Genomic DNA, 243,793 nt, shown 5'->3' with positions numbered 1-243,793 from the left:
TTTCTAGAGAGGACACGCGAGCATCCTAAAAACTAGCGGCTTTTGGAAAGCTGGTTGGAGCTGCCACCCTTTAGGAAAAAAAAAGAGATGGAAGACGGCAAACTCGGCGCCCTCTCTCCTGATTTGCCTTCCGGTGAGAGCGAGCGGCTGTGGCTGCTGGGACGGCCCTCTCCTGGACCGGGCGACGGGGGACTCACCCTCTCACGCACAAGAGGGCAGCCAGGGTATGCATGCCAGTCAGAGCGGGGAGCCCCAGCACATGGGTATCCTGCCTCAGCCGAACCCCGACCCAGTCAAGACCGATCCCGAGAGGCTTCTTGAAGGAAGAGGAGACTGGCGAGGCTGCACGGGACACCCCAGGGAGATGGAGAGTGCAAAACTATAGCAGGTGCATAGCATCTTACCCCCCAACATACACACACACACACACACACACACACACACACACACACCCGCCAGCTGTCAGGCAGGGGCTGCTACTTGGACCGGACGCGGTCTCTGGGAGTATCACCCAGCCAGGGAGCGGGGTTCGCATTGGACACCATCCACCCCAGCCACACCACTCCGGCCGCTGCGTCTGTGCTCAGTGCGTCCCTGTGGCGCCTGCTGCGCCCTCTTCGGGCCTTCCCCAACCTCCAGCCTACCTTCCGCCTACCTTCTGAAAACTACAGCCGCCCCCTCATCCCTTTCTCCAAAACGTGCGAAGGCGAGCAGGGAGGGCGGCAGGAGGGGGTGGGGACTAGGGACAGTCCCGGCCTTCCCCGCCCCAACTCGGCAGCCGTCACGTGGTGCCCGGAGCGGGAGGGAGACAGGGAGGAGAGGAGAGGCGAGACTTTTTGGGTGCTGAGGATCGCCAGTAGTTCCTTCAGTCTCCGCCACCAACTCCGGCTGCGCGGCGCTCGGCCCCAGAGCGCCAACCGGAGGAGCCGCCACCCGCAGCCGGGAGTCCCGCGCGGGCGATGCGGGCGCTGCGGGCGGCACCTGCGGCTCCTCACGGCGGCCTCGGCGGCTTCTGCGAGGGCCCCAGCAGCATCGGCAGCCACAGCCGTCGCGGCCCCGGCAGCTTCTGCCGTGGTCGCCGCCTCTAATGAGCCTGCCCGCTCCCGGTCCCGCGGCTCCGGGAAGATGTGGGTCCTCGGCATCACAGCAACTTTTTGCGGATTGTTCTTGCTTCCAGGTAAGAAGACCTCTCTCGCAGCGCGGCGGGGCGCACGCAGCTCCCATACACAGTGGTCCTTTTGGCTCCCTGCACGTCCGTCTCGCCGGGGCTGCCCAGTGGGAATTCGGCGCCTGTCCAGCGGTGCCCAGCAGCAGCGGATTGGGAAAGTCTCCAAGTCCCGCGCAGCGGGAGGAGAGCGGGCAGCGGCGCATTTATGGGTCTCCCGGCTGCAGCTGCTCCGGATGCACCACGGAGAAGTCGAGCTGCGGAGGAGCGAGGGTCTGAGTCTTGCTGACTAGGGAGAGGTAGCGACACTCCGTGCACCCCTGCAAGTTGTCAGGCGTCTCTGGCAACCCGTGGGAGTGGCGCCGCCGACAGGTGAGCGGCGCTCTGGGCAACCTGCGGCCGGCCCAGGACGCACTTGGACTGGGTTTGCTACGCTCGGAGTGAGATGGGTATAGCGCTGGGAGCGGGTTCACCCTGCCCGGCTTTAGGGTTTGGGGAGGTACAGGCAGCGCGGTATGGTCAGAAGCTGCTAAGTCACAGGAAGCCTACCGCGTTGAAGCGATGAGGGGCACAAATGTCTAGCCAGCTCTCCCTGTCCTGCTCGCCCCTACGCTCCCGACAGACCCCGGTGCTCTGAAAGCCAGGGCTAGGAGAGCGAGAGAGGGTGGGCTGCAGCGTCGCCGGCCTGGGTGACTCCGCGCACATCACAACACACAGACACGCACGCAGTACACGCCCCCTCCCACCCACTGCAGCCAACCCCGCCTCGGCTGGTGTGGGCCAGGAGAGCTGCCGCGGACCCTAGCCGGGAACCCGGGGTGTAGCAGCTGTTCACACGCCGCACCACCACCACCCTGGGTTCCTGCGTAGCCGCTCAGTAGCCGTGAGCACTTCGAGAATTAAATAAATAAACTCACAAAGGCGTCTGCGTATGCAATCATGAATGGTGCCAAAATAGTAATTAAGTAATTTGTAACCAATTAGCAGTTAGGCAAATGCCTTGGCACCGACTGGAGCTGACGCATGTCTGTGGAACTACTTTGCTCTCCAGCTGGGAAGCCGCCCCCCGCCCCCTCCCAACTTTTTGGGGAAAAGGACCGTGGGGATGAGGTTAGTTGGGCTGTTTTTGTGCGAGTTGGGACCCAGGGTTTGCGGGCTGGTGTTCCATTGTATTCTACCGGACCCCAATTGACCGCTGCCAGCTTCAGCCGCAACCAATCCCACCTAGGAGCAGACTCAGAAGTGCAGAGCCCCCACCTCCTGGTCTTATGCACCCCGTTTGCACACCCTTTTGGTTTCCCAAAAGCTGGAGGGAGCTCCGTGTGCTGAGTCTGAATCGACTTGGTCTGTCTCACAGGCTTTGCGCTGCAAATTCAGTGCTACCAGTGTGAAGAATTCCAGCTGAACAACGACTGTTCTTCCCCAGAATTCATCGTGAATTGCACGGTGAACGTCCAAGACATGTGTCAGAAAGAAGTGATGGAACAAAGTGCCGGTAAGAGCCCTCTGCTCGTCCCTCCGATTGGTAGCCTGCAGCCTGGGCCTAGGTGAGGGTCAAAGAGGGGCGCTTACAGGGCAGGCAGAGTTGATTTTGACAGAATGCAGAGGTACTTTTATAGTGCTGGGAAAATGGAGAGGTCCAAGTTGCTTTAATCTCATTAGCGTTAATTACCAGGGCTTCTTCCCAAGGGACTCAGGAGAGGGAGTACGTTTAAATCAGCAAGGCTTCTCTTTATTTACTCCTCTCACTTTCCCTCCGCCGAAAGCTGATCAGAGGGTAGAGAACACACCAACAGCCAGCCCCAGCTTGGGCCTCTAGGCACCAGCCAGTGAACAGCTTCAGCCTGAAATATGGAGCAAGTTAAAGATCCCAGGGGTCAGAGCTTGAAAAATGTGTTTTGTCACACAGCCGCCCATATTTCTTCGAAGAACACTTTCGGATCTTTATTTAATTTTAGAACGAATGCATCAAACTCTGGGCAGAAATTGCCAAGGTCTTATAAAGAAAGGCTGTTCACAGTCCCGCCAGCCCAGTTGCCTGCTGGCTGAGCCGTGGTTGTTGAAGTGATACAAAGGAAGGAGTTTGGCTGGGAGCAGACCTCAGTGGCTCTGGATGACAAATCTTTATGGTGGGACAACTCCCACTCAAAGACCCCACCTCCCTCCCCCACAAAGCGTTAACTGGAACTTTTGGAGAATGTATGGGACTGTTGCTTCAAGTCCAAGGTCAGATTCTGAAATCGAGCCTTTGCCATTTTAAGACTGTTGTAAAGAAGGGGAAATAGTATTTCACGGTGGGCAATATGGAATGAACCCATCTTGTTCCTGATTAGTTGAGTGAACTGCGCATAGAGCCCTTCTGAAGTAGTTAGAACTTATTCTGATTCCTTTAACCACTGGCAATGCAGACACTAGTCTTAAAGCCAGCACCTTGGGAAAGTAGCTCCCTCTCAGGGGCAGGTCTACAAATATCTTGATGCTCACCCTGGGGTGGTGTAAGGGGAGTGTGCTAGGAGGCTGTTTGTGCTGAGCTGTGGTTTGGGTGAGGTTTCAGATCTGTACAGGACATGACCAGCCTAGGTGGGAGTCTTCCACCACCACAATCTCTCTTGTGAGAAAAAGAGTGACATATCTGCTCCTAAGAGTAGCTTGTCCAAGCAAAGCACCAAGCACCCCTTTGAGATGTGTGATTAGAGCTATTATAAATGCAAAATAGGACAAAACTTAGTGATGATGATGGTTTAGATCGATATACAAGATTTTTTGAATGAGGGTGTATTTGTTTTCATTTGAAAGACAAAGTTACACACACAGAGAGACAGGGAGCAGACAGAGATCTCCCAGCCTCTGGTTCCCTCCCCCAAATATGTTGCAATGGCCGAAGCTGGGCAGATAGGAAATCAGGAGCCAAAAGCTTCTTCCGGATCTCCCACATGGGTGTAGGTATGAGGGCAAAGGGTCATCTGTTGATTTCTGAGGCACATTGGCAGTGGCTGGTGCTCTTATGAACTGCCAGTGTCCTAGGCAGCAGGTGGCTTGACCTGCTCCATCGTAGTGCTGCCCCAATATACGAAATTTTGAGAAGTGATTGTTACTTGTGTTTTATCTCTGAGTTCTTGAGGGAAAAGAAAAGGTCTGAATTCTTTGGGGGAAAAAAAAAAGGAGGCAGAGAAAGAATTTAGTCAAAATCCCTGAAAACATTTTATTGTGATCTCAAGTCTTTATAGCTTTTTTCCCACGGAATGTTTTAGAGCCAGCACAATAGATTTGTGTCATGAATACATTAAAACCGTCTTCAGCATCTTCAAGGTCATGGCTTGTCTGGGTACCGTGGTTCATCCCCTATGAGAAATAGGTATATATTTAGTTGAGAAAAAAAATGTGAACAAAATTCCAGTCATAGGAGGTCCTTTCTCTAAGGGACGTTTTTTCCTCCCTGAAAGGGCAGCTAAGACAAACGTCACTCTCTCTCTACTTGTATCCAAGGTGCTGTTTTTCACATGGCTTCATTCTGTGCTCTAGAACACCCAGTGAAATGCAGAGCCGATAGTCTAGCCCCAGTCCTGCCCACTAGAAGTTTTAGCAGAGATGGTCCAGCAGTACCTAGCATGGGGTTGCTCATTTTCTATTAGTGTGGCTCAGCTAGATAAGCACCTAATCACCAAACCAGGTCCCTCGGAATACAGGTCCAGACAAGAAGAGGGAGAGACACTGAAGTAGTGGGACAGCCTCGGTTGTGAAGTTTGAGAAACAAGCACAGTAGATGAAGTCCAAGGTAAGGACATTGGGTCTGGGTATGTGAGATTGTAAATTTAGCAGAACAAATCAAATACATTTGTGTGAGTGTCCCAAAGGGGTTGATGCTCTTGGGGCACTTCCATTTTTATCTCCAGATGATGTTAGTGATCCCTCAGTTGGACTTTTGACAGGGAGTGCACAGAACAAACCAGCAACTCTGGCTATGAAATAACCGTAATGACTTCCCTCTCTGTGCACCTGACTCTCTCCTGGGAGCTTTATAGGTCATGTCTCATGATATCTGGTAGTCCCCTGGCAAGGTCCTTATTTCTCTATGCTGTAGCTGGTAAATGTGTCATTCTGTTTCATTGACAACTTCTCTATCAGGAGGAAGAAAAGCAATGCCTGATAAATGACATCATTAGAAACTTAAGACAGAATCTGTCCCTCTATCTACCTATCATCTATCTATCTCTATTCATTTACACTGGTTTGATCAAATAGCACATTGGTCTGGGAATCTTAGCATCTTGGAGCTGAAAGGTGCTCCCAAGTTGTAGTTAAGGGTGCCTGTGAGAATCTTCGTGGGAGATTTGTTCAGCTACAAATGCCCAAGTTCCCACCTGGAAGAAGCCCAATTCATAAGATTAAGGAATTTCTTTTTTGCCTGTATCTTTCATAGGTTCTCCAAGTAATTCTGGGGTACCTGGTGTTGAGAATTGTTGATCTGAACAACCGTTTTGCTATTGTTGTTGTTGTTACAGGGGAGCAAACAAGATCCAGAAAAAATTAAATGCTTTTTCCAAGTCCACCAGCCAGTTGTTCTTTTAATATATATATTATTGGAAATCCAGATATACAGAGAGGAGGACAGACAAAGAGGAGTAAGTCTGATGATTCACTCCCCAAGCGGCTACAACAGCCAGAGCCAATCCGATCTGAAGTCAAGAGCCCGGAGCCTGTACTGGGTCTCCCATGTGAGTGCAGGGTCCCAAGGTTTTTGGGCCACAAGCCTTGCCAGGCCACAAGCAGGAACCAGGGCTGCCGGGATTAGAGCCAGTGTCTGTATGGGATCCTGGCAAGTGCAAAGCGAGGACTTTAGTCACTAGGCTACTGCACTGGGCACCAGTCCTGTTGTTCTTAAGAGGTGCTGGTACTGCCAGGTGCCCCCAGATCAGCACTTCTGCTAGAACATGGTCCATAGTGCCTTATGTGAGAGGGTTTCTGAAGGTTCATAGACAGTAAGTATTGTGGGGGAAAAAAAACATTCATGGCGCTCAACCTTTTTTTTGTGTGCCAAGATAAGCTTATCTTATAATTCTGCTTTTTCATGAACTTTTTGAAGCCTCCCTCACATAATCAAGTTATAGACTCAGACTGCTAGATTTGTCTGAAAAGGTAATCCAGGAAAAATTCTTCAGAATGTAAGACAGTTTTTCATTTTCCCCCAAAGTTCATCTGAGTAAGTTAACAGGCCGTGATGAGGTAGTCAAACCATTGGAGACCAACAACTCTGGTTTAAAGTTTGAGTGTTGTGTGAACGGGCAGCTGTCACAGGTATGTAGAAAAGATAGGCTTTTAAGTGGACTATGGAATTGTAATGAATTAAGCCAACCTGACTTTAATAACACTGATGAAAACCATTCTTTTAAAAAAAGGAAGGAAGGAAGGAAGGAAGGAAGGAAGGAAGGAAGGAAGACCCACCAGTGATTCGATATACCCAGGCCTTCATTTAGTCCTTTCTGAACTGAGTTTACAAACTCGGCTGTTATGAATTTTGAGGCAGGAACATTTAATTTTCAATTGGGAAGTTCATTCAAAGTTAACCTTTGCTTTCCCCCCAGGGTGCCATTCCCTGCTTAGATTGTTTTCAGTGCCTTTTTTTCTTGTTGGTCATGTCTGGAATGATAACGCACGGGCAGGCTGGAGGGGATGGGAAGTTTGGTTCAGTTTCTCTCCTGGTCCTCACTAATTGATATTTAAATGTTTGCATAACTAATGACTTGCTCCCTCCAGCTCCATCCTTAATGAGTTCATGTCTGTTTACCAGCACCCTTGATAATGATGTTTCTTTCACTCTTGCGTATTGCACTCTGAAAAATACTTTTAGATATTGATTCTCATTTCAGAATAGAAGGCTCCTCCAGTATGAATTTTTAAACCAGGGTATAAAGAATGTGAATTTGCATTTGTTTGACAGTGCAATCTTGTAATTAGAGTTTTTCCTCTTGACTAGATACAGTGAAAGGGGCATAATTTAATTTTTATAGACTAGCCAATTTCTGCCCTTAGTAAAATATAGCTCTGTCAGTGGGCAAAATGTTACAGGTTCTCCTAAACCTTATTTAAAAGTTAAATGAAGTATATTGAGAGAAAGTTCATGGTCTGAATCAGTAACCTAATCGATCTCCTCACCCATCCTTCGCAACATGCATTAATCTATTTGTCTGTTTTGCAATACAAGAGTTACTGATTTACATGCCACCTTGCATCTATATTATGGCTCTGTAAGTAATGGCTATTTTCCTTTTGAATCAGGTAGTTACTCATCAAGTTGGACAAGGATGGCTCCAGATCTTGGAAAGGTTCATTTGATACCTTCTTTTCTCATGAACCAAGTAAGAGGAAGAAAGCAAGAGAGGACTGCTAGGTGTCCACAAAATAATTGCTCATCCTCCCTTGGAGGAGGAAATGAGAAACTGCTCACAACTGATGTTTTCTCAAGTCTATGCTCTCCTTAGTTTCACGGACATTTAAGTATGATAAGCTCCAGTTTGTCCTTGAGTGCAAGTAACGGAAAAGAAAGCCTGTTTGGTGAATCAGTCTTTTATCACAATCCCTTTGTACCTAGTTGTTTGATTTAAAAAGTATGCATGCAAGCACAGATAAACACTTTTACACACATCTGTCTGAATGTATTTCAGAAATTTTCTGAGAAATTCATATTGTGAATAGATTCCATATTTTCCCCCAAATACCCACCACAGCCTGGGCTGAGTCAGGTTGAGGAATTTATTCTGGGTGTCCTCTGTGGGCAGCAGGGCCCTATCTACTTGAAGCCTCACTTCCTGCTTCCCTGGGTGTCCAGTAACAGGAAGCTGCAGTTAAGCGCCCCTACACTTCAATTTCAATTTCAATTTCCTGTTTTTCACAAGTTGTTTTCAAATACTTTCCTAAGTAAGTGTGAGTGCAGATACTTTCACATTTTTCTCTTTATATATTTGTGTATACCCACATGTGTTAATTCTTACATGAAACATGAAAATACTGTATTCCCTTGCCACTGTTCATACTGTGCATTAGTTAATCCATGCTCTGTTGCAGGCACAGGCATGTTTTGTGCAGGGTAACTCTTCTAGGGTCCCAGTGATACCTGCGATTTTCCTTGGTCTTACTCCTGTCTGATATCTTTCCTCCTACCAGACCTCTCCTGTAACCTGTCTTTTAAGTAACTCCACATGCCAACCTTTATTTTTAAGTTTATTTATTTGTATTTATTTGAAGGGCAGAGTTGAAGGAGAAAGAGAAACTGGCAGAGAAATAATCTTTTTTTGCTAGTGTACTCTCCAATGTCCACAGAGCCTAGAGCCAGGAAATTCATCCAGGTTGCCCACATACGTGGCTGGGACCTGGGTTCTTGAACCATCATCAGCTGCTTCCTAGCAGGCTCCTTCAGAGGGAACTGGTTGGGGACAGAGGTGAGACTTGACCCCAGGCACTCTCACATGAAGTGTAGGCATCTCAAGCAGCCGCTCAATCCATTGCACTGTATACCCAGTCCGAGCTTACTTGCCCATACTCAACTGCTTTTAGAATCAGTCACATAGATGGGTCATGGGATCTACTCTACAAATAAAGAGAAAAACAAAAAACCAAAAGTTATGATAGTGTACCTTTAACAAAGAAGACCTCATCAGGTTAAAAAAAAAAAAACCTTTAAAAATGATTCAGATGCAAGGAGAGGTATCCTCAGCTTTCAACACTTACCCTGCTCTAAAGGTTTCCGTATCCATCTCCATTCAAGGTATGCATTGCACAGGAGGAGATTCTGTGCAGGAAATGTCAGCCTCTGCTTCCTCCTCTCCCTTTGGGACAGTCACAGAGCACCTTGTTTTTAGGGATGAGACGTTTTGCTGATTGGTTTGCCCAAGGAGCTCTTGGCAAGCATCCACCTCTTTCCTGTGGCAGCCAAGGTTGGCTTCCAGAAGTAGGATTGGAGAACACATTAGATGTCTTCAGTCCCATGGAACCTCCAGTTAGCAGAGCATTTGTTTATGTTAGCTTTCAGGCTGAACAAGCAGCCAGCACTGAGCTCCCATCTCTTCAGATGAGATGCTGGAAGATTGATCCAGCTCTCCCATAACACTAATTCCTCCCACCACGATTTCATGAAAGCCTCTGTCATTGACGGCTTTCCTAATGAATTTAAACAGAGAGGCTTCAAAGCTGGGATTTTTTTCCCCCTGGTGAGAGTAAAATGAAGGATGAAAACAAAACACACCATTGCCTTTGAACCTGGAAAAAAAAAGTTCCTGTATAGAACTCCTGGAACAAAAAAATTTGAAACTTCAGTCTCTCTTCATATCCCCTTTCCTCTTCTTTCCCTCCCTCCTGTCTTTCCTTCCATAGTTCTGGAATGATCGACTGACTTTGATGTCAATGCCCAGTGTCTCTTAGCACATGGTGCAGAGGGACTCCTAACCCCAGCCTTCACTTTCTTCTTGTTCAATGGAATCTACAGCTTCGTTAGTCAGGCACACCCACATCCCAGGGCTTCCATGTGTGGTACCTTTGAAGAAGTGATTTAATGTTCCAGGGGTTTATCTTCTTCTGCGAAATGTGGAAAGAGGCTGTGTATTCTCCCCAGAGGTACAGCAACAGAATGTGAAATACAGCCATCTTAAAGGAACCAGTCTGAAATTGGAAGGCTGCAGACTGGAGCTATTCCATCCACTCACTCTCCTTCTGCTTCTGCAGGCTGGTCCACAGAGCTGAGTACAACAAGTTTCTATGCACACTCTTTGCTCATTCCTCAAATAGAGAGAATTGCAATTCATCCTTCAATTCCTCATAACAGGGTCCTTGTAATTAATCTAGAATGGTAGTCAGACAATATCCTCACCTGCTAGAGGGTAAATGTGAAATACAGAGGTCAGCCATGTGCTCAAGATTAAACAACCAGTGGGAATAAACTCAAGGACTTTTTTTCCCCTACTCACTACAGTAACATTCACAATTCATTTTTGCAATATTAATGGAAATTTTATTGAGATAGAATTCATCTGTAGTTTTTTAGTATATTTGTGGGGTTGTGTAACTATCAACCATTATCTAATTGCAGAATATTTGATCATCTAGAAAGATGCCTCCTACCTTAGCAGCCACTCCCTCTTCTCCCTGTACCTAGTGCCTGAGATCCACTCATCTTTCTCCTACTTCCATACATACATGCATTTGCCTGTTCTGGATGCCTCACATGAATGGGATCATGCTTTGCAAATTACCCGTCTTTTGTAAATGACGAAGTTCTTGTGCTTCATCCTTGCCATTTGTCATGAATCTCTCCTCTTACTGGTTCAGGAATATGAAGATAAAGTTCCAGTTTGATAGACCCTGACTTGTAGAGTATGGGTGGGATGAGATGGTGTGGACTGCTGTGAGTTGTGAAGATGCTACTTGGGATACCTGCATCCCATAGCACAATGCCTCAATTCAAGGCCAGGCTCTACTCTGCATTCCAGCTTCCTTCTGTTGTGCATCCTTGGGGCAGCAGGTGATGGCTGGGTCCCTAACACACATGTGGCAGACCTGGAGACCTATTTTCTGGCTCACAGCTTCAACCTGCCCAACCCAAGCTGTTGGAGCATTTGGGAAATGAATCAGTAAATAAGATCTTTTTCTCTCATCTTCTCCTTCTTTCTTTGTCAATTAATTACTTACAAAATAACTTCATTGACTAATTAGCCCATTTGTTAAGTTGGACTGAAAACCTGTGCCAAGAGTATATCATTCCAGTCAAAATGAATCCATGTTCATTAAACATTGGCATTGTGCTGAGCCCCAGACTGTCCATTCATTGAACAGTTCATCTGGATCTTGAAGGAGTTTATGCTGAAGAGTCCTCAGTCACATGGACTCTTCCTGTAGACTCAAGCCCTTGGCAGTGATCCCAACTGCCCATGTGCAGTCTGTCCCCACTCATAGGCCACAACCCTTGAGAATTAAATACTTTGGGGCTGGCACAGTGACTCAGCAAACTAATCCTCTATCTTCAAGCCTGGGCATCCCAAGTGGGCGCTGGTTCACGTCCCGGCTGCATCATAAGCTCTTTGCTATGGCCTGGGAAAGCTGCAGAGAATGGCCCAAGTCTTTGTGTTCCTGTGCCCATGTATATCAGGAAGAAGCCCCAGCTCCTGGCTTCAGATCAGCTCAGCTGATTTGTGGTCATTTGGGGAGTGAACTATGGATGGAAGATCTTTCTCTAAGTCTCTCCTTCTCTCTGTAAATCTGCCTTTCCAATAAAAATAATCTTAAAAAGGATCAAACACTTCCATGGCAAGAGGAGACATTCCTTTCTCAGGTCCACCACTACTTTCACTTAACCAATGAGTACCTTATGGAGCAAGAAAAAAAAATCCTTCTTTGCTGAGGGTCTGAGCATCCTCATCCTTTATTTCTCTTTCTTTTCTTGGGTAGACATAAAGGTGGAACAGATTGAGAAATATTTTGGAGAAAAACTTAGGTTAAGAAGACAGCATACTGCCATGATTTGGTCACCCACGCCAAATATCTTGTAGGTACCTTGTCATTTTCATTGTGGCAGAAGCAACAACATTAAAGTCATCTTCAAGGGTGATTGCTGTTAGAAGACTAGGTACTTTTCCAATTAAAAATTAAAAAAAAGAGAGAAAGAAGAAGACCAAGTGCTTTTTCCCACTGGCACCCTGTGAGAAGCCATACTGATAACTTAGGGATGTCAATAAAATCAGAATTGAATCAGTCTTCTAATTCACACAAGAATTATGACACTTGTCAGTAATTCTTTCCCAATATAACAGCATTTGGGTGGTAGCTACATTGTGATTCAGAGACAGTTTTCATAGGCCAGAGCTGTAGGGCATGTTCTCTTATTAATAAATTGCTTCCAATCTTCTGATTGCCTTCAACGCTACAAAGCCAAGCAGGAGATGGACTGAATTAAGTGCATTAGATAAGGTGAAACCATCGAGAGCTTGTAATAAATGACTTTAAAAAAAAAAGAACGTGTTTAAATAGAATAAAGCATCATTGGCTCAAGCCATTGACTTCAAGGAGTTTATGACTTTGGAAACCACGGGTGGGATCCAGATGCAAATGTGATAAAGCATTGTATTATTTTAAGAAAGTTATGATGCTTGGTCCAGTGCCTTTCATTTCTCACTGGACATGGACAATAGCTTTTTATGTTTTTCTATTTCTTGGATTTGTTGTTCACGAGCACAGTGGAATGACTAGAGTCAATGCCAGAGGCGGGTGGCACCAAGCGCACAGCTCAGTGCCCTCTGTGGTCCATGCATGCTGCACATGGAAGGAATGCAAATGTGCAGAGTGGCTGATAATGCCCTCCGTGGAGACTTGCTCAGAAAGCATCAGCAGAAGCAGGATTATTGGGAAACACTGGGCAATGGGTCTTATGTGCTGTTTTATGGCTTTTGCAGAATCTTAGAAAACACTTTATATCTTTGTTTTTTTTTTTTAAGAGGATCTGATTGGAAGTAGCAAGGGAGTGGGTAGGTAGAGTAATTTTCCACCCACTGAAGATGTTCAGAGATTGCAAAAGGATTTGGGCTTCAAAGTGAGCAGAGGGATTCTTTGGAGTTTCACAACCTTCATCAGGAAAGGCAGACATGAGGTGGAGCTGCATCTGAAGGCAGATGAGTTTACTGACTCTAGGCAGAACTGCCCAAAAAGACTGATGAGTTAGCTAACTTTCTCTGAAAGACGCAACTAGCTAACTCTCTGTTTGGTTGTCCCTGGCCTTTGGAAGAAAAAGAAGGAGAAGAAAAGTAAGGCCAAAGCAGGCGTTTATACACCTGAATGTGTTATGATGGAGAAATTAAACAGATGCACTTTAAAACCCAGGTCTGTGTGTAAAAGCCATCAGCGCCCTGCTCGCCTGTGCTCTGTATGGAAGCAGTTCTAGCAATCGGTGTCGGGGATGACAGGAGCCGAGAAGAAGGATGCTCTCACAATTTTATCTTTAAAAAAAAAAGTTTATTTATTTTTATTTGAAAGGCAACTATTTACAGAGAGAAAGAAGGAGAGACAGAGAAGTCTTTTCTCGATTGGTTTACTCACCAAATGGCCACATATGCCAGAGCTGAGCTGATTTAAAGACAGGATTCAAGGGCTTCTTCCTGGCTTCCCACGTAGATGCAGGAGCCCAAGAACTTGGGCTATTCTCTGCTGTTTTCCCAGGTTTTCAGCAAAAAAAGCTGGATCAGAAGTGGGGCAGGTAGGACATGAAGTGGTGCCCATAGAGGATGTGGGTGCTTGCAGGCAGAAGATTAGCATGCTATACCACTATGTTGGTCCCAATCTTATCCTGCTTTAATGTTCTCCAGCCAGTGGTTTGGTTGGTATTTCACAATGTAATTTCCTAATCTCAGGGAACAACTACTCCATTCACTTGAGATCACTTAGAGTTTTCATTTCTGTACACAAATTCCTGAAAGGACTGTTGTCTGTGGCCTTGCTTGCTTGCTCTTTGCATCTCTCTTTTGCTTTCTATTTCTCTTTTGCCTTCTTCCTCTCTCTTCCTCTTTTTCTCTGTTCTCTCTCAAACACACACATACTTGCTCACAGGTAAAGAAGTAAATAACACATTCATCTAATACATATTTGCTGAATGAGTATATTGAGAAAATTGAGTTTCAACCTAAAACAGATTTATCAGCATTTTAAAATATTATGCCAAATAGGAAGGAGATTAGGTCTTTCACATAAGAAGAAAAATAGAATGGAGAGAAATTAAATATGCCTTTTGCTTTTTAATTAAGCTACTGGTAGCCGACTAATGCCTGTTAGTAACACTAGCCATTTAAAGAATTATTCTGAACTATAATCCACCCTCACGTTTTCTAGTTGGTCAGTTTGCTTTCCAAGGTGATCTGGTGGTTGCTTTGGATAGGAGTACTTTCATTAAACATGAATACACCCCTTTATAACATCTAACACCCAGTTAACTTGGCTTTTAAGCCAACTAGGGGGACCAAGCCACAATCATCAGTCAATAATATGAGCTGGAACTCTGTTGCTCTCAGGACATGAGCCCTGACCAACACCTCCCTTGGAATGAAAGAAAATCGCTCCCCATTGTCACACTCTCTACTTCAAAATCTCTGGCCCCAGTCTTCTCCCAGATAGGGAATGTTAGCTAGAAAGGCATCAGAAATGTCTTGTCTTACAGTGCACAGACAATCCAGCCTTTCAGCTGTGGATATTATACACTCCTAAACTACTTAGTATTGGACAAACGAAACCACAGAGAGAAGAAAAAAAATAGATACATAAACACAAATCACAAAACATGGTTTTTATTGCTGCTCATTTTGCCCTTATATTGTTTCCCTGAGCTCTAAGAATTCAGCTAAGTACCTGTCTGTTTGCCCCTTTCATTATTGAGTGTCATGAATATCATTACCACGGTGTCAACAAAATCTGGCTGCCATCCTCATGGTGACATCAAAAACTGCGGTCTCTTGCAAGCATCCAGAAGCATTTTGATCCATCCCTTTCATCAGTCCATAGGGCACAGCTTCCTGAGAGAAGTAATCAGCTGTTGATGCTGTCGGATTCTTCTGTTCTTGCTTCCACCATAAATCTCACTTCATGTATCAGTTCAGGTTACTTTTTCAGGGCAAGTGAGAGGGCCTCTGTCCATCAAGACATTAATTTATTATCCTACCAAAGAAGGTGTCTTGTGCCCAGAGCTCAGTGATGTCCTCTGAGACTCCAGCTCTCTCCATCTGCCTGCTTAGTTTTCTAAGGCTGCTGTCCTCAGCTTGTTCTTTCTTGGTCACAAGATGATCATTATTTTCTAGCTGGCGTCAAGGGAAGGCATGAACTTCAGGAGCTTTCCCAAAGTCCCTGCCCTGCAAACAGTACTTCTGGTATTACATTGCATTATTACCACTGGTTGCTCTAAGGGTACGGGGTTCACTCACCCTTTGGCCTAACTCGATTACCCAAATGCAGAGTCAGAGAGCCTTAATTTTTGAATCACTGTTACAACAGGGAGAAAAAAGAAATGCATCAATGAATGTATTTCACATAGTTTGTGGTAAACTGAATTTGAAAGTCAGCTTATTTTTTTTAAAGATTTATTTTTTAATTTTTATTGCAAAGTCAGATATACAGAGAGGAGGAAAAACAGAGAGAAAGATCTTTTGTCCGATGATTCACTCCCCAAGTGATCACAATGGTTGGTGCTGCGCCAGTCCAAAGCCAGGAGCCAGCAACTTCCTCCAGGTCTCCCATGTGGGTGTAGGGTCCCAAGGCTTTGGGCCATCCACAACTGCTTTCCCAGGCCATAAGCACAAAGCTGGATGGGAAGTGGGGATGCCAGGATTAGAACTGACGCCCATATGGGATCTCAACACAGTCAAGGCCAGGACTTTAGCCACTAGGCCTCCATGCTGGGCCCAAAAGTGAGCTTATTTTGATACCAAAATTATATATTGAAATCTATGCAGCTTTTTCATTTTATGTATTTCCCCTTCATATGTATTTTGAATTACTTATATGAAAGTAGACATATTTTAATTCCATTTTCTGTGAACTTTTTGAAGTACCCTCACACAGACGAAAGTTTAGCATATGATTTATATATGTTATTCCAGAATTCTGGTTCATAGGTTGCTGAGATACAATGCTGTAACTGAATTCTCCGCACAGTGAAGGGCTGAGTTTGTGACGCAAACATAAAGATGCTTTGGGTTCAATGCTTAGCTGCCCTTGGTCCATCCCATCTAGAATTGTCAATGCCAATAAGGACTCTATTTTTCTTCATGTGGGTGGAATTTGTATGCAAGTAACCAATCATGAGTCTCCGGGCCACTCTATGTTCATCTTACCATTTGAGGACAATCGTTAGAAGGATACCACTGCTTAAACTGTAAGATCACACTTTCAAAAATCCTGGAAGGACACTGTTAATATTGAGATAGTAAGTCATGAACATCTGTCCACGTCAATCCCTCCCCAGCATACCAGAACATGGGACACCAGCTGAGCAAAAGCTGTTGACTGCACAGAGCCCTTCCTGACTCAGAAAGTTATAAATGAGCTGAGAAACCCACATCTAATGTGAGACTAAAGTAAAGCCAACAACTGGCAATCCATTATGGGTTGGTTGTTCGCTTACTATAATTAAATTGACATCAGTGGCTAACAGCCTTGAAAATTAAACTCAACTCCACAACAACAGCCGGAAAAAAAAACTTTGAAAGAGTAATCAACATCTCCTGAATAATGAATGTAGTATATCACTGTTATAAGGAAAAAGGATCTGTTCTTGGCTTCTCCTGTTTCATGTCTCTTTTGCTGTTATTATTGTATTGGTTGTTATAACAAACATATTTAGTTTTACTACAGGTCATTGTAGCCCCTTAGTGTTTTCCTAAATGTTAGGTTAGTTATATCAGCAATGCCATGATGGGCCAGCATGGCTGCTAATTTCAGAGCTTACAGAACTTCCTTTTATTTGTGACCTTTCTAAAATAATTGTTGAAAATCTTGTCTAGTTTATCTGGCCACCTGCACCTAAGGGAGGGAGCTGATTTAGCATTTAAAACATTCACATCCGTCTTAAAAAATAATAAATAATTAAGATGGAGCTACACACCCTGCAGTAAGAAGGCAGCTGACCCCCAGGAAGACAGACCCAGCCTAGCTAGTCCTTGAGCTTCAGACCGTGGAGAAGGCTTCATGGGATATAATTTGCTTGACAACAGCAACAAACGCCTGGATGGTTCGAACCATCAGACAAGATGGCCACTGCAAGGTACTGAACTCAAACCACCAGAGTAGAGTGGAGAATCCAGCAGTAAGGAGATGAGTTGAAGCTTATCTTTGGTTTCATCTTGGGCTGAGAAACTTAGATTTAAAATCAAGTGTCTGGGGTGTGAGATGGTCCACCCTGCTCCTTTCCTCCACCCCTTACAGTATGGCTGCATGCTCTGAATTTAAATTTCAGACAAAGGACAGTGAGATGGGCATTTGGCACACTAGCTAAGATGCCAACAGACTGTGTTGGAGAGCCTGGTTCGAGTCCCAGCTTCTCTGTTTCTGACCCAGTTTCCTGATAATGTGCTTGCTGGAAAGCAACAGATAGATGATGGCTCAAGTGGTTTGGGTCCCCATCAGCCATGTTGGAGAAAAACATTGAATGCTGGATTGCTGGTTTTGATATGGCCCAGCCTTGGTTGTTGTGGGCATTTGGTAAGTGAATCAGCAAGTGTGTGCATGTGTGTCTATTTTTCCAATAAGTGAAAATTACAAATAACATTTATAAATTTTTTTTAAAATGGCAAAAAAAAAAAAAGATGGAGCTACGATTGGGATATAACAGATTAAGCAGCTACCATCTGAGCACTGGTTCAACTCTTGGTTATTCTGCTTCCAGAATAATGCTTGATAATGCTCCTGGAAAGTTAGCCAAAGATTTAAGTTCAAGTGCTTCATCCCATGACACCCATGTGGGAGACTAAAGTGGAGTTCCTGGCTCCTTTCTTTGGCCTGGCCCAGTCATTTGAGGCAGTGAACCACCAAATGGAAGATATCTCTCTTTCTCTGTTTTCTCTCCTTACCGCCTCCCCGACTCTCTCTGCAACTCTGCCTTTCAAATAAATAGGTAAATCTGTAACAATAAATTTTTTAAAAATTCACATCCATAGTGAAAGAAAAGTTGTTAAGAGTCAAAACACATGCTGTGTAGAAAAGAACTGCCTTCTAGCTCTTCTCTCCTCCTGCCTGATGAATGGTACCCATCAGGGCAGTAAGGAGGCCCAAGCACAGATAAGACTCTTCTTTCTGAGTTCTTTCTATTAGAATTCAGAGAATGTCAAAATCCCTCTCCTGGTGTTCTTTCAGAGGGAAAAAAAAAAAAAAAAAACCTACTTGGGAACAGATCGAAGCTCTTTTTTCATGTGGCTTCTTTCAAATCTCAGTGAAAATGCATATAGTTCATTCCAATTACCAGTTCTGAAGCATTTTTCTTTGAGGAGCTGTTCCTAGTCCTGCTTAGAATATTTATTGTGATGTAATCATAACTATGGTGCAGTAAGTGTTGGTTATTTTTCAAGTACAGAAAGATTAGTCTCACTCCCAGACAGGCATTCACACAAGTAGCTGTTTGGCATGGAAGTTCCACTTTAAAGTTAAATTGCATATGGGCTGAAATGTAATGGACCGTTTAAAGATGCTGTTTAGAAATCTCCATCTCTATCTGCAAAGAGAGCAAAGGCAGACTAAAGTGTTGAAAAGCCTAAATGTACCATGGTCCATAAAGAAGAAAGAACACAGGTTTTACGCTTCTATTTTAATTGACCAACTGGGGCCAAGGTAACAGTGATGAAACTTGGAAAACAACTTATGTAAAAGTATACTTAACACAGCAAGGATATAAGAGAATTGTAGCCCCAAACTATTTGAAACACCACAGTTGGAAGCATTTTCGTTGGGAGGTTGTATGTCATCTTTGGGGCCTGGTATAATTAAGGCATGTGTTAAAGGGCCATTGTTTCCGGTCCTCAAATCCAGAGATTATTTGCAGCAGAAGGCAACTTCAGAAAAAAATGTCCCATAAACCATAAGCGATTCACTGCTGTAGAATTAAGTCTTGGGACATTCCAGTAAGAGGGACCAGTGGCACCTACTAAGGTCTGCTGGATTAATAGCTAAAATAGTAAATAGATGGCTAATAGTTAGCATAGCACTCTTTCCTTCCCATGTTTTGAGCAAAGTGGGAAAGAAAAATGAGGAAAATAACAAATGAGGGCAACTGTTATACCATTATACAGTAAAAGATGAGGCTGGAAGGAACAAGTTTGGGGTACACATCAGGACTTTGGAATTAGTCTCGCCAACATTGGTGGTTTTTCACATCACAAAGTTCAGCAGGAGGAGTAGCTTCCTGCTCTGAGAAGCCGAGAATACCTGTAGGTTGTGAGCTGCCTATTCCCAAGATGAAGGGGAGGAGCAGTGTGTGAGGAGTCCACCCATTCCAAATGTGTCATTCAGAGAGAGAGAGAGAGAAGTCAGGAGTTAAATCCACTGAGCTCCCTTCATACAAAAGGAAACAGAGAGAGTGGGGGGTGGAAGTGCTCCTCAATGTAATAATCTCTCAAGCCCATCACCCTGAAAAATAATTTCAGAGACCTGGCACTAAGACCCAAAAAGTTGATTCTGCATCCCTTATGGGCACTGGTTCAAGTCCCTGCTGCTTCATTTCCCATCCAGCTCCCTACTTATGATTATCCAAGTGTTTAACACCCTGGACCCGTGTGGGGAACATGAAAGAAGCTCCTGGCTCCTAGATTTGGATCAACTCAGCTTTGAGTATTGTGGCCATTTTGGAAGTGAACTAATGTATGAAAGACTCTCTCTGTGTATCTCTCTAACTCTACCCTTCTAATGATCAGTAAAATAAATCTTTAAAAAGGTAATTTCAAGAGTCCCATGCCCCACAATCTAATCTCTTTGAGGTAGAACTTACATAGTTAAAAAGCATGAATACTTGAGGCCGCATCTGACAGCTAAGCACAGATGTATACATTTACTCTAGGTACTGTCACATGGACATTGGCCAAGTATGTTTCATTGAATATTTGTTAGAATAGTTGTAGGTGCAACACAGTAGGGCATAGACCTGTCATTCTCCCATACTTTTTTAAAACCTTCTATCTGGAAATAGTTTAAGACTTAAGGAAAGCTACAAATATATTTAGATCTCCCCCAGGCTTTCCTTCTTTGGTTGCAGGGTCCAGCCCAGGATCCTATATTGCATATCATTGGAACATCAGCTGTCTCTCTGCTAACTTCTGACAGATCTGCCCTTGTGTTCTGTCTTTTGTGACCTTGACACTTTTGAAGGGAACTGCTCAGATTTTCTTGTTCTCATGTTTGCTAACATGTTTTGCACACGAGCCCTCAGCTGGAGTTTGTTGTTTCATAATCATGATTAGACTGAATTTACACATTCTTGACAAGCATTCTTATAAGTGATATGCCCTTCTCAGCACCTTGTATCAAAGACTGCACACTGTAATAAGGCTTGCTAACTTTATCACTTAATTTACATGGTGCCTGCTGAGCCCCTCCTCTGTGCAGTTACTGTTTTTCCTTTTGTAGTGAGTAAATAAATTAGCAGAGGGGCTTTGAAACTATGTAAATATCCTTTAATCATCTGCAGCTTTGCCCAATAATTTTAACATCAATTATTACTGTACTATTATAATCTAAATTCCTATATTCCCCATTCCTTCTGCTCTTAGCAACTGGACATTCTATAAAGAAGAGCCATTCCTTCCTCTCCAAGTATTATTCAATCATTTATTTGTATCACTATGAACTCATGCATATTTACTTTTTTCTGTGGGTTATAATCCCAAACATTTTTTTTGCTCAAACTCCTCTTGCTTTGTTTACTGGGAGTTAGTGCCTCTGTCATTTCAACAAGCCCACCCTCTATAGAGCATCCATTTTGTGGCACCACCAAATACTCCTGTTTGAGGGATGAGAATCCCTAAAATATGTTATGGAGATTGAGAGCCCCCAAGTTAGACTCAGTCCCCACTCTTGTCTTCCCCCTCATTAAGACTGCAGCTGGAAGCTGGAGGTAGAGGTCAGCAAGAAAGCAAAAAGGATGTGCTTTAGAGGCACAAGGTGAGTATACACTCAGACATGAAGCACAGACAGCCTCTAGAGAGAGAACTGTTCTATTCCAGGTTGCTGTGGTCCTTTTATGGGGTGGTGCTGCTGCTCAGGACAAGGCCAGATTAAAGATCCAGAAGAGACAGAATTTGCTGTTGGGCTGCAGTATATACAGTGATGTCAGGAAGCTGTCTGGAGCATGATGGAAAGTGAGGCTTAGCTGCATGATGGAGAGTCCCTTGAGTCATCCAGAATCTACATGGAAGGTGACGGGATGTGAGCAGTACACATAGTTTGAGAATTGCAGGTCCTTAGCTTTCTGTCAACTCCTGACTTCTTCCTGGCCCACATCATTCCCAGCTCATTGTTAAATTTTCCTTCACTCAACCAGATCTTTCACTTCTCCCATGAAAAATAAAGATCACTCAAGTCATAGAATCAGATGCTGCTAGCCACATGTCTATGCAGTCATAGGTGCCCTCACACATTGTCATCTTCATTGTCACCATGCAACTTTGTACAGTTTCCCCCCATTGTCCAAAAGATAAACTGACTTGCAGAAGTGAAGTGTATTATTCAAGGCAGTAGCCCAGGGAGAATTCCAGTCTAGGTCTTTTGTAGTTACAAATTTTGTATCTTTTCCACTGTGCATAGAATTATTTCAGAAGTAAAATGAGCCATGGATTTGATCTACCTCAGTTTCATGCACTCCATTTTGCAGGTGGGAAAACTGAGGCAAATAAGGAGACTACCAGGATATCTGGAAAAGTTAACAGTAGGTCTTGCTCTTCTGGTACTCTGTATTTCTGCACCTTCTAACAAACACTGCCAGTAGCTCCTCTTGGGTTATTTTCTGGATAAAGCAGTTAACAATTACAATTCATTATTGAAATTTTCATTGTTTATTAAGTATCATTTCCCATTAGTATTGTCAGAAACCATGAGTGAGCTTTTTGCATCTGTGTGGTTGTTTTGACACACCCAAAAATGATGCATCAAAGAACAAACTGAACAATAGCCCTTCCTATAGCCACATGTTGTCTCAGTAAGTGGCAAGGCCATTTCAATTCCCAGATTATTTCTTTAGCAATTCAAATGCATTCACTTCAAATGAATGCATTTGAAAATAGTGTTTTCTAAAAGAAACATACTCTTTTGTTTTTTGCTCATTGTCAAATATGATGCTTTTTAGAAGACTTAGAAAACTGTAACACTCCCAAAAGTACATCTAAAAAATTGTTGTCAAACCCAGATAGAAGAGAGCTACCACGCTGGCATTTACTCTGTCTTTAAAGGCTTCCCTGCCTCTTAAAAGTAGAACAGAGAGAATCATGAGACCCAAACCACAACCTAGGTCCAACATGTTTAAAATGAAAATGTTACAGAGAACATCTTGAGTTTTGGAGCCAACTTACCAAAATAAGTGCTTCTGTTTTGCTTTGAAGACACTAAAAAGGAGCCTGGCATGATGGCACAGTGGCTAAATCTTCACCATGCATACTCCAGGATTCCATGTGGGTTCCTCATGTCCTGTCTGCTCCAATTCCCATCCAGCTCACTGCTTGCACCCTGGGAATTCAGTAGAGGATTGCCCAAAGTCAGGCCCCTATACCTGCATGAGAGACCTGGATGAAGCTCCTGGCTTAAGACTTCGGATCATCTCAGCTCTGGCTATTGTGGCCACTTTGGGAGTGAGCCAGAGAATGGAGGATCTTTCTCCTTGTGTTTCCTTCTCTCAGTAAGTCTACCTTTTCAATAAAAATAAAATAAAATAAAAAACAGACCAAAGAACCTGAGACAAGAAGTGAAAGATCAGACAGGTGCCTGGGTATAGAACCTAGGGAGTGATTGTCCTGCAGGCTTTTTACTTTAGAGAGAACAGAAACTGTGGGACAGCCAGATGCTAGCTCCAAGTCTGCCTTTCTCCATCCTAAAACAGGTCTAGGTAGTGTATTCAATTTGTCCTTTCTTTTCCTATTGTATTCTCCAGCAGGGCCCATGTCATGGCCAGCTTTTGCTGGCCACTAGTGTAGATTCTAAATCCTCTGCAGGGTTTGGGTCTGTCCTAAAGAACCAATTTTCTGCAGAAATGATTCAATTAAAACACATAAAAATGTGGACATAAGATTCTACACATCTTATAAAACTAACAAGGAGAAGCCTTGACACACAAGGAACATATCAAGACCCTTGAAATGTTTTTAAAAGCAAATATTCCAAACTTTCAGTTATTTCTCTCCTATAACTGCACAGGAAAGATTGGATAGAAATTGTCAGGTTCATAATGCAAAGGTGATAAGATAACAGGACAGAACAGAAGGCAGAAAACCCCTGAGCCAAATTGTAGTGTCCTCTCCTGCAAATGCATATGCTGCCACCCCAACAGGGTGGGTACCTGGAAGGTAATGATCGCTATGATGTCATGAGAGTGATGCCCGGGCCCTGTGGGACTGGTGTCTTTCAGAGAAGAGAGAGACGCCAGAGCTATGGAGTGCTCGCTCCATACACACAGAGGAAGGACTACCTGTGCACACAGAGAGGACATGACTACCTGTAAGACAAGGATAATAGGAGCCATCTGGTGCATTGTGAACATGCATGCCTCCCACAGGGCAGGTATATGGAGAACCTGTGCTTTGAGGGGGCGATAGGACAAGTCCATCATGACAGTTCGGTATACAGGCAAAGGAAATGATGAAGAGTCTGGGAAGCAACAAAGAAATAAGGGACTCATCTCTCAGTCCCTGAGTCTACAGATTTGTGAAATATAGAAGGTATACTTGATTATCTGCAGAAGAATGGGGACCAGGTTATAATGTATAATGAACTTACCATTAACCAGAGCTCTCTTGCACATGCTGTCTTCCTCCCCAAAACAATTTGGAAATTCAGACCCACTTGTGTCAGAATCATCCACAGGTGGTCCTGAGCATCTACAGTTACAGAATGCCCATGTCATTCCTCTGCACACTCATGTCTGAGAGTCAGAGCTCAAGCAGTCATCACCTGTTTGACTTCTCATGCCACTAGCCTACCTGGAAAAGCAGGTGCACCTCTGGCCAGCTCTTTAGTGAAGGAGATAATAAAGATCTTTGATGAAGGAAGATTTGGTCAAAGGGTTAGCATCACCCCAGGGATTGACTACACCAAAGAGTCTGCCACTAGCCAGGTCAGCCTTCAGGCTTCCATGCCAGACTGCCAGCCTTGGAAGTGCATTCCAACTCTCAGTAATGCAGAATTCCAAAGCAAAAACCACTGCTGGGCCAGGCTTACTTCCAGCAGGGTTGTTGGAGGTACTTATTGTTCTGCCATCTCCAGCTCTGGTGACCCAGCTGTGTCAGGAACAGACAAAAAGAGCCAGACTCAAACAAAGAGTAACACTTTCTTCTTACCCTCCCCTCACCCCCACACAATCAATAATTCAACTTACAAAGCAAGCCTGATGTCTGATCAAGCACTTGCTGCAAGGCAAAAGATAGGAGCCATTCTGCATCTACAGCCACTTTTCAAACCTTACTTTGTTGGTCTCTCCTTCTGCCCCAGCCTCTCACTTGCCTTTGGTCTCCCTCCATCTGAATCTAAAACCAACGTGTCTGATCAGCTATAGCTTAGATACTGCCCAGGGATGGTGCCAGCTATTGAGTGTCGGAGAAGTGACAGCAATTCTGAGCATCAGAACCAGACAACCAGTGATTGTTGAAGTCACTATCTTTTCTGAGTAAAATGTCATCCAAGTGTGGATGTGTGTTTGTGCCAAGTTCAACAAGTAGCACCTTGTATGAATTAAGGGCATGAAACAGGAAATGCCCATGGACGGATAACAAAACAACAATCACAGTAGCTAACAACTGCCTCCTGCCCGCCCCCTAGTGACTTTTCTGAGTGCCTCACATATATCACTTCATTGAATTTAGGGGGCACAGAATAGGATGTATATAGTGCTACAGAAGTGCTATTGTAGCTTCTATTTGGATGCCTTTCAATACATTTATAAAGATGTGATTACTGCGTGTAACATGCAGAGTAGCCAGTCCTTTCCCCCTTAGGTCCATATTCGATTTTTTCAGCAAGGCTCCTGGGTGAGCACGGCTTCCTCCATTTTCTGGTCTAGTGTCACGGGACAGGGTTCCAGGCAAAGGTGCATTTGCCACCATGGAAAGGCTTCTCCTGGAAATATGTTTTCCCTCCTTCATCTACCTGTCCACCATCAATACTATAAATGAGGCAGGTTAACCTAAGTGACTTCTTCAGACAGACACGTGCATGGCATTTTTAATACAAGAATGCTTGACTGCTGGTCTCAAACCAAGAACTCCCTAGAAACTGTTTTTCTCACTGAATACTTACAGTGGATTAACATTTTAACTGCTGGGTGTCTTGATTAATTTTGTATTAGCAGGTGGTGTGTTCATGCAACAAACGTTTAATCTTTGGCTGAAAGCCCTGGAAAATAACGTAGTAATTATATGACTATGCCCCCGCGAGGTGAAACAGCCAGCACTGACCCAAGTTGGGTTGGCCCAGGCACAAATGAGCTGCAGTCCTGTTTTAATCAGCCCAGCTGACTAGGTCTGGGTCTAAATACACTCTGTTCCCAAGTTCAGAGCCTCCGTCATCTCTGCCTGTGCCAGTCAAGGTACAGAGGTTCTCTATGGCTTGATGAAACCTCTGTTTTCTGGCCCAGACATCCTAGGAATAAAATCCCACTCAAAACTAGTCAGAAGATCACCCGTGCCTATGGGATCTCAGGGCTTCCTGCAAATCAGCTGCCTTCCTTCTTTTGCTCTTATTTCCTCTCTTCCTCATTCATTCAATAAATATTCATTGAGTCATTTCCAGCCAGGCACTGTTCTCATTGCTGGAATTTACATTCTGTTAATAAAAAGGTACTGGGATTATATGCAATGTATTGTAAGTAAAAAAAAAAAAAACACACACACACACAATGGAGCCGATGTTGCTGTGTAGTGGACAAAGCCACCATCTGCAATAGCAGCATGGGTGCCTGTTCAAGATCCAGGTGCTGCACTTAGAATGCAGCTGCCTGCTAATGCACCTGTGAAAGCAGTAGAGGATGGTCCAAGGTCTTGGGCTCCTGCTCTCCAATGGGTGACACAAAAGAAGCTCCTTGCTCCTGGCTTTGCATCAGCACAGTTCCAGCCACTGTGGCCATTTAGGAAATGAACCAGTGGGTGAATAAGCTCTTTCTCTCTTTGCCTCTCCCTCCACTCCTTTAAAAACGTTGCCTTTCAAGTAAATAAATCTTGGAAAGCAAAAAGCCATGCAAGCAATGGTGGGAGAGAAAGGGTAGGAAGCATCTCCCAATAATTTGGCTGTCTCTAGAAAGCATCCCATTCCTGCTCTTGCTCATGTCTTTTCCTGCCCTATTCCTGCTGTGGATAACTCCTGCGAGACTAGAATAAACATTTAGAGTCACTGAACCTTTTGCCAGCTTTAGCCTGGCCATCGTTTCCTCCATATGCTGCTGTTAAGAGTGGGCCAAGCTATGACAAGCTTGGCCCAACCCACCTGATGTTCCAGGGCAGCCTTGTCCACAAGCCTGGGCTGCATTCTGGATATCAAAGTGGACCTGTCTGTGGCTCCAGTGCCAGGTGCTGCTGGGTGCTCTAAGTCTCCGGAGAGCTTGGCGAAGCCACTCACTTCTTATTTCTACTCATTTGTAATCATACATGCATCCCATAGAGAGCATGCAGATATCACAGCTGAATACAAGTAACCACCACTCGTCTGTGAAGCAGCAGCGTTCTTCCATGCCTAACTCTCAGACCTTTTGCTCAGATGTCCCTTGAGAGCTGCAAACTCACACATTCCCTGAGAGCAGGCATAATACAAGGCTTTGTGCAGGTGTGTATACATCCACTTCAGTAGTACTACTCAACTATCCTTCTAAAACTTGGATCTATTCATCAAGCAACTTCTAGATAAATGTAGGACACTGTGCTTCCCTTTTAACTGCCATTTAACATCCTGTGGTATAAATTACCTTTTGCCCATGGAAAAATGTGAACACGTGGTTTGATTTCAAGGGTAAATGCTGAAGAATACATGTGCTGGATTTGGGACATTGCAAATTATTTTAGATCCTTTCAATTGCTCTTAAGCCAATTTTCACTCCCACCAGCAGGCCCTGAGAAGGCACCTGCTGGTTTTATTCTCAGCTTCTACTCTTCCTGTGGACCAGGCCAGAAGTTGGGGCTGGATTAAAGGGAGCACAAGAAAGATCCAGATCCCCCTGCCTTGGAAGGTGGAGACAGAGGGGTGTACACAGTTTGGGACTCTCGTTTTTATGGTGTGCTTATTTTTGGGAGTCTCTGGTGGACACACTCTAAAAGTACCTTGTGCTCCTGCGGTAGAGAGAAGTGTTCAGTAATACAGATCGCTGTCTATTTTAGAAAGACACTTTATTTATTTATTTATAATTAGTTTTATTGCAAAGGCAGATTTACAGAGAGAAGGAAAGACAGAGAGAGAAAGATCTTCCATTCACTGGTTCACTCCCCAAGTGGCCACAACGGCTGGAACTGAGCCTATCCAAAGCCAGGAGCTGGTGCCTCTTCTTGGTCTCCCACATGCATGCAGGGTCCCAAGGCTCTGGGCCATCCTGTGCTGCTTTCCCAGGCCATAAGCAGGGAGCTGGATGGGAAGTGAAGCAGCAAGAATATGAACAAGAACTCATAATGGAACCCATTGCATATAAGGCGAAGAATTTAGCCACTAGGCTACCACTTTGGGCCCTAGAAAGGCACTTTAAAGGGGTACTTTGCTCTCATGATTCTTCTCTCAAAAGATAGAGAAGAGAATCTGCATTTTTCCTCACCTCCATCCTGTGGTCACCACATACCTTCTACAAAGACCATTAGAATTGTCTCTTTTTAGTGTATTCTCCAAGAAATAGTTTATGTAGAATGTGTGTTAAAGGGGGTATGTGTGTGCATAATGTAAATGTGTATATGATTTTGCTACTTCTTACCAAATGATACATATTATAACAGCAAAGGCAAAGTAGATGATGGCTAAGTACTCTGTCTGTGCGTGTGTGTGTTTTCAAACGCTCTTTATTGTTTTCCTGCACTACAATTTTGTAGTATAGAAATTCATCCACAACTGCCACTTCCTAACTCTCCATTTTCCTCTCCTGCCATTTTCCCCATGTTATCACGAAAGTATAGTACCTTAGTACAAGTTACAAGTTACAGGTTTAATTTCTTGATATTTAAGTGTATCACAGGCCTGTAAGTCCAGGCAAAGGTACAAAACCTAGTATCATAATGTAGAGGTTTATTTATAAGTTTCTTTGAAAGTCTTGCTTTTATTTGGCAGTAGACAAGCATAGTACCTCTACTTCTTGGTATGCTAGTCTCCCTTGTATAGTTCACATATGTATGTATTTATATGTTTGTTTGTTTACATTTATATATTTTGTACTTTGGGTAGAGCAGTTAAGACATGAACCAGTGCCCACATGGGATCCCAGCATTGCAAAGGGAAGGTTAGCTAATTGAACCATCATGCTGGGCCTATGTATTCATATTTTTAAAGACTTATTCATTTATTCTATTTGAAAGAAAGAGTGACAGAGTGTTTGGAGGAGGGGTGGGGCAGGGAAGAGAATCTTCTTTCCACTGATTCACTGCCAGGGGGCCATGGCAGCTAGGAAAGGACCAAGCTGGAGCTAGGAGTCAGAAACTTCACTGGGGTCTCCCCTATAGTGTGCTAGAGACCTGAGCAATTTAGCTACTATCTGTTGCCTTTCCAGGTCTATTAACAGGAAGCTGAATCAAAAGTAGAGCAGCTGGGACTCAAACAGGTGCTTAACCCACTGCACCACAATGACAGCCCCAAGAGAATAGACTCTAAAGCCAGTCTTTCTGAGTTCAAATTTGAGCACTACCTTATATTACCTTTATGACCTCTTAAGCAAATCATTTATCTCTCTCAGTTTCCCATCTACAAAATTGGAATAACTACCACAGTTAATATAAAGATTAAGTGGTCTGATACTTTTAAATCTCTTAAAACTACCTGAAATATGGTAAAAAAAAAAAAAAGAATAAATTCATTTGTAAACAGTTAAAAAAGAGATGAAAAATCAGGAGGGAGGAAAAGACTCAATCTTGCTGCATTTTTCTGTTGTTGTTTTAAGGTGTGTTTCTTTATTTGAAAGGCAGTTATAGAAAAAGAAGATTGGACAGGGTGAGAAAACTTCCTTCTACTGGTTCACTTCACAAATGCTCCTTATGGGCTGAGCTGAGCTGAGCTAAAACCAGGAGCCAGGAGCCTAGAACATCATCTGGATCTCCCATGTGGGTACAGGTCTCAAGGACGTGGGCCATCCTCCACTGTTTTCCCGGGCACATTAGCAGGGAGCTGGATCAGAAGTGGAACAGCCAGCATACAAAGGAGATGCTGCCACCATAAATGGCCACTTTATCCACCATGCCACAGCACTGGGATCCTCATTTTATTTTTTAACAGAATATCTTGGAGTTCATTCCTTATTCTGTTGTCATTGTGTGGAAATCCAAGTTGCAGATAAGACACTGTGTACTTACCACTCCCCTGGTGATAGAGGGATTGGCTTTTCTTCTGCTACTAAATACCAATCTTTGATGAATCACCTTAGGTACAGTCATTTTGCACTTGTGTGAGTTTGTCTTTAGAGTAAGTTTATCAAAGTGGAATTTCTGAGTCATAGGGGGACATGCAGTCACAATGCTAATGAACGCCAGATTGACTTTGTGGCATTATTACCCAATTGTCCTCTTCACCAGTGGTGTGGTGCAAGGAGCTGTTCACAAGACCTATGGCCATGATGCTCATAAACTTTTGTTTTAAAAGATGTATTTATTTATTCTGAGGAAGACAAAGACAGTGAGAGAGATTTCCCGTCCATAGGCTCACTCCCTCAAAAGTCTACAACCACTGAGGCTGAGCCAAGCCAAAGCTGGAATTTGGAGCTCCATCGACATCTCCCACGTTAGGGCATGCACCAAAGCACTTGGATCATCCTCCTCTGTTTTCCCAAGTGCATTAGCAGGGAGCTAGATGGGAAATGAAGCAGCTGGGACTTGAACCAACACCTTAATGTGGGATGCCTGCATTGCAGGCCATGCAATGCCTTGAACTCTGGCCCTGCCAATAAACTTTCTGATCTTTGCCCAAGTGATAAATACAAATGGCACCTCAGTGTCGTCATTTGCATTTCTCTTTACAAATGCCAGGGTGTCTTTCAGGTGTTTTAAAGCTCTTTCTCTTTCCTTTCCAATGAACTATCTGTTCACTTGCACCTTTTTACAGATACATTATTACTTATTTATTCCTCACTGATTTATTATTGATTCCCTACTTATTTCTAAGCCCGTATTACATATGAAGGAAGCCTGTTCTTTGTGATGTGAGTCACAGTTATATTTTATCCACTATCTCACTTCTCTTTTTACTTTACTTGTAAGGATTTTATTAGACTGAATTTGGGGGGGGGGGGTAACTTTGTGTAGTCAAAAGCATCGATCTTTTCTGTAATGACTTCAGACTGTTGTGTCAGAAAATAGCCTTTGCTGTTTCTCCATGATCAAAGAAATCTCCTAGGGTTCCAAAATGTCTCTTAGTACTTGTAGTGTTTTCCCCCACCAATATTTAAATCAAAGACCCACTTGGAATGCATTCTACTGAGCATATGAGTAATGGAATTGGTCAGTAGTTCTCAGCTGCAGCACGCCCACCCCACACAGCTGTGAAATTGTGTCCCTCTGGTTGAAGTCCTGTTCTATAGATCCCACCCCTTGCCCTGCCAGGTTCTCTCCTGTGTTTCTACATAGGTCACTGGATTTGTTTTGTTTTGTTTTGTTTTGTTAATGGCTAAACCAAGGGGAATTTTCCTCAAAGCTGTTTGGCAGCCTGTGTGATATGATTTTACCTTCCTTTCCTTTCCTTTCCTTTCCTTTCCTTTCCTTTCCTTTCCTTTCCTTTCCTTTCCTTTCCTTTCCTTTCCTTTCCTTTCCTTTCCTTTCCTTTCCTTTCCTTTCCTTTCCTTTCCTTCTTCCTTCCTGTCTCTTTCTTCTTTCTCTCTTTCTTTATCTTCCTTACTTATTTCTTTTCTAAAAACTATTTCTTCATTTATTTGAAAAGTGGAGAAGGCAGAGGGGAGGTAGAGAAAGATCTTCCATCTACTGGTTCAGATATGGGCCATGCTAAACCGGAAGCCAGGGACTCCATCCTGGCCTCTCATTACAATGATAGTGATTTATGTACTTGGGCCTAACCATGTCCATTAGCAGAATGCTGGCTGGAGTCTCAGCTATCCCCATTCTGATGCAGAATGCCAGCATTGAAAAGAGCAGCTTAGGGCTCAGCATGATAGTGTTGTGGTTATAGTCCTTGCCTTGCAGAAGCCTGGATCCCATATGGCCACCGGTTCTAATCCTGGTGGCCCTACTCCTATCCAGCTCCCTGCTTGTGACCTGGGAAAGCAATCGAGGATGGCCCAAAGACTTGGGACCCTGCACCTGCATGGAAGACCCAGAAAAGCTGCTGGCTACTGGCTTTGGACTGGCTCTGCTCCAGCAGTTGTGGTCACTTGGGGAGAGAATCATCAGATGGAAAATCTTCCGCTCTGTATATCCACCTTTCCAATAAAAATACATAAATCTAAAAAAAAAAAAAAAGGCAGCTTAGCAGTTTAGCTCATTGCACTACACCACGGATCCCTCTCTGTGATATTCAGTCCCACATTCTCCCAGGTAAACAATCGGTAGTCCCCAAGACCATCCATGTCCCTTATATCCATCTCTCCTGGCCTGTAGAACATTCTGGAATGGACTAGAATATGCATCTTTTTTTCTTTGAGGCCCTGGAAGGGATGATGTCTTTCCACTTCCAGGTTTCAGGTTCTCAGTTATCGTACCCCAGTCTCCTCACTTCACCCTTCACATATATTCCAGGGGCACCTTGTGAATGTCAGCCAAAAGCATGAGTAAACAACTCTGACATTTCCCAAATGCCTTTTAAGTCTTGAATTGCCCCATGTCTCCTGGTTCAACACCTCCTGCTTGCTGCCTTTCCCTCCCCCAACATTCTAGAGGTTGAGCACCCATGTGTGTCTTGAATGTCTCGATTCCAGTCCCATTCACACCTAGCAGTTAGTTTGCCACCACTGGCTTTGGTGCCTGAGGATTGCATATCTCCTCCATCTAATTTGGAATCTCTCTAATTCCACCCAGTCTCACCCAGTGCATTCTGGCCTCCGGACTTGTACTTGTACTGTGTGGACTCAGGGCTCTGGAGAAGGGACCGATCTGGCGCTCTCATTCCTTTGGGGCCTTACCAGTCCCTGAACACACCTGTCTGGTAGCAGACCCCTTTGGATTTCTCTATGTCTTCCCTCTCAGCACCCACAAGGGATGCCCCCATCTCCACAGTGGTCGCAGTCCTTCACTTTAGAATGCCTTCTGTGTTGTCAGTGCATGAGATGACAACCTGAGATTCCCTGAGACTTGCATGGGGCCACAGCTCTCCTCTTCTTTACCCGATCATTTCTGTTTGTTCCTCTTTTTAAGATTTATTTATTTTTATTGGAAAGGCAGAGAGAGAAGGAAAAACAGAAAGAAAGATCTCGCATCTGCTGGTTCATTCCCCAAGTAGCCACAACAGCTGGAGTTGAGTCGATCAAAAGCCAGTAGCCAGGAGCTTCTTCCTGGTCTCTCACACGAGTTCAGGGCCCTAAAGCTTTGCGCCATCATCTACTCCTTTCTCAGGCCACTGGCAGGGAGCTGGATGGGAAGTAGACCAGCCAGGACAGGGACTGGTACCCATATGGATCCTGACACATACAAGACAAGGATTTAACTAGGCTAACGCACAGGCTCACCCACTTATTTCTGGCAACTGATCCTTAACCTGCAAAGGTAGTCTTAAAAATAAGTTCCCAGGGACAGGTACTGGGATACAGTCAGGTTAAGCTGTTGCTGGGATGCTGACGACCCATATGGGAGTATATGAGATCAGGTCCCACATCTGCTCCCAAGCCAGCTTCCTGCTAATATGCCTGGGAAGGCAGAAGATGATGGCTCAGGCACTTGGGTCTCTAGCATCCCTGGGAAAACCTGGATGGAGTTCCTGGGTCATGGCTTTGACCTGACATGGCTTATTCTCTCTCTTCACCTAAAACCAAACCAAACCAAACCAAACCAAACCAAACCAAACCAAACCAAACCAAACCAAACCAACCAAACCAAGCACCTCCCAGTCACGTAGTTAAGTAAAAATCACAAATTCTAGTACATCATATAAGATGTGACACCATGAGCAAATGTACACACACATTTTATTTTCCCTGTAGTGAATGTGTAATTAGATAGATTCAGGTCTGGAAGGAGGCATGTCAGATGCACAGCAGCCATGAGCCTCAGAGGTAATGCTGAGGGGGCCTCAGATTGGCAGGGTTTGTCAAGGGGGCATCTTCACCTTGTCTGTCTGTAGTTTTACACAGCAAAGGAATATATCCAACAAGTATTCTCAAATTTTAAGAAAATTCACTTAAAGGAGAAAACTTATTGGTTGCTGAAGTAGCCAGTGAGTGTGTTTTTAATATTTAAGAGTAAAAGCCAGTGAGTCACACTTCCTACAGAGGCAACGGGCAGCAAGTGCAGAGAATATCTGAAACATTCTCCTTAGAAATGGAACAGCGTCTGTCCTGGACCTGCATCCCTGCACTCAGACTGTGTCTTATCGGAGCAGCTCCCCTCTAGGATTTCCTAACAGGTTGTGAAGTAATTGGTCTTTACAAGCTCCTTGTTGTAAAGAAAGAGTGGCATAAAATTGCATGTTTGAAGGTAAACCTGAAGTTTTCCTTCACCACACTCATTTGGAAGTTTCAGGCCACTTAATTTCAATCAATGCAGCAAGAGCCGAAAGCAAAGGCACACCTCCCCACACACCTGCCTGGGAATTAGGGGACAAAAGTCCCAGAAGTGGGGCCATATGTTATAGCCCAAAGCTGTGTGGGGCAGCCAAAAGACTTAGTTCACTTCCAAGGCCAACTTCAGTATTAAAATATACCCACAAGGAAAGTAAGTCGTCGACTAGCCACACACACACACACACACACACACACACACACACACACACACACACACAATAACTTCTGACTAAAGCTATTCCCCTTCCTCCCCTAATATAACCTCATCATGGTTTTGGTGAACTGTCATCGGCAGAATGAGACTTTCAAATCCCAGAGGCTCCTCTTTTCGCTGACGTGACCCCGGGGCAAAGTTGCTGGCCTTCTGGCTGCTTCTTTGAAGAATGATGATCCCGAGGACTTCCCCTGTAGGGATGCTACAGCTGGTAAACCCACAAACACTGGACTAGTCGCATCTGAACAGTGCCTGGAATACAGGGAGGCCCTTGAATAAGTGAGTTCTAGGGTTTAATAAACACATGGTTGAGACCCATGGCTCCACAGTGAGTTGAATGGGAATACCAGAGACAGGATCTCCAAGCTCACTTGTAGTCTTCGCTGGCATAGGATAAGTTAAACCCAAAACAAACAAAAGCAACAACAAACCAACACGAGCAATTGAGTATCTTGTACACAGTTTGAAGTTTAACTTAAAAGGAGAAAAAACGAGACTTCAATTTTCAAGCTCTTTATTCACTAGTATTGACATCTAAAATCGCTTTTTGAGCAGTTTTTATCAAATGTAGTCGCCTGTCAGTGGTTTGTCGAATCCAGGAAACTTAGCACAAAGCACCTGCTGGGTCCCACCAGGGTAGTGGGAAACCTGGGACAGAGCTTTCCTTAGGAATCTGCCCGCCCCACCCTCCTCCAGCTCCAGGGGACACCGTCCCTCGGTGGTTAACCCAGCTCCTTTGGGTCTCTGTTTCAGGGATCATGTACCGCAAGTCATGCGCATCATCAGCGGCCTGCCTCATCGCCTCGGCCGGGTACCAGTCCTTCTGCTCGCCAGGGAAACTGAACTCAGTGTGCATAAGCTGCTGCAACACGCCTCTTTGCAACGGGCCCAGGCCCAAGAAGAGGGGCAGCTCTGCGTCGGCGCTCAGGCCGGGGCTTCCCACCACCGCCGCCCTGCTCCTCCAGTTAGTGCTCTTCCTGGCTCACTGCTGAAGCGCACGGAGCTGCGCCCCCTGCATGGCGCACCTCGCTTCCCCACGCCTCCCTACGTTTTTCTCTGGGTTTGCTTTTAAGCTGGGCAGGGCGGGGACTGTGCGTTTTCCTTTTGTTCCCGTACAAACCGTGAGAGGTCTGTGTGGCAACAGTTTTTGTAAGCTCTGAATAAATCCAGTCTTGAATTCTCAGTGTGTACTTGAAGGAAAGGGGCAGAGTGGAAATTCTGCCTCCCCCACCTCTCTCTCTGTGACCAGAGTCAAGGCCAGGCTGCTAGATGCAGCCCTTGGACGTCACCAAGGTTTGCACCTGCCTTTGTCTATGCCCTCAGCCTCCGTTCTGTCTCTGCCAGGGGCCCAGTTTATTTGGGAATTGCTTTAGTGGGAAGGGAGGGCCGGTTTCCACCTGAGGCTTTCGTTCCTTGACGTTCACGATTCTCGCTCCTGTAAACCATTTTCTGCCGCCAACCTATCTGGTTTCGCCTCCGAGTTGGGTAGTGGTGACTCCACACTTGCTGGCTCAGGGGTCGGCGTCGATTCGGGCTTGGCCTGGCTTTGGAAGGTGCTCAGGAAAATCTTGTTAGTTCTCCTGGCCGAAGAGCCGCGCCGGGAGGACAGGAAGATGAGAGGGCTGCGGGCGGAGCGCACGCTGTCAGCGGTGGCACGGCTGTGGGCACGCAGGTGCTTCTCCTGGTTGGCGTGTGGCACAGACAGGTGGCAGCGCAGCACCTGCCCGAATACCTTGCGGAACTGCTGCGAGGACACGTTGTACAGCAGCGGATTGACCACGGAGCTCAGATAGAAGAAGGTGTCGGAGAAGGGCAGAAGGATCATATATGCCTGGAAGTAAGACGTTGTCCAGTCCAGCTTGGGTTTGGCTGCAGCCATGATTCTCCGAATCTGGTTTGGCATCCAACACACGGCCAGTGTCACAACGATCAGCCCTGAGCAGGCAAGAAGGGAAAACAGAACAAAACAAAAACCCAGCATGAGAACAAAAATAAAATAAAAACCATAAACTATTTAGCCCTTCTGCTCTGTGCTTACAGGCTAGGAAATGGTACCAATTTTTCAATGCTGTGCTTGACAGCGCCTTTTGCCACTAGTGAAAGAGAATTTAAGCCTTGGGCGAAGGGAGTTAGCTGTGTTACAGACCATTAAGTGTGTTCATACCTGTTGATGCCTGTTAATTTTTAAAATGTTTTGGTTGTTGTTTGCATATCCAGAAAAATATGTTGTCCATAAATCCGGTGTTGTCTTTTGGGTTTACAGAAATTGATGTGTATGTACAGGATAGCCATATTAGATGAAACTGTATTTGTATGTTAAGCAATGCACAAAGAGGATCCAGTGATATTTTTCAGTCAAATGAAGTCGTGTCTCTTTAGTATTGACGAAGTGTTTTTGACAAGACTGATTTTTTTTTTTTTTTTGCCTTGAGCTTCAGGAGGAGTAGAATCAGGAAAAACCTGTCTGCAAGAATGTTTGGGACATTTGGGTGACATGTGTGCATGCCTATAATTCAGAGGTTTATAGCTGAGTCTTTATAAACTCCTTCTTATAATTTCCTGTGGGAAGAAGCAACCTTTATCCCCAAACAAGTGAAAATAGAAACCTGACCTCAAGTATTGCCAGGACTATGCTCACATCCTTTGCAGCACTGAGCTGCACCTGTGCAGCCCAGCAAGGATAGACCTAGAGGTCCATCACCCTCTGGATCAGATGCTGGCTGCCTGGGCACTAGCCTGCATGCCTGTGCATCTGCATTCTGTATTAGGCCATCACCATCAGTGCTATTTGTGCAATTCTGATGATGACAAACCACGCCACCTTAAACCATACACAAGTTGGATCACAGAGGACATCAAAGTTTATCTTGAGTGGGACTCTGCCTTCCAAAAGTCAGCGAATCAGCAGGGTCTTTGCTCTAAGTTAGCTAGACTCCCCAAGGCCCTAGAATGCAGATCTCTGTGTGAAGAGCTATATATAAAGCTGTATTTGGGATTTCTAGACTGCTCCCTTCTTTTCCTAAACTTGAACCATAATAGAACAATAGGGAAAATTCACTTAAATTTTCCAACCTGATTTTCTAGGAAGCCAAGAGGAAGCAAGGTTAGCCATAATCGCTTCCTGGTTAGGATGGATGATAAATATTCTATTCAGTGCTCTAGGAAAAACAGCCACGTTCATGCATCCAGCACTGGCTGTCCTGCGCACATTTATTTAAGTATCCCTTGCTTAGTGGTGGGTGGCATGAACTCCTGTGTGTGTCCTCTGGCCCTGAAATAAATCAACTCTCTCCCCCCAAAATCCTCCAAAATCCTCGTCTGTCAGCAAGGAGAACCTGGGAAGCTTTGCTCCTTTGTTAATTTGAGAGTCTCTTCTATTAATCCTCTGACCCCAGCTTTGAAATTCAAACTAATTTTTTCTTCTTTTTTCTCCCTGCATTTGTTGCTTTGTGAACACTCAGTAAACCTACACTAAAATATTGATCTGATGAAAATACAAGATACACCCCCTTAAGTCCACTGTGTTCTGAATCACCTGTTTATAGCTGCCGGAAAGGAACAATGAAAAAGGAATCAACACCATGGTGATTTAAAACACAAATACTACATGTCTAACAAATCGGGGGCTTTTTTCACTGTTTTGAGAGGCACTAGTGCTTCCAGCCACCTGTGCTATTACAAATTCATTTTTTAATTCTCACTGCTTGTTTTCATCTCCTGCAGCTCTGATGGAGAGCATTCGTCTCATTGATTGTTAAGAAGTTGAAAGCCTTCTATACCTAGAGAAACTACATGACTGCACTTCTTTTTTCCTTTTTCATCTTCTGTATCTCTGAATTTCATAGAAGAAGTACAGGCATTTTTATCTGACAACTTGTTTCCCATAATATGGAAATCAAGTATATTTTCCTTTGTGCACAATGGCACATGGTAGGAACCTGTAATTTAAGTTGTGAAACTCTAGAAAGGTCGTGAGAAGTACCGTGCATGTGCATTGCATGGAACATGCCCCTGCTTTTAAAGACAACATTGAGATAAGAAAGTGAATTGAGGGGCAAAGGAAGAGAAGCTGCCAAGTACCTTTTCTTTTGTCCCGCATTAGCTCCTCATTCTTTTGAACTCTGCATGACCCTTATTCTTCAGTGAGCTTACCCCTTGCACCATCTTATTTCCAATTGCCCTTGACTGATCATTCCATTGAAAGAAGCCAAGTTCAGTTAACAAGATCCAATATCCAAGTAGGAAGCAGGGAACAGGGGCAAATAGTGAGCATGGCTTGATTTTTCTTCTGAAACCAAAATGACCTGAAATTGCAAAGTGGGAACTGGTAGCTCAGCATGAACAAGTGGCAGAAAACAGAGAGCCAAAGGAGAGTCCCAATGATTAAAGAAAAGAGAAAGTTCAGCTGCCTGGGTGAAGAAGTAAGCAGATAGGATAACAAGTGGAAACTTAAAACACAACAGAGATGAGGACATGAATTAGAAATGGACCAGGATTAAAGAATCATGCGTCTGACAAGCTTTGAAATGTAACCAAGAATAATGCTGAATATTTATCGAGTGTTCTCTCTGCTGGTGTCTGTGGTAAGCACTGGCAGGAAATTTCCCATGCATTCCTCATTTCTGACAAGAGCCTGGTGAGCTTCGACCTGTGGAGGACAAAGCAGTCCTCGTCATTTGACAAACGAGGAAGCCGAAACCGAGAGAAGGGTGGCTGCCTAGAGGCCATAGCCAACAAATACACTTACCAGATGTCCAAATCCAGGATATCACTTTCAAAAAACACTATTGTTTCTCCTATTTGCAGTTTGAAACCTACAGAAACACAACTGAGAATGCAAACACTCATCCTAACTCCACCATGTGAAATAAACCTCTCCTCAGGGAATATGTAATGGAAGTCCTGTACGTCATTCAATACCTTTGAGCCATCACATCCCAAAAGGAAAAAGGCCGGTGAAATCCAGTTTAAAAATTATTTTATCTAATATACATGTAATCTAATTTAACATGTAATTTGAACATGTGGTGAATATAAAAGTTAATGAAGAAAAACAAAAGTGAATGAAGAGCTGCATGGACTTTGTTTTTTCATACTTTGTCCAAGTCTTTCTGTGGCTTCTGCCTTTATGATACATCTTAATTGTCAGAGAAATGTGGCTGTGAAACTGGCCAGCACAAGTTAAGCCTTCATGGTCCTTCCCTAAAGTATCAAGGTTTCCTTTTTCCTGCCTCATGCTCCTGTCATTGTCCTTTTCTGTGCCACAAAGCCAGAGTGATGGCAAACCAAGGAAGTCCCCCACCCACCATAGCCTATGTTTATACGATGCAGGCAGTGCTGAATCCTGATCAAGCTTGCGAATATTCATTCCTAACTAAGAAAGCAGAACACCTTCATCCACTCTTCAAACAAAAGCTTTCACAGAACGAAACCCCAGGTGATAAAGAGCCTACCAATTCTGAAAGCATAAAGGTGTATATTTTGTATTTCCTGTCCTATACTTTTTCTGGTTCTTCTGGAATAGCAGATACACAACAGGGCTATTGCCATCTACTTCCCTTACCTCAACTGGAGGTTGGAAAATGACTATGGATTTTCCTCTTGTGCTTTGAAAGATAATTACATTCTGAGGAAACAGAGCACTAGCCGTGCAAGTACAACCAATGACAAACATGCAACAGGTGCCTGTGAACATTTTTAACAGAGGTAAACTTTGAGAAAGAAAACCAAATGAGCCCTCGTGTCAGGTTTGCCTTTTAGAATGACAGATAATTGCTCATTTTCACACTTGGTAAAAAGTCATTACTATTGATGCTACAGTGTTGAGCATAAACCCCACGTCCAGAACTTAATAATTCTGGCTATTGACAATTGTCTCAACTGTAGTCTCAGGCACTCTGTAGCTAGGACAAGGCTTTAAAGTCTTATTCAAACCATAATAGAGTATATTAAAGATTTAACTAAATTTATGTTTGGCTGCAATCAATTTGCACTTGTAGATTTCATCTGGGAAAAAAAAAAGTCTGTAACTCTTTGGTCTGTGAGGTGCAATGTGCAGCCCACAGTTAAATACCTTCAGTATGAACTTGAATGATCAGTGAACCCACTCATGTAAAGCAGGTGAGCTCTTTTAACCGAATTATTGATAGATCTGAATTGTACTCCGGACAGCTTTGCACTCTGGGTTACAAAATGCCTTCTTATCTTATCTGTTTCTCTGCACAAAGCGGTTTCATTTTTCCTTCTTGATCATTACACTAAAATGACGAGAGCCATAAAATGACACAGATTCCTCCTTAACAAAGTAATGTTGTTTAAAAAATAGAAGCAGCACAGGTGTCCAATAGCAACCAGCGCCAAGGCCTGGTGTTTCGGCAGCATTTGTGTGAACATGCTTGCTTTAATTTGCAGAAGGGCATTCAACAATGTAGCCTGAGTTGTAGCACCCCAGCTTTTTTTTAACATTGTGTCCTATCCCCTCACCTCTAACCTTTCAAATACAGGTAACTATTTGCGTGTTCCCCAGAATTCATCTCACAGTCATCCCGGGAGAGAACAGAAAAAGACCTTGGAAACAAAATGGAGAAATGTCACGATTTCCCTGGGTCAGAATGGCAGGACTGCTACAACCTGGATGATCAATCAAAGCAGTTACTTTTTTTTTTTTAACTGTGCGTATTTTTCTAGCTTTAGGCTCAAGTACAGACCATTCACTACATTAACTGAAATGAGAAGCAGGTATACACAACAGTTTCTCTATGCATAATCCTGCCTCATTTTGAGAGCCTGGCCCATCAACAACAAGCATTGCTTAACCAGAGGAAGGTTAAGTCACAGGTTAAGGGAAGTGGTTATCAGCAAACAGGTCATTACTTTGGGTTATGTCTTGGTTGTCTAGATTTTAAGATCTTTTTTCTGTTCATTCATCAGTCTGTCTTCCATCTAGCCATCTACCTCTGTATGCATTATCTACCATTGGTCACATATCTATCTGTTGTTTATGTATCTACCATCTGTCTGTGTATCTGTTTATTTCTCTCTGTCTATCTGTGTGTCATGTATCCATTTATCTATCAATAATCATCATCATTTATCTACCTCTAATTCCTCAGTAGATCTCTGTGGCTATCTATCCATCTATCAGTCCTCCATAACATCCATCATCCATGCATTACTTATCTTCATTATTTATCATTACTTATCTGTGTGCATGGCTGTCTGTGTCTCCCCATCAGCCATCCATCATGCCCCTGTCACCTATTTATACCTATCTACCCATTCTTTATTGTCTATATGTCTAATCTAAGCCTCTCTCTCTGTTCAACCATCCATCAGCCTAGTACTTAGCTAGTACTAAGAAGAAACCAGAAAAGATCTGGAAACTTGATCTCTGTCCCAGCTGAGGAATTTTGTATGATTTAAGTAATTTTCAAAGATGTACTCATCCACCCCATGTTGAATGAATTGTTGAAGCCTCAGAGTACAGAAGACAAATGCTGAGGATGCTTCAGTATTTCTATGGCCATGATGGCTGTGCTGTCCTCCTCCTGCCTGTACCTGCATCTATTTTCCAATTTCTTTCTAACCCCAATCCTAGGAAGCAAAAGTTAGACACTATCTCTGTACCTTGGCTGAATGGGATCCATTATAAACTAAATAGTGATGAAAAGCAGCTGAGGAGGACGATGTGGTGACAGCCTGATTTGCTGAGGGCCACGAAGACAGTCTGAGCAGAGCATTAAGGCAGCAATAAGGAGTACTGGCAGGACTTCTCACAGGTAGGAATGGTCAAACAGAAAACTGAAGGAGAGTAAGAGGTAGCCATGAAAAGGGCAGCTCAGGCAAACATACAGCATGAGTATAAGATACTCTGAGAGCTGCAGGGCTCAGCATGGCTGCAACAAAGGAATGGGTGGAGACAATAGAAAGCCAGCATGGTTGGAGAACATTCCACCAGCTTTTGTGGACAATAAATTAACTTGCATAGGGGAGGATGAACAACATCTGCTGTCAACTGACATTTAAATAGCAATTGCCAGTGGAAAGTAAGCATATGGTTAGTTGAATGAAGAGCCAGGAAAAGACAAATATATCCAATAAAAGGTTTTAGTGCTTTCTCAATTGATATGCTAGTGTTTGCAATCTGTTTCTGGAAGGCAGTTAAGATGTTGACCTCATGCACTGACCTTGGCTGGTCTAGGGGACCCAAATCAGCATCAACCTTAGTGGAGTCTATAACTTTTATAACAGTGGGTCTCAAAGAGGGTCCCTGGAATAGCAGCTTCACTGCCACTTGGGGAAGTGTTAGAAATGCACATTCACACACTCTAAGCTAGAGAGCCTAAGACTCCAGTGATGCTCTATTGGGTTAGAGAAGTGTCCATTGAAGTGGAACCCTGGTCAGTAGGCACTGATCCAGGTCCTATTGTCCCCTATTGGCCTCTAAAACATCGTGCTTTAGTGCTGACAGTCACTAAGTCTGTCTTCTGCTTGTTCCTCATCTTAAAACCCATCTTGCCAAGCCCCTTTTCATCTCTGGTTCCATTTCCCGTCTTCCTTCTGCTCTCCTTTTTCTCTGTCATTCCTTCTTTAGCTTGTGTTCCTCTCCTTTCCCTTTTTATCTCCATTTCTTTTCTTTCTGTATGTTTCCCCAAGATGGGGAAAAATAATGACACCTCTCTTGTCATTTTCTCTCTGCCTTTCCCCACTTTCTCCCTCTCCATTTTCCCACTAAACAAGTCACGTATGGCCTTTCCTATGCTGCCAACACAACTCTCTTGAATGGTCTTGAGAAAGTAACTGAGTCAGCCACAGGCCATATTCTTCACTGACAGGTGTCCAACAGAGAGGGCAGATATCACTCCTTGCCAGGTTTACCAGACACTGCAAGCAACATAAATGGGACGATGAAGGCCATGGACTGAACATACCCCCTCCTCACCCTGTGAACCAACCTCCAGGTCCCATGTCCTTGGACAACATCAGGATTTCCTTGGAAATCTCGCAGTTACTTGCCCAGTGAGTTGTCCACTCAGTGGCCTTTGTTTAAGCCAACCAACTTTCCTGCCTTCTTTTCTATTGATAACTTTTATTTAGGAGATGACAGTCCTATATGATTTTTGTTTCCAGAAAAGGGCACATGCCACCTCTTCAAAATGACATGGATGCCACAGTTGACTGCTTCTGTTCTTGGAGACAATAGTTTGATATCTCATCCTCATCCCACCCATTGTCAGGAGCCCAAGAATGAACTGTCTTCCTCTTGTGACTCCGCCTACAATGTGGGGTCAGGGCCCTAGGTCACATGTCTCAGAAAGCCTGTCTTGGGGCCGGCATTGTGACATAACAAGCTAATCTTCCAGCCGCGATGCTGGTATCCCCTATGACCATTTTATATCCTGGCTGCTCCACATTCCCTCCAGCTCTTTGCTTATGACCTGGCAAAGTAGGGGAGGGTGATCCAAGTCTTGGTGGGCCCCTGTATTCACATGGGATACCTGGAAGAAGCTCCTAGCTCCTAGCTTTAGATTGGCTCAGCTCAGCTGTAGTCATTACAACCAATCAAGGCGTGAATCAACAAATGGAAGGCCTCTTTCTGTCTTTCGGTCTCGTTATAAATCTGCCTTTCAAATATATACATTTATATACTGTATATAAGTTTATATATACAATATATACAAGAAATGCCCTATCTGACATGGTCTACAACGTGCCACATACCACACCCATCTCATTCTGCTCCATAAGCCTCAGTACAAAATGAAAAACTGTAAATTGCTACCATAACAGATATGTATTTCTGAAATAAACCCTCCTGTCGGAGTTGTAAGACAACCACTTACACTCAAGTAAACAGCATTTAGGGCCATCATTGTGGTTTAGTGCCTCAGTTCTTTGATGATGCATGGTAAATGATCAACTGGAATTCGTGAAATAAATATTTTTCTATGTGGAACTCAGCTGTGCGCGTCTGTGTGGCTTTTTGTGCAGCCTGTTCTAAATCAGCCGAGAGTAAGAACCTCAGGGGTGATGCAACTCTACATGGCTGTGGCAGTTTCTCAGCATGACAAGTGAAACCAAAGGCATCTTCTCTAGCCGTACAAGGGCACAGGCCAGCCAGGCCTGCCAGGGAAGCTGTAGACTGCAGCTGTTAGTGAAGTGCCTGAGTGGAGTATCCCCTGTGACATAATGTATTCATGCCACCCAGGGACAAGCCACTCTCATGCTAACCCCGATTAACAGTGGAAATGCTGCATTTTCTAATAGAACTGAATTCCCTGTAAATAACAAAGAATTGAAAAACACAGACAGCTGACCCCGAAAAGACATCAGGAATTTGTCTACAGATGAGGCAGCAGAATCTCCTGAGCAGTGGGAATTCACATCACCCACAGTTCACGCATAGGGCCTTTCAGTCGGCTGGAGCTCGCCCTCCCCAGAGCTTCCTTTAGAACCAGACGGAATCAATCAGCCCTGGCTGAAGCTGTGCAGAGGCAGCATGGGCAGCTACAGATTGGAGAGCCAGGCACACACCCCTGGAGACTGTTCTGGTTGTTCTTTCCCCAGATGCCTCTGTGGGCCCCTAAGTCCTGTGATTGAGGCCCTGCATGAGGAGAGACAGAGGTTCCTCCCTGGAGTCATCCCGTCAGCTGACCCTCTCTCAAGGACTCTGGGTTGGGAGCTGCCACCAACCTGTGCACCTGATATAGAAATTTGAGTGGTCAGCAGCCACCATTGCCTGTGACTGCTAAAAACGAACAGTAGAGATTAAAGGCAAGAGCATGGTTTCTGCCCCCCTATGGTCTGTAGATGGTGTGATTAGTGCACACAGCTGTAGTAAAATCACACAGGTATGGAACTCAAGCAAAAGAAATCTATTTCTAACAGTTCTGGAGACTGGCAAGTTCAAGATCAAGGTGATAGCCAATTTGGTGCCAGTGAAGGCTTTCTTCCTGGCTAGCAGAAAAAGAAAAGGAAAATAGAAAGAAACATCTCTTTCTACTAAATCTATTAATCTTATCAACTTAGGAACCCATTCTGATGGCTTTGTCTAAACTTACATTCTCAAAGTTCTCTCTCCATGCACAGTTATGTTTTGGGTTAGGAAACTAACGTAACAATATAAAGGGAATACAATTCAGTCCATCTCCCACTGGCTTCTAGGCCTACCTCTTCTACCACCTCCACTCCTACCATGAGCCCATTTCCTCCAATGCTACCAACACGATCATTATCATCATCTTCATTCCTACCACCAACACCACTGCTGCCACCACTTCTACTTCCACCTGTACTTCATCCCCATTATTATGCCTTTATTACCACTTCCACTGTCATCTTCTGCAACATCTCCTCCACCATCATCACCACTAACAATAACACCAGCACAACTGCCACCAGGAACTCCTGGGGCTAGGAGAATACTACATCTTCCAGTCTCAAACTCACAGTAAGGTTCATAAGATTCGACGACATTCTCAGGGCTATGGTGCCAGTCATATTGGCCCTTGTTTTTGTTTTGTTTTGTTGCTCCCATCCTTTATACTTGGAAGGGACAAGGACTAAGACTTGAAGTGAACCTCAGTACTTACTAGCTATGTGACCATGGACTCTGATTTTTTGTGAAATAGAAAAAACAATATTATCTGCTTCGTTGTTGGAAGAAATGCTAACAGAGAAATGTACATCAAGCACTGAGCATGGTAGTGCTTGATAAAAAGCAGCGCATATGTCTTATCACATAATTCTATCAGCTGCCCCAGGCAATATACGCAGTTAAAATTAATACAGTGCAAACATATTGCATTCTTTGTTGCACCAATTTAAGCCTTACAGTAAATCCCCAATTGGCTACTACTAAATTCTGCTGCTAATGTACAGATAAGAAAGTTGAGGTATAGGTAGGTAAAATGATTTAGACCCTGACACCTGCCAAGTCCTAAAGTTTAGCTCTGGCCTCGAGTCTTGAGTTCAGTACATGCAGCATTGCTCCAACTTGGAGTAAGCCCCTGTGGAGATTGAGAATCAAATGCTTACTCAGTCCCCAGGGCAAATTAAGACCATGCCAATAGAGCAGCCACAAGTTCATCAATGCATTTCTTCTTGTTGTGGATGTCATGATAAAGAAAAGCATCTCAGGTTCCCAGAAATAAAATTCTTTTCTGATGCATCTCTGTGACAAAGAAAGAACTTATTGTAATGAAGATGAGCACACACACAAAAAAACTTTTCTGTTATTCAGTGAGATGCTCAATGGAATTCAGAGCAGAACGTGGCTTTGGATAGAAGTCTGCCAGGCTAGACTCCAACAGAATGTCTGTTTTGTGGCCTGGTGCAATGCTCAATTGTCTAATCCTCCTCTGTTTAAACACCAGGATCACATATGTGTGCTGGGCCGTGTCCTGGCTGCTCCACTTCCCATCCAGCTCCCTGTTTGTGGTCTGGAAAAGCAGTAGAGATGACCCAAAACCTTAGGACTCTGCAACCATGTGGAAGTCCCAGAGGAGGTTCCTGGTTCCTAGCTCAGCTCTGGCCATTACAGCCAGTTGGGAACTGAATCAAAGGATAGAATATAGAATCTCTCTCTCTCTCTCTGAACTATGGTTATGCAACAAGGTGGAGGAATCCACCATGGGGGGAGGGGTATGGGAGGGGTGGGAGGAATCCCCAGTGCCTATAAAACTGTACTACATAATACAATGTAAGCAACAATAAAAAAAAAAGAAGAATCTCTCTCTCTCTCTCTCTTTGTAAATCAACCTTGCCAATAATAATAAACCAGAATGTTTTCTTTGGACTGAACCTATTTTATAAGAAGCCAGACCCTCTACCTAACCCCCATCCCAAACTGTGCTGGTGACAGATCTTTTGCTACGAACATTCATTTACATTCCAAGTAAGAGTGTTCTGTCCAGCACAGGCCATTTTTGCCCCTCCCCATAAATAGTGGAAAATTCATTTCAAAGGAAATTTGAACAAGAGTTCTGCTTCCTGTAATCTGTTCATCTCATGTCAGTTAGCACTGCAATTCCTGGAACAGTCTGCCACCAAACGCCAGGACTAGAGGCAAACAAAATGGAATCAGCTGATGGGAAGATATCAAAAGAGATGCACACAGGAGTTGGGCTCAGACTGTGTTTGATTGGAGCTGCAGATCTCAGCTGAAATCAGTGAAGCCTCTCAGAAGGTTGAGGCGATGGTATCAGGTTTCTAAGATAAGGTTTTGTACTGGGTCCAATCAGAGGATGATGCCTTCCTGCTAATGATTTGAAAATGCAATGACTGTTGCATGACATGATAAAGATAAGTCCCTCCTGGGTGATCTTTCTTGTAATAAGGGCAAAAAGAACTTTGAGGAAATCAGCTCATAGATTTAGGAACATTAAGTACGATTTTTCCCACCTAAGTACAACAGTGTCTGAAATGCTCAGTATTAGACACAGCAGCACAGCACAATACAGGGAAGCAATAATCACAGCCTGAGTATTTGATATCTAAAGCTATTCCTCACCTGTCTTCTCAGGCATCATCCCTTCTACCAAAGTACCCAGTGGCAGAGTCCCCCTCAGCACTGTCCTTAGCTCTCTATCCCCTCATCAGTTCTGCCTCCAAAACTCTGGTTTGAAATATTCATAACATCTTTAGATATATATAATTCTCCAACTGTAACCGGCCTCAAGTACACATCCAGAACCAGCCTTCAGCAGCCAACTGCCCATTCACACCTATATGATGAGAGATGTCTACCTGAATCAATGACTAGCTGCTCCCTCTACTGGTCCCAATCATAACAACCTCTTCCTCCTTCCTTGCAGTGTTTCTAGATGGAAACAGGCAAGTCATCCTCTGCTTCCTCCCCATCACTTCCACAGCCAATCAGGCCTTACATCAATCAGTTACACTTCAAAATTAGGACCACCATTATTTCTGGGCTGAGTTTGGCAGAAGCCCCCAATTCTCCTTCTCTAGCTAGTGTCCTCACTAGCCCAGTAACCTTGTTAAGTCATGCATTTTTGACTCCTGCTGCGTTAAACATCTCAGTGGCTTCTTACTGGCCTTGGTATAAGATCATACATTGTTACCAGCTTACAAGATCTGGCCCAGATATTCCTTCAGTCTTTCCTTGTACCACTCCCCACTGGCCATGTCTTCCGCAGCTACCCAACCCAGGCTTGGTTTCCAAAGCCAGCCAACTGTCTCCTTCCTTCAAACTGTCACGCTGCCAGTCTATTCTCCTCAGCGTGTTTATTCCGATTCCAATTCAATTCTCTACAAAGATCACTTCCTCCAGTAAGCTAAGACCTTCCTGTTATAAACTCCCTGAGCCTCCACACTGCCTGGCTGCCCTCTATATACTTGAAGTATTTTGCTGGAATGTGGTCTTCCATGCCAGTCTTTCATGGTGTTAGGACCTGGATATGTACTCATCTGTGTCTGCAGTACATGACAGTAGTTAGTACATGGTAGATACATGTCACATTAGGTGGGGTGGGCATCTCAGTATGATTTTTCTAACTATACAGTGAGGCAGGTAGGGTAGAAGCTCTTATTTCTATTTTTACTGTTGAAACAGCTGAGATGCACTATGCTGACCCAATTTGGTTCAAATTACAAAGAAAATAAACAGAAGACAGCCCTCAAAATTCAAGGTGTTACCAAGTTCATAGTTTTATATCTGAAATCCATAGATCTAATCCCACACCCTCCCTCCCTTAATATGCACCCTAAAGAGAAAAAAAAAAAGGGAGGCAACCTGAGGCCTTTCTCAGGACAGATGGAAAAATTCCATCCATCTTTCATCTTTAAATATATATGTAACTGTGAACAACACATCAAATCACAGAAATTTGGGACTGCAGATCTCAAAGATGATAGCTGAGTTTCCTTACCTGTTATGTGACTGTTTGATTTTCTGAGGTCCTTTATAACTGTAAAATCCTTATTGTTTATCTTACCTATATTACACAATCCCCATCTGAAAATCATGGAACAATCAAGTAACCTGTCATAGGGATATTGTATAAATTCAAGGTATACAATGCATCACTGTTAAATGTCCAATCACAGGCTCAAGGGATTATAATCATCCTTTAAGTCAAGTTCTCAGTGATGCCTAATTGCCTTTCCTCTTGCTACTCTGAGCATGGTCCATGGCATCTCCTGAGAGTTTATTAGTGTTGCAGAATTGCTGACTGTATCCCAGCCATGCTGAGCACATTTTAACAAGATGCTCAGGTGATACGACACCTATATCACAGTCCAGGCATTTTAGGATCATATCCAGTCCCTTCAAGACCAACCTGGCACTTGTCTTCTAAGCTTTTTCAGTAAGTATCTCCTGAGCAAGTCCAGCAATCCAGCTTTTCCAGAATGTTCTATGCCTCTGCCAAGAAGCGATGATTCCAGGAAACTCCTTCCAATTCAAGTATCCTCTCCTCTGGGAAGGGTTTCCTGATTTTTTAAGAGGTAAGGAACTTCCCAAGATCTTATTATTGCTTCCATGACAACACAACCACACTACTTTAATGGTGAATTTCCATGCCTGGGCACCCATAAGCACTGGCATTGCTTTCTCTGTTTCTCTATGGCAGGGGCAGGGGGAGGTGAGGGACAGTCAAAGGTTGTGTCCCAGGCATTGATTCGTGCCTAGGACAGTATAATTTTGCATTTATTTAAACTATGAGACACATTGACTCTCACGGCTCCATCCTAAATCCTAGTCTAAAATTAAGTCTACTTATTTATATAGTGACTATATTACTCAAAGCACTTGTACCTAGAACAATGATTTTGGACTTCAAGTTGAAAAATTAGATATCACCTTTCCCAATCCCACCCCAGACAGATTGTTTCAGATTGTTCTGTAACCTTGGTAAAGGCATGGAAAGAAGGCAAAAGCATGGCTTAACCTGACTCCCTGAGAATTCTGCTGATTTTAAATAGGTAAAGAACAGGATGCCCCCCATGTGATGCACACATCAATGGGTGGGTTTTTTAGGCTTGATGTAAAAACAACAACAACAAAAACAACAAAAAGCCTTTGAGCCTTCACAATTGAATCTGGGAGAGGGCAGAGAGGCCAGGTAATGCAGTCAATCAACCGGCCCACTCCAGGAAAGGCAGCGTGAACTGCAGAGGGTGTCAGAAGCCTCTGAGCATCAGAGGGTCCAGCAACTTCAGAGCTCTGCTGGGAATATGTGTATGCCAGGGCAGGGCTGCTCTTGAGGCTGGCCCTGGGAGGAGTGGCCCAGGTGTATGTATGTCCTGGGTGGTGGAGTGGGTCTCACAGGGATGATCCAGGCTCTTAGATGTATCTGAGGTGGGAAAAGGAGAGAGAAAACACCAGAGAAGGAGGAGTGGATGTTGCAGACCAGCTTGTTACAGGTTGGTACAGTGCATGGTCAGAAGGCCAGTCAGGATGTGCTATGGTTGGATATGGTTTGTTTTCCAAAGGTCCGTGTTAGGATGGGATCTTTAAGATGTGTGGCTGGTGGAAGGCCCTAAGTCACTGATGCTATCACCAACAGAAGAAGACTCGTTTCCCAGATGGACTGGTTATAAAAGCCCAAACCTGCCCCCAGGAGTCTCTCCTTGACTTTCTATTTGGCAGTGTAATTGCTTACTTCTATACATGCTCCCACCATTGCCATTGTCCATAAGGAGACGTACCAAGCTGAAGCTTGCCATTTGGCCCTACAGCCTCCTGAAATGTGAGCTGCTAAATGACATTCTTGCCTTTATAAAGATAACCTCTCTCAAATATTTTGTTATAGTAACACAAAATTCACGAACAAAGGATGTGTCTGCCTGTGTCAGGCACAATAAGGCATCTTGCACAACAAGGCATCTTCCTCCACTGGATTACACAGTGGCTACCATAAGATCTTACAGATTTCCACAATCCTACCATGCTACAAAGGAGGATAAGACAATTCAGAATAGGCAAAAAGCTTAACTACGGTTATTAAGTTTGGCAGCTGCTAGAAAAAAAAAAAATAGCATACAAGCCAGATGGCCAGGGCTTCCCCATTCTCAAAGTTCTTCTTTCAATTCTGATGAGTATGACTCATACTGAAGAAAATACATGATTTCCCCAAAAAGGGAGAGCCTTCCCTGATATTTCTTTGTCAATTCAGCCAAAAGCAAAGAAATGATACAAGAAAGGAGAATGATTTCAAATATTATTGGAACTTAGATTCTTCCAGTCCCAAAATAAGGTCTTTCCATGGACTTTCAATTCCACAAGCCTAAGACGTTTTTTCCCTTTGTCTAACATAATTTACCTACATTTTTGTCTTCTGATCAATTGCTTAGATGTCCTTAATTTTGTGCTATGCATAAGCGAATCTCCATTTCCTTAGGATGGCATCTTGCGATCCCTCAGATGTACCCTGAGCCCTCTCCCTATGTAAGTAAACATTCCCTTTTCTCCATTTTAAGTAAAAGAGAGAGACACGGGAGTGGCTATACTCTGCCACTCATTCCACTGGGCCTTTATTTACTTCAGATCTGGTTTCTCTCTCTTCTCTTTTTTGATCAAAGAAAACCGATCCTTTGCTTTCATGGGAAATCTATACTTACTTGTTTCCTGTTGCAAAAAGCAGTACCCTTTCTCTCCCTTCATGCAAGATATTTTTGGCTGTAGACTTTTAAGCAGGAAGCGATGTCAGAGACATACTAGTAGAGACTTAGGTTTGTGAGACAGCAGAGAGGCCCACTAAGCCCCAGGTTGCCAGAGGCTGAATCCTCTGATAACCAGGTCACGGCCTTCACTCCCTCCTCCAAATATTTCAACAGATATCAGTGTCTTGCATTAACCTTGCGTGAAAGCAAAAGTATGTCTGGGCTTATTTAAATGTTGACTATTTGGGCCCGGCAGCGTGGCCTAGTGGCTAAAGTTCTCTCCTTGAACGCCGGGATCCCATATGGGCGCCGGTTTTAATCCTGGCAGCTCCACTTCCCATCCAGCTCCCTGCTTGTGGCCTGAGAGGGCAATCGAGGATGGCCCAAAGCTTGGGACGCTGCACCCATGTGGGATACCTGGAAGAGGTTCCTGGTTCCCGGCTTCGGATGGGCGCAGTACCGGCCATTGCGCTCACTTGGGGACAGATCTTCCTCTCTGTCTCTCCTCCTCTCTGTATATCTGACTTTGTAATAAAAATAAATAAATCTTTAAAAAGTGTTGAGTACTTATCAAAAGACTTTGAAGAAAACCTTGGTTTCTAGTCTTGGCCCTGTCCTAACCAGCTGTATGACCTTGAAATGTCCTTTTATCATTACAGGCTTGTTTCTTCATTAATAAAATCAGTGGATTGGCCTAAGAGGATCATACCTCATTGGAAGCTCAGTGAACCCAAGGTAAATGCCACCAGAGAGACAGCTGAAGGAAAAACGGTGCCTGCGAATAAACATTCACCCAGAGCTGGGCTCTGAAGGTGACCATCTTCAGACAGATGCAGCAAAAGAAGCAAGCGAGAACCCTGCAAAGCCATCTACAAAAGACACAGACCTTGCTCTCCTTGTTAGGCAAGTGTAATTCCTTAAAGTCTTTTTTTTTTTCTTTTCTTTTCTTTTTTTAATTTTTTTTTTTGAGAGAATATCTACAGAAAAAAGATCTTCTGTCTGCTGGTTCACTCCCCAAGTGGCCACAGTGGCTGGAACGGAGCCAATCTGAAGCCAGGAGCCTCCTTTTACTCTTCCATGTGGGTTCAGGATCCCAAGGACTTGGGCCATCCTCTACTGATTTCCCAAGCCACCAATCGGTAGCTGGGAGGGAAGTGAAGAGGCTGGGACATGAACCAGCACCATATGGGATCCTGACAGTTGCAGAAGAGGATTTAGTCACTAAGCTACCATGCTGGGTCCACGCGATGTTTTTTAATTTGCCTTTTTGAATCTCCTTAAACTTGGACACACTTTGTGTTGATCATTCTAGTTACCTAGTTTATCTAGATGTCCCAGTTAATAACACTTGTCCTAGCTAGAGCCAGGGCAATCCTGGATCACTTTGCCTCTTTTGCACTTACCCATGCAACACCCCAGCTACTTGCATGTGCACCTGAGAATGGCAGCCTGGCAAGTGTTGGGGTATATGGGCCATGTTCACAGGCTTGCAAACAAAGGAGTTCCCAAGAAAGGCAGGCAGTATTGATAGCAGAATAGCTTCACACTGAATGAATCAACCAGAAAGCTAAATAAAATGGTACTTATCACAAGTCATAGTGTGCCGTGGGCACTCCCCAAATGACCCCCACAGCCATGGGCAACACTGGCTTTAGATGCTGGGTGGTGGAAGCTGTGTTAATTTATGTCACCTTCATAATGCTCTTGACACTTCTATTTTGCTGTAAACCTGCTTTGTGAAATACATGTAGGTAATGAGCTAATGGAGAATTCACCTGAACCTGATGACCAGCTCTCCATGCAGCCTGCTCTAAACAGAAGGTAGACACTTACAAATCATCCCCAATGCCAGCAAATGTGACCAGCGGCAGACCACCTTAACAGAAAGTGATGGTTGAGTAGTTCTTTACAGAGTGTTCAGACAGATCAAACCCATGAAGGCTATAGCTGGGGATGAGTTCTGAAGGACACGGTGGGGATGGAGAGAGGGAAAGAAAGAGGTGGGAGGATTCTGGGCAAATCTGGCCCTAAGAGACTTCCTTATGCCCAGACCTTCCTGAGCATTGCCCATTGGAAGGCTGGGTGTATAAGCCAAAAGGTGCTAGGTGGGAACTGTGGGGAAGTGTTTATATGCAGTCTTCAGAGTTCCCCTTAGGGAGGGCTGAGATGAGCGCAGAGGGAGGGGTGGGCACATGGAAGCATGATCAGCTCAGTGTTCCCTGACATCTTTACTTGTATGTGCCACAGACCCTGAACATGGGAGACTCCCCCGGAGAGCCACAGTCCATGGGACTGCCTCCTTCCAGGAGCAAACTGTTCCTGAAACAGATACCTCCTGCTTCAGAAGTGAATGGCATTCCCATTGTGGACTTGGGTGCAAACTGAAAATCTCTCAGGAGTTTGTTGCATAGATTCCTAGGCCCTACCCTGCCTTCCTCAGGAAGAATCTGAATTCTGAACAAATATATTCTACCACTCGGCTTGTACGGTCAGGGCCTGATGGCCAAGCCAAGAGGCTTGGGAAAACAAAGGACTTGTAAAAGTAGGACCAACAAGGACAAGGCCTGTGCACATTGAAAGTAAAGGGTTGCTGGGGAGCAGGCTGCATCTGAAACCTTGGGACAGGCTGGGAGGCATGCAGTGCTGAAGTACAGCCCTGTGTGTTATGGGCTTGCACTTGTGTATATATGTATGCATCCTTTTGTGCACATGGGGAGGGTGAGGCAGAGAGAGAAGTCTTTGCATGAAATGGCTGAAAAGAGGGAAAGGGAAGGGCAAGCATTGCAGTGCAGTAGTTAAACATCTGCTTGGGATACCTGCATCCACAAACAGAGTGCCTGGTTTTAGTCCCAGTTGCTCCACACTTCTAATCCAGCTTTCTGCTAATGTACCTGGAAGGCAGAAAATGATGGCTCATGTATTTGGATCCCTGCAAGATAGAATTCCTGGCTCCAGATTTGGCCTGACCTAATCCCAGCAATTATAGGTATTTAGAAAATGAAGAAGCAGCTGGGATTTTTGTCACTCTATCTGCCTGTCAATAAATATAAACAAACTTACTTTTAAAAGAAATTAGTACAGTAGGAGGTTCTGGAACCAAATGCCCAATCCACTTAGGTGATCTGATCACTGATCTGCATTGGGCAAATGGTTACCTTCCCTTCCAGGAATGAGACATGTGCCTTACAGGGGACACTGACCTCGGAAATGATAACCTCATGCATAGGCCTCATGTCAGAATGCCACTCTCCTATCCATGGGAATGAGGCACACCTGGGCAGGACTGGTCAGAACCTGGGCTCTTTCTGCTACGTCTGCAGATACTCCGGGATCTTACAGGTAACCTCCACAGTGCCTAACCTACCACCAACGGCTGTGCAAAGCCAGGGTGCTTCAGTCTCACATCCTGGTCTCAGGACTGTCCATGCTTTGGGCCTCCCTTCTGCTTTCTATATTCAAAGGTGCCATGGGAGCTGTCCATAGCCGTGGGTCAGATGGCTGACATGACATCAACTTATTTGGAAGATGAAGATAAGCAAGACACTAAAGACAAAGTAGGTTGGGGTAAGGTAAGCGAGGATGAACAAACCCAGGTAGTCACTCCACAAACCCTCCTAATTGGCCACTTTATGTGGGAAGGGGGCTCGGTGGGACCCTGTCACACAGATGGAAGCCCCCAGGCCAATTCTCCAGAATTCCCCCCATTCTCCAGTAGCGGCACACCAGGAGTGGCTATGTTCCTAATGTTTCTTTCCTCTTGGTTTCCATTCAGTCATAATAGAAGATGTGTTCTCCATCTATTGTCACATTTATGATGGAGAGAGACCTAATTTCCTGCAATAATCATAAGTGACAATTCAAGGCTAAATGTATTTTAATGTTTTGTAATACCGCTGAGGCAACATCACAAAATTATAATATAGCCCCTGAAATCACCAGTCTGAGTGGAAGGAGGGAATGAACAACTTGGAAACAAAATGTGAATCTAGCAAATTGATCTAAGGGCTGAAATGATGAGATTGTGCAAGTGTCAGCAATGTGAATAGAGCAATGTGGAGATGACTTTGGTTGGGCTATCACATGGCCTGGTCAGGGGGACAGGGTCTGGACTCTGGGGTTGTGAGGAACTGCCAGGATTCTCTAACTTGAGAAAGGGGGAGACATGTTCAGGAGCAACCAACCTCCAAGCCAAGAAAGAACACAGCAATAAGAGGAGAGGATGATTGGGTGGGCACTGAGCTGGAGAAGAGCCTATTTCTGACTTCCTTACATGGTCACTCCATCCACTTTGGTCAAGGCTCACTCCATCTCATTTTAATAAAAAGACTGATTTATTTGTAGGAAGACAGGGAATGACAGAGGAAGAAACAGATCTTCCATTCACTGGTTCACTCCACAGATAGCAGCATCACTCAAGACTGGGCAAAGCCGAGGTCCATCCTGATCTGTGGCAGAAGCGCAAGTAATTGGGCCATCTTCCAGTTCTTTCCAGGTTGATTAGCAGTGAGCAGGACTTGGGCAGCAGTTGGGACTGCAACTGGAGCTGTAATTTGGGAGCTGTAATATGTCACAGGTGGCAGCTTTTTCTGATGTGCCACCACACCAATACCATCATTGCTATATGGTTGTATCTTTTACTTTTAGCATGACTCCCATATACCAGATGAGGACACTGCTGCTCAGGAGGCTTAAGAGACATATACAACGTTTAATTGATCCACTACAAATGGAATACAGAGACATCAATGGGAAAAGACTAATACTCCAAAAAAAAAAATAGACTAAGGACATGAAAAGCCAATCCTAATAATCATATAAAAATATATAGAAGGAATATAAATCAAGACAATCTCATCTTCCATTTTCTAAAATGTCAAACATTTTTGAAGTCTGGTAGCAAGCAATAGTAGAAACACTAAACCATGAACTTGAAGAAAAAAACTGTTTTAAGGGAATATCTTCTGAGCCTCCATTTGTAGGACTAAAATATGTAAATATTTTAGAACAACGAAGTTCATCACCAAAATCAAGTAATACAACTCAAATGTCCATGAGCAAAGAATACTTAATAATTATGATACATTCTCACAAAGCTGTTAAATGAATCAGTTAATTCTGTGTTTGCTGAAATTGGCCTGAGGCTACATGGTACAGTTTAGTAGGAAAAAGAATTTGAGAAGATATTTAAATCACTTGACTCTACTAATTGGAAAGCTTAAAGGTTGTGGAGGAGCATTGTGTGTGTGTGTGTGTGTGTGTGTGTGTGTGTGTGTGTGTGTGTGTGTGTGTTTGCATCAAGCAAGCTTCTGGAAGGAAGGCTGTGCTACTGTTTGCATGTGTGTTGCTCCCAAGAGTTCAAGTAACAGAATCTTGCTCAACAACATGATAGTAAGGTGGTAGAATCTTTAGTGAGGTGTAATGCAAGGTGATTCCTCACTGGGGCAATGCCTTTGGCATGAATTAGTATTCTGGGAACTTCAAGGAGCTGTCAGCAGACTGAGTTCTCAAAGGGCAGGATTGCCTACTTTCTGGTTGCTTGTTTGCTAGCACAACAGGTGATCTCTCCCTCTTGTATATGCTCCAGGCATATGCCAACTGTCATACTGTAATATAATCAGGGAGAGCTCCCTTCTCCCCCTAGAGGTAAGTAGATTTTGGAACTATGCTCCTGAACCTCCAAAACTGTGAACTCTTTTCTTAAAAATGTACCAGCCTTGTGTATTTTGTTATAGAAATGAAAATTAGACTCAGGAATGGAATTGGGAGAGGTGAAGGAGTTTCTGTTTGTTTTCCTTAGAAGATTTATTATTTGTTTTGAAAAGGTAGAGACAGAGAAGAGATCTTTCATCTGCTGGCTCCCTCACCAAATAGCTGTTACAGCCAGGGCTAGTCCAGGCCAAAGCTAGGAGCCAGGAATTTCTTCCAAGTCTCCTACATAGGTGCAGACATCTGAGTACTTGGGCTGTCTTTTGTTGCTTTCCCAGACAACTCAGCAGGCAGGTAGATTGGAAGAGGAACATCCAGAGCTCAAACTGGTTGTCCAAATTAGATGTCAGCATCACAGATGACATTTTAATACATTATGCCACAATGCCAGCCCCTTGAATTCTACTTTGATTGTTTAAAAATCGTTTGTTGAACAAAACAAATGATTCTCTAGGCATGTAGTAGGAAAATTCTAGAGGTGTGCAGGGTGATGGAATATGGCTGAAAAGCATCGAAGCAGGCTCAGTCTTTGCCATCCAGGAACTGATCTGCAGACAAATAATAGCAGGAGAGATGACAGAGCCTGTGAGGGAAGACACATGGCCCACTGGGAAGCTTTGTATCCTGCAAAGGGTGAGGCAAGTGAGGAGCTGAAGAAAGTTTCTTTGAGCCCTTGTGTGTGGGAACATAGAAAAGGGTGTGCAGGAAGAGAAAACACAAACAAGGTACCAAGAGAACATAGAACAATGTTTAACTGGGCAAGGCAAAAAGAACTGATGCTGGCTGCAATTACCAGAGTACAGTCAGCCTCGGCTATACATGGTCTCAGTGTAGAGTAGGGCTGTTTTACAATGGACTGGGTATGGATAAAGGAATCCGAAGTTCAGTTCAGCCTATCACCATTTTCTAAGGACTATGCACAGAGTTAAGGTCAACCTTCAAATCCATCTGTGTAGGAACTTGCTTTTAGTATAGCAGAAAAGACACACCCCCAATTTACACCTGGTTCCAGTACCTAACACTAGCTTTCTACTAACAAGTACCCTGAGAGGCAACAATGATGGGTTAAATAATTGGATTCATGCCCCCCATCTAAGAGACTTGGATTAATTTTCCATATCCTAGTGTTGGCTCTGGCCTCAGCAAACCCTGGCCCTTGTGAGCTTATGAAGAATGAGCCTGAAGAAGGGACCACTTCCTCTGTGTGTGTGTATCTATTCCTCCCTTTCCTTCTCAAATAAATAAATGTTAATAAACTACCCAGCTAAGAAAAGGAGAATGCAGCTTCTCCAACTTTCCCTTCTTAAACTCCTTGAAACTCCTTTCTGCTCTTCTTTGTTGGACTCTGGGTGTTCAAACTAGATGTTTCCCCTGTTTTCTCCAATACTGAATGCCTACTGCTGAAGAACACAATGGCTTTATCCTGCTTGGTGACAGTGCACCATTATTTGCAAGAACAATTTGACTCTGGTAACTCAGATATGGGCCCAATCATAACTCTGCCTCATACTGGGTAAAGAACAACTTCTCCCTAGCTTCCTCATCTACAAAACTAGGATAACCACTAATCTCACAGCATTATTGCAATGGTGATTAATAATGAACAAGAATGGTCTCAGCTCAGAAGCTTAAAATACTGAACTCTCAATACATAGCAACTCTTGTATAAGGTGAGAGTGGTATGGACTAACCAAATCTTTGACAATTCAGTGGAAGGATAATAGGTAAGAACTTTCTACAATCCTGTCAATTTCACCATGATTACTTCATCTGTGTTGAAGGATCACCTGATTAACACCTTTGGGTAAAATCACGCCAGCAGCTGGAAGTGAAGCAAATCTAGTGCAAGACACTTAAGGAGACATTTGTTTCCAGGTTTAAGCAGACGTAGGCTCAGCCACTGAGAATGAGCCTTCCTTAGATTTTGCATCTCTTTTGCCTTGCTTGCCTTACTCCAATCTTGGCCCAGATGAACACAGTGGCTTACATGTGAACCTCTAGGACACAAAATTTCAATTAAACAGAGACTGCTACAGACAAAAGGCAGCCTCTGATCTCCCTTGGCTGGAGAGATGTAAGGGCAGCAGGAGAGTGAGCTAAGTATAGCTACATTTGGTGACTTGCCAGCCATGAGGCAGGAACTGGCATTTAAGAGGTTCTGCTCTCACCTCTTAATTGGCCCTACTTCTTTCTCTGCCATTCTCAACCCAGCTGGCAGGAACACATGCCGGATCTGCTCTCCAAAACAGCATGGCCTCTGTGGGGAGGTGTCCTGCTGCTGGGTCCACCTCAGCAGGGTGGAACCGAGTTTTCAGACAGGAAGGTAATGTGCAGTGATGCCTTCATGAAAGGCATTCAAGATGAAAATGACACCCCAGTGGGAGTGGCCCTCCAAGGGAAGTGGAAGAAAGGAGGGAGTCACCTGCCTGTGGGGGAGGAGAGCTTCTGGAAGAGCTTCGTGCAGTTCCATTCTGTTCCAAATGTGTGCAAGGCAGGTCTCTGAGCTTTGTACTCATGGCTGAGTTACCACAGATGCTGATGATGGACTTTGGAAAGTAGATATTTCCCAATTTCTTCAGGCATGTCTGAAGATACAATTGAAATGCCATGTCTGAAGACTTACAAATGTTTCTTCTAACCTTGACCTTTAACTTCTATTTATTTTCATTTTATTTGAATGTGGAAAGAGACAAACAACTTCCATTCACCTATTCACTCTTCAAACATCTACAACTGCTAGGGTGGGGCAGTGTCCCTGCCAGGAGCCAGGAACTCCATCCCCATTTCCAATGTGAGCAGTGGAGTCCCAACTACTTGAGTCATACTCTTTTGCCTCCCCAGTATGTGCGTTAATAGAAACCTGGACCAGAAATGGAGAAGAATTAAATCTAGTCACTCCTATTTGGGCTGCAGGCATCTTAACTGCTGTACAAAATCCTGACTCATTTCTTGATTTTTAAAATATTAATGTAGCCAAGATGTCCAGGGTAGGTGTGATGGGACCAAATGTGCAGAACAAGAAATGGAAGAGATGTATAGGTCCAGGGAGGGGTCCTTGGCTGAAAAACAGGATTTAATTCTGGGAAGGAAATAACGATGGAAAAAGGCAAAGAGACAGAAAGAAAAACACACATCCATCTCCCATCCCCTACACGCACACAGAAAGAGAAAGAGAGGACAGGGAGAGAGAAAGAGAAGCAGAGAGAGACATGTTGATTCTTGGACAAAATAAAAAATAGGTGGCCTGAGCCTAATGGACCTCAAAGAGCTTCAAACCATGATTTAAGAGAGCCACCAAGGAAACCACCATTCTGACTGAATGCAGCGACAAAAGAATTGGCAAGAGGAGCTTCCAGACAAAGGGGAAGTCTACCTAGCTAAAGCACTTATTCAGGTTTCAGAATTGTGATTCTGCAGTATACCTATGCTTAAATTGCTGCCCAAGTCATTCTATATTGACCTGAATTTCTTACAGCAAAAATCACTCATTCATACCTATTCATTCATTTATTCATTTAATCAATCATGCTCTCACAACTTTGGTGTCTATTACGACGTAGACAATGTCAAACACTGAGGATACAAATATGAAGAACAAGATATTTGCCCTTTAAAATATCATGGTCAGAGGGAAAGCACAGAGAACTAATCAACTTCAGTAGACCTTAATGAGGAGGAGGACAATGCTTCAATATCTGGATGGGGAGGAGAAGAAGCTAACATTATCTGGGGCCTATGATACACCCTGCATTAGGCTACATGGTGATGATGCAGCAATGAACGCCGCAAAGTCAAAATTCAGCAAAGGAGAGGAATTTAGAAACAAAAACTATCTGTTTCATGCTTGAAAGCCTGTTGCTCTAAATCACCTCGAATGAGAAAGATAATTCACATTCTCTACACTCAACCTGGGAGGGGTTCTGGAAATCCTAAAGAAGGAATTGACACTGATATACAAATAACGCTTAATTATTTCCTAAGCAAAATGTAGGTGTATGGTATTCTGGGCAGAAACAGCAATATACCAAAACCAAACCAACCAAACAAAAATAACAATTTTTAAAAATTTAAAAACAGGAAAAGAGTTTTTGAAAAGCTGAAAGAAAAAGACTTATGAGCACATCTGTTATCCTGGTGCACCTGCCTGGGCATAACTGATGCACACAGCCACGGCAAAAAGACAAGAAAAAGAAACAAAGAGCTAATGACTGAAGAAGAAATACAATTCACGTTATCCAAAGAATACACAACTGTATATGGAAACCCAAATACATACCTTGGAAAACTCTTAAAATTAATAATTGAATTCAGTGCTAAGTAACCAATCAAATTTAAAGTGGTACAATTTATTGTAGCACTTAAAAAATTAGATATCTAGGAGTAATCTAGAATTATTAATAATACCTCTACATTGAAAATTGAAGAACTAATAAAAATTTTTAAAGCTATAATAAAAGATATATACCCAGTTCATGGGTAGGAAACTCAGTATTACAAAGATTAAAATTCTCCCAGAGATTTCAGATATTCCAAGTAAATATTTTGTAGATGGTTCCAATTTGATTCTTAAATTTAAAATGCAGATGGCCCAGAATAGCCAAAGTTATCTTCAGATGAGGAAAAATCATACTGGCCTTCTACCAGATATCATGACCTATTGTAAAATTATACTAATTAATACTAATTGCATGACAATAGACTGAACAATGTACACAGGATCCAGAAATAATCATACAAGCTTATCTGACACACAACAAAACTACACTTCATTTCAGAAATTACATAATGGACTTTTTAAAAATTTTATTTATTTGAAAATGTTACAGAGGGAGAGACAGAAAGAAAGAGAATCTTCCATTTACTGGTTTACTCCCCAAGCAGCCACACAACCAGGGTATTGTGAGGCCAAAGCTAGGAGCCAGCTGGGAGCCAGGAACCAGGAGCATCCTCTGGGTCTCCCATGTAGATGTCCGGGACCCAAGCACTTGGGTCATCTAGTGCTAATTTCTCCAGGGAATTAGACCAAAAGTAGAGCAGCTGAAACTCAAACTGGAGTCCATATGGGATAGCAGCATTGCAGGTGGAGGCTTAACTTGCTAACCCCACAACACAGACCTTAGAAATGGACTTTTTAATAAATGTTGCACCATCAGTTGGATTCCCTAGGGACAGAGATAAATGTGGATCTCTTGTATGAAAGATAGTATACAACAGCATAAACAGCACCTCCCCAGCTTGGACTAAGCAAAGGTTTCTTGGTAGAAACTAATTAAACCAGGGCCTGATTAAAAACCGTAGGGTCAGAACAATTAAAATTCACTTCTCATGCCTCAGGAGAGAAAAACAGCCAAGATGTGGAAGAGAAGGTTGAGAAGTTCAAAGAAACTGAGACTGGAATGGAAAGAGATGCATGGGGTCCCCTTGGTCCCTGAGCTGAGCATGATTTCAGAAAGGAAAGAAAGCTGAGGAAGATAAAAAGCATGAAGGTACTTGTGTCTTGCTTAAAAAAAAAAATATATATATATATATAATGTATTATATAATTTATATATAATTATATATAAATATGTGAATGTCTATAAATATAATATATGTATATGTGTGTGTATATATATAGTCTAAGCTCTTGGGGTTGGACTTGGTGATTTGTCCGTTCAGCTCTATGTTCTTTCTCTGTTGACTTCCGGTGCATGCTAACTCCCTAGCCCTCGGAAGCCTTGTGTTAGCCACAGCGATGTGTGAATCATCATTTGGAGCAGGTGCCTGGCAGTTAGTAAGTCCCAATGTGGGTTTAGTATAACTGAGAAATAATCTTCTGCCAAGCTGTCCTACATCACACCTTGGGGAGTTGTTTATACAGAACTTACTGTTATTTTTTTAAGAATTATTTTATTTTTATTGCAAAGTCAGATATACAGAGAGGGAAGACAGAGAGGAAGATCTTCCATTCAATGGTTCACTCCCCAAGAGGCCGCAACAGCTGGAGCTGAGCCAGTCTGAAGCCAGGAGCCAGGAGCTTCTTCATGGTCTCCCATGTGGGTGCAGGGTCCCTAAGCTTTGGGCTGTCTTTGGGCTGTCTTGTTGCTTTTCCAGGCCACAAGCAGGGAGCTGGATGAGAAGTGGGGCTGCTGGGATTAGAACCGGTGTCCATATGGGATCCCGGCATGTTCAAGGCAAGGATTTTAACCACTATGCTATCGTGCCAGGCCCACAAAACTTACTGTTATCTTAATGGATATAGCATGCTCCCGCTTGCTGACTCTGCTCAGGAAGTTTGGGTGATTGGCCAGCCATGGAATGGAAGCCCAGGCTATTTGGGAGCAATTAGCACTGAACCAAAAAGCATAGCGAACCAGCAGGAACATAGGAACGTGGAGAGTATTAGGCAGATCTGTCAGCTGGTCCTGACCAAAAAGGGTTAGGTATTCCCATCCACTCCTCAGACCACACAAGCAGTTGAATTGTCAGTCACTCTCAGAATTTTGCAGAAGTCAGGCAAAGATTTCCACTTGTGGAGTCCAGATGAATAAGCAGACGAGTGTTGCCAGGTGGAGTCAGGGGATGGGGAGGCACTATGGAACAAGAAATGGGAGCTGAGACTGCACCCAAGCTGCAGGTCAGTCTAGCTGGAGTACTGCCCAAGATGACATTGAAAAGGTGCTAGAACGGGCATCAAGTACTCAGAGGACGTGTGATCCCTCTTGGCTTTATTGCAGGGGTGGGCAGGAAAGATGACTGAGTGACAGCTGTAGAGTGGAAGGTAGGGAGGCATGCTGACAGGGAGTGATGACTGAGCTCCAGCTGCCATGGAGCTGCTGTGAATCTAACCAAGGATCAGCAGGGGCAGTTAAGTTCCCATTGAGAAGGCCAGCCTTGCATGCAGCGGATGCTTCTCAGCTGGACAGAAGCTGCAGGGGGCTGGCTGCAACCCTGCTCATGAATCCCTCCAGACAAGAGATTAAGGACACTGGTTTAACTGTGATATCAGGGAACCCATCTGGGTTCCAAACCCACTTGGCTTCTCTTTGTTCCAAATTGTGTGTGATGCTGGTAAAGACACTTCACCTCTCAGAGCATCAACTCCCCTATCCATACCAATTGGCTTAATACCATTTTTCTTAATGTTACCTGAGCCAGCACTCACTAAACACATGGCACAAAGCATATACACCCATGGTATTCTGACAGAGAATGCAAGAATGGCAGGAGGCATGGCTGACCATGAGGAGAAAAAACACACCTGTGCCCTTCTGGGGAACAGAACATAGCATGTCTGGACTTGCTCTCTGAGTCCCACAGCTGACATTACTTCAATCCATTATCTGCTATCATGAACTCTCTGGCAGCTGATTTCAAATAAAACATCCCAGACACCTCGGTACAGTGGCACACCCTGGAAAACATACTCTCTCCACAGCAACCGCCCCCCCTCACCCCTATTGATTTATTTATCCATCTATTTATTTACTTCTTTTGCAGGCTTCCTTGGCCCTGTGATGCTCGCTGGATCTGCTGAAACACTGCTGAGAGATCAATCATGAAAACCCAGCTCGGCACCGAGGCCCTGGGTAATGAGCTGCCGCATGCTAAGAAAATGCCATCTCAAGTGCTCATTGATTCCTCCACCCTGCTTCCGCCCTTGCCCTGCTTCACAAACTGAGCGAGCTAATGGCTGTTTAAAGGTGAGCCGACCCCACATGTTCACGCAGCCCCAGCAGGGACCCTCGGCACTGCCGAAATGACTACAAAATGAATGGCAATGAGGAGTCTGGGGTCGCTCTGCCAGTACGCCCACCCTCGTGCTTGCTGGGGCGCTCTGACAACCGGTAGGGTTCTCTTGTCTGTGCATTCTACTTAGCGGAGGCCCACGTGCGGGCTCGCCAGTCTGCCTCAGGGCCGCTCAGCAGGCTGGCGTTTGAACTTGTCAACAGCCATTTGACAGATGACAGGAATTTCTACAGCGAGTGAAAGAGGAAACAGTGGGTCTGAGACCTACAGGGGAGAGATATCCACAGCAAGGAGCCAGCAAAATTGGATCTGGAAATGTTCGGGAAGCCAGGGGGCGACTGGGTTCAGACGACAAGGAATGGAAAAGACATGGGAAGGGACTAAACAGCTGCTGGGATTCAGTGGCCAGAATCTATCTGCTCAGCAATCTGGAATCTTCGGTAGGCCTGACTCTGCTGTCACTCTTAGAAACTGATTCAGGAAAGAGGTGTCTTGTTAGTGTGACTGTGTCAGTGTAATTAGAACAAATTCTGAAAGTCAAACTGAATACACCTACTTTGTCTTTCTCAACAAACGAGTTCTATTTTTTCATTTAAAATAATGGGCATTCTTTTCTTTTCCCCATGTTTTTTGTTTAACTTGCCCCTTAAATCTCTGTTCTTCCAACAGAGGGGAAAAAAAATGAGAGATTTAATTGCATGAAACTCCATATCATATTCCCCTCTCCGGAGGTTTCATTATAGGACCAAAACAGGAGAATCACTCTGCCACCTCTTGCCTTCTCTTCCAGCTATTTCTGGGTTTTAATAATTATTCATTAATTGTGCACTCTGATAAGATCCTCACTGTTTTGAAACATTCTCCCTCTGGCCTCCATACTATTAAATACCCTGATTGCCTACCAAGAGCATAAAATTAAAAATCAAAGCACTACCTCTGAAAGGTTTAAGATGTGCCATCTTTAAGCAGTTTCTGCAGCTCACAGCCATTTCATTGCAGCCAAGGGAAAGTGCGGTGCTGTGATGAGATTGTTCTTCTTTGCAGTCTAAGTCAACAACACCAGCACTGGCAGAGTTTTTCTCTCAGCTATAAGTTATCTCCTCTGGATGGACAGCTTGTTCCCTCAGATAAAAACAACACCTGGTACTGATGCCAGACCTCAGGGATAGCTTTGGTTTGCAGGAGAGAATCTTCCTCAAGATTCTGTAAATCATAGACAAGCATCACTTTATAAAGTGAAGTCCACTCAGCCTGGCCCTGGAGACCACCAGAAGTAGAATCCCAGGCATTTTCCTGCAAAGCCAAGATCCACTAATCTACTCTCTTGTGTTTCTGGATTGCACATTCCTTAAGGGAAGAACAGGGCACTAACTTTACAGCCAACTGAAGACATTTTACTCATGGATTCATTCAACATAAACTCAATGAAGGAATAAATGGATACAGAAACTTAGGACAGGAGAATGACAAGACAGAATTTCTTAAACTAGCAACTGCAGATCTTGCAACTTCTATTGCCCATTGGAATACAAAGATACTTCAAAAGGTTCATGGGGAAAATGGAATTAAAAGATAAGATTAGGGCCTGCACTGTGGCGTAAGGGGTAAAGTTGCCACCTGCAATGCTAGCAGGTCATATGGGTGCCAGCTTGAGATCTGGCTGCTAAACTTCCTCTCCAGCTCTCTGCTAATGTAGCTGAAAAAGTAGTTGAGGATTACCCAAGTGCTTGAATTCCTGCACTCAGGTAAGAGATCCAGAAGAATCTCCAAACTCCTAGCCCCTATCATTTAGGGAATGAACCAGAAAATGGAAGATCTCTTTTTTTCTGTCTTCTCTTTGTGTAACTCTGACTTTCAAACGAAATAACACATCTTTAAAAGATAAGATTGTTTCATTGCATACAGATAGAGACTTCATAATGGTATGCTAAGTTGGAATGTGCTACCTTGAGAATAATCGAGTACCTGTTGCTAAGGAAATACAAGCAGAATTCTCATGAATACTGCAGTCTGAATGTGTCACTGTGTCTTCCTTGTGGATGGTCTGGGTTTTATGCTTATCCTGATAGCAAATGAAAAGCATCAAAAAATCCATGAAAGTGGGAATTCAAATGGAATAGAAATGTGGAAACAGAATTCGGTTGGATACACAAGGCATCTTGAAAAAGCTCATGAAAAGATGCAAATAATGAGAAAATCATGTATTTCTAGAACTTTTCAAAATATTTACTTATCTATTTGAATGACAGTGCCATTAGAGAGGAGGAGAGGACACACAAAACACACACACACACACACAAAGAGGGAAGAGAATTATAAATAGTTGCAGTGGCCAGTGCCTGGCCAGGTCAAAGCCAGAGCAGGAGCTTCATCCATTTCTCCATGAGGGTGGCAGGGTACTTGGGACAGCTCCCGTTGCTCTCCCAAGTGCACAAACAAGGATCTGGGTTGAACGTAGAGGAACCAGGACATGAATAAGTGCCCATACGGGATGCTGACATCAGAGACAGTGACGGAATTCACTGTACGACAATGCCAGCCCCAGATTCCTAAGATTTTGTTTTCTTTAATTTCATTTTTCATGAACATTTTGAAGTACACTGAAATACTGGAAAACTGAAAATTATCTGTACTTAGCTGCTTCACAATCCAATCCAAAACTTAGTGACTTAATAAGAAAATCATTTTGATAGATCTTGGAATTCTATGGCTGGATGGGGCTTCCACTTCACGTACAAGCAGAGAAGGCGGTCTCCTCAGGGACTGAAGTGGGCTGGAATTTCCAGATGGCTCCCTCTCATGCCTTGCACCTCAGCGCAGATGGCTGGGAGGCTGTGCTCAGCTGGGGCACTGGGATAGGGACACATTGACTCTTTGTCACCCTGTAGTCCCTAGGCCTCTGTTTATGTTCATGGCCTTTTCTGCAGTGTGACCAGATGTTTTACATGGCTTCTTAGCTCTCACAAAAGCATACAAGTAGAAGCTCTAACATATTCTTAAGGCAAGGACAAAACACTAACTTTACGGTCCAAGACCAATTCAAGGTCACCTTTGCTGCACTTCGTCAGTTGAATCACATCACCAACTTGGCATAGTTTTGTGAGGGAGAGGCTATCATTATATGAAACCTCAGAGTCAATAATGTGGTTTGAATGTATGTGTAATTCCTATTGGTGACAGGGTGGAAAATACTGCTAACACTACTGAGGAATGATGCCTAGGTCCATAACTGAAGGAGATGCTGAATTTCAACTACAAGCAGATGGAAATAAATATGTGATTTTTAAAAAGCCTATCCAAGCTGTCCCATGATCCCTTATGGTTCAGAGAATACCATATTAAGGCCTCCTGAGTAAAAAGCTAAAGGCATACCTACTGAGGCACTAGAAACCTGGAGGGGCAGAGCCCAGGGTGATCTTGGAGATCATCCCAGCGATCTAGTGTGAGGTCACAAACTCAAGTGCCTTCTGAGCAGACACCTGGGGAATGATGGGTAGCAATGAAACAGAGAGACTTTCAACTTGAGGCTAAAGAGGAAAGAAAGAGCCTGCTCCATACAGGGTACACAGGGTCCCTCTGCTGCCTTCCATCACCAATGTGAGACCTTGGTTCTCATCTGTTCCCTACATTTAGTGGGAAGAAAGGTGCAGAGGCTAAAAACCCAGTGGACAGAGGGCACTGCTCCAAGGTCAGAGCAAGGTGCTAGAGAGCCCAAGTCTTGAATATTCTTGACTGAAGTGAGCCCCAGGATCTCAACTCTACCACCTACCATCTCAACTCTTTCCATCTTGACATTCTTAAGATTGTCCCTGCACACTGTCTCCACGAACCGCCACCCTTGGAGGATAGAGAAGTACTTTGAAGTACCAACACTATCCAGTAGAAGTGTTCTTGCCACTTTGTCCACAATGCTCTCTAGGTCAGCCTTAAGCAAAAGGAACATCACATTAGTTTCTCCCCTGAGGATCCATTCTCAAAGTCTAGACCAAGTCTCTGCTCAACAAACTTTCAATGCCCTCTGTTACAGAAAATCCTGCAGTCCAGATGGAAACCCTAACATCTCTTACTCTCACCCTCCCCAGCCTGGCAATTCCCACCTTTGGCTGTAATTTCCTAGTGTTTTGTCTCCATGGAATTATGAAGTGGGTTTCACCTTTCCCATCCTCATTGACTGCTTCTAACTTCCTCACCCAGTCTGTGCAGTGCCACATAAACCCAGTGCCCCTGACTCCTTCCCATCATTCTGGACTCATATCTCCTCAAACACAGGTGACTTTGAAGAGAACACTCGAAGATGCAGTATCTAAAAAAGAGGAATGTACCAGAAAACTTCAAAAATGCTCATGGAAAGTGAGAAGATAAGTTAGGGATGGGCATGGGTACAGAAGCTATAAGGCTGGTTGGGGCATCTACCGCCTGTATCTCAGTGTATGGATTCAAGTCTTAGCTCCACTTGTAATCCAGCTCCTGTTATATACTCTGGGAGATAGCAGGTGATAGCTCAAGCACTTGTTTCCCTGCCACCTTTAAAGGAAACCTGGATAGAGTCCCTGGTTTCTGGCTTCAATCAACTTATTTGGGCATTTGATAAATAAAACAGTGAATAGATCTCTCCATCTGTGTCTCTGCCTTTCAAATAAAATAAAATATGAATAAAAATCACAAAAGCAGACTTTATTTTGGCACAAAATATTTGAAAACCAAGCATGTGAAAGAGATTCAGAAACTTTATCAGAATGCATATTATAACAAAAGCTACATGTGGATTTTATCATTTTTTTAATAGAGGAGAGCAAGTTTTAGAAGAGGCCATAGATGAGACTCTTCCTCTGGATTGTTCCTTCTCAGATTCTTACTCATGGCATGCAAACTTCTAGCTCCTTGAAGGAGGGACATTGCATTTCCAGACAGGAAAAACCAGGGCTCAGCCAGCGTGCCACAGCCTCAGCTGGTAAGCGCATTAAGTGAAAGTGACAGCCAAGCCCATGAATATGTTTGCAAGAAGACAAATCAGCATCTCAATTTAATTCTAACAGAATTCAATTTCACTTGGGAGAATGATCTCCCTTTGGCCTCTACTCCCCTGCTCTGATGTCTCTCTTATTTAAGTGTATGCAGCTGAGGCCTCACACTGCTCAGCTGGCTCAATGTCCCTGGAGGATTCTTAATAAGGGAGCAAGTCACTGTCAGAGTCATGAAATTCTACTGCCAAATAATGTTCTTTCTTCACCCAAGAATGTTTGAAGATGCTTTTTAAAACCTCCAGCAAAGGGAGAAGATTGGCCTATTGGTTTCCTACCAGGTATGTGTCTTCCTTAGATTCCCTACAACATCTTCCCTAGCCCAGCGATAAGAAAGTGAGCAAAACTGAGGTCTTTAGGCCTTTCTAGAGATCCTTTGAAGATGTCCAATGAGCCTTTCACTTGGGCTGTGGCAAAAACAGCAGGTTGCTGATATGGGCCAGGCCATGGAACATAGTCCTTCCCATACCTCTAGCTTTCGTTATGGCATTCATTCTTACCTGAACATTCTCCTGCCTTGCCTTAGCTCATCTCTGAAGCCCATCTCTACTCCATTTACCTGTTCCTGTGCCTTCTTCTCTCCACAGCCACATCTATGTAAGCCAGTCCATTGATGCCCATCACTACTACAATATTCCCAAACTGACAGCCCAGTGGCAAAGGATGTGCAGTACACAGTTGGGATGCCAGGATCATGATCCAGTTCCACACTTTGCAATTATCCGGTCTTAGGAAAGTCTCTTTCCTAAGTATTTATTTATTGTGCCTCGATTTCCCTGACAACAAAGTAGGCAAATAATATCTACATCATATATATGTTAATAAGAAAAAAGAAAGCGCTGTGTAAAGTGCTTGATTTGTTGGCTGGTACTTGGAAAGCATCCATCAAATGTTAATCACTGCTCTTAAATCCTTTCATTTCTTCACCTCCACACTCAACTTTCTATTCTCAGCCTCAGCCACATTTAGCTGATATCCCACTTGCCAAACACAACACACTTGTTTATGCCTTTTCTACTCTTAGTTCTCTCTGCCTAAAATTCTTGCCCACTGCTTTTCAACCAGCAAACTCCTTCTCATCTGCATAGTACAATTCAGATGTCTTCCTCTGGAAGGCTTTCTTTAAGCAGTCCAGATAGAACGACTTGACCCTTCCTCTCCGCATTACTACATCTTTATACATACCCCGGATATAGGAAAGTCTCTTCTGTTTTATGGTCAGTTGGTTAAAAGCCTATCTCTGCCATCAGACCATACACGTCTATGAGAGATGAGCTGTATTCACCTTTGTGTCTACAGCACCAAGCTTGGAGCAGTATGCTGTGTTTAATTGGATCCTTTTGTGTAAGGGCTGTGTTCTCTCCCCAGGACTCTTGGCTCAGCTTCTTGTGATGCCAAAGTTGGTGTCTTTTATATCTTCATAGCTAAGAACTCAAAAGGGTGCTCATGAATGCCCTCAACAGCCACAGCTTCTGATAGACCATTCTTAGAGTTACCACGGTGCAAATGAAAAGCTCAGCCTTTCTTTTTAATCATTCCTGGCAAGCGCTGATAAAACATCTAACATCTGACCAGACATGGGCTACCTGCCATGGGGAGAGAGAAGAGGAAGTAACAAATGAGGGATCCAGTGGCCTCTCCAAGTGGTGTATGAAACTGAGAACCAGAAGACAATGCCTTGAACTTCCCTTCACAAGTGAGATGTGCCTTTTCACACATCCCTGAGCCTCACAGCACAAGGAAAATCATATGTGTTATAGAGCCAACACATTAGGAAGAGGATGCATATGAGCCCAGAGCCTAGCTCTTTTAGAGAAAAGGTGGCTAGTCTTGGGCTGGAATTTGAAGAATTATACAAACCTGCACAGCAAGCACACACACACACACACACACACACACACACACACACACGTACACAAGGACACACACCTCCATATACACACATTATTTTCTCTTCTGTTCCTATCTCATGCTTAATACCTTTCCATCATCATAATGAATTGCTTAGACATCAGACATAAATATCAATATATTTTCTAACAGTCTATTTGGAATTTGGGATGAAGAAATATTTGTTGAGAAAAAAGTCAGCTTTTGATGGACAGCTCTTGACTTCACTGGATCTTAATAACCCATTTCATACACAAATGCCCACAAATGTATGTCCTTTGATAAAGCTTATGCTTAGCTAAAAGAATAGGAGACTTAGACATTCAGGCAAGCTTGGAAGGCCCTTGTACAGGGAAACTCAACTGTGAAGCAAAAGCCAATGTGGCTGGACAGTACTCATGAGAAGATCCCATGTCTAAGACGTCCCCTTCCCATGCCTTGTCCATGGATAGACTCATGATATCATAGGAAAATCTCACATGTCAGTCCCTTGGGAAAGCTGGCTTTGGAGAATGCTCAGCTTAGAAAGAAGAGTTAGAGCTAATTTCAACTTTAACTCACCCCTTTGACTGGGTCTGCTGGCTAAGTCCCAACTTCACAAACATATGTGAATGGCTCTGCAATTCTCAACCCACCAGCAATCCAGAAATGAGTAATTCATCAGTGCCCTCACTATTCCACCAAATCTTAAGTTTAATTCCACTCCATGGCACAATACTTGGACTTTACTCCCTGTCAATACTTAGTTCATTCTTATGTGATGGGATATCAGGACTACCTAAAATAGCCTCCTTGTTTCCTAGACATGAACATTAAGACCATGTCCATGGTGGTTAGCCCACAATCATGTAGCTTTGTTTATAACGCTGAAACTTGAATGCAATTAATCCAGAAGCAGAGTATTCACCCCATAAGAGAAAAATCATCTCTCCAGCTCCAGACACCACCACTAACTATCGTCAGTTTCTGCCAAACTTTCTGTGATGAGAGGGGGAGAACAGGATAGGGACACAGCCCAACTCATCTCCTCCCTAATGGGCATATAAAAAAACCTACACCTCATCTAGTTCTAATTGTGGTCAAGAAGCATTTTGTTTCTCTACTTTTAAAACCTTCATTTTTTTAAGGGTACATGGGGAAGAAGACCATAACCACTTTTGGAGGCCTGTCAAAAATAGAGGCTGGCATATCCACCCCAGTTACAAGCCTTTTTCTTCAATCCAAATATCGCTTAGACCCTTAATAGTGCTTGGTCACAATGGAGGACTCATTGTCCTCCATGTAAACCATTATGAAAATGGCCCGGCGATGGTCCTAATACCTTCATCCCTTCTTATTTTCCGACATGACTTTTCCTTTTTCTATCTTGTCATTTTGCAGCTACTCTTTCTCTGCTCTCCCATGCCTGGGTACTCATTGTGTTTCTGACCTGTACTAGCTCCATTCTCAACACTGGCAGATGCTTCTGGCCTTCTAGCACAAGTGCAAATCACTTATGTAAGATCACTGAGCCCTAGACTGTCTCATTTGAACTGAGTGTGGAGTGACTCCACTGAAATTCATGTTCAAGTTCAAGCCCAACGACCAGAAAAGGAAAACTTGATTCAACTACGGTATTTGGAAGTGCAATCCTTGGGAGGTAATAAAGGCAAAATGAGGTTATGATGGTGGTGCCCTGGAGTTGGCACCAGACCCAGGTTCTGTCACACCCTGTGATGCCCTGTTCCTCTTGTGACAAAAAGAGAAGGAGAAGCACAGCACTCCACAAGGGGTGTGATATCAACACATCGTATGTATTAGAAAATGAAACGTAAGGGCACGTATTTAATGATTTAGAAAAACCTCATCTTTTAATATCTTCTTACTCTAAGTTGTCACTAGAGGTTACACCTTATTTGAATCTGTAGTTATTTTTGGTGTTTATATGTTATGATCACTATTCAGTATTTAGAATCCTTCAAATACGCATAGATTCAATGTTGAATAAAAGTTGCTTGTTGTTTTCAGCATCCATTAAAAAACAAAAGCCAATCTTTTGCACTAGCCTGTGTCTGGTTACTAACTAAAGATATAGTCAAACATCTGCAATGAGAGGATATTCTCAGCCCCACAGGGCTGCCGCCACCTTTGCCTCCTGCCTTTGAGCTGGAGGCCAGGGTGCAGGCTTTGGGAAGCCTGCTCTGAACATTTTGCTGCCCTGACTGCTTAACAGTTGACTGGGCTTAGCTGGGCTTTGCTACTTCAGCACCCTCAACACAGAATGACAAAGTCCAAGGGGTCAAAACTGCTCACTTTGCATGGCAAGACTGAGGATGCCTATGCGATCTGCACTGAGCAGGCTGATTCTCACCCCTGGAATTTGCATTCAAAGACATTTCTGTCTAATGGATCAGTAGGATTGGGAGAAATGTCCATGATCATTGTCATATAAGTTTTATTGACTTGGGTTTCCCTTCCAGATACACTTCAGGTGACTGACAAATGTCCTGTGAATGCACATTCAGAGCAGGAACTTGACCGCAAGCACTTAACTGTTTGCAGAAGTTGTGAAGGTCCGTATACTCAGCCAGGTAAAACCCCCAGAATGGCATTGCATCAGCCAGCACTTTCAAGTGCTTCTGAATCTATTGCTTTTCCTCTGCCTGGCAGCTACTCAGAGCCCATTGAGCACATGTTTGGCTTTCTTCTGAGGGTGTCCTCTGTGTGAAGTAGATTCCTGAGAGAGACTGCTGAGGGGCCTACTCTGTGCACTATGGCCCTCTCCACTTTAATACATCATCCCACCACACCTGATGAAGAGAGAGAGCTAGTAAAATACAGAAGCACAGAGAAGCTCAGATGAAAGACAGAGCCCACAGAAGGGCAGCTGAAGGAGCTGGAGCTGCTCTTGCTGGATCTGAGTGAGAAGCTGCTGTTCTGGAGAGGAATGTAAGAGCAGGAGTCTGAATCCAGGAGAATAATCCTCTTCCATGCAACATGATACTAACTCAATACCACATTCCAATATTCAGAATCTACAGGCTCTGGTTACAGATTGTATCTTTACATTTTCTCTGCATCAAGAGAAAAAGCAATCCTCTATCCCCTGATACATTCCCTCAAATGGCCACAGCAATTAGGGCTGTGCCATGCAAAGACCAGGGACCAGAAAATCCACCCTAGTCTCCCCAGTGTGTGGCATGGGCACAAGAACTAGGACCATCATCTGCTGCCTTCCCAGGTACATCAGCAGGAAGTTGTATCAGAAGCAGGACAGCTACTACTCAAAGCAACAGCTGTTTGATATGAAATGCCAACAGAGGCAGGCACAGGTTCACCTACTGTAGCACAAGACCAGCCCTTCTCCTTCATTTCTGATCTGTGCTCTTTAAGACACTGAGAGAAACCAAAGGCCTCAGGACTCATCCTGGGAACTGGTTCAAGGGAAAGTGCATGCCACTAACAGCAAGATTGAAATCAATTAAACCATCTAAAGGTGACAGTAGCAATATAAAGCCCTAGCATTATAGTAAAGATAGCTTTGCACACCTAGCATGCGCCAGCCCAAAGGCAAACCTGTGGTTCTCAGCCTGGCATGTGCAAGGGAGTCCACGGAGGAGGGAACTTTTCAAACATACTTATACCCCAAGTTCCTTGTCCAGAGCCCCTGACTCAATTGTCTATCTTTGGTTTTCTCATAAAGACTTTTAAAAATTTTATTTAGTTGGCTTTTTTTTTTCAATGTAAAAGGCAAAATGACAGGAAAGAGAGATCTCCTGTGTGGTAGTTCACTCTCCAGAATGAAGTCAGAAGCAAGGAATTCCATCTGAATCTCCCACACTTGGCCATCTTCCACTGCTTTCTGAGGTTCACTAATAGGGAGCTGGATCACAAATGGAGCATCCAGGACTTGAATTGACACTTATATGGGATGCCACGGTTGCAGGCAGTGGCTTAATTAATCACAATGCTTGCTGTATGTTTTCAAAGTTTCTCAAATGGTATAAGGCTCCTAGCCAAGGCTGAGAAGCTAGAGAAACGAAGGTAGAGACCACAAAAGAGGTGAAGAAAAACAAAGATTTGGGAGGAGAGGAAAGGAGAGATATTAAGATTGAGATTAAAGTGGAAGGAAGGGGAATAGAAAAAGAGTGATGCCCAAACAGGACAGAAAGAGAAGGGATCTGGGGAAAGGGGACCATGTTGATGGAGATTGACACAGACGCTGGGGGAGTGAGGCAGAGGGCTATGAGAATGCAAAACAAAACAAACTCAGAAGAGATCCAGATGGCAGGGGAAAAAGAACAAACAACATTTGTGGAGGGTTTACTTCGTTCCAGCACATTGTACCAGGGGTGCTTTACAAAAGACAGAGGAGGACAGAGGGAAGGAAAAGAGAAAAAGGGGAGGGTAAGTTGGGGAAAGCTACTACACAAGACAACAGAGAAAACAGAAATGGAATTTTCATAGCAGGCAGAATCCATCAAACATAGTCAACCAGCTCCCCAAAGCCCAGTCAACAGTACTTTGTAACCAAGTTAAAAGGCAATAAACCCAGGTTTTTCATTAAGCTCAATGTGGTATTTTTCCTTCTGCACACAATTAGTTTTTAGCATCCTGAAGATGTTCTTCTTTGTATAGTTTTAGGGGAGCACAAGCTGAGCTCCCAGACCTGGGAGGATTTACCCTTCTTTTGGTGGTAGAAAGAGCTGCCTGCTTTGAAAAACCCTGAGAGCAGTGATGTTCCCTAAACACACTCTTTGTCAGCTCCCCCCTTTTTTTTTTCTTTTCTGAAAATAATGAAAAACAAACAAAAAAGATGAGCTTGCCAAGAAAGCCCAAGAGCATAGTTATAATTAATCTTTCCTTAGCATCTACATTAGAAATCTGCTTAGTGGTTTGTATGTCTGCAGTAGTGCTGCGGCTATTTCACTTGCTTTCAGGGTCCAGGACCTCAGCAGCAAACAAACAAAAAACCAAGAAACTGGCTTTTCTCTGATTTCAGAGAAAACAGAGACAGACAGACACAGGCTGTCAGTGAGATCTTCTAACCACAGGTTCATTCTCCAAATACAAGTAACAGCCAGGACTGGACCACCAGTCATAACTAGGAACTCAGTTCAGATCTCCTTCGTGGACAACAGGAACCCAAGTAATTGAGCCATGGTGTGCTGCCTCGTTGGATAATTATAAGCAACTATATGGAATCACAAGTGGAGCTGAGTGCACTCATGTTAGGAAAGCATGCATATGTCACACATGACATCCTAAGCAGCACATTGAACAACCACCCAGGAACCAGCTTTGATTACAACAAAACATTTCACACCGAGATGACTGGACCATCATGAGGAGTATATGCGTCTGGATTCTAAATGGGTTTCCCACACTTCTCCCACACAAAGAATCGCTGCAACGAAGTGGAATGAGCCACTCCTTTACATAGGGATAAAGCTCCGAGTCCATACTTGGTGGGCAGTGCTCTTGATCTGTTCCTTTGCTAGGACAAGAGGAGCCAAGACAGGGATCTGCCGTTACAACTTCAGAACAACAAGGTGGATCCATCTCTCACTTGAAAGAAACAATTACAGCTAGTTATCTGCATAAAATTTGTGCTATAGTTATGACTACCTACCTAGCCAGTCCTGATGCCACTTGGATCAAAAAGAACAAGTCAGTTCACCTTTGAATATTGCAAGCTGCCACCTTACACAGACTTCACCATGGACACACACTTTCCCACATTTTCCCACATAAAATTGTTTAATCCTCAAATCAGCTTAATGAGCATCAATGCTATTACTAGGTTCATTTTTTTATACCATCTGAGTAAATGTTGGTGAAATTGAACTTTTTTTTAAAAAAATATTTCTATTATTTACCACGATAACGTTTTGTAGGCATTAGGATTTTTCTCTCCGCCTTCCCTGCCTCCCTCTCCATATCCTTCCCATTGTCATCCCCCGAATGATTACAGCTGTTCTGACCCTTGGTAACAGAATCCACATTTCTATTTTGCCTAGAGAACTGTTTCTGTTCCTCTCTCCACCCCTAACCCTCTCTCTCTCTTTCCTTCTCTGCAATAAAGTTGAAAGTTGATGTTATCATATAGATTATTTAGAACCATTCTCTGATTCCAGAACCAGAAGTCTTTTGGGTTGGTTTGATGGGAGGCAAGGGAGAAATTTAAATTATCTGAATAACTGTTTCAATTCACTACTACTAAATATTTAAGGAACAGTTAGCATGTGCCAATTTCTATGCCCAGAAGGTTAGAAAAGAAATAGTCAATGAGATAAACTCAAACCAGTTCTGTATTGCTCTAGAATCTCTTAACATTTCTGTTGTAAAAATTTTTAGTGTCTGTTTAGAAGGCAGGGCACAAAACGCATACAACTCACACATACACACAGCAGCAGCAGCAATACAAGACTTTCCCTCAGCCATAAACACCTCGGAGGTGATCAAGCCCAAGATTTCAGTTTTATGGATTGTGCCAAACAGTCCAAACAGAGGACTGAAATGGATTGCCAGTGTCACCTCCAGGGTATGGCAGGGTCTGGGCCATGTGGGGACAGAGTATGACGTGTCACCTAGGGCAAGGCAATAAATGGCAGAAGGTCACCCTCTGGTTGCTAACTGTAATTTTCCACTCCTGTGAGCCTTAACTGAGAGCTTACTTATAAAGGTGTGTGACTGTGGGGTGTGGGAAGACTCAGAGCCCACAATTAGCAGGAGATGCACCCTGAAGAACTTCAGGATGGTGCTGGTGAACTGTTCCTCCACCTAGGTCCCCAAGAGAACCAAGACAGAGACTCAGATTAAATGTCAGGAAGGGAGAAGGGGAGAGAAGGTCTTCTAGGCAATGCTGGAATGACTAGAAAAGCATGGGTTGATCCGAAGACAGAATTGAGCCACCTGAAAAATAAGAAGGAGAAAGGGTCCATCCTTCAATGCCACAGATTCCAGGACCTGAGTTCTCCAGAGTAGCTCTAAAGTGGGCCCCATCTGATGTCTGAGATGCTAATGCTTCAATCAGGACCTGTCTCTGACACCAGACTGGCTATCTAACCGCCAAATTGCATCCCTAATGAAATGATCGAAAATAATGTATGACTTTGTATTTGAAAATAGAGCTCCTTGGCTCCCCTGGGAAGGTTCTTCCCTTTCATATCCAGTTGATAGTAACCCTATCCTTGCATTTACTCAGATCCAGAACTTAGAAGCTATCCTGTGGGTTTAAAGAACTTGACTGGGTTTTGTCCTGAAGTCCCATGTTAAGTGGAGTCATCTTGGAGCTGTCAAACCATGCCTGATGGTTTATTCTACTGAGCTGACTTGAGGCAATCTCCACATAGCTTTTGCTAATGAGGTAGCTCAGGATGAGGCTGGTCCCACCAGAAAGACCAACCATTGCTTTGTAGAGGGTCAGTCCATATTCTGAGTCATGTGGTACACACCTGACCTCCAGGGAGATAAGAAGAAAGCTAGTGATTGAGACACATGGGCAGTGATCCAATCAATGGCATACATGTGATGAAACCTCAAGAAATGCTGCATTCTAAAACTCAGGTGAGCTTCTCGGTTGGCCATATTCTGAGCAATATCAAACATAGCGTTAGGAAGCAATGTAGCCAGAGGCATAGAAGTTTTGCATTTGTGACTCCAGCAGTCTTCACCCCATGCAACTCTAACAATTTTTATACACTTGCTTTCATGAAATTACAATCATGAGTTCAGTACTTTAAATACATTCTTTATTTTCTAGCAAACTGGTCCTAGGAAGCTTTCTTTTCTTTTTTTTTTTTTTGCAGCAGGTGTCTGAAGTGAGAACAATTTTATGGAGGATTATACCCTTAATCTGCAAAATCTGGCTCCAGACTAGGTGCCAGGATAGCTCCATTTCTCTCTTAAGTGCTGCATCCAATTTGCCAGAAAATCCTGATGGTCCCAATTTCACAGTATCTCTAGAATAGGATTACTTCCTACCACCTCCCCTATTTCTACCCTGATCAGAGACGCAAGCCTTTCACTTGGATCATGGAAATCATCTTTCTAACCACCCTCCTTGCTTTCACTTTTACCTTTTTTTCTCTGCCATTCCCTTACACACCTTCCAAACGAAAGTAGAAATTGTCAGCCTAAACTGCAATAGAACATCATGTCTCTACTATGGCCTTCTGCTACACTAGTTTGAATGTTGAATGTCCCCCAAAGACTCATGGATTGGACCCAAGGTCAGTGTTCACTGGAGTAGTTTTAGGAGGTGGGGCCTCTTTCAAGGCCAGAAGGTCATGGGACAAGGGAGTTTTTGTGAAGGTCCAAATTTGGGCCCAATCTCTCTCTGCATTTACTGGATCACTATGAGATCCTGTTTGTACACTGGCTCTGACACAGTCATCTGCCACATTCATCAGACACCAAGCCAACAGGACCATCTGACCTGGGATATCAACCTCTTTAAGTTTGAGCCAAATAAACCATTTGTGTTTATGAAGTAGGTGGCCTTGAATATTTTATTGTGATAATAAAATGCTGAGTAATACACCCTCCAAGTTCGGACTTTCCCCCTACTCCCATCACCTCCACAAACTTAATAGTATTTTGTAATCTTACTTCCTACTCTCCCTTCTGTCTGACTGCTCATTCATGCTACTGTTACAGGATATACCAAGTCTGCTCCCCAAATAGGGCATTCATAACTCCTGCGCCTTCTACCTGAGAGATTCTTTCCCTTCCTGTCCTCAGGTTCACTCCCTCACTAACCTCAGGACTGTGCGCAAATGTCATTATCTCAGTAAATCCTGTAGCTCACTCTCCAGTTCACTCCTATGCTTTGTTTTCTCTTCAGCATCAATCAGCACTTGGCATGCTGTGACGCTTGTATAGTATCTATTTACTTTACTTTGTTAGCCCCTCCCATACCAAATAGACAGTAAAAACTCCACAATACTGGGGACTGTTTGGTCCAGTTTTCCTCTGATGTATGGAACACCACTTGGCACTTAATGAACCCTCAACAAATATTTATGGTGCAAATGCATGATCTGCTGTTTACCAAGTAAATTTATGACAGGCTTTCATTTATTGTTGGGAACACAAAAAAGGTCATAATCATTTAAGAAGACAGTCTGACTATAAACCAGTCGCACATTGGCTAAACATGTGCCATACGATCCAGCAATTCTATTCCTAGCTACTCACCCAAGTGAACTGAAAACCTAGCTTTGCACAAAAGGTAGGACAGAAATATTTTGCATTTTTATTTATAATTTTCTCAACCTGGAAACAACTGATAGTTTTCTCCTGCAATCTGTTTGTCTACTGTGAATGTGCTGATCTGTGGACACAAATATTAAGGCCTGGATAATAAATCTGTTTCTCATTCTCACATATAAATGATCCAATTTGTATTTACACATCAGTCTTGCTAGGTGGTATTTGTAAGATCACTTGGTGAAGCAAGAACTCATTGATTGGTGATATCATTTTTCATTGCTAGTTCATCCCTGAGAGACAGACCACACTCATTTACTGACAGTAATTACAGGGGCAGTGTTTGAACTTGGGTGCCATCATCAAAGAAAGCTCTCCTCTCTGTTCGACCTTTGGCAAATCTTTAACTCAGAGATTGTGCCAGCAATCACAACACAACACACTTAAGTTGTTTTGAATTAAAAAAAAAATGGTAGACTTTAATTGGCCATAGTTCTTGCATGATCCTATTCATTCAAAAAAAAGAAAAGAAAGAAAATATAAAGAGAACAGATGTTATGTACTTCATAGATACAATTCTCTTTTTCTAAGATATTTTTTATTTGAAAGGCAGACTTACAGGAAGAAGGAAAGTCAGAGAGAGAGAGGTCTCCCACCCACTGGTTCACTCCCAAAATGGCTGAAATGGCCAGAGCTGAGCCAATCCAATGCTAGCAGCCCGTGGATTCTTCTGGAATCCCACATGGATGCAGTGGTCCAAGGATTTTCTCCACCTTCCTTTGCTTCCCCAGGGCATTAACAGGGAGTTTCCTCATAAGTGGAGCACCCTGTATAGCTATCCATTTGGAATGCCAACACTACAGGCAGTGGCTTAGCCTACTATGCCATGGTGCCAGTCCTGTGCTTCATAGATACAAATCTAAGACAACAATCATATTTCTCTTGCTCCTTTCTTTTTTCTTTTCCCCTTAATATCTTATAATAAATAATTTCAATTTACTTTTTACTCACAGGCTTAATGCACTACCAGCTATAATGTTCATCAAGCACAAAGTAGAAAGATCACTTTTCCACAGGTGTATAGAAAAGGCCATAAATAATAGTCAAATCATAAGATGTCAGTTTCATTCTTAAACGTTGGCTTTTTCATATTTTATATCAGGAGAAACATGATATTTGTCCTTTCAGAACTGGCTTATTTCACATCATCCTGCCTATATGAGGACAGAAACTGGGTGCTTTTCTAAAGCCACACAGGTACTGGGAAGCAGTTTCAGATGAGAGCTAATCATCTGTGGGCCTTGCCAGCAGCATCTTCAGTCTCTCCTGCTTTCTCCTCTGTTGTCTAAACCTTCCTTCTTCATTATGACTTCTCAGATGGTTCTTCTTGATTTGGTAAACAAATTGCTAACTAAAATGTGAGCAATGAAATGCAAAGGATGGCCATGACCTTTCAGCATGTGCTTTTAACCTCCATTTGCCCTTCAAATTTGTTTTGTGGCAAAGTTGGTCCAATGCCAAAGAGTGAATGATAAACTTGGGGGTTTAGATTACAAACACCATATAGGTAAAATGAGAACAGCTTTGATTTAATGGAATATTAAGGTATATCAGCCCCTGGCTCCCCCATACTAAATTATGATGCTTTGCTAACCATCCTACTTCCTGTAACAAACAAACAAATAAAACAAACAAACAAAATGCCCAAACTCATCACTGAGATCAAATTGCTCTGTGTCCTGCAGCAGTATAGAGTAAAGGAAGATGTTCTTTTCAGCTAAATGCAGTTTTAATCTTTATAGGTGTCATACCTACAGCCACGAGATATCTTTTATTTGTGAAATACTGATAGCTTGAGCAAAACAACAATGAAGCTGAATAGATTTTCAGCATGCTTTTCATGTCAGAAGGGCAAAAAGAAAGACACACAGACCAACTGGGTCATAGAATACAGGCCACTTCTTTGTCCACACGGCTCAGACACTGCCTGACGCACCGAAGTCTGCAGGAGTTCTTGGCTGGAGATAAGTCATCAGAGCTGGAACTCGAAGAGAAGCACAGTGCCTATTCGTTCAAATGAAATTATCTTAGAGGATATGAAAATTTTATCAGATAAGCAAAATTAATTGATGCCACATTGCTACTGAAAGAAGAGGCACATGGAAAAAAAAAAAAGATGCAATGCAATGTGACAATTAACATCTCATTATCCCATCCTGGCTGATTCACGGGGGACTTGAGAGCCAGGAGAGGGGAGGCTGAGTCTCTTGGCTCGGCAGAGGATGTGCAGGAAAGATGGTTGCCAGGTAACTGCTTAGTAACCAAGGAGGCAGGGGGCAGCCAGGGGACACTTGCCAGAAAAGCTGCCTCCAGTTTTTTGTTGCAGACTTAAGTCCCTTGATTCCTTAGCTGGACCTATTAACACAACTGTCACCTGGAAGGTGAAAAGCTCTCGGTCAGTCAATTTGTCTTGGGTTTACCCAGCCCCAAATGACTAATCTGATAGATTTTAAAAATCAATCACCTTGACCTATCAGTGGCAGAAGCCTCATGCAGAGTCGAAGTGAGAGCTATTAGAAGGTAAAACTAGAGTGGGACATGCTTGGTTTTCCCAGCTTTCTGTCTGAGGTTGATTTCTGAGAAAATACCTTCCACCTATGTGTTCTTCTTAAACATGACTTTGTCATAACTGAAAATCGATCTTCCTTTCTTCAGTGTGGAACTGCTGCTACCACTCATGAGCACACAGCAATGGTGATTTTTAGAAGCAGGCCATGGTACATGAGGCAGCTTCTGCCTTGCTCACTCCAACAATTCAGTTTGGAACCATGAGTATCAGTATAAGAAATTTTGGCTTTATTTTTTTTTTTAAGTTTGACCATTCTGAAGTCACCATGCTATGAGAAACCAAGTGAAAAGTAGCCTTGATCCTCTTCTCCCAGGTATCCCAGAAATCCAGGCCCCAGAAAGAAACTTCCAGTCATTGCAGCCAACAAGTCAGCCTGATACCTATACATATCCCAGCTCAGGTGCCACTCATTATGGAGCAGTGATGAGATGTTCTCTCTTTGCCCTATCCCAATCCACAGAAACCAAGAATGTAGCATATTGATTGTTGGTTTAAGTGGGTGATTGTTGGGGATGATTCCCATTGCAGTCATGGTAACTAAAATAGGAGTCTACGCAACTCTGCCCTCCCAGTGGCTAGCAGGAGGGAGAATATGTGAGAGGAAAACTACCTCCTTCCTGAAAGGGTAGAGAGGGGTTTGGGCCACTCCCCAAGGCTTTAATCTATACATCTCTAGCCACTGCCTGCCTTTTTGAAATCCACAACCTACCCCATCACCATTGCCATCACCATCACCATCACCTCATCCACTGTTCCACCTTACTGTCCCAGAAGCTATTTCTTTAGGTTCAACCATGATACCATAATAAGACCTCAAAATCCCACAATTTATATGCTATATTCAAAGCACTGGATAGGGGGCCGTCATTCAGTTTAATAATTAAGATGCCCACTTTCCACACTGGAGTATTTGAGTTTAATACCCAGCTCCTGATTCCATCTAGCTTCCTGTTAATGCAGATCCTGGGTAGTGATGATGGTCCAAAGAAATTGGGCACTTACTGCCCAGGGGAAAGACCTGGATTGAGTTTTAGGTTCCTTGATTTTCATGTAGCCCTCATCCTTTGAGTATCAGGAGTGTGAACAATCAGACAGCAGTCCCTGGACCCCTTTGTGTGTGCCTCACAAATAAATGCATTTAAAATTTTTCTATTACTTTTTTAATTGAAATGTAGATTTACAGAGAGAGAAGGATATATAGAGAGAAATCTTCCATCCTCTGATTCACTCTTTAAGTGGTCACAGTGGCCAGCTAAGCCAATCTGAAGCCAGAAGCAAAGAGCTTCTTCTGAGTCTCCCACACAAGTGAAAGTCCCAAGGCTTTGGGCCATTCTCTGCTGGTGGAGCATTAGCCTGTTGAGCCATGATGTCAGTCCAAAAATAAATGCATTTTAAAATATGTTTTTAGTGCAGTGGTTAAGATACTTCAGTGTGACAAGCATGAAATTCACCAACCTTAAGAAATCTGGCTTTCACTTATTCTGCACAACAACCTTCCCTTCCTTCCTCACTACCAGAAACTTTCCCTTCCTTCCCATTACTAGAAAGTGCACAGCATTGGAAAAATAAGTCATTTTAACATTTATTAAAGATAAACAAGAAAGGTGCCAGGAGTGTCCTTTGGATCTCTCATATGGATTCAGAGACCTAAGAACTTGGGTCATCCTCAGCTGCCTTCCCAGATCACAAGTAGGGAGCTGGATCAGAAGCAGAGCAACTGGGAGATGAACCAGAGCCCATATGGAATGCCAGCACTGTAGGCAGATTTTACTTGCTATGCCACTGTACCAGTTTAGATGCTCTCATTTTTAAAAATTATGTTATTATAATTCAAAGGCAAATAATTCCAAAAGCTTAAGACTGTTTGTAAAAGACCTTAACCCTAAGACTTTTCTTACCTCAGAGAGGCCAGTGCTTTATAAGAGTGTCCTGCTTCCTGGCCCGTTATGATCAGGTTAGCCAACAACTGCAGAAATACAAAAAAAAAAAAAACCCACAGATTCCCTAATGTGCTATGGAGCCTTGGTTTCTACACTTCTGCTTGTTTGGAAACACATCTCCCTGCCCCCTCCCCAACACTGCACAGCTTCATGAAACAGCAGCTCTGCTTCCAGCAGAGTGTTCATAACATGATCACAGTGGGTCAGAACCTCCTTGGACCATCTTAATAGCTCCTGAACCAAAACTTTTCCATATTGTTTTCACTGGAGCATTTAAAATCAATTTAACTAGAGGAGCAGAGTTTCAATATTATAAGGCTGCCAAACACAAAACCGGAGGCAATTGACTAACTTCCTCTAATACTATCTGAGAGATGCCCCAAGTAGAAAAACCACAGTCTCCACTGCAACCAGTTTATTGGTTACTTGGGAAATACGTTCTGCCCATTAGAACTTTGCCTCCTTCCTGTCCCCCTTAGCCCAAGGTACCTTTGTCCGTCCTTCAAGATTAATCCTTTATCAAAAGGAATTCATTGAATCAAGGGAGTGATATGGCTGGCCCCACAAGGTTCTAATTGCTAAATTCCTTAAGATAAAAAATCTTGTTGGCCAGTGTTTTCCAGAGGAGTTTGTTTGGAAGAATCACAGGCAGTGAAATTGCAGGGCTAGAGAAGTAGGTAATCGCCCCCTCACTCACTGGATGTAACCCTGTAGACTTAGTGAAACGCACCTGGACAACATAAAAATCATTTAAATAGCAGGACATCACTGACCAACCAAAGGAAGAGCACAAGCCCCGTTGACCAACCAAGAACTTGGACATAAGCTGAACACACACACACACCTCTCTGTCCCAACTTCAATCTGTAAGACTCTTTACTCATAACCTATGGGAAGCCAGAGAATTTAGCCATTGCTTCCTGACTCCTTGCCCTGTCTGCTGCACTGCATACCTTCTTTCTTCCACCACCCAGATGTCACATCTGGCAAGTTGGCATTGATTTGGGAGATTCTAAGGGAACATTGGTTTGGGGAATGCTAAAGCAATTTCTCCAAGTTAGTTTGGGAGTGCTTTGCAATGTGAGTCATCCAATTCCAGGTAGAGGAAGAATCAGATCAAGGAATGCACCTAGTGAACACATCATCCAGCACATACTGTATTTGTCTGCAGAGTCCCAGCATTTTGGGCATCAGGCAACAAAGGTTGGAATAAGCTTCCCTAGGAAACTGTAATTATGAGCTTAAAGGCCATCATTGCGTGCCGGCCTGACTCTTTTGTCCATCCTGGAAGGCAGTCGTGGGAGTCTCCAAGTCACACGATGCCACATGGGATTTTCAGCATCCCCCCGGAAGCACAGCTGTGTGAATCCACAAGCGGCAGACAGCAGACAGCAGGGCAGAGCTTCCTGTGGAAGAAAAGCCCTAACCATCTGGCCAGCTGGACTTTCCAAGCCCAGAAACCCCTGTGCACCTGTCAGCAGCCCATTTCACAGTGGACTTGCTGAACGGCCTGAGGCTGTGCTATGGTGGTGGTGGCTTGTCCCCTTTGGTGCCACCAACATACTGCCCTGTTTTGTCAGTATGGCAGGAGAATGGTTTTGTATTTTTGTGGTTCCCTTTCTGCACTAAGAGTTGGAAGAGACAGTGTAGATGTTTTACTGCCTTTCTTTGAGGAACACCAAATGTTCCAACATTAGTGTTATTAACATATGCATTAGCTGGAGACAACTTGGTTTAGCAGCGGCTGCACCGAGCTTCCCACCATCAGCAGCGGCAGTCGTGAATCAGAAAACATGAAGGGCGGTTAATGAAGTTCCACTGTGGATTTCATTGCTCTGAAAGGGGCATGGAAGGAAAAAAAAAGTGCCTGTCGAGTTGATGTTTCCCTTGTTGCCCAGCTTGCTTACCCCAAAATAAAATCAACCAAATCCCAACCCAGAGCTCCTGTCTGGGAAGGGTGGAGAGGTCCTGGCATGCTGGCATCCTGAATAAAGGAGTTCCTCACCTCTAAAGCGGTAGGACCCAGTTGTTTCTGCTTGCCCAGCTTGGCTCTGTGGCTTCCCTCTCCTGCGGGTCCCACATGATTCTGACATCTGGCAGACCCCTGCCACTGAGCTGGGATCTCCACACCATGCTCACATCCACGGAGACAAGGGGAGGTACCTAGAGCGTGCAAGGAGAGCTGGCAGGATCAGGGTGCCCCACAGCCAAGAGCCAAGGGCGCAGACAAGGAGGCTGTGGGCAACTTTTAGGAAATAGCATTCCATTCATGCAATCATAGGAAGAACTAGAGGCAAATAAATGGTGCATGTGGTCAGTCTGCAGGTTCAGGGACTGGTAAGGTCCCTTACCAGTGAGCCTTCGTTGGGATAAGCGTGGGAGGACTTTGTGATTTCTCCTCTAAGGACCTCCAGAAAAGCCCCGAAATAGATGTGGGAAAGTGGGAAGAAGTGGAGATAGATTGTTATCCTGATGCTCTGAGTGGAGAGAACGCTGAGGTTTATAGTTTATTTTTAATAGGATCTCCAGGTTTGCTACAAAACGCAGAAACATCAAAGCAGGACAAACATATGGATGAATCTTTCTATCTCAGGGTGTGTGTGTGTGTGTGTGTGTGTGTGTGTGTGCGTGTGTGTGTGTGTGGCTGTGGTGTGGTCCTCTAGGTTCACTCCCGGGTCCTCAGTGGGTGAAGGGACAGGGCAACCTGAGCCTAGCCAAAAACCACCCTCCTGCCAAATGCAGACTCGTGGCAGAGGTTCTCACATCAGGGGAGATTCCTTGGCCCACTGTCCCAGGGAACAGGAGATGGCAGATTCTGCAGATGAAAGCAGTCACAGTGAAAGGATTGTAGCCATGGAGAGGGAGGCAATCATGGTAATGGGTCCTAGACAAGATGCCTCTGCAATTCTCACATACATGGGAGCTTGCCTGCTTTTCCAAGCTGGCTCTTCTTCCTCAGAAGTCTCTCTTCAATCCTACCCCCACCTCCTTACAGCTCCTTTTGAAAGGTAGCTACATTCTTCAGCAGCTGTGATGGCTGTACTGACTGTTCCTCTCCCTGCAGGTACCAGTGTCTCATTTGGGCACTAGTTCACATCCCAACTGCTCCACTTCCCATTTAGCTCTGCTGTTTGTAGCCTGGGAGGGCAGTGGAGTGTGACCCAGGGCTGTGGGACCCTGCACTCAAGGGTATGGGAGGTCCTGCCTCCTGGGCTCGTGGCATCAGATGAGCTCAGTTCTGGCTGTTGTGGTCATTGGGAGTGTGGGCCTGTGGATGGAGGATCTTTCTGTCTCTGTTTTTATGAGTCTGCTTTTCCACTAAAAATTGGTAAATCTTTAGAGGGTGTGGGAGAAAGAAAGAAATGTAATCACATTCTCCTCTGAAAGAACCAGAGACAAGGATGGCTCTTTTGGTGCACAGCCTAGCCGAGCCCCATTGGGCAGTGAATGGAGCAGTGTCTTCCTAACCATCCTTCCTCTCTCCTAGGGGATTAATGCCCAGGCCTTTGCAGGGAGACAGTAAAATTAGGTGGTGCCTTTGCCTCCTCTTTCTCCGAAGCAACCAGTGGCTCCCACTGGAGTAGCCTTTGGCAGAGCTCCTCCTGTTTGTCAAATAATTAGCCAGATGCTCTCTGACAGTGCTTGCCTTAGAGAGTCAAGCTCATAGCTTTCAGGGGATGCCTTCCCTCCAACATTTGTTTTTCCTTTTTTTTTTTTTAAGGTTCTTTTATTTATCTGAAAAGCACAGTTAGAGAAAGAGAGAGAGAAAGGAAGAGATCTTCCATCTGCTGGTTAATTCCCCAAGTGGCTGCAATGGTTGGACCTGGGACAGCAGCCAGGAGCTTCCTCCAGTTCTCTCACATGGGTAACAGGAGCCCAAGCACTTGAGCCATCTTTGAGAGCTCTTCCAGGAGCATTAGCATGAAACTGGGTTGGAAGTAGAGCGACTGGGACTTTAACGGGTGACCATATAGGACACTGGTGCTTCAGGGGGCGGCTTAATGTGCTGTGTCACAGTGCCAGAATTCCTTCCAACATTTCACTCCTTGGACAGATTACAGCCTTCTGCCTCTGCAGCCTCCATAGTGATCACTTGTCCCTTTACTCCTACACCAGAGGTTATGTGCCTCACTATATCCCATCATGTTCAAACACAGACTTTCCTTCAGCGGCTGCTAAAATTCCAATGTTCAAGAGCATCTCTACTTGTAGTAATTTAAAAATATTCCATAGGGCAGGTATTATGGCATAACAGGTTAAGCTGCCACTTAGGATACCTACATCCAATCTTGGAGTACCCGGGTCTGAGTCTTACCTCTGCTTCCACTTCAGACCCCATTTCTACTGATACTCCTGAAGACAGAAGATGACAATCCCAGGACTCAGACCCATTGTCTTTCATTTGGCAATTGTGGGTATTTGGGAAGTAAAGCCAGCTGATGGAAGATCTGTCTCTTTAATAAACAAATGAAAATGAATAAATATTTAGCAAACAAAATGGTCCATAAATTCTTTGAAACTTCCTTATTGGCATTGTTTGTGTCATTTCCCACTCCAAGAAAGCTCATGGGTAGCCATTGGAACGCCCAGAAGTGTCCAAGACTATGATAGAAAGGGTCACATGATTTCCACCTGCTTCTCTTAGAGCTGGTACTGCCTACCTTGAGGTTGCTATGTGTGAGGAATCCCAGGCTACATGAAAAAGTTATTGTAGGGTTGTAGCTACAGCCTCAGCTGAAGGGTCCTGCTCACTTACTGCTGGATGCCTGGGTGAAGACAGCTGCACATAATTCCAGTCCCCAGAAACCATATCACCTCCAGTCATCAGATCTTTCCCCACTGACGCCTCTTCCAGCAGGATACAGAAGTGGCTCACCCTATCATGTCTTGTTCCAACTCTTAACCTACATCATAAAAGGAGCCCATTTCTTCATTAGTCAAGAAGTTTTTGGAGTGATTTCTTATACAGCAATAGCCAAATGTTCCCCTTATTTCCTCTATCCTCAGTCCTTCTCTTAGAAGGATTCAGCATTTCTGATGATGTTAACTTCAACTGGCAGAGGTTCTTACAGTAGACTCTTGAGTTTGATTAAACTTTCGTGACCTTGAAGGGGGTTGGCAATGCTTCTCTCTGAGATCTATGTGTGTGTGGGTCTGTATGTTGGTAGGAAGAAGTGTCTTCTAGCAGGAATGTCCAACAGCTTTAAACACCACGTTCCACACTTCACATGGTTACCCACTACATAAGCACACAGCTTGTCAGGCATACACTTCCCAAAATGATAGGTACTACTTGTGAAGAATTTTTATTTTCTATTCAATGTCTTCTTTTCAATGCTTTCTGTGAATTGTCTATTTGATTTCCTTACTTACTAATGGATAGCCACTCACTATTGGAAATCCACTGCTTTGGGGTAGGGAGAGCAGAGAGAGGTGTGGGAAGGATGGTGGGGCTAGTTCAAGTACCTGATACAGTTATGAAGAGTCATGAAGGTACTGTTCAGAAGCCATGCCACTTCCCTAGCCAGCAGGGGAGTGGCCTCAGAAGTCCACTTGCCCTTCACCACTGCTGAGAACACCCTCAGCTCTGTGAGGTTCTAAGAGCATAGGCTGGCTCAGCTCTGCCACTTGATGTACTGCATTCAACTCCAGCTCCTGCCTAAGCTGAAGGAAGCACAGCCTTTTCCTGCCAGTGCTCTTCTCCAAGCAGTCCTTAGCAACTGGAGAGGTGGCAGAGAGCCACACCAGCCTCCTCCATTTCACTTGTCACCTGGAGTTTTGACTCATAAGCCAGCTCCGGCCACCTATAGATGGTGAGGAGGGGGTCCTGAGGACAGGTGGCTGGCCACATCCCCAGTACATCTGTCACTTTATGGCCTCCTCAGATGTCTGCCAGGTGCTTCTAAGCAACAGCAGGGAAGGTGAATCAGCAGTCTGCCACCCAAACACTGGGCCATCTGCCTCCACTAGTTTGTATCCTTCTGATTTTTCTTTAGCACCTGCAGCAAACAAAGCCACAGACACAGAAAAACTCAGCAAAATCAGAGTTCATGACACACACATTTTTACTCGGGTAATTTGTTACAAAACTGATCTCTCCCACTGGAAGACAGGTAGGTGTTAAGAGCACTATACTTTATTAGCCACTTGATAAGCCCTTCTTGACGGTACTTACTTTGGCCCTGAAGATGGTGACTGGAAACATCACTTCCATTTCTTTAAGGACTTTTGTATGCATACCCACCAATTCATTTGAGACAGTCTATCTTGCCCATGAACCTAAGGCCTTACTCCTTGTTAACTCATGGCATTTCCCCAGGAATATTTCAAGCCAAGTGCTGCAGATAGGGCTGGGTGTGGCACGGTGGTGGAGGGAGGGTAGAAGACTGGTCAAACATCTGATTATAGGGCCTGGCGTGGTAGCCTAGCTGCTAAAGTCCTCGCCTTGAACGTGCCAAGATCCCATATGGGTGCAGGTTCTAACCCTGGCAGCCCCGCTTCCCATCCAGCTCCCTGCTTGTGGTCTAGGAAAGCAAACGAGAACGGCCCAAAGCCGTGGCGCCCTGAACCTGCTTGGGAGACTTGGAAGAGCTCCTGGCTCCTGGTTTCAGATCGGCACAGTACTAGCCGTTGTATTCACTTGGGGAGAGAACCATCAGATGAAAGATCTTTCTCTCTGTCTCTCCGTCTCTCCTTCTCTGTATATCTGACTTTGCAATAAAAATAAATAAATCTTTAAAAAAAATCTGATTCTTGATCTTTGATATGGGGAGCAATAGACAGATATACGGAAAGAGCCAGATGAGGTTACCAGTCAAAGGCAGTACTTTTAATTTCATCTGTTCAAAAAGGAATCTAGAAGGTCTTTCAAGGCCATTGCATGACTTCTCGGAGCCTGGAATGTATGAGATCATTTGGTACATCTAACCAAGACTGATTTGCCTCCTCCAGACAACCCTGAGAAGACTCCCAAGCTGGTATGACATCCAGAGATACTTGACTGAGCTTCACAGCTGAGGAGATCATCAGAGACATTACAGAACCACAAAGCAGCACAGGTGATCAGAGCAACGAGGTCTCACAACCCCCAGTGGTGTCACCAACGTCCATACTCTAACTCTTCTTGTTAACACAACTTCTTGTTGAATTCTCAATTTCCTAAAGTTCTCAACTGCAGCAGCAGTGTTTTTTTTTAATTTAAAATGAATAAAGCCAATATTTCATTCACAGATGGAAGCTGTAAACATTTTACAATCAATTGTCCCAAAATCACATAATCCTTAGGTCTCTTTACAGAGAACTCAGTCATTTCAACCCTCTCTTGGAATTTTGCATGTGAACATTTAAGAATGACTAAGAAACACAATGCAGTTCAAGCTAAAGAAGCCTTTATTTTGGAATAATTCATAGGGAAAAATATTGTCATTTTTGAATATATTTCAAAAAATATTTGCTCAGTAACAAAATAAATACACATTTTTAAGTCTAGCAGAAAACCTGCTACTTATGAAATCTTCCTGAAAGCAAAAGCTAACAGTAAAATATGTGTAGCAAAGACTGACTGATGGGAGAAATGAGTGAATTACACAAGTTCAAGCATCAGTAGTCTTCTCTCTGGAATTAATAGAACAACTAGACAGAAAAACAGCAAGTATATGAAAGAATTCCATGGCACCATCAACCAACAGTATCTAATCAAAATCTGTAGAGTACTCCACCCAACAAAGCTGAAATATCCTTTCTTTTCATAGTCTCACAGCACAAAAAGCAAAGATAACCTGGGCCAGAAATCTAACCTCAAAAAAAAAAAAAGTAATAATATTGAAATAATGCAGAGGGCTATTTCTGACCACAATGAAGTCAAACTAGAAATCAATAACGGAAGGATAATTTTAAATTCTCCAAACACTTGGAAACAAAACACACTTCCAAACAATCCATGGTTCAAAGAGGAAATCTCAAGAAGAAAATTTAAATGTATTGATTGAGCTGAATTATGATGAAAATACAATATATCAAACCTTGTGCTAAGAGGAAAGATTTGAAGCATCAAAAGCATATTTTTAGAAAAGAGAAAGCTTCCAAATCAATAATCTAAGCATCTACCTAAAGAGCCCTAGTAGAAAAAGAAATCAAAAGCAAGCAGGAGAAAGGAAATAAACTTAAGACAGAAATAAAATTTGGAATAGAAAAGCAACAGAGAAAATGAATGAAACAAAGAGCTGCTTCCTTGAAAAAAAAAATGATGAATTTGAAGTCTCTAGCAAGTCTAACAAAGACAGCAAGAAGGAAGATACAAATTAATATTATCAAAAATTAAATAGAGATGTTACTTCAGATGCTGTAGATATCAAAAGGATAACAAGAAAGTGTTATAAACAATTCTAGACAGTACATTTAATAGTTTGGCTCCTCAAACAGGAAAAATTACCACTCTTAGTAGATTGCTTGAATAGCCTTCTAATCATTAAGGAAATTGAATTTGCAATTTTTAAAACTTTCTACAAAGGAACTATTGAGCCAGATGGTTTCTCTTCAGAATTCTATTCTTATGGTGTGGGTAGTTAGCTAATCTAACTTCAGAAGTTGGAAATGACATCCCCTCCTATGTAAACCTATTCACCTTTCTGTCAATCAAACAACCCCTTTCCCAGGAAGTACTTTCCCTCACCTGGGACCTGGGGGCAATATCACATGACTACACCCCTTTTCAAGCTCCTAAGATGCCTGAGTTGGGGCCCACACCACAACATAGAAGGTTGGGTCTCTGCCTATTGTGCCAACATTCCCCAGGACACTGCTTTGAATTCTGGCTGTTCTGTTTTCCATCCAGGTTCACACCTGTGGCTTGGGAAAGCAGAGGAAAATGATCCAAATCCTTTGTTCCCTGTATTTATATGGGAGACCAGGAAGCAGCTCCAGACTTTTGGCTTCAGATTGACCCGGCTCCAGCCATTGTGAACCACTGTTGCTCCTCTCTCTGTATATCTACCTTTCAAGGGAAAAGAAATAAATCTTTAAAATATAATAAATAAATAAATAGCCTGTCAAGAAAGAGGTGCTTTCTCTCTCTTCCTACAAATGTGGAGAAGGTAGATATCTTTTTGTCTAATCTTTCCCTTCCTGGCCCAGTCTATTTCTAAACATGGCCCATCTGTGTCTGAAAATGGTGGAAGTGGAATTTTTTCTTTTTTAGATTTTACTTTTATTGGAAAGTCAGATATACAGTGAAGAGGAAAGACAGAGAGAAAAATCATCCATCTGCTGATTCACTCTTCCTGTGGCCACAACAGCTGGAGCTGAGCTGGTGTGAAGCCAGGAGCCAGGAGCCAGGAGCCAGGAATTTCTTCTGGATCTCCCACTGGGTACAGGGTCCAAGGCTTTGGGCCGTCCTCCACTGCATTCACAGGCCATAAGCAGGGAGCTGGATGGGAGACAGGGCCACCAGGATTAGAACCAGCAGCCATATGGGATCCCAGTGTGTGCATGGCTAGTATTTCAGGTACTAGGTTACCACTCCGGACTTGAAAGTGGTGTCTTTTAAGCACAATTCAGATAAGCAGAATAAGAGCTAACAATCACCAAGTGTTGGAGACAAAACAAAGGGCTTGCTCAAGACAAAGCCATCAGAAAGTTATGGCTACTGTATTTTTGCTTCTATTCTCATAAACTGTGCTCTCCTTGCCTCTTGCTGCTTTCTAATGAAATTGGATATTCAGGGTCGTGTCTATCAGCTGCTGTTCTCATGATAAAACTAGAAACTCACACTTTCACCTTGCTAAATGCAACTCTTTAGGGAAGAAACAATCATCTTGTATGCTTTTAAAGTTCTCCCTTTTTAATTTTATAAGGCGTAAACCTATCTGCCTGCTAGTCTACCTAACTTCTTACAATGTGATTGCATAATTTTGTGCAGAAAAAGTATTTGACACATTCCTAGCAAAAACTTTAAAAAAAAATAATACTAGAGAGGAGTTTCTTTAACTTGTCTTGGAAAACTCTGCAAAATAACAACAGTTAGCACTGTAATGAATGTGAAAGGAGGGAAGCTATCCCTTTAAAATAGAGAACAAGAGAACAATATTGTTCTCACCACTCATTGTAGTGCTAGAGGTTTTAGTCAGAACAATGTGCAAGGAAGTAAAAGGCAGATGATATAATTGTTTATGCAGAAAATCCACAGAAACCTATAAAACTCATCTGAAATGAAGAAATGAGTTCAGATCACAAGACATAAGAAACACACAAAACAATGTCACTTCAACACACTAACAATGAACGTGTGGAATCCAAAATTCAAAAGACAATACAGCTTACAATCACTCAAAGAAATTAAGTATCAGATGTAAGCTTAATAAAGATATACAAGATTATGCAACAAGATGGTTAAAACTTACATAATGAAAGCACAATGCTAATGGAAGAAATACAAAACATCTACAAGGACACTTCAAAAAGCTTGTAGACAATGCAATTTTTTCATACAAAGGTGATTTTTAAATCCATGCCTTTTCTTTCTTAAATGTATTTTCCACATATTAGAAATGTTTTGCATCAAAGTGAGCACAAACTTTAAATGTCATTTAAATTCTTCCATGAATTTTGGAGTTGCCTTCATAAGCAAATGGCAAAATATCATTTTCAGAAATGGCAATGTTGGGTATTCATCTCAGAGAAATGAAGCACTCTGACTGCATGAGCACCTATATATAAATATTTATGGCAGCACTATGCATAGTAGCCAGAAACTGCAAACAACCAGATGTCTATAAATGGTTGACCAGGCAAACACACAATGACATGTTATGTAACTGAAATCATCTATTCAGCAGTAGAAGGAGCATCCTACTGATCCACATTGTTACCTGGGTGAGCCTCCAACAGATTGTACTGAGAACAAGTCAATCCCTAAAAGTCACATGTTGTATGATTTTAGCATTCTTGAAAAAATGTTATGACGGAATTAGAGAGCTGATGAACTATTGCAAGGAGTTAAGACAAGGTAGGACCCAAGACGTGATGGATGGAATAAATGTGAGTGTGGTTATACCAAAGCAGTATAAAGAATATTTGGGGAACTCAAAATGTTTTGTATCTTCAACATGTCATCAACATCCAGGTCACAATATTTTATTGGAATTTTTCAACATATTGTTATTGAAAACTGTGTTAAAAGTAAAGGGGTGTCCCTTGGTTACCTCTTAAAACTGCATTTGAACCTACATTTAAAATAAAAGGACATTAAAAATAGGAAGGAAACACAGATGAATGTCAAAGTAATTATAAGATAGAAATCTTAAATGGAAAACTCTATGTAAAATTGAAAATCCTGATAGAGCTAAGGTTATAAATGTCAAAAGCTGCTGTAAATCATTCAATGGGATACTCTATTCCCATAGAAAAAATAAGGAAGCTCTTAATCTTGAAATTTAAAGTGAACTCCAAAATAGAGGGGAAAAGTTATAGAAGAGTACTAATATTATGCTGGCATTTGTGTAAAAAAAGTGAAAAGGAATATAAATATCTGTTAATAAAAATGCAACATTAAGCAGAAAATGTGCTTGCACACACAAGAAACTCACACCAAATGGTTTTTCAGGAGGAAGTGTCAGTAACAGGAGGCACTGTGCTTCACTCTACTCCCTGAATACCCATCAGCTCTTGAACCATGAGAATGTTATTCAGTTATATTTTAATAATAATTAAACTTTAATGGTTTACAATTATTATTTATTAAATAGTATTAGAAAATAGTCTATAAAATGAAAAGTTTTAAATACAAAGATCATACCAAAATTTTACCAATAAATTTAATATAGAATACTGTCATAGCCTTAATATATGGAGCTCCTGATAACCATTAAGAAACGTACATGAGTGTAAATATAATTTTCAGAAAGTGGAATTCAGATGATTAAGAAATACACCAAACAAAATTTAAGCTGATGAGTAGTTGAAGAAATGCAAATTAGAGACAAATCTTTTCACCTATCAACTTGCAGCAGTTTTTAAAAAATAATATTTAATGTTGTCAAGAATGCATTTGAATAGCTCAAGGTTGACTGAGAAAATGTAAGCTGGAAAAACTTATACTGATGGGCCCAGCACAGTAGCCTAACAGCTAAAGCCCTCATCTTGCATGAGCCAGCATCCCATATGGCCACTGGTTCTAATTCTGGTGGCCCTATTTCCCATCCAGCTCCCTGCTTGTGGCCTAGAAAAGCAGTCGAGGACGGCCCAAAGCCTTGGGACCCTGAACCCGGTTGGAAAATCTGGGAAAAGCTCCTGGCTCCTGGATCTTCAGATCTATTCAACTCCAGCCACTGCGGCCACTTGGCGAGTGAATCAGCAGACAAAAGATCTTTCTCTCTGTCTCTCCTCCTCTCTGTATATCTGCCTTTCTAATAAAAATAAATAAATCTTTATTTAAAAAATGGCACTGTTTACAAATTTTACAAGTTGATGAAAACCATAGCATGTAAAACCAATAAACAAAATTATGCCAATCAAAGTTTTGTAGCTCTCTCTCTCTCTAGATTTCAACTTTTTAACTGCAGAATAGGAATAAATGCTTAGAAAAACAATTAAAATGTAGGGTTTAACTGACTTTTTTTAAAAGATTTATTTTTATTATTTTTTTATTGGGAAGGCAGATATACAGAGAGGAGAGACAGAGAGGAAGATCTTCCATCCGATGATTTACTCCCCAAGTGAGCGCAACGGCTCAATGCCATGCCGATCCGAAGCCAGGAGCCTCTTCCGGGTTTCCCACGCAGGTGCAGGGTCCCAAAGCTTTGGGCCGTCCTCGACTGCCTTCCCGGGCCACAGGCAGGGAGCTAGAATGGAAGCGGGGCTGCCGGGATAGAACCGGCGCCCATATGGGATCCCGGGCGTGCAAGGCAAGGACCTTAACCACTGTGCCACCGCGCTGTGCCCTAACTGACTTTTGTCTAAGCACCAAAGATGTTAAACAGAAGTTCAAGAGACTTTTCTGCTCTGATGCTCTGATAAGTTTTCTGCTTGGCCCGAGAGTTTCCTTGCTGCAGGTAGTTATTTTCTTCCCACTACTTCTATCAGCAGCAGTTGACATTCACATTCAATTAGCTTCACAGAGTCCTCTTAACACAGCTCAGATTCTTGAATCTGGAATCTTCTCCCTGACCATTGAACTTGTCAGTCAATCCGTCAACTAGGAGACACTCAGGGGGACGGATCTCAGAGTTCAAAGCACGAGAAAAACAATTTATCATCCAGGACTTGGTCTCACGTTGCCTCCCACATCTGCCTCGATAGAAAGAGGCAAGTAGTTCTGATTATCTTCTTGTCACTGCAGCTGCCAAAGGCCCTTGTCTACCAACCTGGCCAGGGCAATTGGTCCTCAGTCATTGTGCAAGCAAACTAGCTGGCCCTCTTTGTTTTCTCCTCTCCCCACACCACTCTGGAATCTTTCTGATTATTTTTCTTACTTGGGAATCCAAGGTGTCACTCAACAAGATATGAAAAAGAAGAAATAAATGGTGTGATCTCCAAAGCTTTCCTATTAGGCTGCAGTCACAGAGGAAGGAAACCAGAGAAAGCACAGGGTCGGGGAGAGGGGACAGGGGGTAGGCGTCTTTCAAAGGTCTTTCAAAATCTTTGAAAATCATCCCATTTTCCAGACTACCCAACATAGTCTGTCCGTGTGCCTTAATCAGGTTGTCCTTCACATCTGGCAATGTTGGGCCTGTCTCCCTGTGTTTCTGAAAGGTGAGTGAGGATTAATGTTGGAGCAGTACATGGGTGGCAGGGGACATACAGCTGGTGGCTACTCAGAAGACCACCTTTGCACCTTCTTATTTTGGGGTTTCTTTTATTAAAGCTTACACACACACACACACACACACACACACACACACACACAGCTCTTTTCCTCTGATCACTCCCCCAGATACCAGCATTAGCATGGATTAGGTCTCTTCCCAAACAAGTACCCATGTGTTTTAGCTGTTAATAGTAGGAGTTAGTAGGAGCCCAAGCACTCAAGCCATCCTCATTGTCTTCAGGCTCTGCCCTAGCAGGAAGCTGGAGTTAAGAGCCAGAGCCTGGTATTGAACCAGGCACTCCCAGTTGTGAGATGGACATTCCAAGTGGAGTTGCCCACCCCACAATTTCACCTTTACTCTGGACACCCATGTGGGTCTGATTAGTATTCTTTCTTCTTATAGCAAATCCACATTTTTCATTTTCTGGAATCTACTCTTCCTGACCCACCTGCACAACTGGGTGTTAAGACCCAGTCCTGGTCAACGACAGTATCTCATTTCTTTAACCAAAGTAATTTAAAGTTGCACAGAAAGTCAAGAGAGGACAAATGACCATGCAGTCTATGATAATTTCTCCTAGGATGAGAAGGAGCAGGCACTGGTTAGCTGGCATTGGCTCGCAGGCACAGTGCAAGCTTGTTACTTGAGGAGTAAGGTCAAGGAGAACAATGATAGGAGAACATCTTATCCTATCTGAATAATATCTGGACTCACCTGCCTTATTTGAAGTTCTTTTACTTGGTTTTACAATTCCACCGATTTCCTCCTCTCTTTTCAAATCTAGATGAGTATGAGTTAAAAATGTGCTTTCCGTCTCTTTGAACCAAAAAAAAGTCTTATGGTGACAGTGGTGTCCACACTTCACCTGAAGCCACATATTAGGTGATGGGGCGTGACAGAAAAAGAAAAAAATCAAGCTACTGGGGACACCCTGCTCACTATCCCTCTATCTCCTCAAAGACTTGTCTCAGCATGCAATGGAGACGGGACTGACCATTAACGTGAGGTTATGAAAAAGAAGCCCACAGGGTTCTATGGTGTGGAAACAAGAGAACACCAGGCAGAGGAAGGAGCAAGAGCCCTGTTAGAGCCTGTCCAACCTGGAAGATTTGAGCATCTGCCACCATAGAAGGCAAGTCAGTAAAGGAAGGCCCCTAGCCTGTTGCCCCTAACCTGTCACCCTAGCCTGCTGTTTTGCTGGTCCAGCTCTGAGTCATGGAACCTAGCCTGTTTCTCGAGAATCAGCTGGAATCCATCCTCTCCCTAAGTGTTGACTGTTTCAGCGTTCACGGTCTTACATCTAGTTTCAGCTAGTGTCTAACATCTGTGTAACAAATTAGCCTTTCCATATACAGACTTGCTTCAAAGCCTCTGCTTTCTATGGGGCTCATTTAATTTCAGAGAATACAGGATGGTCTAATAAGCAGGCCTATATTCTGAATGCCTTTGCAGTGACTACTCTTCGCACTTCAAGGATGCTCACTGCATTCACTCCATCACTCTCCTCCACCATCCACTCCCACTTCCCAGCATGAGTTTACAGGCACTTACTTCCAAAGACAAGAGCACTTTGAGACTTCAATTAAGATGCCCAACTATTTGACTATAATTGCCCATTTGGTCTACCTGCTTATTTTTACCAGAATAGTTCTCATTTTATTCAAAGACCTTCATTCTAGCCCCTTGAGATTAGTTCTTCAACCAATGATTTTTTTCAGGATTGCAAATTGTACATGAGGGTCTGAGTTGCAGAAATAATAACAATAAAAAAAAAAACTAACCTGATCACAACCAGACGCTTTGATCATCACCTCAGGATGATGTTAGCCATTCTGAATTTAGTTGTCAAACAAATATATGAATAGATCTAAAGGTACTTCTGCTGAGCCGGGGGATACAAGAGTACTTAAAATTTTAGGGAAAATGGAGTTAAAAGTTCATTTGTTTTGGAGGAAAATTTTTGAAATTCATGTCATTTTATCATACTATGTATTTGTTATGAGCTTTTTGGGGAAAAGATTTATTTACTTGAAAAGCAGAATTTCAGAGTGAAAATGAGAGATAGAAAAGAAATCTGTCTGCTGGTTCTCCCCACAAATGACCTCAACATCCAGGGCTGGATCAGGACTGGGCCAGGCTATAGCCATGAGCCAGGAACTTCATCAGTGTCTTCCACATAGGCAGCAGGGTACCAAGCATTTGCACCATCTCCTGCTGCTTTCTTGGTCACATCAGTAGGAAGTCAGATTAAAAGAAGAATCATAATACCAGCCCCTCCATGAATATTTTGTACCAAAATAAACTTATATTTTAATGTCACTTTTAACGGGAACTTTTTGAAGTACTCGCATAGATCCAAACTGATTATATAAGATGTCAACTCAGGAAATAGTTCACATTAGTGCAATAATAGGACAGCCTTTGTTTAATTATTTCTTAATAGAAAATATATGAGGGGCAGGTGAATACAGTGGTGGTGAATATGGAAATGGAAATGTTAAGTAATTACTACTATTTGAGCAAAATTCATTCATTCACTTGCCAACATTCTTTTAGCAAACATGTCAGACTATTATTCAAATTTGATTTGCATTCCAAAGGAAATCATAAACTGCATTCATTCCTTTATTTAAAAAGTGTGACTTAAATTATAATGTAAATTATAAAACATGACAAATTTGCATATCAAAATTGGACTCCTTGCTTGGAATAACAAGAATTTCAATCACATTTTCCATTTCCACGTTAGGAATAACCTTCTGATCAGTGATCTACCATGTAATAGGTTAGTACCAGGATTTTAGGCAGTGGAGAACTAACTCAAGGAGCTTCTCCAGCTCAGACCAGTGTCCATCCGTAATTTGTCTTACAAAATATATCTGTACACAGATGGATTTCTCTCCATCCAACTGACCATAAGTTCACAGCTTCTGTTATCTGTCATCAGATTCTCCTCCCAGATGGAAATGTGTCTCTGTATCCTTGAGGGCCTGTTGAGTCCTGCTCACTCCTCTCCTTCATGACTGGCAACTCCTGCTAATTTGGTCACATTTCCCACTTGTTGGGGGACAAAGGCCACACCTGTAGACTTCATGCATTCATTAAAATTCTGGCTGCCCTGTCAGCTCCTGAGTGCCACAGCAGGCCTCTATCATCCTGCCCTTTGCCCCCTGGTGCTTCAAAGTCAGGTGCTTCAAAATCAGTCTGATGTTTGAGACCTCTTTGTCCCACCTGAGAGGTGCCTGAGTTTGGTTCCAGGTCCCAGCTTCTGACTCTAAGCTTCCTGCTAATGTGCATCCTGGGAGCCTGCCTGGGAACCCTAGATTGAGTTCCCAGCTCCTGGATTCAATCTCTACCCAACCCTGGCTACTGTGGGTGTTGAGCAGTGTAAGATCTTTCTGTGTCAGTGTCTGTATCTATCACTTGCTTGCACACACTACTCTCTGCTTTTCGAATAAAAAACAAACCAATTATTTTTTTAAATATTTATTTTTATTATTATTTTTTTTATTGGAAAGGCAGATATACAGAGAGGAGAGACAGAGAGGAAGATCTTCCATCCGATGATTCACTCCCCAAGTGAGAGCAACGGCTGATGCTATGCCGATCTGAAGCCAGGAGCCTCTTCCGGGTCTCCCACGCGGGTGCAGGGTCCCAAAGCCTTGGACCGTCCTTGACTGCTTTCCCGGGCCACAGGCAGGGAGCTGGAAGGGAAGCGGGGCTGCTGGGCTAGAACCGGCGCCCATATGGGATCCTGGGCATGCAAGGTGAGGACCTTAACCACTTGCGCCACCGCGCTGGGCCCAAACCAATTATTTTTTAAAATTAAAAGTAAAGGATGGATTGGGGACAGTCATAAGTCCTATGAAAATGCACCATCTCTCTCTACAGAAAGGGAAGAATAATAAACTCCCTCTGAGACCAGGGAGAGGAGATTTCTCTGGTCCTTGCTTAGTTCCAGTACTGGATCCCCACTCTATCTTGCAATGACCATCAGCGTCGCCCTAGAGCCCCCCAAAACAACACAAAACAAAACAAAACAAACAACAACAAAAAAAAAATAAAATTGACAGAGAACAACAGGGAAAGCTTAGAACTAGACAGGAAATGATCAGTAAGGACTCACACATACCTTACTAGGTAGGACACGAAAATAAACAACTCCTAACTGGGGTATGGAGGATTTCTCTGCACACCCCTCCCAACAGTGTTCTATGCCTCAATGGGTGTCACATGCCTTGCTAAAGGTATAAGCCAGTTTAGACTATCCTAAGATCTGCCAAGTTCAGAAAAAATTATGCTTCAACACAATAAACTGCTAAATACTAAAAAGAAAATAGACATGAGATAGCTGAATGGTATCCTATAGCCAATTTAAGGTAGATAGAAGCCAACTGTATACAAACTATAATTGAAACGTTAGTGAAGAAGTCTCAGGATACGGTTAAGAACTTGCATTGTCTAACATATCAGTCACTCAATACAATGTTAATTAACCCCATAATGTTGGAAATGGTTGTTGATGTTATGTTATGGCATTTAATTGGTCGGAACGATAATCTGCCAGCTATGCCTCCAGACCAGAGTTGGTCTCCCCAAGAAACTGTTGAATTCTGCTGGGCAATAAGATACTAGACTCTATGCAAGGCACATGCTTGCATTGAAAAAAACAAGACTAGATTTGAACTGTAATACTGCAATAAGGTGGAGCAATCCACCATGGGGGAGGGCACGGAGAGAGGAAGGGGGAACATCAGAGCCTACAAAACATTGTGACTAGGCAGAGCTACCACACCTGTGCGCCTCATGTGGACTAGATTAGGGAAAAGCCGGGCTCGGCGGATTATTCCTACTGGTGCAAACAGAATTAAAGTGGGCGAGGTTTGTTTGGGCAGCATCAATTGGAATCTGGGAGTGGGAGAGGCCTGGGAGGGTAATAGTGGGCTCATCCCTCTTGGGTTACCACTTCCACGGGAGGACATAAAACTAAACAGCGGCTGGGGTGGAATGGGGTGTGGGACAGACTGGATTACTGCTACACTTATTGGCAAACCAGGGTAGGGGCGGTCCTGGTGGGGGTTATTGTGGGTCGCTCCAACTAGGCTGCAGCTCCCACTGGTTTAGGTGAGGGCCAAGTATGTGCTGGGCAGAACCAGGCTGGATTGCAACACCCATTGGTTCCAGTGGAAGTCGGGAGTGAAAACAGAACCAACCCAGCAATTACAACCACCAGCTGATTGGAGCGATAGACGGTGCCAGGCCCTGTAGTTGTCAGCACATACAAGAAGTTTCTTTGGAGATCTTCCTAATCTAAATGCTGGACTCAAAACCCTAATGAAGAAAAGAGAGAAGACAGAACGGGTCAACCAACCATCTCAGCTATGATGGACTATGTCAATCAGTGGATTTTTCAAAGACCTCATAGTGCTTGGAGTGGCAAGATTGACAGCGATTCATAACTGTTGCAATATCAAAACCACTTGAGCAAGAACCTCAGAGCATGCCCTACACCCGGGACTTGGGGAGGGTGGGAAATTGGGTGGGCCTTCTCCCTTAATACCCCCCTTTTAAACATGAAGGTAACAATATGGAAAACATACTAGTATTATCCACTTTCCTGTAGCCCTTGAACCTTCTTACTCTAACTAAGTGTGTAAAGAATGTCAAAATATATTTTATTAATAAAAAAAAAATTGTTATAAAATGGAATGCAATAAAAAATCTATGTAAATTTTAAAAAAAGAAAATACACCATCTTTCTTCTCATTCTTTCCAAGTATTGCACCTTTGGTCACAGCAGCATAAGGAAAATAAGTGCATGAAAAACACTAAGAAGGTGCCACTTACTCAGAACATACAACTGGCTAGATGCTGTGCTAGATTAATTAAATCAAACCCCAATAATGACTCTTGGCAGTAGATGTGAAGTCCATTGTATGAATGATAAGCTTGCATGCACAGAGTTTAACGGACTCAACCCTCATGGCAATCAGAATTCAAGCCTGACTCCAGCAGGTGTCTACTGATTTCCTTTACTATCCAGGGTGCCCAATCGCAAAGCCTACCCAGCTCCTAATGGGCAGGACATGCTGTGCTTGTCCAGCAGGGTATGCCCTCAAAGGCCCGTCTGGAAACTGTCCCCCTGCCCCAAATCTGGAATCCAGATATGCATCTGGCAGGGTAAGACAGGCCGTCCTGCCTCACTATAGGGATTTTTCACTTTGACCCAGTACCTTAAAGTCAGTGTTTAGAACCTATCTTCCTTTAACAGAGTCAAAAAAATCCCAGTCCTCCAGTGTTGCCACTCACAGTTAAAGACAAGTATAGAGGCTCTAAGTATCGCCTTCTCCTTCAACTTGAAAGGGAAAGGAGGAACATCCCTCCTGGAAGGTAGAAACTTTTCCAGATTTCCTCACCCCCATCCTTGTACTCATGTTTCATTGGCAAGAATGACATCACTTGTCCAGTCTGACTATTTGAAATGCTATGCTTGTCCTAGACAACAGATTCCAGTCACATGTTTTAATCACCTGGGAATTTTTAATACCAACTCCAGACTAATGAAATTAGAATTACTGAAAGCAAGGCTCAAGTATCTGTGGTTTTGTTTGTTTTTTATTCTTATTTTTAAGAACCTTTCAGGTGTTTAAGATGGGTAGCCAGGATATAAAGCCACTGGTTGGACCAATCATGATTCACCTCCCAGGGCTGAACTAGATATCTAAAGAAATGACAGGTTCTTCCAGCAAGAGGCAGAGAAGAAGGCAGATGGAGACAAGCACTGGGGAAGACATCAATTACAGCTGTCAGTCAGCATCCTTCGCAGGACTCAGAGGGTAAGGAATGCAGAGCAGGATCATGATCAGAGTGAGGAATGGGCATGGAGAGAACATGGCTAGAGGAAGAGCCCATACAGTATAACCAGCGGATGTGAATTTGAAGAGGTATCACAGCAAGTGGAACCCGAACATGTATCCTCCACTCAAGGTACCCTGTATGCTACCACTTTCTTCTGCATTCCTGGTACCCAAACAGCATCACAAAAGGGTTCTCTGGACAGCGGCTCTAGGAACATACTCCCAGTTGAAACATCACAAACACGCCTGCTATTGAGGCTTTTCTGCTGACCTAACACTGCTTATGGTCTCCTAGGAAACTCACTGGCATATGTGCCCCTAAGTATGTAAGTGGGGAACATATGCCTCTGCAGATTCACAGGGAGTATTAGCCCATGGAATAATGTGACTTGGGAGAGGTTTCTTCATGGGGATCCTATTGCCTCTCCCAATCTCTCTTATCTACAAATGCCAATGGTACCCAACCTTGACTGAATAAAGGAGACCTCTGAGAAGCTTACAATAGCCTTGGCTGACCCCACACTATTAAATCAGGATCGGTAGGGGGTCAGTCTAGGCATCAATATTTTTCAAAGTTGCTCAGGATGTTAATGCATAGCCCAAGTTGAGAAGCACCATTCTTTGTTCAGGATCCCAGCGCACCAATAAATAACCACATTTTAAAACCCTTCTATTGAGAATCCCCACCAATGCATTACAGAGTGGTGGAGAAAAGGCTCTCAGAGTGCCAGGTTTGTAAGACTTGGCAGAGGGGGATACCATCGGAATCATTTTGGGGATGCTGTTGGAAACAGCCAATTTGGCACAAGTCACAGAGAGAATATGAGGTAGAGGTGTGACAGCGATAGAGAATAGGACATTATTTCCTTTCTGTCTTCCAGGGACAGGCCACTAACTCAGAGTGGACATCTGCTAATAGATAAACAGAGAGAAAGTTATTTAGACTTAGGATGAAAGGAGAGAGAATGGAATAACATTAGCAATGATCCAGAAATTTATAATAATGGTGTTCATTAGACAGTATCCCTTTATTACTTCTCTGTTTCCAGGGAGGGAGGCCACTGGCAGGGCAGCCAGGGCAGCCAGGGATGTTCAGTTATTGGTACAGGCAGCAAGGCTTTCTGCGCCAAAGGCTTTTATCTGCAACCAACACCCCTCTCTCCCTGCACAATAGCTGTTCCTAAGGGGCATTGAGGGACTGGGGGAGTCTTCCACCTCAGCCACTTCAACCAGAGAGTTAGATGTGTTCCTGATAGGTTGGGCTTCTCACCTGTTTATAACAATGGGTTTCTTTTTCACCATGAAATGGTGTCTGGAGGAGGCTTAAAGAGCTGTGACCTGGCTTCTCTGTGTGTTTGAGTCACTGCGGAATTGTTGAACAGGCAAATGTTGAAACCCCAAAGTCATATGTTAATGGCTAATGGATTCATACTAATGGCTGATGGCTCATAGGCAGAGGTGGCTTGGTCCCAGTTCCTGTGCCTGGAAGTAGGGCTTCTGGGAAGTGATGGCATTGGACTAGAAGGCTGGGGTGGAACCAGTGATTGGATCAAGAAGACTTCACAAAGAGAAACTGCAGAGAGAGTAGGTGAGGGGTGTGCTCTTGGGACCTCTCTGCTTCTGATCCACCAACTGATCCATCTATACAAGATCTGCCATTAGCAACCTCCATCAGATCCCAGACCAATGGGGCTGTCTGATCTCAGACTGTAGACCTCCAAGTTGCAAACAGAAGCAAATCTTTTGCTCTCCAAAGTTCTCCTTTTTAGTAATTTGGTTAATGTAACAAAGCATGAATACAGGAGCTTTTGCAAATCCTATTGGGGATGCCAAACCATATCCCACACCAACCACAGCAGTATTGCTGGGGTGGCTTAGACTTTTCACAGCTCCCTAGGTGATTCCAGTATGCAGCCCCATGTAAGAAACAGTGGAGGGGCAATCCTCAAACCAAGTTATCCATTATGACAATTTGTTTGCTTCTAAAAATATAAGAGTACTCAAAAAGTTCACAAAAGATAAGATTAGCATGCATTTACTTTTGGGAAAAAAAATTAAGTCCATGCACATAAAGGGTCACAAGAAAGTGCATGGGTATGCATAATATAAAATAAAAACAGCAACTATGGATTTCAAAATATTTTTTGCACTAAAATAAATATATCTTTTAATTTCATTTCCCCCTACATTTTTGAGGTACCATGTCCACTCTCATTGATAGCCTCAAGCGATTGATGTGGAGTAAGGTCTGGGCATTGAGTGATTTGCAGGTCCCCCAAGTAATAATCTAATACACAGCCAAGGCTGGCCACACTGAGCTCACAATGAGTCCTTATAGTAGGCAGGGTTCTCAAACCTTGGCAAAGATCACATTCTCTTAGAGAACTCAGGATGAACAGGACAGTCCAGGCCTGCCATATTTTGATGAGCCTAGACACACTCCCCCAAAGTGAGTCTCCTACCCATGTCTTAAGGCAAGGAGAGGTACAGCTAATTGGCTCTCCTTCTGCAAAGCAAAACTGGGTGCTAATTCTAAATGCTCAAGGAAGCATGCCTCTGAAAAAATCCTGTGGCAGAGAAGCCTTAGGTAAAAGTAGAAATCCGCTTATTATTAAAAATAATGACCATCTGGCAACATTTGTTCTGTTTGGGAACTCTGTTCTGAAACAGTGAGGCTTGGCTGTTGCATTTGCGTTTGTTTCTCCTGTGGTTTAAAAACTTCTTTTCTGGGGCCCAGCGCGGTGGCACAAGTGGTTAAGGTTCTCACCTTGCACGCCCGGGATCCCATACGGCGCTGGTTCTATCCCGGCAGCCCAACTTCCCTTCCAGCTCCCTGCTTGTGGCCCGGGAAGGCAGCAGAGGACGGCCCAAAGCTTTGGGACCCTGCACCCGCGTGGGAGACCCGGAAGAGGCTCCTGGCTTCAGATCGGCATAGCATAGGCCGTTGTACTCACTTGGGGAGTGAATCATCGGACGGAAGATCTTCCTCTCTGTCTCTCCTCTCTGTATATCTGCCTTTCCAATAAAAAAAATAATAAAAATAAATCTTTTTTTAAAAAAAAAAACTTCTTTTCTGTAAGATTTAGTTTTTTTTTTTTTTTGAAAGAGAGAAACAGAGAGAGAGATCATCCATCCACCGATTCACTCCAAAAATGGCCACAGTGACCAGAGCTGAGCTTATCTGAAGCTGAGAACCAGGAGCTTCTTCCATGGGTGTAGGGTCCCAAAGACCTGGGCTATCCTCTGCTGCTTTCGTAGACCATAAGCAGAGAGCTGGATTGGAAGGGGAACAGCTAGGATACCAACCAGCACCCATATAGGTTGCCTGCATTATAGGACAATGAATTAGCCTGCTGTGCCATTGTGCCAGCTCCAAAAGCTTCTTTCTTTTTTTTAAAGATTTATTTTTATTATTTTTTCATTGGAAAGGCGGATATACAGAGAGGAGAGACAGAGAGGAAGATCTTCCGTCCGATGATTCACTCCCCAAGTGAGCGCAACGGGCCGATGCTATGCCGATCCGAAGCCAGGAGCCTCTTCCGGGTCTCCCACGCGGGTGCAGGTTCCCAAAGCTTTGGGCTGTCCTCGACTGCTTTCCCAGGCCACAAGCAGGGAGCTGGAAGGGAAGCGGGGCTGCCGGGATTAGAACCGGCGCCCATATGGGATCCCGGGCGTGCAAGGCGAGGACCTTTAACCACTTGCGCCACCGCGCCGGGCCCCAAAAGCTTCTTTCTTAAAGGAGCCCAGCCTTGACTTTGAAAGTGGTCAGAATGAAATTGGCACCAGTGCAAGCCTAGCCTAGGTAATTACATACATACAAGCATACATATGTACATAAGCCAGCCAACCAGGAGCTTTTGAAGAACGTGTTCTTTTGAATAAATGCCTGATAGAAGCGATCACAGAAGACTGCCAGAATCACATCACATAAAAAGCTACAACAATGTTATATATAAAAGCACTTCAACAAGGGCAGCTGCCCAACAACTCTGTTATTTCAAAATACCTCATAGAATTCTCCTCATTGTCTTTAGAGACTTCCTCTTGCTTCCATCTCTACAATATGCCCAGAGTTTACTTCCGTTGCAACCCCCCCTCCCCCGCTATTCCCAAGCAGGGCTCTCCTCTTGTCAACTAAATGTCAGTATTCTTTAGAGTCTCTTCCTTAGATTATTTTTTGTTTTTATTGATATTGATAACCTTATGCCTGGAATGTGAATGCTGGCATTCAATGCAGTGGGACTCATTTTGTAACACTGGGGACAGAGAACTGGATTACCTTCTATGCGGCAGCAGATACTGCTCAGCCAGCCTCTTATGTGATGGTGTTGTCCCTTCACCTGTGCTGTGTTCAGAATCACCCAGTGGTGAGGAAAGACCTTAGAGCATATGCTTTGCATTTTAGTCTTCTGTGCTAACAACTTAACTTTCAAATCTTCCTGTTTTGTTATAGAAGCTGGCAATGAAACTAGACATACGAAAGAGGACACATTCATTCATTTTTGCAGGTGTTTTGCATCTAGTGTTTGCTGAGTTTGGGTCTTCCGTGAAGAATAGAGGGCTCCAGCTCAACTGCCCGATTCTAGCAGTGGAGGTGGAATTCAGGTGCCCAGAGGAGGTAGATTTAATCAAAAATGAGACTGTCCAAGATGACCCCTAAATAAGATCATAAGCAATAAAGGGGAGAGTTGGCCAGCCATGGTGTAGGGCACAGTGTGCACTTTGAACAAAGGAGTCTGAAAGGTAGATTGTAATAATTTGGGCCCCCAGGAGATGGGGCTGAAGAATTAGGGGCAGTTATAAAAGGACCCCATAAAATATCCCAAGAAGCTTGTAGATCCAGCACTAATATAAATTTTTTAAAAATCCCTAAAGCAATGGAAAGTTATTGAAGGATTTCTAGTAGGGGGATCCAGCATAATCCAATTTGAGTTTTAAGAAAACCACTTTAGTGGCAGTTCAGAGAATGGATTTGAAGGAGAAGAGATTAAAGCAGCGGCCGTTAACCTTGGCTGCACGCTAAAATCATGGGGGGAGTTTTCAGCAACACACAGTAAACGTCTGAAATCCTAATGTGATGGGTTGGGGCATTTCCTAGGCATGCATATTGTTAAAAGTTCTCTATGATGGTCAATTTTTCCTGTTAACTACCCTGGGCCAGAGAAAGCCAGACATTTGGCCACATGGGATTTTAAGTGTGTCTGCAAGTGTTTGTGCATGGTGTTGACACTGGGATGGTAGACTGAATAAAGCAGATGGTCCTTTCCAATGTGGAGGGCGAATGCCAACTGGTAAGGACAGGATGGAGGACAAGACAGCAGGATATTAGGTTTGAGAAAGGGGTAACCAAAGGAAACCTGGAGCGCCATGAGGAGAGGCAACCTTGACCAACACTGTAAAATGCTGTGAAGGATTAATTGCAGACTGAAATTTCAGGATTGGACGTGGAAGGGCCACTGTTAACTTCAGAGAAGCCATTTCAATGGAGTGATGCATGAAGACATTAGATAATGCAGTTGCAGAGAACAGATGTGAAGATGGAGAGAAACAGAAAGCAGGGATTTGCTCTTTGAAGCAATCGAGCTGTGAGAGGAAAGTGAAGGGACACATTGTAGCCAGAAGGGGATCCAGGATCAAGGCCAGTTTCTCAGCATGGTTGCTGTAAGGTAGGAGTGTGATGGTAGAGGAGAAGGGGGAAGAAAAAAGACGAGTGCTGCATAGAAGAGAGAGATGGGTGCATTGAGAGCCCAATGCATCCAAAGGCAAGACAGGGTGTCATTCAAGCAAGACAGAGGCGCAGCCACTTGCAGCAATGGTGGTGAAAGGCTTGTTAAAAGGAGCATTTAATACGGCTGCTCCTGGGGTAAAGGGAGGAGGGTTGCAGGCAACACCAAGAGCTGAGCAGAGGCTGGAGACTCATGGATGCTATCCACAGAGTGCTGGTGGAGATAGGTGAAACATAACAGTGCAGGGCACTCCACCCAGTGTGACAAGTCTTCACATTTCTCCATTTCACTCCTCCACCCCAGGATCCAGTACCCCTCCATACAGAAGGTTAAAGGCCTGGACATCATCCAGCAACTTGTTAGGAATGTGCAGTCAGTCAATGTATTCCTGATTCCTCATCAGCAGGCTGACCCTAGTACAGATTGCAAACATGCAGTGAAAACACATCTCTATGGAACATGTACAGACATCTTTTCCCTTTTCATCATTCCCTAAACAATATGGTCTAAACAACTATTTGCACAGCTTCTGCATCAAAGTGGGCATTATAAGTATTCTAGAGATGATTTAAAGTGTGCAGGAAGACAGACATAAGTTAATCTGGAAATACTACACCATCTGACATTAGAGGCTTCAAGAACCTTGGGTTTTGCTATTTGTGGGGTGTCCTGGGATAAATTCCCTGCAGACACTGAGGGACAAGTATGATATTTCAGATCTCATTCCAGATCTCTTGGTAGAGAATTGGCTTGTACCAAGTGACTGGTTCACAGCCCACCATTTGAGAACCAACACTTTTCCCAGCCAAAATTTTCACGAAGTTAGAGTCCCATGAAATGTGTCTTCTCATCTCTGTTTGGAGTCCTGGCCTGGTACCTTCCGTCTGAGTCCTCTCAAGACCTTGCTGGGAAGATACACTTTGGCTCCAAGGTTGCGTTTGCAGAGCTCCATGTGAGTGCTGCCACCTTGCTTTCACTATCCTCAGTACTCAACGTGGCCCACATGTTCACTGTGTTCACTGCTTGCCTTCACTGTGTGTCCAGTGAATGACCAAGGGCCCCGGTTCACAGCTCAGTGTCTCCCTCCCAAACACAGAGACCATTCTCTACATGCAGAATTTCATTCTAGCTTTTTTGTTCGTTCGTTTTTTTTTTCAAATCATGCTTTAATTCTAGCACCAAATTCTTCACCGGATACTTGTTTGCTATTACTTCCAAAATCTGGAAAAGCACTTGTCTTGTTGTTTTCTATAAAAATTTAAAAACTCCCATCTCTTTTCAAAATATTTACACACCATGAAAAGTTAATATCTCAGGTCCCCATCTTGGGCATCCCTTTTTTTAAATGGTTATTAAATGCCACCTTTCAAAACTTTGCAAGTTCATGACTTAATTTTCCAAGTGTGAAAATTTATTTGTGTGTGAGATGAAACCTGTTTTCTAATAAGGACAGGCAGCTAATCTACAACCATCTGTGACCTTTTTCTTAATTTACTCTGCAAGTCCCTGGGTATGAAAATCAGATCCTCTGTCTTTGGGAGCTTGGCACACAGATGGTGCTTAATAAATGTGTGTCTGATTCTAACAATCTTCTCCTTTGCCTTTCATAATGAGAGTAAGCCATAAAGTCTGTTAACTGTGGACCACCTACTGAGCACCTGCTACATCCTGAACTCCACGTTCTCTGCCTGCCCCTGTCTTTTAGAGCTACCTTCGCAAACCCCAGATATGCAGATGATCACTGACATGTCATATGTCTTACTCTATGAAAACAACCCATGAGCCTTGGGAAGCAGGGAGTGGAGACATCCACCTCCACGTTTCTAAAACTCACCATTTGTTAATTAGTTTAAGCCCTGTAGAAATTGCTGATTTTTCTCCCCTCATCGCAACATTTCCAGAAATGGTAATGCATTTCCCTTATACCCCCAGCTCATTAGAGCCTGCCAGTCACTGTGTGGGAGAAGATCTGATCTCAATGTCACTGGTGCTGCCATCAGAAATGCAAATGTTTAGAAATAGATGGCAAAAAAGCAAGCATTCTCTTAAAATAAGAACTCGTTGAGACACATGAGGTCATGGGGCTTTTGTGCATCTAGAAAAGGCATGTGAGATCCTTGCAACCAGGACTTAAGGGTGACAGGATCAACAACTGTCCTTTCACACAAGGTTCCATTCTAAGACATTTTACCAATTATACCCTTTTATTTCCGCAAGAGTGCCACAAGGACGATAGTGCTAGTCCCACTTACAGCCCAAGTAAGTGAGGCTTAGAGGGGCTAAGACAATTACCCAGAATGCCACAGCTCAGAAGGCTCTTACAATGATGTTTTCAACAGAGTCAATCTGCCTTCTAAGAGTGCTCTGCTTTAAAAAAAAAAAAAATCTGCTATCTTGACATGAATTACATTTTTCTAAGAACTCATCCTTTATATATTGTAAAAAAAAAAAAAAGCATAGCATTATAGGCTAACCCAAAAGGCTCTCCTACACAAAAACCTTATTTCATGTTACCTACAATTCAGAATCAAAGCAACTGAGGTTTTACATATGAAGATGCCCACGTTGGGGCCATGGTTGTGCTATAGTGGGCCAAGCCCTGTTTTGCAAAACCAGGATCCCATATCAGAGTGCTGGTTGAAGTTAACACTGCTCCACTTCCAGTCCAGCCTCTTGCTAATGCACTTGGGGAGGAAGTGGACAACCTCTAAGTGGTTGGGTCTCCGCCAATCACATGGGAAACCAAGATGGAGTTCCTGGCACCTGGCTTCCATTTGGTTCAGATCTGTCTGTTTTGGTCAATTGGGAAGTATGGTAGCAACTAGAGGATCTCTGCCTCCTTCTCAAATAAATAAATAACTCCTTAATAAAAACCAGGTGCTGAGGCCAGTATTGTGGAATAGTGAATTAGGCCTCTACTTGCAACACCAGCAGTCTGAGGCCAGTCCAGCTCCTTGCTAATGCACCTGGGAAAGCAGAAGATGGGTCATGTGCTTGGGCACAACGGAGAGACCTAGACAGGTAGCTCCAGATATTCCTCTTTGGAGAGTGAACCAGTGAATGAAGTGCTCTCCCTGCAACCTTTCCAGTTTTCTCTCCCCTCTCCTATCCCATGTCACTCTTCCATCCAAATAAATCAAGCAATCACTTTAGAAAAAATAGATCACAATGTTGTCAGCAATGCAGACAATTCTGAATTAGAAGTCATTAAACATTTATTGTGTATTTATTGTGGTGCCAGTGGGGAAAATCACACAAAATTTTGTGCTGTCAAGAAGTTTGTAAGACAGCTATCTAAAATTTAAGCAACAGTTACAGCTGGTAAACTGAAGAGCTTTTGCCAACCCTTCCACAAGATGAATCGCCGAATATGTTTCTACCTGACTTCCATAGGCAGTCACACATTAAACCCATACTGGGCAGCTCAGCAACTCAAAATGTGCAATTTTATAAAATGAATTCCCTGTCTCCTGCCATGAGGAGAGGAACCTTGGCATTTGTAAAGGGAAGGCTATTCAGAGCAGCCTATCATGGAGAGTAGTCCACATAAATAAAACAGGGATGCCACAAGCAAACAAGCAACCACGCGTGTGAGTGTGCCTCCTTGATCGAGATGATTCCCCAGCCCCAGAGAAACCCTCGGATAACTGCAGCCCACCTGGACTGGCTTCTGACTGTATCCTCCAGAGACACCCTCAGTTGGGACTAGTCAGTCATGGCTCCTCTGCATTCTTGACCCATCAGCATTACAAGAATTAAGACACTAAGTTTTGGGCAATTTGGCTCCCAGCAATAGAAGTGAAAAGTCAAGGTGAGTTTGCCAGCCCTGCCTGGAGGGCTAACAAATGAAACAGGATCTTTTTGCATGAAACAGGATCTTTTTGCACAAAACAGGACCATTTTGCGAAAGAAACTTATTGCTTATCCAGGAGATAGGATATAAAGGAGCTACAAAAAAGTCTATGTAAAATGAATATTAGCTTCTTATTTCATTTTCCCATAAACCACTTTAGTGTGTATTAAAAGGAAGAAGTTTCAAAGGAGCCTTACTCATTTATTTAAGAGATAACTTGAAATGAAAAAAAATGCTCATGGAGGTCCTTTGAGAATGTACAGTCAATTTTGTAGCTCCCTCTAGACATCAGATAGCATTTTAACCTGCTCTCTGTCTGTACTGACCAACTAACACCTCAGCAACTTTCAGTTGCACTGCACAGGAAGGGGAATGGGAGGTACTTGTTGCCAAGGAGGTGGGTTGTGTTTGTGAAGGGCAATTTATATGGGGCACTTGAGATGTCATCAGAGCTGTCAGTTGGGGACACAGGATTACATTGGTGATAGACTTTAATACATTCAGGAGGCTAACAGACGAGACCAAATTCTAGTTAAAGGCTCTATAAAAATCCTCTCACTCCTTGCTCAACTAAATCATAAGCATCTCACTTTCTGGTGTGCCAATATGTGGAGGAGACGAGTGAGGTCACCAAGGAATATGGTGGTGCTATGACTGTCTGAGGGTGAGTCCACATGTTTGTAATCCAGCAAGTTGGCCTCAAGAAACTCCCTCTTCCCAGAAAAAGCTTTTCCCCTGCCTCACAGAAAATATTTTAAAGTAGCATGAAAATACTTTAAGGAATTGTTGGAGCAAACTTTTAGTTTAAGATGGAGATGCTACTCGTATAACTTGCAGCCAATCTCCGGGTTTGAGTCTTGGCTCAACTCCTGCTGTCAGCTTCTTTGCTAGTGTACATCCTGGGAGGCAGCAGGCTCAGGTGCTTGGATTCCTGCCACCCTGGTGGAGAGCCTGGATTACGTTCCCAGCTCTTGGCTTCAGCCTGGACCAGCCCTGGCTGCTGCAGGCATTTGGGAAATGAATAAGCAGATTGGAACACACATGCTCTCTGCCTGTTAAATAAATCAGATAATTTTTGAATTTGTGGTAAAATAAAATGAAAAGATAAGTTTGTTTCTGTGCAAACCATTTAAAATCCATGCATAATAGTGTGTTTATAACACATTTTCCACATACTTTTTAGACTCTTCATAAATGTTCATTGCCTAGAATCCAATGGATACATAAAGCAGGTTTCTGAGTCAGCCACCAGTTTTCTTCTCTGGAGGCTTCCACAGATCCATTTCTTGTACGTCCTCCTACAGATTGCCTCTCCAGCTTGTTTGGTTTTCATTGCCAGCCTGTCTCCCCAGGGCTGAGCAGAGAACAGCAGCAGTTTCCTACTCGGGCCACGAGGAGAAGGTTGCCCTGAAGCATGAAGTAAGAGAAGTGCAAGCTACAGCTGCCTAATCTCCAGAGGAACCTGCTCTCCAGGAAGTCATGTTCTGGTCTGCTGTCCCCAAAAGTGTCCTGTGACTCCTTAGTTCCAGTGTCCATTGTGGCATGCATTGCTGTCAGAGACCCTCGGTCACTGATGTCACCTGGTGCTTACCTGCCTTCCTGCCCATGGAACATGAAGATCTCGCCTTCACTGGGCCAAGAATCTATTTGGAGACTCCAGATGGGGCTTGATCCAAAGCCTACTGGGATATCTTTCTCAAATAACCATGCAGGAAGGCAAACCAGGTGGCCTGGATTTAGGTTCCAGATGTATGAATTTGAGCTAAGTCAACTTAGTTCTTAATGATTCATGCTGGGTCTATCTCAAGGATAATGAAGTCAGGAAGGAAAGCTGTGTCTGTCCCTGCATCCACCCCCAGGGACATTGTACTAGCTCAAGACACCTACCAGGCAGAAAAGTGAGTGGCTTACATTACTCACCTTGCCCAGTGGTTAGATGACCCTTGAGGCAGGAACTGTGTGGCTCCCCCTTCTATTCCTCCTTCTTTCCCTACTTTGGCATGTAGTAAACGCTCATTCACAACTTTTGGAAAAGAGGTTGGTTGATCAATGAGTATCAAATTATGATGGAACAGGAGAAAGAAGCTCTGGTGTAACACTGCATGGGAGGACAACTATAGGTGATCATATAGATTAGTTCAACAAAAGCTACAAGAAAAAATTTTGAGTCTTTGAATCACAAACAAATGAAATATGTTTGGAGAAATTTATTTATCGTGACTTGAGCATTTTTGCATAATCCATTCATGGATATAAATAGTTCATTATACCCTTAAATATATATGTCCTTGGCTTGTCACTTAAAAAGTTTAAAAAAATGTTTTTAATGTGAAAAGCAAAAAGAATTTTGGAAAGTATTTTTACATATGTTCAAGCATTTTTCTTATCCTTGAACAAAGCAGTATAATAGCTATTTTTGAAGTAGTTACGTCGTACTGGTGTTGGAAGTAAATGGAAGATGATTTGAAGTATCCAAGAAAATTGTGAACATTAGATGCAAATGCTATTCCTTTCCATATGAGGCACTTGAGCATCGGTGAATGTGGATACTTGCAGGGACCCCAAAAGCCAACTTCCAACAGACACGGAGGAATGACCACCTCTGTTTCCATATCCCACCTGTTCAGTTTCTTCTGAGAAACTTGACCAGTTCATGCCCCAACCCTTGCACCCCTAGTGGATTTTCTCACTGGCTCAATGACACATGTATCCCTAGTGCACAGGGAGAGTCCAGTTATGCTCCAACATTTGACAAATTCCAGAAACTTAAATGTGCCCCTGATGTGCTACTATCATCACTTGACAGAACACTAGGCACAAGCAACATTTCTAAATTACATCTTTATATGATGAGATGTAAAAACCTGCTTATGTCTATCTTTAGCAAACTTTTCAGATAATGTCTCCATTGGGCCCAAGTTCAGAAGTTGAGCTGCACTGTGGGTAAAAAAGTGTTCCTAGCATTTATTGTTTCCACGAATTGATTCTATAAATGCCTGGCGATGGAACCGCTTTGTTAGTCTCAGGTAAGCCTTTGGTCCTGAAATAATCTCCCACTAAAGATATAAAACAGATTTTAGAATCACATACTAAAAAAAAAAAGAAAAAAGAAAAAAAAAAAGAATTCACTGCCCATCCTCGCATCCAGCATGTACTCAGAGTGTGTCACATCCTTGAGAACAATGGGAACAGTTTAGGAATGGGAGGGGGAGATGTGGAGTTCTCACAGCTGTCTCCCTATGCCTCCTTGGCATTAGAAACCTCTAAGTCATTGTCCTAGGAAATGGATCACCACTCACAGACTCTGGGACTATCTTTTCCCCTGTTTGCCTAAGTTTTCTGCATCATGGTTCTATTCTCGTCAATGAAATCCAAACAGGAGACTCCTCGGGCATTTCTGGAACATCTTGGATATGAAACCATGCTGGATCTGCCCCTTCCTCTCTCTTCCTGCATCAAATATATTTATGATGACTGTAACTGCAGAAGTTATGTTGGTACAATGGGAGAAAGGTGAAGAGCATCAGACTTCAGGCCTGATGTCACTCAACTGCTAAACCAAAGCCATTGTCCACTTTCAGATTTTTCATTGTATCAGAGAAGTGAATTTGTATCCATTGAAGCAGTTGGGTTTGAGTTTTTGATTTCTTATAGATAAAAGGCCTCTAAATAATACTGATGTTAATAGGTTACAACTGCCTAGTTTATGGTGGTTATCTTCCTTCACTTAAGCCCAGAAATAACTGCTGCACTAGATCTCATATGTCTCAACAAAATCACCTTTGCTAAAGGACACATGGTAAAACTCAGGGCAAAATGCTGCCAAAATTCACCAAAACAGCCCAGCTTCACTGATATTATAAAATTGTCCCAGTCCTATAAGACATGCATTTGGGTGTAATGACACAATCACCAAGAATATGAATCAGGAGTCATAATCTTGATTTCTAGTTTCCTCTCACATCATCTATTCTTCTATGAGCCCCACTTATCATCTATGAAATGAAGGAAACCAACTAGATAATTCCTGGCATTGTCTTCAGAGCTTATATTTTATATAAACCATAAACAGAAAGGGATTCTTAAAAACTCGCAAAATTCTTTGCTAGTCTCCTAATCTGTTGGCTGCCTTTCTACTGCTGTGATTGACAGTCTAATGCCTTGGGTAAGTCCCAAAGGATGTGTCCATGTGCATTTGCACATAAATTTCTCCCACCTTCCCCAGTGCAGTGAAACATGGCAGTGGTTGCTTCACAGCCTGGGAACCACAAAAGCAACAGAGTCCAGATGCATCTCCAGGAGGTGGGTGCTTCTACCATGCGGTCATAGGGTCCCAAGACTCAGGCCAGACATCTTCCACAACTGCTGAACTTTGAAGGCCCTGATTCAGCTTTTTTCTACATCCTTCCTTTTCATGTCAGCCAACTATCCATTTTCTCTTTTTAAAATTAGCATAATCTTTATGTGTCCTTGAACTTTCACTAAAGGAAAATTAGGCTGTCTACAATGGATGGATCTCTCAGTACTTAACTCTGTTGGGCTGCTTGCATATTCATTATTGTCCTGGCTGCAGTATCTTATCATACCAGATTTAGCCTCTTGTGGGATGGGTGGTGAATTCTGAATCAAACAATTGGGCTGCATAATTATGTGGGCTTTCAGGAGGGTACCCTGATAGTCCCCTTTTCCTGTTCTCACCAACTCACACATATCCATAAATCTCTCACAAAGTGGGTCAAAATGCTGCCTGATATGCTAGCATTGTGCCAGGCATAGTCTGAATGCCCGGTAACTGGAGAAAACAGAAGTTCACCCTGACCTCCGAACAGGCAAATGAGTGAGTTGGGAGCTATGCTACTGGGTTAAAAGTGTAGCCACTGAAGGATGCCTATGGCACCATTAGCTCAGAGGAGTGCTGCTAGACTGAGTAGGAGAGGAAGAAAGGACAGAGGAGGGAGGATTGGAGAAGGGAGGCTTAGAGGAGGGAGGGTTGAATGCCATCCCTCCCACAGGGAGAGTCTCCAGACACTTCGGGCTTGGAAAATCCCCAGCTGCTGGGTTTTGATGCCTGCTGTACCACTACTCCCAGCATCCTCCTCTCCTCTACTCCATTCTCCCACCTAATCTCACTTTCTCAGCAATCTGACCCCATTCTTGGGCTTCTCCTTGTCTATCCCCACTCGCGGGCATTCCTTCCAGGTGCTCTGGGAAGGGACTTTTCAGACTACCTTCTTCCAGTTCAAAGGGTTTGTGTTTGTAAGTTTGTTTGCTTTCTGGATTACTTTGCAATACTGTGGAGTATTTGTGGCAATGCATGGAAGTTTCTGAATGAGCAGAGTGCCGGGTGAGGGCTCTTAGACTTAAGGCTAGTGATAGAGAAAAGGGCAGAAAAGTCAGAAAGGGCAAATGACCTTAGACTTGTTGACTCCTTTTGTTGTCCTGTCAGCTTAATTGTTCTTCTGTTCTCTATACTTGTAGCCACCATAACTTAGTATTTCTTCCTGATTACATCTGGGTTGAACTTTACTTTGGCAAGAACACTTCTGTGGTGTTGTAGGAATGCTTGTATATGCAGATGCACCCAGTAATGGGTGATCTCAATGTTAGGGATGCTACCATTAATCAACGAGTTTGGCAGGTGACAGTCTTACACCTTTCCTTGGTAAAGTTTCCCGTCAATCTTTAAATGGATTATCGCTGCATGAATCAGTTTCAGCAGGGCTTACAAAATGGTGATTGGCTAGTTGAATTGTCCCAGCCACAGTTATTTCTGCATTACCTTTTAATCCATCTACTTAAAACTTCAGTGAGGAAGAAATGCATCTTAATATTTCAGGAATTAAGGAGCATTTCTCAACTGAAACTGGAGTTCATGGTTTGGGAAGCAAGGGTGTGTTCAAGGTAAAAGGGCCTGAGTTTAAGAAATAGGAAGCAAGTTCTTAGACCAGAGACCCTAGGTCAGGGGGACCATGAAGGTTGTCCTGTGTGGCATCTAGCCTGACTGTAAGCAAACTCATAGAAGCATTTTACCACATAGGGGAAGAGAGGCACAAACTGAAATAAGAATGGAGAAAAACAGGAAGAAGGAAGATCCAGTATGTGAGAACGTATCTTAGTGAAATTTAGAGACATGAAAGCATCACTTGTTAGGTGGTGTAGCGTATAAATGCACATGCTCCTTGAGAGTGATGGGCTGAAGAGGCATCCCAGCTGTACACACTGGAGCTGAAAGGAAGATCAGGGCAAGCCCCGTGGGCCCCCTGCGTCCATGGGAAGGTCTCTGGGGGGCAGCTGCCACGGCCATTCCATTTGGCCTCAGTGCCTCTGGGGAGGTGTATTTCTCCATTTGGAAAAACACTGTCATCTTCATTTGTTCTCTGTTCCACACATGAGCCCACCTGGGGAGAAAATTGATACCATGTGCTTACATAATCATCACTCTTTTCCACAGCTGCTATGGAGGACTGGGTGGGCTGTGTAGACAGGTTGCTGCAGCTGCTGCCACACATTAATTAGAAGTTCAGGCTGTAAAATATAACCCTGACCACAACACCACTCCTAAGTCTAAGAGTGGGAAAGAGCAGGAAAGGGGCAACTTCAGCAGCAAGTTATAAGCCCATGAAGGGTCCTCCTCTACTCAGCTCAGGTGTTTAAAAGATAGAGCAAAGGATGGAAAGAGAGACCTGCAAGTAGGAATGAGTTTTAAAACTAGATCAAGGTCTTGCAAGAGTTGCATTCAGATAAGATTCCCAAATTCATTGAGCCTTAGGAGAAACAAAGAAGTTGATGTAGGAAGGTTATTAAATGATAATTACAGCAAATGAAATCAAGGGACAAAAACCAATGATCGGTGACTACATGGCCAAATTAACAGGTTTTGCAAAGATTCAAAACTTCAAATGCAGTTTGGTTTTCTTTAATGAAGAGTCTTCAAAGTGGACCAAATAGAGCCAGGGTCCTAGAAAACACCTGGTAGGAAACCATCAAACCATGGCAACATGACAACTAGATGGTGGGGGAAACAATCCAGGAAACATTGGAGAGCCTGCTAGCAGCTCCCACAGAATCCAGAAGAAGCCAGGAGACAGGAGACAAGTGAATGCCCAATTCTTAAGTGACATGTTGACTTCAGATGTGCAGGTATTTAATTCTGCCTAAGAGTTCTTTAAAAATGCAGAACAGATTACTAGATTAGTTTTTTTGCGAGCATTAAAGAGGCGTGCCAATCTCCCTTGGCATCCACATAATGAAGAAGTCATGTTCTGGGCCATTTGTTATATGAGGAATCTTAGGGTAAGGATCTTAAAAAGTCATTAATTAAGAAAATCACTCGCAGTCTAACTGAGATGATGGAGTAGTGAGGTGGTGATGTAGTTTTGCTCTCTGTCCTGTAGAATACTGAAATAGTCCCGGGGACTCTAAGGAAGCCTTATTCTATGAAGAGAGGGCAAAGTGTGGTAAATATAGAACCTTATTCCACACAGAAGCCTCGATTCAAGGTCCAAATCTACTGGCCAGGGCTATGAGGCACCAAAGGTGAAGTGGACCTTGCCTTGAAATCACAGGTTTCAGCAGCTGAGAACGCCACAGTAGACCATAGAACATTGCATGTCCTCTTTATGTGGCCCTATAGACTGTGCTGAGAAGGAAGACTGTGACTCCCTACATGTAAGTTCTGAGTCAAGCCTGGATTGGGAAAACACATTTAATGTGACTATTAAGGAGAGATGAGGTTTTTTTTTTTTTTTTTCAGTTCCAAGACTTAAAGGATAGGGACTTAGGAACGAACGCGCATTTGATTTGAGAGTAGCTGATCTTGGCAAAGGCTGAATATGGCATGCCCACAGAAGAGTGAAGGGCCCAGTCCTCCCCTTCCATCATTCATCTGTTCATTCAAGCACTTACTGAAGGTGGGACACTGGGACCTCAGAGAAGACAGACACTCAGTTTCCAGTCTGTGAGTGCACATTCTGAGTGTATGAACATAACAATTACAAATCCTATGTGATTATATCCAGTATTATCAGTTAAAATATACTTAATAAAGGTGATTTGAGAGCCAGTAAGAAATTCCATTTATTGGTTCACTCAACAAATGTTTGCAACAATTGGTAGTATCCCATGCCAAAGCCAAGAACCAGAACCTCGACGACAGTCTTCTGTGTGGGTGGTGCCAAGGACTGAAGTCCTTTTAGCCTTCACCTAGTGCCTCCCTTGTTGGTGCTCATTAGAGAGACTAGAGTCAGGAGGTCATGCTAGGTATCTAACCCAGACATGTCCAGTGTGACGTGGGGACATCTTAAACACTAAGCAAAATACCCAGCCTCAACTGTCATAGGTGACACATACATAGATAAGCACCATATCAATCCAACTTGTAACACATTTACTGAAAGCCAAGGAACTCATCAACTCACCCAAGTAGCACTGTTTAAATATAGTTAGGATCAAAGCTTGGGAGGATATCATATTTTTATTGCAAAAACAGAAAAAGAGAAACACATATCTCCCCGCCCACTAGTTCTCTCTCCCAATACCTGCAACATCCAGTCAAAAACCAGAAGCCAGGAACCCAGTTCAGGTCTCCCATGTGGGTGGCAGGAACCCAACCACCACGAACATAACCTGCTGCCTCCTAGAGTTTGCACTGGCAGGAAGCTGGAATCAAGAGCCCAGACTTGAACTCAGGCATGCTTGCACGGGATGCAGGCAGCACAAGCAGCATTCAATTACTGTACCGAACACCCAGCCTGTCTCTGTTTCTGTATGACTAAGTGTGTGTGTATATGTGTGTGTGTGTGTGTGTGTGTGTGTGTAGATATACTTAAAGATATAGATAAAGATATAGATGTAGATGTAGATATAGATCACGATAGCAAATCACAAGGAATTCAGGCCTGTTCTGGGGAGTACAGGAAGTTACCCTTAGGTAAAATATAAAGTGAATGAAAATGAATGAGCAGGCAGGGATATTGATAGGCAGTCAGGAATAGAACTTGGATTGCACAGTGATAGGAATGGGAGTAACAGTGATTATTATTGCAAAAACTTGCTTCTAGCAGGAACTTAACAACTGGTAAAATACAGCACATATCCATTTGATCCCTACCCTAAAATGGCAGTCTTCGTTTTCTGTGTTGCACAGTTGAGAATACTGAGACTTCGGAAGGCTGAGTCACAGGCGCAAGGCCACAGAGCTGGGAAACTGAGGAGCTGACATGGTGGCAAGGCACGGCAGAAAATGAGAGCAATTACTTTCGCTGGTTTAGCAGAATTAAATTCCTTTCACTTGACTGTCTCCTCAGTGAAAGTTACATACACATAGTTACCCACTACGTCTATCCATTAAATCTCTAATATAGGACACTCTTCTGCACACAGAAAAGATGGTCTAACTCCTGGGACAGGTGGACTTTTGCTTACATTTATAGCCAATTAGTGTTGGGAGCCAGCAGCATTTCCTCCCACGGAAAGTTGGGTCAGTTTTTCATCAAAATATGATTTAATGGCAAGTCCCCAAGTGGAATGTTCCAGAAGACCTTTAGCAATCGTGCACTGCCTGTTATTTAAACTAAAAACAATGCTGTGAAAAATTGCACCTCACCGTGAGCAGCACCAAATGGAATTGGCTGGCTGAAAAGGAGACGCGATGATTGAAATATTTTCCAGACTATTACATTCTTGAAGAGTTTAAACAGTGAGAAGAAAGACAGGGATGGGGAGGAAGATGATTTAGGGTGGTTCATTTAAGAACAACAAGATTAAATTAACCTTAGGGGAGGTGGGGGGTGGGAGGGCTGTTGGGTGATAAACATTAGGCAGGATGCAAGAAGCTCCCGAACGAAAAGTGTGCCTAGCTTCAGAATGCTCCAGCCCAGCAAAGCAGGCAAATACATCTATCATTAAAGTCATTTACAAGCAAACTTGACAAATTGCTGAGAAAATATATTATAGACCACATTCCTCAACAGTCTTAGGAATGGACAAACTAATAGGGACTTTCTTGCCCTAATTTGGGGAAAAATGACAATTCTTTGAGATTTGTTTTCTTGCATTAACAGAGGCTCTTTTCCCCTGCTTTAAAATGAATGTCAACAAATAAGTCATCCAACTCCATGTGTAGGTGTTCTGTCAATTATAACTGTAATAAAATATTTCAACCCAGGGGAGGAGATGGATGGATTGCATTACAATTTTTAAATATCTGTGAACTGAACTATCCTATTAAGAAGACCCATTGCTTAATCCTGGCTTACTTATAATTTTCAACCAGGGTGCAGCATTTCAAATTTACACAATGCAGCCAAAATATTTTTTTAAAAAAAAATTACGCAGAATTGAAACCCAACGGACCTCAACCCTTATTGACTTCTGAACATATTGAGAAAAATTAAAAATGTGTCTGTGGGGAAGAGGACGGGGGTGTGACAGTCCCAGCTTTGCCTGGGCTGGAAATTGTCCCTAATAGGTTTTAGCCATCATGACAGCTTTGCCATTTCCCAGCCAAGGGAGCAACCGGTTGACATGACCATATGAATGCCTGTGCGTTGCTGCCCCCTGCTGGGCATGTGGTACCCATTTTTTAAAAAATGGTTTGGACTCCTCGATCAGGCCCTTGACAAATTTTAATTGCTTTTCAATTCCCTTTCTTCCCATCCCTCTACCTTTTGAAATAGCATCCAGAACCCCCTGCCCCAAGGACTCTTTTAGGAGACAACTATGCCTGAGCTAATGGGAAAACATTGCTAAAACTGCAATTAGCAGGCTCTCCCACACCAATCCCCCAGCGACTCTCCAGCGACATGGCTTGCCAAGGGCAGCAGAAAATATGTGACACAGCGTCTTGCTGCTCCTACTCCAAGGACTCCTTTAGGAAAACACTCTCTTAGATTAACATTAATTCAAGCATGAGTGATTTCTCCTCTCAGATGATCTGGGTCTGAGAGCCAAAATGTCAGCCAACACTTCTCTCTTGCCTCCCTCCCCTTCATCTGATATTTGTATGTGATGCCTCTTTCCTGCTGATCAGGCTACTGCATTCTGGAAACCAGCACACTACAAATGCCACTACCCACGGAGGCTCTGCCCCTGTGCCAGCACCCTGCAGCTGTCCACTAATTCCCTGGGCACCAACCACCACTGAGCGGGGTGGGGGACATGCTTATTTTTACAGACTCCTGAAATGTGACATGACCAGAATAGAGTGCTGGGAAGGCAGAAAGCAATTTGGGTTTGGATGACCCATCTCCTTGTGCTCTGCACAAGCCTCAGGCATCTCCCATTGGGCGACTTGAACTCAACAGGCTGAGATGCCAGGTCTCAGGGTCCTGTCTTAACAAGACCGCTTTCTAGCAGTCTTGCAACATGTGCCTGTGTCACAGTCTCTATCCAGTCCTTGTCCCCACCACAGGGAGGGTCCCCTCATCCGGCATGCTCTGGGAGGTCTCTTGCTATAATCCAGGCATTCTCAGAACTTTCAGAATTTTCCAGGAATTAGACATGCCTATTCTTAGGCTCTAACTCAGACCTGATGGATTATTTTTTTAGTGTTGTTATTTCAAAGTCAGAGTTACAGAGAAAGAGAGCAGGGGAAGAGACAGAGACACAGAGCGAGCAAACAAGAGAGAGAGACTCCAGTACCAGGACCCTGGGCTCCATTTACAGGGTTGCCAAGCCAGCATGTCGGGCAGGCGCTGTGGCTTATCAGGTTAAACCAACACCTGTAGCACCAGCATCCTCTCTGGACCAGTTTGGAGCTCCAGTCTCACTCCCTGCTATTGGCTTGGGAATGGACAGCTCGAGTGTTTAAGCCCTTTGACTCATGTGGAAGACCAGCAGGAAGCTCCAGGGTCCATGGAATGATGCTGATGCATATATAAATTGGAGAACTGTTGTAAACCTCGCCCATTTTTCTACACACATGAACCCCCAAGTAAACATGTCTGCATGCTAGGACTTGCTAATGATGGTGGGAGAAAAAAAATAAGGATGATAAATTGCTCTTAGTGACAATTATTGATGCTGACATCCTGTTCATACTCAGAGATCTGGATTTATTGTGAAGGCTCTCGGGAAACCTTGTTCTAATCTGGCCAGGAAAACTCTGTCTCTGCTCTGGGGCTCCTCCACACTGTGGATGAGGTCCCTAATTATACAAAGTCAGACCAGCTACATTGGTAACCTCCAGCAGCTGGTTAGAAACATGGAATCCCAGGCCCTGTTCTAGTCAGATCTAAATCTGCATGTTAGCAAGACCTCCACCTCCACTTGACTCTTAGATATTTTGAAGGGGAGAAGAATTGTAATGGTCAAATACTTTCTGCCTGTTTTGCACACACACACACACCTCATAGACTGTGGGATAGTTACATAGCCTTATTCAGTTCTGGTCTCTGGTGTCTAGAATAGAACTATATACACTCACTTTTAATGAACACATGTTCACTTAAAAATGTTCTTTTTTTTTAATGAAGGACATTTGAAGACCAGAATAAATAAACCCAATAATGAAACTCTAATATCATGTTTTCAAGCAGAAGGTTCACAATTGAGTTTATGGATGGAAGCCCTTGACTGAAATTGCATTCCCAGTTGCCATGGCCATCTATTCAGTGCTTGTCAGGTACCTGCCTCAGGTGGATCACCTGGCTGATGCCTCACTCTCTCCGGGAAGAACAAGGACTGTGGCTCAGGAACCAAGAGGGCTTCCTCAGGAAGGGAACTTGAGGGCATCCGTCTGGGTGACCAGGGCTGGCCACGTCACAGACACAGGGCCATAGGAAGGGTGAAACAGCCACCCTTGTCCCCCAGTCCAGTCTTCAGGGCTCACAGCTCAGCAACTACAATCCAGCTAGGCATTTTATTTCATTTTATTTTATTTTATTTTATTTTTATTAATATAAAGAAATTCTAACATAATCATATTTCCTTTCCCTTCCCTCCACCAATTTCCAGCCTTTGTTCCTTTCTTTATTAAGTTTTTTTCAAACACATTTTAATAATCATAGGCTTAATGCACCACTAACATTTCACAAGTAAAAAGGAGAAAGACCACAGCTGTATCTGAATACAAATGTTAATACAGGGCCTTACACGATAGCGTAGCAGTCCTTGCCTTGAACAAGCCAGGATCCCATATGGGCACCAGTTCTAATCCCAGCAGCAACACTTCCCATCCAGCTCCCTGCTTGTGGCCTGGGAAAGCAGTCGAGGCCAGCTCAAAGCCTTGGGACCCTGCAACCACATGGGAGACCCTGAAGAGGCTCCTGGCTCCTGGCTTTGGACTGACGCAGCTCCAGCCATTGCGGCCACTTGAGGAGTGAACCATCAAACAGAAGACTTTCTGTCTCTCCTCTCTGTATATCTGAGTTTGCAATAAAAATAAATAAATCTTTTTAAAAATGTTAATACAGAAATTAGCTACCACTCACCAGGAAAAAAAAAGCATACTATATTTATCCATTTGATTGGTTGGTTTTTACTTTGACAGACAAAAATCTATCTGCTGCTTCACTCCTCAAATGCCCATAGGACCAAGGCCCAGGCCAAATCAAAGCCAGAGCCAGGAACTCCATCCAGGCCTCCTACATGGAGTTAGGGACCCAACTCCTTGAGCCATCAGCGGCTGCCTCCCAGGATAAGCATTAGCAGGAAGCTGAAACTGAAGTCAGAGTAGAGATTGTAAACCAGAAACTCCACTAAGATATACAGGCATCCCAATCTGTGATTTAACCACAGGAACATGCCATCTTTGATGATGTTTTTGATACTAGCATTGTCTCAAGGTCCATTGAAAATTGCCCTTCCCCACTTTCCCACTGTATCAGCAGCGATACCAATGTGCCTGCCAGCACCCAACTTATCAGGAAATAGCAGGGATTTAAATAAAACAGGTTTCCATGTCTTCCAGGAGCAGTTCAAGCAGGCAGGTGACATTGGGGCTCCAATGGTTCAGTCTCTCTCATCACCCAGTGGACCATCATTACAATGTCATCTCATGCACTTGGTGAAAACTGGACCTCCACCACCCAGCTCAGGTTCTATCCTGGGAAGGGAGAGGGAGGAGGAAGGCCAGCAGTGTCCTTTTAGAGATGGGAACCTGAGCTGCACACATCATTTCTGCTCACACCCAACCAACTTAGTCACTTGCCTTATGGAGCTACCTTATGGGAGGTGGGCCAGCACCTGCTCTCTGTGGCTAGCCTGGCACTCAGCTCACACAAAGCTTGTGACTAAAAGCAAGGGTTGGTAATGGACAGTCTTCCCATAGCCCAAGCCCCTAGATTAAGAGATACCTTGGAGGCTTGGTCTCTCTGTGATTTTGTGACACTATCATGGAGAACAAGGGCTCCGTAAGAGATGGGGAGAGTGGCACAAGGATGTAGCATGGAGAGCACCTTGTGTATACAATACATGACTTTCTGTATTAACCCCATTCAGTCAATCCTCCACATCCTTGGGTTCCACATCTGTGGATTCACCAACCACAGAGTGAAAAGGCTCGGAACATGAGAACTGCATCTTAACTGAACACCTACAAACCTTTCTCTCATCGTTATCTCATAAACAATCCAGTCTAACAGCTGTTTATTTTGCATTCATGTGTATTAAGCCTTACAAGTAATCCAGTGATGATTTAAAGTGTGCAGGAGAATGTGTGTAGGTGAAAAGCCAATACTGTGCATTTGATACAGGGACTAGAGCATCCATAGATTTGAGCCTTTATAGGACGATATTGAGCCAGTCCCTCAAAGGACTACTGTGCAGGGCTCTGTAGACTAGGGATCCACAACTGACACATGAAACACCAAGCCACACACCTGTGGGTCTTCTCCACAACTTGGCTCAGTTTTCCATCCTGGTAACAAGGGGTCTCAATTCCTTCACTTCTCCATCCTTCCCCTTCTGCATGCTAAGCTGAAGCTCCATGCCTTTTTGGACCACAGCCTCTGTGCTGCCAGTCACAAGGCCGATGGATAGCAGCAGATAGATTTCCACCAGTCCTGTCTGGTCCCTCCAGGTGTCCTTTTTGCAACTTAGTGAGGAGTAAATTCTTCAGCTCATTCCCTGAGGGATTTGGAGGAAGGTCCTGAGCCCACAGATGCACTCTGTGCTTGATGGGATGGAGACGCCCCATGCAGGGGAAGCAGGATAGATAGATAGATAGATAGATAGATAGATAGATAGATAGATAGATATTGGTATTTATTTATTTTCATTGGAAAGGCAAATTTGTAGACAGAACAAGAGGCAGAAAGATCTTCCCTCTGCTGACTCACTCCCCAAGTGACTGTAACAGCCAGAGCCGAGCTGATACAAAGCCAAGAGCCAGGAGCTTCTTTTGGGTTTCCCACTTGGGTGAAGGATCTCCAAGCTTTGGGACATCCTCCATTGTTTTCCCAGGCCACAAACAGGTAGCTAGTTGGGAAGTGAAGCATCTGTGGCATGAACTGGAATCCATATGGGATCCCGGCAGATGCAAGGCAAGAATTTAGCCATGGCACTTGGGGCTGAAGCAGGTCATGTCTAAGGTATCTTGTAGTAGGTGCTGTTTGTTCCCTCCACATTCCACATCCGTGTGCCTGAACTGAAGTCCTATCCTAATTCTGGCTCCTAAGTCTAATTTCCTATAAAGGTAGTCCCTGGGACGCAGCAGACTGTGGTTCAAGGATTTAAGTCCCTATGCTCACGGGGAGACCCTGCTCTTGGCTCTGATTCCAGCTCAGCCCCACGCATTAGGAATCAGCTACTCCAGCCTCCCCATTTTACATGAGGCAAAAGTGATTCAAAGATTCACACGGTAGTTACAGGTAGAGTTGGTATCAGGATGCAGGCTGGTCCAGGCTCGTTTGGGATTGTAACCTTTCTACTCTACCACCATGCCTGCCAGTCTCATCCATTTCATTCTGCCTTCACTCATTCCTTTGTCAAATAATAATAACCACAACAACGGCAAGCACAGATGGATCAAATAAAGTCCCTCCTCCCCAGAGCCACTGGTAGACAAATAAATGAGCAGTCCTAAGATAGATGAGGAACTCTGTTACGCAGAGGCATAAATTGGTGAAAATGGTATTTCCAAGAGAGCACAAATGGGAGACTTCCTAAAGAAGGGTTCATATGGGATGACAATTTACAGTGTAGAACAGGGTTGACCAGAAGGCAAAGATGGCTTCTGACAGACAGAACTCTCATTGCCCTAGTGCACTGGAGCCATGGGAAAGGCTTTGAAATTAGAATAATCCTATGGCAATTTTGGGTCACATTTACAACAGCAACTATTGAAGAGGTGAGGAAACTCAAAAAAAAACCACTTCTAGCTTGAATTATAAAATGACTACATAATTTAAGCAGTTCATAATGATGGAGGAGGGGGAAGGAAGCCTGTGTTCCATTGAAGATCAGCACAGAAGTAGGAAATCCCACCCGATGAATAAAGACACAGTACACTAAGAATGGAAATTAAGGGTTGATGAGCAAAACAATTGAATTCTGCTCATTTTCTCTGTTAACTATGCAAATCACTAATCAGTATCTGTTATGATGTTGGATAATTTATTTAATAAGAGGGAAAGGAGAAAGATGCTGGCATCAGAGATGAGGCAAGCAGGTAGGTGCAATCAGCTGTGCGTGTAGCATCAGAAAGATCCCTTGGGAGAAGCTTGCATCAAGCCACTGGGGAATGGAAATGAGGGTCTTCCTTTTAAATCTGAAAGGAAAAAAACTGAGGGAGACACATTTTACGAGGCATGGTATGAGGCAAGCGTGATGGGCCCCCTCTTCTCAGAAAGTATGCATTCCACTGGTGGGAACAGCCCATAGCAAGCAAATACATTACCAGGATAATTTCAGAGTGTTCAGTGCCCTATGGAAAATAAAAGGCAGCACACAGGAGGCCACTGGAAAGTAGAAGTATCAGCCAGTCCTGGCTTCAGATCGGCTGTTGTGCTCACTTGGGGAGTGAATCATCGGATGGAAGATCTTTCTGTCTCTCCTCCTCTCTATATATCTGACCTTCCAATAAAAATAAAGTAAATCCTTAAAAAGAAAAAAAGAATGAGCATGCTCAGAGCCTGGCTTGGTAGCGTAGTGGCTAAAGTCCTCGCCTTGCATGCTTCAGTATCCCATATAGTTGCCGGTTCCAATCCTGGTGCCCTGCTTCCCATCCAGCTCACTGCTTGTAGCCTGGGAAAGCAGCTGAGGATGGCCCAAAGCCTTGGAACCTGGAAGATACTCCTGGCTTCGAATTGGTTCAACTTCAGCCATTGTGCTCACTTGGGGAGTGAATCATCGAACGGAAGATCTTCCTGTCTCTCCTCTTCTCCATATATCTGAGTTTTCAACAAAAATAAATATTTTTTTTAAAAAGTGTGCACATTCACCCATATCAGAGAGTTTGAATTCTGGCTCTGATTGAATTCATTTGCCACTATTATAGACCCTGGAGGCAGTGGTTAGGCTCAAGTTCTTGTGTCTCTACCACTCACATTGAAGACCTGGATTGTGTTTCTGGCTTCCAGCTTTGGTCCAGCCCAGTCCCATGCTTGCTGTGGTTATTATTATTTGGCAAAGGATAAGAGAGATTGCTGCATTGGCCTCTCCAGTTAAAAGGGCAAAAATACAAAATAAGTAAATTCAAGTATTACTTAGCTAGCAGATGGGTGCACAAGCAAGTATTGCGATTGATATGCATCTGATTGCTGAAAGTGCAGTAGCAGTGAGGGACAACAGCATTAACCCTCTTGGAGTTGAGTCTTACAAGGAGGTGACCTGAAATGTTTGGTGAAGAAGAAACCTGATAATGGGAAAAGGAAAAAGTGTTTGGTTGGAAGGATGTGGGGCTGAAGAGTAAGAAGAGGATAAAATCAATGTCGGAAGAAAAGGAAGAAGAAGGGGTTAGGAAGGGGAAGGGAAGGGAAAGACAGAGGAGGGGAAGGGAGGGAAGGAAAAGGAAAGTAAAGCAGAGGCCAGATCATGGGTCAGCCTGAACACCACTGCTGTGAAACATCCAAGGACAATGTGGAGCTACTGAGGAGCTTGTATCAGTGAGTCATGGGATCTAACACTTTATAGACAGATCTCTCTGATGGTTGTATGAGAAAGCATTTGAGATGGACACCAGCAAAAACAGGAGATTTGTCAGCAATCTAGTGATTTCCTGTTTACTGTAAGAAGAAAAGGGGCACATGCAATCCAGATGAGACTATGCCAGGTATAATCAGCCTGCCACAGTGGCATCATGTACTGGCTCACAGCCTAATTTGTTCAGTAAACATTCATCACACCAGTCGTCCTCTTGGTCCTTGTCTTCCATCCTCTCAATAGCATCAAGTTTCATTAGCATGGGAGGGTCTTCAAGCAAGGAAAAATGCTTGAGCTCCAGGCTTGAGCCTCCTAGTTTGCAGTAATCAAGTTCAATGACAAATGGAACTCTTGCCTCATGATTCAGAACTCGGATTAAATTTTTATAATATTCAGCAATTATAATATGTGTCTAGATTTAAGTCCGCACTTTCTTCAGGAACACTGCCAGTAAGATGAAGTACTCAGTGGTTCCTTATTCCCCAAGCATATGACTGACAATGTGTTTAACATCCTGTTTGATGGCAAAGTAGCGGCACTAGCTAAAAGCTACGCTTCAAAAGTGCATGTGCATTTTTTATGGCAACAAATAATAACAATCCTAACAACCTTCTCTGCTTTGAGGTCACATTGGTGAAATCAAACTCCATTAATGAGGAGAACAGATATGTATGAGGATTCCTTCCACCTCTATTAGTGCAGAAATGGGAATAGTGACAGGAGCTGCAAGCCAATTCATAGATTATGAATATGTTGATGACTTGCAGCATTACCCATAACATTGGAAATACAGCACCTTTTCCTGCTGGTTGGCTTTGTATGCTCTTAATGGCTGCTGTTTTTCCAAATCTAGGTTTCTCTGCCATCAACCTGCAAACCTCAAATAAGAAGTAGGGCTTTGCTATAACTGTAGAAACTCAGTCTAGACCTGCTCTGTCCCACATGGTAGCTATTGTTCATCTAAAATGAGGCTGAATTGAATGAGATGAAGTCCCAATACAAAAAAAAAAAAAAAGAATACTAATATTTTTATGCTGTGTGTGTACATTGAAGGAATAGCTGTTTAGTGTATTGAGTTAAACAAAATATTTTGGAGTTAATATCTTTTGTTTCTTTTTCGTTATTGAAAATGTAGCTACTAGAAATTTTGTATTACCTGTATGACTTTCATCATATTTGCATCCTCAGTCTAGACTACAGTGTTCACTCAAAAGACAACTGTCAAGGATCAGCTGGCAGAGGAAGCCCATCTCTGTGGACCTTACAACTCATTAGATTTGGGTCCACAGGAAGACAGCGGTGTCATGAAGCCCATAGATGGAGGGCCTGGCGAGACAGCCCTTCAAGGTCCCTGGCCACCAGACCTCAGAGTACATAGAGGTTCGTCAAGCCGAAGGAAATAAAATCCAATAACAATTTTTATAGTGAGCTGATTTTTGCTGTTGCTCATTAGTAGCTGGGAGCTAAATTAATTTGAGCTTGATTGTCCATAATTGGAGAGGGACATAAATCCAACTGAATGTGCTATTACGGATGACACCTTGATCCTGCACAGCCTCACACATCTGCATCTACAATACTCTGTTCATGAGAAGAGACCCCAGATTTTAATTATTGTAATAAAAATTATTATTATTGGCCAAAAACATTCTGCTAGATGTTATAATGTGTTAGGTCATAACATATTTCCTCAATAAAGACATTGACCCTGTCTTTATTGAATTCATATGTTAACGTCTGCTAACATCTGATTATTATGACTCAGAAAATTACCGCTTGCTATTAAAGCAAAGAATATAAGCCACTTACTATGCCAATCCATTTATACTGCCATACTAATTCATCATTTTCCTATAACACAAAATGAAAATCATTCGTGAATAGTTCTAGAGTTTTCATTAGCTATATATGTTAGACTTTATCTAAAATTTCACTCATGATAGGTGTTCAGAAGATATTTGCTCAAAGAAACATGAATACGTACAAGAGAACAGTGCCTTGAAAGATGCGTTCATGTGTGGAAAGTCATGTCTACACCTGCATTTCCCCAGTGCTTTCAACAGCTAACAACATTCATTTGGAAAATCGAATGCTTTTTAAGGTGGAGACTGCCCCCTCAACTTGGGCAACCAATAACATCATTTGCCAAATCTGAGAATAAAAAGATGCATTGGTCTCTAACTAAGCATTTCCTTCAACCTGGGCCATTTCCTTTTTCTTCTCTTGTATCTGGAGGGCAATGACTCTGATGAGACAGATTTAGCTAGAATGAGGAGGTCAGATTCTATTGTGAAATCAGTTTTGTCATGATGGAGAGATAGCCACAGTCACAGGCAACACTGGGCAATTGACTTGAAGAACTTCGAAGACAACTTGTAGAAGAGTAGAGCATTTCCAAGAGCAAAATCTTAAAGTGATATTAAAAAGCTTTCCTCCTGTGACTGCTCTTTCTCTCCTGCCTCCCACTGACTTGCCCACAGTCAAAAGGGTAGCCATGCTTACTAAGGTCTTGAGTATTCTTTTAGGGCATCTTTTACTGACATGGTCCTTGTAAATGTATGACTCTATTTCACTATCCTTAATTTTATACTAAAGTATACCAGCAAGTGTGCACATGCACACACACACACACACACGCACGCAAAACAGAATCCATTTGCTTTTTACATTTAGTGTCTTGGAAATTTCTTCACAGCAATACATAGAGAGTATATACATTTTTTGAAGATTTGATTTGTTGTTTTTATTTTAAACAGGAGAGATCTTCCATCTGCTCATTCACTTCCTAAATGCCTGTAACAGCCAGAGCTGGGCCAATCAGAATCCAGGAGCTTCTTCCTATATTCCTCTTGGATGCAGGGGCCCAAGTACTTGAGCCATCGTCTGTTGCTTTCTCAGACCACAAGTAGGGAGCTGGATTGGAAGGGGAGCAGCCAAGACTGGAACCAGTGCCAGTATGGCATGCAGGCATCGAAGGTAGAGTCTGAGTATGGATGTTTTTGAAACTGATGCACTGTATCTTACACATTTAGTCTTTCGCTATAATAGACATTTATAGACTTATAACTAGCACTGACATCACCTATATGAAGTCATGGCTCATTCTTCTCCACTCCCTCCATTCTTCCTTCTCCCTCTTTCATCATATCTGCATATCTTCCTGTCCCACCTCCATCCTCCCTCCTTACCCTTCCACTCTCTCATTTGCTCCACCTGAGTGTCCACCTGTTCCAGGTGGTGTACTGGTTGTCCGCATCAGTGGGAAGTTTTCAACAAAGCTGAACAATGCAGGGAATTTCTGAGTGTGACACAAGTTCCCACTGACATTCCCAACTTTCCTAACTCTGTGGTGGGGCACATTTAGAATAGAACAAGTCAGTTATCTACACCCTCCATACACCTGAGACATTTTCTATTATTTTCAGGTCACTACCAGCCCCATGGGTCTCCCACAAGGCACACATCAACCTAGGGTAGAATTCTGTCTCATCATCATCCCAATACTATCAACACCTGAGCAGCGCACCTTCATCCATACCTAGAAATGTGTTGTCCTCTGAGAAACATAGAATTAGCCAGAACATGAGCCACCCTCCTTAAAGGCAGTGTCCCAATTCTTGCAAATATGCACATAATGCTACAGAAGCCTCTACAGCATGGCTCACAATGCTGAGCATGTCTTGCCCTGAAAGCCTGATGGACACCACATGTAACCAGAAGTCAACCCCTTGAGCCTTGCCGGAACCAGGCAGCAGCACAGTGGGCAGGAAACAAAAACTAATATTGTTTCCTTACCCACTGGAACGTTCATGGTTAAGACACTTACAACAAAAGATACATATATTTAAAAGTATGTCAATATATAGAAAAGCATATAAACTTCCTAACTGCGAGTTGTCCATGATTCAGAAACCTTCATAAATATAGACATTCAACTCCATGGGAAAATGTGGATTTTTATAGATGATCACACAGAAGTCTGATGGGGAAGACAAGGAATATGACTATAGGGTGATGGGGGTTGGGGGAAGTTGGTGAGGTTTGTTTATCCAGCTCCTTCTTGGTCCCTTTGTGGGATTTTTCTTCTCTCTTGAGTCTAGCAAAGGACAGTTGCCACAGGCCAGTCTCCAGTGGAGTAAGGCGGAATCTCAGTGACTGAGTGGCCTTCCTAAGGCCACTTCGAGGCAGCAGGGGTGAGAGAAGCTCTGGTTTATATGGCCTTTTTGAAGAGGGAAGAGCCAAGATCAGGGGATCTTCTTTCAGTTTCCGTCAGCTTAAAATATTTAGCAGACTAAGGTGTCATATTGGAGCTATCCTGGCCACATCCTCAGCAGAAGTCCCATGCAGAGAAGGTCTCTGAGGAAGACCCATGGGTAGAAGAGAATCAGCAGTCATTTACTAGCCAGCCAAGGCTTATTACTTAGTGAATACTGTGTGCCACACACTTTTTCACTACTGGGAATATAGTGTTTAACAAAGCTGTGGTCCGCCCCGTTCCTTGGAGGCTTATACTCTAGCTGGAGAGGTGATTTCTTAAAAAGTAAGTAAAAGATTTGCTGGCTGTAAGTTACAAATGTATACAACAGACAGAAAGCCATGTCCCTGCAGTCACAGGGGTCAGACAGGTAAGGAGCAGCAGCTGGAGACCTCAGCAGCATGGCCCCTTCCTCTGGGGGTGGAGTTACTGAGGTTACTGAAGGCTTGCCAAGATTAAGATTTTAAAAACCAGCACTGATCCCTGCCATCAAGAAGTGAATGATTTTGATGGGATCAGGGAGCAAGAGGGACAGGGAAGCGGGCAGGATGGTGATGGTCACTGCCAGCTGTGGAACACCATTGGCCATTTGTTTGGGAAAAGGATATATGGCTGTACTTTACACTTTGTGTTTCTTTGACAGAACAGTCTTTCACATCAGCCACAAGGAGTTACTTTGCCTGGCTGAGTGTAAATGGTCAAGGTTATGGATGATATGGCTGCAGTGTTAAAATTGTTATTGAGTGGAGAGAAAAACAATGAATTTTTTCCTTTATGTTACCAACTTCTCTTCTGTGTGGGCTACTCCCACAATGACAAACTATACTACTAAGAAAAGTCAGGATACAAGCATGCAAAGAGGCCTGGAGAATGTCAGAAGGTGCCAATGGGTCTGGCATTGTGGCTCAACTGGATAACCCTCTTCTTAGGAGTGCTAGTATCCCCTACGGGCATTGGTTCATGTCCTGGATGCTCTACTTTCCATCCAGCTCCCAACTTGTGGCTTGGGAAAGCAGTCGAGGATGGCCCAACTCCTTAAGAATGTGCACCCATGTGGGAGACTCAGAAGCTGCTCCTGGCTTCGGATCAGCTCAGCTCTGGCCATTGTGGCCATTTGGGGAGTGAACCAGCAGATGGAAGACTTTTTTTTTTTTTAAAGATTTATTTTATTATTTTTTCATTGGAAAGGCGGATATACACAGAGGAGAGAGAGAGAGAGGAAGATCTTCCGTCCGATGATTCACTCCCCAAGTGAGCGCAACGGGCCGATACTATGCCGATCCGAAGCCAGGAGCCTCTTCTGGGTCTCCCACGCGGGTGCAGGGTCCCAAAGCTTTGGGCCGTCCTCGACTGCCTTCCCGGGCCACAGGCAGGGAGGTGGAAGGGAAGCGGGGCTGCCGGGATTAGAACCGGCGCCCATATGGGATCCCGGGCGTGCAAGGCGAGGACCTTTAACCACTTGCGCCGCCGCGCCGGGCCCAAGATGGAAGACTTTTTCTGTCTCTCCTTCTCTCTGTAAACCTACCTTTCCAATGAAAATAAAGAAATCTTTTTTAAAAAGGAAGAAGAAATGAAAAAGAAAATGCCATCAAGGTTGTAGGGCCCATTCTCATCTCTCAATGGGGGCCTCTTCTAGATTCCCGTAAACCCTCGTTACTGCTGGCTTTGGGAAGTGGCTCAGCCCAACACAGCTGACCTAGATTTGTTCTCCCAAGAAATGGCTCAATACTTCACAAATGATTTCTATTCTTTAAGTTTACTTACAACTCAGCAGTTGCTGCAATGTTTGCATGTACAAAGCCAGAGAGGCAAGAATGAAGAAATATAATTGCCCCGAGTCATGCTCATATAGCTCTGACCTACCAATTTACAGCCTAAGTCTCCGGGAAGAGGGAAGATGGCTCCCTTGGCAAACAGAGGCAAGAACCTCTGGTGAGGTTCTTTGTTGGGGGGCTAAATGCAGGGAATTTACAATGAGGAAACTGAGCCCACCTGCTTAATCACAAGCACACAGCATGGTGATTCAACACGAAGACTGGAGCCAGGCCGCCTGGGTTTGAATCAACAAGTTGCTTGCACTTTATCTCAGTTCTCTCATCTATGCAGTGGAAACAAGAACGGTTATGGTAGCTCCTCAGAGTGGCTGGGAAAATGAGCTGTGAATGATTTGGCCAATGAGGACTGGTACATAACTAAGCAAAATATGTGTTCACTGTTATGTTTCAAGACATCACAGGTCCCCCAACCCTAACATGGCCACTTGAGGAAAAATTAACCATCACCTGTCTGGTTAGCCTCCGCTGAAGAGTCAGCCCACAAGCTTGTCAGAAGAGCCAGAATCCTCTCTCAGACCTATGTTTTTTGAACTTTGAATCCTGCAAGAGTGGAAGATAATCATACAGACTGCCTTTGGAGTTTAAAAAAAGCCATTCTACCATTTTTATTTAGAATGTCACACAGACTGATGATAAGTTGAAAATATTTTTGCTTAGATCAGGACAGCATGAAAGATTATTGCATGTAACTCTGATTTTTTACATTGCATCCACTAATATTCATAATATAGAATTCAATTGTGACTTCTTCCTATTTACCAAACATTGTACACAGTTTAGTTGACTTTGGATCCATTATGTAAGAATGGATTCCAGGTTTGTTGACAATGAATTCCAGGATGTTACAATAGATTGGGTTTGGTGTGGACGCTGTGTCTATATCAGGATGCACATGGAAGAAGAACCATGTGCTGGGTGAACAGGTACAGGCAGACACTCCACTTCACGGTGTGATGCTGGGAATTCTTGCAACAAGCACTTGACAAGTAAGCAGATTGATTTTCTGTAATTTTTCAGTTTTCCTCTTAGAAGATGAGGGTTTTTTTTTTTAAGAAAAGATATATTTGGGGGGGGGGTTCTTTTTCTTTTTAGCGTTCTCTCTGCAAATCACCCATTTTAGGCAAAGATGTCCATTATTCTGCAATAAATGAAAAGCCAAAGCAGATGTAATGGTCATTCTATTTTCTCTTTTTAACATGGACTTTGTAGCTAGGGAGCTATCCTGATACACACTGTGTGTGTGTGTGTGTGTGTGTGTGTGTGTGTGTGTGTGTGTGCGCGCAGTGAACAAATCAATGCTGTGTACCATCAGGTGGAAATCATTTTGAGGCTCACCGGAAGAATTATCATCAAGTTGATGCTTCTCATTCATTGCATAGAGTTCAACGTTCATGTGCCTTATCTATTTCATTGGATCTTTTATGGCTGTAAAAGTAAACAAACTGAAAGCAAGAGCAAAACTAACTGAACACTGCACAGCAGCCAACACAGCAAGACCCTCTCCAGGGGGCCTGGGACTGATCCAGTTCTAACACTTTCCTGCTTGTCAGTGCCAACAATAAGTGCAGACTATCTTGGAAATGAGATACCCTGAGAGAAGGGAAGGACTGTCCACAGTAGCCTGGGGTCTGCTACTCCAGGACACTGTTCCAAGTAGAAGCCCAGCAAGTCCTGTTGCCCCCAAAATGGGGGTCAGGCTGCTGCTCAGGATTCTCCTGCTGTGGTGCCAATGGGTCACAAACCATTGAGACTGCACCTGCCCCCAAGAAGCAGCTTTCCTGAGTCTCACAAGGAGGCTCTGAGCCTCCTGTTATCCCTAGTTGCCTATCTATCAAAACCTCTTCACATAATTTGCCGTGTGTAAGGATGTTCTGTCTCACCTGATTCAGACACAAGTGGGTAACCTTGTCCAGTGAAAATATTTCCCCAAAACCAGCATGGATGGGGCAAGGATTTAGCACCATGTTTAAGACATGGTTTGGGATACCCATAGCCTACATCAGAGCACCTGATTTTGCAACCTTGCTCCCACTTCAGATGCCACATCGCACTAACATGCACCCTGACAGACGGGTGATGACTCAAGGGGTTGAGCTCCTGGCTCTTGTTATTAACCTAGTCCAGCTCTGCACGTTGTGAACATGTGGGGCATGTGCCAGAGACAGGAGCTCTCTGTCAGTCTTTCTTTCTGTGGCTCTCTCTGTACCTCTCTGGCTTTCAAAACAAGACAAGACAAAATATCACCTTAGGTAACTGACAAAGTAACCTGTCCAGACCCTGTTATAAATCATTGCTTGTCAGTCCTACCACGAGTTCACTCATTTGATCCATACTAGTGGCCCAGTGGTGTGGCCCAGCTGTAATCAGGGGCTATCTATATTTAAAAGCATTAACGTAGCTCACAGGGTAAGGTCTCCCTCCAGCCCAGCCCACCTCTGTGCTCTCTCTGACCATTTGGCAAATGATCAGACCCTTCCCAGCCACACACATATCCTTGGAGCTTTGCCCAGGAATTTTCCATGCAAATGCTGTAGGATCACATGCAGGTGCCCTGGACAGCTGCACAGGGAGACAAAGGAAAGCCAGGAAAGCTGTCGGAATCAGTGAGGACGGCATCAGAGGGAGGAAAGATACAGTGTCCAGGCCACTGCCCTGCCACCCGCAAGATGCAAGCTGGGTTTGTCTCTTTAAGAACTTCCCAAAGGAAGCCATATTACAGATGAAAACCCTGAGAGTGAGACTAGCAAAATGATTTGCTTGAAATACAGGCTTGTTTTCAAAGAATTGTAAGGAATAGAAGTGCAATAATACTATGATGTATTCTGCAAATATTATGCTTCTGTGTGTTATGGCTCTGAGTCTGAATCTATGTGATCCTTCAGTCCAGTGAACAGAATACGTGAGTGAATGTGTCCAGGTATGCAAATGTGCAGGTACCTATGCATGTATACAAAAGCATGCGTGTGCATATATGGGTGTGTGAACATGCGTGCGCACATATGGATGTATATGAACATGTGTGTGCATGTGTGGTGCATGTGTGTGCAGTCATATGTATACAAAAGCATAAGTGCATGTGTATAAATGTTTATGTTTGTAAGCATGTGGGTATGTGTGTACAAAAGCATGTGTGGAGCCTGGCGCGGTGGCGCAAGTGGTTAAGTCCTCGCCTTGCACGCCCGGGATCCCATATGGGCGCCGGTTCTAATCCCGGCAGCCCCGCTTCCCTTCCAGCTCCCTGCCCGTGGCCCAGAAAGACAGTCGAGGACGGCCCAAAGCTTTGGGACCCTGCACCCGCGTGAGAGACCCAGAAGAGGCTCCTGGCTTCGGACTGGCATAGCATTGGCCGTTGCGCTCATTTGGGGAGTGAATCATCGGACGGAAGATCTTCCTCTCTGTCTCTCCTCTCTGGATATCCGCCTTTCCAATAAAAACATAATAAAAATAAATATTTTAAAAAAATTTTAAAAAAGCATGTGTGTACACATGTCGATGCATATGTGTGTGCAAGAGCATGGATGCCTGAATATGGCTGTGTGTGCACAATTATGTCCGCACACCTGTGAGTGTCTATGAGTGGATGTGCCTACTGTGTAAGCATGCTGTATGTATAGGTATGTGTACACGTGTGTCTGTGTGAGAATGTATGCATGCATGTGAACAGGTCAGTGTGTGCATGTCTAAGGTGTTTGGGGCTACGCTGACATATGTTCCCAGAAATCAGGTGGCCATCTGTAGGTTATCTCTGAATGTCTCTCCACTTTCTCCTTAACGCTGTTACATTCGTTTAGCAAATAGAAAGTTTTAATGTTTAAAAACATTTTTACATAAAAGAGAGCAGATTGCAATTATCTCATGTCTATGGTTTTAAGAACATAATATTTCCCACCCTATCAGCCCTCCTCTCGTGTTCCCACCTTACACTCTCTTTTCTTTCGATTTCTACAAGGTGACACTTGTAATCATAAGTACACTGAAAGTATGTCATTGTAAAAACTTAAAAGTTCTTCCTTTTTAAAAATATCTGGGCAACACATACTACTCCCCTGTGCAAAGAGAGAAACTGCCTCCTCCCAGGCTGCCAGGCCATGGCCTGGAGGTCAGAAACATTAAATTACATTGGGGAAAAGACAGCATAAGACAGGAAGACTCAGGAAAACAGCAGAGGCTGGTTGCCCAGCTCTTAAACTCTCCCCAGCAGTTTCCACATCTCAGGAGCCTAAGGAGGTTACAGATTTGACAAGTAGTTCAAGTGTCCAGGACTCTGTACCTCAAATCCCTGGGCTCCCTGACCTGAAACCCTGACCCTGGGTGATAGGAACCTAAGGTTGGAACAGGCTTTCCTCAGTTCCGGGGTATTTGTAATCTCTCCCTTCATCCCTTCATCACTTCATCAGCAGCATCTCAGTCTATCCAGTGTCCAACCAGGATCCTCTCCTGGCTCCCAGGTACCAAGAGCAATTGACAGCCCAGCATCTCCTCACTGCCCTCAAAGGTGACAGCTAACTGCTCTAAATGGCAGCTGAGTGGAAGAACAATTATTTGTGCTCTTTGTAAGAAGGGGAAACTCACCTTTGAAATGCATGGAAATGGTGCTGTCTCAATAGGCAGCTTACCATCTCGGCAGGGAAAATGAGCGTCTTACGAAAATTGTTGGACCCTTCACCCCCCCCCCCACCCCCGCGGCTGGCAAGAGCTCATTCTAGATGTCGGAAACAGAACACAGCATGCTGTAGAGGATTCATGCGGGACCTGGATCTAGGAATCTCCTACAGCCTTGAGCTGGCTCTCTGGAGTAAGATTGTGCCGTATAACAAAGCACTTGGCCAGCTTGTACTCCAGTTCTGAGAAGAAGCCTCTAAACATTTGCTTTGATCCCAAAGTAGCAGGGGTGTCTGTATCACTCTAAGGGAGTCCCACAGACCACACCTGAATTCACGCTAATGAAGTGACTCTTAGAAAATATATTTTTTTAATGGAAAGTCAGACATACAGACAGGAAGATCTTGCCTCTACTGATTCACTCCCCAAGTGGCTGCAATGGTCGAGGCTGAGCTGATCTGAAGCCAGGAGCCAGGTGCTTCTTTTGGGTCTCCCATGTCTCAAGGGGTCTCAAGGCTTCGGGCTGTTTTCGACTGCTTTCCCAGGCCACAAGCAGGGGAATGGGAAGCAGTGCCACTAGGACAAGAACTGGTGCCCATATGAGACCCTGGTATACGCAAGATAAGGACTTTAGCTGCTAGGCTACCACACCAGGTTCAATGAGGTGACTCTTGACATTCTAGATAGTTTCACATTGGAGCTGTTTCTGCTTAAAAGACTAGCCATGTGATTAGAGCTGTTAGGTTGTGAACCCCCATGTTATCAAGACATTTTTGACAAAGTTTAGGAGGCTACAGAACAAATTCAATCATGTGGCCAAGATGTTGATTGATTTATTCCAAACAATGAGACCCCAGTAAAGACTTTGGACATCAGAACCAGCACTGTGGCATAGCCATCTGACTCACCACCTATGCTCCAGCATCCCACATGGACACTGGTTCATGTCCCATTCAGCACCCTTTTTGTGGCCTGGGAAAGCAGTAAAGGATGGCTCAAGTCCTTGGGTCCTATGCACCTATGTGGGAGACCCAGAAGAAGCTCCCGGCTGCAGATCAGCTCAGTTCTGGCCATTCTGGCCACTTGGGACATGAACCTGAAGATGAAAGATGTGTCTCTGCCTCTCCTTCTCTCTGTAGATCTGCCTTTGAAATAAAAATAAAATAAGTCTTTAAAATAATGTGAACACTGAAAGCTCACCAGAGACTCGGTTCACTGTGGTGGGAAGCTGACACGTGCTGAGAGTATGGAAATTCTGTGTTCCAAAAACCCCTCGTGTGCATCTTATTTGTCGCACTTACTTTTTCCAGGAAAAAAAAAATGTAGCCATAAGTCTGATGTTATACTAAGTTCTGTGAGTTGTACTAGTGAATTACGCAACCTGAGGAGGTCAAAGGAACGCCCACATTTGAGGCCAGCTTGCCAGAGGTGTCCATGGACTGGGATGTCCTTTGAGCCTGAAGCTGGCATCTGGAGGACAATCAGCTAGGAGGGAGGCTGTGCCTCTAGTCTGTAAAATCCGTTAGTGCCACAGCTTGCATTACAGCCTGCTCAAGGGCAACCTCTGAGCCCGGGGCTTCCCAACAGCGCCATCTATTGGAGAAAGTCCTTGTCCTCTCCCATCCTCATTGCCAAGGCTAGCATGATTAAGGAAGAAAACACACGTGGGATACTCATGTCCCGACATCAATAAACATTCATGGCTCCCAGCCCTTGGCTGTGTCCTCCGGCGTACTGGGGCCTTGAACCTGTATCCTTCAAAGACCTTTCTTGCTTCTCTTAAAGTCTCACCCATCCTTGAACATCCTAACCTCCTGTCACCAGTTCACACTCCTTTGAGCCCAGCCTACTATCATCCCATAATTATTCACTTGTATTTCACATCTACATTGCAGAAATGTTGTTTCCTTATTCAAAGCTCCACATATTACCACACATCATAGAAACATCTAGACAAAATTTCATTAAATGTGGAAAAATGAGCTAGAGTGATCTGAGTCCAAATAGAATACATGTGATAAACATAGTACTTACTCGAGAGCATCTTGAGAGCACCTGCTGTTTTTTTCTATTCCAATAAAATATTACTTTAAATATTTCAACAAATGAATCCAAAAACTATGTGTAGACATTTTCCTAGAAGGTTGTGACTGTGCTAGAACGTCATCAAATGTTAATTTTTTCAATCATTACTTCAATTCTGTTTTATGTGGAAACAAAGATGTGGGACCCAAAATGCCATGAGTAGGAGCTGAAGTTGAGAAGGATGAGGCAGTTGTAGGCTGAGGGGATTCCCCATGGGGCCAGTCGTCCTTTCTGAGACGACTAAAGGCCTCCAACAAGATGGCCACTTCAACAGAATGATCTCCTTTATGAGAGGGGTTTGCTCTTTCTTTCACAAGTAAGGAAAACCGAGGTCCCAATGGTGTGTGTTTGTTGCCAGTTAGGAAGTCCAAGGCAAGACTACTTAAATGTGCAACAAAAGGAAACAAATGTTGGCATTAGATTCTTTAGCAACAGGGAGTCACATGATCAGCCTGTCACCATAATTGAAGTGTGAGCATAGGATGATGGTGATCCGATGACAGAACAGTGACGGAGCCTGTTACAGGGACCCACATTCCAGGTAATGGCTATGTGTTCCCATAGGGCATCGTTCAGAAGAACCTGTGTTAATAGATAACCCAGATACTTCTGAGCCTGTGAAACTTGACATTCACAGAGAGCTGTTTCTCAAGTCACCACAGTGGATCCCCAAACTCTGGGTGACGGCCTCTTTAGTTCCCTCCTTGCCAGCTTCGGGGTGCTGAGCAGGGAGGGGTTATTGAGAAGCATTCTAGGCAGGGTAAGTAGGATGTTACAGCTTTGCTTCACAGTGAGAAATGATTAGGAATCCTAATTAGCTATGTCAATTACATAACAGTGCAACAAGAGCCCAATATTTGCCTTTTAACTGTTAGCATATGATAAGGCAGTCCCAAAGTTAAGAGTCCTGGAGGCTGCTGCTGTGCTGTAACAAGTTAAGCTACAGATGGTGGTGCCTGTGTCCTATATGGGGACCAGTTCATGTTCCAGCTTTTCCACTGTTGAGCCAGCTTCCTGCTAATAGCTTGTGGGGGCGGGGGAACAACAGAAGAAAATGGTCTAGGTGCTTGGACCCCTGAAACCCATGTAGGAGACCTAGAAGAAGTAGCTTGGCTTGTGTGCCCCAGCCCTGGCTACTATGTCCATTTAGGGAAGTGAACTAGACTCTCTTTGTCTCTACCTCTCTGTAAACCTGATTTTCCAATGAAATTTTTTTTAAAAAAGAGCTCAATCAGCAGTTTTTTCTTTTTCTTTCAGTATTTTTGCTTGTTTTTGGAGAAACAGATCATCTTCTTATTCTTTAGTGCCTTTAATGGCTGAAGCAGGACCCCATCTCATGCTGGAGCTAAAGTAGAACTCTGTCTGCCTCCCATGCGAATGGCAGGAACCCATCTTCCTGAGCCATCTGTCACCATCACCTCCCAGCACATGCATTGACAGGAAGCTGGAATTGGGAGCTGGAGCTGGTTATTGAGCCCAGAGACTTCCAAGTAGAACATGGTATCTTAACCTGTGCCTTAACTGCTAAAACAAATGCCCATCCAAGGCTTGGTTTGGAAAGAGCTATGTTTGCAGATGGAGGTAATCACATGAGTTCTTAGATTTCTCCTCCAGTTGGCCACACCCTTTCCCTCTATTTCTTTCCTCCGCTCTAGGGGTTCTACCTAACTGGAACTCACTGTTCTCACTTGAAGCTAGCAAGCGGGCCAATTGAAGGTGTGTTAAGATGAGAAAAAAATTCAGAGAGAAAAAAAAAACGACTGATGGCAAGTTTGGAATAATCAAACCAAGTTTTCAGTTGCTTGGGGATGCTCATTTTAAAGCTACGTATTGATTACTTGGGATCCTTATGCAAACAATACATTGGCCCTTTGCCAAACATATCTTATATATAAGAAATTACTTCAAAAAAGTTAATAGAAATGCAAATTACAAAAAAGGAAGCGTAGGTTGCAGTTTTTGTACCAACCTAGGATTTTTTTTTCATTTCTTTTCCATGAGATCTTTGAAGAATTCTCCTAGATAGCGACATTGTTGTTGGTCACACAAACATCAAGATGTGCTCCTATGGAAAACTCCAGAAGCAGTCACTGCCTTGAAACAGACAGATATGTAGGGTGTCATCAGATCGTCTTTTATACCAGGACAGTTGTTCTCCACTGTGAGTGTATCAATGTGAAAGTAAAATTTGGAAACCAAACAGAGATTTACAAAGTCATGGGAAGTCAGCTTCATTCAGTGCTCCCTTTGACCTTGCCTTGTGCTGCTGCACACCCCAGGAACCAGACATGGAAATCACAGAGCTACCAGAGATCCCCCATCTGCTTCATCGAGGCTGCTGATGGCTCCTGATACCAGGCAGGCAGGCCGACCATACTGCTGCAATTCCAGGAAGCCAGCAGCCCAGTAACACGAGGCAGAGAGGCGCTGAGGAGAACTCACAGAGAATGTGCATAAGTTCATACAGCATGTCAGAAACACACTTTCAAACTGTCCTGAGGCTGAGGGGAATTGTCAAGAAAGCAGAAAGGCTTGGTACAGGGCATAATGGAGCTTGGCCAAAGCCTACAATCTTCAGGTGATGGCCACACTTTTGTTGTCATTGCCTCGTTCGCCAACATCCACAAAAAATGATCACTGGGCTATTTGTCAGACTTCTGTTTTTGTTTTAAGATGACTGATTTCTTGGGCCGGCATGTTGGCTAAACAGGCCAATACTCCACTTTCAAGCACCAGCATCTCATATGAGTGCCGGTTGTGTCTCAATTGCTCCACTTCCTATTCAGCTCCCTAATTATGACCTGAGAAAGCAGCAGAGGATGGCCCAAGTCCTTGGGATGCTTCACCTGCATGAGAGACTGAGAGGAAGTCCTGGCTCCTGGCTTTGGATGAGCTCAGTTCCAGATGTTGCAGCCACTGGGGACTGAACCAGCAGATGAAATGTCTCTCTCTCTCTCTCCTTCTCTGTATAAATCTGCCTTTACAATAAAAATAAATGCCTCTTAAAAAAAAGATGATTGTTTTCTGTTTATGTATCTATCTCCTTAAATGATGTACCGCTTGCAGTAACAAATGGTGTGCTAATGCACACACTTAGCTACTTTCAAGTCAACATGAGACTTCACCTGCTTGGGCAAATAAGTCATTACACGTCTCTATAGGAAACAGGCACTACCATACACTCTGATGCTTTCTGACACGTTCCTGTCCAGCAGGAGCAAATCACGCTGAGCCAGGTCTTATCCCCATTTCAGAAAATGAAGCAGCATATACCAAAATACTTCTGGTGGCAGGGGGAGAGGCAAGCAACAGGACTTGGCACCACCTGCATCTTCATGGCGTACTAATAGGGAACAATTATGTTGCTCCTGTGGCCCATGTGCTGAAAGTGTCAGGAAGCAAAATGGGTCTTCCAGGCCTTCACAGAGGCTGTTGTCTGCAGGGTGAAAACTGGAAGCTTGATTCTGAAACGGTTCATTAAAAAAAAAAAAACCTTCAAAAGCTTGCTCTCTGAATCTTAAATACAATAATGAGAATAATGAGTAACTCAGCAGACTGTGCAAAGACTTTCCTTATCCCTAAATTAATTTTTGGTGGTTAGGCACCAAAGAATAGCAAGATCTTGAAAAGAGATAACTTAGGAGAAGAGACATGAGGGGCAAGGAAGGGGAAGAAAGGAGACAGAAAATACATTCTCTGGCCAGGTACTTGTCAGGAGCCGTGTACTATAGCCACACTGAAGCCATTTTGAATATAGAACTATGGGCCAGTGGAAAATCCCTGGCTGGCTAGATGCTTGGGAAAGAAGTTATGAAACTAATCACACGCTTAGCTTCAATTGTTTCTAGCAACTGTTTCAGAATGTAATTTATGCTGTGCCTGCCGACATCTTGTTACTGATTACCTATGCTATTGTTGATATGCTGGTTACTATTGTTGATATGGTGGCTGCTCAAGAACAATCGGTCTTGAGATCGTGGCCTGCATCCCAGTTTGTCCTTTCCTCCCTGAGCCTTAGTTACTGAAGAATATAAACCCTCAATTAAAATCAATAAACTGACAGCTTGATCAGACGTCCTGTCTTGCTGTCCATTCTTCGTGTCTCTTGCCCCCTTCATTCTCTCCTAGGTGGTTGCGACCCCCGTTGACTGTCCTGCTGGACGGGACAGGTACTGATATGACTTCTCTAACACTGTTTCTCTGGAGAACACTTACCAGCTGCTCCCTGGTGGGAAACAGAAACCTGTCAAGAAGTCCCGTTTATTGCTGGCTGATGAGTTGGCAAGAAGGAGATGCACCGTGAGCCTTAAATGGAATTGCAATCCAGCTTTGCCTCTGCACTCCCAAGGTCAGTGAAGAAAGCAGATCAAAGGGAGTTGTGATGAGTGCATTTATTCACAAAGCTCGGACACCAAAGGCAGGTCAAGCCTGAGAGATTGAGTCTTGATCTGTTCTGATCTAAGCAGAGACTCCCCTAAGCCCCCAGGCTTCTCAACTGAGGTCTACAGACTGACCTTGACAGCTAATAGCAGCCCTGTCTCCCTCAAGTGTCTCTTTCCCAGCAAGGGTTGGTCAGTTGGGTATGTGGTCACTTGCCCCCATCACCTACTGCCACTTGCAAATGTCAGGTGACTTGATAAATGCAACGTCCACTCACTCTAGTCAGGGTCTGTCCCTTTTTTAATGCTGGATTTGTCCAAAGTCTCTTGGGAAGCCATCAAAAACCTGCCAACACACAAGATGATCTCTCTGTTTTGCCACTCCCATGCACTTGCATCCAAATCACTCCTAGTATACATGCTCTCACACTGGTTTTGCTCTGTTGCTCTCCACCTTGTCTTAATTCCACTAAGACTAGATACTCCTAGAGGCTCACAAGGGCTACAAGTAACCTCCCCACTTTCTCTGTGTTCTCATGTTTATCTCTAAGCTCTGTCTCCAGTATTTCACTTATCTTAAGTCTCAAAACCTAATCCTCTACAATTTCTTGTATCTTTCCCATTATTGATATATAATCTCACCTTGTTCTTTGAGGAAATTTGGAAAGATGCTTTAGGATAAGGAAAACAAATGAATTGAGCGTATTAGAGAAAAAGGAAAACAAGATGAGAATAATGAATTGAAATTAGGGATTGCTTAATGTATTTACACAAAAATGTATGCCTTCATTCTTCAGAATGAAATACAAATGGACAATAAATATATGGAAAAAATGCTCAAGATTGGTAGGCATTAAGGAAATGCAAACAAAAACCACAGTGAGGTGTTACCTCACCCATGTTAGAAGGGCTATCGTCCAAATATCAAAAAATTTACAAATGCTGTGAGGCTGTGGGAAAGAAGGCACCCTAAAATGATGTTGATACATTATTTTAAAATACAAATGCCAATTGGTACAACTATTGAAAACGGTATGGAGAATTCTCAGAAAACTAAAAATAAATCTACCATATGATCCAACTTCCCTACTGCTGGGAATATATCCAAAGGAAATGAAATCAGCATGTAAGAGTTAGCTGCATCCCCATCTTCACGGCAGCTCAATTTACAATAGCTAAGATACAGAATCAACCTAGATGTACATTCACTAATGATCTCATAAGGAAAATGTGGAATACATGTACCATAGAATATTACCCAGCCATAAGAAAGACCAAAATGGATGCACCTAGAGATGATTATGCTAAATGAAATAAGCCAGGCCTGTGAAGACAAATACTGCATATTGTCTCTCATTTGTGGTAGTTAACATAGAAAGACAATACAAAAGTACTGTGAATGTCATATCATTTGGTATCGTTTTTATATTGCTTCTCTGAATAATACCATGTAAACGAAAATACACTCAATTTTCCCACATTAAAGAAAAATAAAAGAGATGGAGAGAGGGGAGCAGTAAAGACTCTTGTGATATTAGTAAGGTTTCGTCCTTACTTTGGGTGTTGGTTATGAGTGTGATCAGAGGACCAAGAGCTTCTTTATCTGTATATTTGGGTGCATTTGCTGGTTTATATGTCTTATTTCAGTAACTTTTAAAAAAATGTTCTACCATCTGCTGGAGATAAGGTACAAATTGGATTCAGTTTCTAGTAAAAAAAAAAAAAAAGAAAAAAAAAAGAAAAATGGAATCAGGTGCTGGTGCTGTGGTACAACAGGCTGATCCTCCAACTGTAGGGCCAGATTCCCATATGGACACCAGGTCAAGTTACAGCTACTCCTAATCTAGCTCCTTGATTGTGGCCTGGGAAAGTAGCAGAGAAAGGCACAAGTTCTTGGAGACCCTGCACTCATGTGGCAGACCCAGAAAAAGCTCCCAGCTCTTGGCTTCAGATCAACTCAGCTCCAGCCATTGCGACCATTTTGGGGAATGAGCTCTCTCGCTCTCCCTCTGTCTCTTAACTCTGCCTTTCAAATAAAATAAATAATTTTTCTAAAGAATTATTGATTTTTTTTATTGGAAAGTCTGATACATGGGGAGGTGGAAAGACAGTGTGAAAGATCTTCCATCCGTTGATTCACTCCCTCAAGTGACCGTAACAGCTGGAGCTGAGCTGATCTGAAGCTAGGAGCCAGGAGATTCTTCCAGGTCTCCAATGCAGGTGCAGGGTCCCAAGGCTTTGGGCCATCCTTGGCTGCTTTCCCAGGCCAAAAGCAGGGAGCTGGATTAGAACCGGCGCCCATATGGGATCTTGGCATGAGCAAGCAAGGACTTTAACCATTAGGCTACTGTGTTAGACTCGAAATTTAAAAAACAAACAAACAACCAACAACAACAACAACAACAACAACCTGTACAGTCCTGCTATAATCTGGGCCTCCATGGTCAACTGTCTCATGAACATCTATAGGCGCCTGCCCCCATAATATGTTCAAGTTTTCCCTTTCCAAGCTGCTTCTGTGTTCCTGTGTTTAGGTAGCTACCATCTACAGAACTGCCCACACCAGGAGCTTCAGAGTCATCATTTACTCCTCTTTCTCACTGCTCACCATCCACTTCCAATCCTGCTGATTCTACCTTCTTCATACAAGGGCTCTCTAAAGGCACTGATGGGAAATGGAATTTAAAAAATTAAAAAAGCTTATTTTGGTGCTAAATAATTTTGGAATCCAAGCATTGTTTTTTCATAACATGCATTTTTGTAGCATTAATACACCTCCAACTGCTACTTCCTATGTAGATTAAACGAATCATTGATGTTTGCTGAACCCTGATGATGCTCCAGGCACTGTTCTAAGTGCCTACATTTCACACATGAGTCATGCAAAGCACTCAAAGCCATAATGAGAAGAGATTAGTATCCACATACCTCAAGAAAAGGGAGTAGGACGGAGGTTGTATAATTTGTCCAAGGTCACACAGCAAGGAAATGCAAAGCTTGGATTCAAACTTGACATGTTCTGGCCTTGGAGCCCACTTCTCACCAGGGCTGTCTAAGTAATCTTGCCTCCAGTCCCACTCTGTCTCCACACTGCTGCCCCACAGAGTGATCTATCAGAAATTCAGAACTAATCCTGCCTCTCCCTGCTTAAATTCATTCCATGAATAAATGCCATATAGCTACCTCACCCCTCCTTGTCCAGCCATTCATACTCACCTAGGAACTGATCAACTCAAAATGTACTTCTAATCATTAAAAAGGTGTTGAATCAGTGAGCGGATGAGAGGTACAGATAGAAAGTCAAACATTAGGATTAGTTGTCATGACTGCAGGTGAGTTAGTGAAGAGGGCACTCAAGCCAGATATCTGATACATGCAGAATCACCTCTCCCAAAAGACTTTTCTTCCCGGACTCCAAGGCAGGCACTAGGGAATGATCAGTTCAATTCTTGTTTAGTTTGCAAGATACGTTAATATTCCCATATTGTTTCAGTTTAATACATTCAGAAAATTAATAGTCTTGACTCTGGTTCAAACCGCCTTACTAGGTGGTGCTGCTTTGCAGCATCCCTGGTTCAGTGCTCAGCTCAGTGTGAGGAGAAAAAAAGATTAATTGGAAGCTCAGCTTGGTTCAAGGTTCACAAATGAGAGTGGTTGCTTCCAGCTGTGACTCACACTTGAGCTGGTGGTCCTGTTATAAACACAGCCCAAGTGCTGGGTTTACATGATTCCAGCCCCACACAGGCATTGCAACCTCATCAGCCCTCCCACCATGACCTCCAACCTGAGGCAAATGTATGCACACAGCATTCTATCCTAGGTCCGGCTGGGGGTTCCCTGAAGCTGGGGCTCATTGTCCTTGGCTGAGTAGGAGCCCACCACCTTGGCTGAAGCTGACCCACCACCACCACTCTATTCTCAGTGCCTCACCTCTTGCAAACCTGTTTCTCATCACCTTATCTCCAAGCCTTCTCTGATCATCTGGGATGGTACTATTACTTCCTCCTCCATTCTCACATTCCAATCTGGTTATGGTTTAGATAGGGTTTAGCTGTGTCTTCCTACATATCTTGGGCGGGGGTGGGGGGGTGGTTGGAAGTTTGGTTTAAGTGTGGAAGTGTTGGGAGATGGTGGAATTTCTAAGCAATAGAGCCTAGGGGCAGTATTTGCTACAGCTGTTCAGTCATCTCATGGGATGTCCACAGTCCATATCAGTGTATTTGGTTCAAGTGTCAACTACTCCAATTCTGATCTAGTTTCCTGCTGATGTCTCCCCTGGGAGACAGCAGCTGATGCCTCAAGTACTTCAGTCCCTATGGTTCAAACGGGAGGCATAAATCGAGTTCTGAGTCTCCTGTTTTGGGCTGGCCCAGCCCATATTGTTTGAATCCTTGGCGAGTGAAACTAACAGATGTAAGATCTCTCTGCCTGTGACTCTACCTTTCAAATAAAACAAACCACAAATTTAAAAAAATTTGAAGAAGGGCCTAGAACAAGAAGATTACATTACAAAGGCATTTCCCCCCAGAAGGGATTTTAATGCTGCTCATAGAAAGTGAATTGGTTCTCAAGAGATCAGGTTGTTACACAACAAGGTCACCCACCACATTCCACCCCTGGTACTCAGGCCCAGTTCCCTTGCTGCTTCTCTACCGTGCAGCAATGCAGCAAGGGGCCCTCCAACCACCAGAATCATGAGCCAAATCAACCTGTTTTATAAGACACCCAACCTCAGGCGCTTCATTGCAGCAACAGAAAACAGATTGAGATGCAACTCTTTCCTCTGTTCTCCTCCTCCCCAAAGCATGAACCATGGATTTGGCCTCTGGCCCCCCACCAGACTGACAAGACTACAGGCTTGCTCGTTTTTGCCTGTCTCTTTCACTATTAATAGCTAGTTCTGCTGAGCAGTGTCTGGAATATGGTAGATGTCCATGAAATATATATTAAACATTGATTAAGCTCCCTCAGTCTAAATTCTCCAAGGAGAAGCACTGTACAACAACCTAAACCTGTACATCTCACAGAATTGGGAATATCACATCGTAGTGTTTTTTTTCCCCCTGCAATTGCTCCTTCTCTCCCTTCCTGTTGTCTCTCACTGTCTCCAAACACTAGGGCAAAACATGTACCTTAACAGTCTGGCTCCTTCCACGTGCCCCTCTTTCTCTCCCACTTTCCACTCACTGCTCAGAGAATATGAGTTCTAGCCACTGTTCTAAGCTTAAGGGAAGACGTTTGTGTGTTCAATGACCTAGCTTTGGGAGAACATAGTGACTCACTAATTGTGTGGGACAGAAAGCAGAGAACAAAGGCAAGCAGGAAGGTAAAACACCATCTGCCTAAAGGATGCTCCCAGTAGCCAGATTCTTGTGTGTCTTCTACTCTTTGGTATTAAAAAATGATGAAATAGGGGTCCATATGGTGGCTTAACAATCCAATCCTCTGGCTAATGCCAGCATACCATAGGGGTGCCAGTTCAAGTCTGGTTGCTTCACTTCTAATTCAGTCCACTGCTTATGGCCTGGGAAGGCAGAAGAGGATAGTCTAAGTCTTTAAGCCCTGGACCCACATGGAAGACCCAGAAGAAGCTCCTGACTTTAGATTAGTTCAGTTCCGGCTGTTGTGGCCATTTGGGAGAGATGGAAAGCCTCTCTCTCTCTCTCTCTCTCTCTCTCTCTCTCTCTCCCTCCCCCTCCCCCCCCCCCCGTCTGCTTTTCAAATAAAAATAAATAAATCTTGTACCTGGCATGGTGGCCTAGAGGCTAAAGTCCTTGCCTTGAACACACCAGGATCCCATATGGGCACTGGATCTAATCCCAGCAGCCCCACTTCCCATTCAGCTCCCTGCTTACGGCCTGGGAAAGCAGTCGAGGACGACCCAAAGCTTTGGGACCCTGCACCCATATAGGAGACCCTAAAGAGGCTCCAGGCTCCTGGCTTCAGATCAGCATAGCTCCAGCCATTGCAGTTACTTGGGGAGTGAATCATCAGACGGAAGATCTTTCTCTGTGTCTCTTCTCCTTTCTCTATACATATATCTGACTTTCCAATAAATCTTTAAAAAAAACAAATAAATCTTAGTCAAAGTGACAAAAAAAATAGTATTTCTTTTTTAAAAAAAAGATTTATTTAATTTTTATTGCAAACTCAGATATACAGAGAAGAGGAGAGACAGAGAGAAAGAACTTTCATCCAATGAGTTACTCCCCAAGTGACCGCAACCGCCGGTGCTGAGCCGATCTGGAGGCAGAAGCCAGGAACTTCCTCTGGGCCTCCCACACGGTGTGGGGACTCAAGCCTTTGGGCTGTCCTCAACTGTCTTCCCAGGTCACAGGCAGGGAGCTGGATGGGAAATGGAGCTGCCGGGATTAGAACCAGCGCCCATATGGGATCCCGGGATTAGCCGCTAGGCCACCGCGCCAGGCCCAACAAATAGTATGTCTAAAATGTTAAAATTTCTTGCATTTCCATGCACCGACACAAGAAAAAGATTTGAAATTAAGATACAAATTTAGTCTATCCAATAGCTGTGTTCTAAAAAATAAAGTGGGGGGGAGGAGAAGAAAAGAAAAAAAAAAGAACAGAAAAAGGAAAAAGGTACATTTATCTGAAAGGCAGAGTTATAGGGACAAAGAGCCAGAAGAGTTCTTCCATTCATTGGTTCACTTCCCAAATGAGTAGTATGGCCATAGCTGGGCTGATCTGAAGCCAAGAGCCAGGAGCTTCTTCCCAGTCACCCACGTGAGTGCAGGGGCCCAAGCATCTGTGCTTCCTCCACTGCTCTCCTGGGTTGTATAGCAGGGCGCTGGATAGGAAGTGGAGCATTTGGGACTAAACCAGCACCCATATGGAATGCCCACACCAGAGGCAATAAATTTATCCATTACATGATTATTTAATGGTTATTAATCAAATAAATCTGCCTGCCTTCCTCCTTATCACTACAATTATACACCTTAACCAACTACCCCCAGGATGTCACAATCCACTACGATCAAAGAGAAGCCCTGAAAATGCGCTGAAAATGTCATCAAGAAGTCTTTAAGCAAAATTAAGAATATAGTTACATAACCAAGAAAATCCAGGACCAGGAACAATTAGATATGGCATCTCACCATCCGGTTTCCCTACAGTCAATATGGAAAGTAACAGCATCCTAAAAACAGGCTGTCGTATAGAAAGCAACATACATTTTTTTCCCTCCAACTACTGTATTTTATTTTCCCTGACATGTTTCTGGGTATGGACTTTCTTACTGGGTTGTTTGTTTGTTTAAGAGTTAATGTATTTCTTAAACCTGCTTAAGTTCAATCATTTTGGAAATTTTGGAGAATTTTCACTGTTACCTTTTTAAATTTTGTTTCCCTTTTCTCCATCTGAAATCCTCGGTAGATACATGCAGATCCTCTCATTTTATCCTCCAAGGCTTGAATCTCTTCCATTTCTCTACCTACAAAAACTTTCCTTAGAGTTATCCTGGCTTACTCATCTTTTTGTCTGTGTCTAATTAGCTATTAAATCTGCTAAGCACAGTAATCAAATTTTGACTATTATAATTTTCATTTCTAAAATTTTAATTTGGTTCTTTGTTAAATATGCCTGATCATTTAAAAGTGTCAATGTTCTTTTTTCTTCTTTATTTTCCAAGTCCCTTTGTTATTTTAAACATAATAATTTAAATTGCTTTATAAACCATGTCTTCCCATGCCAGTGCCTGGCTATTACTCAGAGTGTCACTCTGAGTGCTCTGTTTTCATAGGTGGTTTCTAATCTCCTATCCATAGTATAAGCCCATTTCCCCCCAAGACATTACTGGGGAGTGCCTCTCTGTTGCCCACATTCCTTTAGTCTATGACCTCCAAGTAAAGTAAGTTGCTTTGTTACTTTTCACCAACTCAGCCATGCCTCCAGAAATGTTTTTAAATGACCTGTAGTGTTTTCTAACTTCTTCTATGCAGGAAAATCATGATTAGTATTTCTAGTCTGCAAAGTAACTGGACATGAAAGACCATGAATTCTCTTGATAGTGCAGCCCCAAGGATTTGATAACATTGTTCAGCAGCCACAGGTGTCTACTTTGCAACACTGTCCTTTGGTGCTGCCCCATGCCTGTAGCCAGCACAACACACTGGTGATCATGAGTGAAGATGTAACCACACCAAAAAGTAGACTTTCAGCTGTAGGTAGCTGTCAAAGGAATGAAGTATGAGTCATTAAATCAGACATGATCCAGGGCTTTATTTTATACTCAATTTTATATAATTATGAGTACAGGGATGAGCAGAGACATCTCCATAAAAACCAAAGAAAGCGTCTGCACTCTGATCTACCAACCAGCAAGAAGGCGGCAGACATACCATCTACATTCCCAGGATAACCTATACCTGGCCACCTCCACTCTGAGGATGCTGCAGTAGCACCTATCCACAGTACCTGGAAAAGTTGCCATTTTTCACTACAGTCTGCTCCCAACCATAGTTTTGCGGTCAGTGCATGCATTCTTGAGGTTTCTGCCCTATGCCCAGGAGGAGAATGTAGTGCTGTAATCTGCAACATGAGTGGATGGATGACATCCAACAGTGACACAGACTGAAGGGTGACTAAGTCTTAGAGTCAGTCAGCCAGCAATGGCTGAGAGTTCGATACCTTTCTCAGTAACAACACCAGTCTGCTATTAGGCTCCGGCACAACACAGAAAGACTGAAGTTAGTTCTATAACTTGTAAAGAGGCTTCATCTTTCACACATGCAAAGGATAAGCAGTGCTCTATATCAACATAGGCTTGAAAACAACACAGAGGAATGGCACTACCTACCTGTATGTCATAGGCACATGAGGCAAAGTAGACTGGACACGGGAATGACCTTCTGTTGGTTTTAACAGCTGACCTCATATTTGACTGTTCCAACTGCACTACTCAGAATCTGGCCTGAATATTCAGTACTGATCATGTTGTGTTATAAAAATCACAACCGTATGATATTGCTAGTTAGCACATCCTGATGTTATGTCTCTGTTACTGCTCTGAAGCATGTTTAATCTTCTTTGCCCTACATAGTATTGATTTCTTTCATTTTATAGGTAAGAGTACTGAGGCCCAAGAACTTGAGAATTTTATTCAAGGATATTCAACTTACACATAGCAAAGCTCATAGTTGAACAATCAGCCTCCTCAGTTGTGTGTGAGAGAACTCTCTTGGTTAGCTTAACAGTCACCTGACACACTGTAAGAATGTATTATTCTAGAACTATGAACTATTCATAGTTCTATTCAAATCAGGCCACACACATTTATAAACCATTTTGGAAATTGACACTGTTATCAACTATTTTGGCTCCACTAATTTTTCACAAAACTACTAGTAGGGAAAAGAAGGTAATAAAATCAGGAGCCTTGGAAATACAGGATCACTAACACTCAGAGCTTGTAATGGTTTGGCATCAATATATGTGTGGTTCCAAAGATTTTTATGCTGAACTATAAATTAACATGTAATGTAGTAGTATCTCATAATGGCAGCCCTTCTCATCCATATTAGGAAACTTGTTTCCCTACTCTCCAATCTCACCCGGACTTTGACTTATTCTGATGGATGTACATGGTAGATGTGATACTGCATCAGTTACTCAGTCTAAACTTTAAGAAAGGCTGGCAACTTTCAACTCTGTGTTCCTGGAATCCATCCATCCTCTCTGCAGCCTGACCATGCAGAGCCCGCTATGTTAGTTACATGGAGGGGTTTCTTCACAGAGGACTTCTGAGGTACCACACACAGGACTGAAAACCTGGGCCTCCTGCCTGGCCAAGTGGTGCACTGACCAAACCACGGAGGGGCAAAAAGCACCAGCCAAGGCCTGCCCGCACTGCACAATTAAGAGAAATCATCGAGCCTGGCTGTTTTAAGGGACTCAGTTTTAAGGGTCCCAGCAACAGACAACAGAAACATGTAGTTCAATGTAGCAACACATAGCACTGCTTCTCAAATCTGTTCTAAGAATGTTGGCTATAAATTATGGGAGAAAGTTGGTACCTCGAGTAAAGGAAGGAGAATTAACATTGAGAAGCTTTTGGTGAGAATCAGAGAAGCAATTGAACGATAGCATGGTAGAAGACACAAAAATGAATAAATTTCAGCCATTAAATAGCCTGTCCCATTCTGGAATTGGGCATTGCTCTCTCTGAATCCACCTGCCTCTAGCAGTTTCCATAACCTCTGAAGGCCCCAGCTTGTGCTCCAGGTCTTTTGCCTATTTCTTATTTAAAGAAACTCGTGGCTTCTACCCCATGCAAAAAAAGGGGGAGGGGGGTATCAGTGACTTTTCTATATCCTGGGAAGCGGAAGGATTACCAGAGGTCTCTTCTTAAGAGAATTCAGGAGCATCAAACAAACACCACCATGTATAAAAACCTGCAAATACTAATGAGGGACAAGACAAATGATTAAAATTCACAAGTGCCTCAGGCACAAAAGGAAAGCTTTCATAACAGAGGTAGTGAACCCACATGATGCAGAGGGAAGGAAAGAGGTTAAATGCTAAGGTCTGGACCTCAATAGTTAATTGCCCAGATACACAGAGAGACAAATGGGCAAGCAAAGGCATCAGGCAGGAGCACCCACTGGGATGCTGGCTGGAGTCCATGATGATCCACAGCTCCATGAAAAGATGGCCAGCTTCCCTCTGCTGTGACCTCTGTGTGTCAAGTCTTGAATTTAAGCAAGGCGGTCTTCACCCAGATTCTGCAATTACAAGTTTGACCTGCAAAGAAAGCAATCCCAGACAAGTTCAGAAGGAAGTCTGGGAGGATGAGCTGAGGCTGGAATACTGCTCTGGATATTGTCTTCTTATCCACAGAGGAGCAGTAGCTAGGAACTGCTCCACAGAGAACTTGACTTTCACTTGAGGGCATCCATTCAACATTGCCCCATTCCAAGTTCCTGCTCCAACCATATCTTAACTCAGTGACTGCTTTTTAAACTAAATATAGGACTTGATCATGACATTCCATGGAGGATACCTTTCCGTGGATGATGTTCTATCAAACTGCAGTGATAGAAGGGAAGATTGCATTAATCCTCACAAAAATCCGTCTCAGACATTTTACATTTATGTCCTGCTTCAATTTTTTCAACCTATTGTCAAATTCAAGCCTAATATATACTGACTTGTGATTGTCAAGGGCATGTCTGAACTTTTTCATGTCATTGGCATCTGTTCCATCTGCTCTCCCAGTATTTTCTAATATTCTGATTCTCAAAGGAGCAGAGAATGTCAATTAGTCCTTTAATAGGAGAAAAATTGAACTATTCAATTAAAGGAACAAAATAATAAGCTAAATACTTTCATCTTTCCCTCTTCATTAGACTATTAAAGAACTAACCAAAAAAAAGGTATTATATGTTAAGCCATCTACAGGGAAACTGAGGTGAAACTTAAAGTGACGAGGGTTCCCCAAGTTTCAGGCAATCACTGGGAGTAATAAGTATGCCCCATGTATACTTATCACCTTATCCATGGGGTATATTGTATCATTTGACACTCACGTTCTATTTTTGAAAGTTTCTGCTAAGGAAGTACTAATTTACATAAATTAAGTACTAAGATCACTATCACAATGGTGATAATTAGAGGCGGACATTTCATTTATTGTCGAAAACTAAACCTTTTTTAGATTAAATGGAAATTATTTTAATTACTAAATCATAGCATACACATGTAAGCCACTGGTTCAAAAGGGGGAATTATCTAAAAGTCTAGCATTATTTATGAAATAGTGACTATGTAGCCTCTAAGAAAAACATTTTTTAAAGTTCCATCACATGGAAAGCCCAATGTGATGGCTCAATTAGCTAACCTTCTGTTGGAATTTAGCCCTTAGGAAAGTTGGGACAGCAGAGGCCTATAGGACCCTATTGAGAAGAGGCTCCAGCAAAGAAAAGGCAGAAGGCCTGTCACCCACAGTGTGCTCCTGTCCCCAGTAAGTCTTTGGATGTATTTTGGTGCTCTCCCTGAAGATACGCAGACATCTGTGCTCTGTCTAGTCAATCAAGGACGGACAGTATTATCTATTCCCTGTTTCAGTAACTCTGACTAAGTCGCCTTGTTAGCTTCTTTGTTGTCTCTGTGTTCTTAGACATGATCTAATTCTGAGTTACATCTGCATCATTGTTTCATGAAATGTATAAGAACTGAGACCCTGAAAATAAACTTTGTCAGTTGCCAAAAGAGTACTGTTCCCCCCATTTCTTCAGGTCACATCTCCTCCCCAGGAACCCGCAAGGTAAACTTGCACCTTCCACCTCCAAGCGCTGGGAGCCAAGGCTTGGTAGAGGGCACAAAGGGGCTTAGCCAAAGCTTACAGTCTCTTCTCCCAGTGATGCCCACACTTTCGTTGTCATTGCTTTGTGGGTGAACATCCACAAAAATGGTCTCTGGACTAAAATGATTGATTTCTGGGCTGGCATGTTGGCTCAACGGGCTAACACTCTATCTCCAAGCACCGGCATCCTGTATGGGTGCCAGTCATTTCCCAGTTGCTCCACGTTCCTTCCAGCTGTCAGCTAATGGTCTGGGAAGGCAGCACAGGATGGTCCAAGTCTTGGGGACCTTTCACCCATGTGGGAGATCTGGAGGAATTCCTGGCTCCTGGCTTTGCATGAGCTCAATTCCAGGTTTTGCAGCTACTTGGAGAGTGAACAAGCAGATGGAGGATCTTTCCCCTTATCTTTGTAAATCTGACTTCAGAATAAAAATACTTAAGTGTTTAAGAAAGAATTCTACGAATTCTGCATGTATACCTGATGTATTAGTTGAAAATAACCAATTGCAAACGTAATATCCACATTGTGGTACCACAGAAAATACACACCCTCCTACCTGCATAGATATACTTTATAACATTGAAGAACAAGTGACACAATGTAAAGAGTGGCTATTTCTGTGTGGTGAAGAAATGGATCATTTTTATTCATCTGCATTTTGTAAAATTTCTATAATGATTTGCTAAGTATCTGTGCCTTTCAGTGCTGAAATATTTACATAGCCTGTTAAACCAAGCTCAACTTCACTTCAGCTTTGGCAACCATTCGCCCACAAATATCAGTACTATAAATTCTCTTTGACGTAGGTGACACATTAAGGATTATAAAATTACATCCCATTACAGTCCCAGATGCTGGCCTTTGAAAATGTCTCCAAATATTTCTTTTGCCTCCTGGTCCAGCAAACATTAAAAAGTCACTTGGCCATATTCAAATGGATAATTAGATTTGTGGACCAATCCGTGCCAAGGTGAAACAAAGCTATTTCATTGCTCTCCTATTCCATCCTTGACAAGATTCTCTCAACTGTGAAAAAGGGATTGAGAATTACAGATTTGCTGCTGCCACCACTCTGGGAATCTTGAAGTGGTGACCTTATAAAACACTGACATGAACACATTTGTAAATCCCCAGTTCCTGCAAAATGACTAAAATCAAGAAACAAAGCCACAGCTCTGATGGTACTTGAATCTTAAACCAATAACTGCCACAGGAGTATTTAAAAGGTGAAGGCATGATATCTACTTTATCAGCTGGAAAATAAAATTTCTAATGCAAAAGAATGGAATATATTTTTAAAGAAAAATATTTTTTTTCAGCGAAGGAAGCTCCCTGAGTTTTACAACCACATCAGAAGAATGTTCAATTCCACATGGAAGGATTTGGTGAAAGAATTCATAAAAGATTCATATTCCAGAAAGTACAACCCATCCTTACTTGGAGAGTTAGAATAAACTTAATGAGCAAAGCCAATGAAGAGACCAAAAGTCAGTCATGGACAAAACATGGACGGACACGTCAAACAACACAAAATGTGTTTCCAATAGCTCTTAAAAATATAGTATTATCAGACTAACATCCGCACAATTGGCTACAATGTGCACAAAATTAGTTCAAATTCAAATTTCTTAACTCCGCACAGAATTCCCTCCTGCTGGGAATGGACCCATTATTTTCTCTTGGCACCAGCTGGGAGCCTCTATGCTCTCGCTGACTTCACCTTCTCTCTTCAGTGTTCATAAGGTGCCAATTCTTCTTAACTCAACTGTAATAACTGTTCTTCCTCTTGTACCTGCCCTGGTTACCTCTCATCAGGCCTAGGACAACAGTCTTTAAAATGATTTCTCACTTCCCTACCACTTCCCCTAGCCAACTCATATCACACTGCAACATCTATATGCTTTATTATTATTATGGTATAAATACATAATCAAAATTACCATCTTCACCACCATTTAATCCACAGTTCTGGACTAGTAAGTATACACACATTGTTATGAAAAGGTCACCAAAAAGTTGACATCTTGAAAACTTGAAATTCTGTATCCACTGAACAACTCCCCCACTTCCCTCTCCCCTAGTCCCTGGCAATCACCACCTTGCATTGTTTCTCTGAACTTGACTAATTGAGAAACCTCATCAAAGTGGAATCACACAGTGTTTATCCTTTTGTGATTGACTTACTTCACTGAACATAAGTTTCTGAAATGTGTTACTAATAGTGCTGTTCAGAACGTGAATATACAATATCTTTTTGAAAACTTATCTGTGTGGGTTCCCTTTTGGTGCTTCTATTCTATTCCATTGATCTTCCTTTCTGTCTTTGTGCCAGTACCAGGCTGTTTTGATAACCACTGCTCTATAGTATGTCCAGAGGTCCGGGATTGTGATTCCCCCTGCTAACTTCTTATTCTTCAGGATGGTTCTAGCTATTCGCGGTTTTTTGCGCTTCCAGATGAACTTTTGAATCATTGTATCCAGGTCCATGAAGAAAGTCTCCCCAAGAGGCCACTGAACTTCTCTGGACAATAAGACGCTGGACTTTATGCTAGGTATATGCTTGCAAGGAAGGAATCTCAACTGAACTTGAACTGTGGTTATGCAGCAAGGTGGAGGAATCCACCATGGGGGGAGGGGTATGGGAGGGGTGGGGGGAATCCCCAGTGCCTATAAAACTGTATCACATAATACAATGTTAATAACAATAAAAAAAAAGAATCTCTCTATTGCTTTCCATAGTCGTTGCACCCTTTCACATACTCATCAGTAGTGCTTAAGGTTTCCATATCCTTGTCCACATCGTCATTTTCTGAGTTTGTTTGCCACGTTTGAAGCTGGGAGCCGGGAACCTCTTCTGGGTCTCCCATGTGGGTGCCATGCACAAGCACTTGAGCCATCCTCTGCTGTTTTCCCAGGCACATTAGCAGAGAGCAGCCAGGACATGAGCAGGTGCCCTAAATGAAATGCTGGTGCCTTGTTCAGAGGATTAGTGCAGGCTCCCAGAGTGTATGCCTTTTATAAACAGTCAATGAAGAAAAACATCAACATTTGCATGTGGAATCAGTAGATTAGGATCATCGAGATGTATATAATTTGAAATCAACAATATGATCTCTCCTATTTTGCAGAGTGGGGAATGGAAGGAGCTGGAAAAGAAAGTCTTTTTTTAAAGCTTTGTAGGCATCCAGATGCATCCTAATTCCCTTGTCTACACCATTTAACTTCCAACCTACAAAAAAAATCAAAAAAGATTTTGAATGCCAAGCAGCCTCCACATCTAGTAATTGCACAGCAATTGCCAGCAAGTGTATTTACCCTCCTAGTGGCTACAAGCTGACATTTAAATACCTCTTCCCTTTCCAAATATTAACCATGTACAGTTGTTCACTTGGGTTCTGAAACAACATTTGATGGAGTACATTCCAAATGCAATTCTAGGAAAATACTCAATTCCTTCATTCTGATTTGATTCACTGAATGGTAGCTTCTCTCCTAAGCCTGATTAACTCCCTTGAAATTAGAATTCTCCAGGGTGTATTTCATTTAAATTTACTGGACGATGTGAGGCACCACCAGTTAATTGGCCTTACAGCCATACTGTCATGAGATAGCTCCCCACTGAGAGCTCCATCTTTTATGTTTAGTGTCGATTTGACACCCAGTACTGGAGGCCGACCAGTGGCTGCGCAACACTCTGACAAACAACTTAGATGTGCGTGTGGACTTATTGTGCACACTCTGCAGAGAACTTCAGCTTGGATCTAGTATGGTCTGTGTTCTGTGGCCTGACAATTCTTATTCACTGGAACCAATGCATGATCTTGCCAGAAAACCAACATTTACCAAGAACTCACCCTGTACCAGATACTATTCTAGACACATGATTTATCCAGAAAATCCTTATTAAACACCTCCACACACCAGGCATCTTGCCAGGAATTGATGTAACTCCTCTCCTGGAGGAGTCTAGTGGCTGTCTATGCAAAATGTTCAGTGCTTTGTGGTCTTTTAAGAGTCAGTGCAATGCAATCTCAATTAATTCCTGATTTTCTAGACTAACCAGACTTCAACTAGATGGTCCTAAATACAATTAGTTATGGGACAATGGCTCAATTGTTAATTTAGTTCATCTCAAGGGGATGGAATCAATTACTTCAAATCCTTCTCAAATTTGCAAATGGCTGGGGTCAATATTCTGCTTGGTAAACCTGGTAGTAAACCTCTTCCCCAAAGAATGAGACCACTATTAATGGGGAACAATTCTTTGTGAAATAAATAAGGAAGATGAAAGGATAAAGTAATTCATGTCTGTTAATTGTCGGCAATGTACTACACTCAGTATTTTCTTTTTTATCAGTGATTTGTCAAGGACCAGGTAGGGCATATTTTAGGCATTACATGCCATTTGGTCCCTGTTGCAATTATATGAAAGGAGTCACACAAGACACATAAATGAATGGGCAGGGCTATGTTCCAGTAAAACTTTAAGAGTCAAACTTTAAGGCAAAAGAAGTGAAGGGTTGGATTTGGCCTTCTGGCAATAGTTTCCCAACTCCTGACTTCTCCCATTTCTCTTCTCTCCTCCTCTTAACACAGTGCCTGAGAGACCCTTCATATAGGCCTTCTTCCCCTACCATGCAAAGTCCCATTCACATCCTTTACTTCCTCCTATGATTCAAGTTTAGAAAAGGGCCTCTTTTACAGCTGGAAGCAGGTGTCACAGGACACTGAATTTCCCTTCCCTGGAGTCTGCCCAGAGAGGCCACAGCATAGCTGGAGGGTGGGAGGACAGAGAAATCGCCTGCAGAAAGAAATTGAGATTCAGTCTTTCCCCTTCCTTCCCACAGACAACTGATAGAAGTCACAGTAGCTGAAGACAGAGCTGAGAAATGGACAACTTTGTATTCTTCAGTTTTGTTGTGATACTGTGACCAGCTTGACAAGGCATGCCATGCTTTCCTCCAAACCCATCTCACTTCCTTTCCCCTCACATTCTGAATGCCCTGTGATTCTATCTCTCAATATTCCTTAACATATAGACTTGGCCTCTAACTCTAATTTACAGGTTTTTTAAAACAATATATGTTGTTCTTTTTTTAAATCCTAGGATTGCAAGGTTTAAGACTTTGGAGTTTGAATTATGAGTCCTGAAATTGATGAAGGCCAGGAAGCAGCCATGAACATCCAGACACAAATTGTGCATAAACATCAAAAGCTCAAGCAGGTCTGGAGTAGCATTCAGAGAGCTTTGATCAACAGATCCAATGGAAAGGACAGATAGGCAGCTGATTAGGGTGTTGCCTGACTTGTGCAATACAAAGTACACACACACACACACACACACACACACACACATGAGCTGAGAAGCAGAAGGTTAATATCAGTTGCCACAACAGAAAAATCAAAGTCTCCTTATCAATTTTCTAGATCTAAGTCAGTTCACAGATTCAATAGCTCACTTTTTAAAATACATATCAGAAAAATCCTAAGATTCATTTGTTGTATCCCCCATTATTTCCTGCACACCCCTGCTCACACTGTGCTAAGTCTTGGCACAGGTGATTGGTCTAAAAATTATGAGAGTTGGTGGAAGTTAGCTTGCAGAGGGTGTGGAAGCATTCAGCAACACCTCCACAAGAGTATGCAAGAAACATACAGCTCTGCCATTCCTACCACAGAGATGCACACCCATTCAGCAAGGTTACTCAGCTCTGGAGAAGGCAGAAGACCCAGAAACAGTAAGAACTGCGAAATAGAGGCTCTGTGCTAACACAAACAGTAAACATCCTAAAACTACCAGTCATGCCCTGCGGGTGTGAGGGGCCAGGCTGAAACACATCAGAGGCAGTGTTTTAACCCAAGTCATAGTGCCTCATGAATTCTGGGCATACTGCGGTTACTGCTCCAATGACAGAATGTGTGAATTGGTCTATAGCTTCACATTTGTTCCCTGACTGAACAGCAAGCACCATTATAGCAGTAAAGTTACCCAGATGAAACCACCCCCTTTTTCTACCAAAATGATAAGTTGGCTGCAATACAGCCTTTCTGCAAAACAAAACAAAACAAAACAAAACAAAACAAAACAAACAAACAAAAAGCAGCCTTTCTGGGAAAAAGAAGAGGCAGGGGAGTGGTCTGTATCAAAACTCTGAGCTCACCATACAAACCAAATGGATCCGCCATGTAGTAAGTAGGCTAGACAGAATAAAATCCTTCTGGAAGCCGATTAGCAGACTCCGGCCCTTAGACTGTTGCTTTAGGGTTGATAAATGCATCCGTTGGTGCTGGAGTCAGAAGTGATTTTCTTCTCATGCAGGGACACCAGTATAAGCCCATCATACAACTTCATGGCTATGTTCATTGTCTCATGCTAGTGTAATCCTCAGAGTCCTTGGCTGCTCTCAGAACATTATGCAGAGCATCACACTGGTCTGTTCCCTTAATAATATACTGATTGCATAAGGGAACAGGAAGTGGCTTAGACACTTTTCCAAAATATATACAGATATTGAATGATGCAAAGTAACATTTCCCACCCTATCTCTGAAATATATGGAAGATAACACCTGCACTGCACCCCCTCCTCCAAATACATAGGACTTGCCAAATCAGTGACATTTTTAAGAACTTCCAAGGGCTTGAGACATATCTAGACACCCCTCTTATGTAAAGGACAAATTGCTACACTCTGTATATCTACAACTACAAAAGACACATCGTATGGGTGAGAATTTTTCAGATTTAAAGATAAGATTTACTATATTTTTTAAAAACTCCTCTAACGCACTTATCCAATGGTTCAGAAGGCCACCAGGCAAGGAATACTATAGCAGGTTCTGGCAGTGGCATAGGCCATGCTGCCTCTGAAGTCGATTATTCCAGCAAACTAGAACATGTAGAAGGATGTGCAATGCTCAAGGACTCTGAGCAAGGTCCAGTATAAGAATCTCAGCATACAGCTATCAAGTTCTTCTGCTTGAAAAATAGTTCCTTGTATGTTACAGGATTCTACCTGGAACAAACACTTGATGTGGACACATCTAATTACTATACAATCTGAGCTGACCATCATGGGCCAAGTGCTACCATATCTATGGAGTCACGAGGCTAAATTTGCAAGGTAGTGTATGAGCAAAGCAATATATTTGGTATCTAACCCAAAAAGAGAATATACCAGAAAGCATAAACATACCTGTTCATGAAAAAGTCCCCTTTGGGATTACTTTACCAATGAATACTAAGCAACAGGAAAATGTCAACAAATGATTCTCTTCTATCCCACAAACTATTCCAACACAGAATAGTTTTCTGTCGTCTTTGTGGACATACCTTCTTGTGACCTAGAAACTAGCTGGATCTGTTTTATGCTGATGGAGCCAAACTATAATAGACTTCTTTGATAGTATTTTGCTTCCTTCTCTACCTCTCTTCCCAACACTCCCCTTGCCTCCCCCACCCACACACACACACTCACTTCCTTGGGACTGCAACACTCAATAAAACATCAGCATGCAAGGAAAGTCCAATACATGCAACGTCTACATGGGTACTGATTCGTCAAGTGGAAGCGGATAGGATTTGGATTCCAAGCCAAGATCAATACTCATAATACTGGGCCTGGTTGGAGCCCATATACATTCCAGACAAATCGCAGGCCAGCAGGCATATACTAACCAGTTGCCCAAGAAAAACTGATTTCCTGTGACCCTGGTGACAGGTGCACAGAATGTTAGGCAAAGGCTTGGAGGTCAACAACTGGCTCATCATTGAATGCTCAAGTGCTGCTGATACCTCCTCCAAGAATTCTTTTCTTGTCCTATTTCTACTTCATGGGCTGGAATAGATCCCCTGCTTTATACTCCCTAATAATCCTTCAATTAGGGTGTGAGAATATGTTCCCAGTTAATATCCAAATTGATTTTTAAAGTTTATTTATTTGAAAGTCATTGCCACAAAGAGACACACAGAGATCAACTATCTGCTAGTTCACTCCACAAATGCCCACAAAAGCTAGGGCTAGCCTGAAGCCAGAAGCCATAAACTCCTTCCAGAACTCCTGCTTGCATGTGTCAGGAAGCCAAGTACTTGAGTCATCATTTCCTGCATCCCAGGCACATTAGGAGGAAGTTGATCAGAAGCAGAGTGACTGGGATTCTAACCAGATACTACCACATGGGATGCAGGATCTCAAGCACTAGCTTAACCCATTACATCACAATGCCTACTCCTCCAAACTCATTTGTTAATAGAATTTGCAGATGGAGCTTTGGGAAGCAAACAGGAGTAAATGATTGTGGTCACCAGGGTGAAGCTGCAAGACGGCATCACTGACTTTATCAGAAGAGGAAGAGAGATCTGAGCTAGCGCACCTGCTCTGTTGTCATTGTGAAATGCCCCTGCCACGATGTGGTTCAGCAAGAAGGACCTCACCAGACACTGAGCTGATGCTAGCATTGCACTCTTGGATCTCAGCCCACCAAACCATGAGCCCAGTGAACTTCTATCCTCTTTAAGGACTCAGTCTCAGGTATTCTGTTACAGTCACAGAAAACAGATGAAGATACCTTCCCATCCATGTCTGGTTTCCATTTGTGTCATTATTCTGAATTCCCCATTTTCTCATCTGCCTCATGCCATTCCCATGTTTCTCTCTCTCTCTCTCTCTCTCTCTCTCTCCCTCTCTCTCTCTCACACACACACACACACACACACACACACACACACACACACACACACACACACACAGGCTTCCCTCCTACTCAGTATAAAGCCAGTGTCCTCAGAGCTGATAGTCAACATAGCACTTTATAGGGTGTCTGTGACCCCTCTTCCTACCTCTTTTGCAACCCACTCAGGATCCCAGCTTCTCCCTCTGCCTAAAGTAGGTTTCCCCAGATACCTTCGTTACTAACTTCCTCACCTCTACAAGGCTGGGTTCCAGGGTCCACCTCACCCTAACCAGCTTACTGTATATGAACGCCTAATGTTCTTTGGTCTCGTCTCTCATTGGCAGCCCTAGTCCCAGGTGACAGTCTTTCATCCTCTGCTCTGCGCTCCTTTGCATCAGCACTTGCTCAGGAATGGCTCGTGTGAGCGATAACCAGCTCACTTTGTTTCTGAAAAGCAGAACAAGCTCCTAGTGTCAGACTCCCTGCAGAAGCAGCCAGGATTGCTGAGCTGGCCATCTGGGCTGAAGAAATGGCTCAGGGCGGCGTTTGAGCTCTCCCTCTTCCTCCACCTCGTCTACATAACCCAAGAGTCATTTACTTAACACACATTCCCTGTCTGATGCGACTCAAAGGCAGCAGAGGCCTCGGTCTGCTCGCCTGTTTCTGAAATGTGTTTTTGTGATTCAATTTCACATGGCCCTGCAGAGGCCATAAAGGGCAAAGGGAATTACCCTGTAACATATTCCAGAAGCACTCCCCGCCCACTCACACTCCCGAGGATAACAATTTGCCAATATAACCTTTAATTAAATGAACAGAAATCGTTCAGACCTCGTGGTGTAGGAAGCCACTAAATAGGAGGAAATTATGTATGAGTTGCCCCCAGCCACTCATTTTAGTTCGAAAGGGATCTGCCGGCAGGAGCTTTCAAGTACTCTAAGCTAAAATGAGAGGCAGCCATCACAAACCCTCCCAATCCAACTCTCCCTCGACAAACCTCACCACCATCTGCACCTATCCCTAGTCACACCCCATCCTGGGGACTAGAGGTGGTGCCACCCCGAGGAGGTGTTTAGGAAACAGAGCAGCTCACAAGACACTGAGCCACCTGTGTCTCAAGAATGCTCCCAGAGCCTTTTGAATTAACTGAAGGCAGACACTTACCCTCAATTCAGAAACGCTGCCAAGGAGGTCACAGTCATTGTCAAGTCTCAGGGGTGGCAGTCCCCAGTTGGAAACCAGCACACTGTGAGCCAAAGTTGTCAGATTCCTGTAGACCTGAAATGACCGCTGAGGTGACAGTGTGTATCTCAGAAGGGAGAAAAACAAACTGAGGGCCTCCTGCCTTCTTTTTCCCTACCCATGCCTTCCAGGCCCATTGCCACGACCCTACTTCCAGCCTTCATTATCACCTGCACAGCTTACTGCCAGAGCTCTAGTGGGTGTCACCCTCATTTGCACCCCCCTTCTTTCATTCAGCTCTTTCCAACTCAAAGTCATTGAAATCAAGGTTAGCAATTCCCAAAAAATCTAACCTCTGGGCTTCATATCCCAGGCTCCATGCATCACGCCAGACTTACCAACCATTACACCCATTTACATTCATGGCCTCCTTCTAGCAGAACTATTCCTGCACCTGTCAGCTCTGTACCACTGTCCACAGAGTACCCTCGAAAAGAATGGCCCCTTCTTCCCATGTCCGTATCTATAAATGGAAAGTGCTTCTTACCGACTAGCCCCTGTCTTATTTCTCCCTTGCCAAAGTTAACCTTTGTGATGGATTCTCTCATATTCTATCTGGTGATAACAGGTATCATTCCTCCTGGTCTAAAAGTGGAGCTCTTGACCACAGGGAGCTCCTCACTGTTATGTCTGGGTTACATACACATGGTAAGGCTGACCACAAACGAGCTGATGAATGTTGCTTGAGAAAAGCTTAATTATGGAAGCGGTCCGCTTTTGTGGGAGTTTCATTAGAATTCATTCTTTTTTGTTATTTTTAGTGATTCACATTTTATTTTGGAGAGAGAGAGATTGCTCAGCTTCTGCTTCATTACCCAAATGCCCACAATGGCCAAGCTGGACCAGACTGAATACAGGAATCCAGAACTCAGTCTAAGTCTTTCACATGGATGCCAGCCACTTAAGTACTTGCATCATCATTCACTACCTGCCTTGGTATACACTGGAAGCAGCAGCAATAGAGAGCAGAGCCGGAACTCAAAATCAGACACTCTGAAATGGGTTCAAAATCAGACACTGAGATGGGTCACAGGCATCCAAACAGTGGCTTCACTGCTGGGCTAAAGAGTCACTTTAAATTACTTTTATTTAACAGAGAAGTGAATCTACCATCATGCCAAGCCTCAGGCAGCATGTTGGGGACAAGTCTTCCAAGGAGACTATTTGTGGAGCTGAGGCTCAGAAAAATGGGAGTCCTCCTACACGCTCCTGGGGGAAGAGGGAGAAAGGAGCTGAGTTTAACAACCAGTTTTTATTAGCTCAGGTCTACTGGACACGTAATCAAATTTCTCCTGGGAAATTATTTGAGGCTCTATAGAAGTGGAAGCAGATTCTCTCTAACAGTACATGAAGAGTTAATCAATGTAGATACTGAGTGACTCTTGGGTCCCACCAGTCTCCTTCCAGCTTGTTCCAGGAAGCCTTCCTAACTCCTATTAGGTTCTGAGCAGCAATGTTCCCTGCCATCAACGACTTTAGCAACATTCAGCGTGCTGTTAAATTATACATCACCTTTATTATCCATTAAAATTTCATGGGCAGTAACTGTAGCTCACCAACCTGACGATGGAGAGAATATGTCTGAAGCTTCTAAAGCTTCCCCAGGGCCTGGACCCTGCTAGACATATGGCTACTTTCCATAAACGCACAGAGACTGACCTACTCCTTTGAGGCTATCCGTAAAAACTGAAACATGCTAATGTTTCCACGTGGTACTAAAAGAAGTTGGAGAAAATTCCTTGTAATATTCACAGCTGCTCAATGTTTCTTCGATTCCGACGGCTGCTGTCAGGTTACCACTTGTCAGGTAGTAAAACACGCAAAGGCATGGCACTATTTCGTGGAAGGTATTTTTCAAGATGTCCAAATATACTCAACAAGGGAACTGATGTGGTGCAGGGGGTTAAGTGATTGCATGGGATGACTGCAGAGTGCCAATCCCAAGGTCCCAACTACTCCGCTTGCTATCCAGCTCCCTGTAATAAGCCTGGGAGGCAGCTGGTAATGGCCCAAGCATTTCAGTTTCTGTCATCCACATGGGAAACCTAAGTGGAGTCCTAGGTTCCTGGCTTTAGTATGGTGCAACCCCAGTTGTTGCAATCATTTGAGCCATAAACTAGAGAATGGAAGATCTCTCTCTGTCTCTCTCCCTTTCAAATCAATAAATCTTGTTTTCAAAATAGAAAAAATATGGGGTCCCAGTGCATTGGCTTAGTGGTTAAAATCCTCACCTTGCATCCACTGGGATCCCATACGGGCACCTGTTCATATCCCAACTGTTCCACTTCCTATTCAGCTCCCTGCTTGTGGCCTAAGAAGACATTAAAAATGTCCCAAAGCCTGGAGACCCTGCACCCACATGGGAGACCCAGAGGAACCTCCTGGCTCCTGGCTTTGGATCAGCTCAGCTGTAATCGTTGCGGCTACTTAGAGAGTGACGCAGTACACAGAAGATCTTTCTCTCTGTATCTCCTTCTGCCTGTAAATTTGACTTTCCAATAAAAATAAACAAATCCTTAAAAAAAATACAAAACAAGAAGTAATTGAATGGCTCTACCTATAATAATAGTGCAAGTCAGGATGTGCCAGTTCAGGTAAATTGATGAGATGCCAAGTAATGTCTAAGCACAGGTGCCATTCTCTGCTCTTTACATATTTTCAACTAAAAACAGTGCTGAAATTCTCTAGCAGTTGTCCATAGTCACTTCAGTAGGTTTGAAAGGAACACCAGAGGATGTGCAGTAACTGATTTACATACAATAGGAGCTCTCAGTGGATGAGCTCTGCCCATGAGTTGAGGTTCTGGAAAATGTCCTCACCTGTCCACGTGGAGGTTATTCTGCTCTCTACATACCTACCCTGTAGGAAAGGAACACCCCAGAAGCACCCCACAGGTTTTTCTCAACAGATACCACATAATTCAGGGGATCCTGGCACTGTGATTAATCCTGAGAGCTGAACAGCTTTCTGTAACCTTCTGTGACCTATCCTGTAAAGTGCCTTTCATTACTTGCTAGAAGGGCAATAAAAACTAAATGACAAGGAAAATAAAGTTAGGGGTGGGTGGTGGGAGATAAACCTACAGAAAAAAGAATCTAAGTTTTATTACCCACCCCCTCTCTCTCTTCTAAGATCCTGAGAGTGACCCTGCTTAGAGAAAATGACTCTGGGTGAAAATCAATTTAAATTATAATTCATGAAAACTTGAGAAAGCATTGGAAGTGCTTTACCTGTGTCATTGACAAATAGTTCTTCAGTCATTCAGTTAAGAAACATTCCCTTCCAAGTCCCTGTTGATGTTAATATAGAATGACTGCTCAGAGACCCAAGGTCAAGAGCATACTAAGCATGGGTGACCCGAGAAAGGTTCAGCTTGAGATACAGCCTGTGAGGCATGAAAAAATAATGGTGTGTGTATACCTGCATATAGTAGATAGATACACTACACACACACACACACACACACACACACACACACACACACACACACACACACATATATATACTCATATTCTCAAATATGACCAAGATTCTACATATAAGCAAAGAGAAGACTCCCATCACCTAAAAGGGATTCAAGATTAAGAAGCACTTACCAGGCTTAAGATGTCATTTGCAATGCTAGGACCCCATATCAGAGCACCTGTTTGAGTTCTGGCTGCCCTACTTCTGATCCAGGTCCCTGCTGATGCCCCTGGGAAGGCAGCAGAGGATGGCCTGAGTACTTAGGCTCCTGCCACCCATATGGGAGACCTAGATGGTAGCCCTGACTCCTGGAAGGAAAATTTCTCCCTCTCTCTCTCTGTGTAAATCTGCCTTTCAAGTTAACAAATGAATGAGTAGATGAATGAGAGCATAACATGATTTTATTATTATTATGAGCCTATAAATAAGAATAGCAGCACTCTATAAATACTAGACATTGTTTTAGGTATTTATTAGGAGGAAAAAGACTTTGCGTAATGCTATCCAGTTTGTTACTATCACAACCTGGACCTGAGCTCAAACCAGCCAATTCTACATTCTCTACTGTTAACCATAGCATTATACAACCACTTAAAAGAAGCCAGCCAATATCAGATTACTTAAGGGGGAAAATATGGGAGGAAAGAAGAAATGGAGGAAATGCAGGTAAAGAGAGGGAGGGAAGCAGTTTTTGCCATGGTGGTGTAAGAGGTGGAGTTACGGCTCCCTATTAGGAGCTGCCTTGACATCAAGGAACCCTGAAGACCCAAAAGCAAGGTGCCCTCCTTACTCTGCACTGTAGATGTTGTCCACCTTACTAAGCAACCTGCTTTTATCTGTCCCTCAGGAGTTGTTTCAGTCCCTAGAGTCTCTAAAATCATGTCAATAAACCAGTCACATCCACCTACAAGAACAAGGAGGCCCTAAAATCTCCAAATAGAAGACGCCTGCTTCACACAGCCATGGTTGCCTCCTTGCTCCGTGAAACCCTTATGTGCACTGTATGGAATCCTCCCCTCCCAGGCTGTATTTGTGACTATATATGTCACTGTCAATCTCACCTGTCCAGTGCTGGGTACCATGTGCTCAGCCCAACCCCAAAATCCCTCTTTCACCTCTGAGGTGAACAGGGGGCTGTGAAAAATACATGTGAGGATGAATGAAGAAGGATGTCAAACGCAGGCCCTTAATAATCATACCACTCTGCACTTAGGACTCAGGCAACCCAACTGTGGCTTGTGTCAAAATGAGATACTCCTTTAGGAAGAGCAGAATAAAAGTCTGCAGCTCCCAATAATGTGCTTTCCAATGCCCCAAATCCTTTGGCTCAACAAAGTGGCTGCCCCTGAGACAGGGTGCCCAGGAGAGTCTGGCTGTAAAGTACTTAATGGTCATTTATTGAATTAAGACAGTAACTCTAACTGTGGTTAGTAAATGTTCCATGAATAAACTCTTTGTAAATATCGTATTGCCACTAAAGAGGCTACAGAGGAAATTACTTATGACAGAGAGCTACATGAAAACAGCAAGAAATGAAACTATAATGTGGAATACGGTTTTCACGAGATATTTTAAAAAGCTAAGTATACGGAAAAAACTGGTCAAAAGAAAACAAAAGGCTATGAACCAAAGTGATTACAGTGTATTAGTAGACTGAGATTATTTTAAATGCTTTTTGTTCTTGCAGATTTCCAAAATTTCCAAACTGTGGTACATTACTTTCAAGTTTGAAAATAAATTCAAACATATTTTAGAAACAGCTCATCAGCTGGAATTAATGGGACAATCATGTTTTACATGGCCTTGCCTCTGGCACAAAGTTAGGCACCCAGCAAGTATTTAGGAAACAACAGAGACACAACCAACTCTGGGGGTACAGTAAGGAAGGGTGGTTTAGCCCAAGAGCCATTTGATTTATAAGCATATCATTTTTCCCATCTGTGGATTTAGATACCACCCACAAAGGTCCTGCATTATTGTTTTTCATAGGCAAGCGTCATCAAAGGAGGCAGATGGCCTTGGGATAGATTTTCTTGGCAAACCTTCCACAGCCTCTGTGCTCCTGATCCATCCCAGGATCCATCCCAGGATTGCCACCTCCAAACCCAGCACAAGCCAACTGCCTCAGTGCTCCAACCCACTCCCTGCCAGGATATGATCCTATACCAGTGGATTTCCTGGATGGCCCTGGCAGCCTGTTCTTGACTGTACTGACCCCTCCACCTGAAAGCCTCAGCCCAGACCAAGCCTCTGCCTGGGGTTGACTACATTCTGTAGTTGTACAGCTCTTCTCCACCCTGGGTCATTATACAGGTGACTTGTGGATAATGAATAAAATGTAAAAACTAGTACTTTAAAAACAGAGGGGTTTAAAGTATAAGGGAAAAAAGGGAGGAACTGTTGGCACTGTTTTGAAATCCATCATATGTTACGCACACCTTCCCAGAAAACGGAAATTAACCTTTCACTCCTCTTTTCGCTTACTTGGAGAAGCAATGGTTAGTTTCATTGAATCTCCAGCTGGCTAAGGCCCAAGGGGGCAGTGTCAGCTTCTACTACCACGTTGGCTTCTCCAGCCCTTTATCATATGGGGACATCTCAGCTTGACACAGGCTTATTGATTGGTGCATATTTTTCCACTGTTCTTTTTTTTTTTTTTCCTAAAATAGTCTCATCAGCCCGCATGTATTCAGGCTCACATATCTAGCTTGACCTTAGTGTGAGCAGACCTTGAGATGCCTCCGCTTCATCCGTCAGGTAAGCTCGCACCTGTGATTGGTGGGTTGTCCCAGGAAAGGTGAAAGCAGCAGGTCCTCTGTAGCAGGTCAGGAGAAGCGTGCAGAGGGTGAGACCTTGAGGAAGTCACTTCGCTCCTCCCCCTCGTTGTGCCCCCAGCTTCTGCAGCTGAAACATCAGGACTGGACATAATCAGTCAACTCTGGGAGTCTGGGAGTAGCAGTAGAAGTAAGAGACATATTCCTGAGAGATAGCAGTAGGGTCACAGAGAGGATTTTGATTCCTTGTCCAAGCTATCACCTTACAAGTTCAAGTTTGAAATGCTTTTAAGTAAGGAAGAGTGGGAACCCCTGAGACAGTCACTGCCCTAGTGAATCCTTCTTTCTTTTACATCTGGGAGGAGCAGGCAGGCTGCAGGGAACATTATCATCCGATGACAAAGACTCTACTCAGAACTACGGTTTTAGAAACAACACTGATCTACACAATCCTAGAACCAACTAGCAGAAGTTACTTCTAAGACATTTCCCAGTGTCACTTAAGTTCATAAAAGCTGCTTACCCTTAAGTTTGTACCTGGAAGCAGTAGAAACATTATGAAGTTTTTGTAAATGAATTTGTACCACATGTAATAGATGCCAATACACAGCTATGTACCTCAGTCAGAGAAATTCCCAAGAAAAGAGTACACAAATTCAGAAAGGATGAGACACCATTAAAGTTTCCAAATATCAAAGCAAACCAGAAGAATAAGGAAGATTCCACAAGCATGCCTGGGACCAACAACCTGGAACAACTTGCACCGGTTCTACAGAGGAAACAGAGTGCTTATGCCTCCAATTACATAGAGTCTAGTCAAAAAGGAGCATGCACATGTAAAAAATGGTACGATCAAGGCAGCAGGTGTGGAGGCTTGAACTGCCACCTGCAATGTTGGCATCCCATCTTGGAATGACAGTTTGAGTACTGGATACTCTACTGACTGTGAATGTGCTCGAGGGTGGCCCAAGTTCTTGGGCCTCTCACATCTATAAGTGAGAGCAGGATGAAGTTCCTGAAGGCTGACTTGAGACTGCCTCATACCTAGATATTGTGGCCCTTTGTGAGGGGAGCAAGCCAGCAGAAGGAAGAAGGATTCTCTCTCTCTCTCTCTCTCTCTCTCTTTTTCTCTCTCTCTTTCTCTCCCTCCCTCCCTCATCTCTTCCTCATCTTTTCCCTCTCCTTTTCCCTCTTTGTATCTCTGCCTTCAAATAAAAGATAAATCTTTAAAAAGAATTTGCAAGCATGTATCTAATATAACTAACAGTTAAAAGGATATGGAGAAAGAAATTAATGGTGTTCATTATTGTTCATAGCTGGAAGAAATCATTAGAAATTAAAAAGTAGGGACTAAGCATGGTGGCATAGTATACTAATCCTCTGTCTGCAGCACTGGCATCCCATATGGGCACAAGTTTGTGTCCTGGCTACCCTGCTTCTGATCCAGCTCTCTGCTATGGTCTGAAAAAACAGAGGATTTCCCAGGGCCTTGGAATTCTGTATCTACATAAGAAACTATGAAGAAGCTCCTGGATCCCAGCTTTGGATCAGTTCAGCTTTGGCATTGCAGCCATATGGGGAGTGAGCCAGTGGATGGAAAACCTATCTCACTGTCTCTGCCCTCTGTGTAAAATCTGCTTTTCAAATGAAAATAGGTAAATCTTTATTTTAAAAATGAAAAATAAGGACTGACATTGTGGCACATGGATTAAAGCTGCTACCTCTTGCTCCAGCATCCTATATGGCACCAGTTCATGTCCCTGTTGTTCCATTTCCAGTCCAGCTCCCTGCCGATGGTCTGATAAGAGACAAAAGATGTCCCGAGTGATTGGGCTCCCGTCATCGTTGTAGGTGACACAGATAAAGCTCTTGGTTTCATCCTGGTCCTGTCTTAACCATTCAGCCATTGCATCTGTCTGGGAAGTGCATCAGCATATCAAAGATCTCTCTATATGTAACTCTGAATTTCAAATAAAGAAAGAAATCTTTTTAAATTAAAAACTGAAAAAATAGTTTATTTAGCAGCACAAAGGAACCTCCTGAGAGAAAACCAACTGAAATTGAGTGAAGGATGTGAGAAAAGAGAAGACAGTACAAAGAAAAGGCTAATCTTTCATATGTATGCCCAACCTACTCCAGGTAACAACCACTCACCTTGTTGCTTGGTGCCAAAACATTAAAACATTTACTTATCTACCTACTCATTTCTCTCATTGCTTCATTCATTGTTACTGAGCACCTGCAAGGTTCCAGGCATGCATGACTCAAGCACCAAAGTCAGAGCAGTACGCAAAATGGACAAGCTCCCTGTCCTAGGAGCTCACAGGGGATAAAATAATAAGCAACACACTGGCAGACAGAGGTGAGAAAGATGAACAAAAACAAGCAGAACTGGGATCAAAGGGTAATGAGACAGTGGGAGTTAGAAAATATCAAAGGAGGGATAAGTCTGTGAACATCCAAAGTATTCACACTGATCCATCAAGGTCAAGGACCCTGGGATAGGTAAGAAGCTGACAGTCACCCTGCACTTGTCAGACCCAGAGTGTGGACAGATTAGTTTCTCTCTCCACACCTGAAGAGTAGACACTTGAATCTTTCTCCTGCCCTACCCATCATGCTCACAGACACTTCCATCACAGTAGCAGTCAGTCCCCTGCTTGCTAGCCTCACATGAGCACGACAGTGCCCCACTAGCTCCCTCTCAGCATCTCTGTAGAGGCAGCTGAGACAGGTCAGGATCCCATCTGCCTTCAGGCCGAAAAGCAGAGAAAATCAAGTACACAAGGCAGACACCAGGTGCTCAGGCAAACAGACACCTTTCACCACGTTTGTTCCAAAGGTCAAGCAAACATGAAGTGAAGCCCTCAGCCTTCTGAGCTCTTACAAGCTTAGGAGTCAAGAGGAACTAGGAAAGCTAATTCTGATCTCATAGCAGCTCAGTAACTGGAAAGGTGCTGGAAGAAGTTCTCAACACCATACAGAAAACTTTCTGGTCTCTCTTCCAGTATTGTCACTTTACCATGTACTCCCTAAGCACCCACTGGCACCCAGCAGCCTGCTGGGCCTCAAAGCATGCAAGAAAAGAGAGCATGCAGCTTGGGAATAAATGGTTACAGAGGCACTGCACCAGGTTCATTATGTGTACTTTCCCACCAAATTAATGCAAATTCCAGGCATGCATAAAAAGAGTAATGCAGATAAGAAAATGAAGGCTCAACAAGTTACAATGTCAAAAACATACAAGCCTAATGACTAAGCTCTTATATTCAAATACGTGTTAGAAGGCAGATGTTGGCAGAAACAAGGAGGCCAAATCCACTCATTTTCAGACTCTTTTTTTAAAGATGTACGTATGTATGTATGTATTTATCTATTTATTTATTATTGGAAAAGCAGATATACAGAGAGGAGTAGAGACAGAGAGGAGGATCTTCTGTCCAATGGTTCACTCCCCAGTGACCACAACGACCAGAGCTGAGCCAATCTGAAGCCAGGAGCTCTTCTGTGTCTCCCACGCGGGTGCAGGGGCCCAAAGCTTTGAGCCGTCCTCAACGGCTTTCCCAGGCCACAAGCAGGGAGCTGGATGGGAAACAGGGCCACCAGGACTAGAACCAGAGACCACATGGGATCCTGGCACATGCAAGGCGAGGACCTTAACCACTACGCTACTGTGCCAGGCCCTCATTTTCAGATTCTTTAAAACACAACAATACACAGACTACAGCAGAGAGCAACAGCACAGAGTTAGCGTCCTCTTCTTTGCATCAGTGTTATGCTTATCAGCAATGGGTAAAGGTCTTATCAGGCACAGTTACAACACCGGAATGGGTTAGTTCCGTCTCTCGGAGGCTGCCAGCTATCTGCTTGGACTCCTGCACATTCATGCACACCCCAGTTCCCCAAGGCTTCTTTAACCGTGCGAGGCCTGGGCCAAGAGCTAAGGCTATTGGAACACAGAAAGGGCAACTGGAGTCCCAACATTTCCATTCTACACAGCCACCTGCAGCCAGCTGAAGACCAAACTCTACAACACACCTGTGTGTTAGTCCACGTCTCATTATTCTAATGGCCTCCCTGGGGGCACAACAAAAAGATCCATTTTTATTGGAAAGACAGAACAGACTTACAGAGAGAAAGAGAGACAGAGGGAAAGATCTTCCATCCACTTGGTCACTACCCAGATGGCTGCAATGGCCGGCGCTGCATCCATTCAAAGCCAGGAGCCAGGGTCTTCTATCAGGTCTCCCATGCTGGTGCAGGGTCCCAAGGCTCTGTGCCATCCTCTACTGTTTTCCAAGGCCACAAGCAGAGAACCAGATGGGAAGTGAAGCAGGCAGACACAAACAGGCACCCATATGAGATCCTAGTACTTCAAGATGTAGCCATTTAGCCATCATGCCATATCCAGGGTACATTACTTTGTAAAGAAAAGAGATTTACTTAGCAGCACAGTGCAAGCCCTCGCAAAGACCTCCCTTGACTGCATCGCATCACGATGGGTGTGAATGGGTCTCCACATCTGGTCTCTGCTCCTCCCCTAATAAAGTATCACAAGGTCTCCACACTAATGGCCTGATATACCCATGACTGCTTTCCAAAGGCTGCACTCAGGACACCAAACTTGTATTAAGATTTCAGCCTCTTAGCAGCATTAACCCATGACTTTGGGCCATAAAGTCCTACATGAGTTTGGGAGTGGGATAAACAAATGGTGTTAACATCATACCCACCTCTTGCTCTGGTCCTCTTTCTTGCTTCCAAAATTTCTGACTCAACCCAGTCATTTCTAAAAGATTTGGAAGGGCCTCTGTAAGACCGTGTCAGTAAATACAAGAAAGGTTCAACGGAAGAAGAAAGGGAATGGCAATAGAGAGAAAGAGAGCAAAGGAAGTGAGAGCACATTGGGCCAATAGAGGGAGAGACAAAATAATTTCAAGTTTCCTCTATATTCCCAGCAGAAGACAGGCAGAAGATGATAATGCCAATCATGTGAGCCCACTGAAAAACACTTAGGATCATTATTCCATTAAGACCACACTTGCTCTCAGTTCAACCAAAGAAGAAAGATGATGAGAACTGAAGTGAAACGTTTTCTAAAGTAAGAATAACAAAAAGGGCTGATGAGCAGCCCTGAAGCCCAAGATGACCAAATGGGAATTCCAACAGTGCCAGTGAGAAAATAATCCCCAGAGCCAGTTTTCTTTTTTTCCTTGCTGTGGAAGCAGGTCACTTGCAGAAGCCTGGCCCTCTGCTGATGGAATCCCTGCCTGTGGGGCAGGCTCACCTGCTACTACTCAGAAACTCAATCCCTGATTTTTGAGCTGTTCTCCCAGTGCTCAAGTTGAGGATTTGATATCATCTGTATTGGTACCTGAAAAGCTGCAGCTAGTAAACAGCCTGTGGGGAGGTCTACATAGAGCTCATCAGACAGAAAAAAAAAAAATGTTTCCTTCTAAAGTTTGCATCCCCATATAACAAGAATATAACTCCCCATTGACTCATGAGGTGACTGAGAAAGCGTCAGGAGCTGCATGTTCTGGGCAGAGAGACAAATCAATTCCAGATTGCTTCAGTGAGACTTTGCCACTTGATAAAGACAGAAATGGTGCTTACAGTGTACCTAGAGGTGAGTTAGCAACAGTTGCCATGAAACGGAGAATGCACTGCAGTTTTCTACCCAGTGAAATGAGAAATAAAGTTCGGTGAGATTATTATTTCATCTAGAAGGTCTTTGAGTCAGTACACATTCCCCAGATGATAAGTGTCAAGAGAAAGCTGTGACACAGGGACAAGACATCTGCTTTATCATTGAACTACAGCAGATCCAGTATCAGTTGTGAGTTAGAACCAAAAGGCCCCCAAGGTGCATTTGACAAACCCATAGGGATCAGCACCCAGCAACTGGTTGACAGATCTCAACCATAAGGCACAAAGAGATAACTTCTTTGCCTCTGCATGCTGGTGTGAAAATTCAGTCTCCCCAAACACAGTTATAGAGAAACCCTTTCCACCCTGGTCTCCTAACCATCAATTAATCAGCTTCTATATGGCAAACATGTGGGAACCAAAGCCATTCACTGACACATAGTTTACTTTCTGCGTTCACACTTGCCCAGGCGAAAAAGCTATTTACTACAGAAACTTCTTGCAGTCCCTCCACTTTATTCTTTCATGGTACGTGTTCATCAAAATAAACAAGCTGTGCCCTAAAATTCTTGGAATCCCTTGTCCCCATATCCTTATCTTGTTTCCATCAATTCTAAACTGTTATATTATTAACCTTAGCCTAGTCAAGTCCCTCTTATTAAATGATTTTTGTACACCTACACCACACTTCCAGCTCCCAACAAAATGACTGCACCTTCCAGCCCCAAGGTGTCACCAAAGCTATGCAAGCAATGCCTTTCCTTATTGCGGCCAACACTAAATTCAACTATGTCTCACCTATTGTAGGATGTGTTGTGTTGGTTCTGTTGTGCTGTGTTGTGTTGTGTTGTGAGCACATAGTCAACTAAGGGAATCAAAGAATTAACAACTTTATCAAAAATGTCAGGCCATTACAAAGGGGCTTGGTGCTGTAGCTTGGTGGCAAAAGTTCTTGCCTTGCCTGTACCAGGATCCCATATGGGCCCTGGTTTGTGTCCTGGCTGCCCCACTTCTCCCTGTTTGTGGCCTGGGAAAGCAGCTTAGGATGGCCCAAGGTCTTGGGTCCCTGCACCAACATGGCAGACCCAAAAGAAACTCCTAGTTCCTGGCTCCTGGTTTCACATTGGCTCAACACCAGCCATTGTGGCCACTTGGGGAGTAAACCAGCAGATGGAACACCTTTCTCTCTGTCTCTCCTTCTCTCTGTAAATCTACCTTTGCAATTAAGAAAAAAAAAAAAAGTCAATCCATACTGTTTTGACTATGACATTCCAAAGATTTTTGCAACATCTATAACATGTTGAGCTAAGGTGCCAAAATAAATCCCCTGCCCTAAAGCATCCCATAGTCTAAGCAGGCATATTTCAATGAATTATTGCCATGCAAGCTTTTTCTTAGAAACTTGTAAGCCTAGATTGTGATCAGAGCAGAGATTAAGATTTCCGTAAGGGGGAGGGTGAGAAGCAGGCTTCTGTGCAAACAGCAATCAACCATGAAGCAAGGCCTGGCCTGGGCATAGGCACTGAGTCTCCCTCTTAATGGTTGTGCTGGCCTTGGTCAGGATGCCATTGCTGCTTGCTTGGTCCAGCTGCTGTCTCCAGGAGAGCTGCAGATCTCAGGAAGCTGGGCCATTACAATGCATACTGCCCAGTAGAAGAGCATGTAGGAAGCCATGGCACTCCATCCTCAAAACCAGCTGGGAAATACAAGAATACTAAGGAAGACGAGCTTTGCAGCAAATTCACAGAATATGAATTGAAGCATGTGGAGAATATTCTAGATGACTACAAAGTGCCATATTGCCAGCTGGATTCCAACCAAGAGAGCAGATTTAGAATGCATCCATCATTGCCTGTACCCCTCCTGTGCTGGGAGAGGGAAGCTTTAGAACAGAAAGACAGGGAAGACTTTGTGCCTATAACTGAAGAAAAGAAGGGAGTGTCCACCTAAAAAAATGCCTATAGAAATCTGTGAATAAGAAAAAGTGATCCTTGACCCACATCCAGTAGCACCTTTGATCAGCACCTCTGACACTAACTTTGCAGTCTCCCCACTGGCCTTGCTCAGCAATGCAAAATTTGATGAAGAAATAATCTGTAGCTGAGGTGGGAAAGGGGACCTGTCAGAAATGTGGTCAAAGGCAAAAATATCAGGCCAATGTTTGAGGAACCATCCCGTCCCACAAATGTGGAAGTGTGTCTGCAGCAGAAGAAGGCCAGCCGTCTCAGCCTGCAAGCAGCCAACCTCAGCCCCAGCAAACACAATCTAGTTCTAAACTGAAAGGAATCTCAAAGCCTGGAGACAAGAGATGTAGTTAGCCTGGCCTCAGTCTGCAGCAAAACCCTAGTGGCCTTTGCTTTTGTTAGACATGCTGAAAGTGGGCAAGATCTGGAAGAGCATCCATTTTTATCACTGGGTCTAGGATTCTAGCCCTGGTAAAGACACTGAAAGGAAACCACACCTTGAAAGAGAGGAAGACCAACACCAGAGGCAGCCAAAGCTCAGAGTACCTGTCGAGGTAGAAATGGCCCAGACGCTGGAGGAGACCTCAAGGATGGAGAGGCATGAACAAGGGAAGCATCCCCCATCACAAAGAATAATGACCTGATTCCTAAGAGAATTGAAGGAGACCAAAGGTGAATAAACACAAGAAGAGGTGAAGCTTCACCATAGACCCAAGTCCTAGGAAGCAGCAATGAGGGCTCAAGTAACTGAATCCCTGCTACCCACGTGTGAGAACAAGAGTGAATTCTTAGCTCCAAGTCTTGGTCCAGACCAGTCCTGGACCAAAAAGGTCCATTACAGCTTTCTCTGTGCACCACTAGTTTCTCTGTGCCCCACTCCAACTTGGTTTCTGTTCCTGAAAAACCTCGTAGCTTTCTGCTATTGTAAAATGTTACCTTTGTCTCATAATCATAAGGCCCTGAAGACAGATTTTGTCTCTAAATTATCCATCTGCAGGGGCAGAATCTGCTATTCTGAGGATGAACCAATGATGGGAGCTTCTCTCTGTCTCTCAATCTCTCTCTCTCTCTCTCTCTCTCTCTCTCTCTCTCAGTCCCTCTCTGTCTTTCAATCTCTCTCTCTCTCATCTCAAATAAAGAAAATTAAACAACAAAACTATTCTTCATTGGGACCATTTTATTGATGGTTATTCATCTCCATCGACCATCATTTAATTATTTCTATCCTTTTCCATGATTTATTTCTTCTAGTTTTTAAAAATAAACTTTTGCTCATTCATGGTCACCTCTGACTTGAATGAGTGGATTGACATAAAACCTAGGCAATGACAGGAATCAAAACTTATTTTAACCCCCCAAAAGGTTAGAAAACCTAAAGAAAACATGGGAAGATTAAGATAATTAGAACAGAATGCTCTAACAATAAAATCCTTCTGAAAATATTAGTTAGCTTCTCTGTGCCCCACTCCAACTTGGTTTCTGTTCCTGAAAAACCTCGTAGCTCTCTGCTATTGTAAAATGTTACCTTTGTCTCATAATCATAAGGCCCTGAAGACAGATTTTGTCTCTAAATTATCCATCTGCAGGGGCAGAATCTGCTATGCTGAAAGCTTGGGAGACACTACAAAGCAGTTGAGTGCCTGGAAGTCAGGACCCATTACTCAGATTATGCTGTTGAGTAATTGACAGGGTTAGGTCATCTCTTACCTTACACGTGGACCATATGCTCAACCTGTAACCATGTGCTTTTCATCTCTGTGCCACTACACACCTTTCGCTGCACACTAAGAAAACTCCTGTTCCCTGTCAGTCTACTCTATTCCACCTTCAACCCCACCTGTAGCACTTCCATTCTTGCTTTCTGTTCTACTATAGGCTTCCTATTTGACCTATCCCACCAACATTACCACCTTCGATGACTCCTCTGTTCCCCCATCCTCCCTTCATCCCTCCCACCTCATTCCTGTTTTTCTTTAAATCTGCTAGAACCAGAAGTAGAACCAGGAAGCATTCCAGGACTCACAGAGAGGCACTAGTTCCTTGCTCTGGGGACATTCCAGTATTACCAGACTGAACTTTGCATGAGGCAGAGATTTTTACCCATTTTTTTTCTCTCTTGCATACCCAGAACCTAGCACAATGTCTGGTGTGCAACAGAAACTCAGTAGGCACTTGCTGAAGAAATGAATGCTTCCATGACACTTTGCCATAATTCTGATTTTTTTTTTAGTACTTAATACTCTAAATTATAATACCTAGTTTGTGTGTCTATCCATTTCATGATTCTGAAAGGAAACAAGGTATAATCCATTTCATAATGGATTTGTATCTCTGAGGCTTAGCACATGCCTGGCATGTGGTGCAGTCTCATCCACTGGTTCATAAATATATGTTGTGTTGATCACTCAGTAAAGATTCTCAAGAACAATGATAGCTCTGGTCCAGTCTAGAGAGCTCTACACCAATTATGGAAAAGAGTTAAATGTGAGCTGAGAAACTTCTTTCATCCACTGACTTCTCTCTATTAGTTCAACACTTTTCCCATCTGCTTTTATGGTGAGTCCTAGCTCTGCACATCCATCTACTCAAACAGGCCCTCATGGCTTGCACTCTTTCTTCAGATTTTTCTATACTCGATCTTGCAGTAGAATGAAGGTTTATGACAGCAGCTATGAGAGACGAATGGGTGTGTCCTCCTGAGGTGCCTCTTACCCAGTGACCTTCACCTCTCCTCAGTACAGAGCTCTTTCTTTGGCACCTGGTGCAAATAACAATAATCTCTATTTTTAACCCTAATCTGTTTCTAGTGGGCTGATCATCATTTCCCCAAAGGATCAGTGTTGTATTGGAGAGCTACAATTCAAGGTCACTTTCTGAGAAGAAATCGGTGAGAAATAAATCACAGGTACGACCGACAATTTGTCATAGAAGCAAAAAACAACAAGAAATCTCTGTATACCTTTAAAAGCCTCATAAAAACCAATAAAAGAAAGGACCTAGAAAACAGGAATCAATGTCCTTTACACATCAATGACATGGGACTCCACACACCATAACATATTGGAACAATTGGCCTAAACTAAACTAACTGTAGTCTTTGTACTAATTTGGTAAAATTCTAATTAAAGATTCATTTTCTGGGCCCAGTGTGGTAGCTTGGTGGTTAAATCCTTATGTTGCATGCTCCTGGATAATACATGGGCACTGGTTCATGTCCTGGCTACTCTACTTCCCTTCTAGCTCCCTTCTAGCAGCCTGGGAAAGCAGCAGAGGACAGCCCAAAGCCTTGGGACCCTGCATCCACATACCTATGTGGGAAACTCGAAAGAATCTCCTAGCTCCTGATTTTGGATCAGCTCAGCTCCAGCCATTATGGTCACTTGGAAAATGAACCAGTGAATGGAAGATTTTTGTCTCTTTCTCTCCTCTCTGTAGATCTGCCTTTCCAATAAAAAAAAAGCAAATCTTATGAAAAAAAAAAGAATCATTTTTATTGCCTTGCTAAAATCAGTAGAAGCTCTAATAAAGGTATGTAAGGAATGATTAAATACTATTAAACAGTCGAAGCTACCTAAGGGATATAAACTAGTCCCATCTTTTGCTTTCAAACTTCCATGTGATAAAATAAGCATATTTAAAATCTGTTATATTGTGCAGACTTTAACAATGGAAATTATGGAGATATTGAGACTATGGTAAAATGTGATCAGACATTTGAAATAAAACATCAGAATGCCAGGAAGACTTGCCTGGTGCCTGGAAACATGCAATGCATACATGAGTGTCCAAACTAATATGTGTTATGGTTTGACTATGGTTTGTGTCCTCCCAAATTCAGGCTGTGCCTTGGTCCATGATATGCAATAGTGAGAGGTGCTAGGTCTTGAAGAGGAGACTGGGTCTTCAGGAGAGATGAATGCTTTTCTCCCAGCAGTGAGTTCTCACTCTTGCAGGACTAGACTGATTTTGGAAACAGTGAGCTTTTCTAAAGCAAGCCTGGCACCTTCCATCACACTTGCACACATACCTCCCTTCCACACATACCTGCTTGATCTGCTACTTTTATTTTCCGTAATGCCATGATTCCAGTATTTGTGGCAGCCTGAGCTTGAACATGTCTGCCTCAAGAACCACGTACTAAATAAAGCTTTTTTTTTTTAAATAAATCACCCTGTCTTCAATATTATTACCACAGCAGAAAATGAACTAGGATAATACATAGCAGCAAACCAACTGTGTAAGATTGATGAATGATGTTAAATAACTACTTTATTATTTTTAAGAACCTGTAATATTCCCATCCAATTTAAAATGGGGGAGAGAAGAGGAGCTGGAGTCACACAACGGATCTAAGAATTGTGAACCAATTATCTGGCAAACAGGGTTTCCCTTTGGGATATGCTATCCGTTTGAAAACTTCTTTAATATGGACTGACTCAACGTGTACCTGTGGATCCTCTCAGATTCTCTCGATGAATTCTAATCTGCAAGAGAGCTGCTGCTCTGAACTAAATTACAGCAAAACCAAAGGAAATAAATACTAAGTCACTCTCACCTTCACAGCATTCTTAGCTGACAGATACCTAGAACCTTCCTCAGTGGGAAGCTTTGAAACAATGACAACACCGTAGTAGCAAGTTTCCAAAGGCAATGGCTAAGTGCCCTCTGTCTAAACTCCACAAGTAGGTTTAATGCAGACTGCAGTCAAAGGATGAAATTAGAGGCCTCATTGGATCACAGCGTTAGAGCAGAATCTCATAACCCCACAAACTAGTAATTTATAGACTGCTACAATTTCTTGGTGCAACAGAGAACAGATAGATAGTCAGGGTGTATTTGACTTGGGGTCAGTGAAAGAATGAAGGTGGGCACACGTTTATCGTAGCAGTAAAGGCACTGCTTGGGACTCATTTTCATTACTGAAGTGCCTGGGTTCAAGGTCTGCTCCTGATTCCAGCTTCCTGTTAACACACATCTTGTGAGGCAGTGGATGATGTTCAAGTTCTTGGGTCACTGCCACTCACACAGGAAACCTATATGGAGTTCCAGGTTCCCAGCTTTGACCTGTCCATCCCTGGATGGTGTAGGACTTCAGATAGTTAAACAGCCAAAGGGAAATTTCTGTCTACCTTTTGAACAAGCAAATAAATAAATATGATTTTAAATTATAAATCAATGTAACAGATTGTTCAATAAAACATTTTCTATCTTCTTTTCCTGACAAACCCACCTTCAAAATGACAACATGGTTTCTGTATGACTGAAATATCAAAAATGTAAGGGCTACTCATTTACTACTTCAGAAATGTTGAATGAATGATACAATGAAAGCATAAATAATTCATAGGCTACTATATCCATAAGTTATTTTTCTTGCCCTCATTTTCATCAAAATTTCTAATGATAATTAAAATTGAGTTTTAATGTATGTGTATTCTATTAACCATATCAGTACAAATTATTTTATTTTTATGCTTTATGTTTTATTTTCTTTATTTATTTATTTGAAAGAGTTATCGAGAAAGAGGAGGCAAGAGAGAGAGATCTTCCATTCACTGGTTCACTCCTCAAAATGGCCACAGCAGCCAGGGATCTCCCATGTAGGTGCAAGAGGCCCAACTTTAACTGACTTTTAACAATGTGCTTTCCTCCTAAGACTTTGTCCGATAGTAAAATTGAAGAAAGAAACTTGGAGTTGATGGAGAAGAGCATGACAGAGAAGTAACAGAAAAGTAACCTGGGTGCACTAGTTATTGCATCCCTCTCAGCTGTTCCTGGAGCCCTTCCAAAGCTTCTTTCAACCAGCCCCAATCACAGCACGTCACTAGCTGGTTTGTTGCATATGCAGGTCTTCTTGACTTGAAGGACCTTCCAAGCCATCTTTCCCAGCATTCTCGGTTCTTTCCAAGGTAGACATTCAGTAAATATTTGCTATCTGGAAAAGCACATGTATGCATGAAAAGAAGATCTGTGTTGGACAATCAATCCAATTTCTAAGCCCAATGTTTATAAACTAACATTTGGAAAGTAGAGTATTTGCAAAAAGGAACAACTGCCTGCTCTGCCCAGCATCCCTCAGAGGACTCTGTTGTTTGCCTGCAGACACAGATCATCTCCTGTTCTGGAAGCCCCTAGGGCACACAGAGGAGAGGAGTGTTCTCTCTCTCCTGCTCCACCTACAGCAAAGGCTCTCTCAGAATAGACACACTAATCTTATTTGCTCAAAGAATCAAAGAATATAGAATCTAAATAATTTCTTGTGGGATTATTTACAAGGGCAGGAACAGATCAGCCTACCTGGGCTTTCAATTTAAATAGCAATGTCTACTGGCTGAAGTCCTTGCTAGCCAAGTAAGGCAAACAGGAGAGGCTTTCCTTTGGGGGACAGGAGAGGACAGAAGAATGAATGATGGGTCTGGACAGTGCTGGTACCCTCAGCAGGCATGTCTGTCCCTCCTACACTTCCCAGTGCCAGATGCAACTGAACCACTTAAGCTTCATCTGCTTTTATTTTAAATTCTGCCATAGATTTTTTTTCTCTTATTTCAGTGCCTAAAAGAATTTCAAACCAGGACATCCCTGGAAATCGCTTGTCTAAGCACACTATGAATTCCTTCCTTCTATGTGGAATCTGAGGTCAGCAGTCACTAAGTTGGTTTACCAATTATCTCTTAACAAATTTTCACACCTTTATTAATCCAAACACCAGGTTGGCATTTCGGTGTCCACTCTTGGTACTCAATGTCAAGGGTCTTTCCATTGCTCTCCCCCTTTCCTTTATCAATTTGTTATCTAGCACCCCACATCATCCACCCCAAGAAGTTGCCTCAGAAGAGGCTAAAAAGGGGGGACTGGTCCCTGTCATTCCAGCTCCAGAGGACACATTCTCAGTTCACTTCCCTCTTGCCCTAAGTGAGCCAAGAAGCTCAGCTTAGGCCACTGTGAGATAAGTGAAAAGGGCTTTTCAAAACTTTCTACTATAATAGAACTCATTACAATCAATAAACACAGCCAGGAAACTGTCATAAGCCCTTGGTTCAAGATTTCTTCCTGTGGTGGCATCAGCAAGAAAAGGACTCTGTCCTCTGGAGGTTGGAGTTCAGGACCTGAAATCTGCATGGGTGGACCCAGAAGTACTCTGGAAGCTGGGTTGAGTTTTGGGCAGCCTCCTGTTGCCCACAACCTTTTGTGGCAAGTGTTCTTGTGGTGGCAAGTATGGGGGACAAGCAAGGGACATATCTTTAAGGGACCCACAAATTCTGGCCATGCCTCTTGAACTCTGACTCTTCTGAAGGCAAATGTATGCAGCAGGCTGTTGCAGCCCCCCAGAACACGGACAAGTTCGCAGCAACTGGAGATAACACAAGCTGGCTGGCTGTATTTGGATTCTTTTAAAAAGTAAACAGCAAACAGTGAGGCAATCCAACAAAACATCCTCTGACCACTGCTACCCCCCAAGCTGCTGTGTTATGGAATTCAGTTGGTGACTCAAGAAAATGGATAAACAATGTACTGCATACGGTTTTCAAGAGATGTTTATTTTCATCTACTAGAAAGGCAGCACAACACAAACACACACACACACACACACACACACACACACACACACACACACGGAGAGAGATACAGACCTTTTGTCCACTGGTTCATTCCCCAAATGCCTACAACAGCCAGAACTGGCCCAGACCAAAAAAGAGGAGTCCAGAACTCCATCTAGGTGTTCCTCATTCGGCGAGAGGCCCAAGTACTGTGAGAATCATCTGTTGCCTTCTAGGATATAAATCAACCAGGGCCTGGATTGCAACCAGATGACCCTGGACTTGAACAGCCTCTCTGACATGGAACATAGGTGGCTCAAGCAATGGCTCAGCCCACGGCAACACAACGCCTGTCCCTCCGTAAGATTTAGTTTTTAATCACTTTTTCTTTAGAGACATCTAAACCTTTATTGGAACACAGAATCGCTTGAGAAATGAGTCCCCACAGAAAAATCCAAAGCCAATTAAAAGTGCTTCTCCCAGAACAACCCTTTTTCAGACAGCATTCAATTGAGAAGTTCCATCAACTTTCAATTCTTTCTCTAAATCGTAGCTTTGGCTACACAGGAAAGATAGGAATAATCTCAAACCTATCCAAAGGCATCTAATTTTCTTGTAGCAAAAGTTCCACTATTGTCAAGTGTAACTGTGTCTGAGCCACAGGCACAGTGCAAATTTGTATTTTCAACAGAACTGTTCAAATAGCCTGTCCCTCAAAGCTATCCTCCGAGTCTCTTGACATATGGTCCCAGTAATGTCTGAAACTCTATTTCTGCCCACAATACCTGTATTTTGAGCTATATATTAGCCTGTCATCTAAGAGTTGTGATCACAAGGGAAGAAGAGGAAGAAGAGGAAGAAGAGGAAGAAGAAGAAGAAGAAGAAAGAAGGAACCATTTGTTAACCTTTGTGTTTTTTCTTGGTTTTAAAATTAACAGTGGGCTTGACATTATTGCAATTTTCAAGGTGTCACTGCTTATTCAAATCAAATTTCACATTTTCTGCTTGTTACAAATAGCCAGGTGGAGCATGAAGAAAATCGTGTTATTTATACTAGAAACCAGAAAGCTGAATCATGGGGGAATCATCTGAGGAATATTATTATAAACAGCATTGAAGCTATAGCCCAACATTTTAGCACTTGGCACTAAATCACAGATGCACTACATGTCAAAAGAATTAAACATGTACATGATCAGTGTGATGTCTTACTGTGCTGCTAAAGCAGAGGGAGGGAGTTCCTGATTGTCACGGAGCTAGGAAATGAACAAAGGCCTGCACACTCTCCCCTCTTCTCCAATGCAAGGCTGGGTGTGTTGCTGGGGTGTGGCAGAGGGCATGAAAAATGACCACACGGTGATTCAGAACTAAGCAAGGACTGAAAATACTGCAGCCCAAGGTTCCATCCAGATAGCAAACTGTTTCTTTAAAGGGCTTTGGTGGCAAATATTTCAGACTTGCTGAGAGCATATCATCGCTGTCATATATTCTGTTTGGTTCCTACAATGCTTAAACATGTAGAAACCATTTTCACATCGCAGGTAGTCAGAAGTATTCAGAAACAAGACTGTGTAGCTTGCTGCCCCTGACCTTGAGTAATCAGGTAGTTGTCTGCTAGTGGCCCCCAGGCCAACAGGACATGTGCAGCTCAGAAAGAGGTTCAGGTTCAGGTTCAGAATCCACCCATTGGAGTTGAAGCTGTGTGGTAACCACATAGGAGCCTGTGAGCGGCTGTACCTTGCACATCTGCTGGTCTTCACCTCTGAGTGTGACCATGACACTACTCATCAAGAATGGAAAATCCCTCTTCAGAGCAAGCACAAGTGCTTCTTCCTCCAGGAAATCTTAAGCCACTGACTGCTGGTCCACACCCATCCCTTCACTGCATCGTAACTCTTGGCTATGACAACCAAACCTCTACCTGCTGACCTCCTCCCAGCATTTTCCCCAAACACCCCAGCATCACCTCATCACTCAGCTCTAGAGAATGGCTTTGGCTCCACATTACGTTTCTTGTGCCACTCCTGCATCTTCCCCTTCTCCCTTCCCATGTCTATTTTCCTTCTCTGGTAGCTTGCAATTTCCTCAAGGTCAAAAAGCAGGCCCTGTTCTTCTCTGTGGCCCTTTCAGAAGTGGCTCAGTAAACACCTGAGTTTAGTTTTAGGGTCACTTCAGTGCAAGGCAGTGGGAAGATGGAGGCAGCCTCCACTCTGCCTCACCCACAGGAAGAACACACTCATTCAGGCACACTCATTCAGATAGTGTCCCAGGTGAGGCTGTGGGAGCAGAGATAGGGCCCATACCTCAAGGTTTCTAGGAGCTTCCCACATCTTACTTCACCAATCACACACACACACACACACACACACACACACACACATTTTGTATTTATCAAGCACTACCTCATGGGCAGCCAACGAGGAGTGTGATTGCATGTGAAGCTTCTCATACTGTGAGTCAAGCATGACTCATGAGCCAAGAATCAAGTCAGCATCTCAAGATTCAGTTGCATTAATGAAATCAGTAGAAGAGGGGATATCAAAATGTGTTTCACATTCTAAAGCAAGGGTGGGTAGATATCGTGCAAGGAAACTTCTGCCAGTTCAGTTGTATGTGTGTTCTATGTTGCAATAACAAGATTCTCTCAACCCAAAGAGAGTGCTTTATAGTGCTGGTCCTGAGCCCATTCTGCCTAAGTTCCGACCCACCTCAACCACTCAATTGTTACAATAGCCTGAACAAGTCCCAAGCTCTCAATGTTTCAGTGTGTTTATATGTAAAATAAAGTCAATAACAGCAGCTACTTCCTAGGATTTTTGTGAGAATTTTGTGAGCATTGTGAGCATTGTGATAAATAAATACACAAAAAGCTCTTGGGATACCTGGCATGTAAGGTGATATGGTAAACCAAGCTTCTGCCTGCTAATGCCACATCAATGTTTAAACATGGCTGCTCCTGTTCAAGTCCAGCTTCCCACTAAGACACCTGGGAAAGCAGCAGCAGATAGCCCAAGTGTTTGGGTCTCTGCCATGCACTTGAGGGACCTGAATAGAACTTCAGATTCCTGGCTTTAGTGTTGACCAGCCCTGGTCATTGCAGCCATCTGGGGGAGTGAACCAATTGATGGAAAATCTCTCTCTTTCTCTGCCTGCTTCACAGTAAGTGCTAAAAAATAGGTGTTAGTTACCAGGATTGATGCTTGCAGTCATCCTCCCAATACCACCACAAAGTGACAACGCACACTTCAAGGTGTCTCCTTGATCTGAAGGAAACTGAATCAGACAAACCAAGCAGAAAGGCCAACTGGGCAGCTGAGTTGCCAGCCAGCTTCTTCCTGGCCCATAGAGTAACAGTATCCCACATCTCTGAAACCTCTTCCAGCCCAGGGGGCTCTTTACGACACTGAATATAACAACACGTATAACCTGCTACACACATTACACAGTTACATGATTAAGATTGATGAGATGCAATCTGTAAACTGATTAGAGTGCCACACAGATAAATGCAATAAAGATGCAAAATGTCATTTTAACATTCTCATTATTATTATTCAAATAGACCAAATGGGAAGGACATGATCTCAGTGTCTCAAGTTTTAATGGATGTCAGGAATGTGGATTCTGGGAACAATTGGTTGCCATAGGCCCCATATCTCAGGTGGACTAGTGTGACATAACTAATGTTTAAGCCATTAACTGTTTATTTCACAATGAAAATCATCTTTCCCTCCCTCGGGCAGAGTTTCTTGTGTTTTTGAAAATAAAATTTGGCTTGATGACACTCTTCCAAAAATTTATTTTGATATATCGATTGCCACAACCAATAATACCTTGGCCTTACAGGTGCATGCAGAAAACATCAATGTGATCATTTATCAAAAGCTGCCAACCTGAATGGGCTGCAAAGGCCCTGGGCTGCTCTTGCTCTTCCAATAACTTCTCATAGAAGAAAGGTCACAGGCAAACAATTTCACAGCAAAGGAACTCAGCAAGCCTCTGGCACCTTCTGTTTCTTCTAGGATGGACACACAGCAGGGTATACCGAGAGCCACAGAGGTACCTCAAAGGCATCATAAATACCCCTTTTCCAATCTGCCATTTGTACCTTCTGGAGAGAAACTTGATGTATTTTTATACTCTCCTGAGAAAGAACCTATCAGGCAATGAAATGTACATGTCCCTGCATCTTTAAAATACAGACATTCTCAGGTTGGCTACTCCATAAGGGTGGCCCAGGTCCATTTTGGGTGTCATTTCTGCAAGGACATTTGAGACAGACCACTGAGGTTTACCTTCTTCATGCCAAGGGAGCCATGGGTTGAGATTTGCTGAAGTTGAAAAATAAGCCAATAACCCAGCAAGGACTAGCATCAGGTTTTTAAGTTCTGATGCAGAATTCCTTCTTTATTTCCACAAGGGCATGATGGGAAACCAATTTGTACTGAGGATCAACTGTATTGGTGGCTTCCACACAGAACTTGAGCTGCTGAGGAATCTGCCCAAAGCCTCACACCCTTCCTTACGTAAGGTGAAAAAGGAGGCTGGGATGAATGTGCCTTTGGTGCTCTTCCATGGTGTCTCTGTAAATCTCTATAAGTCAGTCATGCTCACGTATCAGGTAAAGTGTGTACTTTCTAGTAGCCTTTTGCCATCTGTAGTGGGATAACAGGTCCTTCCAAAATATCAGGTCCTAATTCCTGGAGCTTGTAAAGTTTTCCTCACAAAGAAAAACAGGTGTTTGTGATTGTGATCAAGATAAAAATCTTGGAGTGGAGATTAGCCTAGATTGTCAAAGTGGAACCTAAATATCACCAAATGTGAACCTTTAAGAGGGACACAGTGAGACACTGGACACACCAATAATGCGATGGTGCAAAATTCAGTATGTTCCCCCCAAACTCATTATTAAACCTAGTCATCAGTGTGATCGTAGTAAGAACTGTGCTCTTGAGACAGTGACTGACTTGGGAGGGCTTGGCCCTCGGGAGTGGGATTTATGCCCTTGTAAGAGGGGCCTCAAGAATTCCCTTGCCCGTTCCTCCATGGGAGCACACAATGAGAGGTCAGCCGTGTGCAAGCAGATGGCTCATATTTCTGTTCCTTAATTGCAGACTTTGCATCTCTTACAACTGTGAAAAATAAATGTGTTATTCTTAAGCCATGTAGTGCATAACAGTTCTTTGCTATAGCAGCCCAAATGGATTAAGACATAGAAGATGGAGCGCAGAAAGAGAGAGACAGGAGTGAATCAGACGCTGCCTTTGGGGATTGGAGTGATGGGGTCACAAGCTAAAGAATGCCAGCTTCAGGAGAACCAAGGAAGAGAACTGTTCTTAGAGCCTCCAGGAATTGTGAGGCCTGGCCAACACCTTTACTTGTACCCAACAAAAATGACTATAGGGGCTTCTGACCAGGGACTTCTGATTGTGGGATAATGCATTCTTACTATTTTAAACCTTTAATCATGTGGAAATTTGTTTCAACAGCCTCAGAACAAACATACTGCCCGTTCTATCACTCACATTATGGAATGCAAGTTGAATTATCCCTCAGTCAGTTGCTTGCCCCTGAGTCTCCAATACAGTCTGCCCTTCATATCTAGATTTCCAATGTGTGGATACATCCAGTTGTGGATCAAAACCATTTGGGGCAGAACTGTGTCTGCACTGAACACAGGCAGACTTTTTTTCTTTATTTTCTAAGCAATACATGATAGCAGTTATCCACATAACATTGGCAGGACATTGGGTATTATAACTCTGAATGGGCTGCATGTAAGTTGTATACAAATTATGTACCCTTTCATATAACGAACTTGGTCATCCATGGATTTTTGTGTGGTACCTCATCTGCTATGGAAGCAAGCTGTGTGTATCTTACCCTCTCCCTGTGCTCCCAGTGCTCCCAGCTCCCTTTCTGCCTTTGGAAAGAAGCTGTCACTCAGCAGTCACCAGCAAATAGATGACTACCATGAGCAACCGCTCTTGAAAGCAACCTCCTCACCTCCCAACCTGCAGTGAACAATCACACCAATGATTGCTATGGGAGAATCAGGCTGATACGAAATCAACAATGATTCAGACTTCCAACATGAAATGGAAACCTTTTCTGAGCAAAATGCCTCACAGACAACCAATGCAGCTTTTTTCAGTAACTCTTAGATTTCTGGGAGGCAATGAGTGTGGTTCATACTGTATTTTCTTTTTTCTTAAGATTTTTTCATTGTACTTGAAAGTCAGAGTTAGAGAGAAGGAGAGCCACAGTGAGAGATCTTTTATCTGCTGGTTCACTTCACAAATGGCCACAACAGCCAGAGCTGAACCAACCAGAAGTCAGGAGCCAGGAACCTCCTCTGGGTCGCCCTTGTGGGTTCAGGAACCCAAGGACTTGGGCCATCCACCGCTGCTTTTCCGACCATTAGCAGGGAGTTGGGCTGGAACTGGAGCAGCTGAGACTCGAACAGTGCCCATATAGTTTACTGGCCCCACAAGCAGAAGGCTAACCTGTTTTGCCACCAGGTTGGCCTCATCCTATTTTCTATGGTGGATGTCCTTGGCTTCAAAGGTGGGATTTTTAACTGAAATAAGTATCCTGTGAAGACATGGTTGGAATGTGCCTGACCCTCGGGCACAGCTGGTAACTTTTGTTTTCCAAGCCAAGGTTCAAATTGAAACTGATTTTAAGGTGGTGAAAAGCCACAATCTGATAGCTGCTGAGTGACCTGGGTCAATGAGTCATGTTGCCAGGCAGGAAACACAGCCCTTGGATTCAGCATTAACCAGCTCTGGGCAGCAGCGTTCTGGGAGGGAGTGGGAGGCTCTACAGCTAGTCCCGCCTCCCTGTTATTCTAAGTTGCTTACACATGGGGATGACCTGATCCTAGGAAAATATCACCCAGGACTCAGCAAACGCAGAAAGAGATGCAGAGAAACACTGACTGTTGAATTGTTTGGCTTTGGCATACAGTAAACCATAGCCTAACTTGATGCACAAACAGGGTGTAACTTACTCCTACAATGAGTCTTTTTAGCCAGCCACAGCAGCCGAGCTTTCATCACTCACAGGCAACCAGCTGCTCAAATCAGCTTCAGACACTAAACATTAGCCATGCACGCTGTCTGCCCACTCACTATTTTACTTCTGCTTTCTACACACCACTTCCTTTCTGGGGCCACCATTGCTTTCTGGAGCCTATTCCAGAAACAGCTCTCTGAAGGCATTTTGGTCCAGACTGCTGCCCTATTCCAGAGTCATAAACAAAGTTAATTAATGTCTGCAAAACCAGATTGTTGCGATTTTTCTCTTTCAGCAAACAAGACAGGACAGAGCCTGGGAAAATCTGCATAGAACAAAGAACATACTCAAGCAGGACGAACTTTCTCACCACAGACCGCATGGGCTCAGAACCCTATGGTAGATGGATAGTGTTTTCACCTCCTCACCTTGTAAGTGGCCCTCTTGTGTATAGTTTGGCTCTTCAGAAACCAAGACTGTTAGCACAGGCAGTCTCAAAAGCATTGCCCCGTCGTCTGCCTTCCCAGGGAATGAATGAGAAGTTCCAGCCCATCCAATGAGATTCTTGCACATGGGAATTTGACCATAAAGATGCAAGACACCTGAAGCTGATAACTCCCAGCTGATGGAGCCCTCGTCCACTGTCCAGAAGTTTCTACTCCCTACATATCTGGGACAGTTGAGTTACGTTCCTTGGTCTCAGCAACCTATTCCTTCTACTTCCAACAAATTTCTTTTTACTTTTTGGATGACTCAAAATCAGATGTGGTGGCTTGCAGGCAAAATATCTTGATGTATTCATCAAATTCAAGCTCCCTGTCTTAGCCTCATGTCCACAGGCTAAACTAGTAGCCATGCTCATAGCCTCCCAGCCCAAAGGTGTGTGTTATAAATGGGCTGGACTGAGAACTGGTTAACATTGCACAGGGGATTTGTCTACATGGCCTCTTCCACAATTATACCCTTCACACTTGCCTCCACGTACCTGCAACACACATCATGGCCAGACCAATTTCTTTGCATTATTGCCTGCCTCTTCTGCCTCTCATGGCCCCCCTCTGCCTCCCATAGGTAGTCTGAATCCTTCAACCTACTATGAGCTTCTTCTAGATTGACCTACCCTCCTTTCTAAACTAAATCCACCCATCACTGCTCTCTTCTGAGTCCTCTACTCCAGTACAATTGTGCTAGTTCCTATTTTCCTAGGCATACAGAGCTTTTAGTGCAAACAACAAATTTCACTCCAGTGCAAATGAGGCTGCCAATGCCGTAGTTCTCGGGAGGGCAGAGACTGGAATACAAAATCAGAAATCATGTCAGCTTATTCCAACAGGCGGCACCATGGCAGAGGTACTACACACATCTGTTCTAGGATGCTGTTCTCAGTTCTCCCGCCTTTGCTCCTTCTCAGTGCAGATAATCACACCATAGCCTTGTCCCCAAGGAGACTCCAGCAGGCCTGTTTCCATCATTCTTGTCTAAATGATACTTAGATGCTAGTGCACGTGATTGGACCAGCCCAGGTCATGTGTAGCATCTTAGCTACAAGAGATGATGGAAAAGCAAGTTTCTAACCATTCTCTTGGGAAATCAACACTCCCAAAGAGGCCAGTCCTGAGGGATTTTTTAGCTGCTGGGTGGCCTAGAGAAAAGATTTAACTGCATGCCTTTTTTCCCTCTTTGGGATCCCTAAATCTCCACAGCAAGTCCCCAAGCTGAGGCACAAACTCTTTTGAAAGCCCACTTGTATGCTCAATGAAAGAATGTGGACTTTGGAACATGTCAGACCCAAGCTCAAATCCATGACTGATGACCCTGGACAATTACAAAGGGTGAGAATAATGATACTCCCACAGGGTAGTGTCACAAGGAAAAAAAGAGATCAAATGTGAAGGTGGCTAGCCCACATTCTGATCAACCTCTAAACAGAATCACATAGCAGGAGCCCTGAGACAGATTCTAAACAGGGATCAATGCCCCGTTTCTGGGAATCTGATAAACCCCTTAAGTTTTTGTTACAACAGGAGGAAGGAAAAACCTCCCTTTCCCCATGCAAACATTACTGAGACTAAAATATTCACCACCTGGAAAATGGGGACTTAGAGATAGAAGTTTCTTTTTTAAATCAATGTGAAGTGTCTTTTACCTAGGTGTTACGCAGTAAATTCCCACCTGTTACAACTACACAGCAAATAACTGACAGTTCTCATTATTGCCAATGAGCTTAGCCATCCCTAACTCATTCCCTTCTAGTCTTGCTAAAATAAAAAATGGATCGGCATTTCCCACATTTTCACACAAGGGCACAGGAGTCCCCGGGATCTACTTACAATGCAAGCTCCAATGCCATCATAGTGTGGGAGGTCCAACACTCTACCTTTTGCAATTTCCCAGGTGACACTGAAACATTCTGGCCCATGATATCAAAATAATAGGCCAGAGCTCTGGGGTGAAATCTAATTAGCCATGCTCTTGAAAACTCAGGAAGCCAGGCCAAGCACAATGACTCAGTGGCTAAATCATCACCTTGCATGCACAGGGATCCCATATGAACATCAATTCAGGTCCTAGGTGATCGACTTCCCTTCCAGATCCCTGCCTGTGGCCTGGGAAAGCAATAGAGGATGGCCCAAAGCCTTGGGACCCTGCATCCGCATGGGAAACCTGGAAGAAGCTCCTGGCTTTCGGTCAGCTCAGCTCCAGCCATTGTGGCTAGTTGGTGAATGAACCAGAGGACAGGAAAGCTTTCTCTCCATCCCTCTTTCTCTCTATAAATCTGCTTTTTGAATAAAAAATAAGCAAATCTTTAAAAAATATATTCAGAGACTCAGAACAAGCTCACTTCATTAAAAATCTCCACTTTCTTCCTCATCAATTGTCATTTTGAAGCTTCTAAAAGACTTACCTCTGCATTTCAATGCCTTATTATAGAAATATTAAGCCCCTTGAGGTGGAATCAGCATTGTGATGTCTATAGTCCAAGTGATATTATGCACATTCCAGATTTCATAAACACTTGATGTATGAACAATCAAATCAAACATGCAGATGTCCTGGAATGACTACAGCAAGGTATAGCCAGTCCAGCCAGGCTTCCAGGAGGAAGTGGGCTTTCAAATCCAAGACTCTAAAAGGAGAACAGCTCGCTTCTACAGAAGCCTCCTTTTTCTTCTTGACAGCAATCCTTAATCACAAAGGAGATCTATATGCCACCCTATCACAACAAGCTTGAATTTGAAAAAGTGACAACTCATCAGCTGTCTTAAATAAATACACAGCTGTCATTTCAATGCGATATTTAATCCTTCATCATGGCAGCATACAGAAAAGAGACTCATAAATTTCCCAGAAATCCCTATTCCTAGTGAGTATATGTCTTCTTTTCCAATGAATTACAATATATAAAGCTAAACATAATAGATAAAGCCAAATGGCTTGTATTCTGCTCCAACACCCTGAGTAGAGTGCTTGATTTCTAAGGCAGGGTGGGTTCATGTCCTCTTTGATAGAAAAAAGAGGGTGGCTGCTCTCAGGAAGTTTGCTCAACCTCATGGTGGGGCCTGGCTCCCAGTTCTATACGCCTTTGGTTCCATAGCCAGTTAGACATTTAACAAGCACAACAGCGACTGGCTGCTGCAGCTTTGCTTCCTTCTCCCTGTCTGTCAGATTCTGGTAACACCCCTGTTCTCCAACTACCCAGCCACCCAGGAGACGTGTAAAACAGTGGGACGGGATTCTGCCAATCCCTCTGTCAGCCAGCCTGGCTCTGACACAAGGGAAGTGCAAACAGGAAACTCAGAGCAAGTCTCTAAGTTGGCAGAAATCCTGGAGTCAGAAGACGGGAATGTGTGCTAGCCCCAGACACCTCTTCCTCAGACTTGCTTTTGGCCACTGGTTGGGTTGCCCACCCACCTGCACTTTTCCTTTTGAAGTTCAGTGCTGAAGAATGTCCACAGATTCTCCTGTTGTGAAGTCAGCTCTGGGAAGCAGCAAGGCTGCCCAGTCACTAATTCACCAAACATTATTTCGGTGCCTACAACTCCCAGGAACTGAAGGAAGAGAAGAGCTATCAATACAAGATCAACTCAATACAGTTTTCTTCAATGATCAAGGTGTCCAGCATTACAAAATATAACTGGTAAGAATCAACCTCACAGGCCCAACATGATGGCTTAGTGGTTAAATCCTCACCTTGCATGCACCAGGACCCCATATGGGTGTTGATTCATGTCCCAGCTATTCCACTTCCCATCCAGCGCCCTGCTTATGGTTTGAGAAAGCAGTAGAGGATGGCTCAAAGTCTTGGGACCCTACACCCATGTGAGAGTCCCAGCAGAAACTCCTGACTCCTGGCTTCTAATTGACTTAACCCAGCCATTGTGGCCACTTGGAGAGTGAACCAGTGGGTGGGCAGCAAATCTTTCTGTATCTCCTTCTCTGTGTAAATCTGCCTTTTGAATAAAAGTAATCAGCCTCACACATTTTGAATTGCTTGAATAAGACTGAAAAGTCCAGAGACCATTTATTCCATTGCTTGGTAAACATCCTGGGCATTGAGCACAGAGCAGCTGATCACTAACTGCTTGGTGAATCAGCGCGAATGGGTTCAGAGTGCAGTTCTTGGAAGGTGAGACTTTTCAAAGAGAACATTTCTGGAGATAGAAACTGTTTGGAAAACAGGCTTCAAATAACACCTGCTAGCACAGTTTTATTATAGATCAGTGATCCAGGCATTGTGTGGCTGGCATCTCTGTTCAGGGTCTGGAGGTGTGGGTCAAACTGAGTACTTTCCAGGGGTCCTGGGGAGAAGCCACCTTGAGATTCATGCAAGTTCCCATTTCCTTGTTGGTCCCCAGCTCCAAGTCATGACCTACATTCCTGCCACGTGGTTTCCTCCATATTCAAAGACAACAAGAAATTCCTCCCTTTGTCACATGGTTCTCCTGCTTTGACCCTCTGCCTTCTTCTATCTGATCTCTACATCATGTGACACAATATCCCTGTTTGAAGGTCCATGGACCCAAGATCTTAGTCACTGCTACAGAATCCCATCACTGTAATTGCTAGACGAGCATTTGGTTGAGGAGCTGGGAGAAGGTATGTGTACCTCAGGCAACAGGCATTTTGAGAGCGCATCTCAGAGTTCCTCCTTCTGAAGAGAAACAAGCAGAAGTAAAGCAAGCAGTGCTGAAAGCTCCCTGAGCATTCTAGTGTGAATGGACTTCCACCAAGGCAAGAGCAGCAGCTGCAGCCAGGAAATTAGAGTCCATCAACCTGTCTAGCAGTCCAGAGCTACTGCATCCCCAGCCCAAGAGCAAGGTAGAAAAAATCAAAGAGTGCAAGGCCCATGATTTCTGGGACTTTTGAGTGGAGTTGCAGAGAGAACACCCAGGCTCCCATCTGAGAAACATCTAACATGACTTATCCTGAAGTGTGGGTGGAAGTGGTCCAGGAAGGCTTTGTGGAAGGAAGAGGGATTTGAGAGTGCTGTGGGGCCTGGACAGGTCATTACACAAAAATGTCAGCAAGTTGGAGCAAACCCAAACTAAGCACAGCTCCCTGGAACTACCAGCCATCAGGCCAAGGTGACACTGGAGCAATTTGGGACTATGGGCTGAGCAGGTATGAGGAGCAGAATGGAAGCAGAGGCACTGAAAGGCTGTAATAGCAGGTGGATTTGGGAAGCCGAAGAGGTGAAGGACTCATTATTGACAAGAATAACTCGCTGTTATCAGCTGCTCCATGGGGCTGAGGCCCCGTGAAGTCATCTCTTTTTGCACCCTGGCATCATGCCCAGATTGTTTTTAACCCATTGTGATGTAACAAATACTGTTACTCAGCGCAGCAAAACTGATTCCTCTGTGCTGGTTTATTACTTCAGACCCCTAAATGATTTCTACAGACACATTTCAAACCCCTTGGCTATGGTCTTGTCTGGAACTGTCTGATTTAGCCCACCAGGCTAGGTTTCTGATACATGAAAGGTATTGCTGCAGAGTTTACAACCTGTTTTCACCCTTCACAAAATCTGGCTTTCAAGATAATGGCCTTTCTAAAGACATCAAGAAATGCAGCCTCCATTCCCAGAACTGATCTATATGCTTGGGCCAGGCAGCGTCCACTTTGTCCTTCCCTGGAGTGCTAAGGTGCATGCTGGGCCTTGAGGAAGTTAGCAACAGGAGAATGCAAGGCAAGAGAAATGACAAAACCATTAGCTTAATATTTTCAAAAATGCTGTCCCACCACATCATCATACTATTATCCTGAATACTCCTCCCTGTGAATCAGTGGTGAAAGGCCTACTTAAGATAGTGTTTAGAGTTGTATCTGCATTAACTTCTTGTTAAGCAGAGTTTAATAAAGACTATTAAACACTTTCAAAATCAATCTCATTTCATGCTTAGTTATGGCGGGTACATAAGGGTAAAGCTAATATGCAGGAGCCAATTAGCACAGATGGCTCCATTGCTCGGGGGATAACAAACCTTAGGTGCCTTCCAGAATGGCTTGGCTTTGTGGATGCCTCAGAGGAGTCAGACCCCCTTTTGAAGACAACATCTTTAGGCTTAGACTGTGCAGAACATGTGTGATGAATCATGAACGTCTTCAAAAAGGCATGCCCAAGAGAAAAGAGAACGTTGCTTCCCACCTCCCTACTCCAAGCTTGTACTCACTCATTTGTTTGTTCAACTCACAAATACTTGCACAGCTGGTACAGGCCAAGTCCTGTGCCAGGGTGGAGCTGTGGTACTGAGAAAATCCTCCAGAAAGTAGACATCCAATGCCTGATCACACAGTTCACTATTGGATGACACCTGTGAGTATTGCTTCCGGGGAGATGCAATGAAGTCAAGGACCATGGGAGATCTGAGGGTGGCATGAACCGGGTGAAGGGCATTGCCATGGCAATAAGGCACAGGCAGAGCATGGAGTCAGACAGAAAGGTGTTTCAGGCAGAGGAAACTACACCTCCCAAGGCCACGTGGTAGGAGAGAGTTCAGCAATGAGGGAACTGAAGGAAGAGCCAGGGGCAGAGCAATGAAGGGACATTTAGGAGCTGAATTGGGCCCTTCAAAATTTTCATCCCAGTGTGTCTTTATTCATACATAGGGTCTTTAGAGGGTAATTAGGTTACATGAGGCCATCAAGGTGGACCCTCGTCTGGTCAGGCTTGGGCTGTAACACATAAAGGAAGAGACACGTGCAGTGTGCCTGCTGTAAGGGTGCAGGGGGGGAAGCTCCTGGGGATCACAAGGAAAAGGCAGCCATTTGCTAACCGAGGACAGAGGCCTCTGAGGAAACTAACTCTGCTAGCACCTTGCTCTCAAATGTGTAGTCTCCATGACTGTGAGAAAATAAATGGCTGTGTGAGAGCCACCCAGCCTGTAGTCCATCTCTAGGGCAGCCAGGATTAATATGAAGAGAGAAATGTAATTTGACAAGAGCTGGAAGGGCAGGCTTAAGCCAAGGATCATAGTCTGTATTCGACATGAGAAATATGGGAAGCCAATGGCCAGCCTTCAGCTTCTGGGGTTGAAGATAGGGTGAAGAGGAGACCTCACAGACAGCAATAAGGGAAAAGAGGAGATGGTTTCTGCCAGGGATGGCAAGCTGAGGGAGAGAGGCTCCCTGGGGAAACAAGAGAGGAAGAAGCACTTGGTAACTCAAGTTCTCTGAGGGAAGGAATGTCGACACCAGGGAGCTGGGCCTTCTTGCCATTACAAGGACAGAAAGCAGCAGCCAGCACTATGATCCTACTGGTTAATCCTCGACCTGCAAGTGATAGCATCCCATGCAGGCACCAGTTCGTGTCCTAGCTGCTCCACTTTCCATCCAGTTACCTGCTTTTAGCCTGGGAAAACAGAGGATGGTCCAAAGCCTTGCAACCTTGACACTCATGTGAGAGACCTGGAAGAGGCTCCTGGCTCTGGATTGGTTTAGCTTCAACCATTGTGACCACTTAAGGAATGAATCAACAGGTGGAAGATCTTTGTCTCTCCTTTTCTCCCTGTAAATCTGCCTTTCTAATAAAAAAGAAATAGAGCTTTAAAAAAAAAAAACCTAAAGGACAGCAGTAGTGCTGACTCATACATTTTCTCTCCAGTGCTCAGGCGGTGGGGAGGAGTTGACAGAGACTGGCCATGAGTCCAACAGGAAATCTGGTCTGTTAAGGTGGGAGGCAGTCTTTGCCTCCCAGTTCCAAATTCTCCCTTTGTGCTGTGTCAGCTCATAAATGTCTGTCATGCTGAGGAGCTTCACATTAATAAGCCAAACACGTGGTTCAATGGAGGCCTCTGCTGCCTCATTGCATTTTGGCAGCTCTCATGGGGCATGCCACTGAGGCAGATGAACAGGTTCACTAATGAACAGTGACTCGGACTCCAGTATTCCCACCTTCTCCAACTATGCATCCTCCGCAACAGAGAAGTGAAATCCAGGAGACAGCCTGATTATACAAATAAAACAGCATTATTATATTTGCCTGCCAGCCTTATCACAGGACCCGTGCAGTTTATGACAGACATCACAAACAGGAAGTAAACACAAAATGCCAGTTATTACAGCATGTGCCCACCAAACAAATAATGAGCAGAAAATAGAGGCAATAGCATGAATATTAGAGGCAGAAGTTTTTTCTGGAATATCCAAATAATTGAGTAACAATGACATGATCATATCCAGTAAAATGTCCCTAATTTGATTTTGGTGATATTTTTCTAAGAGACTGGATTGGCATGTGCTTTTACATCACAGAAAAAGCCTTTGTTAAGAGAATTAATGACAAAAATTGAATTGGAAGATGAATATTTAATCAATAAGATTCTTACCACATTTTAGATTTTTTAAGACCTCCATTGCCATGCAACTCTTGGTCTGTACTATACTATGAGGATTTATTTTTAATCTAACTATAATTTTTGGTTATGACCTGCAAATGAGCTATAAAATGTCATCAAATCAAACAAAAAGTGCACCAAAGAAAATCATGTCAGCCCCTGAGAGATAAGGTCTATTCCAATCAGACCAGTTAGTAATAGTGGAAGAATAGGAAAGCTGACAAGGATGCTGTCAAGACAGGTGCTTCAAAGAGGATAATTTAGAAAGCAAAGAATTAAGGGAAGCCTCTGAGAGGAAATTCTCTCTATGATCCTGCTGAGATAATAAAACAAAGACTATTCTATAGTTCTGTTAATATGCCCCTTCCAAAAGCCACATTTGATTCACTCTAAGAATTATAAACATCATATAGTTATAATTATAGTCTATATTTATAAAATATAGGGTAATTTTTCCCATTGTTTTCGTGTTCAACTTACAAGATATTTTTTTTCTTTTTGTTTGAAGATTTATTCACTTTTATTTGACAGGCAGATTTCAGAGAGAATTTTCCAATTGCTGGTTACTCCCCAAAAAGCTGGAACTGCCAGAGTCAAGTTGATCTTAAGCCAATATCCAGGAGCTTCTTCTAAGTCTCCCACGTGGTTCCAGGTGCCCAAGGACTTTAGCCATCCTCTCCTGCCTTTCCAGGTCATAAGCAGAGAGCTGGATGGGAAGTCAAGCAGCTGGACATGAACCAGTACCCACATGTAATGCTGCCACCACAGGGTAGAGCTTTAGCTAGATTTGTCACAACACTGGCTCCAATATAATATTTTTTGTTTTCAGGTGAGGCTTTGGACTCCATTTTAGGAGAAATAAGTATAAGAGTTTTTCCCTGGTACTGATTATTCTGTGATAGAAAGGACGCAACTACTTCTTAGCTCTAGCAGTCAGTGCTATGCCACAGAAGGTTAACCTGCTGTGCCAAACACTGGCATCTCTTATTGGAGCATTGGCTATAATCCCAGCTGCTCTGCTTCTGATCCGGTTCCAAGCTAGTACACCTGGGAAGCCGGTGAAAAATGGCCCAAGTGCCTGGCTCCCTGCCACTCATGATAGGAACACCTAATAAAATTCTGAGCTTCTGACTTGGGTTTGGACCAGTCTTGGACATTTCAGCCATTTGGGGAATAAATCAGTAAATGCAAGATATCTCTGTATCCCCATCTCTCTTCCTTTGTGTCTTCTCCTCTATCATTCTGCCTTCCAAATAAGTAAAATAAATCTTTAAGAAAATTACAGCACTCTTTTTTTTTTCTATCTCTGCCCCTGCCTCGTCCCCAGTGTGTGTGTGCTCTCTCTCTTTCTCTCTCTCTCTCTCTTCCAGATGCCCTTGTTTATCCTTTGTATCTGATCTAAAACCCTAGAAGACATAACTGTTGCCCTCTTCTCCCTGTCCCACTCCACCAAAGTGTAAACATACATCAACTTTATTTGTAGAGTAACCCATTACAGCAGCTACTCCTAAAGTGCTCACTCAAACACACATGATGGAGGATGCTCCTACAAAGGTACCCTCCCATGCACAATCCAAGTTGATGTGTAACCCCCACCCTGTCTCTCCAACTTAAGAAAGCAAGTGAGAATGTGAAACGGTATAATTATTATGAAGTTCTGAATCATCTATGGTGCCCCTTTTTTGCTGTCATTTCACAGTTGCCTGTAGAAACTCTTCTTTGTAAATATGCTTGGAGACTGATCTCTGCCCTACAGATAGCTCTCTAGGACATAGCTACAAACAAGGCCCTCAGTCTGCTCACACTCTTGAAAGGTATAAATTAAAACTGTATTTCTTTTCTTTTTGATTCCATGTTGTTCCACCTTCCTGGGTAACATTTGCTTGCACACTGCATGGGCAATAGACACAAAAAATGGAGCCCATAGACCCAAAAGCTGTATGCATTGAAAATTCCTGCAAAGAAGAATGTAGAAGGATGAGATGAACTACAGTTTACACATGGTTTGTCCATCAAAGGCTTGTGTGTTGGAAGTTGTGTCTCTAGGATGGCAACACTAGGAAGTGATGAAACTTTTCAGAGGTTTAGCCTATAGGGAGGTCCTTATATTGTTGAGGGTGTGCTCTCAGAAAGGATTAAGCAGGCTCTTATCTGGCCCCTTGGAATTTCTTGCAAGAGGAAGTTATAAAAGCCTAGACTTGATCACTGAGCTGTTGTCAGGATTCCTGTATTGCAACGGGATAACTTGTTACCCAGCACATTCGTGCCACTGCCACCGACCAGTACCAAGGGATTCTGTTCCCCCTGTTGGACTGCAAGCTTCCTGGGGTTTCCTATTCTATTAAAAACACGAAACAGTTGTTTGCATTCCTGTGCTGTTACGGCATACAATCCCACAAGAAATGCTTTTACCAAAAATAATCTCCTGAGCTGACAGAACCAGCCACAACCAGCCCTGCACGGAGAATTGCTTTATGGTCCATGATAACACTAAACAACACACCTGTGATGACATGCCCTCTTTATACATATGACATATATAAAGACATGATTTACCAAGGCAATGTTCAAAGGACTTTCCTCTCCCTTTCCTCATACCTATCATGATCTGCTGCTTTGTTTCATCCACTTTTGCTCCAATTACCCTGACTTCCTTAGATGCCCAGACCTCCCTTCCCATGAGATGATCAATTTGGACCTCAACACAATTTGCCACTTTATTCCTCCAGGTCTGTAATAAAAATAAGCATCCTCTTTCTTAAAAGTGAATTTGTGTTTTACAAGAATTTGTGTATAACAAGAAGGATATCTGGCAACTCCACCATAACGTGGCACAGCTAGGGAGCACTCACCAGAACCACAGCCTAGGTCACCACCATGTCGTTGAAGCTCCCAAACACTAAGCCAAATGAGCCTTGTTTCTTTATCAAGTTGGCTTGCATCACGTATTCCAGTATAGCGTCAGGAAGCTGATCTGTACAAGATGGACAGCCTGGGGGAACCTTACCCCAAAAGGGATGCTCCTTTCTTACATCGTCACCACGCAAGAGACAAAGACACCCAGGACTTTTCTCCAGAACAGGCAGAAATCCTGAACGCAGGTCTGTTCTGATTTGGCCACATTAGCTGTGAGCTGACTAGAATAACAAATCTGGTGCTAACTTCTTGCAGAACCAAGCAGGAACAGAGCTTTTGCCTTATTACTGTTTCTCCTGCAAATTACTCGAGAGCTAGTAGGCGTCCCAGGATCTCTTTCTCTCCCAGAGTTCCCAATTTATTCTCATTATTCCCCAGCTCAGGACCCCAACAATACTAAGACTCAATAGTTAAAGATGCAGAAAGGAAAATTAATATTTTCTACATATACTTCCTCATCTTGGGTAGATTTATGAACTTTATTCCAGTTATGTAAAAGTTGGCATTTTTATCCAGGAAGGGGGGGGGGGCTTAATTGTGTTTTTATTGCCCCCAGAACTCTGAAGACATCTTGTGCTATGTTGTCATTTACATTTCACATTAAACTCAAAATATGTTTGAAATGAGCAAATATTTGTTTTAATTTGATCCATCTGTTAAATGAAATACTAAAAAGACAGTTAAATCACTATATTAAATTCAACGATGTGTAAACAATTTATATGTTCATTTGTTTTGGGTTAAAAAACGCCCTAAAGCTCAAGCTTTATGAAACCCACAAAGTGAATTGCATTGTATTAATCTGATAGGTTTCGACCATGATTTCTTCCTTTCCACTCCATTAATTTATTTCCTAACTTGAGTTAATTAGTGAAGTTTCCATTTTTCAAGCTCCTTGAAAGGCACTGAGAGAGGGGGAGCTTGGCAAGCAGTGCTGTGCAGGCCTAATATAGAGCAAACAGGCTAAAGGCAAACACTAAATTCCCTCCAGACATTATCACACATTGAGCACCTGATTGCAGTCCACCATCTTTATGCCAGGAACACAGTGGGTGACTAACAGAACGCTGTTTTGGGAGAGAGAGAAAGAGCTTAAAGCAAAGAACAAGAGCAGCAGGGAGAATCGCCAACACGATCAGGCAGTCTTCTAGGTCCTATCCATCTCCAAATAAAAGTCTGATCCAGGCGCCAGGTTAATTGTGGCCAGCATCAGAGCAGGAGTTTGAGTCCTGGGTGTTTCACTTCAAATCAAGTCTCCTGCTAATGCAACTGGGAAAGCAATGGAAGACAGCACAAGCATCGGGCCCCTGCCACACATGTAGGAGATGAGAATGAAGCTTCTGGCTCCAGGCTTGGGCCTAGCCCAGGCCCAGCTGTTGCTGTCATTGAGAGAGTGAACCAGTGAAACAAAAATCTCTCTCTTTCTTTCTCTCTCTCTCTTTCTTTCTCGTTCTCTTTCTCTCTTTCTCTTTCTCTCCTTCTCATTCTCTCTTTCTCTCTCTTTCTTGCTCTCTCTTTCTCTCTCTCTCTCTCCCTCCCCCCTTCCATCTTGACCTCTCTGTCAGTCTGTTTTTCAAATAAATAAGTCTTGAAAAATGTTTAAAGTTTGTGCTAAGCCAATTCGTTAAATCATTTTTTTAAAATTGATTTTTTAATCTGAAAAACTGAATTACAGAAAGAGAATGAACACGAGGTAGAGAAGAAATTTTCCATCCACTGGTTTAGTCCTGAAATGGCCACAACAGCCAGAGCAGAGCCAAGCTAAAGCCAGAAGCAGGAGCTTCTTCCAGATCTCCCAGGTGGGTGCAGGGACCCACCTGACTTGGGCCATTCTCCATTGCTTTCCCAGGTACATTAGCAGACAGATTAATTGGAAGTTATGCAGCTGGGTTCCTATACGGGATGTCAGCATCACAAGCAGTGATTTAAGTTGCTATACAAAATACCCATTCACTATTCAATTCCATGTTACAAAATGGAGACAATTTGATATACAGAATTCAATGGGGGAAGATCAAAGAGTTACCCAGAGACATACAAAAAACAAACAAACAAAAAAAAAATAAAGCAAAGGAGAAATTAGGAAGAGAAAAACAATAAGTTCTTGCTGTTTCTTTTGGTAAACATCTGAATTCCTAGGTTATATTAGGAGGTAATTGAAGACCACCTCCTAGTTCTTATTTATATATTGATTCCTATCTGTCTAGGACACAGCGCTGCATTGTGAAAGGAGAAAGGAAGAGAGGCAGAGAGAGAGAGAATGCAAGAAGGGAGGGAAGAAAAGGAATTCATCACACTGAAGTATACATTGCAGCAATAAGTTTAAACTATGCCTAAGGGGACACAGAAGAAATAGCAACTTTACAAAAAAAGTTCAAGCTTTAGACAATTCCATGTTGATACTTTCCTGGAGTACTTTAAGAAGCAGCCAGTGGATGACAGAGATGGAGCTGGGAGGGGAGTCCTTCACCAAATCCCCAGTAACATCTGCCGAAACTCTCTGCTCTCAGACAGGATGGCCCTGGGAGGCAGCATCTTCCTTGCCACAGGCCTGCCCTGCTTCATTTTCCCTCCACCCACCCCAAACCTGTGTGAGTCTCAGGCACACACTCTCACCTCCCTGCCATGACAACAAGGTGGGGAACCTCTTGAAGTTGCCTCGAGTTGATTTTGAACGACTTCTCTGGCGGCTCCCTAATGCCTCCTCTCCAGATGGAATACTGCTCACCTGGCACAGCTGAGAAGGCAGAGGCAACATTTCAAAACTGAAAGCCCCCTCCTCTCATTTCCTACAGTGTAATCAGGACAGCTGGGCGGGGACTTGGTCTGGGGAGATCAGGGGCAGCACTGGAACAACTCGGAGCTCTTTCTGCCTCTCCCCAGTGACTTCCAGTTTTTCTCACTGCTAACTCTCTGAGCCCTGGAACCTGTTACTCAGGTTTCCCACTAGAGAGCAAATAGCACCAAGATTGTATTCCTTCTCCTGGTAGCCACAACAGAGAGGGGAAAGGGAGAAGGAGGCAAGGAAAAGCATTCCGTCCATCAATCCCTGCTCTACTCCCAATTCCCACTCACACACACACAATGCCATCTGCTTCCTCCCTCTGCTAAAAGCCTCTGTTCACACAGACCTCCTGTGTCTCCATTAAAGGCCTGTATCTCAGAAGATAGAAACAGGTCCCCCTTCCAAGGCCTACAGACTGAATTATTTTAAATTCTCCCCTCTAAGTGGAGAACAGGCTTCAATCTGCAAAACCCACAACAAAAACCTCAACCACAAGCGGCATTCTCTGTATAGAAGGTATTTAGGCAGATCAGCCCGGTCCTCGGAATCTACAAGGCTGGGTATTCTGGTTCGGATGTAACAGACCAGGCTACTATATCCCTCTGCCATGGAAGGAACAGGTCAGGTCCACGACAGCCAAAACCTGAGCACCACCCTGGGGAGTGGGCCTGGGAGTGCCAGCTTGTTAAGACTGAGTCACAGATCACTCCAGGAGGAAGACTACAGAAGCCTGGCTTCCCCCCCACACACACCAGAAGGAGAGAAATGAGAATAAAATCAAGTGATCCGTGAAAACCTCTCTCTCCCAGCTTAGATAAACGAGCCCCCTTATCTCTGCAGAACTTGGTCCTTTGGACAGGACTTTCACCTCTCCCTCATTACCTAATGCGTCCGTCCCATTTCCCCATTTACTAGCCTCATTTTATCACAATGTTTATGGGCTGCCCCAGGTGGAAGAGTTGGTATTGTGGAAGATACCACGGATCCCTCATCTACACACTTTCCATCATAACCCAAGCACCCAAACACAGAGACATCCACAGCCCCAGATCAGTGTCAATGTCCTTTGCAACCTCCATGAATTCAAGATCACGTGCGCAGGGCAAGCTTTCCTGTAAAATTGACCCCGGGTGCAGTAGCAAGGACAGCACAGGAGGCAGCCCTCTGTTGCCTCCCACATTGGGACTTACTGAGGAAGATGATGGTCTGCCTCCTGGCGGTCTTGCTCTCCTGGCTCTCCGTCTTTCTCAGTTGCAGCTCAGGTCCAGTTCCAACCAGCGTGCCCGTCTTGCTCCTCCTGAGCACCTGCATCATGTTCCAGCACATGAAGGCCACGGCAACCAGCACCACGAGGTAGACGATGAAGGCACCAAAGATGCTGGACTGGAAGACAGTCCAGCGGCTGGACAGGTTGGTACAGATGGACATGTTGGAGGTCTCGGGTTGTTCATGGTGGCGGGTACGGGTGCGGTTGCAGCCACGTCCCTGGACACTGGGCACATTCAGCAAAGGATATTCCACGCCCATGGCAAAAAGCAAGGGCAAGGCCACCAGGGCCGACGTGACCCAGACAAAGGCAATCAGCAGCTTTACCTTGCAGGGCCCTGACAGGGCCTTGTACCTGAAGGGGTGACAGATGGCCACGTAGCGCTCGAAGCTCAGTGTCAGCACGTGCAGCAGCGTGGCGTAGCTGCATGCTTCGAAGAGGAAAGTGTGAAGCTTACAAGACAGGGAGTAGCTAGGTGTGGTCAGGGGGTTCCAGATGATGCTGTAGAACTCCATGGGCATGCCAATGAGGAAGACCAAGATGTCCGAGCATGCCAGACTCACCATGTGGTCCGTCACTTCCTTCTGCAGGTAGCCCTTTTTCTGCAGCACCTGAGTGACCCGGATGGTGATGCTGTTGCCCAGGATACCCACCACAAAGATGAAGAGGTACACCAGGAAGAGGGTGATTTTGATCCAGGTGGACACCTCAAAGTTGGGCACATGGCTGTGGTCGATGACATAGGAGCAGTCGCTGCTGGAGGGTCTCGGTGATGCCATGAGGACAAGGTGCCCGTGTCACAGGCTCTCAAAACTTCCTAACTTTCCTTTCTCCTCCCAGCACACACCCCAGAAATCTTGGCTGCAACTCACCAGAGTGGACGCTGGCCTTCTCTTAAGTTCTGGTCCCCGGGGAACTTGGTGTTTCAGGTGCTTTCATACAAACTTCCTGGAGCAACTCAACCTAGGAGAGGCCCGAGGCACCCGGGAGGGTGGAGTTTGGGGACGTTCTTGTAAGAGCGAGGGGAGGAGCAAGCGCGGAGGGAAGGGGCTCTGATCTCCTGGTCTAGATAGCAGACCCGCAGCTCCTAGGCGCGCCCGCCCTATGCTTCCTCGCCCCGGGGTGTGCACTGCACCTCCGACAGACTGTTCTGCTCTCTCCTTCCAGCTTCCTGACGCTGTCCTGCCCCGGCCCGCCCCACAGGAGCACCCTCTCTGGGCTGCGGGAGGCGGAGTGGTCAGTGATCAATCATTAACCACACCAGACTGCTCAGCGGTTGTGCTGCAGACCTAGCCCCGCGGTGCAGTTTGACTCAGCACACAGGCATGGTCCCCTGAAGGTGGCAGCACCACCCGCGTCACTTTGGCGGCCACTGCCAAGTCACTCATTCCCCTCTGCCGTGACCTGGACGAACTTCTCACGGAGAGGGAGCCGGAGCCAGAGCCCGAGCCAGGGAACAGCTGAATTAAGCTCACGGGCTTGCAGAAAGTAAAACTTGTCCTGGTCCCAAGTCTGGCCCCTGGGGGTGGGGAGCCAGCAGGTGCCCGCCTCCTGGGCGTTCTGCCCTTTGGGCACTAGGGAAGTTGGCTGCAGTGGAAGCCGGCAGCGAACGCCTGAAGCTCTGGGAGTTTCAAGCAGGGCCCTGTCTCGCCTTCATGCCAGGGATCCGAGGAGCGCGTTTCCGTTTCACTGCGCCACTCTCTGGCGCCGGGAAGTCCCTCTTAATTGGTAACATGCATATGCATGAAGGTGGCACCGTTGGCCAGGGTGCTCAGGATGGGGAAATGCAAACTTGAGCGGGAGCTGTGTCTAGAACAGCTGTGTCGAGGACAGAAGGACCACTGTGTCAAGATTTATTTTATTTGAAAGGCAGATTTACACACACACACACACACACACACACACATACACACTCACACACATCTTACGTTTGCTGGTTCACTTCCCAGATGTCTCCAATAGCCGGGACTAAGCCAGGAGCCCCTTCTGGGTCTTCTAAGGGAGCACAGGGGCCCAGCACTTGGGCCATCTTGGATGTCTTCTCCAGGAACGCTAACAGAAAGCTAAATCTTAAGTGGTGCAATTGGAGCTCTAACCTCAGCCATAAAGCCTATCAACATTGCAGGCAGTGGCTTAACTAGTTTTGCCACAAGACCGGCCCTGAGCTCCATATCAAATATAGCTTTAGTGACATTTTCCCTCTTTGATGAGAGAACAGCCTCTAAAGAATCCATTTTGATTTTATTCCAACAGCATAAGGGTGGGAGGTGGGTACAGGGCAGGGAGGCAGATCCTTATGCATGACTGGATTCATCCAATAGAGACAGCCAGAAGGGCTTGGGACATTGCCTAATGGGACAGGGAGGGGGTGGGACAGAGCCCATGTCCCTCAATATCAAAAATTACTGCTTTGGCACACAAACTGTGGCATGTAACACCAGCCTCCCATATCAGAGCACTGGCTTCTCTGCTTCTGACTCAGCTCCCTGCCAATGCACCTGGGAAAGCAGTCCAAGACGGCCCAACTGCCTGGGTCCCTGCATGCACATGAGAGACCCCAGCAGGGCTTTGGCCTTCTGTCTTCCAACTGGACCACAACTGGCTGCTGCAGCCAATCGAGGAGTGAACCAGGGGATAGAAGATTCTCGCTCTCTCTCTCTCTGTGTACCCTCCCACTCCTCAAAAAATATCTAAATATCCTTTAAAACTAATAAAGAACCACTGTCTTGAAAAAAGAAAAAGGTTTGCTTTATCTGTACAAACAAAGGGCCTAACAAAGGCTGAGTGCTCCAAATATCCCTAAATTATGTGATCATTTTAAAGACAAACTGACTGGGGTGTCCAGAAAACAGATGTTTCCTCTAAGGCCATAAAAACATGAATGAGAGGGGCAGGCAGAGTAGAATATCAAGATAATCCTGCAACTGCAGTACCAGTATCCCCTGTGGGTTCAAGTTCTAGACCCAGCTGTTCCACTTCTGATCCAGCGTCCTGCAAATGTTCTGGGAAAACAGCAGAGGAATACCCAAGTTCTGAACCCTGCGCCCACATTGGACATCTAGTGTGGGAAATCACTCCTGGATTTCTGCCTGCTTGATCTATGTGGGAAGTCATAGGCACACAGCACACTATGTCTCTGGGGGAACCCCTGACTCTGATTTCAGCTGACTGAGACCTCAGCTCGGCCTGTTCATTGGCTATACAGGTGAGGGTGGTGGGTTGTACCCCAGTTTCTCTTCGTTGTCCTTGGACAAGCTGGAACTTCCTTGATAAGCAACTCAGAGAAGTCTGTGTGGTCCCACAGTGTCTACCAGCCACATGTGGTATATGTGACCTTCAGGTGACCTATAGACACATGTGGTAAATTTGACCTGTAGCATATACCTGCATATACCATGCATATACCTGCATGTACCATGCATGTTGTACGTGACCTGTTACATGATTGGAGGGTCCAGGAAAATAGACATGCCTTCTAGCCAATCACAGTGCCATTGCTGGGTGGGAGGATTATTGGGAGATGTGCTTCTGCCTTCCATGTAAGTTTGTGTTCGATATGCTCAGACTGTCTCCAGTGGCCATGTGCCTGCTGAACAGTATCGCCTCAACCCCTCAGTGCTTTCAGGGGCCTGCTGGACAGGAAATCCCTGAGAATTTAGAAGCCCCTGGTTCCTGGTTTTGGATTAGCTCAGCTCCTGCCATAGCTGCCATTTAGAGAGTGAAATGGTGGATGGAAAATCTCCCCATCTCTCCCTCTCTTTAACTTTGACTTTCAAGTAAAAATAAAATTTCAAAAATGATGTGAATGAAAGAAGACTTCACTTACACAGAGACCCTTAAACATCATAGATACAAAGAGTAGAACAAGGGTGGAAACCAGGGGGCAGGGAGGAAGAGGAAATGGGAAGAGATAAGCCAAAGGGCACAGACTCACTGGTTCAGACGAGTATGTCTGGACCTCAAATGCTCAGCAGGAGGACTGTAGCTAACAGTATGTAATTTGACAATTTAGATGTATCACATACATGAAAGGAGTCATGCCGAAAGAAGCTATGGAAATTAATTGGTGTGATGGTAGTAATCGTTTTGTTATGTACATACATATCAGAATCTCAGATGTGCATCTGAAATTTAGCCGATTCTAAGAGAGGAACTTGGAAATTAACCCAGACTTGTATGGTCCCTTAAATCAATAAACGAAGAGGAGGGACTCCGGGGAGCGAAATAAGTGCTCAGGAAATCCACTCTGAATGATCCACATGGAAATATGAAGACTGTTTTGTTATTTTTAAGATTTATTTACTTATTTAAAAGTTGGTTACAGAGAAGGATGGAAAAACAGAGAACTTACATCCACTGGGTCACTCCCCAAATGGCCACAATGACTGAATCTGGGTCAGGTCAAATTCAAGTGTCAGTTGCTTCATCTGGGTCTCCCACATGGGTGGCAGGGACCCAAGTACTTGGGCATCTTCTGTTGCTTTTCCCAGACCAGAGAAAAAGGGAGCTGAACTAAAAGTGGAGCAACTGGGACATAAACTGACATCCTTATGGGATGCTGGCATTATAGGGCAAGGCTTTATGTGTTATGCCACAGTGCCTACTCCTGACACTGTCCTTTCTGAGCCAAGCCTTGGGCCTGTTGTCTAAAGCTCTCAGGTATACTCTGGCTTTGGCACTACCACAGGGAAGTTAAGGTTGTATGGCTGAAGGGTTCTTACCTTAGTTTTATCTGTGGCTAAACTGCGGGGTCTACCCCCACAGATTCCTTTAGTACCCCGTTACCGGAAGGGATGAGCCTGCTGCCCACCACCCAGCCTCCTGACCAGCGAGAGACAAACAGACGGACAGGGGTTCTGTCTAAGCAGTTCCAGTTTATTGGGGAAACTCACTTTCTTATATAGAGTAAGGGATAGCCTCAGGCTGGGAATTTCAGGAATTCCAGGAGAGGAGAAACTAGGAGCCAATTACTAGGAGGAGAATGACTGCGGAAGCCACCTCCCATAGGCCAGGATATGTAAGTGAAATGGCCCTGGTCAATCAGTATTTTCTTGGAGCTAGGAGACTCCTGCCCTGGTTCACACCCAGAGCTCTGTCCTTGGCCGTCATCTTGCCTGCCAGTGACCTGGACTGTTAGTCGCCATCTTATTGACTTAGTGACCTCTTTGCCCCTGAGACCCCCAGCTAAACTGCTTTCTGTCTCCACTTGCTGGCTGTTAAATTTCAGTTCTGGAAGTCGGTGTTATAGCCTGGCAGGCTAAGCCCTCACTGGTGCATGTGCCATCTGCCCACTTCCAATCCAGCTCGCTACTAAAGGGCCTAGAAAAGCAGTGGGAGATGGTCCAAGCACGCAGGTCTCCACCCATAGGAGGAAGACCGGAATATAATTGCTGACCCCTGGTTTCAGCCTGGTGCAGCCTGGGCCATTGAGGGCATTTGGGAACAAACCAGTGAAGGGAAGGTTTCTCTGTCTCTTTGTCTGTGTAATTCTGCCTTGTAAATAAATACATCAATCTTTAAAAACAATGTCTCAACTCCAAAGCAAAAGACTGTCTCTTCTTCCTCTCTGACAACTCTCTGAAGTACTAAACAGCCAGTTGGGCTGAAAATCGCACCACTTCCCGCGTGAACTGTTTGACCTACTTGCTGACCGAGAACCTCCTGACCTCATTTCCTTATTAGTGCAGTGTGCTTAGCTGAAAGACCTTGCACCTGTCCCAATAAGCTCATAGAATATTGTGGACTCTTCAGGGGCTTTCCTAGCCTGGATCAGGACCCAGAATGGACTCACATGCAGGTGCCTTGGCCTGTTTGCAGTCTTAAGGTGACTAAGAGAAAAAAAAAAAAAGGTCCTTGGTAGACTCAGACTCCCCACCTTTCAACCTAAACACACACACACACACACACACTATAATCACCCATCCTGCGACTGTCCACAGCTTCTTCTCAGTGCTACACACAAGCCAGGAAGCTCCCAAGGGTTCTTCAGCCTAGCCATAAAACATCCCTTCTCAATTCTCCTCTTAAAGATTCCATGAGCTCAGTTATGCATCCAACACTTTCAAATATTATTTCTTTTGATCCTTACAAGGTTGTGAAATGGATATCATCACCACTAATTTATCAAGATTGGGGTTATGGTAGGACCAGCCAGAAAGATCTGGAGATAGGATTCAAGTCCACATCTATCCGACCCCAAAGCAATCTCCACCCAGTGATGTTGTCTTCCTGCTCAGGGCAGAACTACGGCAAATGAAACAGCAATGTTTGGGCAAGAGGCAAGTCTCCTTGTCACCAGCTCCATTTCCCATCTCCCAGCAGCAGTCTGCCTGTCACCCTGCAATATACTTGGTAATCCCAATTTGTTCTGCTCAGTCAAGTTTTCCATTACTGCCCAACTCCTTTCATCAAAATTTTCTTCCTAAAAGCATGAATGCAGATTACAAATGCGTGGCCAAATAGTGAGAATTGGCTAATTAAAATTCATTCCTTACAGCAGAAATAGAAAAATACACTATGAACAACGGTCCGGGAGAACTGGATTTTCATTTTCCCTTGGTATATTACTTAGCCTGTGTAAAGGAGGTTTTTTAATTTGCATATTATTCAGAGGGGCAAAATGCACAAAAGAAAGAAATTATTGAATATCCATTTGATATTAATTCAAGTTCACAACCATAAGGTTTGTACAAATGCATGTTACATTCTTCATACTGTCAGTGAACTTTGAGGTCAGAAAGTCTAGTGATTTAAAGAGATGTTTAGCATTAAGCCTCATTTTAAAGCTATAATCTGGGGGGTAACATTTGAGTACAGTGCTTAAGTTTTCATTTAGAACAGGTCCCTTATCACGTCCCTTATCAGAGTGTTTGGTTGAGCTCTCAGCTACCATTTCTAATCCAGCTTCCTGCTAATGCGTATTCTGATAAGGAATTCCTGATCCCTATCACTCACATGGAAGGCCCAGACTGAGCTCTGCATTTCTGGATTTGATCTGGCCCAGCCCTGGATATTGCAGCTATATGCACAGTAAAACCACAAATATAAGATTTTCCTTCTATTAATTTATTTGTATTTCTTTCTCTTTTTTATTCTTATTTTCCATTTTAACATGTGCAGGTATAGGGCTTCACCCACTCCCTCCCTTCCCCTTCTCTACTCCCCATTGTCTCTGTCTTTCAAATAAAATGGAAAAAAAATTATAATTTAAAATAAGTATAAGTAATCTTACAGTAGCACCCAGAGTAAAAAAAAAAGCCATACCTAACATATATATATAATTTTGATAAATGCAAACATGTGTTGTATACTCAGATTTTTTAAAAATAGTTGGTGATTCCACGGGAAATTGGAGTGCCTTCGGAGGCGGAGAACTCTGACGTCACCCACCCCCATCTGGATCCACCACATGGGATGGAAAAGTCCAAATCCTGCCTTGCAGGATCCAAGGTCATTGGAATGACAATCAGGAACCCTGAGCGGTCCACAGAAACAGAATAACAGTAAAATTCCTTCAGGACTAGGGAGAGGAGCTTTCTCTAGTCTTTGCTTGGTTCCAACTTTGGGTCCCCACCCTCTCTTGCAATGACCATCAGGATCACTCCAGAAACCCCTCAAAACAAACAAAAAATCTAGAATAGATAGGCAGAGAACAACAAGCAAAGCTTAGAGTCAAACAGGAAATGGTCAGCGTGGATTCACTTATACCTCACTAGGTGGGACACAAAGATTAGTTACTCCTACCTAGGGTATTGAAGATTTCTCTGCACACCCCTCCTAAAGCTGTTCACCTAAACTGTTGACGTATGCCTTGTTAGAGTTATAAGCCAGTTTAGACTACCTAAAAAACAGCCAGGTTCAGCAAAATCATGCTTCAACACTATAAACTACTAAATACTAAAATGATAATAGATATGAGACAGATGAATAGTAATCTATAGCTATTTTAAGGTATATAGAACCCGATTGTATGTAAACTAAAATTGAAATGTCAATGAAGAAGTCACAGAAAGTGGTTAAGAATTTGTGTTTTTTTTTTTTAACATATTGGTTACTCAATACTAGCAATTAAACAGACGTATCAATTTGTGACTGATGTTATGGTAGGGCTTTTAATTGATCAGGATACTATTGCGGGCTCTACCTTCGATAGAGATGGTCTCCCCCAAGAAACTGTTGTACATATCAGGACAATAAGATGTGACTTTATGCTTGGTATATGCTTGCAATGAAGATTTCAATGAATTTGAACTGTGGTATGCGAAGGTGGAGGATAACCTATGGGGGGAGGAATGGGGAAGGGTGGGGAGGAATCTCAGTGCCTATAAAACTGTGTCACATGCAAGAAAGTGTGCAGCAACCTGGTCTGTAACTACCCCAACCTGCAGTACAACCAGAGGACCATCTGCAGAACAAATTGACAAGTTGCAGCATCTTCCCACCAAGAACTATACCACAGACATGAAAGTGAGTATGTTATTGCTACACAGAGCAATGTGGTTGAATCTTAAAACCATAATAATGCATGAGAGAAGCAAGAAAAAATATACATAATTGGTGTCATTTTGGTGCAGCCACTTGTAGACACTGGGGAAGTGAACCATTAGATGGAAGCTTCTGTTTCTGTCACCTTTTCTTTGAAGTAGATAAAAATATTTAAAAAATTAAAAATCTGACTGTGTAGGTTAAGTGTCAGTATTCCTACTTCCACATCTATAAAAACACCTTGTAGTCCCTCCTCTCAACCACCATGAAGATCTGTGCCCTGTTTCTTGGCACTGCCCCTGATTCTTCAGGTAACTTGCACTGGTTTAGATGAATACAAGCACATCAAGTGGAACTCAAGCCTTAGGCATGTGAGCTGGAGACTTTGTCCTTCCTTCCTTCACCCCTGGAATGCCCTACGGGCAGGCTGCCTGGGGGCTTAGCTTCCCCAGACAACAAGGGAAAGTTTGAGAGGAGCCCTGCGGGAAAAACAACACTCCTTATGCAAACTGCCTGATTCACAAATTCAGAGTGTGAATAGGATACCTGGACTCTCATTCTTCCCTAGCCCACAGGCCCCAGATCTCCTTTTCTTAACAATCAGCATTAATTGTACTGGTTTCCCTTTCTCTTCCCATTCAGAGAAAGCGGCCTTTAAGGTGGAAAGAGTCCCATTGACCTGGGGCAGGCAGAGCTGCAAAACAATGGGTGCTGCTCCACAAATACACATCGTTTTCCTTCTTTTAGTGTGACTGTGTGGAACCCACTGAGAAACAGGGAATCTTCCTGCATCCCCATTTCTCAGCCTGAGAGCAGAGTGGTCATTCAGTCTGGGAGCAAAAGGGCAGACATACACCTATGTACTCATCCCCCTCTGCTTCCTGTCGTGTGTCTTTGCAAACTGGAACAAGCGGCACAGTCCCAAAACTCCTTCTCTTTGGGTTGCTTCCACTGAATTGCATGTCCCCACACACTGGACATTGTATGCTCAGAGCCTGGGGAACTGGCAGGCTTTTTCATCACCTCTCCCACTAAACACCTGTCCTAACCCTTTCTTATAAAGAACCAAGTATGCCTGAACATTGATGGTCTTTTCTTAAAATACTCCAAGCAAGAGGTAGGTGTTTTAGCATAGCAAGTTAAACCCACTGCTTGGGATGCCCATATTCCGTACCTGAGCACCAATTAGTCTTGGCTATTCTGAGCTTCCAATCTAACTTTTGCTAATGCACCTGACAGAAAGCAGATCTCTCTCTCTCTCTCTCTCTCTCTCTCTCTCTCTCTCTCCCTTCTCCTCTCCCTTCTCCTCTCCCTTTGTCACTCTGCTTTCAAATTTGGACAAAATATATCCCAGGGCCAGCACCATGGTATAGTAGACTAAGCTTCTCCCTGTGGCACCAGCATCCTATATGGGTGCCAGTTGGTGTGTTGGCTGCTGCAGTTCTGATCTAGCTCCCTGCTTATGGCCTGGAAAATCAGCAGAGGATGGTTCAAGTCCTTGGGCCATTGCAACCATATGGGAGACCTAGATGAAGCTCCTGGCTCCTGGCTTTAGCCTGACCCAGTCCACCATTGCAGCCATCTGGGAAATGAACCAGCAGATAGAAGATTTCTCTCTCCCTTCCTCCCTCTCTCCCTCTGTGACTTTACCTTACAAAAACATTAAATAAATCTTTAAAATATATATATCCTGAGAAAACTACAAGCTTTATTCTCTTTCTCAGAAAACTGATTTTCAAACCTACTTGGGAAGAAATTTTACATATCCTCAGCCTGAGTAATTGCCTCAGTATCTGGCATGATCGACCTTGACAGATAATGCAGTAGTCTTATAAAGCAGTGGTGTCTGAAAAGTTAGCTTTTGCTTATGTAAATATACAATAAAAAAACAACAAAACAACAACAACAAAAAAACCACCAACAACAAAAAAAAAAACCACCCTGGCTTGGGCTGGCATCCAGTTCATCCATTAAAGTTTCTGAGAGACCTGTTTATAGAGCGAAGATTAAGAGAACTCACTTAGTTCCTTTGCTCTTTAGTTCTCCAACTGTAAAACACACTAAACACACACACTCATCTCCTGGGTTTACTGTGAGGAATAAATGAGTGTACATAAAAAGTGGCTGACAGTAGGGAGTTTTTTACGATGTAGCCGGTTAAGCCATGGCTGTGATGCCAGCATTCCCTACCCAGGTGCTGGGTAGAGTCCCAACTGTTCTGCTTCCAATCCAGCTCACTATTAATATACTTGAGAAACCAGCAGGTGATGACTCAAGTACCTGGGCTCCTACTACCCACATGGGAGACCAGATTGGCATTCCAGGCTCCTTGCTTCTACGTGGACCAGCCCTGGCCGTTGCAGCCATGACCATGTTGGGGGTAAAGTAGCAGGATGGAAGATCTCTAAATACATAAATACATCTTGATAAACAAGATGTATTTATTTTAGGTATGGGTTGTTCATTGGTTTAGTCTTCTGTTGTCTTTTTACTGGGATGTTCTTCCCATTTGCCTTTGGTTTTGTCGGGTGCTATTCCTTTTCTCTGTCAAGAGAACATCTTGAAGTATCATTTGTAGGGCAGGTTTGAAAGAGGCAAATTCTTTTAGCTTTTCTTTACTGTGGAAGAATTTTATTTCATTTTCAAAGATGAAAGAAAGCTTTGCTGAATATGTTATCTTAGGCCGACATTTTTTTCTTTTAGAATCTGGAATATGTCACTCCATTCTCTTCTTGCCTGTAGAGTTTCCTGTGAGAGATCTCCTGTGAGCTTAATTGGCCTTCCTTTATATGTCAATTGATTTTTTTCACGTGCACATTTAAGGATCTTTTCCTTATATTCAATTGAAGAGAGTTACTATATCTTGACAATAGGATTCTGGACTCTCTGCTATTGTCCATGCCCGCAATGATGGACACATGATTAAGTATGAAGAACTATATGTTAGTAATGATATAGAGGTACTAGATGGGTGGGGGAGGAAATTGGGGAGGGGATAAGGGAATATGGAACTGTATCATAAAATGATAGCAATAATAATAAAATGTAAAAAAAAAAAAAAAGATACAAAGGAAAGCACTGCAAAAAAAAAAAAAAAAAAAAGCAAACAAATAAATGAAAAACACCAATGTCCCGAACTGAAGTAAACTACACAAAGCCATGGACCGTTACTTTTCAGTGCGTAGGCAGACCTTATCCTCCAAATGATTGCACTTAGTACTGGCCACCCCTGTGTTCCCAGCTGTCAGACTCTCGTTGCCTTTGCCATTAGAATTTGCAGCTTACAAAAATTCTGCTGGTTGAGTTCTGAAGCACAGAAACAAAAGAGGTGGGGGAAGGCAGAACTGGCTTAGAGAGCTATCCACAGCAGATGCCTGCCTTTCTCTTCCAGATCACATAATGAAGAGGAAGGGCCCCTGTTGGGCCAGCCGGGTGCTGTTGTCCTGTGGGGTATATTCTGAATTTCAGAGTGTTGATCAAAGCCCATTTCCAGTGAGGAGCCCAAGCAAGGGGTTTACATATGTAGTCTTCCATACTTCTTACAACCATCTTCTCTCCATTGGAGTATGTCCACCGATTGACTAATATAAGAAACAAATCTTTGTCCTGATTCTTTACAGTGATGGGCTTATGGCCATTTCTCACTGTTGCAAAGAGAGAGTCAACAAAGAATGAAGGACAGAGATCATGGACATTCATCCAAAACACAGGTAGCAGCTCCTTCCCAATCTATCAGAGGCAATCATGTAGGAGGCCAACACAAAGGCTCAATTGGCTAATCCTCCCCCTGTAAGCCCTGACATCCCATATGGGTTCTGCTTTTTATCCCAGCTGTTCCACTCCCCATCAAGCTTGCTGCTTGTGGCCTGAGAAAGTAGTGGAGGATGGACCAAAGCCTTGGGATCCTGCACCCACAAGGAAGATCCAGAGGAAATTTCTGATTCCTAGCTTCATATCAGCTCAGCTCTGACCATTGCGGCCACTTAGGGAGTTAACTAACTGGTGGAAGATTTTTCCTTTGTTTCTCTCTTCTTGTTAAAATCTACCTTTCCAATAAAACTAAATAATCTTTGAAAAATAAAATTAAAAGGCAGTTATATCCTTCACTCTAATCCTTCAACAGGATAGATGAGGACCTTGTAGAGAAAAACCCTGGGTTGTGAATGAGAGCAATTAATGACATGGTGCCCATGACAATGAAATGTCATTTGATTTGGATCCAGCACTTTCTGGTAGACAGAATCAGCTTTAGGCATTGAATGTTCTGCAGGAGTCAATGTTGGAGGTTTGGAATTTTTTTGTGACCTGTTGGGTAACAAGCCTCGAATTAATCTAGATGTGCTCTGGCAATGCTGATACTTCGTATTATCACCAGTGTATGCCATCATAAGCCATCTCATTGTGCTCATTGGGAGACATGTGAGAAACATGCCTGGCCTGTTATCATTTGACATCATCGCTTGTTGGGAAAGCAGGCACTCAGAGTTAACATTACTGATGATGTGAATTAGAACCTTTGCAATTTAGGAAGACTCTTTCAAGTAATGTCATGATTGATGCTCCTTGAATGCCTTACTGTGGATGAAGAATATACACATGTGATGCATAGGGAACTATTAATACGCAAATTGCTTCCAAAACAAGAAAAAGGGAAAGTCCTTAGCATGATGTTGAGGCTGCTTCCCAGGTCTGACCTTTCCGATGTTTTGTCTACCATACACAGTGAATTATTGCTTTCCAAAGGTAACAATCCAAACAAGAAGTTCATGAAAAATGGGATGGAAATTAAGTTTTCTTCAGTCCAAAAATTCTTGAAATTCTTGGATTCAAAAAATTTTTTTTCAGAAAGTTCTTTGAGGGTGAAAATTATGATAAAACTGTGTGCATATTTTTAGATAGTTTGCACCAAAATAGACATCTTTAATTCCATTACTTATAAACTCTTTGCAATCCCTTTATGTATTACATGCTATAATTACCATGTGACTGACATTTCTTTTACAGAAGTGGGTTTTGGTTCTCTGCTTCTTGAATCTGGGTGGGAAGAGAGGGGTGGTTTCTTTGACTGACAAAGCATGGCAAAAGGATGGTTTGTGATTTCCAAGACTAAATCAGGAAGAGGAGACAGCTTCCTCATGGCTGGCTCTCTTTAAGATACACACCCTAGGAAGAAGTATGGTTTCCCCAAAACTGCCTAACCAAGGAGACCCAGCAGAGAGAGGACTTTGTGGAATTAGAGAGGTGTCCCAGGAGTCCCAGTCAGTTAAATACCCAGCTTTATTAGTTGTTCCTGCCCAATCTCCAGATAGTTGACTGAGTAAATAAGCCTTGATGATTACAACTCCTAGCCTTCAAGCTGTTCCAGGACATGCCAACAGAGCAAAGCAATCTTGCTGAGCCCCATTTCGATTTCAGATTTATGATCAAACTAAATGTGTGGATTTTCAGAGATTCACTTATTTATTTCCAAAGCAGTGACACACAGAAAGAGAAACAGATTTTCATTGGTTGATTTGCTCCCCAAAGGCCATAACAGCAGAAGCTAGGTCAGACAAAAGTCAGAGGCCAGGAACTCTGTTCAGATCTCCACAATAGGAGTCAGGTGTCCAGGGACTCGGGTCAACCTCTGCTGCTTTCTTACCATCATTTACAGGGAAGCAAATTGGAAATGGAATCACTGGGACTCAAGCCAACACTCTGCTGTGGGGTGCCAGCACCACAAGTGGCAGGTTAATCCTCTGTACCACATCACTGGCCCAAGTTTGGATGGTTTCCAGCAGAAGATTGTGGATGGTTTGTTACACAGCCTTTGTAACTGGAATAACCTGCATCCCAACACTATACTCCAGACAGACTCCAAAACACTATACTTATTGAACCCAAAACCTCCTCTTCATTACTTCCTTCCTTTCATGTCCTACCCAAACTGCAAATGTTCTACTTAACCTGGAATTTCTTGCCCATCTCCATATATGTATCATTTATTCATTAGATGAACACTTGTGATATGACTTCTGTAGGCCTGTAAAAACTAAAACACATTCTCTCTCCAGAAAGATCGCAATCTAGTCCTACAGAGAAATCAGTGAGAACTGCTGAACTGATGTGAGCGTGTGATGAGAAAGAAATTGTGTCAAACCACACCTACTCTTCAAGGTTGATTTCAAATCCAAATTCCCCCAGACTATTCTCTGCATCACACGGATTATATTTGTTTCTCCCAATACCAAAATGTTCATTGATACGCTGAAGTCACTTCACATTGGCTCCCAAGCATGACTTATACTCTTCCCAAGTCTGTGCCTGGCAGCTTCATCTTATAGCTTGAGAATGGTCTCAATGGGAGTATTTATATTTCTGACAAAGTTTGCCTCTGAGCAGTGTCCCAACAGCTACAGGAAGACACCAACTCCTTGGAGAACTAGTTCTATAAACACTGATCATCACAACTCTAGAGAAACTTTCCACTTGTACCTATCAGCTATTAACTTTTGGAGAGAAAGATGGTACAGCAAAAACAGAGTCTCAGAACCCATGTTGTGACACAGTGGTGAGTCACCACATTGCAATGCTTGCATTCCATATCAAAGTGCCTAGGATCAAACCCCATCTCAGCTTCCAATCAGCTTCTTGTTGATGTGTCTAAGAGGCAGCAGATAATGGCCCACGTACCTAGTTTCCTACCATGTATGTGGGAGACTTAACTAATTCCTGCTCCTTGCTTCCACCTAAACCATTCCGAGCTGCTGCAGGTATTTGGGCAGTGAGTTGGCTGATGGGAGACCTCTCTCTCTGACTCTCATGCAGGCACATGCACTTTCAGCTTTCTCCCTTTTAAATGAAATTAAGCTAATAAATAAATTACTTTTTAAAAAAAATCAATTCTCTTATATGTTTCAAAATTCTCAAAACATAGGTTTTAGAATTTTCTCATACAAAAGAAATAAGAAATATTTTAACAGACACTAATTAGTTTTGTTAGGCCATTCCACACTGTGCTTAAGTATCAAAAACATCTTTTAGTATCCTGTAAACATGTGAAATTTATCTGCCAATTAAAAATGAAATAAAACTATAAAAAAATGAGTCCTTTGGGAACAAGTTGCTTGAGGAAATAATTGGATGTGTTGGTGGAAAGCTGATAAGGACGTCCTAGGCATGGAGAGCACCGTTGGCTGTGAGTCACTTGGCTCTGCCAGGAGCTGCTACATTCTTTCTTCTTCTGCCTTATTTTATTTATATTTTTTAAGAAAGATGTTGCAAAAACTTTTCCAAGCCAGCCAAGGTTATTTGTAGATAAGCTTCAGTGACTGTAGGGATTTCAGTGGTCAGAGACCACAGAGAAATCTGTTTGATACTGCCTGGTGTGTGGCCACTGGCGCAACAGACTAAGCAAATTCCTTGGAAATCCTGCCTGCCCAGCTCTCCTACAGAGCACTCACAAAGATGTGCTTCCCCATCACAGCTACAGCACAGAAAGGCGGCTCTGGCTTGCAGAAGCATCTTCAAACAGCAGGTGTTAGTGCTATCATGGGTGTGCGCCATACATGTGAATTTGGCTGTATCTGGAAACAGACTCTTAATAGATACAGTCAACTTCAGGTGAAGTCATTAACATGAGTCCTAATCCTGTATGAGAGGGGGTTTTACAAAGCGAAGACGTGAAGACAGCACAAACAGAGGAAATACTGTGAAGAGGGACTTATGTAAGGAAAATGTCCCATAAATTTTATTTAGAAACAAGGCAGTGGACTGGATTTGGTCCTTGGGCTATAATTTGGCAGCCCATGTCCCTGGGTTATTCTTCCTTATGGCTTCATTGCTTCACTATTCTCCCAGTGGAAATGCTGCCTTGAGTTTTTATTGGGGTTTCATTATATAGGTATGGTTAATTAAATCTTTGACCACACAAAGAACTCAATTCCAGCTACTCCTATTCCAGGAAGCCACACTGACTCACAGTCCCTGTGACCTAGTCCTTGATTGCATTTTCTGGTGACCAACCCCGTCTTAAATCTGACTATGGGCCCAGTATCATAAGAAACCCACTACCATTCCTCAGGAAATTTCAAGGAGTTTTAGATGCCCCAATGCCAAGAATTCAGCATAAAGTATAGACTAATTATTATTTAATATACACCTAGACATATGAGAAGGGAGTCTGACATAGAAAACATCAAATCAGCTGCAAAGATGTGAATCCCCCTGGAAACAAAACGTTCTTGGAGAAACAATGATTTTTGAATAGCTTCAAAATGTAGAAAGATAACATCTTACAATTTTTAGCGTATGCATATGAAAGTACTCAAACAGGTCATTCTTCCATCAACACAAAGATCACCATGCTACTCTTTCATGGTTTCCACCAAACTTCCTCCCTCTACCCCCTCCAAATCTCTGGCAGCCATTAATCACTTCTCCATTTCTGTAACTTTGTCACTTAAAACATTTAATTTGGGCCCGGCGCAGTGGCGCAAGTGGTTAAGGTCCTCACCTCGCACGCCCGGGATCCCATATAGGCGCCAGTTCTAATCCCGGCGGCCCCACTTCCCTTCCAGCTCCCTGCCTGTGGCCCAGGAAAGCAGTCGAGGACGGCCCAAAGCTTTGGGACCCTGCACCCGCGTGGGAGACCCGGAAGAGGCTCCTGGCTTCGGATCGGCATAGCATCGGCCGTTGCGCTCACTTGGGGAGTGAATCATTGGACGGAAGATCTTCCTCTCTGTCTCTCCTCTCTGTATATCCGCCTTTCCAATAAAAAATAATAAAAATAAATCTTTAAAAAAAACAAAAAAATTAAAAAATTAAAAAATAAAAACATTTAATTTAAGGAATCATATGAAGTTTTGAGTTTACCATGGTTTTTGTTTCACTCAAAGAATGCCTTTGAAATTCATTTAAGTTGAATGTACAAATAGTTCATTCCTTTTCACTGCTGAATAGGATCTCCTGGTACAGATGTACCACCTTTAATTGCTCACCTTTTGAAGACATTTCAACCTGTCCTAGATTTTGGATATTGCAAAGAAGATTGGTGTGAGTGCTGGTGCATAGGTTTTTCATGTGGGTATAGTTTTCTTTTATTTGAGGGAGACAATTTCTGGTAAGTATATGTTTAGATTTGTATGTTGAACTATATTCCAGACTGACTATGCGATTTCAAATGTCCACTGGCAAATGAATGAAAGATCTCATCTCTCAGCCTTCTTACTAGCATTTGGTTTTGTCACTACTTTTGGTCTCATTATTCCACTCGGTGCATAATATTATCTCATCATAGTCTTAACTTGCATTTCCCTAATAGTAATATTGAACTTTGCACATCATTGTTTGCCATGTTTACTTTCTTTTTGGTATGATGCCTAGTCACATCTTTCGTTCATTTGGAGTTGCGTTTAAAACCAAACCCCTGTAGAAGTGCCTATTAAAGGCAGATAAAACACATCCTAAGATCCCAGTCTCCTAGCCTCCCACCCTGAGTGTCTGTGCCCTGGCCCTACTTTTGTGATTACTAATTAATCACTTACTAAAAGTAACTCACTGAACTGAGGGTGTGGTGGAAGTGGCCCTCCATGATTCTCTTATAATTGGCATCTTACTGCTCAGTAATGTCTCAATGGGTTTATTTAGGGATGTATAGGATTCTAGGGCCGTAACAGGAAATAATCACCACCTGCACAAATCCCCAGAATGAATGAGGCCCACTTTTCCTTTGTAAATAATACAGCATCCCCAACCAATCAAGGAAGGCCATAAGCACTGCTGACCAACTAGAGGCCCTCACACATGCTGGACACCTGTCCCTCATTCCGAGCACTGAACCATGGGATTCATTAGCCCACAGGAAGTCTAGGAACTGACTGGTAGCTGCCCAAATCCTTGTTCTCCACATTGCAATAAATACCTACTCTTTTCCACCAACCTACTGTCAAGGGATTGACTTACTTTGCACCAAGTGAGCAGTTAAAATTTTTGAGTTGTATAGTAACTCCTCCAACTATTTTGGGGATTATTCTACAGCAGGTTTAAAAACGCATACCTGGTTGGGCCCTGCGCAACAGCCTAGTGACTAAAGTCCTTGCCTTGAACATGCCAGCATCCCATATGGGCACTACTTCTAATCCCAGAGGTCCCACTTCCCATCCATCTCCCTGTCTGTGGCCTGGGAAAGTAGTAGAGGATGGCCCAAAGCCTTGGGACCCTGTATCCACATGGGGAGACCTGGAAGAAGCTCCTGGCTTCAAATTGGCTAGGCTCCGGCTGTTGTGGCCACTTGGGGAGTGAATCAACAAGCAAAAGATTTTCCTCTTTGTCTCCCCTCCTCTCTGTATATCTGACTCTCCAATAAAACAAAAAATAAATCGTTTAAAAAAAAAAAGAAATGGATACCTCGTTAAAAGCTCATTGTTATTGAGGACAAGTGGAGATATGTTTAGACATTCAAAGCCTCAATAGATTTACCATTAAAAAATTCTCTTTATAAAGACTCTGGGAAAAAAATCAAGTAAGAAAAAAATAACATATAGCACAATATACATGACAATGGCAGGTAAATACAATTTGACAAAATTTATTGTTGACTAAAACAGTCAAGAGAAAAGAGAAATATATCCTTTGCAAAATGAAATTTAAATTTCAGAAGGTCTGAGAGAGTCTTACGTTTGGGAAAAATTCAACAGAGGGATTGTACACTTGGATGATAAATCCCCAGGCTGGAGAATTAGAGCCTACTCTCTCATGTACCAGGTTTGTCATATTTTCTATGTGTATTAATACATAATGAAGTGCCTAGAATACGGTGATTAACAAACACGAATTTTTTCTTTCAGAAAATTGACATTATAATTCCACTTTTATAGCTCTCAGATTGAGTGGAGTTTTAACATTGCTGTGGTTTGTGAAAGTGTCTCCAGAAGTTTGCGTGTTGGGAGTTGATGATGATGATATGGGTGGGCAGGTCATCATTGAGGATTGCAGTAAGGACAGCCAACACGTAACCCATATACACTACCCAAATCCCATCACATTCCACACAAAGGCAATACAACTGAAGTCCTGCAACTGAACTTCACTTCCCATCATGTACAAGATGCCCTGACATGTTCCTGATGATCACCTTAGGTGTTGCAACCCTGCCCTAAACCCTGTCTCCTTTGAACACTAAGTTAGGCCCTCCCCCAAGCATCATTGCGTCTCCTATAACAGAGCAAGTCTAGCCTAGTAGGATCAATTCTCCTTTCTAATAGTGCCAGTACTCACATTTGGATGCATAATATTCGTTTGCTATTCAATAAATCCTGCTTTTCTGCTCATCTCCATCTCTCTACATTGCCTGTTTGTATTTCTACACCTGGTAAGACAAGGACTGGACTAAGTCTAGCCCAGGTTCTCTCTGATCCTAGCCATTCCTGATCTCCACAATTGGAGTGGGTTAATCCTCACAGGAATGTCTTCTTATTCTTCTCACACACTATCTTGCCTTCTCTCCTTGGCATCCTCTGCTTTGTCATGATGCAACATGAAGACCCTTGCCAGATGCTTCCACTGTGCCATTGGACTTTCCAGCCTTCAGAATCATGCTCTAAATACATTTCTGCTCTTCATGAATTATCCAACATATGGTGTCCTGGTATCACAACACAGAATAGACTGATACAAATATGCATATGGAAGGAATAGTTTCACCTACCTTTAAATCCTCCAACCCACATCAGTTCTTTCCATCCCAATTAGCTGCCCCTGTAACAATGAGGTCTGCCACAATGCCCAATATCTGTAAAAGAAGTTAGGGAGTAGGAATCATTTGTTCTAGGTTTGCCTAATCAAGGGAACTTTCCTAGAGACATTAAAACTATGATTGACAATGAAGGCTGAAGGAGAGAGCCAGAAAGAGCTAATACTATAGGTGATGTTACTGCTTATGTTCAAATACACATTCCTGTTTCCCTTCCCTATCCTTTCTGCAAAGGGTACGGGTGAATGAAGAAGAATTGGACACTAATAATTAGCTGAATTATCCTGACTGTGAAGAAACACAAAGCTCTTCCTTAACTTTGACCTTTCAGATCGCTGGTAAGTTAACTTGCTTTTGGAGGCTCAGAATAGTTACAAATGTCTATAAACGGCTTTTGACAAACAAGGCAAATGTTTACAAAGACTGACTACCTCGATCTATGTAAAGTTAGCCACTCTTTGCTAGGAGGGACACCTGCTGCTTGACAACGATGCTATTTTCTGGCCAGCTATGGAATAAGCCACTTTTTTCACATCTGCTTCAGCTCAACAGCAAACACCTCTACCACCAGACCTCCTCATTGTCTTCTTCTACATCAGTCTTGAATGGTTCTCTATAAGAAAAGTCCCCCAGCTGGACATTCTCATCAAAAATTCTTGGAGCACTAGGGCAGGGATGCCTTAATATTGTCACAACCTACACAGGTATCTTGGGCTAACTAATAAAACACATATTTGAAGCAAGACCACCTCGGATGCCAAATTAAATTATACCACTTTGTCTCAAATTCATAATCACTGTAATCCTCATTTTCCTCATGTGTGAAACAGAAGAGAGGATCCAGTTAGATAAAGCATGTAGTACATAATAGTGGGCACAATGCATACTATTAACTAAACAAAGGCCCCCATATTTCCTAAAGAGTGACTAGAGCCTCCTAACATTTGAGATGAGTCTGGTCAAACAAGACACATCAGAAACTGACACATCAGACATGGTATTTGCCACATCCAGCGTCCCACACAATGTTTAAGAACACAGTTACGGATGATTCTTTGTGCATGGGTGAATGATCACTGAATTGGCACTGAATTCATTCCTTAGCTTTGCAAAAAATTCGTAAGTCTTTTTGCCCAAATAGGGGAATACTAACAAGCTAAATCAAGAGATTAGCTTCTCCAGAATCTGAACCTAGTTTCTGAAGAAGGAAATGAGCTAAGGGTCAAGAGAAGTAGGAGTGTTAAGTAACAGAGATCATGAAAGCCACAGCAGAAGACTAAATCCATCCCAAAAGACACAAGTCTCCTCTGGAGCCACTTGTGTCTTGACTGGTTCTAGATCCAGTAACAGCCCAAGTGTTTTCTAACAGAAAGACCGCCATCCCTCATGTGGCTTCAATTAGCCTATTTTGGGGAAATAAGAAACGTACAGAACTATACTTCAACATACCTCAATGAAAGGAAATCTGGAATGTGTTTTCCCATTTAAGAAATCAGTGTGTATTTCAACTAAGCACTCACTATCCACAAAAGTACATGAAGAAATTGAGCTAGGACCACCTAGAAAACTACCATAGAAAAATACACCTCGATGAAATGATACCATGATTCACTCCATACAGAGAAACTTGGCATGTGTGTATAGCAGGTTTTGATGTGTGTGTCAACACCACATATCTTTTCCCTGTTCTTAAATTCTACCTTGGTCAATTTGGTGGTGTGCAGCACACAACCAGTCAGAACTTAGTGATTGCTTCTCTTCTTATCCCTGTCACTGGGGGAGTAGGCACATGACCCCTAACTCAGTCAACTGAGAGCTTCCGCAAGAATTCTAAAGTCCAAAAGGGTAACAGACAAATAAAGGCATTATTAAAGTAGCAGCAGCCACCATATAAAGCAATAGTAATTATACTGAGCATCAGAGAACAGCAGACACTGGAGAAGGGATAAGGGTATTTGTAAGCAGCAAGATGTAGAATGGGATTAGGATCAGGAGCTATGAATACTCAAGGGGGAAGTTGTTTTAGAGCTATGGTGTGTGCAAGGGATATGTGAAAGAATAGTGGCGTGTCCAGGGCAGTATGTTCAGGGTTGGTGGGTTGCATTGTGCAGTGTGTTCAGGATAATGGGGTGTGCAGTGGGGTGCATTTTCAGGAGCAGGGGTTTGTGTGGGTGTTTGCATGAGCAATGGGATTCCAGAGGATCCTGTTCAGGGCAGTGGATTGGAGTGGACTGCATGTGTGATATCAGGAAATGTAGGGTGGGTTGCCTTTTCAGAAGCAATTGCGTACATTGTGGCAAATTGTAGGTTTTGCTATCAAGATTATTTCTGATGCTCATCCCCCTTGATTTTTCTCCTGAATTTCTGTGAATTCTGTGAATACCAGCTATCATTAAGGAAAGACTGGTCTGTCACATGAGAAGAGGTCTGGGTGCATCTTGACTTTATAAGTCAGTTAATGTTGTACCTTAGGTTGAGCTTCAAAATCGTGGCTGTTTGCATTCTGTTCAGACTGCCATTTCAGAGTGCCAGTGGTGTGCCCCTACTGGTCTGATGTGGCTTGTTCAATCTAGGTACTTAGCATGACAGGATAAAATCCAAAAGACTGTAGAAAGGGCATAGATTCCTTCTGTGCATGTTTTTCATCTGAAGAAAATCATCAGGGGACCATACATACTATTCATGGATAAGGTGGAATTTTTTCCTACCCAGTCATGGAATGGCTTCCTCATCTATAGAATGACATTAGATAAGCTGAATAATCAATTATTTACTATAAATGTCTATGGTTAAACTCATCCTCAGATAAGAAATCTAGAAAATGGAGAGGAAATAATGAATGCCATGCCTTGTACCTAGTATCAAAACCAATCCAAACCATTCCTTTCTCTCCTTATCCACCTTTTGTTTCTGTGAAATCCCTATAGCTAAAAGGAGAAGCAAGAGAGTTTATTAGAACATAAAATGAGACTTTCCTGCAAGTCTTTATAAGCCCATTTTAAAGAAGAAATTGCGCTTGAGAGGCAGTGTGAAAGCTCGTGAAGGAAGCATCGAAGTCTCCCCTGACACTCTTCACTCCCTGCCATTGTTAATCCACTGCTCATAATTGTTAGGAAGCGCCCAAGCATTCATTTGCTTTCTTTGCTGCTAACAATAGAAATAAATGCTCCAACTGGGGCAGGATTTCAGGCTGCCACAGGATAAATTTGTTATTCTTGGCACTTCCAGACTCCTACACAGCTCTAGGGAAAGATGTCTTGTTGACACACTCTATCTTGCGTCATTTTTCACGATGGCCTGCCTGTCTGCTCACCCCTGGTGGGTCTCATCCTGGACAGCTGCAAGGGAGATGACACTGAACTGACAACTCCCTGTAAAAGACATATGTGAAAGCAAGAGCTTTAGGATGGAGGCTGTGAGCAATATGACACCTAATGGACTTGAAACCATGGCCATTGCCAAGCACATGCCATCCATTATCTATCATACTATCAATTCCCATTGCAAGTACTGTTGTATGCATCACATAAGTAAGCAGCTCAGGGATACTCAGGCTACCCTGTTCTCTTGGGCATGAATTCGGAGCTGCCCCACAGGTAAGTCCCCATTGCTCTAGAAGTTTAACTAGAGGATGAAAATTAAAAGGAAAGGTGGTGTTAGAGAGAGGCTTAGGTGTCATCAGGCAAGAGTTAGTGGATGACCAAAGGAACACACGAGCTCTTCATGGGGAGACCCAGAGAAAACAGCAGGAACCCAAAAGATGATGTGGAAGAGGGATGAAAAAGGCCAAGAGAGTTCTGGAAAGCCTGTTTTAATTTTTTCAAGCAGTTGAAAAGATTGGACTAATTTACATATTATCCACCAAACTGATCAACTAAGGGTACAAAGATGCCTCCAGGGTCCAGGAACAAGAGCAGAATCAAATGATAAGTCTGGCAAAAGGCAATAAGGAAAGATGGGACCTGTAAGGAACCCATATCTGTCAAAAAGAAGCTGCCCTGGGCAGGTTCTGGAGCACAGTGGGTTAAGCTGCAGCTAAGGATGGCCATATTCTACACTGAAATGCCAACTCAAGTCCTGGCAACTTTGCTGCTTACTCAGCTTCCTGCTGATATGCCAAGGAACACAGCAAATGAAGGCCTTAGTATTCCATTCCCCATTACACATGTGGGAGATCCAAAGGGAGTTCTAGGCTCCTGGCTTTGGCCAGACCTAGTCCTGACTGTTGCAGGCATTTGAGGGGTGAAGCAATATGTGGAGGATGGATCTTTCTCTCTCTCTTTCCCCTCCCTCATCTCTCTTCTGTGAGTGTGTATGTCTCTATCTTTCAAATAAATTAAAACGAACAAACAAATAAAACAAAAATGAGCAACCAGCACTCAGGTCAAGCTACTATAGTCAAATGTTACCATATTGCTAGTAAAAGCTGCAATTCTTGATTATTCGTATTCTGTTAGCAAAACAAGTCAACAGCTTAGAAGCATCCTGTAGGCCATATGTTTGCCTGCACTGCCATCAAGGATCAGGGAGCTTCCACCTCCAGAAAATATAAATATCAAACTTCCAAGGCTCCACTGAGTCCCAGAGCCCAAAGATAAATGTTAGTTTTAATGTATTTTTTAATTGGAGAGAAAAAAATTCATGTGTCATTTGTATGATGTAATCTGATTTGGAAAAACACAACTTTACAGTGGAAGTAATTAGTGTTAGACGATGAGTATTAAAAAAAAAAACACTAATGAGGACTGGTTGTTATGATATAGGTCAAAGATAATATTCCAATTGCAGATTGATGCCAAGGACTGGAACAGGGCATTTCAAATGAGTTTGCTAAAAAGGCCTTTCATAGAAAGGATTAAGCATAGACAACAGCTTGGAACAGTTCCCCCAGGGTGACAGACCAGGAAATAAGGATTCTCATTTCTATTCTCAACATTCCCCCTTCATAGGAACATATGGGATAGAACAGCAACTTACTGTTCTTTGAATTATCAAAATGTTTAGCAAAATTTCATCTTCAGTTAGTTAGCACTTAATAAACGATGGAGAAAATGTCCATCTTGAAGTTATTGGAGGGTAATTTTTATTATTTATTTATTTATTTGGGAAGGAGAAAGACACACATGATAGATGAGTCTCCAATCACTTGTCAATCTCCGAATTCTACCCCTGCTTACTTTCATGCTATGCCACTGGAAATTTCCTTTTCAGTTATCCATGGGATTCTTCCCGGTGCATGGGTGGTTAGAGTTCAATGCTTGATGAAAATTATCAGTAACAGATCATCTGTTCTTTTTTTCAAGGACCCCCTCCATTCTAGTGGCTCTTCAAGGCATGCCATAGGCTGTTTCATCTTCACCCAGGCTGCAAGCCCAGGATTTGGATGAGTATCTGAGATACAGTGCTACCCACAGGTCTGCTGTAGGACTACAGTCAGAGGACCCACTCTCTGTTTTGCCATCTCTGATAACTTTTCTACACCCCCTGAGTCCTCCACAGTTGGGAAACCCATGGGGCTATTTCAATAGCCATCTGGGTGGTGTTTGGGGCTTCTCTGGGCAGTTCCATTTCTTCCTCACCTGCTGTTGGCCTTCTGGGGCTCCCTGCTCCTCAGCTGCCCCTCAAGGGTAGGTTATGCTAACCCACAAGGTAGGGAGGTAATCAACAACTCCTGACAATTTTTCTTCCTGGTGCTGGTGGTCGTAAGTCACTCTCATGTCGTGACCACCCCTAGTTCTAGTCGATAGCCTCTGTCTGCAAAACTAGCCCATAATACAGAAACTCACGCTCACAGTAGCTTGTGGAGATGGCAGGGACAAGACCTTTTATTTCCTTTTATTAAATATTGTTTGTTCTAGCATTCAATGTGAATTTAATAGAGAGGACTCAGTAATCAAAGGTGTATACTTTGTTCTATTCAAAAATTTTCCTCCCGGTTTCTATATTCAGTCCTTGGTTTA

The 243,793-nt window shown here is 43.5% G+C and overlaps 2 protein-coding genes across 2 annotated transcripts; one reads left to right on the top strand and one right to left on the bottom strand.

The window, feature by feature from the left end:
* Window positions 1-856: 856 nt before the first annotated feature.
* Window positions 857-35,149, top strand: LYPD1 (LY6/PLAUR domain containing 1). Its single transcript, XM_040971480.1, has 3 exons — window positions 857-1,177; window positions 2,523-2,660; window positions 34,720-35,149. The coding sequence occupies exons 1-3, from the start codon at window positions 1,126-1,128 to the stop codon at window positions 34,956-34,958; spliced, it is 429 nt and encodes a 142-aa protein (XP_040827414.1). The 5' UTR covers window positions 857-1,125; the 3' UTR covers window positions 34,959-35,149.
* A 237-nt stretch (window positions 35,150-35,386) lies between these two features.
* GPR39 (G protein-coupled receptor 39) lies at window positions 35,387-218,397 on the bottom strand. Its single transcript, XM_040971984.1, has 2 exons — window positions 217,542-218,397; window positions 35,387-35,901 (listed from the first exon to the last, which is right to left on the bottom strand). The coding sequence occupies exons 1-2, from the start codon at window positions 218,395-218,397 to the stop codon at window positions 35,387-35,389; spliced, it is 1,371 nt and encodes a 456-aa protein (XP_040827918.1).
* Between the last annotated feature and the right edge of the window lie 25,396 nt (window positions 218,398-243,793).

Source organism: Ochotona curzoniae, unplaced genomic scaffold (assembly GCF_017591425.1).
Source record: "Ochotona curzoniae isolate NIBS_2020 unplaced genomic scaffold, NIBS_Ocur_1.0 contig_2210, whole genome shotgun sequence".
NCBI lineage: Eukaryota > Metazoa > Chordata > Mammalia > Lagomorpha > Ochotonidae > Ochotona > Ochotona curzoniae.
This window is presented reverse-complemented; position numbering and strand designations above follow the sequence as displayed.

Coding starts and splice junctions, on each gene's coding strand:
- GPR39 (XM_040971984.1), bottom strand. CDS start 218,397: ATGGCATCACCGAGACCCTCCAGCAGCGACTGCTCCTATGTCATCGAC. Junction 35,902..217,541: donor GCAGACCATCATCTTCCTCA/GTAAGTCCCAAT, acceptor TTGCCTGCTCAG/GGCTGATCGTTGTGACACTG.
- LYPD1 (XM_040971480.1), top strand. CDS start 1,126: ATGTGGGTCCTCGGCATCACAGCAACTTTTTGCGGATTGTTCTTGCTT. Junction 1,178..2,522: donor CGGATTGTTCTTGCTTCCAG/GTAAGAAGACCT, acceptor TCTGTCTCACAG/GCTTTGCGCTGCAAATTCAG. Junction 2,661..34,719: donor AGTGATGGAACAAAGTGCCG/GTAAGAGCCCTC, acceptor TCTCTGTTTCAG/GGATCATGTACCGCAAGTCA.